Genomic DNA, 277,515 nt, shown 5'->3' with positions numbered 1-277,515 from the left:
AGTCTACATCAAGTCTACAAGGGGGACTGTTGTGGAATCATATATCTAGTATCAAATGTATACTTGCTTGTATTATATCTAACAGTTTGCTTAACAAAATGGCCCCTGAAGTAGCAGCCAGCTCCCTTAATAATCCCTTACTAATCACTTTATGATATTGAAATTGCTGACATAATGCTGACTTTTGCTAAAGTATGGAGTGATAATGTGATACGTTATCATGGGACTTAGTAATGTGACAATTAGATCATTAAATTAGCCGAGTCATAAAGTTCCTCTTTTTCTGCTATAAGAAATCATGTATCTAAATAATAAACAGGACATCATAGCATTGACTTCTCTGTGACAGTCTGTGTGTGATCTCTCTCGAGGCGTACGTATGCCAATCATTTTATACCATTCGGAGCAGTACATCAACCCTTTCCTGACTATTGGGTCAGAATCAGAACCATATCACTACATATAAGTCTATGATTGTCAATTTTAACAATTAGATCTAAAAATTAAATTAGCGTTTTACTTATTATATAATATGTGAGAGTGAATCTAGATCGCACATCCTCAATGCTATGCTTTTGATATGACAACTGTTTTTCAGCATAATAAAACATGGCTTCTCAGCACAATTTATAATAAATATAACCCTATGCTGTGCACTACTTATATTGGTCATGAACTTTAGATTTCTCTCATTTATATTGATTTCCTGTAGAAAGATATTTAAGTTGTCCTCTGTGTTTTGCCAAATGAAAATATTGTCGTTATAGCCACGGCAGAGTACCAGACTTTCCCTCAGTCTAGCTTTCACAACATCCTCCTCCCACTGCGCCATAAAAATGTCGTCATAGCTGGGGCAAATCTGGGGCAAATCTGGTACCCATTGTTGTTCCTGTTTCTTAAACATTACATTTGGATTTGTATATAAAATAATTATGGGTAAGTATGTATTTAACCCCTTATAATACAAATCCAATTTATTCTTTCTGTAATTGGTAATTCATTTCTAGTTGTTTTCTGAGAGCTTCTATTCCCTGATATGTTCTATAATACTGTAGTATATAGGGAATTGACATCTATTGTGCCAAGTATCCAATGATCCTGAAATTCTAATTTCTCTAATGTTGATACAATATCAGTTGTATCTTTTATGTATGATGGTGTTTGACCACAGGCTGTAGTATTTTATCTATATATTGTGATAAATTAGACACAAAACCGATAATAGGTACCAGGAAGACCTATTATCTCTGGTATCGGTTCTGTGTCTTCTAATTTATCTTTTAATTTATTTCTTTATTATTGATTTGTTTATTAGTTCTATGTATATATTGTAATAAATGGTTTATATACAACTACCTTTAAGATGATTCCTTGCAACATCAGATAGTTGAGTGCCCTCCAAAAACTCATTTTCCATGCGCCTCACCAACGGCACTAATCAGGAGGGTTACCCCGCCTCCCAGGGACAGGAAACAACGTGGAGAACAAACCTTAAAAAGCCTCTTCCCATGTTCCTTCTCCAGTTGTTTCCTGTCCCTCTGGGATGAAGTGGAGAACGGAGCAGGGTTTCTCTCCTGCTCTATACCAAGATCGCGCAGCCTAGTACCTTTTTTTTCTTTTTTCCCTGGCCGGGTGTCGGGAGGGTTGCAGCAGGATGTCGGATCAAGGGGCAAGAGAGAGGGCCTTCCGACATCTAGGTATAAGCCCTGCGGTTCGCAGGCAACCCCGGGCGACGCGGTTTCCATTTGCAGGCCGCGTAGGAGGATGCCGGTAGCGCGAGAACTTGCGGGCCGAAGTCTCAAGAGATCCGATCACATGGGTGCACGCGTGCAGTGTCGGTGTGCGTGCGGTACCACGTGACCAAGAAGTAAAACTCAATTGCCGGCTAGGGACAGAGAATGGCGTTTGTCACAGCGTACAGTTCCAGGAGAGACCAGCATGTCTCTGCCTACTGAACTGCCCTCAGACCCTCCGAAGGCCCTGAGCCCGGTAAGCCTCCTCCTAACAGGAGTATTTTTTATTGGCATCTCTCTGCTCACTGGGGGCCCTGTCCTGGGTAAAGGTTCCTTTTACTAGAAAATGTTCCTTTATGAATTCTTCCTAAATGAATTTTTTCTTTTAATTCTTAGGGAAAGCCCAAGGTCGGGGAATCCTCTATTAAAAAGAAGTGTGCCATCTGCAGAAAATGGCTAGCCGGCCACTCCAAAAAGACACTCTGCCAAAAATTGTGCAGATAAAGTAATGGCGGAGGAAACACAGTCTCTAGTGGACAGTCTAAAATCCATCATTAAAGAGGAAATTAGGAATTCAGAATCTTAGAGAGGGCTCACCCGCTGCTCCAGAATGGTATGGGTGCACCTGCAGGAGGATTCACCCAATCCTCTAAAGTAATTTAAAAAAGCAGGTAACAATAGTAGGGCACACCAGACACTTGATGCCACACGGAGGGTTAATTTGCACGTTATTTATTAGATATAGTACATATGATAATTAAAACATATAATGATTAAGACACATTAGAATACAAAAAACCTAAAAAATTAAAAATTAAAACATATAATGTCCTTAAATATATCCAATGATGAATAAATGAAACGTTGTAACAGGGAAGTCTTTCTTGAGAGTTTTTTGTAAACTCACTTTTTAAGACCGGAATCAGTCAGGTCGGATCGTTAAGAGGATAATTCCTCGAGTGGTAATAGCGGTACCGCTGACTTTTTCACTAGCTTTTTTACTGCCTGTTTGCAAGATGGCCCGAAATGGTGTACTCACTGTTTCAGTTGGTATCAGGCTTCTTTTACCTCACTCGTGGCGTCCCACGTGCAGTGAAGATAATATAGGCAGTGGTAGATGCGGTTTAGCTTGTTGCGGTAGATGTTAAAGTATTTTCGGGATCCTCGGTGGTCAGATGTCAACTGCGCTGTTTTTGAGATGCGCTGTTTGTGAGATGGTCTGGTCACTCTAATCTTCGGTGCAGTAACCATCCAGATTTGCAGAGTTACACCAGATTACCAATCTCGACAGCAAATATCCAGCTTTCCTGAGTGTCAACATAAAAGAACACCGATCCCATTCTTCAAGCGCTTTTTATCCTCGAGTGCCGTATTTGTTTCTCATGGGATTATGTTACCATACGCGTTTCAGAGCTTATTCCAGCTCCTTCTTCAGTGGTTGAGTTTCCCATGGGAATGAACTATCTTTATATACCTGAACAGGTGTGGTTTAGAAACAATTGATTACGGCTGTGTGTCGGAAGTGACGTGTACTCCTTGTCAACCTTCATAATGATTCAATCTGTTTTTTGTTCGTGTTAAAAACATTTATTTATCTGGTTAAAATTAAATTAAATATATGTAGCTTCATATGTTAACCTTACATGAATAGTAAAACTGGAACTTTAGTTACAAATATGTCGGAAATATAGATCGTAACTGTGTTTAATTATATCTCTGAGTGTCTCCTTATTAACTGTTTCAGGGTTATATGTTAGTTGAACGCTCAGAACTAGGATCATATATATACGGTTCTGTTCTCTATATTTTCACTATTATTTCTCTGCCTCTTTTGATATAAACAAATGACAGAGGCTGAGAATACATATAATGATGTGATATTCTTGACATATTATATAAACAGACGTTTTCATTCTAAAATATTTCTCTGTCTATATCGTTACTGACTTCGATATTTATACATTAATTCCATGTTGATCGTGCAAATATAGAATATTTGTAAAAATATAAGTATAAAAAATATATATACATAAATCGGCTATTACGAACAGTCATATATAAAATTCATCATATAGCAGTAAGACGATAAAATTTCTCCATATGGTAATTAAAAATATTAAAAATGAAATAAATGAAGTTTCTCCATATAATAGTGATAATAAAGATTTCTCCATATAGCAATGAAATTCGGAATGGAGTGAGACACATAATTAATAAGCACTGGCACTTTATAAATAAAGACAAAATAATAGGACACTTGATTCCGCCATTTCCACAAATTTCCTTCACCAAAGCACCAAATTTAGCGTTAATGGTAGCACCTACTATTCCGAAAAATAATAAGAATAAAATAGACACATCCATACAAAAATGGACAAACACTACTGTTTTTTTTCGGTGCGGCAAATGTATGGGCTGCAAACATACCACATTTCCGAAAAAAAACCCTTAAAGTAAAATCCACAACCAACACCTTTGAACACACAATCAAAGATTTCCTCACATGTAACTCTAATAGTGTTACCTACATTATACAATGTCCCTGTAAAAAACAGTATGTGGGCAGGACTAAAAGACAACTTAAAGTCCGGATAGCTGAACATATTTCAAATATAAAGAAAGGCTACGAGAAACATACTCTGTCAAACCACTTTAAAGTCACACATAATCAAAATCCGAAGGGACTTACCTTTTCCGCCCTCGAAAAAGTGGAAACTGATTGGAGGGGTGGTAACCATATTAAGAAAATGTCAAGGATTGAGTCAAGATATATATTTGACCTCAATACCTTGTTACCGGCAGGTTTAAATGCAGAGATAGAAATTTATGGGTTTTTGTGATCTCTGGTGTGGGGAGGCTTCTCACCGGGGAGGACTCGTGGTTGTCCGGGTCCTCCTCTGGTGGGAGGTCTCCCCTCCCCATTCTCATCTGTGTCCCTATCACTCCATTCTGAATTTCATTGCTATATGGAGAAATCTTTATTATCACTATTATATGGAGAAACTTCATTTATTTCATTTTTAATATTTTTTATTACCATATGGAGAAATTTTATCGTCTTACTGCTATATGATGAATTTTATATATGACTGTTCGTAATAGCCGATTTATGTATATATATTTTTTATACTTATATTTTTACAAATATTCTATATTTGCACGATCAACATGGAATTAATGTATAAATATCGAAGTCAGTAACGATATAGACAGAGAAATATTTTAGAATGAAAACGTCTGTTTATATAATAATATGTCAAGAATATCACATCATTATATGTATTCTCAGCCTCTGTCATTTGTTTATATCAATAGAGGCAGAGAAATAATAGTGAAAATATAGAGAACAGAACCGTATATATATGATCCTAGTTCTGAGCGTTCAACTAACATATAACCCTGAAACAGTTAATAAGGAGACACAAGAGATATAATTAAACACAGTTACGATCTATATTTCCGACATATTTGTAACTAAAGTTCCAGTTTTACTATTCATGTAAGGTTAACATATGAAGCTACATATATTTAATTTAATTTTAACCAGATAAATAAATGTTTTTAACACGAACAAAAAACAGATTGAATCATTATGAAGGTTGACAAGGAGTACACGTCACTTCCGACACACAGCCGTAATCAATTGTTTCTAAACCACACCTGTTCAGGTATATAAAGATAGTTCATTCCCATGGGAAACTCAACCACTGAAGAAGGAGCTGGAATAAGCTCTGAAACGCGTATGGTAACATAATCCCATGAGAAACAAATACAGCACTCGAGGATAAAAAGCGCTTGAAGAATGGGATCGGTGTTCTTTTATGTTGACACTCAGGAAAGCTGGATATTTGCTGTCGAGATTGGTAATCTGGTGTAACTCTGCAAATCTGGATTGTTACTGCACCGAAGATTAGAGTGACCAGACCATCTCACAAACAGCACATCTCAAAAACAGCGCAGTTGACATCTGACCACGAGGATCCCGAAAATACTTTAACATCTACCGCAACAAGCTAAACCGCATCTACCACTGCCTATATTATCTTCACTGCACGTGGGACGCCACGAGTGAGGTAAAGAAGCCTGATACCAACTGAAACAGTGAGTACACCATTTCGGGCCATCTTGCAAACAGGCAGTAAAAAAGCTAGTGAAAAAGTCAGCGGTACCGCTATTACCACTCGAGGAATTATCCTCTTAACGATCCGACCTGACTGATTCCGGTCATAAAAAGTGAGTTTACAAAAAACTCTCAAGAAAGACTATTCCTTGTTACAACTGTTTCATTTATTCATCATTGGATATATTTAAGGACATTATATGTTTTAATTTTTAATTTTTTAAGTTTTTTAGGTTTTTTGTATTCTAATGTGTCTTAATCATTATATGTTTTAATTATCATATGTACTATATCTAATAAATAACGTGCAAATTAACCCTCCGTGTGGCATCAAGTGTCTGGTGTGCCCTACTATTGTTACCTGCTTTTTTAAAGAGGAAATTATCTCAGCCATTGAGACCAGGATAGCCTCCCTCCCACAGGCTCCCTTTACCTCAAAGTCCATTCCAGAGACTCCTCTAGAATCTGAATTTAATTTGGATGAAGACGAAGTATCCTCAGATTCAGATTCGAATTCATCTGATGATAATTCTGGGAGGCCCCTATGATCAGTTGAAGATACTGACTCATTACTAATAACTATTAGAGCGGCCATAAATGTTGAGCAAACTAAAGAGCCTTAATCTATCCAAGATCACATGTTTAGGCGACTGGCAGACAAAGAGACGTGTTTTTCCTGTACACGGAAATATTAAGAAATTAATTGCTAATGAACCGTAAGACCCGGAGACAAGATCGGGAGTCTCCAGGGTTTTCAAACTCGGCCCACTGGGATAAAACCCCATGGGTCGATGCCCCAGTCGCCAGGATTTAAAAAAAGTCCTTACTTTGAGGATGTGGGACTATTAATCTGTGTATTATTACTTATACATAACGACATTGTTTTGTTGCACTTCTGGCATTGTGGTCATGTGATGTCTCATGTGATCGCAGATGCACAAATGTACAGGTTCAGCCTCCATAATCTTTTTTCGTTTTATGGGACTTCTACTACGCCCCCACTGGCTATAATTTTTTCAGCATCTGTCCACTGTATACCCTTTGGTACCGAGGTCTCACGTGACCAGTATGCATCACTAAGTGACACGTGTGGCCTGTGTTATACTCTCCCGCGAGATCTCGGGCATCCATGCGGTTTGGCGGTTTGGCGAGAGAGACTTACGCGCGCCATGTTTTGACGTGCACAAGATCATTTTCTTTCTAATGAGACTTTTCAGGCAACTCAATTAAAGGTGGTCTCCATTTGAGTTCCGGTAACTACAGGTGTACATTATCATTAGTATTTTATGTGGGTATATACCTGTATATGTGACCAATTCACCCTCTAACCAATCTCAGACGAAACTGACCAAAACGAATGGTCAAAATAAAAGCTCTGTTTTTTCTTTTCAATTTATGTTCTTCTGACGGATCAGAGGAATGGAAAGCTAAAACAGTGATGTGAGCGTACCCTTGATTAACAAAAAGGGAATGTACCCCTTACCCTCCCAAGTAAAAACAGTTACACAGATTACAATATCAGATTGCATTTATTTCTGTTTTTACATTCGAAAGTCACATGTATCAAATTCCAACTTTTACAGGCAGCCAGGCACATAACGGAATGCAAAAATCAAACAAAACAAGGAAAGTTATTTTGTAATTATAAGCTTTATTTTTATAAAGGAATTTTAAAAGGCAGAAATGTGGAACACAAGCAGAAGGTCTTAAAGGGTTTCTACCACCACATTTTGACCTAATTAGCTGTCAGACACTAGCGATCTGCTAGTGTCTGCTGTACCTAACCATGCTATTGTAATCCCTTTCTCTGCAGCGGTTACCCTAAAAACGTGCTATGGGGGCGTCTTTTCAGCACCTAGAGGCTTCGTCTACTCACCATGTCTGCCGCCCAGCTCGTCCCTCCAGCCTGCCCATCTCTAGATTGACAGCCTCCATCGTGGCCGAATTCTCACGCCTGCGCCGTGTGCGTCTGTATTCTGCGCAGGCGCAGTGACTGTTGGACCGCTCACTGCGTCGGCATCTCCACTGCGCCAATGGCGTCAGAGTGCTCCCAGGAACAGACGACGCCCGGGCCTCAAGCAGTGGAGATGAGCAGGAGCAGTGGAGATACGCAGGCGCAGTGAGCGGTCTGACAGTCACTGCACCTGCGCTGAATACAGATGCACACGGCGCAGGCACGAGGTTGTCAATCTAGAGATGGGCGGGCTGGAGGGACGAGCTGAGCGGCAGACATGGTGAGTAGACGGAGCCTCTAGGTGCTGAAAAGACGCCCCCATAGCACCTAGAGGCTCATTTGCATAGCAATAAAAGTTCGTTTTTAGGGTAACCGCTGCAGAGAAAGGGATTACAATAGCATGGTTAGGTACAGCAGACACTAGCAGATCGCTAGTGTCTGACAGCTAATTAGGTCAAAATGTGGTGGTAGAAACCCTTTAAGATTAAGCTAGTCAAAGCACACAGACAGGTGCGTTCTGGAAACTGGTAATGCCATCAAAAATGCTTGTATATGTTTGCATCATTTAGCAATAGTTTGGGGGGCTTTTTTAAGGGAGTAGGAAGTAGAATATAATTTAATACACAATGTAAAAAATGTATCCCCTCCAATATTCGAGAATAAACCACTGGTGGCTCAACCATAAATCCACAGTACATGGTTTCGGTTGTGCCTTATTACAAGGACTATGGGGCCCATCCCTTCAACCGCACCAATCCCCAGTATTAGTCATATACATATATTTTTTTTAATTACCTACATATAAAAACAATTCCGCAGGGGTGGTAGGGGTCGGGCAGGTGCACCAGGTCGGAGTCTAAGTTGGAAGTTGGAGAAGGTGCGTGCGATTACATCAAAGGACGCACCAGAGTTGGTTGAGTGGCTCACTGATCCTTCCGCTTCTGCACCCTCCTCATCCTCTGTATCAGCACCCTCCTCACTCTCTGCTGTGTGCACCCCCAAGGACACCACCACTATAGCCCCTCCACTCAAGTCAGAGGAATTATTTTCCAGTCAATTTCCAGACCTTACCGATGCGCAGCCATTCTTGGCATCGGATGAGGAAGAGGAGGTAGCAACGGCCGCCACCCAGCCGTCTGACAATACCCAGAGCAGCCCAAGGAGGGTGGTCCCCGTTGTTGCTGCCTACTCAGAGATCTCTAATGTCAGTGTTGGTGAAGGTGACGTTGACGTGTCGATGGACGTCTTGTGGGTGCCCACAAAAGAGGAAGAGGTGGGAGAGACAGAGCAGCAGATAGGGAGGAGAAGCAGGCACAACTCGCAGTGCAGAGAAGGCAAAAAGCAGACTGCAAATGTATCTGGAGCGAGCCATCCACCGTGCACGGTCACATCTTGCGCTTCCAGGATGCTGGCACATGGCTTCACAGTGTGGGCTTTTTTTTAACGTGTCAGCTGCTGATAATAGTGTTGCCACCTGCAGCCTGTGCTGTCAACACATAAGTCGCAGTAAGCCCATTACTCACCTATGGACGACCGCCTTAAGAAGGCACCTGGCCTCCCATCATGAGCCCAGTGGGAGCAACACCGTCACAACCCACAAAGCCACACTCCTGGCGCTCCATGTCCTGCGTCTTCTCCTTGTCCTCTCTTCTCCCATTTGTCCTCCACTCCACCTTCCACCGTGTAGTCGTCGCATTCATCTGGCAGAAGGCAGGCTTCCATGGCCCAAATGTTCGAGCTTAAAAAAAATTATGACGCCGGATAATCCTCTTGCCTAACGGTTGACCTCTGTCTTGTTGGAACTGCTAGCCCGCCAACTACTGCCATATAAATTGGTGGTCTCTGAGGCCTTTAGAAAATTTGTGGCCATTGGCACACCGCAATGGAAAGTCCCCGGAAGGAAATATTTCTCCCAGAAGGACATCCCTGAACTATATGGCCATGTTCAGCAGCAAGTTAATTGTCACGGTAGGTAAGCTAAGAGAAGGAAACAGGAACATGGCAAAGCAAACAAAACAACTAACTAGGCCCCAAAAGCTAGGGAACAAAGGGGTCACCTAGCAATCCCTAAAACACTATCCCTAAGCTGCCCTAATTACCTAAAGAATAACACCTGGTAGGAGGTTGGATTCTGCTCAAACCCACAACAAAACAAACTCAGATCGAGTCGCGTGTAGCAATTCTGACAGATCTCCTCAGAGCACCCACAGGGCAGGGCGTGATGGTACCCCCCCCCCCCCCTCTACTGGTGACCTCCAGACACCCAGGACCAACTTTATCCGGGTGTGCCCTGTGAAAGGCCTTCACAAGGCGGCTAGCATTAACATCTGTAGCCGGAACCCACATTCTTTCCTCTGGACCGTATCCCCTCCAATGCACCAGGTACTGAAGAGAACCCCGAAGAACACGTGAGTTGAGAATTCTAGAGATCTGAAACTCCAGATTACCATCAACCAAAACCGGAGGAGGAGGCAAAAGAGATGGTTCCGCAGGTTCCACATATTTCTTCAACAAGGACCTGTGAAACACATTATGGATCTTCCAGACCTGTGAAAGTTCCAGACTGAAACGCCACCGGATTGACAATGGCCGAGATTTTGTAAGGGCCAATAAATCTTGGACCCAATTTCCAAGAGGGTACCTTTAGCATAATTTTCTTAGTGGACAACCACACCAAATCACCCACACACAGGTCCGGACCAGTCATACGTCTCTTGTCAGCCATCCGTTTATATCTTTCACCAGTTTTTTTCAAATTAACTTGAATCTTCCGCCAGATAGATGACAAAGAGGAAGAGAATCTCTCCTCTTCCGGTATCCCAGAACATTCGGTCCCAGAAAAAGTACCAAACTGAGGGTGAAAACCATATGTGCCCAAAAATGGTGACTTATCAGTTGACTCCTGCCTACGATTATTCAAGGCAAACTCATCCTGATTCTCAGCGAAAAAAACTCCTCAAATGGGTCTCCAGGTTTTGGTTCGTGCGCTCAGTTTGACCATTCGACTGAGGATGAAAAGCCGAAGAGAAAGACCACTGAATACCAAGACGAGAACAAAACGCGCTCCAAAACCTGGAAACAAATTGCGTTCTCCTATCAGACTCCACATCAGAGGGAATGCCATGTAATTTCACAATGTTATCAATACAAACCTGAGCGAGAGTTTTCGCATTGGGCAAACCTGATAATGGTACTTACTGAAGCGGTCCACTACCACCAAAATCACAGTTTTTCCAGAGGAACTTGGCAAATCAGTAATGAAGTCCATGGACAAATGCATCCAAGGACGAGATGGGATGGACAAAGGAAGAAGAGATCCTGATGGCTGATTGTGAGCCACCTTTGCGCGTGCACAGGTCTCGCAAGCTGCTACATAACCCTCAACACTTTTATGCAACCCTGGCCACGAGAATCTCCGGGAAATAAGATCTACAGTGGATCTACTTCCAGGATGTCCCGCAAGGACAGTATCATGATGTTCCTTGAACACCTTGTATCGCAGTTCAGAAGGAACAAACAACTTGCCTGGAGGACATGAATCAGGTGCCTCCTCTTGAGCCCCCAACACTTCCGTCTCCAGCTCGGGGTAAAGAGCGGAAACCACCAACCCATCAGCCAAAATCGGAGCGGGATCCTCCGAATCCCCCATCCCCCCAGGAAAGCTAAGTGACAACGTATCCGCTTTGACGTTTTTAATCCCAGGGCGATAGGTGACCACAAAATTTAACCTGGTAAAAAACAAGGACCATCTAGCCTGCCTAGGATTCAAACTCTTTGCAGATTACAGGTAAGCAAGATTCTTATGGTCAGTAAATACCGTAATCTGACTGGCAGCTCCGTCTAGCCAATGACGCCACTCTTCGAAGGCCAATTTGATGGCCAACAACTTTCTATTCCCAACATCATAATTTATTTTGGCGGCTGAGAGTTTCTTGGAGGAAAAAAGCACACGGGCACCATTTGCTAGGAGAGGGACCCTGCAACAAAACTGCTCAGACTCCCACTTCTGACGCGTCGACCTCCACAATGAAGGGTTGAGACACATCAGGTTGCATCAGAATCGGAGCAGAAGCAAAACATTTCTTAATAGCAGAAAAGGCCTGTAATGCCTCATCCGACCAGACAGAGAAGTCAGCGCCTTTCCTAGTCATAGCTGTCAAAGGTTTGACAATGGTGGAATAATTCAGGATTAATTTTCTGTAGTAATTAGTAAATCCTTAAAACCGCATCAGAGATTTCTGATTCTCCAGCCAGTCCCATTCTAGTACCGCACGGACCTTTTCGGGATCCATATGAAAACAGTAGGCAGAAAGCAAGTTCCTGAAAAACGGCAGCTCCTGAACAGCAAACACACATTTTTCCAACTTGGCATACAATTTATTCTCCCTAAGGTTCGATAACACTTGTCTCAAATGATCCTGATGAGTCTTCATATCGGGTGAGTAAATTAGTATGTCATCAAGGTAAATAACAACGAACCTCCCCACCAAATGATGAAAAATGTCATTGATAAAGCGCTGAAAGACTGCTGGAGCATTAGTTAAACCAAAGGGCATGACTAGGTTCTCGAAGTGACCCTCTGGGGTATTGAAGGCAGTTTTCTATTCATCTCCTTCACTGATTCTGATCAGATTATAAGCGCCTCTTAAATCCAACTTACAAAACACCTTGGCACCGACAATCTGATCAAATAGATCCGGAATCAAGGGAAGTGGATAAGGATCACGGACAGTAATGATATTCAGTTCCCAGGAAATCTAGGCATGGTCTAAGGGATCCGTCCTTTTTTCTTTACGAAAAAGAAGCCAGCAGCCATAGGAGACTTAGATGATCGAATATGTCCCTTTGCCAAACTCTTGGCAATATACTCACGCATAGCTACTCTTTCGGGTTGAGAAAGATTATATAACCGAGATTTTTGCAATTTTGCTCCAGGGATAAGATTGACCGGACAATCATACTCTCGGTGAGGGGGCAACTCCTGAGCTCCACCCTTCGAGAATTTGTATGAAAAATCGGAAAGAAACTGAGGCAACACCTTAGTGGACACCCCCAAAATAGAGGCACTAAGACAGTTGTTCATACAAAATTCACTCCAATTACTGATTTGTCTTGTTTGCCAGTCAATGGTAGGGTTATGTTTTATCAACCATGGTGAACCCAGAACAATCAAAGTGGGCAAACTTTTCATAACAAAATAAATGAACTCAACATGAGAATCACCCACCCTCAAATGAATATCCTGGACAATATGAGTTAGACATCTTTGCGAGAGGGGGCTGGAATCTATAGCAAACACTGGTATCTCTTTGCTTAATGCGCTAGTTTTAAAACCATGACTCTGAAGAAATTGAAACTCAATAAGATTAACCCCTGTGCCACTGTCAACAAATACAGGCAGGCAGGAGGAATCTGGTGCTGCAGGTAGGATACGAATATGCCTGCTCTGACTCCCCATCCACACTACCAAGAGTAAGGGAGTTTTTTTTTTCCTTTGAAGGAATCCCCTATTTGTTTTTCATTACCACTTCGAGGTTTAATAAAAGGGCACACATTGTGCACACAACGAAATGACCTTCTTTACCACAGAAATAACACGGTCTATTCAGCTTCCTAAAATTCCTACTACCAGAGCAAGAAGTAACCTGACCCAATTGCATAGTCTCTTCTCCAGTCCCTGATTAAAGTGTCATAGTACCCCGAGGGACAGGAGGGACTGATTCCCCACCAGACAGCACCCCCTGCCCGAAGGGAACCTTGCACCCTCTCCCTAAGACGTCTATCAATCCGTACGGCCAAAGACATGGCCGCCTCCAAAGAATCAGGATTTTCATTAAATGCAAGGGCATCTTTTAATCTCTCAGATAGCCCCTTACAAAACTGACTACCAGAGTGCAGGATCATTCCACTCAGAGTCAGTCGCCCATCTTCTAAATTCAGCACAATTCAACTCTGCAGAACGTTTCCCCTGGCACAATAAATAGCCTCACCAATTACCTTAAGAATAACACATGGGAGGAGGTGGGATTCTGATTAAACCCACAACAAAACAAACTTTCAGATCGAGTCACGTGCAGCAATTCTGACAGATCTCCTCAGAACACCGACAGGGCAGGGCATGACATTAATATATCTGTGGCACACAGTGTCGGTGCCAAGATACATCTGACCACAGACACGTGGTCTAGCAAACACGGGCAGGGAAGGTACATAACTTTTACTGCCCACTGGGTAAACCTTCTGACGGCCGTCAAGCATGTAACTCATGGCACCAGTGTGGATTTGGTGTTACCGCCACGGATTGCATGCAGGCCTGCCTTTTCTTCTCCTCCTCCTACTCCTCCCTTCGTCTCCTCGGCTGACTCCTTCCTTTTCCACTGCTTCCGCCTCTTCCACTGCACCCCCAAGCTCCCCAGAACCTATTAAACGTGCCAGGTGAGCCATTGCCAAGGTGTGATGGGGCTGTTGTGCCTGGAAACTAAGAGCCACACCAGTACTGCACTCCTTTCAGCGCTGCGGTCACAGGCCGATCAGTGGCTAACCCAGCTCAACTTGACAGTTGGTAAAGTCATGTGAGACAACGGTGCCAATCTGCTAAGTACGCTGAAACAGGCCAAAATGACACGCGTGCTGTGCATGGCACATGTTCTGAACTTAGTCGTGCAACGATTCGTTGCCAAATACCCCGGGGTCCAGGACGTCTTGCGGCAGGCCAGGAAAATCTCTGCCCATTTTAGAAGATCTTACACGGCCATGGATCGCCTTGCTGACGTTCAGCAACGACACCACTTGCCCGTCAGACGTCTGATTTGTGACTTCCCGATGTACTGGAACTAAACCTTGTATATACTTGATAGACTTCTCAAGCAGAAACATGCCGTTAATGACTACCTGTACGATCTCTGCCGCAGGACAGGTTCTGGGGAGCTTGTTTTTTTTACCACGCGCCAGTGGCTGCTCATGAGCGACACATGGAGACTTCTGCTGCCATTTGATGAGATCGCCAAACTGGTCATTCGCAGCCAGGGCACCATCAGTGACATCGTACCTTCTGCCTTCTTCCTGGAGCGTGCATTCCCCTCTGTCATTGATCAAGCCGTCGAGGAGCAGGAAGATGAGGAAGTCGCAATGCTGAATGAATTCCCAGGGGGGGGCTACTCCATCTGAGACAAGTCAGCAGGAGTCTGAAGAGGAGTCAAAGGAGGATGGTGGCTGGGGAGAGGAGGAGGATGAGGAGCAAGAAGAGCAGGCTTTAAACTTTTCTGGGATCCCACCACCACTTCCAATTTAGTGCAAATGGGGGACTTCATACTCCAGTGTTTGAAGAGGGACCCCCGTATAAAAAGCATAAAGGGCAAGGACCAGTACTGGGTGGCAACGTACTTAGACACCCGGTACAAACACAAAATGGCTGACATGTTACCAGCATCACAGAGGGCTGTCAGAATGCAGCATTTCCATGCCTTGCTGCGAGAGATGCTGCATTCTGCTGTTGCAGGCGCTGGCAGAGGAATTTCCACCCACAGAGAAACAGTTGCGAGTACCAATCCTACAGTGCATGCAATAAGAGGGCGGTTTGAAGATGTGTTGGTCACTTCGGATATGAGATCATTCTTGCAGCCAACCCATTGACAGCCACCCCCCAGATCCAGCCTCAGGGAATGCCAAGACCAACAGGTGTCCGACTACATCGGGTTAACGGCCGATGTGGATGCTCTGAGAAGCGAGGAACCCCTTGACTACTGGGTGTGCAGACTTGACCTGTGGCCAGAGCTGGCACAATTTGCCATGTAACTCTTGGCTTGCCCCTCGTCGAGTGTCCTGTCCGAAAGGACTTTCAACGCAGCAGGGGGGGGATCGTGACGATAAGCGCACTAGTGATGGACGAACATCGGCGATCAAATGTTTGCGAACCGCAAGTTCGCGGTGTGCCCAATTCACTTTAATGGCAGGCGAACCTGAAAAACCTACAGCTCATATTTGCAGCCACCAAATACTTAGTAGAAGTGTACAAATAGTACCACAACATGGACAGTGACATACTAGAGGGGGATCAATGACAAAAATTACAACAAAAAATATGCATCTCAATCAGGGGACATTTTCATGGGTCTTAAAGGGAAATTCTCTGAAATGTGCCCTGTTGGAGCCTAGAAAAATGTTATTTTAAGTCACAGGAGTACGGGCCTTAAAAATTAGAGATTCACCTGACATAAAAGAAATTCTGATTATTTGGCTCGAGGTAAATTATGTGGTCAATGGATAAAAATTTTACTGTAAGCCACTGGACTACAGGCCCCAAACATTAGGCATTCCCCGGACAGAAAAGATCAAGTGATTATGGGGCCGGAGGTATATTACACGGTCAATGAATATCAATTTTACTGCAGGCCAGTACAAATACAGGTCAAATTCATATGTTTAAAAGAACTAAAAATATAAAATTGATTTAAAAACATGGCTAACAAAATCCCCCCCCTCTTCAAAAAAACCCTAATGATAATAGTTGAAATTCGATAACACGTGGTCGTCACTGGTGTTGAATTCCTCCGAGGCTGCAACAATTATTCATTTAGAGTACATAAAAGAACAAGTATGTATGTGGCTGGAGGTAGATAACACGGTCATTGGATATCCTTTTTACAGCAGGCCAGTGTACTACAGGTCCCAGAAATTATGCATTCAGCGTACATAAAAGAAATTATTTGTTTCAATAGCGTTTGTCACTCTGTGTAGCTGAGGTAACGCAGCTAAACCGCAAACAAATGCTGCACTACCCAAATGCACTATATAGAAAGCAGTGGCAACTCTAGGATCAATATATAGGGGGGGGGGGGCACAGAAGATACAGTCAAAAATGGGGGGGCACTAATAATTTTCACCAGCTAATCATACTACTGAAAAATACTAAATAAGTATATATAAATTAAGATAACAAAATACGAGAGTATTGCGGTATGCAGAGAGAGCTTTTTTTATTGTAATAAACCAAAAACTTAAAAGACAAGCTTTCAAGAGTTTACTTTATTCCTCAGTAGGCTTGAGTATTCAGAAACAATCTATTCCTAAGAGTGGATTCACATTTGCATTATGCCATTTTGTTTCAAACAGAATATAACGGAATGGCCAGATGGAATGCAAAACGGAAGCCTTTAAGAGGCATTTCTTTTTGCTCTGTCCTAATAGAAGTCTATGAGAAAGCCTAATGGATCCGTCTGGGTGCCGTTATGCAAGACGGAAAACAAAGTCCTGTCGACAGGACTTTGTTTTCTGTCTTGTTGCATAACAGGAACCAGGTGGATCTTTTTTGATTCCCACCCACATTGGGTGAAATATAACTGAGGAGGGCTATCAGATATTATAAAGGGGTAATATAGCTTACATTATCCCTGTATTACGTCCCTGATAGGATAGAACTCCTCAGTTATGTTACCGCTGTATAATGCACCCTGATACCCCTTAGTTATATTATATAACTAAGGGATATCAGGGTACATTACACAGGGCTAATATAACTGAGGGGTATCAGGGTACATTATAAAAGGGTATTGGTAATAAAACTGAGGAGGGCTATCATGGGACATTATACAGGGGTAATGTAAGCTATATTACCACCGTATATGATAGCCTCCTGAGTTATATTACCCATGTATAATAATGTACCCTGTTACCCCTTAGTTATATGACCCCGCCGAGATCATATAACTAAGGGGTTTCCGGGTACAACATAATTATACAAGGGTAATATAACTCAGGAGGCCTATCAGGCATTTTATGGTGGAACGGTGGTAATATAAATGTTATATTACCCCCTGTATAATGTACCCCGACACCCCTTGGTTATATTACCCCCTGTATAATGTACCCTGATTACCCTCAGATATATAACTGAGGGGTATCAGTCAGGGGACATTATGGGTAATATTATAACTAAGGGGTATCATCAGGGTACATTATACAAGGGTACAGTGCTATTAGGGGGAGTGGGGACATTATACAGGGGTCCTTAGTTATATTACCCCAGTATATTGTACCATGATACCCTAAGTTATAGGGCTAACCGTATCAGGGACAGGTTGAGGAGGGAGGGCTCAGGGCAGGCCATAAGTCGAGGTAGTGGGGGTAAGGGTACATACTTTTTTTAAAAAACTTTATTTTTATTCTTACTTTTTCTTTTCTATAGGGCCAGGCAGAGTTGAGAGGTTGCAATGCCACAGCAGCCACAGTCGAGTCCACTCCTGTCTCCAGTCTCCAGTCCTGCTGTCCTCCTCCTCCCCCTGACAGTCCAAGCTGGGGCTAGGCCGTCTAGCAATAGACAGTGGGGCCGGGCACCTGTAGAAGACAGCCAGGTGAGGTCAGGGCCAGGCTGAGGGCCAGAGGCTCAGACAGCCGCTGGCTCAAGTCACAACAGTCTAAGAAGAAGTCACTAACTAGTAGTAGCACTGCACTAGCTAGCCTAGCAGAGGTCCAGACCGTCCAGGAGCAGAGAGAACATTGAAGGCAGGCAGGCACTCAGTTAGAACTTTAGTTTATGATCTGATCTATCACTCACTACTGACTACTCACACACTAGTGGTTGGTCGATATAAGGTTTGATAGTTCTCCAATTGGATTGCGTGGGTGTTAGGAGATGGTTCCCAAACCAGATACATGCAATTTAGAAAGACTCCTGTACTCCACTTGAGTTTCAGTATAAAGCTTTTTATTTTGTGCGGTTCCAGTCAAAGAACGTTTTCGGCTGAATAGCCTTCTTCAGTACAACCGGATTGTGGCCGCATATAGTGCAAAGCTGAATAGAGGATGGGGTTCCCTCAGTGGGTGGCAGGATGCTGCTTTTCACATGGGCTCTATGTCCCTGTTTGGCATGCGGTCCGGGAGGCTGAGGCCTGTATGCCGGATTGCCATGTCATACCAAACAGGGACATAGAGCCCACATGAAAAGCAGCATCCTGCCACCCACTGAGGAAACCCCATCCTCTATTCAGCTTTGCACTATATGCGGCCACAATCCGGTTTTACTGAAGAAGGCTATTCAGCCGAAAACGTTCTTTGACTGGAACTGCACAAAATAAAAAGCTTTATACTGAAACTCAAGTGGAGTACAGGAGCCTTTCTAAATTACACTAGTGCAGTGATGGCGAACCTATGGCACGGGTGCCAGAGGCGGCACTCAGAGCCCTCTCTGTGGGCACCTGCGCCCTGGAAAAGTCTATGGCGTACCAATATGCTTTAGACTTTTCCTGCCATTCATCAGCACAGGACGCACTATGAACGGCACAGGCAGTGCACTGAATGTAGGCTATTAAGCTATTATAGCTAAATGATAAAGTACATGAAAGATATACTATATTGTATTCAAGTTAAATTGCCATGTTGGCACGTTGCGATAAATAAGTGGGTATTTGGTTGGAGTTTGGGCACTCGGTCTCTAAAAGGTTCACCATCACTGCACTAGTGGTTGGTGGCACTTGACCTGACTTGGCAGGCGCGAGCGCAGCAGTTTGCAAGTCTGTTAGCGCGGGCGGGAACCGGGAAGGCACTCAGCAGCGCAGCTTTACTTGTTGACGACCGTGACGTCAACTCGTCTCTGCGGCTGCCACACTCAGCTAGCCTGCGCCCGCCCTGCACGCTCTGCCTCCGAGTCCGCTGGGTCCGAACGCTGCCCCCCTTTGACTCGAGTAGATGACTGTCTGTGTATGTATCTGTGGTGGTGTGTGACTGTGTACACTTTAACAGTTAACTTTGATCACTGACACTGAGGTCAGTAGTGCCGGCGCAGCAGCAGCCGCACTGCAGCGAACGATTATTACTATTAGAGTTAGCGATTCAGCAGGGGGGGCACCCAGGGGGGCAAGGAATAACCTGGGGAGGGCAATTGCCCCCCCCCTTGCCCCCCTGTAGCGACGCCACTGATAGAAAGTATATTATTGGTATATAACACCCCTGCCTCAATCACTTTTTTTGGGGGGGGGGGGGGCAACTGGTATATCACACCAGTAGAAATTATTTGTTCCAATAGCGTTTGGCACTCTGTGTAGCTGCAGTATCGCAGAAGAACTGCACACAACTGCTGCACAATACAAATGCACTATAATATACTTTCTATGTTGGAAAGTATATTATAAGTATATTACACCCCTCAGTAAGTCACACCTATCGATAGCACAACTATACCAGTCATTAAAAGGACTTTTGTGGCCCTATTAGCTAGCGTTAGGTGTCCCTAACAGTCTGCCCCTGCTCCACACAGCAACCTCGCCCTACACTGGCAAAAGACTGAATGTAAAATGGTCGGCCAGATCAGGTTTATTTATAAGGTAGGGGGTATGTCCATGTGCTGAAACGTCTAAATTGGCTGTCCTGTATCACCTGATGGATGTATCATGGGTCAAAGTTCTTCACAATGTAAAAGAATATTGCGCCGGCCGACATCGGCATATGTTCGCCCGTTCAGCGAACCACGAACAAGCAAAGTTTGCCGCGAACCGCAAGGCCATCTCTATACCTCACATTTCTAAAAACGAATGAAGCATGGATCTCGGAGGAATTCAACACCTGTGACAACCACGTTTAATTGAATTTTCTCATGACAGCCCACAAATATCTGCCACCACCCACAACAAATAGTCTCTGTCTTAGGTAAATACAGTTGCATAAAAGGCCTTTTCTGTCCGGGAATGCCTAATGTTTGGGACCTCGGAGGAATTCAACACCTGTGACGACCACGTGTTATCGAATTTCATTTATTATCATTTGGGGGGTTTTCAACAGGGAGGATTTCGTTAGCCATGTTTTTAATCCAATTTTATATTTTTTGTTCTTTTAAACATATGTATTTGACCTGTATTTGTACTGGCCTGTAGTAAAATTGATATCCATTGACCGTGTAATATACATCCGGCCACATAATCACTTGATCTTTTATGTACGGTGAATGCATAATTTTTGGGGCCTGTAATCTAACTGGCCAACAGTAAAATTGTTATACGGTCACCGCCTAATGTACCTCCAGCCACATTATCAATTGTTATTTTCTGTACGGTGAATGAATAATTTTTGGGGCCTGTAGTCCACTGGCCTGCATTAAAATTGATATCCAATGACCGTTTAATATACCTCCAGCAACAACATATTACTTGTTCTTTTCTGTCCGGTAAATGCCTAATGTTTGGGGTCTGTACTCAAGTGGGCTACATTAAAATTTTTATCCATTGACCGCATAATGTATCTCAAGCCACATAATCACAATTTCTTTAATGTCAGGTGAATACTAAATTTTTAAGGGCCGCATTCCCGTGGACGAAAATAAAATTTTCTAGGCTTTGCAGGGCGCATTTCTGAGAATTTCCCTTTAAGACGCATAAAAATAGCTCCCGATTAAAATACATATTTTTTGGGGGAATTTTTGCCATTGATCCCCCTCTGGTATGTCACTTTCCATGTTGTGGGACGATTTGTGCACTTCTTGTAAGTATTTGCTGGCTGCAAATATTACCTGAAGTTTTTAAGGTTCACCAGCCATTAAAGTAAATGGGGCCCACCGCAAACTTGCGGTTTGCGAACATTTGATTGCGTTCACGAATCATCCCAGCCGATGTTCGTCCATCACTATTCAAGATAACCAAAGGCATATATTCTGTTGGCCATTTTTCTTCCATCTTCAGGCTTGAAGGGCTCCTGCAGAACAAAAAATACAAATCAATGAATTTATTCTGGTGTGTGTATAATTTACATGTCGTAGTAAGGAAGAAGGTGCCATCATTGATGGTTGGTACGTGTCACCGAGGTTCCTGGCCTCGGTGAGGTAAGAGACGTTTTTTTCCTGAAGTGTCATTATTGCCTCTTTACTGCGTCCGCTAACCTGTCTACCAGAGCAAAACCCCACATTTGGTATTGAATGTTGGCAAACTGAGTGAGGCTGGCTTGCAGGCTGAAACGTTTTTTTTTTTTTTTCCTGGGCACGGGTGTATGTCCTATATCAAGCCAGCAAGGTTAGGACCCGTGTACCATGACAAAATGGAGGCGGTCGTGAAAGCCCTCATGGAGGCTAACTTGCAGCAGCGGGAGGCTAACAAGCAGCAGCAGGAAACCAACCAGCTGCTATTACAGCATGTGATGGCATTACAAGCGGCAGGAGCGTCCCAGAACTTCCACAATGCCCAGAAAACTGTCGGTGCGGCGATCCCTAAGATGACCCCCTCGGATGACGTTAAGACCTATCTGGCAGTATTCTAAAAGGTGGCTGTGAGGGAGAAGTTACCCTGAAATCAATGGGCGGAGGTCGTCGCTTCGTTCCTGGTGTCTGGAGCTCAGCAGGTGTTTTTTGACCTACCAGATGATCAAGCAGCACACTTCCAGACTGTAAAAGGTGAGATTCTGGTAAGACTGGGGGTGAATGTATTGGTCCGGGCCCAGCAGGTGCATCAGTGGGAATTTAACCCCACCAGACTGCAGTATTATGATCTGCTACACCAGTTGCAAAAATGGCTGCAGCCTGACGTACTGAGTCCCACTGCTATGTTGGACAGTCTGTTGGCGAATATTTTCTGGAAGGCTTTGCCGTACCCTCTCCAGCACTGGATCGGCCAGGTGTTTCCTGGTAATGCCCTAGAGATGGTCGACCTGGTGGAGCTCTATGAGGCCATCAGAAATCTACAGGGGGGTTCTTTTGGGAGGGGGCCAGTTAAACCCCGGAAATCTCCACCCTCGACCAGGTGGCTAGTGCCAGCAAAACCCGCTCTGGATATAATCCCTACAGACCCAGCTCCAATGGTCTATTGGCAGTTCCAAGAGCCTGGTCACATAAGGGCTGACTGTCCCCGTTGGGGGGAACCCATGGACACTAACTTTGGCTACCGCCCCTCAATGTATGCCAGGAGGCTATGTGCCACCGGCACCCCCGAGACAATAGACTATAGTCACCTGTGCCAGGTACAAGTGGGAGATACCTTGGCGGTGGCACTGCCTGGTGTCCCTGGTAAGAGCTGCCCTGGTGCAGCCCGCCGAATATACTGGCCGGAAAGTCGGCGTTGTGTGCATCCATGGAGACTAAAGGACTATCCCACCGCCCTGTTGACTCTATCCACAGTGGCCAGCAGGTGGACTCATGAGGTGGCTGTCACCACAAAGTTACATTATGAACTAATAATTGGGAGAGACTTCCCCGGTTTCCCGTTATTGTGACCTGAGGCGAGAGTCACCAATACCCATGAGACAGGGGTAACCCTAGCAGAGTGACCTGGCTCAGGGGGGAGACCAGAACCCTGGGAACCTGAGACCGAATGGCCAGCAGTAGGGGTGACCGCCACTTTGGTGTTAGAAGAGGAGACAACCCCGCTAAGTGTGATGGTGGGAGACGTGGAGGACTTGCTGCTGGGTCCGAAGTTGGCAGACTTTAACGTCTCTGGAGATAATTTTGGTACAGCACAGCACCAGGACCAGACTATCTCGAGCCTGGGAAAATGTGGTGGTAGTTGAGGGTGAGCCACAAAAACCGGGGGCCGAGTCTATGTTCTCCCATTTTGTGGTTCAACAGGAGATGCTGTACCGGGTAAATAAACTAAGTGGTGAGCATATTGAACAGTTGGTGGTGCCCAAGACGTATCGCAAGCTCGTGTTGGAATTAGTCCACCAACATGTTCTTGGGGGACACCTGGGCCAGCAGAAAACGCAGGACCGGATTCTACAGCAGTGTGTTCAGGGAATTGAAGAGTATTGCAAGTCCTGCCCAACCTGCCAGATAACCAGTCCTCAGCCACATTTCCATAGTCTCCTGGTCCCTATCCCGATTATTGAGGTTCCATTGGAGCCGATCGCTATGTATCTCATAGGCCCAGTACCAAAATCCGCTAGAGGGCATCAACACATCCTGGTAGTCCTGGACTATGCCACTCAGTACCCGGAGGCGGTGCCGCTGCAACATACCTCCACCAAACTCGTAGCCAAAGAGTTAGTGGAGATGGTTTCCCGAGTGGGCCTACCTAAAGAAATCCTGACCGACCAGGGGACCCCTTTTATGTCAAACAGTTGTGGACGTCCATCTATCACCCGCAAACGGACGGCTTGGTAGAAAGATTTAATTAAACCTTGAGAAACATGTTAAAGCGGGTGGTGTCTAAAGACGAAAGGGATTGGGATCTGCTACTGCCCTATCTCATATTCGCAGTGTGAGAACTGCTGTATGGCCGACATCCGCATGTTTTTTTGGACATAGCCAAAGAGGCCTGGGAACAACAACCCACACTGCATAAAAGTGTGGTTGAGTATGTCACTCGGATGCAAGAGCAGATGGAGACAGTGTTGCCGCCGGTTAAGGAACATATGGAGGCAGCCCAGAGTAGGGTCTATAATCGCCAGGCTCGGGTTCAGAATTTTAACCTAGGAGATTGGGTTTTGGTTCTTGTGCCAATGGTGGACAGCAAGTTCCTGACAAGGTGACAGGGTCCGTACGAAGTACTCGAAAAAGTTGGGGCGGTAATCTACAGGGTTCACCAGCCGGAGCAGGTGTGCCATGTAAACTTACTAAAACCGTGGAAAGATAGGGAGACCAGTACGGACAACAGTCCCTGGCCGAGTTTTCTGCGGGTAGAATTTCCAGTCCCACAGTCTGATGCAAGGGAAGCGGTTGCCACAGTAAAGATTGCTGACATCCTTTCCTCTAAAGAGACTCAGGAGGCCAAGGAGTTCGTCAGCAGAAACACGGATGTGTTTTCGGACCCCCCTGGATGCACTTCTATCATCCGACATGACATTGTCACTGAGCCTCAGGCCAGAATCCGGTTGAAACCATACCGGGTACCTGAGTTGCGGTGACAAGCCATCTCAGCAGAAGTGCAGCTGATGTTACAGCTGGGTATCATCGAGGAGTCAAAAAGTGAATGGGTCAGTCTGATAGTCTTAATACCCAAGCCCGACAGTACGTTGCAATTCTGTTACAACTTCCGCAAAATTAATGAGGTTTCCAAGTTTGACGCATATCCCATTCCCCCGAGTGGATGAGCTTATTGAGAAGTTAGGCCAAGCCCGGTATTTTTCTGTGTTGGACCTCACCAAAGCTTACTGGCAGGTACCCTTGAGGGGAGGCTGCCAAGGAAAAAACTGCTTTCATCACACCAGAGGGGCTGTATCAGTAGAAGGTATTACCCTTTGGTCTACATGGCACTCCCGCCACGTTTTAATAGCTATTGAACATTGTACTCTATCCACATTGTCGGTACGCTTTGGCGTATCTGGATGATATAGTTATCCACAGTACCGACTAGGAAAGTCACCTACCTAAAGTACAGGCTGTAGTGGACTCTCTTAGGGAGGCTGGCTTAACCGCTAACCCAAAAAAGTGCACAATAGGGTTAGAAGAGACCAAATACCTAGAGTATGTAATTGGGCACGGAGTTATCAAACCTCAGGTGAACAAAATTGAGGCAATTTAAAAATTGGCCCGAACCTGTCACTACTCGGCAAGTAAAGTCGTTCCTGGGAATGGTGGGATACTATATGAGGTTTGTCCCACACTTTGCCACAATGGCCGCACCATTGACAGGCCTTTTGACTGGATACAAGTCAGTGACTGTCCACTGGAATGAGCAGGCGGAAAAGGCTTTCTCCGCTTTGAAGTCGACCCTGTGTGGGTCCCCAGTTTTGGTCATGCCCGACTTCAAAAGGGAGTTTAGAGTACAGACCGATGCCTCCGAGGTGGGTCTCACCCGTTGTCTTCCTCAGCCGGAAGCTTACCCCAGACAAGACCAGGTATAGTATATTATTATTTGTTGGGGAGAAAGTTTCTTCTGGTGACCGACCACGCCCCTCTCAAATGGATGAGCCAGGCCAAGGACAGAAATGCCCGGGTCACCCGTGGTTTCTGTCTTTGCAAAATGTCAAGTTTTCGGTGAAACACAGGGCAGGCCGGTTACTAGGAAACGTGGATGCCCTGTCCCGGGTACACTGCTTAATGTGTGTCCACCCCCTCAGGGTTGAACAAAGGGGAGGAGGTATGTAGCAAGGAACAAGGGCCCATCATTGATGGTTGGTACGTGTCACCGAGGTTCCTGGCCTCGGTGAGGTAAGAGACGCTTTTTTCCTGAATTGTCATTATTGCTTTGCAGTCTGACACTTCAGCTGTTTAGTATGGCTGTAAAGCCGATCCGGGACGGCTCTTACTGGGAGTAGCCAAAGTGCTGGGTGGATAGCTACTCCCCACGTTCCAGGCTGGGTCTTGGGAGCCTTATAAAAAGCAGTCAGCTTTATCAGGTGGGGTGGATTATCCGCTATCTGACAGAAAAGCTGTTAAGTACTCTGTGCTGAGGACTGCAACAGGCATGCAGGCCGCTTGGAAGCCTGCCAGTAAACTTGTCTGTGGCTGACCATATAGCCGGGTGTGAACTGACACCTAGAATTCCAGGTGACCATTGCTATGTTTTGCTGTGTGTGAAAAAGCATCAAGACTATGTTTTTGCTGAGTGTGAATAAAACACTGAAGTTGGTTTCCAACGTGGTTCCTTGCCTCTATACTGCGTCTGCTAACCTGTCTACCAGAGCAAAACCCCACAATGTACACAGACACACCCTTATCATTGATGATAACAAGCACTTGCACATCTACATTTATCTTCTACAGTGCCAATGAAGCATTCCAACTACAGTATGGACACTATGTATTGACAGGGCACACTGTTGACGGCTCACATGCAGAAAAAAAACAAAAATAGCAAAGATATTAAAATAAAATGAAGCAGTTATTTCAGCGGCCCATACATCTATGGGATTGTAAAGTTCAAGACAAGCGTTTGTAATGAATAGCCTCAAGCAGACACAAACATTTTCCAGAATGCTCTCTTAAGGTAAAGAGCCAATGAACACTTCCAGTCAAACAGGGAGGAATGTCCACTGTGAGGAAAGGTGCGGCTTACACCAAACTGGTTGCAACAAGAATTAGTCAAGGAGGCAGTAGAAGCAGAGTCAGTTTTTTTCTGCTGTGCCACAAAGGCAGCATTGCCCTTTTGTCTACAGAAATGCTTATCTGGATTGGCCCTAGGACGCACTACGGAGACAGGTTGCAGAGTACCCCCAAGTAAGGGTTCACTTCAATAGCCTACCCACCACAGCAGACTAATGCTTGCGCTTGACCGTAAACCGTAATCAGACCACACCTTACCTGCCTACCTGGTGGGAAAAATTGGGCCCAATTACCTATGCTAATCTTCCCTACAGCCTGGTGCTCCCATGCAGGTATGGGCTTCTACATGCGTGATCTTCAAACATGCTGCCTGGGCTATATCTTCCTGATGCTATACACAAAGATAACAGATCTTGCATCATTGCCCCCTTGGCCGAATCTTATATACAAACACAGTGAAAGCACAAATCTGCACAGCAAAATGTAAATGTACAGCAGCCACAATAACCACTACCATGATGTCTACAACTACAGGGAACGAGACTCCACAATCACCTTATAGGCTAAACATTGATTTGAACGGCCTAGTGTGCATGTGTTTTCAATGGGGAGACAAATAGGCCACTATCATATTTCTTTGGCAGTGGCTTATCTCCTGTGGATCCAAAGGATCACGCATGTTGATATCTAACACACAGAATGCTTCTCTCCCTTTTCCCCAACATTTGCTGAAAGTATAGTATAGAAACAAGTATAGAAATAACCTTATTACCAAGAAGAGGACTGTATGACTACCCACACCCATGAACCCTGGTACATCTATTAGTGGGCCTTGCAGTGTAGGCTGGAGGACTACAAGTGGTCAATATATACCACAGAAGCAGACCATGTGGTCCTTGGTGAGATATCTCCCAGTCCTGGATGATCCTATGCCGTTTGCTACAGTATGGATGGAACTTCACCAGTTCCCACTTTAGTAGCTAACAAGAAGGTGCTTAACTGGTGCCAATCTTGAGTGGCAAAACCCAGAATTATAATGAAGCCCCCAATCTTACGTATGTCATTGCCACTGGCACTCCTAATCTCAGAGGGGAATGATGCTCCCCAAAGAGAGCAGGTCTTACCAACAATAGATCTCCAGTAACAGGACAACTTTACAAGCATAGAAAACAATCTACAGAACAGTCTCATACACTCTGGGGGTTAAAACTGGTCATCAAAAGATGCTCAGAAGATGTTGAAGTTGGAAAACAAAAGAGTGAGTGAAGTAACCTTCATGGAAACCAAACACTTACTTGTCAGACAACATTCACAACAGTCTGTATTCGAAGAATAGAAACCATGCTAGCCAAACCGGTCACAAAAATGCAGTCTGATCTGTAAGCAGCATGTTACACAGAATAGATTGACATAGTTTTATGGGAAAGATTCAGTAAAACTTCTCATTTATTAATTTTACAAAATCTATCCTTTCTGAGATTTGGGAGTCCAGTTGGTGGTACTATTCAGTGATGTACAGCCTTCTTTATAAGGGCTCATGCACACAACCGTATGCCGTCCAGACCCGTATTGTGGCCCACAAACAGAGTGCCTGCAAAATACGAGCCCCGGCTGTTCTACCACCACATCACGGATGCGGACCCATTCACTTGAATGGGTCTGCAATCCAGAAGGTCGGTGTGGAACGGAGGCAAGGAACCCCACGGAAGCATCACGGAGTGCTTCCGCTGGTTTTCTGACAGTGCAGACTGTCGTATGTGTATCGCGGACCCCATTCAAATGAATGGGTCCACGATCCACATGCGGCGGCCCCACGCTCGGTGCCTGTGTATTGTGGACCGCAATTTGCTTGAGCCCTAATAGTGTGCATACAGAAATTGCTGTAAATCACTGAGCAAGGCTGTGAACGTGACTACTAAGGAACTTAAAGACAAGTTAGGCTGGGTTCACACGGGTGTTGCGGGAAAAGGTGAGGGTGCGTTGCGGGAACATGCGCGATTTTTCCCTGCGAGTGCAAAGTGTTTTAATGCGTTTTGCGCGCGCGTGAGAAAAATCAGCATGTTTGCTACCCAGACCCGAACCCGGACTTCTTGCTTGCGGATGCTTGCGATTTTGATGCAGCCTCATTCACTTCTATGGGGCCTGCGTTGCGTGAAAAACGCGCAATAAAGAGCATGCTGAGAGTGATGCGTGAAAATCACCGCTCATGTACATAGCCCGATATAAAATGAATGGGTCCGGAATCAGTGCGGATGCAATGCGTTCACCTCACGCATTGCACCCTCGCGGAAAACTCGCCTGTGTGAAAGGGGCCTTATACTGAATCATTCCTTTAAAAAAAAGAAGCTAGGAATCCACCTGTTCAGCTCCTTCTGCTCTATAACACGCAGACTGTTTCGGGTCCTACCTCCTTACATTCTGACAACCATAATTATTTTTCTTACATTTACTTTGCTTTTTGTGGGTTCAGTTGTAGTTTTCATTGGCATCATTTTGGGATTTATACTAATCAGCTTCATTTACTGAAAAAACATTCAGCGAAAATGGTGGGGAAATCTGATGTATTCAGTGAATGTAAAGCCCTGACATAGGCACCATACACCATCATCTATAAGAACTCCATGCCAAATGCAGTATACGATTTAGGCAGTGGTAAACTACAAGAAATCCCAGCAGATTATATTTTTGAGCACTGTATTAGAGGTTTCTCTGATGTCCTATGTTGGCAACATAGTGGGGCTGTGACCACAAAATTATGGCCTGAATTTATCTGCAATGATCAGCACTTCTGGTGGACACAGGACATCCATACTTATTAGCTCTCTACGGGTATGGTTATAATTTCTAAGATCTTTTTTGTTGCCAACTAGAATGATGGGAACATTAGGGCAGAAATGCTTCACTTCAGGAGTCCACTTCTCTGGAATATTCTCTGTATGCATAAGATGAATTGAAAATGTATTTTTAGAAGCCGTTTTTACAAACATGATGCCGAGCTATACATACGTAGACATGACAATAAGCTCCAGCCTCCAGAAAATAAGCTGGTCAAAGAAGACGTACACTTGAGTGATCTCTATTTCCTGTCTACATAAAGGTGCTGTTATTGCAAGGCCTTTACAGATACTATAAAACTGTCCATAGAAATTACCTGTAGACCTTCTTGTCATCAGACCTGTATGAGCCAGAGGGTGTGTCTGTAGCAACTAGATGTGTCCATATATGACACAGATGGCCCAATGATTTCCACATTTGTTCATGAGACTTATGACTGGAGATGAGCGCTTCCACAATGGAAGCGCTCATCTCCAGGTGACACGTGTCCAGCCTATAGTTAGTTGCGGGCCAGTGCCCCTAAGGACTCTATGGAAGCGCCGGCCCTGCTTACTAGAGCGGTGGCGCAGCATGGGGGGCGCCACCGGTCACTTAACTAACTTTTTTTTTTTTTTTTTAAACCACACGGTTCCGACGCCCCCTGCTAAATTGCGCCCTAGGCGGCTGCCTAGGTCGCCTTACAGCTGGTGCCGGCCCTGGGCATAGATGTGCTATTGATAGGTGTGATACACAGAGGGGTGCAATATACTTATAGTATACTTTTATAATGAGTCAAAAACACATAGATCTATATAGTGATCACCTGGAAGTCAGGGGGGTAGGGGCTTACTAGGGCCATTTTTATATAGGGTAAGGTTCCGAACGGGGTTGCTCTTATCGGGGGGGGGGGGGGGGTCTGTGGTTAGGGGGCCAGAATAGCACCCCCCTGTAGGGCAATATCAGGGACAGTTCTTTGCCCAGCCTGTCCTTCAATAGCACATCATGGAATCATGGATGTGCACTGGAACCCCGCGGATTGTGGTAGGACATATGGTTTCTGATTTTGGTGCCGCCGAGCACCTGATTTAGTGCCGCCGAGCACTTGTTATTGCTACCACATCTATGCTTTTTGCTTATCTTTAATAATTAAATTTATTTTCATTTTGAGGGATATATTTTCCATTCACCCGTCCGCAAAATGGGTCCGCATCCGTTTCGCAATTTTGCGGAACGGGTACAGACCCATTAAATTTCAATGGGGCAGGAATGTGCTGTCCGCATCCTCATTTGCGGATCCGCACTTCCGCATCCGTGCTTCCGTTTCTGCAAAAAAATAGAACATGACCTATTCTTGTCCGCAATTGCAGACAAGATTAGGCATTTTCTATTATAGTGCCGGCAATGTGCGGTCTGCAAATTGCGGAATGCACATGGTCGATGTCCGTGTTTTGCCGATCTGCAAAACACGGACGTGTGAGTGGACCATCATAGTAACATTATTAAAGGTTACGTTTAATCTTTATGTATGTTCTAATGGATTGCCTTCCTTGTACAATGTTATAATATACTTTCTATGTTAGAAAGTATATTATAGTGCATTTGTATTGTGTGCGGTTCTGCTGCGATACTGCAGGTATATAGCGGGACAAGTTTTATTGGAACAAATAATTTCTACTAGTGTGATATACCAGTTGCCCCCCCAAAAAACTGATTGAAGTGGGGTGTTATATACCAATATATTAATACAATCGAATAATACATCTGGTATGTCACTGTCCATGTTGTGGGACTATTTGTGCACTTCTAGTAATTATTTCATGCTTGCAAATATGAGCTGAAGGTTTTTCAGGTTAGCCTGTCATTAAAATTAATGGGACCCGCCGCGAACTTGCGGTTCGCTAACATTTGATCGCGTTCGCGAACCGTCCCGGCACATGTTCGTCCATCACTAGTGGTGGCTTTATCCTTCCCAGAAGAAAAAGATTAGGCATTGAAATTAAACTTTCCCAACCATGTTGCACGAGAGTCCTATATACATTAGTCAGCTAAGTCTACCGAAATAGACAAATAATAATATTTATATAGCGCCACCATATTCTGCAGGCTTTGGGCCAGACCTAAGGGCGTTATCCTGGGGTCCCCTGGACTTAATCATTAACCCCTCTACAGGGATCGGACCTTCACTGCAGGGGAGCCACCAGGCCCCTTCCTCTTGGAATAGTCCTGGTGTATTTGGTGGCTGACCCATAGGGGTCAGATACACTGGTGCGAAGCACTGAGGGATCAGTCGACACTCGTGATCAGGAAACAGGCAGCAGTCAGGGCAAGCAGAATTCACTAGGGGATAACTAACTGATCAGTGGGGGTCCCTGTCCTAATGATTCGGCAGATCAAGCATGCTCACTGCTGCTCCATTCACTCCGTTTTCGTTTCGCTTTTCACTTTATTATTTTTCCATTCACATAGCCGTATGAGGGCTTGTTTTTTGTGGGACCAGTTGTACTTTCTAATAGCATAATTTAATACTGCATATGAACTAGTTTTATGGGGATTTTTTTATGGCGTTCCCTGTGCAGTAAAACTGACTGGTTACCTTCATTCTCCAAATCAGTACGATTACAATGATACAATAATATTTTTGTAGTTATGTGTATGGAGCTATGTAAGGGTTAATTTTTTGTGGGGTGATCTGTACTTTTCAGTGATACCATTTTAAAATTTTGAGTTTTGATCACTTTTTATAAAAAAAATTTGGGGAGGTGAAGTGACAACAAAATGGCGAATTGTCCATTTAGAATTGTTTCCATTGCACCATTATCCATATGTGGTAAATATGTGGTAATAGTGGCGATGCCTATGATGTTTTTTTTTTTTATTGTTGATTTTGGGCTTGACTTGAACTTTTATATATTTTATTTTTTTCAGAAATCACCATTCACTGTATTTCATTACAGTAAATGTGCCACTGTAATATTAGCCTACCTGAGGCTCTGTGCCATCACAGGCATATTACAGCTTCCACAACGTAAACCAGGGAACAATTATGGTCTTTACCACTCAGATGCGTGGTCATATTTGACTACAACATCTGAGGGGTTAAATGTCTGCGATCGGTCTTATGGCTGATTGCAGGCATTTGATCAGGGCGCGCTGTGAACGGCACAGGCAGCGCAGCGATCCCCTGCAGCAGGGGAAGCTGGACGGAGGAGGGGCTGGCATCCGGGGGTGACTGAGGCAAGGAGTGACGGACGTGCTGCGTAAGGACAAAGAGAAGCATGGCGGCAGAGGAGCTGAAGCCTACAGCCCAGACATCAAGATGGACCTGCAGAAGAAGGTGACAGTGCAGGGTATAAGCTATCGATGTGTGTAATGTATGTAGTGCAGTGTGTGATCATCACATACTGCTCTACATACATTGCACACATGTATACATCACACACTGCACTACATACATCACACACATGTATACATCACATGCTGCGCCATATACAGCACACGCATGAATGTGGCGCAGTGTGTGATGTATGTGGCGCAGTGTGTAGTGAATACAGGCTGGCTATTATAGCCAAGTGGTAAAGTACAGGAAATATTGGCCATATTGGACTAGACTTTATCACTTGGGTATATTTGCCTGATGTTAGACCAGTAACGGTCCCCCTGCATACCCACGTCTTAGGCCCCGTTCACACCAGTGCTATTTATTTCTGTTGTTTGCTCATCTAATGGAGCAGAACAATGAAAATAACGGATGTGGATTTTTGTCATACGTTCAACACACAACAGACTCCATACTGTGGCATTCAGCACCATGGAGATCCTGCAAAGTCCAACAATAAAACATGTAGGCCAACACAATGGAATTCTATGGTGACAGATGCCACAGTATGGCATCTGGTATACGTTTTTTGTGTGTACACTAAATGTATGGCATAAACGTGATGTGAACCCAGCCTAGGTGACAGGGAAGAAGCTGAACAGACTCTGCCGACTATGATGGAGACTCAGGTTTCCGTTCGGGATCTCTCTTTTTACCAGACAAAAAAGTCCTGCATAGAAGGCTTTTTTTGTCTGGCCTTTTTGACAGAATCTGCTCCAAACGCAGATGTGAGCAAGTATAGGCCTATATATCATGTATCTGAATTACTGCAAATTTCGTACTCCTCCTCGGGTAAGAAATATTCCTCAAAAATGGTCAGAGGAGTATTTTTAGTCTTCTGGAAAAAATTTTGTGCGGCCTCTGCTACCTGGTAAGGTTGATCATGCTGAATAAAACAATACCTTTCTTTTATCTTCATGTTCAATTGCTACCAAGATATTTGCGGTTTTATGTATATGCAAATTAGTAAGTTTGAGCACAAAGGAGCTGACCTGAGCCCTTGGAGCACTGATTTGGCAATGCCCCTGTGCTCTGCTTGACAGGGCTAGATCTTTCATCTTGCCCTGTATTATCGCGTCTGTGCCGTCAGCTCAGTGTCTTGACAATTCTGAAGTGGATCTGATGCTGCTTCCCGGGCTCATCTGATCCACTGTGCAAAGCCAATTCAGCACTTATGCAATGGATTTGATGAGCTCATTAAGCAGCATCAGATCTACTTCACAAGCTCCAAGTCACTGAGCTAACTTGCTGCAGGCATGAGAATACAGAGCTTGATGAGAGGTCTAGCCCTGTCAATGAAGGGGAAGGTGGGCATGTGCTCCAAGGGCTCCAGCCAGCCTCTTGGTGCTCATACTTGCTGATTTTCATTTAATTAAAAACTTAGATAACTCGAGAAGTGATTGAACATACAGAAAAAATAAAAAGGTATCGTTTTAATCAGCATGGGGTTGTCTCACTTCAGCAAATGGCATTTATTATGTAGAGAAAGTTAATACAAGCCACTTCCTAATTTATTGTTATAATCCATATTGTCTCCTTTGCTGGCTAGACTTATTTTTCCATCACATTATACACTAATTGTTTCCATGGTTACGACCACCCTTAAATCCAGAATTGGTGGCCGTGCTTGCACACTGTAGGAAAAAGTGTCAGCCTATATTTGTTCCTATGGTACTAACCACCAGAGGAGGCCAGTACCTTTTTTCTATAGTGTGCAAGCACGGCCAACGATGCTGGATTGCAGGGTAGTCGTAACCATGGAAACAAGCAGTGTATAATGCGATAGAAAAAATGAGTCTAGCCACCAAAGGAAGCAATATGGACAATCACAAGACATTAGTAAGTGCCTTGTATTAACGTTCTCTACATGATAAATGCCACTTTCTGAAGTAAGACAACCTCTTGAAGTGACTACACCATCACTTTGTTACATACAGTATGTCTACCATTCATTGCCCGGACTCTGCCTGGATCTACTTTATACACATGAATAAAATATTGGATGAAAATTCAGAATCATTTTGTGTGCCGTGGAATTTTGCCTAGGAGTCACTTGTAAGTGAGTCATGACACATGATAAGTTTCACTTTCATTTCTTGAGATCTTCGCTCTCTCCCTGCCACACCTCCTTTGTGTATATATAAATATCTTTTTCAGTGATACCTGACCTACCACCAAAGGATACTTGTCACTTATACTTCATACAATCTTAACTCACAGGAGAACATGGCTCCTAGAATGAGAGAACTGATAGAAGCTGGAGAGAAATTTCTACAACATCTAAATGACACAGGCAGAATGAATGTCACCAGTAAAGAAGAACTGAGAAGTATCTATGGTGAATTCAAAATACAGTAAGAACTTTTCTTATTACTGTAGCAATATGTGATGTGCTGTGTGTGGAAGAATCAGAAAGAACCAACTTACAGAATATTATTATTAATTATTATTACTATTCTCATGTCGGTCAATTATTGAAAGTAACAAGTTAATTGATTGACAAGTTCAAATCAGGTGCCCAACCAGTACACATACAAATATCTCCCTATAATTTTTTTATTGTTAACTTTTAACTCGATGCCGCAATCGTGTATGAACGTGGCATATGAGGGGTACAATGACGGGGGCGGCGCTATCGCAGCTCCCTGTCATTGCACCTGCTACTTACAAAAAATTGCGCTTCGTGATGAAGTAATTCGTCACAAAGGATATATTTTTGTGTAATTCGGAGAATCAACCAAATCGAACTTTTAAGAAATTTGCTCATCTCTACCTATATTTTATTTTAGTCTCCCTTAAGTTGATACATTTTTCAGAGACTATCTAGTAATCTAGAATAATTAATAGTCCCACTTTTTTAAGATTCTTGCCAGATTAAAGGAATTTTACTGACCCCTCCTCTGGGTTTGTCAGGCTTCCATTATGCAGTGTCTGCCATTTTGATCTGATCTGGTATTTGCCACTGACATTTTCGTTTGTTATAGAATTATTTTTTTGCGCTATGTCAAACATGCAAAACACTATGTCTTTTCTTTAAAAATAAAAATAAAAAAAAGGGTTTTCGGGAGAGAACAAGAAAAGCCACAGCTAGATGTTTCATGTTGGAAATCATAAAACACCCTACAAGCACTGTTTGTTTGTTTTTTGTAGTGGCGTTTTAAGACTTTTAGACGTTTTTTAGACGTTTTTTGCTCTCTTGCTTTTTTTAAATTGCAGCATGACCTGAGTGTGGGTCTTTTTTTTTAGATTTTTCCCACAGGCTTCTCTGCAGCCTGACAAAAGCGCTGTGTGACTAGAACATGTCAACCCAACAATGCTTGTAAAAACATGAATTTCGTGGTTTTTTTAAAGCAAAAAAAAAAGGCAAGAAAAAGCCACCTATCAGTAATATTGCAGTACCATGTTTAAATGTAATCCGTCACATGAGCAGGGACCTATTATTCTATTTTATGCTTACTATTAGTATTATATTTAAGTTTGCAATACTCTTGGTGGCTATTTACTGACAACGTACTAAAGATTAAAAATCAGGAGTGGCTCATAGGAGATAATATAAAGGACGGACTTCTCCTTTTCATAATCCTCTCCTGGTTGTGGCTTCCAAGACTGCATAAGAAAACCTATACATGTGGTTGTATACCCAACCTGAAGAACAGGTTCTCACAGGTCATTTATTCCAAGGGAGTGACTATTAATATTGCCTATACATTTTTGACAATTATAGCGTGTTACACTGCAGGTCATCTGACCTGCAAAAAATGCGGATTGGATGCGGACAGAAACCAAGGTCGTGCGCATGAGCCCTTATTGTGAGCCAAAACCATAGTGAGGCCTACTCAGAGATAAGCTACTGTATTATGGAAAGACTTGTGCCCGTTCTGTGTTTTTGACCCGCACCTGGTTTTGGTTCACAGTAAGGGCCAATGCACATAAACGTATTTTCTTTCTGCGTCCGTTCCGTTTTTTGCAGACTGTATGCAGAACCATGGGTCTGCAAAAAAAACCAGAAGTTTCTCCGTGTGCATTCTGTTTCCGTATGTCCATTCCGCAAAGGAATAGAACATGTCCTATTATTGTCTGCATTACGGACAAGGATAGGACTGTTCTATTAGGGGCCAGCTGTTCTGTTCCGCTAAATACGGAATGCACACGGACATCATCCGTATTTTTTGCTGACCACAAAATACATACGGTAATGTGCATGAGCCCTAACTTTTGAAAATAACTGACCAAATAACCGAAGTGCGAACATGGCCGATGCACGTTTAGCATCTCCATCTGAGATCCATTATTTTAGACAGATCAAAATACAATTTTTTTTCCCCTCTAAAATAATGAATCTCAGAAAGAAATGACTAAGGCTTCATTCACATCCATTGTGTGCCGAATCCGTCCTTTTTGTTCTCCTGTTCCTATAACGGAGCAGGGGAACTGAAAGGCTGAACAATGATGTGAACGAAGCCTAAAACAAAAATGTGCATAACTGAGCATAACAGATGCTTAAAATACAGGACCCATTTTTTTGTTGTTTTCTGTTCTTCTGACCGATCAGAAGAACGGGAAACGAAACAGTGATGTAAATCCAGCCTAATGCAAACACTTGCCCGCCCACGGTGCATGAAAAACATATTGGGCCAGATTTATCATGAGGCCTAGTTCACACTTCAGTGTTTGGTCAGTGATTTCCATCAGTGATTTGTGAGTCAAAACCAGGTGCAACTCTAAACACAGAACAGGGCAGATCTTTCCCTTCTACCTCATGTCTGTGGAGGCTCCACTTCTTGTGGACATGCGACTTTTTCATAAAAACGTGCGACTTTTTCGTAAAGCTGCTTACTGATGGATAAACTGCTACCGTCAAACTACATTTATTACAGTCTTAAAGGGCCGCTCATAAATCTGACTTGGCTAAAACTGACTTTAGCCATATGTGAAAGTGGAGTGAGCTGTCAGAGTCGTGATAAATCTGGCCCATTGTATTGAAGCTTTTGGAATGACTTAATTGGATGGAAGATCACATTCCGTCAGCTGCCAGACCTAACACCAAATACCCTTACAGGGGGTTCAGACCTGAGCGTTCTGAAACGAGCGCTCTGTATGCGCGATTGTACGGGCGTTTACAATCGCGCATACAGAGACAGGCGTGCACACATTGTCGCGCGTTCCTGAATATCTATGTGCGGGAACGCGCGACAAACGCCCCCAAAAAAGCTCAAGAACTTGTTTGAGCGTCGGGCGTTTTACAGCGCGATCGTACGCGCTGTAAAACGCCCAGATGAGAACCATTCCTATAGGGAATCATTGGTTTCTCCTTGTTGACCCTCAGGTCTGAACTTAGGGTCACTCCCAATTAACACTCTGACACAAACTTCTTGGTATAAATGGCCGTAGCAGCCCGTTTATTAAACAACAAATTCTTCATCAACTTTTCTTTTAACGATCATAATAATGAACACATAAACACATAAATAAATGCAATAACTTCCAACACATTGCGAAAGGATCCTAGAAGGCAACCCAAGCAAGCTGCATTCTTCACTCCCATCTCCACTTGACACTCCACCTTACCCTTGGCCGCAGTCACCGACCCAAAGGTACCAAATCCTTCAAAATAATATCTCCATCCACCCCTCTGGGCATTTTAGCCCTAACAGGAGTCCCAGCCATCAGCTTAACGAATCTGATGAGATGCACGCTCCAACGTGTCATGCACCTCTTAAACATTGTATTGCCTTCCAGGACCCTCCATTAACCTGCCCCCTAAACCAACCCTCACTTCCACTGAAACAAATTAATAACCAAACCATGGGCGGGAGGGTGGGTAACTCACCGAATATCCCTGGACACTGCTGCAGATCCCACCCCCACCTTGGGTTATAAACAGCCCACAAATTATAACCCCCGCCCCACTTTCTTAACCCTGTATACACTTATCCTGAAAACACACTTAACCCTTTTCTGCCTACATACTTTCCCCTAAGTCGAGTTACACTACGCTACTGTCTGCGCCTCGCTCCGTTGCTCAAATTTTTCAGCCATTTTGACAGCTCCTTCTCTATATAGGAAAAAAATGCTGAAAAAAAGTACTTCAAATAGTTGTTTAGAAAAAAAATGCTGTGTAAAAACTACATGTGGCATGGAAAAAAACGCAGGCTGTTTGTATCGCATTTTTTAGTGAGCAAAAAATAGACCAACAGACCAAGTTTGTGTGTAAGAAGGGTCCCTGCACACGTGCAGAAAAACCACAGCGTAATGCCTCATGCACATGACCGTTGTGTGTTTTGCGGTCCGCAAATTGTGGATCTGCAAAACATGGATGGCGACCGTGTGTGTTCCGCAATTTGCGGAACGGCACGGACAGCAATTGATATAACTGCCTATTCTTGTCTGCAAAATGGACAAGAATAGGACAAGTTATTTTTTTTTGCGGACCACAGAACGGAGCAACGGATGCGACAGTACACGGAGTGCTGTTCGCATCTTTTGCAACCCCATTGAAGTGAATGGGTCCGCATCCAAGCCGCAAAAACTGCGGCTCGGATGCGGACCAAAACAACGGTCGTGTGCATGAGGCCTAAGGACGTGTTCACATGACTGTGACTGCTGTCTATGCTGTTGACTGCCACCGTGGATCTGCAAACCACGGTTGTGTGCACCCTGCATAACGGTGAAGACCTATTGACTTGGATATGCGATCCGCAAGATGTGGCCAATCTTTAGCGATGCAGAGGCACGGACCTGGAAGCGTGATCCTGAATCCGTGTAGGAGATATCACAAAACATGTGCACTTTGCGTTTTCATTCTGTGCAGAAAACCGCCGTGCGAATTTTGAAATCCGCAGCATGTCAGTTCTATGTGGTTCTTTTGTGCGAATTTCACCCTTTTCAAGGCAAAACCGCATCAAATCTGCACCTAAAACCACAAGTAACACTTTTATGATGCGGATTTGGTGCAGAAACACACAGATATCCACACAGAAATTTGCATGAAATTTCTGCAAAATAGCCCACACCTGTATGCAGGTAGCCAAAGGCCAACTGCCAAGTTGCGGAATATGCATTATTTTTTTTGCATGGATTCCAGTGTGGAAAAACACAGCGTAGTTCACTTTGCGTATTGTTTTTGTGCAGAAATTGACCTGCAGTGCGGATTTCCAAATCCGCAACATGTCAATTATGTTTGCGATTTCACACTTTTCCAACTAAGGACTCATGCACATGACAGTACGTATTTTGTGGTCCGAAAAAAACTGATCCGCAAAAAATACAGATGACGTCCGTGTGCGTTCTGTATTTTGCAGAATGGAACAGGTGGCCTCTATTAGAACAGTCCTATCCTTGTAATGCGGACAATAATAGGAAACGGAATGCATATAGAGTAACTTCATTTTTTTTTGCGGACCCATTGAAATTAATAGTTTCGCATACGGTCCACAAAAAATAACAGAACAGACACAGAAATAGAAAATACATTTGTGTGCATGAGCTCTAAGGGTGGCAAAACTGCTTCTAGTCCGCACTAAAATCTACAATTAGAAATTGTGGATTTTGGTGTGGATATGTTGCAGAAACGCACAGAAATCCACACAGAAATTGCGGATCTTATGTGTGATCACCTGCATCATGTGCAGGCAGCCTTAGGCCAGTGACGTACATACATTTGTGTTGTGCATTTATTTTGGCCAAAAAACACCCCTAGAACCGCCTAATTTGTGCTGTATTTTTGTAGCATTTTTTTATGTGTTATTGCCCATGTAGTGAGTTTCAGCACCTGGCATTTTTTTTCATGGCATTGGTTTTTTGCATGCCTTGCATTTATTTTTTTAGGTGAAAGTATGTACCTCTTTGTAATAGCACTTTATCTGTAGAAAAATATGAGGAAAATGCATTGTTACAAAAAAATGCCACGCAAAATGCTATTAAGGAACGCAACACACACTGGTACTTTTTTTTTTTAAACAGGTGTAGGAAGGAACAAGGGGTCGTCATTGATGGTAGGTACGTGTCACCAAGGTTTCTGGCCTCAGTGAGGTAAGAGCCGGTTTATCTCAGTGTCAGTTTGCAGATTGCAGTCAGACACTTCAGCTGTTTTAGTATTGGCTGCAAAGCTAACCCGGGACGGCTCTTATTGGGAGTAGTCAAAGTGATGGGTGGGTGCCTTCTCCCCACGTTCCAGGCTGGGTCTTGGTTTGGGATATAAAACACAGGCAGCACTGTCAGGTGGTGTGGATAACTCCTCTCTGACAGTGGAGCGCTGCCAGTCTCTGTGTTGGCGCCTGGGAGTTTGGGCTGGGATTAAGGCCTGCTACCGTGTTTGCGTGAAAGCACGTGGAATCTGCTTTATACAAGGACTTCTGCATTACTGGCTGGTGTGAACGAACAACAGAATCATGCTGACTTTTTTCTGGAAACTGATTTGTTTTTTGCCACTTACTGTGTGAATAAACACTGAATTGTTTAAGTTAAAGACTTTGTTATTGCCTCTATACTGCGTCTGCTAACCTGCCTACCAGAGCGAATCCCCACAATTGGTGGCTTGGAGCGTGCACACGCAGTTAGGCTGGCCTGAAGGCCGAAAAGTTTTTGTTTTTCCGGGCATGGGTGTATGTCTTATATTATGACACCAAGGTTACGACCTGTGTCTCCTGACAAAATGGAGGCGGTCATGAAAGCCCTCGTGGAGGCTAACTTGCAGCAGCAGGAGGCTAACAAGCAGCAGCAGGAATGTCGAGACCTATCTGCCGGTATTTGAAAAGGTGGCCATGAGGGAGAAGTTACCCCGAGACCAATGGGCTGAGGTCGTCACTCCGTTCCTGGCGTCTGGACCCCAGCAGGTGTTATTTGACCTACCAGATGATCAAACGACCGACTACCCGACCGTAAAAGGCAAGATTCTTGCAAGACTGGGGGTGAATGTATTGGTCCGGGTCCAACGGGTGCGTCAGTGGGAATTTAACCCGGCTGAACACGCCAGATCGCAGTATTATGAAAATGGCTGCAGCCTGATGTACTGAGTACCACTGCTATGCTGGACGGTCTGTTAGCGGATGTGTTCTGGAGGGCATTGTTGTACCCTCTCCAGCACTGGATCGGCCAGGCGTCTCCTGGTAATGCCCTAGAGATGGTCGACCGCTATGAGGCCACCAGAAATCTACAGGGGGGACGGGGGCAGTTAAACCCCGGAAGTCTCCACCCTTGACCAATATAAAATTGTCTGGACGGCACTCCTCTATTACTTGTTCCGGTGCTCAGCGGTAATTGTAATAACTATATAATATGAATAACCACGGCATTCGTGTTTCTATTAAATTAGTGATGTTTCTTTATCATCCATCCAGGAAGTTAATAAATAAATACTGACCAACGTTTCGGTCTCATCACAAGACCTTGTTCACGGCTTGAGGCAGAAATAGGAAATATGGTATATATAAGCACAAATATAAATTTGTGGTCGGGGCCACCAGGTACGTACCTGACCCTAACCTAGGGAACCTAACCCTAAGCGGTCAGAGTTGTGCCGCAACCGCGTCGTGGAGGGACGCCTGAAAGAGGGCATCCCCTTTGAGAGTAACAGAAAAAGGGGGTCGGGTGGGAGGGAGAACTTCGTACGTCGTACACATGTGGGAGGGTGCTGACGGCTGATATAGGCGGCCAAGCCCCTCCCACAAACACAGGCCAATGAATCGGCCTTACACTTGTGGTCGGGGCCACCAGGTACGTACCTGACCCTAACCTAGGGAACCTAACCCTAAGCGGTCAGAGTTGTGCCGCAACCGCGTCGTGGAGGGACGCCTGAAAGAGGGCAAGAGACATACTGATAGGCAAAGTATTTTATTGTGGCGAAATTACAAAGCCAGGCTCTGAAACGCTGTTGACATTTCGGTATCGGGGTGAGGTATGTATCGGGTGAAACATGCCGAGTGCCAACGCCCTAACTTCTGAATTACGTGTGCAGGTACCTGATTCTTGGAGGCTGCGGATGCAGCGCCTATGCGGAATGAATGTCCCGAGATAGCGGAGGGGTCACCACCCAGGCTGGCCACCAGTGATCTGACATGGGACACGAACTGATGGGTGGTGAGTGGAACCACCCCGAAGGGTAACAGTGGGCTGTTAGGGCCAGACCCCGACAAGGCGGACCGTAGCTGACGGAGCACCGTGACGGGGCACCACTGGTGTGAAGTGGAATAGAAGGACACCGGGACCGGGGGGCCCACCTGGGAGGTCTTGGACGTCCTGAGCAGTAACGTGAACCCCTCGGAGTTCTGGACCAGCTGGCTGACCGTGAGGAACTTACTGTTGCCGGAAGAGCAGGTGAACTCTCCGGGCCTCAGAAAGCCGTAGAAGGCTAAATAGATGGCAGATTTGAGTACCAAGCTGGGCAAAACCCCGAACGGATTACTGTCCAGGATGTCGGATAGATTGCGGAAGAGGGGCCCGGTGACCCCTTGCCTGCTGCCTCGGCCTTGAGGCCCGCATTTGCTTAAGCCCTTGAGTGCTGCCTTAACAGCCTGCATGGCGAAAAGTGATGGTTGATCGGGATGACTGACGGAGAAAAAATGTTGTACTCCCGCTAGGTATGACCTGACTGTACTGTGAGAGAGCTTGTGCACTGAGTGGCAGTAGCCAATAAACGCCAGGATGTAATCTGGAAAACTGGATTCCCCCTGAGGATGCTCCCCTTGGAACCTGCAGAACATCTTCCACCCGGTGTGATATGCTCGGGTCGTGTTGGGCGAGAGAGAATCGCGAATCAGAGCATGGGCCGTCTCAAGGTGGTCGGCTATGTTAACATTAAGGACTCGTGAGGAGGAGCGGTGGCGCCTGTCGCATCTGCCTCTGGCATGATCTGAAAGAAACGGTAAAAGTTAGCCCTGGATAAGGCGTCGGCAGCCAGGTTTTGCTCACCTGGTACATGTGCGCTATGGACGTGGAAATGGTGGTATAGGGACAGCTGAACTAACCGCCTAAGGAAACCCATGACGTGGCTTGACTTTGACGATCCACTATTTAGGATGTCTACGACGGCTGCGTTATCCGACACGAACAGGACGGACTGGTTCGCCCAGAGACTGCCCCATATGTGAGCAGCTACCACGATGGGGTACAGCTCAAACAGTGCCGAGGAGTGGAGGAACCCTGGGATTAGTACCGCCTCAGCCGGCCATCTGTCTGCAACCCAGTGCGTGCCAAAAACAGCGGCAAACCCTGTGCCGGCGGCCGCGTCCGAGAAAACTAAGGGGGACTGGCACGACAGCTTGGGGACGAATAGGGACACCCCGTTCCACTGGTCCAGGAAATGATCCCACATACGGAGATCCGCTAAGGCCTGGCTGTCCAGACGCACTGGGCTGTCCTGTTCTGGGGCGGTGCTAAGGAGCGCCAGCAGGCGGGATACAAACGTTCTGCCTTGCGGAATGATGCGCATGGCAAAATTCAGCATACCCAGTAGCGACTGAAGGTCAGTCTTAGTGACCACCGACGTGGCTGAAAACCTGTGAATCACTTCTCGGACTCTCGTTAGCTTGTCCGAGGGTAACCTGGCTAACATGCGTTGGGAGTCCAACTCGATGCCCAAAAAAGTGATCACGGTGGACGGGCCCTCTACTTTTTTGGAAGAAACAGGTACCCCCAACTGGGAAAAACACCTCAGTAGCTTCCCCAGCCCCAGAGGAGCAGCCCCTGGGCCCTCAATCAATAGGAAGTCGTCCAGATAATGGATGACGAACTCACAGCGCACCTTGTGTACCAGAACCCAGTGGAGGGCTTGGGCCAGCTGATCGAAGAGCCAGGGGCTGCTCTTGGAACCAAAGGTGAGTTTCGTGGCAAAGTAATACAGGCCTCGCCACCTGATACCGTGCCATTGCCAGAGTGCTGGCATAATGGGGAGCAGTTTGAAAGCGTCCGATATATCTGCTTTGGACAATGCGGACCCGGGACCTGTCTGCATGATGATGGCGATGGCTTGGTCTATGGAAGCATACCTCATGCCCACTTCTTCTGAAGGAATGAGGGAATTGAGACTGGGAACCTGTGAACCATGTGGGGCAGACAAGTCAATGATGAGTCTCTCCTTCTTACTGAACTTGCCTGTGACGACTCCTACGGGACTGACTCTCCACCGTTGAAATGGGGGTGCTTCAAAAGGACCGATTAAGAACCCTTTAGCTAACTCGGCTTCTATGAGTGTGTCTACTTAGCCAGGATTCCTTTCGGCTGACTGAAGGTTCCCGCACTCATGCGTGACCTCGGGGGTCGTGATTAACCCTGTGTGGAACCCTTCATGGAACCCTGACACCAGGAACTGCACGAATCCTGGGTTGTGATGACCTTGCAACATTGCTTGTAGACGATTAGTATCGACCACGCTCATATAATTTTTCACCGACTTTAATGAACAAGCTACTCGGGGGTGAGCCCTGAAGCAGTTGGTACAGATATGCAACAAGCGGCACTGGCCGAAATTACAAGACGCGTAATTAAAATTGTTGCATATCTGTGCCCTACCTAACTGGACAATGGGTCGTCCTAGTTTGTCTACTGAATTGGGGGGCCTGAAGATGTCGAGTGGTCCTGCTGAAGAGCTGGAGGGGTATGACGTCGTGGCGGCTGCCGACTTATGGCACCACTCTACTGAGTGGAAGATAGATTGACAAGCCGAACAGGAGGGAGCCTTCAGGCCTGCAAAGTGTCTGCAGAACAACTCAGTGTCCAGGACGGACCAGTCTGTGACATGTTGAAACTGGGACAGGGCTGCGGCCGCTTTGGCTGAGAATGAACAGTGGTAATCGTAGAACGCATTACCACCATACCTATGTCCCAACTCAGTGACCCTAAAGAGGTATAGGTCTAGCTCCTCCCTCCTGTCCGGCCTGGCAGTACAGATGACGTCCCTGAAAAGGCTGAAAGCCATGACGAACTCTGGAATGTTCAGTTTGCGATTGAGCCGGTGGTCGCGGCTTCTCAGCACCACCGAGACTTCCCCGCAGGCTATGACCTTGTTGTCGGAAAGGTCCCTGGAGGCTATCAGTAGCGAAGCGAGGTTGATGTCCCTACCCTCAAGGATGTCCTTCCTGATGTTGATGGGGACAAAGTGAGACGGAGCCACGTTGGGGACTGGCTGGGCAGTGCGGATGTCTACTGCCGCCGAGGTGGAGGCGACCGGAGGCTCGGGTGAAGAAACTGACACTGCCGAGTTGTGAGCCTCGACTGACTCGAGTCTAGCCTGTATGGACGTGACGGCCGAAGTCAAGTTGTTCAGCATGAGGTGTAATTGGGCCAGCGATGTCTGTATCGTGGCTGCGGGGGGATCACCGCCGCTGGGCACCAGGGAATCTTTCCATAACCGGTATAGCTCTGCTTTCCTAGCTGACGCCGGGAAAGGAACACCCCGTCTCGTCAGCTCCGCCATCAGCTTGGGGATAGTCCAAGCACGGAGGGATAACGTGCTGCCCCCTTCGGACGTCCCTGCAGCATTCTCATCCACTGATGCTTCCATGATATCAGATGCGTGCGACATCACAGCTGTGGAGAAAATAATGCAAGGTGACCGGCTACCCTGGGCGACCACCAAGTGCGTGAGGCTGTTTGACAACGTGGTAGAAAAAGGTGCACTGTCCCTGTGAAGCACGCACCCTAACCCCTGACGGCCGTGGAAGAGTGGCCAGGAACCGCCACCTGAAGGTACATGCCAGGACCTGACTTTACTTACCAACTGAGGAACACTGTTCTGAACCCCACGGATGTTTTTAAATGGAAAAGGAAACCTGGACGTAAAAGAGTGCATGAGACCTTTCCCTTGCTAGTGATCAATGCCTCCCGTCCACTGACGTGAGCCCCCGCTACCTTGTTCGTGAGAACTCGGTGAATCCTAGACTGGCTTCTCTTGTGTGTATGTTTGAGAAAAATATAAAAATTTTCTCCTTGCTCTGACCTGGGAAACAAGCAGCACAGAAAACAAATCAATACGTGGGGTACAAACTGACGGAGCGCGAGCTGTGGGCAGTGGATTTGAACAACGGATGGGGATGGCGTTGATTGAGTTTTTTTTTTTTTTTTTTTCTCTGGCCCCCCCCCGACTCTGTCTGTCGTATGTGGTGGACCCCTACCTACCTAAGCAGCACGGCGGCCCGTGCCAGACTTTAAGTGTGTGTGTGTGGCGCTGGCCATTGCATCCCCCACCATGTTCCACTGTACCGCGTGGGGAGCGCGGAGCTCCCTGACACAGAGGACCAAGCGGGGGGATACTTGTGAGCAACAGCTCGCGCCTCACCCTACACTATTTTTTTTTTTTTTTTTTTTTTTCGCCACGTGGAGAGTGACGCGTGTCCCTGGCAGGGTGCGCAGTGCAGGGGCGCCCTCCGTTCGAGGGCTGACCCGTCCGCCGGCTGGGCACACCTGCCACGTGGGGAGCTGCGCCGCCCTCAGGCCTGGATCGGCGCAGGGAGGACCCCCAGTGGTGAGGGCCTACCCCTGCCGATAATGAAAATGCCGCGTGGGGGGCCTCGCCGGTCCCTGGCGGAGCGCCCAGTGCGAGGGTGCCCTCCTGCCATCTGTGGGCCGACCCTCCGCCGGCTGAGCGCGCCCGCCGCGTGGGGAACCGGCTTAGCCCCCTGGCATAACTGGAACAGGGGGGGGGGGGGTTCTGGACATGGCGCCGCCTTCCCCCCTGTTCTCCTGAACATCGAGCCACGTGGGAGGCCCACCGCTCCCTGGTGGATTGCCCAGTGCGGTGGTGCCCCCCTGAGTCCGGAGGGCCGACCCACCGTCGGCTGGGCAAATCCACCGCGTGGGGACACGGTGGTGCCCCCTGGCTTAGACAGAGGCTGGGGGGGGGGGGGTGGCAGGGGCGCTACCCCTCAACTGGGGGGCGGGCCCCGCCGCTGGATGCCACGCCCACACCACGTGGGGGAGCGGGGCAGCGCCGGCGACATGGAGCGTGAGCCGCGCCTGTGAAGGTGAGCAGAAGCGGCGGAGGAGGGAGGCGCGGTCTGCCGCTGTGCTCCACCACCTCCATGACACGAGCGGGAGTGGGGACACGAGCGGGAGCGGGACGGGGGGCGAAGTGTTCCGGAGCGCGGGACCCGCTTACCAACCGGGCCGCCCGCACAACCGGACGTCCGCTTACCTGGCCTGTACGGCAGGACTGACAGGTACAACGCACGCTCCGGGATCCTGAACTTCGTACGTCGTATACATGTGGGAGGGTGCTGACGGCTGATATAGGCGGCCAAGCCCCTCCCACAAACACAGGCCAATGAATCGGCCTTACACATATAGACAAACGAAATTCCTGGATATTAGAAGTATATATCAAAGTGCATAAAGTCAAACAAAAATAAGTATAGTGTACAAAACATAGAAAATCATATGCGGAGCAGAGCTGTTGAGTCTCAAGGAGATTATTGGTCAGTATTTATGGCAAAAGTCATACATCTAGACGAGGTAGCAATATAACACAGGTTGCAGTATAACACAAGTGTCTGGAGATTCCTTATTGCTACATATAGTCAAACCTGTTGGATATAGGAAATGTAATTACGTCTCTGGTTTGGTAAATAGTAGTCCTAATTGCAGTAGATATTTATATGTGTGTGTGTGTGTATATATATATATATATATATATTCACATTCCATATGAAAAGGATATCCACAATACAATGATAAAAGGTTCTGTTGGCATAAGGGCATATATTCTATGCAGTACCCCAGAAAAAATCGAGACAAACATAAGGGAGAAATACATCAAGGGGAGGTCCATGTAAGGCATACCTTAGTATTTGGAACATCTTGTACGGAGTGTGTGACGTCATAGCGCATGTGCGGACATTCGGAAAAAGCAACTAAGGGCACTGGCAGCAAGCGCTATACTGAAATAAATGGTAGCAAATGACGATTCCACAAGATAGTAGTATAAAGGGCTCTGGTAGGACATGGATCACTATATCCAGATAAGGTATAATCGGCAGTATGGCACTATAACAGATAATATGGCACTATAACAGATATGGGGGCATGGTTAGGTGACTATATATATATATATATATATATATATACACACAGGACTAATTATCATATATATATAGGATAACATAAGATCAAACTATACTATATAAAGTCACGTACTACCTGTCGTTTTTGGACTTTAGGAGTAATTTTGTCTGTGGGGAGTGAAGGGGAGAAAGGAGATATTAATAATAGTGAATACAACATGATATAATTAATACAAGACGTGATTTTGGCATACGGCAAATATACAATCTATCTTAAGTCAACAATAGTCAAGGTAGTATGCTAATGACCTATATATAGCAAAGTGAGGTATAAAAAGTATAGTCTATATGATTTTATAGACACCATTTTTTATAAACCGTATTTTATGAAATGCAAACAACAAAATCCCTATTCATCCCATATGGTGACAAAGTATTTAATTCAAAAATCCAAAAGGATTCACGTTGTTTTAAAGGTGCAATCCGGTTACAGGGGCGGATTAAGTGCATGAAAGGCCCGGGGCTGTCTACCCAACTTGCCCCCCCCCCCCCCCCTCCATTTAAGTTTAGTTTTTTTTTTTGGTATGAAGAGGCTGCGGTGCTTCATGGGCGCCACGGTCTCTTCTTAGGCCATATGACATCTTCAGACAAAAAAATAATACCCCAAATTGGGTCCTAAACTGAAAAATGTGGTCGTCAAATTTAAAATACATATAATTGTAATAAAAAAGACATGGAGGAGAATACAGCACAACATACCTGTTACATCCAGTGACATCTCCTGTCATGTAGACCTTCTCTTTCCTCTTCTCCTCCATTTGACCCAGACCACCATGGCAAATTATTTTAGCCGCATCTCGTCTCTACAGTTTGTAACACAGACACGTTAGATTTCTAAATTTTTCTATCAACCTCCTCATCCTGGTGTCCCCACAGTGTCATCCTGCCACCCCCAATACTGTGCCCGTTGTGCTCCCCAATGCCCCAGGAACTATACTGCTGAAAAAATAGTGACCCTGATAGATATAATTGGGGTAATTTATCAAACTGGTGTAAAGTAGAACTGGATTTCCAAAAGAGCTGTCAAATATGAAAGGTGGAATCTGATTGGCTGCTATGGGCAACTAACTCAGTTCTGCATTACACCAGTTTGATAAATTACCCCCAGTAATAATAATTCCCTATATTGTGCTCCAGGTAATAATCCCTGTATAGTGTCCCCAGAAATAATAGAATTGCCCCTACAGTGCCTCCCCAATAGCAACACCCCCATATAGTAATTTACACCACACTGCCCCCACATAGTAATCCCCCCATAGTAATTTGCCCCCACACAGTAATTTCCCCCAAACTGCCCCCATATAGTAGTTTGCCCCCACACAGTAATTTGCCCCACACTTCCCCCACATAGTAATTTCCACCACACTGCCCCCACATAGTAATTTGCCCCCACACTGTTCCCACACAATAGTTTTCCCCACACTGCCCCCACATAGCAATTTTCCCACATAGCAATTACCCCACAGTGTCCCCACACAGCAATTACCCCACACTGTCCCCACACAGCAATTACCCCACACTGTCCCCACATAGCAATTACCCCACACTGTCCCCACATGGCAATTTTCCCCACACTGCCCCCACACAATAGTTTCCCCCCACATAGTAATTTGTCCCCACACTGCCCCATCTAGTAATTTGTCCCCACATAGCAATTTCCCCACACTGCCCCCACAAAGCAATTTGCCCCCACACTGCCCCATCTAGTAATTTGCCCCCACATCGTAGTCCCTCTCATAATAATTTGCCCCCACACTGCCCCATCTAGTAATTTGTCCCCACATAGTATTCCCTCTCATAATAATTTGCCCCCACACTATAGTTTTCCCCACACTGCCCCCACATAGTAATATGCCCCCACATAGTAATTTGCCCCCACATAGCAATTACCCCACACTATCCCCACATAGCAATTACCCCACACTGTCCCCACATAGCAATTACCCCACACTGTCCCCACATAGAAATTACCCCACACTGCCCCCACATAGAAATTACCCCACACTGTCCCCACATAGCAATTACCCCACACTGTCCCCACATAGAAATTACCCCACACTGCCCCCACATAGAAATTACCCCACACTGCCCCCACACAATAGTTTCCCCCACATAGTAATTTGCCCCCACACTGCCCCATCTAGTAATTTGTCCCCACATAGCAATTTCCCCAATCTGCCCCCACATAGCAATTACCCCACACTGCCCCCACATAGCAATTACCCCACACTGTCCCCACATAGAAATTACCCCACACTGTCCCCACATAGAAATTACCCCACACTGCCCCCACACAATAGTTTCACCCACATAGTAATTTGCCCCCACACTGCCCCATATAGTAATTTGTCCCCCACATAGCAATTTCCCCACACTGTCCCCACATAGAAATTACCCCTACACAATAGTTTCCCCCACACTGCCCCATATAGAAATTTGCCGCCACATAGTAGTCCCTCCCATAATAATTTGCCCCCACAGAGCAATTTCCCCCCACTCTGCCCCATCTAGTAATTTGCCCCCACATAGTAGTCCCTCTCATAATAATTTGCCCCACATAGTAATTTGCCCCCACATAGTATTCCCTCTCATAATAATTTGGCCCCATACAGCCCCCACATTCCCCCCCATGTAATCGATTTATCTTCCCTAATATGTCCTCCTGTGTGTCCCCACCCCCCCAAGTAGGCACATGAAATAAAAAAAATGAACAAAAAATGAAAAGATAAATACTCACCTATGTCCAGGGCCAGGCGCTTCCTCGCAGAGGAAGGCGGGATGAGTCAGGCGCGTCACAGCGCTGCGTCCCGGCACAGGCGCGCGATGACATCATCACGCACGCCTGCGCCGGGATTTCACTACCGCATAGGCCTCAGGCCTACAAGGCCTGAAGCCTATGGCGGTGATCGGCGACGGGACACGGAGCTATGCGCTCCCGTGCCCCGCCGCAGTATGTGGGCGTTCGGGTTAGCGTTGGGCCCCCCAGCGGTGCTGGGCCCGGGGCTGCCGACCTGAACGTCCCTATTGTAATCCGCCACTGTCCGGTTACCTCCTCTTCTTGCCATCGGCACGTGTTCCAAAACTTGAAATTGAAGTTGATTGATTTGATGCTTTGCGGAAATAAAATGATGTGGAATGGGAAGTTCAGTTTTTTTGGCAGCGAATGTCAGACTTATGCTTCGAGATACAGTCTCGAACGTTCTGAATAGTCTCACACACATACTGTAGGCTAATCCGCACGGGCATTTCATCAAATAGACCACATAAGAAGAATTGCATGTGTAAAGGTCTCTAGAGTGGTACACTTTGCCTGAATGTGGATGTATGATTCTATTACCTTTGATCACATTAGTGCATTGGGCACAATGAAGGCACGGATACCTGCCTTTTTTTGGGGCGCTAGAGTAGTTTGTCTAAGTCTAGGTTTAAGTGGACCTATATCAGCGCACACTAATTTGTGTTTCAAATTGGCCGGTCTCTTGTAGCACATGCGGACAGGGTGTTGGAATTCAGTAATGGTTGGATAGGATTGTTGAAGAATGGGCCAATGTTTTTTAACTATAGATTAAATTTTAGGCGCAAAGGGATGATAGGTAATTACCAAGGGAACATGTTGGAATTATCAAACCTCAGGTAAACAAAATTGAGGCAAGTACAGTCGTTCCTTGGAATGGTGGGATACTATATGAGATATGTCCCCCACTTTGCTACAATGGCCACACCATTGACAGGCCTTTTGAAGGGACACAAGTCAGTGATAGTCCACTGGAATGAGCAGAAGGAAAAAGCTTTCCCCGCTTTCAAGTCGGCCGGGGAGGAGAATCCCGTTGTCTTCCTCAGCCGGAAGCTTATCCCAGCCGAGACCAGGTATAGTATAGTGGAGAGAGAGTGCCTGGCTATCAAGTGGGCATTAGAGTCTCTCTGCTATTATTTGTTAGGGAGAAAGTTTAGTCTGGCGACCGACCACTTCCCTCTCAAGTGGATGAACCAGGCCAAGGACAGAAATGCTCGGGTCACCCGATGGTTTCGGTCTTTGCAAAGTTTTAAGTTTTCGGTGGAACACAGGGCAGGCCGGTTACTAGGAAACGCAGATGCCCTGTCCCGAGTACACTGTTTAATGGGTGTCCACCCCCTCAGGGTTGAACTAAGGGGGGGAGATATGTAGGAAGGAACAAGGGGTCGTCATTGATGGTCGGTACGTGTCGCCGAGGTTCCTGGCCTCAGTGAGGTAAGAGCCGTTTTTTTCCAACGTGTCAGTTTGCAGATTGCAGTCTGACACCTCAGCTGTTTTAGTATTAGCTTCAAAGCTAACCCGGGACGGCTCTTATTGGGATTAGTCAAAGTGATGGGTGGCTGGCTACTCCCCAAATTCCAGGCCGGGTCTTGGTTTGGGATATAAAACACAGGCAGCACTGTCAGGTGGTGTGGATGACTCCTCTCTGACAGTGGAGCGCTGCCAGTCTCTGTGTTCGGGCCTGGGAGTTTGGGCTGGGATTAAGTCCTGTGTTTGTGTGAAAGCACATGGAATCAGCTTTATACAAGGACTTCTGCATTATAGCCTGGTGTGAACAAACAGAATCATGGTGACAGTTTTTTCTGGAAACAGATTTTTTTTTTGTCACTTACTTAGGCCTCATGCACACTACCGTTGTTGTGGTCCGCATCCGAGCCGCATTTTTTGCGGCTCGGGTGCGGACCCATTTACTTCAATGGGGCCGCAAAAGATGCGGACAGCACTCCGTGTGCTGTCCGCATCCTTTGCTCCGTTCCGTGGCCCTGCAAAAAATATAGCATGTCCAATTCTTGTCCGTTTTGCGGGCAAGAATAGGCATTTATACAATGGGCCGCAAAAAACTGAACGGTCATGTGCATGAGGCCTTAATGTGTGAATAAACAGTGAACTGTTTAAGTTAAAGACTTTGTTATTGCCTCTATAATGCGTCCGCCAACCTGCCTACCAGAGCGAATCCCCATACAGGACATAAAAAAAAAATTATGTTTTTGGAACAAAAACAGTAGGCAATGATGGAAAAAAACGCCAGACGAAGTGCATGCTGCTATTTAAAAAAAAAAAAAAAAAGCTATGGTACCTAGACACACACAAGAGTGGAAAAGAATCAACTACACAAAAATGCCAGTTTTTCCTGCTTTTAATATTTCCCATAAATCTTTTAATATTTCCAAAAATCCCTCCCCTCTCTCACTTGGACGATGGTTTTATCCCCATGTGATGATCACACCTGGTCTTACCTCAGACCTGGCGATTGTGGGGAAAGCCTTGAAAATCCTGACATACATCTCATTTCATAGCTATGAGGCCTGTCACTGCTTCACATATCATCCCCCTCTGTTCAAACCCGTGGGGGTGAACACTTGCACCAAACCAGGATGCTTGCGCGAAGGCATCCACATTAGCCACCGCTTTTTCTTTGTTATGCCATATCCAGGCCAGCAGAGCCTGGTTTACCTCCACAATCAGTTTCCCAATGGGAATTGGTTGCAACACATTCTCAAACTCGCTACGTGCAGCCACCAATGACTCCCGATCCTTCCCCTACTCAATCCGTATCACGTCATGAACCCACCCAGGTTCTCTTTTATCAGCACTGCCAATGAGCTCATCCCCCATATAAGACTGTGGAACCTACTTATCCACACCTGGTACGTGTGGTACATCTTCTAACACTGCCACAGTTTCCTGTACCTTTAACCCAGTAGGTTCCCAGAGTTGTGCACTCAACGTTTAGCATCATTTCTACATCCCATACATTTCTACCAACAGGGGGAGCTTCTTCTCCGATCACAGCCTGTAAAGGAAAGGGGTTGTCATTATCATAGTCATATATTTCACATAGATCCACATCATCATTATGCCTCTTAATTAACTCGACACGTTCATCTTGCACCTTATCTGCACCACTGTTTTCAATGGTCGTCTCACCCAAACCATTGTTGTCAATGTGCATTTCCCTCACACCATCATTTAAAAGGACAGGTTCTGCAGGAGTTTCATCACTTTCTGCAGAAGTGTCTCCATTTCCCCACAACTCCCAGAACAAGGGGAAATCACACAGCCTCCTGAGCGCTTTCGCCACACCAAGTTCATAAGTTCCAATTCCCACTGGAGTCTCAGACTCAATGAGAGCCACAGGGTAGTCCTTGCTATCCCCATGAATGTCCCACACATTTATCCTTTTGTTCACCACATAGTCCCCAGCTACCAAGCTGGCATCTGGCTTCCCTGAAGACCTTTCCTTGGGATCTCCAGCTGCAGAACATAAAATACTTTCTCTGCTTCACAACTGCTGGACAGCTGCATGCTGTCGCGGTTGGTGGCAACCGCATCACGGCCCCTCGACACATCCTATCTAGGACTCTGTACACACTGGCCGTAAACACTTGAACTCTTGAGAGCCGCACCGCTCTCCATCTCACTCTCTTCCCCTTGGTTGCCCTTAGCCACAGCACACATCACTTTTTCACTCTCTTTGAGATCTCCAGATCCATCCTTGACCCCTTGTACTTTTACAAAGTGTCCACACAACATTGAAGGCTCTCTTCTCAAGGCCAACTGCCCTTGCGCTTTTATAGCCTCCAGCTTTGCCTTAAATCGCATCACTTCACTTTGGATGGAACCGATCATTGCGGCGCTTTTTTCTAGCTGCTTTAACCACCACACCAGCCTGGCATATTCCTCGCCGAGACCCATGGCAACAGGCTTTTTAGAAACCAGTCCATCTTTAATCAGAGGCCACCACCTCCAGGTGTCTCATTCTGTAGAGACAATCTCCGCATTCGCATTTCTTTTCCACTTGATGGGCTCCACCCAGCTGCAGCAACTTCCACATAGGATTTTTGAGTGACCAAAAAAATAAAACATTTTCTCCGCTGGTTAGTCTCTCTCACTGGGCTTCTGGCCCTTTAACTCCACACAGCAGCATTTAGCAGCACCTGCTCTTTCTGCCTTGTCGTTGTCCTTGGCAATACTTTGCCTTTTCCACTTTGTTGCCTCTAGCATGAACTCTCCACCAATCGTAAGTGATCGCGCTCTCTCTCAGGGGGTCGTCATCACAAATTTCCTCTCAGACAACAGATTCCATGTCCAAACATTGCTTTTATTTGGCACTCTTCACATCATATATCTGAGTTTTGACATCACTCGGCACTTTGTGTTACATCAACACAACACAATAACCAATCTTACCTCAGACCTGGTGTTTGTGGGAAAAGCCCTGAAAATCCTGACACATCTCCTCTCATAGCTATGAGGCCTGTCGCTGCCTTACACTATTTAAACTGTATTTGCATAGTAAAGTTGCTGTTTATTTTTCTGTATTAGGTTATTTGCACATATGCGACAAAGGTTTAGTGTGCTTTCACACAAGTTTTTACACTTTTACATTTTAGTGCAAAAATGTGCAGCAAAAATTGCAGGTGACCAGAATGAAAATCCTCTTGGTTTTATTGCAGTCAGTAGCAGCAGGGGACCTGAGGAGAAAACAAACGTGGTTTATTACCGCTTCTGCCATCTCCTCAGATAGGTGCATAAGTACACTGAATAAAGGACCCAGAGATCACATGATTTCTGGGTGTCTCTGCAGAACGGAGCGGCAGGCTCTTTGCAGAGCCTGATCAACTCTGCTCTTTACAAAGGACCCACAGGAGGCTGGCTGGCTGTAAGGCCGAGTTCACACGAACGTGTGTGACCCGTGCCCGTGATGCGGCCCGCTATTTGCGTGCTGCAATGCATGATCACCGGCCGTAGGTCAGCCGCATCGGATCGCGGACCCATTCACTTGAATAATATCGCTATCATAACTACTGCTCTGCACGCAGCCAAATCGACACAGTGAGGCGTGGAGCCGGACAATGCGGTACAGTATGTGCCAGTAATTCCTATAGCATCAAGCAGGAGAGCGGCAGAAGTTCCTGTGGTGTCACCGTGCAGCCTTAGGCCTCTTTCACACGAGCGGGTCCGGATAAGGTCTGGATGCGATGCGGCAAACCCGCGCGAGTAGGTACCCAATTGCAGTCAGTTTTGACTACGGTTGCTTTCCGTTGTTCAGTTTTTATCGCGCGGGTGCAAGATGCTATCCTATCAATATGGGCCAACATTTCTAAAGAATGCTATCAGCACCTTGTTAAATCAATGCCACGTAGAATTAAGGCAATTCTGAAGGCAAAAGGGGGTCCAACGACGTATTAGTATGTTGTTCCTAATAATTCTTTAGGTGAGTGTATATATATAGGAAAAGGCAGCACTCCAAAAAAATAAAATTGAAAAAACTATTTTTTCACCTCAGTGGCAATAGCGATGTTTCGGCTCTGCACTAGAGCCTTTCTCAAGCAAAAACCTTTTGCTTGAGAAAGGCTCTAGTGCAGAGCTGAAACGTCGGCATTGCCACTGAGGTGAATAAAGATATATATTTTTTTTGGGGAGTGCTGCCTTTTCCTATTTATTATTGTGGGATTGGCTTTTCCCAGCGGGCCGTGCACCCACATTTGGTTTTCGGCTGTGCTGCCTTTTTTTCAAATATATATATATATATATTCACACTTGCGTTGTCCGGATCCGGCGTGTACTCCACTTGCCGGAGGTACACGCCGGATCCGGAAAAACGCAAGTGTACGGAAAGCATTTGAAGACGGATCCGTCTTCAAAATGCTTTCAGTGTTACTATGGCAGCCAGGACGCTATTAAAGTCCTGGTTGCCATAGTAGGAGCGGGGAGCGGGGGAGTGGCATACTTACAGTCCGTGCGGCTCCCGGGGCGCTCCAGAGTGATGTCAGAGCGCCCCAGGCGCATGGATGACGTGTACATGCGATCACGTCATCCATGCGCCTGGGGCGCCCTGACGTCACTCTGGAGCGCCCTGGGAGCCGCACGGACGGTAAGTATACTGCTCCCCCGCTCCCCACTACACTTTACCATGGCTGCCAGGACTTTAGCGTCCCGGCAGCCATGGTAACCATTGAGAAAAAGCTAAACGTCGTATCCGGCAATGCGCCGAAACAACGTTTAGCTTAAGGCCGGATCCGGATCAATGCCTTTCAATGGGCATTAATTCCGGATCCGGCCTTGCGGCAAGTGTTCAGGATTTTTGGCCGGAACGGAAGACATCCTGATGCATCCTGAACGTATTTCTCTCAATTCAGAATGCATGGGGATAATCCTGATCAGGATTCTTCCGGCATAGAGCCCCGACGACGGAACTCTATGCCGGATCCGGACAACGCAAGTGTGAAAGGGGCCTTAGGCTGCATGGTGACACCACAGGAACTTCTGCTGCTCTACCACTGTCACAACCAGACAGCTGAGAAGCTCTGACAGAGGCCTTTCAGAACCTCCTCCTTGAGTTCTCTTTGTTGTGCTGTTCAGTTCCTCATCTCGTTAGCCTCTCTCAGCTCTCATGGAGTTGGACTGATTGCATCCCTTTAAATTCCGCCCCATAATGCATTACTGGGCGGCTTATACTTCTTCCTGGAGTGTGTGTGCATGCTGATCTTGTTTTCCAGTCTGCTACAAAGTTAAGTGCTGAACATTTATCTGTTATTTTCTGTTTGCTGGATCCCAGGTGACCCTGACTCCCTCCGTGTCTGGTGTAGGGAGCCGGTGGTCGTGTCCCCTCACTATTGTAGGGTGTTCAGGGGTTATATAGTCGAGGTACGTGGATATGCAACCTTCCACCTTTCGGATCTTTGCATAGGCTGAGCAGCCAGGGAAAGTCTCAGGTCTTGTGCAGGGGTCTCCCTTTTGGTTCCTTAGCTTTGGATCCACTCAGTCATATATGCATGTTGCTTTGTCTTGTTTCCTGTACACCGTCCGTGACATTATAAGCCGCCAAAACCGTCTCAAGCATGGATCCGGTTTCACTTTTGGCTGAACGCCTTCAGGGTCTTTCATTGGAGGTAGCTGATCTCCGTAAGACTTTTTCTCAGCTTCAAGTGACCGGTTCAGCTTGCGTTCAGTTTGTTCTGAGCCTAAGATCTCGCTCCCGGATACGTTCTCCGGGGGTAGTGAGAATTTTGTGCGTTTTAGAGAGGCTTGCAAACTCCATTTTCGCCTTCTTCCCCATTCCTCTGGTGATGAGGAACGGAGGGTGGGGATCATTATATCGCTGCTCAGGGGTAACGCTCAGTCCTGGGCCTTTTCGCTGCCGGAGGGGGCACGGCCTCTCCGTTCAGTGGATGAATTCTTTTAGCCCTGGGTCAGATATATGATGATCCGGATCGTATTGCTCTGGCTGAGTCTAGACTACGTCTATTATGCCAGGGTAAACAATCCGCAGAAATATACTGCTCAGAATTTCGGAGATGGGCAGTTGATACTGGTTGGAATGATGCTGCACTCCGAAGTCAATTTTGCCATGGTCTTTCAGAGGGATTGAAAGATGCATTTGCCTTTCATGAGAGGCCTATTTCTTTGGACTCTGCTATGTCTCAGGCCGTTCGTATTGACAGGCGTCTTAGAGAGAGAGGAGAGATGTCCCCTTCCTGTCACACTCAGTCCCAGGACAGTGCAGCGGTCCCATTCTGTGCGCAGGGGTCTCAGTCGCTGTCAGCCCCTTCTGAGCAGGAGCCCATGCAGCTGGGGTTGATTGCTTCTGACAATAGAAGATTCAGCTCGCATGGGAGGGTTTGTTTTTGTTGTGGAGGCATAAATCATTTGGCAAATATTTGTCCCTCTAGGAGATTCAGGCAGTTTTCTGGGAGTAATAAAGAAACAAACAGGAAAAAATCTTTTAAAAATGTTCCGTCTGTTACTATTGGCAGGGTTGAGGCGGAAATTGAAGGTTTTCAGTTTGCTTGTAGTTCCCGTTTTGTCCTGCCGGCTAGGGTGGCGCTAGAGAGCAAGAACATTTTTTGTGAGATTTTTGTGGATAGTGGAGCAGCGGTCAATCTCATTGATAAACAATTTGCGATAACTCATGGTTTCCAGGTGCGCACTTTGGGAAAGGATATTCCTGCTTTCGCTATTGATTCCGCTCCACTTTCTCAGAAATCATTAAAGGGCATAGTTCACAATATCCATTTAATTGTGAGTGATGCTCATGTTGAGGATGTGTCATGTTTCGTCCTTAGCGGTTTGCCTACTCCATTAGTGTTGGGGCTACCCTGGCTCACTAAACATAACCCCACCATTGATTGGCAAGCGAGGCAAATAAATGGTTGGAGTGACTTTTGCAGAGAGAATTGCCTCACGACATCTGTTTCTGAGGTTGCTACTAAGACTGTACCATCTTTTCTCTCAGAATTTTCAGATGTCTTCTCTGAGAGTGGAGTTCAGGATTTGCCCCCGCACAGGGAGTACGATTGCCCTATTAATCTCATCCCAGGCGCCAAACTGCCTAAATCTCGTTTATACAATCTTTCCCAACCTGAGAGGATCGCTATGCGTGCTTATATCTCTGAGAGTCTGAGAAAAGGACACATACGACCCTCGAAGTCACCTGTTGCCGCTGGTTTTTTCTTTGTTAAGAAAAAAGATGGTTCTTTAAGACCTTGTCTGGATTTCAGGGAGCTGAACAGTATCACTATTCGTGACCCTTATCCGCTTCCTCTGATCCCGGACCTGTTTAACCAGGTTGTTGGGGCTAAAGTCTTTTCCAAATTAGATCTAAGAGGGGCATACAACCTGGTCAGGGTCAGAGAAGGAGACGAATGGAAGACGGCCTTCAATACCCCTGAGGGCCATTTCGAGAATTTGGTTATGCCTTTTGGTTTGATGAATGCCCCAGCCGTTTTTCAGCATTTCGTGAACAGCATTTTTTATCATTTGATGGGAAAATTTGTATTAGTGTATTTGGATGACATTTTGATTTTTTCTCCTGATTTCAAAACTCATAAGGAACATTTACGTCAAGTCTTGCTCATCCTGCGGGAGAATAAATTATATGCGAAACTGGAAAAATGTGTGTTTGCGGTTCCAGAAATTCAATTTCTGGGGTTCCTTCTCTCCGCTTCTGGTTTTCGCATGGACCCCGAGAAGGTCCGCGCTGTGCTTGAGTGGGAGCTTTCTGAGAATCAGAAGGCGCTGATGCGGTTTTTGGGCTTTGCCAATTATTACAGGAAGTTTATTTTGAATTATTCCTCTATTGTTAAACCACTCACTGATATGACCAGAAAGGGGGTCGATTTTTCTTCTTGGTCAGTAGAGGCGCGTAAGGCTTTTTCTAATATCAAGGAGAGTTTTGCTTCCGCTCCCATCTTGGTGCAACCTGATATTTCTTTACCCTTCATAGCTGAGGTTGATGCTTCTGAGGTGGGTGTGGGGGCGGTCTTGTCTCAGGGTTCCTCTCCTGCCAAATGGCGACCGTGTGCCTTTTTCTCGAAAAAACTCTCCTCCGCAGGGAGAAATTACGATGTGGGAGATAGGGAATTGTTTGCCATCAAGTTGGCTTTTGAGGAATGGCGCCATTGGCTAGAGGGAGCCAGACACCCTATTACCGTATTTACTGACCATAAAAATCTGGCCTACTTGGAGTCAGCCAAGCGTCTGAACCCGAGACAGGCCAGATGGTCTTTGTTCTTTTCTAGGTTTAATTTTGTGGTCACGTTCCGCCCTGGGGTTAAGAATGTGAAGGCAGATGCCCTGTCACGTTGTTTTCCGGGAGGCGGGAATTTTGAAGACCCGGGTCACATTTTGGCTGAAGGTCTGGTGGTCTCTGCTCTCTTTTCTGAATTGGAGGCAGAGGTGCAGGCAGCCCAGTCAGAGGCTCCCGATCTTTGTCCTCCTGGGAGGTTGTTTGTGCCTCTCGCTTTAAGCCACAAGATTTTTAAGGAACACCACGATACGGTCCTTGCTGGGCACCCGGGGGCAAGAGCCACACTGGATCTCATCGCTCGGAGATTCTGGTGGCCTGCGCTTCGTAAGTCGGTTGAGGGTTTTGTGGCAGCCTGCGAGACTTGCGCTCGTGTCAAAGTCCCTCATTCACGGCCATCAGGTCCTCTCCTTCCCTTACCCATTCCTTCCCGTCCTTGAACTTTATAACGGACCTGCCTCGTTCCTCGGGGAAGACTGTGATTCTGGTGGTGGTGGACCATTTTAGCAAAATGGTGCATTTCATCCCTTTTCCTGGTTTGCCCAATGCTAAGACGCTGGCGCAGGCATTTATTGATCACATTGTCAAATTGCTCGGTATTCCTTCAGACATAGTCTCTGATAGGGGCACACAGTTTGTTTCCAGATTCTGGAAGGCTTTCTGTTCTCGCTTGGGGGTTCGGTTGTCATTCTCTTCTGCTTTCCACCCGCAGTCGAATGGCCAGACAGAGCGCGTCAATCAGAATCTGGAGACATATCTGCGCTGTTTTGTGGCGGAGAATCAAGAGGATTGGTGCTCTTTTTTGTCCCTTGCTGAGTTTGCTTTAAATAACCGTCGTCAGGAGTCCTCTGATAAGTCACCATTTTTTGGTGCATATAGGTTTCATCCGCAGTTTGAGACTTTCTCGGGAGAGGGGTCTTCTGGTTTACCTGATGAGGACAGATTCTCCTCGTCTTTGTCATCTATTGTCTGTCTGCAAAGTACATCACCTTTCTGAACTATTCCGATTTTAACAATGCTTCAGAAGGGTTGAGAGAGAGAAAGAATTTTCTCTAAGAGAAGGATGCCTTAGCACAAGGCAAAACTCTGCATCGCACACTTGCAGGAGGTGGGATCTCATCGATCAACTTCAACCAAATATACGCTTTCATCTTCCAAAACCTCTCGTTCCAGAAGGTCGGCGTTATATGGCAAGCTTATAGAGATCTGGGCAGAAGCAGAGGAAGCTAGTGTAAGAACTTTCTTTGCTAAGAAGGAGGCTGAGATCTCAAAGAAGAGAGCAGAAATGGAGGCCGAGATTGCTAAGAAGGGGGTAGAGATGGCAAAGAAGAAAGCAGAAATGGAGCAGATGGAGGCAGAAGCTCAACTAAAAGTTCTCCAAACTGAAAGGGAAGAAGCAACTACCTTGGCTAAATTGAAGGTCCTCGAGCAAGCATTAGGCCAAGGACAAGGTAGCAACCTAGACTGTCTTTATCCCAGGAGAAGTGGAAGACCCAGCCAACCGCACTGATATGTGTTAAGGCAATCATCGCCTGCTCCTCCTGCTAAATTGCATATACCAATGCCACTTCTAAATCACCAACTGCGTAAACCCACAGAGCACCAGATGTCGTCTTCCACCAATAACAAGGTAATTTCTTGGGTCAAGCCAGCTGATCCTCCAGAGACTAAACCCCAGCTTACTCTTTATGCCACATCATTCTGTCCTGATCAATCTAAGCCTTATGTGCCAGAGCCCCTACATGCCCTAGAGACACCACAATGCAATCCAGCAACAAGGAATAGGAGATCAGACTTGTCGGACTATGTCAGATGCATAATGCGCAGGGAGCTGATTAACATTAGCCTCTCAAAGTATGATGACCATGCTAAAAACTACAGAGCCTGGAAATCGACCTTTAAAGCAGTAATCGGAAAACTTAACCTCACTACCGAGGAAGAACTTGACTTGCTTGTCAACTGGTAAGGCCCAGAATCCTCTCAACGTGTAAAGACATTAAGAGCAGTTCATACAGGCCACTCAAAGGAAGGTCTCGCTGCAACATGGGAGAGACTTAAACAGACCTATGGCAGTTCTGAAGCTATAGAAAGCGCCTTATTCAAGAGACTTCAAGCCTCCCCCCCAAAAAACTGGCAAGGACACTCCATGATCTGAGCGACCTACTAAAGGAATTAGAATTGGCTAAAATGGACCCACATCTGCCAAGACTGAGTTACCTTGATACTGCCCATGGTGTCAATACAATTATGTTGAAACTACCAGATATAAAAGAGAACACAATGTGTCTTTTCCCTCTTTCTCTTATTTTTCCAGATTCTTCAGTGACCAAGCTGGGAATAAGAATGATCCCAGCTTTGACTTCACTCTTCCTGCTTCATCCTCATGCTCATGGTATGACAACACAACAAGTAAAAGTAGAGCCTTAAGGGGAACAGTATCCGTTAGTAAGACAAACGTCCCACTTATAACAACATCCACTACTAGAAAGGACACCCCCGTCCTTAAAGAAAGGGACCCTAATCGCATGTGCCCTATCCACAAAGGACCTCATCCTTTAAAAGAATGTCGTGGGCTCAGGGCAAAGACTTTGCAAGACTGCAGAGAGACACTCAAAGAGCTTGGAGTGTGTTACAAGTGTTGTGCTTCGTCAAGTCATATGGCAAAAGAACTATAAAGCTATCATCAGGTGTGCAGAATGCAACTGTGACAAGCATGTTACAGCAATGCATCCTACTTTGCCTCCAGACAATGCACTGCTTCAAGCCGCAACCAACCCCGTTGCACTTCATGGCGAGGAGCCACTGGCTCAAGAGCTAGCTACAATGGTCTCCTCCTCCTGTATGGAAATATGTGGCAAGGAGACTGGTTCCAAGTGCTGTGCAAAAGTGTGTTTGGTCAATGTCTACACAGAACGGCAATCTGAAAAGGCCACCAGAATGTACGCCATTATCGATGAACAAAGCAATAGGTCTCTGGCGAAACCTAAATTCTTTGAGATCTTTGGCATAATGGGAGAAGCAACACCATACACCCTAAACACTTGTTCTGGTCGTGTAGAGACTTTTGGCAGAAGAGCCACTGGATACCTTATCTCCTCCATTAAAGGGAATGTTCATATACCCATGCCAACGTTAATTGAATGCGACCAGATACCTGATGGTTCAGGCAGGATCAGAGGACGAGAGATCCCTTAGGGCTTCCTCTTCAATTCTGACGGGTCGTCATAAAAATCCCATTGACGCCAGAAGCATGGTGGGAGGCAGACTAAAGAGTTTTCAGGGGGCCTGGATAGATATAAATGCCTGCCTTTGGGTGTTAGATGTAATGAGGTCCGGCTACAGAATAGAGGTTGAATCTTCCCCCAGTAAGATTCATGGATAATAAACGTCTTCTGCATGGGAAGAGAGGCACTTAACCCCTTAAGGACACAGGGCGTACAGGTACGCCCTTGTGCCCTGGTACTTAAGGACACAAGGCGTACATGTACGCCCTGTGCATTTTCAATCACCGCCGCGCGGCCGGCGGCGATCGGAACCCCGTGCCTGCTCAAATCATTGAGCAGGCACTTGGGGCAAATGCGTCGGGGGGTCCGGTGACCCCCCCATGTATGCGATCGCAGAAAACTGCAGGTCAATTCAGACCTGCGGTTTTCTGCGTTTCCGGGTTATTCGGGTCTCTGAAGACCCGATAACCCGGAACAGGATGGTGATGGTGGTGTGATTTCACTCCACCAATCACCATCCAGCGATCCTGAGTGGTGATGGTGACATCACCACTCAGGATCGCTTTCTGATTGGTCTGTGGGCGGTCCGGTGGCAGATTCAAAAGAGGCAGGCGCCCCTCTCCTCCTCCTTTTGTGTTCCGGAGCCGGAGGAGAGAGGAGCTGCCTGCACGTGTCTGCTGCCACCGCTGCACCGCTGCCTGCACCCGATCTGTGCCCCCCAGGACCCGATCTGTGCCCCCAGCACCCCATCAGGTACATAGGGACAGCTAGGGAAAGTTTGGTTTAGGCAGGGAAAAAAAAGGGAAAGGTAGTTTTTTTGAACTTTTATTGCATCACCCCAGTTAGGGTGTCTGGGGTCCACAGCACAGCTGTGTGACCCTAGACCCCCCAGGGGTGCTGCCACTTGCCCCCCCCCCCCCACCTTTTTTGGGGTGCTTTTTTTTTTTTTTTTTTTGCGTACGCTGACTGTGGCCGGCACTTAGCGTCCGGCCACTGTTAGCGCATCGCACACCCCACCGCTGATCAACTTCGGACGGTTGATCAGCAGTTTTGAATTTTTTTTCCCCACATTTTTTGCCCTTTTTTTAGTTAGTTTATTTATTTTTTCTGTTAGTTTTAGGGTGAGTTCGTGAACACCCGTGCCCCCTCACACACGCACACCAAATAAAGAGTTACACACACGCACATATACACGCAGACACACACTCCCCTATGGCCCGCTGGACGTTCTCGGCCGAGGAGGCATACGCCCAGCTTGCCTCCGAGTCCGAGAGTCCCAGTGAGGATGAGGATGACCCCACATTCCTGTTGTCATCCGCATCCTCCTCATCATCTAGCGATGATGATGAGCCCCCAAGGCGGCGGAGACGCCGCCAGGCGGAGCAAGGGGACCGCCATGTTAGGGACCCTGTGGCCCACACTAGTACGAGCAGCTCTGGAGCTCGTACTGGTTTCCCGGCCCACCAGTTAAATCCACCGGAGCACCCTGCCGGTGAACTTGTCTGGTGTAGCCCAGAGCGATACGAGCCCGTGATTCCTGATTTCGTAGGCCAATCAGGAATCCAGATTTCCACAGTGGGCTACACTGAATATGACTTTTTTTGTCATTTTTTCAGTGACCCACTGGTAAATCTGATGGTGGAGCAGACGAATCTGTACGCCCAACAGTTCGTCGCTCAACACCCGGGCTCCTTTTTGGCCAGGCCCGGTGGCTGGACGCCGGTCAGTGCAGCCGAAATGAGGACATTTTGGGGCCTCGTGCTGCATATGGGCCTGGTCAAGAAACCCAGTGCCAGGCTGTACTGGAGTGGGGACGTCCTATATCAGACCCCACTTTACAGTACGGTTATGACACGCTCCCGGTTTGAGGCCATCCGGAAATGTCTGCATTATTCCGATAATGCAGCATGTCCACCCCGAGGTGATCCTGCCCATGACCGTCTGTATAAGATACGGCCGGTCATCGATCACTTTGGGGCCAAATTCATGGAGGCCTATGTACCTGGAAGGGAGGTCGTGGTTGATGAGTCTCTCATTGCGTTCAAGGGGAGACTCATTTTCCGCCAGTATGTGCCTTCCAAGCGGGCGAGGTATGGCGTGAAGCTATACAAAATTTGTGAGAGTACCTCAGGGTACACTTACAAATTTCGTGTATACGAGGGGCGAGATTCCCGGATTCAACCCCCAGAATGTCCCCCCACTCTGGGTGTTACCGGGAAACTTGTGTGGGACCTTATGCACCCACTGCTGGATAAGGGTTACCACTTGTACGTGGATAACTTTTATACCAGTATCCCCTTGTTCCAGTCCCTTGCCGCCAGATCCACGTCCGCTTGTGGGACCGTGCGGAAAAATCAACGCGGCCTCCCTGCCCACCCCCTCCAGGTACCTATCCCCAGGGGTGAGACCCGTGCCCTTACCACTGGAAACCTGTTGCTGGTCAGGTATAAGGACAAGAGGGATGTCCTTATGCTGTCCACAATTCATGGTAACGGCATCACCCCTGTCCCTGTGCGAGGTACCGCGGCAACGGTCCTCAAGCCCGATTGTATCGTCGCCTACAATCGGTATATGGGAGGAGTTGATCTCTCGGATCAAGTCCTCAAGCCATATAACGCCATGCGCAAAACCCGGGCATGGTACAAAAAAGTTGCGGTCTACTTGGTACAGGTTGCCATGTACAACTCTTTTGTACTATCCCGAAGCGCTGGCAGCACAGGGACATTCCTCCAGTTCTATGAGGCAGTCCTCAAGGCCCTGATCTTTTCGGACCGGGAAAGAGCAGGCCGGAGTACCTCGGGAACTGTAGGCGCCCGGATCGTCCCTGGCCAACACTTTCCAGGTGTGGTCCCCCATACTGGAAAGAAGGGACGAACCCAAAAAAAGTGCAGAGTGTGTCGCAGGAGGAGGATACGGAAGAACACGACTACTCAGTGCGACACATGCCCCGATCATCCGGGCCTCTGCATTGACGGTTGCTTCAGGGAGTATCACACTTCCATGGAGTACTAAATTTATATCCCAATTTAGCACTGACATCGGATAAAAAAAAAAAATGGTTCTCAGACTTGAGACACCCAAAAAAACTAAAATAATTTATTAAAAGTAGACATAGGTATTGCCGCGTCGGTAATAATCTCCTCTATAAAAATGCCCCATGACCTAACCCCCCAGATTAACACGGTCCAGAAAAAAAAAAAAAAAGTGCAAAAAAAGTTTTTTTTTGTCACCTTACATAATAAAAAGTTTAATAGCAAGCGATCAAAAAGTCATATAGCCCCCAAATTAGTGCCAATAAAACCGTCATCTCATCCCGCAAAAAATGAGCCCCCACATAAGATAATCAGATTTAAAAAAAAAAGAAAATGACTCTTAGACTTTAGAGATACAAAAATATTTTTAGGGTATCAAAAAGGATAATATAGTCTAAAACCTAAATAATTGTAAAAAAAAGTTGACTTATTAGGTATCGCCGCGTCCGTAAGAATCTCCTCTATAAAAATACCCCATGAACCAACCCCCCAGATTAACACAGTAAAAAAAAAAAAAAAAAAAGTGCAAAAAAATATTTTTTTTGTCACCTTACATAACAAAAAGTTTAATAGCAAGCGATCAAAAAGTCATATAGCCCCCAAAATAGTGCCAATAAAACCGTCCGCTCATCCCGCAAAAAATGAGCCCCCACATAAGATAATTGGCTAAAAGAAAATAAAAAAATGACACTTAGACTTTAGAGATACCCAAAAAAAAATGTTGTATCAAAAAAGATAATATAGTCAAAAACCTAAATAATTGTAAAAAAAAAGTAGACTTATTAGATATTGCGTCCGTAAGAATCTCCTCTATAACAATATCCCATGACCTAACTACCCAGATTAACACGGTTAAAAAAAAAAAAAAAAAAAACTGGGCCAAAACCGCTATTTTTGGCACTTTTCCATTTCAGTCCGTTTTTTCCGGTAACAAAACAAGGGTTAACAACCAAACAAAAGTTAAAATTTATTACCCTGATACTGCAGTTTACAGAAACGCCACATTTGTGGTCGTAAACTGCTGTATCCGTAAAAGGGAGGCCGCAAAAGGAAAGGACCGACATGGTTTCTGGAAGGCCGATTTTGATGGCCTTTTTTATTGACACCATATCCCTTTTGAAGCCCCCCTGATGCCCCCCTAGAGTAAAAACTCCCTAAAATTGACCCCATCTAAGAAACTACACCCCTCAAGGTATTCAAAACTGATTATACAAACTTTATTAACCCTTTAGGTGTTCCTCAACAGTTAATGGCAAATGGAGATGAAATATCAGAATTTCAATTTTTGGTAACCTTGCCTCACAAAAATGTAATATAGACCAACCAAAAATTATATTTACCCTAAAAATACTCCCCCAAAAAATGCCACCTTATCCCGTAGTTTCCAAAATGGGGTCACTTTTAGGGAGTTTCGACTCCAGGGGTGCATCAGGGGGGTTGAAACAGGACACGGTGTAAATAAACCGGTCCATAAAAATCAGCCCTCCAAAAACCAAATGGCGCACCTTTCAATCTACGCCCCGCTGTGTGGCCGTACAGTAGTGTACGGCCACATATTGGGTGTTTCTGTAAACGGCAGAGTCAGGGTAATAAAGATACAGTCTTGTTTGGCTGTTAACCCTTGCTTTGTTAGTAGAAAACATGGGTTAAAATGGAAAATAAGGCAAAAAAATGAAATTTTCCAATTTCATCCCCATTTGCCAATAACTCTTGTGCAACACCTAAAGGGTTAACGACGTATGTAAAATCAGTTTTGAATACCTTGAGGGGTGTAGTTTCTTAGATGGGGTCACTTTTAGGGAGTTTCGACTCCAGGGGTGCATCAGGGGGGTTGAAACAGGACACGGTGTAAATAAACCGGTCCATAAAAATCAGCCCTCCAAAAACCAAACGGCGCACCTTTCACTCTATGCCCCGCTGTGTGGCCGTACAGTAGTGTACGGCCACATATTGGGTGTTTCTGTAAACGGCAGAGTCAGGGTAATAAAGATACAGTCTTGTTTGGCTGTTAACCCTTGCTTTGTTAGTGGAAAACATGGGTTAAAATGGAAAATAAGGCAAAAAAATTAAATTTTCAAATTTCATCCCCATTTGCCAATAACTCTTGTGCAACACCTAAAGGGTTAACGACATATGTAAAACCAGTTTTGAATACCTTGAGGGGTGTAGTTTCTTAGATGGGGTCACTTTTAGGGAGTTTCTACTCCAGGGGTGCATCAGGGGGCTTCAAATGGGACATGGTGTAAATAAACCAGTCCATAAAAATCAGCCCTCCAAAAACCATACGGCGCACCTTTCACTCTACGCCCCGCTGTGTGGCCGTACAGTAGTTTGCGGCCACATATTGGGTGTTTCTGTAAACGCAGAGTCAGGGCAATAAAGATACAGTCTTGTTTGGCTGTTAACCCTTGATTTGTTAGTGGAAAACATGGGTTAAAATGGAAAATAAGGCAAAAAAAGAAATTTTCTAATTTCATCCCCATTTGCCAATAACTCTTGTGCAACACCTAAAGGGTTAACGACATATGTAAAATCAGTTTTGAATACCTTGAGGGGTGTAGTTTCTTAGATGGGGTCACTTTTAGGGAGTTTCTACTCCAGGGGTGCATCAGGGGGCTTCAAATGGGACATGGTGTAAATAAACCAGTCCATAAAAATCAGCCCTCCAAAAACCATACGGCGCACCTTTCACTCTACGCCCCGCTGTGTGGCCGTACAGTAGTTTGCGGCCACATATTGGGTGTTTCTGTAAACGGCAGAGTCAGGGCAATAAAGATACAGTCTTGTTTGGCTGTTAACCCTTGATTTGTTAGTGGAAAACATGGGTTAAAATGGAAAATAAGGCAAAAAAGAAATTTTCTAATTTCATCCCCATTTGCCAATAACTCTTGTGCAACACCTAAAGGGTTAACGACATATGTAAAATCAGTTTTGAATACCTTGAGGGGTGTAGTTTCTTAGATGGGGTCACTTTTAGGGAGTTTCTACTCCAGGGGTGCATCAGGGGGCTTCAAATGGGACATGGTGTAAATAAACCAGTCCATAAAAATCAACCTTCCAAAAAGTAAATGAAATATTAGACAGAAAAATGAAATTCTCTAATTTCATCCCCATTTGCCAATAACTCTTGTGCAACACCTAAAGGGTTAACAACATATGTAAAATCACTTTTGAATACCTTGAGGGGTGTAGTTTCTTAGATGGGGTCATTTTTGGGTGGTTTCTATTATGTAAGCCTCGCAAATCGACTTCAGACCTAAAATGGTCCCTAAAAATTTAGTTTTTGTAAATTTCAGAAAAATTTCAAGATTTGCTCCTAAACTTCTAAGCCTTATAACATCCCCAAAAAATTAAATATCATTCCCAAAATAATTCACACATGAAGTAGACATATGGGGAATGTAAAGTCATCACAATTTTTGGGGGTACTACTATGTATTACAGAAGTAGAGAAACTGAAACTTTGAAATTTGCTAATTTTTCAAAATTTTTGTTAAATTAGGTATTTTTTGGTGCAAAAAAAAATATATTTTTGACTTAATTTTACTAGTGTCATGAAGTACAATATGTGACGAAAAAACAATGTCAGAACGGCCTGGATAAGTCAAAGCGTTTTAAAGTTATAAGCACTTAAAGTGACACTGGTCAGATTTGCAAAAAATGGCCTGGTCCTAAGGTGTAAAAAGGCTGTGTCCTTAAGGGGTTAAACGGGTTGTCTCACTTCGGTAAGTGGCATTTATCACAAAGAGAAAATTAATACAAGGCATTTACTAATTTATTGTTATTATCCACATTGCTTCCTTTGCTGGCTGGATTCATTTTCTCATCACATTATACACTGGTCTTTTCCATGGTTACAGACCACCCTGCAACCCATCAGTGGTGGTGGTGCTTGTATTAGATATCAATTTTACTGCAGGCCAGTACAAATGATGTCAAATACATATGTTTAAAAGAACAAAAAATATAAAATTGGATTAAAAATATGGAAAAAATCTCCCCGCTTGAAAAAAACCCAAATGATAATAGTTGAAATTCGATAACATGTGGTCGTCACAGGTGTTGAATTTCTTCGAAGTCCCAAACATTAGGCATTCACCGGACAGAAAAGGCCTTTTATGCCGCTGTATTTACCTAAGACAGGGACCATTATTTGTTCTGGGTGGTGGCGGATATTTGTGGGCTGTCATAAGGAAATTCAATAAAATGTGGTCGTAACAGGTGTTGAATTCCTCCGAGATCCATGCCTCATTAATTTTTAGAAATGTGAGGTAGTCCACACTGTCATGAGCTAGGCGAGTGCGCTTATTGGTCACGATCCCTCCCTGCTGCCCTGTACGTCCTTTCGGACAGGACAATTGATGAGGGGCAAGACAAGAGTTCCATGGCAGATTGTGCCAGGTCAGGCCACAGGTCAAGCGTGCACACCCAGTAGTCCAGGGGTTCCTCGCTTCACAGAGCGTCCACGTCGGCTATTAACCAGATGTAGTCGGACACCTGTCGGTCTAGGCGTTCCCCGAGGCTGGATTGGGAGGGTGGCTGTCGATGGGTTGGCTGCAAGAATGATCTCATATCCGAAGTGATCTTTAAACTGCCCTCTTCTTGCATGCGCTGTTGGATTGGTAGTCGCAACTGTTTCTCTGTGGATGGAAATTCCTCTGCCAGCGCCCGCAACATCAGAATGCAGCATCTCTCGCAACAAGGCCTGGAATTGCTGCATTCTGACAGCCCTCTATGATGCTGGTAACGTGTTCGCCATTTTGTGTTTGTACCGGGGCTCTAAGTACTGTAGGAAGGCGCAAGGGTCTGTCATTGACGGAAGGTATGTGTCACAGAGGTTCCTGGCCTCAGTGAGGTAAGAGCCGGTAGTTTCAAGTGTCAGCGGAAGCTAGTGCTGATTGACTGTTTGCTGTTTAGCATGGCTGCAAAGCCGATCCGAGGCGGCTCTTACTGGGAGTACCCAAATTGCTGGGTGGGTGGCTCCTCCCCACGCTCCAGGCCGGGTCTTGGTTTGGGATATAAAAGAACAGGTAGTACTGTCAGGTGGTGTGGATTATCCTCCATCTGACAGGGAAGCTGTGGAGTCTCTGTGTTTTGAGATCTAAGGATGTGTGCCGTGCTAATGATCATTTCTGGGAAGCAAGCCTATAAAGCCTGTTGTGGACTGCTTCTGACACAACCGCTGACAAGGTGAATGTTTTTTGTTCTGTGACTTGCCATGGTGTGAATGAACACCAAGACGGTGAACTGTCACTTTGTTTATGAGTGAATAAACACTGAATTGTTGAAGTTAAAGACTTTGTTTTTGCCTCTGTACTGTGTCCGCTAATCTGCCTACCAGAGCGAATCCCCACAGTACGTTGCCACCCAGTACTGGTCCTTGCCCTTTATGCTTTTTATACGGGGGTCCCTCTTCAACCACTGGAGCATGAAGGCCCCCATTTACACTAAATTGGAAGCGGTGGAGCGGCCTGGCTCCTGCTCATCGCCCAGGAGAATGTCATCATCGGTCTCCTCCCCCCATCCACGGACAACACCAGGGATCCCAGAAAAGTTTAAAGCCTGCTCTTCTTTCTCCTCCTCCTCCTCCCCCCAGCCACCATCCTCCTCTGACTCCTCTTCAGACTTCTGCTGACTTGTGTCAGATGGAGTAGCCCCCCCTGGGAATTCATTCACCATTGCGACTTCCTCATCTTCCTGCTCCTGCTCCTCGACGGCCTGATCAATGACACGATGCAATGCATGCTCCAGAAAGAAGGCATAAGGTACGATGTCACTGATGGCGCCCTGGCTGCGACTGACCAGTTTGGTGATCTCATCAAATGGCCGCAAATGTCTGCATGCGTTGCAGAGCCATGAGCGGCCACGGGCGCGGTGAAAAAAAAAACAAGCTCCCCAGAACCTGTCCTGCTGCAGAGTTCGTACCATTAGTCGTTAACAGCACGTTTCTGCTGGAGAAGCCTATCAAGCATATACAAGGTGGAGTTCCAGCGCGTCGGGCAGTCACTAATCAGACGTGTAGTGTCCCACTAGGTAGGGGTGGGCACTACACAAGTGTCAATTGGGTCACGTGTTACTCCTGCTCACAAGGGACAGTGATATTATATTTAACTATGCATTTAATGTGTTTTTCTATGTGCTATTACATGTGTTGTTTTCCCCTGTTATATGCTCAACAGGCCTATTGGGGTGTAGTTAGACATCCTAGACACTAGTGGGAGATAGGGAGCCCCTAGTATAAATGTCCAGGCCCAGACAGGGAGGGGTTAGGTCATAGTCAGGAGTCTGTGGAGACATAAGTGTGAAGGCACCAGCCAGAGATAGGCTGAGGGCCTCCTCCTGACATGCAGCTGGATAGTCCAGGCTTCTAGTTGCCCCAGGAGGCTAGTGAAGGAGTACACCCTACCTAGAGACCAGTAATCCAACAAGCAGAGAAGAATTAACCCCAGTAGTAGGAATGAACCTCCTGGGAGAAACCTGCAGCTTCCCTCACATCAGGAACAGTACAGCCAGCTCAGATAAGTAAGCTGATGGGCGGAGGTACCATAAGATAAAAGCAAGGGTCAATACGGGAGTAAGATTTATTACCAAGGATTAAAGCCAGCATTTAGGCATCCGGGCCTTGGGATCCAGCCAGCTAGAATAGCTGAGGGGATAGTGCAGCATAGTTCTGCGAAGCATTAACTGTTTACCCTCCAAGTATCTTGCAAGATTTATACCTGCCATATTATGAAGTAAACCTGCTTGTGGAATATTGTTACAAGGGACTGCATCATCACTATCTACTGTATTTACAAAGTTGGATTGTTTTCCAAGTAAAGCAACATTTGGTTTACCATACCATCTGTGTACTCCATTACTACTATAAGGGTCCATTCACACGTCCGTTGTTTGTTTCCTGATCTGTTCCGTTTTTTGCTGAACAGATCTGGACCAGATCTGGACCCATTTATTTTCAATGGGTCCTGAAAAAAAATCTGACATTGTGCTGTCCGTTTTTTTTCAGGACCCATTGAAAATGAATGGGTCCAGATCTGGTCCAGATCTGTTCAGCAAAAAACGGAACAGATCTGGAAACAAACAACGGACGTGTGAATGGACCCTAAGGGTACTTTCACATTTGTGTTTTTCTTTTCCGGCATAGAGTTCCGTCACAGGGGCTCTATACCGGAAAAGAACTGATCAGGCATATCCCCATGCATTCTGAATGGAGAGTAATCCGTTCAGTTTGCATCAGGATGTCTTCAGTTCAGTCGTTTTGACTGATCAGGCAAAAGAGAAAACCGCAGCATGCTATGGTTTTATCTCCAGCGAAAAAAACGGAAGACTTGCCTGAACGCCGGATCCGGCATTTTTTCCCATAGGGATGTATTAGTGCCGGATCCGGCGTTCAGAATACCGGAATGCCGGATTTGTCGTTCCGTTATGCGCATGCGCAGACTGAAAAAAAGGTGAAAAAAAATCAATGCCGGATCCGTTTTGCCGGATGACACCGGAACGACGGATCCGGCATGCCAATGCATTTTTTCGACTGATCAGGCATTTTTAAGACTCTCTTTAAGGATCTCTCTGCCGCAAGTGTGAAAGCAGCCTAAGTCGGTGTGCCATCGTTACAGGCACTGGCGTCACGATCCTTAAAGGGACCTTGCCTCAGGCACTCAAAATACCTGCAACATCCAGGGCACCTCATCCACCATCAGGTCTGGTCCCTACATCTAGAGTGTGCCCCAGAGGAACTTGTGTCTACCTCTCCTTCACTGCCGCATGCCTGCCCCAGGCTCCAAAAAGTGAGTAACCCTCGATTGCCTATAACCGTGACTTCACTATCGCAATACCCTGCAGGTCTGGCGTGCTGCAGATGTCTGACGGGCAAGTGGTGTCGCCGCTGAACTTCAGCAAGGCGAGCCATGGCCGTGTAAGATCTTCTAAAATGGGCAGAGATTTTCCTGGCCTGCCGCAAGACGTCCTGGACCCCGGGGTATTTGGCAAGGAATCGCTGCACGACTAAGTTCAGAACGTGTGCTATGCACCGCACGTGTGTCATTTTGCCCTGTCATTGGCACCATTGTCGCACACCACTTTACCAACTGTCTAATTGAGCGGGGTTAGGCACTGATCGGCCTGTGACCGCAGAGCTGAAAGCAGTGCACATGACCGGTGTGGCTCTTGGCTTCCAGGCACAGCATAGTAATGTCTCACCTGGCAAGTGGAATACGTTCTGGGGAGCTGAGGGGAAGGGGGGGTGCAGCAGAAGAGGTGGTAGCAGTGGAAAAGGAGGAGTCAGCCAAAGAGGAGACAGAAGATGGAGTAGGAGAAGGAGAAGAGGCATGCCTGCATGCAATCCGTGGCAGTAACACCAGATCCACACGGGTGCCATGTGCTACATGCTTGACGGCCTTCAGAAGGTTCACCCAGTGGGCAGTAAAAGTTATGTACCTCCCCTGCCCGTATTTGCTAGACCACGTGTCTGTGGTTAGATGTATCTTGGCACCAACACTGTGTGCCAGAGATACATTCACTTGCCGCTGAATGTGGCCATATAGCTCTGGGATGCCGTCCTGGGAGAAATATTTCCTTCCGGGGACCTTCCATTGCGGTGTGCCAATGGCCACAAATTTTCTAAAGGCCTCCACTAATTTGTATGGCATTAGTTGGCGGGCTAGCAGTTCCGACCAGCCAGCGGTCAGCCGTTGGGCAAGAGGATTATCCGGTGTCATCATTGTTTTACGCGCGAACATTTGGCCCACGGAAGCCTACCTTCTGCCAGATGAACGTGACAATGGCACGGTGGAAGGTGGAGTGGAGGAAAAATGGGAGGAGAGAGGAGAAGAGGCAGGACTGTCACCACCAGACATCTGAGAAGCTCTGACAGATGCCTTTCAGAACCTCCTTGAGCTTCCTTTGTTTTGGTTTTCAGTTCCTCATCTCGTTAGCCTCTCTCAGCTGTCATGTAGTTGGACTGATTGCATCCCTTTAAATTCCTCCCCATAATGCATTAGTGTGCGGTTTATACAACTTCCTGGAGTGTGTGTGCATGCTGATCCTATTTCCCAGTCTTCTACAAGTTAAGTGTACATTAATTTGTGATTTTCTGTTTGCTGGATCCCAGGTGACCCTGACTCCCTCCGTGTCTAATGCAGGGAGCCGGTGGTCGTGTCCCCTCACTATTATAGGGTGTTCAGGTGTTATACAGTCGAGGTACGAGGATATGCGATCATCCACCATTGGGATGTTCGCATAGGCTGAGCAGTCAGGGAGAGTGCCAGGTCTTATGCAGGGGTCTCCCTTTTTGTTCCTTAGTTTTGGATCCAGTGAGTCATATGTTCATTTTGTATTGTCTTGTTTCCTGTACACCTTCCGTGACAAAGACATGGAGCACCAGGAGTGTGGCTTTGTGGGTTCTGACAGCATTGCTTCCACTGGACTCGTGATGGGAGGCTAGGTGCCTTCTTAAGGCGGTCATCCCTAGGTGAGTGTTGGGCTTACCGCGACTTATCCGTTGACAGCGCAGGCTGCAGATGGCAACACTATTATCAGCAGCTGACAAGTTAACAAAAGCCCACACTGCAGAGCCATGTGCCGGTGTCCTGGGAGCGCAAGATGTGACCGTGTATGATGGATGGCTCGCTCTAGAAATATTTCCATATATTGCCTCCTGTGCACTGTGAGTTCTGCCTGCTTCTCCTCCTTCTCCTCCCTATCTGCTGCTCCGTCTCTTCCTCTGAACTCCCCTCCTCTTCCTCTCTTGTGGGGACCCACGTGACGTCCAACGACACGTCATCATCGTCACCTTCACCACCACTGACATTAGAGATCTTGGAGTAGGCGGCAACAACGGGGACCACCCTCCTTGGGCTGATCTGGGTACTGTCGTCAGACCGCTGGGTGGCGGCCTTTGCTGCCTCCTCTTCCTCATCCGATGCTAAGAATGGCTGGGCATCGGTAAGGTCTGGGAATTGATGGGAAAATTATTCTTCTGACTCGAGTGGAGGGTGGTGTCTTTGGGGGTGCACACAGCAGACATTAAGGAGGGTGCAGAAACAGAGGATGAGGAGGGTGCAGAAGTGGAAGGCTGAGTGAGCCACTCAACCAACTCTGGTGCGTCCTTTGACGTACTTGCACGCACCTTCTCCAACTTCCCACTTAGGCTCCGGCCTGGTGCACCTTCCCGACCCCTACCACCTCTGCAGAATGGCCTGCCTCTTCCTCTGTCTGTTATTTTCAAAATGACCCTGTGACAAAATCCCTATAGAAGAGCAGTATTTGTGGAAGCAGATATATAGAACCCCTTAATCAGATTTTTTCGGGGGCAACTGGTATATCACACCAGTTGCAAATAGTTGTTCCAATGTCGTTTGTCCCTCTGTATAGTTACGGTATCTTAGCAGAACCACACACAAATGCTGCACAAAACAAATGCACTATATAGAAAATATATTCTAGGTATATCACACCCCTGCCTCAATCCAATTTTTTTGGGGGGCAACTGGTATATCACACCAGTTGCAATTAGTTGTTCCAATGTCGTTTGTCCCTCTGTATAGCTACGGTATCTCAGCAGAACCGCACACAAATGTTGCACAATACAAATGCACTATATAGAAATTATATTCTAGGTATATCGCACCCCTGCCTCAATCAGTTTTTTGGGGGGACAACTGGTATATCACACCAGTTCCATTTACTTGTTCCAATGTCGTTTGTGCCTCTGTATAGCTACGGTATCTCAGCAGAACCGCACACAAATGCTGCACAATACAAATGCACTATATAGAATTTATATTCTAGGTATATCGCACCCGTGTCACCGCCGGCCCTGGGAGAGATCTTAAGTTCAGATAGATGGAAGACAGATCTATCTGACAGATCTCTCTTGTTTTCATTGTTACTGACAGGTTTCCACCCCTTCGCAGATGCTGCTCATTATCAGTCAGGTTGCTCTTTATATGTTCTGCCTCTCACTTGTTTCCCTGCGGCTGATAGTTCTTCTGTGGAGTGCTCTGCTTGCATGGTGGTTCTCCTGTTCCAGTTGCTTCTCAAGCTAAGTCCTTTTCCCTTTTCTTCGTGTGTCTGACTAGGCCTCAGGGAGACACTAGCTCCTTCAGTTTGGAAGGAACCGGTTGCCACTTTCCCTGTTCCCAAAGCTGAGGGTTTAGTGTAATGTTTCAGCAGTCTCAGGTTCCTGTGCATGTGCATTTCTACCTTTGAGATTTGCACATGTTGTTAGCAGCTTAGGGAGAGAATCACTGATTGCTAGGAGGTGACCTGTTTGTTCCCTAAGTTTGGGGCCTAGTCTGTTGTTGTTTTGTTGTGGTTCCCTTTGGTTGTCTTTCCTTCCCCGTACTACCAGTGACACCCTGCCTCAATCAGTTTTTTAGGGGGGCAACTGGGATATCACACCAGTTGCATTTATTTGTTCCAATGTCGTTTGTCCATCTGTATAGCTATGGTATCTCAGCAGAACAGCCCACAAATGCTGCACAATACAAATGCACTATATAGAAATTATATTATAGGTATATTACACCCCTGCCTCAATCAGATTTTTTTTGGGGGCAACAGGTATATTACACCAGTTGCATTTAGTGGTTCCAATGGCGTTTGTCCCTCTGTATAGCTGTGGTATCTCAGCAGAACCGCACACAAATGCTGCACAATACAAATTTAATATATAGAAATTATATTCTAGGTATGTCGTACCCCTGCCTTAATCAGTTATTTTGGGGGGCAATTAGTATATCACACCAGTTTCAATTAGTTATTCCAATGTCATTTTTCCCTCTGTATAGCTATATTATCTCAGCAGAACTGCACTCAAATGCTGCACAATACAAATGCACTATATAGAAATTATATTCTAGGTATATCACACCCCTGCCTCAATCAGATTTTTTGTGGGGCAACTGGTATATCACACCAGTTGCGATTAGTTGTTCCAATGTCGTTTGTCCCTCTATATAGCTACGGTATCTCAGCAGAACTTCACACAAATGCTGCACTATACAGAAATTATATTATAGGTATATCACACCCCTTCCTCAGATTTTTTTTTAGGGGGCAACTTGTATATCACACCAGTTGCAGTTAGTTGTTCCAATGTCATTTGTCCCTCTGTATAGCTACAGTATCTCAGCAGAACCGCACAGAAATGCTGCACAATACAAATGCACTATATAGAAATTATATTATAGGTATATCACACTCCTGCCTCAATCATATCTTTTTTGGGGCAACTGGTATATCACACCAGTTGCAATTAGTTGCTCTAATGGCGTTTGTCCCCCTGTATAGCTGCGGTATCTCAGCAGAACCGCACACAAATGCTGCACAATACAAATGCAATATATGAAAAGTACATTATAGGTATATCACACCCCTGCCTCAATCAGATTTTTGGGGGGGCAACTGGTATATCACACCAGTTCCAATTAATTGTTCCAATGACGTTTGTCCCTCTATATAGCAAGGTTCGATAAGGGACATTAGGTTGGCAGAGGTTTCCTTAGTTAAGAAATATATTAAAGGGGCAGACAGGATCCGTCCTGGCCACTTTGTCAGGGTGCCCCCATGGGATTTAAATTTAGTTATTTGTGTTCTTGCCAGGGAAAATGTTGAACTTTTGGAAGATATTTCCTTAAGGTTACTAAAGACAGCCTTTTTGGTGACTATTTTCACAGTAAGAAGAATTGGGGAAATACAGGCTCTTTCTTGTAGACCTCCTTATTTGACAGTCCTAGATGATAGGATTATTTTGAAATATTCTCCATCCTTCCTTCCAAATGTTTTTTATTCAAAGTTCCATTGTCAGCAGGAGATAGTACTACCTTCCTTCTGTCCCTCGCCATCTTCAGAACAGGAACAGAGATTTCATTATCGGGACGTGAGAAGATGTCTACTTGCCTACCTGGAAGCTGCTAAGAGCATAAGATCAGATAATCTCTTAGTGCAGTTTCAGGGGAAGAACAAAGGACTGGCAGCTTCTAAGGCTTCCATAACCCGCTGGAATCATTTGACTATCTTGCGCTGTTATAAGGAAAAACAGATCTCCCCTACCATAGGACTCAAAGCACACTCAACTAGAACTGTTTCAATATCTTGGGCTGAGAGAAGAGCGTCTTCTGTAAACCAGATCTACAGGGCCGCTACATGGTCATATGTATTTCTTTAAACATTATAAGGCTCCATTCACACGTCAGTATTTTTACCTTTCCAGATAAATGTTCCCTTTTTTTGCAGATCTGTTTTTCAGTACAACCTTCCTTTTTTTTTACTAAAGTGCTTCTGAATCCGTTCCGTGTTTCCGTTATTCCGTTTTATTTTTCCATCCATTTTCCTGTCAACGGATCCGCAAAATTGGATGACATTCGGATGGTTTTGTGCATGTCATCCGCATTTCTGCGGATCCATTGACTTGAATGGACAACGGACCCGAAAAACGGACAGAAAGTAGGACAAGCTAAAAATTTGTTTAGGATCAGCGTACTCGAAAATAGGAAAACGGAACGGATTCCGTGATTCGGAAGGCACTATGATTGGTGTCCGCATTTTTGCAGAGGCAATTGAAATTAATGGATCCGAAAAAACAGAGTGTTATAACGGACGTGTGAATGGACCCTAAATGAGATGTTTTGACAAATCTGAATTTAGCATGTGGACGAAAGGTCATTTTGGCTATAGTCCCTCCTTAGGAAGATTTTCAGAGAATGAAAAGCTATCAGTGCCGTTGGGACGGCGTTAGGGAAAGATGATTATTACTAAATTGAATTTCCCATAGCCTCGACAACGGCACTGGGGTTTTTCCCTCCCTCTTTTTTGTTAAATTTTGACTGAATTAAGTAATTGTTTCTTTTGTCTTTGCTGTTTATATCATATTCTAAATATCTTGTTGAGGCATTTCGGTCTTCTCTGTTATTAACTGGAGCAGGTTGGAGGAGGTATCTTTTTATTTGGGGCTCCTTATTGTTTCCTGTCCTCGGGAGGCAGGATAATCCTCCTATCAGTGCCGTTAGGGCTACAGGAAATCCAATTACCGGTAAGTAATTATCATCTTTTTTGACAGCTAAGTTGCAGTCTCATTTAAGATTTCTTATGGCTGCTACCATATTCAGACTCTGTGGTCCAGCAGAACAAAATTTCACTGTGCAAATGACAGTTTGGTTCAGTAGGAGGAGAGGGATTGTGTGTTACCTCCAAAGTAGACGGTGGTTATAGATTTCTTCTTTTTTGTTTTTTGTCACTGTATAAAGGTAAGCCAGTGTATACCACTCTGAAACTGTTGGCTGAATGGTGGGCCTGTGACTACATTAAGTGTGAGTCCCAGAAACTGTCTCGGCGCACAGACCAAACCTTTCCTGCACTTATTTCTTTAGCAAACTACGGGTCCACAATATGCTGTTTGTGCACCGCAATCCGGATGCGGACCCATTCACTTGAATGGGTTCGCAATCTGGAAGGTTTACTGCGGAACAGAGGGTTTTCTGTTTGTGCCTCTGTACTAGGGCTGGGCGATATGGCCTAAAATGTATATCACAATATAATTATACAAATTACAAAACTTTGCAAGAAATTTTCATGATGTGTATTGTGTAGCAGATATTTTTCCAAAGAATGTAAAGATGAAGTGAACACAAACTTGTTTAAAATAAAGTGCTAAATGTAAAAAAAATAAACATAGCTTTTTTTTCCTGCTGTCCTGATTACTTATTTATATTGCACAAAAATAAAGCTGCACATATTTGAACTAAAAAACCTTCAAGTTCAACAGCGAACCTGTCATCAACTTTTTGCTGCCCATACTAATGGCAGAATAAAGTAGAAACAGGTGAGTTGATTTCATCGGTCTGTCGTTTTAAAGTTAAAAGTAAGTGTTTTCTGAGAACCAACATCACAATCATTGCAGACTGAGACGAGTCATAGTTATTGTCACGGTGGGGAAACCCCCACAGAACACCGATGGGAAGCGGGAATAAAGACTAAGCCTGGACACTGGGGTATGGGAGCTGGTCACCTCCTAGAACCACCCTAATCCTAGCCATGACTCCTAACCATATGAGTGGACCTAGATGGTAGGACGGCTCATACACCGGAACCTTGGACCCTGAGTCGCCCTAATGATCCCTGGAAATAATGTCAGGAACTAGAGACAACCTGTTCCTCCAAGATACGGATGAACAGGAGTCTCCCTCAGACCTAGAAACATGGAGAAATAACAGTGAGCAACAAACTAGAATCCATGCATATGTACCATGTATCCATGTAAAAAATTGCAAATTTCCAAGTTTCAATTTCTCTACTTCTATAATACATAGTAATACCTCCAAAAATAGTTATTACTATACATTCCCCATATGTCTACTTCATGTTTGGATCATTTTGGGAATGATATTTTATTTTTTTCGGGATGTTACAAGGCTTAGAAGTTTAGAAGCAAATCTTGAAATTTTTCAGAAATTTTCAAAAACCAAATTTTTAGGGACCAGTTCAGGTCTGAAGTCACTTTGCGAGGCTTACATAATAGAAACCACCCAAAAATGACCCCATTCTATAAACTACACCCCTCAAGGTATTCAAAACTGATTTTACAAACTTCGTTAACCCTTTAGTTGTTCCACAAGAATTAATAGAAAATAGAGATACAATTTCAAAATTTCCGTTTTTTAGCATATTTTCCATTTTAATAATTTTTTTTCCAGTTACAAAGCAAGGGTTAACAGCCAAACAAAACTCAATATTTATGGCCCTGATTCTGTAGTTTCCAGAAACACCCCATATGTGGTCGTAAACTGCTGTACGGGCACACGGCAGGGCGCAGAAAGAAAGGAACGCCATATGGTTTTTGGAAGGCAGATTTAGCTGGACTGTTTTTTTTGACACCATGTCCCATTTGAAGCTCCCCTGATGCAACCCTAGAGTAGAAACTCCAAAAAAGTGACCCCATTTTAGAAACTATGGGATAGGGTGGCAGTATTGTTGGTACTAGTTTAGGGTACATATGATTTTTGGTTGCTCTATATTACACGTTTTGTGAGGCAAGGTAACAAGAAATGGCTGTTTTGGCACCGTTTTTATTTTTTGTTATTTACAACATTCATCTGACAGGTTAGATCACGTGATATTTTTATAGACCAGGTTGTCACGGATGTGGCGATACCTAATATGTATACTTTTTTTATTTATGCAAGTTTTACACAATGATTTCTTTTTTGAAACCAAAAAAATCATGTTTTAGTGTTTGCATAGTCTGAGAGCCATAATTTTTTCAGTTTTTGGGCGATTACCTTGGGTAGGGTATGATTTTTGCGGGATGAGATGACAGTTTTTTTGGCACTATTTTGGGGTGCGTGTGACTTTGTGATCGCTTGCTATTACACTTTTTGTGATGTAAGGTGACAAAAAATTGTTTATTTAGCACAGTTTTTATTTTACATTTTTTACGGTGTTCATCTGAGGGGTTAGGTCATGTGATATTTTTATATAGAGAGGACGCGGCGATATCTAATATGTATACTTTTTTATGTAAGTTTTACACACTAATATTTTTGAAACAAAAAAAATCATGTTTTAGTGTCTCCATATTCTGAGAGCCATAGTTTTTTCACTTTCTGGGCGATTATCTTGGGTAGGATCTCATTTTTTGCGGGATGAGATGACAGTTTGGCACTATTTTGGGGTGCATATGACTTTTTGATCGCTCGCTATTACACTTTACTCTGATGTAAGGTAAAAAACTGGTTTATTTAGCACAGTTTTAATTTTTTATTTTTTTACGGTGTTCATCTGAGCGGTTAGGTCATGGGATATTTTTATATAGCCGGTCAATACGGAAGCGGCGATACCTAATATGTATTTTTATTTATGTAAGTTTTACACAATAACAGCTTTTTTAAAACAAAAAAATGATGTTTTAGTGTCTCCATATTCTGAGCCATAGTTTTTTTTATTTTGTGTGCGATTGTCTGAGGTAGGGGCTCATTTTTTGCAGATTGTTACTATTTTGGTGGGCAAACGCCTTTTTGATCGCTTGCTGTTGTACTTTTTGTGATGTAAGGTGACAAAAAATTGTTTATTTAGCACAGTTTTTATTTTTATATTTTTTACGGTGTTCATCTGAGGGGTTAGGTCATGTGATATGTTTATAGAGCCGGTTGATACGGACGCGGCGATACATAATATGTCTTTTTTTTCCCCCCTATTTTTTACCAATTTTTTTTTAACTTTATTGGGGGAAAATGACGTTTTTGTTTATTTTTACTTGAAACTTTAAATTTTTTTGGGTGGGAAACTTTTTTTAACTTTATTTTTTGTCTCACTTTGGGACTTCAACTTTTGGGGGTCTAATCCCTTTTACAATGCATTCCAATACTTCTGTATTGGAATGCATTGGCTGTATGAGTAATACAGTGTGTATTACTCATACAGCTTTAGGCCTGTGAGATCCAGGGGGCTGGATCTCACAGGCTCGCCACCGGAAGGCATCGCGCTGCCTTCCATGCCATCGGGTCCACCCTACAGCCGCATGGGGACCCGATGGCACCGCCGATCGCCGCCCACCGGATAAGGTAAAACTGCAAACCGCAGGTCTAAATTGACCTGCGGTTTGCGGCGATCGCCAATGCGGCGTTGTGACAGGATGCCCTCTGAATGATTTCAGCGGACATCCTGTTCCGATTAACCTCAGCCGCGCAGCAATGTAATTTTAAACTTAGGACGTACTGGTACGCCTAAGTCCTTAAGGGGTTAAAAAGCTGCCCAGACTTTGTTGACTCCTCTTGGTTTCTCTCTGGGCTTCTCCAGCAGCTCCTCTGCATGTGTGTGATGGTGGTGACTCTGTGGCAGACACAGCTTGCATCTCTAGCAGTGCCTGAATTTCTGCTGCTGCTTTTGTCAAGATGAGCTCTCTTTGGTCAGCAGCTATATATTTTTATATATATATATATATATATATATATATATGATCTGAAGCGTGGGTAGACAAAGGAGGCCATATCCAGGAGGTCATCAGTTGCAGGGTCTGAGTACTTCTCATTTAAATACTTGAGGATGGCTCTCTTCGTGTCCTTCGTCAGGTCTGTATCAATGTCATCATCAGCTAGAGGAAGAACTGTGTTGTTTAGAAGGTGGAGCACAGGTTGGACATACGACACACTCACATACTCTTCTCTAGACAGTGCATCTATGAACTCCAACAGCGGACTGAGGGTCTTGTTCATAAATTCTAACACATCAATGTCCTGCCAAGTTGGTACCAGGTGCCTGGTTTTTCTGTCTGCTTTCAGGACCTGTGATATGGCCTTCTCTTGTTCAAGCACCCGCTGAATCATCTGTTGTCGAGACCCCAATCTTGTTGGTGTTTCAGTGATGAGGCGGTGAGGAGGCAGGTTTATCTCAGCTGGGCATTAGCCATTTCTCTTTTCCTTTTCCAAGTGTAAGAAAAGGCACTCACTATTTTCTTGCATTTGCCAATTGCATGTTTAACACGGGCGTCTTTCACACTTCTCTCTAAGGACAAAATTGGAAGATATTATTTGTAGTGTCCCACTAGGTAGGGGTGGGCACTACACAAGGGTCAATTGGTGTGCGCGTTACTCCTACTCACAAGGAACAGAAATGTTATATTTAATTGTGCATTTAATGTATGTTCTAATGTGTTTTTATATGCAATGTTCCCCTGTATGATGCAATAGCAGGCCTAGTTGGGTGTAGTTAGACATCCCAGACACTAGAGGGAGATAGGGAGCCCCTAGTATAAATGTCCAGGCCTAGACAGGGAGAGTGTGTGCAGAGTCAGGAGTCTGAGAAGACAGAGGTTAGAAAGCCTTCTCCTGACATGCAGCTTGATAGCCCTGGCTGCTAGCCATGACCAGGAGGCTAGTGAGGAGATCTAGCCTGCCTGAAGCCAAGAGAGCCTTAGTTAGCTCTGAAGACACCCCAGTAGCAGGACAGAACCTCCTGGGAGAAACCCACAGTCATCCATCAGACAAGTAAGGAAATCCCAGGGAAAGATAAGTAACCCTGATAGGCAGATGCAGTAGAAAGTAAAGCAAGGATTTAATTAATACCAGAGGAAGAGATATTTACCAAGGATTTAAGCCACCCTTTAGGCATTCGGGCCTTGGGATAGAAAGCCAGACAGGAGTTCTAGAAAGGAACAGTGTACGCTATTTCTGAGGAAAGGTACAACCTGATTCTGAGTGCATTGTGGATTTACCCTCTGAGTATCTTGCATAATTAATACCTGCCATTTTGTGGAGTAAGCCTACTTGTGAAGCTGTGATTCTAAGAGACTGTGTTACCATCTGATGTACAAAGTTGGACTGTTTAGTAAAGCAACGTTTGGTTCATTATACTACCTGTGTACCTCACTTATTCCAACTATCAACCGGTGTGCCACCGTCAAAGGCACTGGCGTCACGAATCCAAAAGGGACCTTGCCCCAGGCACTCAAAATACCCGTAACATCCAGGGCACCTCATCCACCATCAGGCCTGGTCCCTACATACAGAGTGTGCCCCAGAGGAACCGTGTCTACCTCTCCTTCACTGCCACATGCCTGCCCAGGGTTCTCCAATACAGTGAGCAACCCTCGATTGCCCATAACCGTGACCTCACCTCGCTATACCCTGCAGGTCTGGCATGTTGCATATTTAGCACAGTCAACCCCTGCATAATGTTGAACTAGTCTAGGACTAAAAGAAATGTTTACCGAGGTGGAGCCTGTGGCGGAAGTCTTGTCCAGCCATTCATTTTTACTGCTTTCACTATATTTGCGCCATTGTCGGTGGTTATGCAGACTTGTAACTCTTCTTTAAGTCCGCATGACTCCAACGCTTCCTTTAATCCCTGAGATAGCAGTTCACCCATATGATCCTCGGGGAAATAAGCTGTCTGTAGGCATCTCCTGCACAACTTCCACTCTTCATTGATGAAGTGGACTGTGAGACTAATGTAAAGCTCCATTGTGCTACTCGACCACAAGTCCATAGAAGTTGCATAGTGTTTTATGTTTTCACTTGCTCGCATACTTTGTCATACAGTTTGGGCATTTCAGTTTGGCTAAAGTGTTTGCGGCTAGGTACCTCGTAACGTGGATCGAGTGTCTTAATCATGTTCTGAAAGCCGCTTTTCTCCACTGTAAGTAATGGCACCATGTCCTTACACAGGTACAGGGTAATGGCATTTATAATATCAATCCACTGCCGATTCTTTTTGTCATACGGGAGTGCCTTTTGAAAATGCTTTTAAAATATCAGTGTGCTGGTGTGTAGGGGCAGGGCCACCTTTTTTCTTTCCACTTGACTGACTGGGCGTTTGTAGAGGGCGCAGTTTTTGGCTATCTTCGTATTCCAAAACGTGCTTTGTTTTGAGGTGATAAAACAAATTAGTTGTATTCCCTGTCTTCGCTAATATTCTCGCCCGGCATAGTTTGCAGAATATATTTTTCTGCTCAACATCCGACTCCTTAAACCCAAACCAGGTCCATATGACCAACGTCGCACCGGTCTTCTTTACGAGCACCTCTTCCTCCTCCCCACGTGTAAGCTCCATGCTTTCGAGTCGACCAAAACAGGCACAACGGATGACATCTAGAGCTGCAGGAAACGATTATTTTAGCAATCACGTACTCTAATAAGAAAAACCTTCTTAAACTAACGTATTGCTAATTGCTTTATAATTTATTTATTTATTATTTCTTACAGACTGTGGTATAGCTAATTATCAGCCCCATGCCATTGGTATCATTATCCATGTCCCCAGCCAGCGCCATCGGCCCCCTGCCATTTCCATTTGCCATCATCCATGTCCCCAAGCCAGCGCCATCAGCCCAATGCCATTGCCATCATCATCCACGTCCCCCAGCTAGTGCCATCAGCCCCATGCCATTGCCATCATCATCCATGTTCCCCAGCCAGTGCCATCAGCCCCATGCCATTGCTATTTGCAATCATCCATGTCCCCCAGCCAGCGCCATCAGCCCCATGCCAAAGTCATCCTCCAACCCAACTGCCACCCCCCCCTACCCCCTAGGTAGATACGGGCCCCTGCTTATATACCTACCTTTTCTGCAGGATATGCGGCTGGCTGATGGAGTCCGCAGGAGACGAACCATGTCTTCTTCCCAGCATGCACTGGAAGGGACCTGATGTCACACACAGTGTCAGCCAACGCGCTAAAAATGTTAAAACGAAAGGCCCTGGCCGTGTCCCCCATCCAGCGCCATCAGCCTCATACCATTGCCATCATCTATGCCCCCCAGCCAGCGCCATCAGCCCCATGCCATTGCCATCATCATCCATGTCCTCAGCCTGTGCCATCAGTTCCATGTCATTGCCATCATCATTCATGTCCCCCAGCCAGCACCATCAGCCCCATACCATTGCCATTTACCATCATCCATGTCCCCCCCCCAGCCAGCGCCATCAGCCCCATGCCATTGCCATTTGCCATCATCCATGTCTCCCAGCCAGTGCCATCAGCCCCATGCCATTTGCCATCATCCATGTCCCCCGGCCAGCGCCATCAGCCCCATGCCATCATCATCCATGTCCCTCAGCCAGCGTCATCATCCCCATGCCATTGCCATTTACCATCATCCATGTCCCTCAGCCAGCGTCATCATCCCCATGCCATTGCCATTTACCATCATCCATGTCCCCCCCAGCCAGCGCCATCAGTCCCATGCCATTGCTATTTGCCATTATCCATGTCCCCCAGCCAGCACCATCAGCCCCATGCCATTGCCATCATCATCCATGTTCCCCAGCCAGTCCCATCAGCCCCATGCTATTGCCATCATCATCCATGTTCCCCAGCCAGTGCCATCAGCCCCATGCCATTACTATTTGCAATCATCCATGTCCCCCAGCCAGCACCATCAGCCCATTATGCCATAGTCCTCCTCCAACCCAACTGCCAACCCCCCTACACCCCGGGTAGATACGGGCCCCTGCTAATATACTTACCTTTCCTGCAGGATACGCGGCTGGCTGATGGAGTCCGCAGGAGACGAACCATTTCTTCTTCCCAGCATGCACTGGGAGGGACCTGATGTCACACACAGCGTCAGCCAGCACGCTAACAATGTGTGCACGAAAGGCCCTGGCCAGTGCAGTGCGGTGCCGAGTTGGGAGGCCACAAGCAGGGAGTGAGAAGCTTCTTCAATTCACTACCGCTTTGTGGTCATCTATCACGATATGGCGATATAGACAAAATCTAGATCGTTGCGCAAATTTATATTGTTTATATTGTATATTGTTTATATCACACCACTCCTACTCTGCACCACAAAAAAATTAGTGCATGCACTACTTTTTTTCATTGTAGACCGTTGTATGAATCCTACGTCCGCAGTGAATAGCTCCTGTGTCTGCATAAGACAACCCTACGGTCGGTGCCCATGCATTGCGGACAGCAATTTGCAGTCCGCAGCACGGGTTCGGCCAGCACCCGTTCGTATGCATGAGCCCTTAAACTGACAATTGTAAAAAAAAAATTCTTAAAATCTTTTCTTTCTTTAATTCAGTTGATAAATGGCAAATATAAGTGATAGGTTTTGTGACTAATAATATATATAGTATTTAATTACATATCTTTGTATTTTATTTTTAGACATGGCCCTCTACCAAATTTTTCATCTGTTATCTATGGCCTTAAAGAGACAGGAAAAGCTTTTGTAAGACGAAACTCTATTCATCTGAGAAAGGTATGTTTTGTTCCAGCAGATGCATTCTATCTTGGTCTCTGTTCACACATAAAGTCTATATTGCCATTTTGCCATGTACTGAAGCCAAATTGCCACCATTTTTGAACAATTGTGGCAAACACAGCAATTTAACTGTAAAGATAGAACATGGCCTCAATTTTTTTTTCTATAGTTATTCTATTTCTACAGTGTAATGTATTATAGAACTGTACACACTGTCCGATGAGCAGTCCTTTTACACTTCAAGGCTGGTTTCGCATATCTGAAAAATGGCACGTTTTCTGTGGCAGTTTTCATGGTGATATTACTTTTAATTCTATATTGAAATATAAAACAGCACATGCAATGCATTTTGATTAGTGGTGTTTTGTTTTTTGTTGCAGATGTGTTTTTTTTGTTGCAGTCTCATTTTAGATTCCTTATGGCTGCTGCAATATTCAGACTGCGGTTAGTGATGAGCGGGAGGTGCCATATTCGATTTCGCAATATTTCGCGAATATTCGAATGAATATTCGTGTTATATTCGTCGAAATCGAATATTCGTAATTATTCCAATTATCGCGAATAATATACGAATATATATTTTCGCGTATTGCGATTATTTATCTTGATAGTATAAGGCAACGTTCCTATGCTAATTGACAATGGCTAGGCTAATATGTGTATTTTACGAAATTTCGTGATTTGCTCTAACTTCGTCTCTTAGAATATTACGAATATTCTAAAAGACGAAGTTAGAGCAATATTACGAAATTTCGTAAAATACACATATAGATTGTAATTTAGCTAATATAGTGCTATAATCCCTTTTTTTTCCTCTATTTTTTTTTTGCCTCTTCTGAACTTAAGTTTTGTAAAATATGTACACTATTAAAAAATATTACTATAGCAGTATATTAGCTTAAATACAATCTATGTGTATTTTACGAAATTTCGTAATATTGCTCTAACTTCGTCTTTTAGAATATTCGTAATATTCTAAAAGACGAAGTTAGAGCAATATTAAGAACATTTGCAAAAGCCGAAATTGCGATGCGAGTAATATAATACGAAATAATCGCATGAAGATTTCAACTTAGCACAGCTATATTCCATATTAGGCTAGAATATGGAATATAGCAGTGCTAAGTTGAAATCTTCATGCGATTATTTCGTATTATATTACTCGCATCGCAATTTTGGCTTTTGCAAATGTTCTTAATATTGCTCTAATTTCGTCTTTTAGAATATTACGAATATTCTAAAAGACGAAGTTAGAGCAATATTACGAAATTTCTAAAAGACGAAGTTAGAGCAATATTACGAAATTTCGTAAAATACACATAGATTGTATTTAAGCTAATATACTGCTATAGTAATTTTTTTAATAGTGTACATATTTTACAAAACTTAAGTTCAGAAGAGGCAAAAAAAATTAGAGGAAAAAAAAGGGATTATAGCACTATATTAGCTAAATTACAATCTATATGTGTATTTTACGAAATTTCGTAATATTGGTCTAACTTCTTCTTTTAGAATATTCGTAATATTGCTCTATTAGGCTAGAATATGGAATATAGCAGTGCTAAATTGAAATCTTCATGCGATTATTTCGTGTTATATTACTCGCATCGCAATTTCGACTATTGCGAAATTTCGTAAAATACACATATAGATTAGATTGTAATTTAGCTAATATGGAATATAGCAGTAAGTTGAAAACGCCACTGACTGGAGCAGCCAGGAAGCCAGGAATCCAAAGGACAGGTAAGAACAACTTTAGAGAAGTGGGAAAGAAAAAAATATAATAATAAAAAAAAAAAAAAGAATATTCGAATTTGCGAATATATAGAATGATATTCTAAATATTTGCGAAATCTCGAAATTGCGATATTCGAGAAAAAAATTCGCAATTCGAATATTCGCGCTCAACACTAACTGCGGTCCAGCAGAACTGAATTTCACTGTGCAACCGACAGTTTGGTTCAGTAGGGGGAGCGGGATTGTATGTTACCTCCAAAGTAGACTGTGGTTATTGATTTCCTCTTTTGTTTTTTGTCACTGTATAAGGCCTCATGCACACGACCGTTCCGTTTTTTGTGGTCCGCAAAAAATGGAAGCCGCCCATGTGCCTTCCACAATTAGCGGAACGGAACGGGCGGCCCCTTGTAGAAATGCCTATTCTTGTCCGCCAAACGGACAAGAATAGGACATGCTAATTTTTTTTTACGGGGCCACGGAACGGTGCAATGGATGCGGACAGCACACGGAGTGCTGTCCGCATCTTTTGCGGACCCATTGTAGTGAATGGGTCCACACCTAAGCCTCAAAAACTGCGGCTCGGATGCGGACCCGAAAAACGGTTGTGTGCATGAGGCCTAAAGGTAAGCCAGTGTATTCCAATCTGACACTGTCGGCTGAATGGGAGGCTTGTGAGTCCCAAGAACTGTCTCAGCGCACAGACCAAACATTTCCTGCACTTATTTCTTGCCTTCTGCCCTACACTGTTCATTGTTTGTGAATTGACTGATCAAGTTTGTACATAGCCCATTGTAGTCTTTGGGGGGTGGAGTACAAGCTGTTGAGGCAGCAGAGAAGGGACATATGGCTGCAGTGATTTATCTCACCCCAGAGCTGGTTTATCAGGTGAAAAATTCCCATGCGCTCAATGTTGCAGCCACATCGAGTCTCTGTGCCCCCTGTAAGTAAGACTTCCATGAATGGATTTGATCTGTCAGATCAGAGGCAGTGATCAGGGCAGGGGTAGGAAATTTACTATGGAATTGTGAAACAAAAAAAGATAACCCCTTTAATGTAGCAACCTAATCAAAGCCATCTGAATTGGGCCTAATTAGCATTTCCACTGTACAACTCACCAGTCAAACCCTATGTAAAGTGTACAAATAATAATAAACCTGAACCACACTCTCATCTAGCCATATAAGGGCTTATTTTTGAGGGACATGCTGTAAATTTTAATGGCACTTTAGCTTGCATTGGAAAACATAAAAAAAAAATCTGTGGGCTGAAGTTGGAAAAAGGAAATGCAATTCTGCCTTTTTTATTTGAGGTTTTATTTTTAATGGTTCAGACATTTTGGACACGGCAATACAAATTATGTTTGTGTATTACTTATTTATTATTATTATTTTTTTATTTTTTTATGTAGAATTGGAAAGGTAACTTGAATTTTTAATATTCGAATAAGTTTTTTTAAACTCCATTTTTTTTCTGTAATTTTTTTTGGGCCCCGTAGGAACATGCAACCCTCTGTTTACTCACAAGACAGCAAGCTGTAATAGCAACTGATTGAAGCACCACAATTTTACTCCAAAAGCTCTCTCCCTCTAACTGTACAAATGTTATCCTTGCTATTGATTGTGGCATCTGAGTGGTTAAATGACCGGAATTGGAGACCTCTCCAATCCTAATCATTGTGGCCAGGTGTAATTCATATTAGATTACACAGTCGTCACCTGCTGTATATGAAGCGGGCATTACTTGTGAGCCTGCTCCACATATTTACAGCAGAAACAATATTTACGGCATGGTGCACATAAAGGTTAAATGCAACTTTCGGTTCATTACACCTTTTTCTATAAACCTAATTTGTATATATAAAGTGTGTGATATTATTTCCTCATTACATTTTTGCTATTTCCACTTCGGTTAATACATACCGTAGAAGTAGTCAGGAATCAGTTTGTAATATATATATATATATATATATAAAAAAATAAAAAAATAAAAATACAGGCGGCACCACCCTTAGTATGTGGGTGCAAAATCCAAGGACGGCAGCAGGTGCTTACCCCACGTTTGTAGATACAAAAAATTGGACTGCACTTCCAGCAATTCGTGAAGAAAATCTGAGTTTATTCACCCATCTTTTTGCCACAAGATGGGTGAATAAACTCAGATTTTCTTCACGAATTGCTGGAAGTGCAGTCCAATTTTTTGTATCTATATATATATATATATATATATATATATATATATTATTTTTTTTCTATCTTTAGGCCTCATGCACACGGCCGTGTGCTGTCCGCATCCGTTGCTCCGTTCTGTGGCCTCGCAAAAAAAATATAACCTGTCCTATTCTTGTCCATTTTGCGGACAAGAATAGGCAGTTATATCAATGGCTGTCCGTGCCGTCCCGCAATTTGCGAAACGCACACAGACTCTATCAGTGTTCTGCGGATCCGCAATTTGCGGACCGCAAAACACACAAAGGTCGTGTGCATGTAGCCTAAGGCCCCCTGCACACGAACGTGTGCACCCCGTGGTCGTGCTGCGGTCTGTGGAGCATCCACAGCGGATCGCGGACCCATTCACTTGAATGGGTCGGCGATCTGGCCGTTCCGCAAAAAGATAGGACATGTTCTATCTTTTTGTGGAACGGAAGTACGGGACAAAACCCCACGGAAGCACTCCGTAGTGCTTCCGTAGGGTTCCGTTCTGTGCTTCCGTTCCGCACCATTCCGCATCTCCGGATTTGCGGACCCATTCAAGTAAATGCGGAATGCCCACGGAACGGCACCCGTGTATTGCGGATCCGCAAATACGGCAACGGGGTGCATACGTTTGTGTGCAGGGGGCCTTAGTCTGAGTGTACTGCTATGATGCTATGAATTGGGCAGTGGGTCTGTGTGGCAGACTTTTACTTTAATACCTATCCAACTAATGATGGTTATTATGTTTTATGGAAACTATTTGGACTATTATTAAGCTATAGGCACATTCACTGCAGTTGATTGTGAGAGATTCAGTAACCAAACTGCTTAAAGAGAACTACTTGCATTCTCCATGTAATAACAATTCAGGAGCATCGATTCCTATGACATTGCTGTGCCATTCCTTTATTATTTCTAGTAGATGTTTATGAATGAATTGCCAGCAGTCCGCAATCAAGGTCCTCCTAGGCATTACCCGTTTGGGGAGGCATTCTAAATAATGGTGAGCTGCTCACTACTACTTTATATGGACAGACTAACACACAGTGCTTATCCAGAGCTCCCAGTACGAAGAGCCAAGATTTAATATAAACCAGTGGTAAATAAAGTAAAATATTATTATTATAACATATACAAATAAAATATGGTACCTTACACCTCCTATATCAACATAGATAACGATATATCATCATAAAATACAATGATCGTATCAAAGAATATAGTACAGATTCGATGCATTGTGCTGCTTGACCTATCACATGACTTGATTGTCATGATAAACTTAGTGTCAATGACAAATATTTGGACAGTTCATAAATTGCAGGCTGTGAATTGTGTAGTAGCAGAATACAGTTGTAGGTGTACGGTATATAGATACGTCTTGCTGCAAATATGAGCACTGACTGTGTGAGTCTGCAGCATCTAGTGATGCATGCTGCACCTGTGCCATCATACGCGGAGGTAAGGGAAAACTGCTGCTTGTACGCCTGCCCAGGCTCTTATATATTCACAACTGGTCCAACTCCATCTCTCCTTGAGCTTGGCAGTGCCTCGGCTTTACCACTTGCTGGGTTCAGTGGTGCCACGATATAGCTGACATCTGCTGGATACAATAGATGCGTTGGTGCGCCTGGTGAGAATGCCTTGCATCTGTATGACAGCACAATAAACTCTTAGTACCTTGGCTTTACTGCTTGCTGGGTGCAGTAGTGCTACAATATAGCTGACAACTGCAGGATATGTAGGAAAACCGAGGGCTGGGCTCACAGGTACAGAGGGTGCCACACAGACAACAGTCCTTTCCCAGCAGTTGAGTTTACTGAACAATGTAGAGAACAAGAAGCTGAGAATATATAAAACAGATTGGAACACAGAGAATAAACCAACAGTAAATGTAACACGGTCTGTCTCACAATAAACCAGTAAATGTGATGTTTTCCCCAAAGTCCATTAAGCAGCCTAGCTGCACTTGTATGTTCCTGGACGAGTTCCTCATTAGGGTGCACCCTAAGTGTTGCGCAATACTATATGTAATCCACAGGGAAATTACGTCTGTCTCTTGTAACTTTAATCCTTACTCCAGCTCACAGCATATACCACCCTATGAGCAGCCAGTGAGATAGGAAGGTGTCAGCGTATGAGTCCCTTAGGGCTATGCATTAGCTTGCAGCCCGTACACCGCAATGTAACTGTACTCGGAGCATTATTGTATGTCAAAATGTAACTTCAACAGTGTGGTGCAATGTGACACGGCAAAGCCGCACTTACAGTTCCTTCATCAGGTTCTTGGTGCTTTTTCTTAATTCCTGGTCCACTCCAGAACTGGATCCTACAGAAACGACACTCCTGGGGTCATCGCTGCAAACCTCCCCTTCGAGCTGTCGCCAGTCTCCCCCTTGAGCCAGTCCATGCCCTTCCAGATTCAGCAGAGATCTCCTGGTCTCCAGCACCCAGCACAGCCTCTGTCTGCTTACTTCCTGCTTCCCCAGGAACCTCCTCCCCTCTGCACAGGGAGAGTATGATGCAATAAGCCATTTGCTACGTGCAGTGTCAAACCTGCATATTCAGTTTGCTATCACACTTGTAAGGGCCCAAAACAGCCCAAACATTAGCTATTTACCAACTTTGCTAAATAAATAGGTTATTAGTATTCCTCTGATAGGCAGCTCCAATGTAGACTTTTATTATCTTATCCTTTTCTGCCATCTACTGATCTTCCTATATATCCAAAAAATAAATAAGGGGGTGATTCACTAACCAGAAAGAAATACACCTATATTAGGCATACTTCTAGCGCACATTGCAGCACAAAGGTAGGAAGCTAGGAAGCTGTCTTACATTTATAATTGGCGATGGATCCGCCAAAGTTATGTAGAGGTGGGTGCCTCTACATCACTCCGGGGGATCCATTGCCAGCTATAGGGCATATTGAAACCGGTGTTTAAATTGCTGGTCTTAATAAATGACCCCCCCTTCCCCCATAAGTCTCTAGTTAAAGTGGTGAAGTGAAAATAAAAATACAATTATTATTCAGGCTAGCTGAGTTTTGGGGTACCTGACCCCTCCTCTGTAGTATAGAATTGTTATTACATGGGGAATACAAGTAGCTACCAGAACACTTGCCAGGAGAGGTGACAAGGTTCAAAGTTGAGATTACACCGTAAACACATCTTGGTAGTCATATTATTCAGTAACCAGTTTTTATTTAGGTTGTAAGGAGAAGATCAAGATTGGCTGATCAGTATATAGCTATTCAACATCGACAAGACCAGGTACCATTACCCACTCAGCCTGGTCAGGATGGGAACAACTATACAAGAAAAGAAGCACAAAGAATAATTCAGTGGATGAAGGAGAACCGGTACTTACTACACCATCTATACATTCTCTTTGATTGCTAATATAAACTTTTCCAGAGTGTCTGATTTCCTTATTTTCAGGCAGGAGTTCATCCAAAGCAAGAATGGAATTGTAATTAAGTCAGGCTATGATCTCACAGATGGTCGGATAAGATTTCCCCTGCAAGTCAATGAACCTAAGACTGTGACTGTTTCTATTGACAATACATCTGATGAAGCCGTGACATTTGTCCAGTACAAACTTCTGCGTAAGATGCGGGTGTTTTCACTTCAAGATGAACAACAGATATCTGCTGTCAATACTAAAATTTTGAATCCAGGTAAAGCAAAGTTCTATAGCAAAATACACCTAAATATTAAATAATGCAAGCAGAATTTTTCCCCACCAAAATAACTGGCCCTTAAAAATCTGAATTTTCCTGTAATGCAGTGGCACACACAAAAGCCTATGGGCACATACTGTACAACAGTATGGCTCACATTTTTGCGTTATTTTTTTTTCTTGGAAAAAATTCTTCTGTAATACAGGCCCCATATGTGAGCAAAAAACTGTGGGCATTTGGGGAGCACATTGAGTAAGACCTGCGTTTTAGGCACTGGTCTTAATAAGCTTCTGCGCTGGCAGTGGGTCCACCGAAGTTATGTAGAGGCGCCAGCCATGGGCGGACTGGAAACTTAAAGAGGCCCTCGAAAAAATACTAAAAGTGGCTCTGTTTTGTAGTTGGGTCCAAATTGATGGCACATTATACCACCCCGGCAGAGCCAAATACCACAATCCATCACAAAATACTGCTGGCAGCACAAAAAACATCCCTGAAAATGTCCACTGGCAAATTTCCCTTCAAGGTTTATGGCCAATCCAACCCTGGCGCCAGCTCTTCGGTATATCCACTGCCGATTCTAAATGTAAGACTGCTTCCTTGCTGTCTTTTATATTTAAACCAAGCGTACAAAATGATGAATGAGACAGCCCGTCCCCACCCACACCACTCCCCCTTTTCTAAGAGCTGACGTGAGTGGGGAAGTCGCGGATTCTGCCGCAACTTGGCGTGCAACAGAATTTGAGCCAGATACACACCACAAAAGTGGCATATGTCTGTTCGTAAACTACCCCCTTGGTTTTTACTGGTAAAATATGTTGAACACCTGCAAAATGATGCACACAACCAAAAACATGTGCTGCTAAACCACACACGTTTGTGGAAAAACTGCATGATATTGTAGTTTTCTTTTCCTAGGAAGGGGCACAACAGCCATAATTTGTTTTTTTAAAGGGGTTGACCACTTTCTGGCTACTTTTGATCAATGTGTTTGTAAGATAACTATATGACGCTTACTACTATAGCCTTTGTTGATATTCTGCATCATTTTCTGTATTTCATAAGGTATGTCCCCTTGTTTGGCAAGTCTTTTGTTCTTTTGATGTTTGAAAATTTAAATACCGGATCCGTTATTCCGTCTGAAACCGGATGATAACAGATGAGGTCCTGTCTGTGGCAGGCGCCGCACTATGAAGTGCCTTTTGCGCTGTTGCATTAGAAGAATTTTGATATCTCTGACTTTTTAGTCTAACCAGACTGTCTATTACTCTGTAATTCCTCTAGTGCTGTTCTATGGAAACAGAAGGTTTAGGGTCCATTCACACGTCCACAATTTCATTCCGCATTTTGCAGAACGGAATTGCGGACCCATTCACTTCTATGGGGCAGCACGATGATATCTCTGTGCTGCCCGGATGTGCTGCCCGCACTTCCGGGACCGCAATTCCATTCCTGAAAAAAATAGAACATGTCCTATTCTTGTCTGCGAAGGTTCTCATTTATCCAGGTCATGGTATATCTGTAAAGAATAAATCAAGGCAACTGGACTTACTGTAGATTTCTTGAAAGCGTTTCCCTCTTTCTTCCAATGAGCTTTCTCAATTCTGAGTGACTGTGCAAGAATTCTCTGGGAATAAATATGTAACTGAATCAACATCTGGTAATTATACCCAGCATGGGGTCAGAAGTCATTATACCCAGCATGGGGTCAAAGCTGTTGATTCCATTATCCTAGTTGGAGTCAGTAGGTGATCATATCCTCCCAGAAAAAGGTGTCAAGACAGCATTGTATGTGGCAGACATATGGAGGAAGTAGAAAGGAAAGCCCTGACCACTTTCATGGGAATTACACTGAGTCATTGGTTCAGATATGTGGATGACACTTGGGTTAAAATTCATAAACAAGAGTTACAGGCTTTCACCGACCACATCAACTCAGTGGATCATAACATCACTTTCACGCGGGAAGATATGCAGAACAACAAACTAGCGTTTCTGGACTGTCTTATAACAGTGGAAGAGGGAAGGAACCTGGAAATAGAGGTCTATCGAAAACCAACACACACAGACCAGTACCTGCTATTTGATTCCCACCATCCGCTAGACCACAAACTCTGAGTCATCCAAACTCTACACCACCGGGCAGAGAAAATCCCCACCAGCACAGAGGTCAAGGCGAAGGAATTCAAACACCTCAGAGGGGCACTTAAAACTTGTGGGTATCCAAATTGGGCCTTTGTCAAAACAGAAGGAAGGAAAAGAAAGAGCACCAAGACTAATAGTGAGGGCGAGAAGCATGACAGACACAAGAATATGGTTATCCCATATGTAGCTGGGGTGTCTGAGAAACTCAAAAGGATTTTTAATAAACATCACATCCCTGTCTGCTTTAAACCCAGCAACACACTGAGGCAATAACTGGTTCACCCAAAAGACCCAACGCCTAAACACAAGATGGACAACATTGTGTACGCAGTCCAGTGCAATGAGGAATGCTCAGAACTGTATATCGGCAAAACAAAACAACAACCACATCAGCGTATGGCTCAGCATAGAAGAGTCAAAACCTCTGGTCAAGATTCAGCCGTGTACTTACATCTAAAAGAAACAGGTCACACCTTTGAAGACAGTCAAGTACGTGTTTTGGATAAGGAGACCGACTGGTACAAACGAGGTGTGAAGGAGGCCATCTACATAAAAAAGGAGAAGCCAAGCTTGAATAGAGGCAGGGGAGTTAGACATCTATTGTCTGCCACATACAATGCTGTCTTGACACCTTTTTTCTGGGAGGTCATTATCACCTACTGACTCAAATTAGGATAATGGAATCAACACCTTTGACCCAATGCTGGGTATAATGACCTCTGACCCCATGCTGGGTATAATTACCAGATGTTGATTCAGTTACATATTTATTACCAGAGAATTCTTGTACAGCCACTCCGAACTGAGAAAGCTTGTTGGAAGAACGAGTGAAACATTTTCAAGAAATCTACAGTAAGTCCAGTGGCCTTGATTTATTCTTTACAGATATGTCCTATTCTTGTCCTATTCTATTAGTGCCGTTCCGCACATTGCCGCTGTCCGTGTTTTGTGGATCCGCAAAACACACACGGATGTGTGAATGGACCCTTAAAGAGCACACCAAATGCTTGAAATAACTTCTTTATTAACTTTTCTTCATGTATAACACTTCCGCCTCCGCAGCAGATAGTCCATGTACAAAACACGTGTTGAATAAAGTATCACAAAATGGCGGTATGCATAAGATGGTGGTTCAACTGTTCAATCTTGTCATTCAACATAAAATGGTGGATATATTTCTCTCTTCAGTATCTGTACTCTCACTTTAAGTTATTTAAGCACTTTATGATCTCTCTGAGAGGTATATCTGAGGTTAACCAATAGTTCTACTTGCTCAACTTGGTTTGCAGTTTGCTCTATACAATTGCTTATGATCTGGTATGAGCAGTTCGCAGTTTGTATGCAATTTGTATGGTGGAACTGTAAGTAAACATACATATAACTAGTTCAGTATACAGTTCTAATCACTACATTAACAATAGGAACATTATATAACTGTTCTAAATACCTATTTTGGCCTCTTGCTTCCATAAAACACAGCTCTTAGTAGAGTGAATGACTGTTCAGCTCCTCTCCTCTGGTGTCTAATGATTCTAGCAGGGGAATTTCCCACACAGGGAGTGTAAGATTGGCTGTGATTGGCCAATACTCCTGCTCAGTGTGAGGCTGTCACTCCCTGGCCTGTGAGTGATCTGAGAAGATCTCTCAGACTTGCTACACGTGAATCTATCTGACAGATTGCTTTGTTGTGGCTTTGGGAAGGATCCCCCCCTCACAGGTTCTGCTCATTAGTTAGTGATGCTATTTATACCTGCCTCTCACTATAGCCCTTACGGTTTATATTTTCTCCTGGAGTTCTCTGCTGGTGTTTTGTGGATCTCCTGCTCCCAGTTTGTCTTCAGTTAAGTCCTCCTTCCTTCCCTTTTGTTGTTTGTACTGGCTAGGCCTTAGGTAGACACGGTTTCCTTCATCCTGTGCAAGGAACCGGTTGTCTTTTCGCCTGCTCCCTAGCTGAGGGTTTGTATCAGTGGCAGCAGGGCTTAGGTTCGAGTGCATGAACACTTCTGCCATCGAGATTTGTTCATGTTGGTAGCAGTCAGGGAAAGGCTCAGGGATTGTCAGGAGTTGACCCTTCCCTGTTCCCTACCTGTGGGGCCTAGCCTGTTTTGTGTAATTTTGTGGTGTTTGGTTTGCTTCAGTTCCCTCAACCTTCCGTGACAGAGGCTGGCTGTGATTGGTCTTACCTCCTGCTCAGTAAAAACAGTTTAACTCCATGTTTTCTGTTGTGTCTGTTGTGTCATTGAGCTTACCTTACATTCATATACTGTAATGAATCTTAAAGGCATATTATCTTTTCTGCTTCTGTGAACACAATATATAACTGTTATATGACATCCAAAACATGAAGTCACAGTAAATAACTCTGCTTTTGTCTTTAACATATAAACATAGGAACTGTATTAAGGTTTTTTGGCAGGTCTAGCTGTACAAACATATACGCTATATTAGCAACCTAGGACAGGTCTTATCTGGCCAGCTACACTCCAACCAAAATTACCTATAATTCTATGTTCTTATTGGTAGGACTTAAACATGAATTTGAGGAATTTTCCATCAGGTTCTCAACTCTCAAGTGTCTTTTATCACTCTCAAGTTTTGAAAGTCTCTTTTTTAACTCTCCCACCTTGGCCTCAAATTTTCAGGTATGGGCTCGTCCGATACTAACTTCTTTCTGCATAATTCTTGTAGTATTTCTCTTGCTCTGAGGATTACTGGGGCCAAGAATCCCAATGGATCATATATAGAAGCCACTGCGGAAAGAACACATCTAGTACACGGTACATCTAGTTGCAACTTTCTCTTCAATAGATACTTCAAAGAAGAACTTGTCATTCTCTACATTCCATCCCAATCCAAGTACGTTCTGAACTGAGAGATTATCATAATTAAGATCTACATTCTTCATTGTTTATGCATGTTCAGAGTCACTGATGGATTCCAGTACCTCTCTGCTGTTTGAGATGAATTTATGAAGGCACAGGCTTCTTCTTGCACATAAATCTTGGCTTTCTTTCACTAGTTTTATTGCAGATTCTGTAGAGTCTAGACTTATGAGACCATCATCTACATAAAAGTTTTTCTTCAGAAAATGTGCTGCTGATGGGCAATCCTTTATTATTCTAATTGGCCAGGTACTTCATACCATAATTGGCGCAACCTGGAGATGATGCTGCTCCAAACAAGTGTACTTTCATTTTGTATTCTGCTGGCTCTGAATCTGTATCTCCGTCCTCCCACCATAGAAACCTCAGGAAGTCTCTATCTTCATTCTTCACATGAAACTGGTGGACCATCTTTTCAACGTCACACATGACTTCTATGGGATACTTTCTGAATCTACAGAGTACTCCAGGCAGAGTTTTTGTAAGATCTGGTCCTTTCAGTAGATGATCGTTCAATGCAACACCATCATACTTTGCTGAGCAATCAAATACTACTCTAATCTTATCTGTTTTTATTGAGTGGTAAACACCTTGATGCGGGATGTACCACACTTCTCCTTCTTTAGGCTGGTTATTAAGTATCTCTGCATGTCCTTCTTCGAGGATGTCTTCCATGAATTTCAAATAATCATTCTTGAGTTTGGGATCTTTTCCCATCCTTTTCTTCAAACATTTAAATCTTGCTAGGGCAAGGGTAAGAGTAGTTCAAGATGACCTTGTTGATTCTGCATAATACTTTCTTCTAGAGTGTGTACGAACTTTATATCTTCTTGGGATACACTCTTTTTTTAGAGCTTATGTCTGCAAAGTCAGATTCAAGGATCTTGATTACTTTTGCTGGACTTACAGTTGGTAACTCTTTGACAGATATTCAGTGACACAAACCTGTCACCTGTCTTGAGTTTGCGATCTGCTGTTTTCCTCCAACAACACCCCATCCTAGATCAGTTTGAACAGCGTAGGGTTCACCCTTTCCTCCTGTGATTACCTTTTGTGGTACCAAGGCTTCAAAGCAATCATAGCCTATCAACAGTCCAACACCAAACTCATTTAGCGGGGATATTTCATGAGATATGACAGATAGGTGCTCCCATTTATTGGCTGTTTCACAGGTAGGTATGCGATCTCGATCTAGAGGTACATCGTCTTTTGTATAAGCTGGAGGTAGATCTAATGTGAAGTTTGAATGAAGTCCTCTAACTCTCAGTCCTTTGATCCTTTGACTGTTCACTAATGTGTCTCTCCCCATCATTGTGGTGAGTTTGAGCTTCACTGGTTCTGTAGCCACTTGTAATGTCACTCTGGGCATCCAGTTGCGCATAGGTGTATACTTTCTTGTTCCTCCTTTTAGGATTTGAAATGCACACTAGTACAACCATTGATGTGCCATTGCTTTCTGCTTCCCTCACTCTGCAAAAGAATACCGATACTTTATTTTCTTCCTCAGTATCTTTAGGTATCCAGGATTTATCTTTCTTTGGACGTTCTTCATGTAGTAGTGTAGGATGGTGTCCTTTGCAAACGCTGCATGTGGCCTTTTTATTACACTCACACACTTAGTAACATGGCCTTTTCTTAGGCATCCAAAACACAGTTGGTTCTCAAGTACAAACCTTTTCTTTTCATCTGGGGACTTCTCCTGCAATTGTTGGCACTTGTGTATGAAGTGGTTCTCTCCACAGAACATTTATTTGAAGGTAGTCTGAATATTTGTCGGTTCTGTCTCTCTACTGATCCTAGTAGTGACTTTGAACTTGCTCTCATAGGTTTAGACCTTTAGCTGCGCTATCGCTTCGCCCTCTGAGGGTAATAGTTCCACTGTGGCAGGCGCAGCACTATGAAGTGACTTTTGCGCTGTGGCATTAGAAGAATTTTGATATCTCTAACTTTTTAGTCTAACCAGACTGTCTATTAGGGTCCATTCACACGTCCGTTTTTGTATTCCGCATCCGTTCCGATAAAAAACGGAACGTTATTCGGATCCATTCATTTCAATGGATTCCGCAAATATTCGGACTGCACACATGGTGCTCTCCGATTCCGTGATTCCGTTCCGTTCCGTGGGTTCTGTTTATTCGGATCCAGGAAAAAAATATACCCTGTCCTACTATTTGTCCGATTTTGCGTTCCGTCATGCCATTCTAGTCAATGGATCCGTCAAAAATGCGGAAGACATGCTAAAAGCATCCTCATGTCATCCAGATTTTCGGATCCGGAAAAAACAGGAACGTTTATCTGGAAAGGAAAAATACTGACGTGTGAATGGACCCTTGCTCTCTAATTCCTCTAGTGCTGTTCTATGGAAACAGTAGGTTTAAAGAGCACACCAAATGCTTGAAATAACTTCTTTAGTAACTTCAACTTTTCTTTATATATAACACTGCTGTGTAAGATTGGCTGTGATTAGCCGAGACTCCTGCTCAGTGTGAGGCTGGATGTGATTGGTCTTACCTCCTGCTCAGTAAAAACAGTTTAACTCTATGCTTTCTGTTGTGTCTGCTGTGTCATTGAGCTTACCTTACATTCATATAATGAATCTTAAAGGCATATTATCTTTTCTGCTTCTGTGAACACAATATATAACTGTTACATGACATTCAAAACATGAAGTCACAGTATATAACTGCTTTTGTCTTTAACATATAAACATAGGAACTGTATTAAGGTTATTGGCAGGTCTAGCTGTATAAATATATAAGCTATATTAGCAACCTAGGACAGGTCTTAGCTGGCCAGCTACACTGTCCATAAAATGGCTGCTGATGGAGGGTCTTGTGACCAGATAAATCGCTCAGTCTCCTCCATTCAAGTACACTACACCTGCGCTGTTGGGAGTTTAGTGCAGACGCAATGTTAGAATGGAGGCCGCTGAGTGATTCGAGAGGAGAGACCAGCTTATGGACAGGGCCTTTATGCGAACAGCTCAGAAGATTTGCCCAAGGTAAGTGTCATATAGTAAGTGCCATATGGTCATCATACGGTGGTCAACGGTAGCCAGAAAGTTGCCAACCCCCTAAAAACTACAGGTTTCACCTTTTTTAAGAGCATTGATTTTTTTTAACTGTATGTTCTTGGTCTTTCCTTCAACCTAGGAGATGTATATGATGTTTCTGTGACGGCTGAAACGGCTTATTACGGCTATTTCCCTGTAACTATTGTATTTCAATTCACAAGAGGAAATGTGGAGTTCATGGAGAAATTTCTTATTGGGAGGTTCATCTCTGCAGTTTCTAACAGTAGATTAGCTGATGACCTGGCACCAACTTCCAGATACACCCCCTATCAAAGGAATCTTACAAGGACCTTGGAAAGAATTGAGGATGATGGAATCCAACCTGACAGGTCTGATTCAGTTCCTTCCATAATAAATGCAAACTAATATTTACTTGGAGTATCTAGATTGTAATTTACTAGGGTTAATTTTTAATGACTTGAAATGTATAATGCTGCATATATTTGGGAGCAAGTAAGGGTGATTGAATGGTAACTTTGTACAAGGGCGAGAGGTATCAATGAGGCAGCAAGCTGAGCGCTAGCTGTAGGACACTAGAGTGAGACTGGGACAGCACTGATCACCTTGCCTTCTGATGAATGCACAGGAATCCAGTGAGACCTCTCAGTTTTTTTGTTTGGGAGCGTTCACATCACCATATAGCTTCTAGTTCTTCTGATCCATCAGAAGAACAGAAAAAAAATTAATAAAAAAATAACAGATCCTATATATGGAGCATTAGTTAGGGTACTTTCACACTACCGTTTTTGGATTCCGGCAGGCAGTTCCGTTGCCGGAAATGCCTGCCGGACCCGTCAAACCGCATGCAAACGGATAGTTTTCTTCTCCCTGGATCCGTTAGTCCTTTGCTGGAAATGCCTGACGGATCCGGCAAACCATATGTAATTGGAAATCTATTTTTCCGGCTCCGTAATCCACCTTAAATACGGCACTGATCCTGTTGTCCTCCCAATTAGGCTCAATTGCCTCACATATTTCGTGCCAGAGGAGCCAGGTTGCTTTGTGATCTGCGTGGCGGTGGTCGGTGTGGTCCCACAACGGTGGATGCTCCTCCACCATCTGGATGAGCAGGTCATTGTTGATAAAAAAAAAACTGCCAACGTCCTCCTCATCCATTCTGCTGGAGACTTGGGAACCCTTAAAAACTAAAAATAAACATAATGTTTGAAACTTTTTACATTTCAAAGACTTTGATTGAAAATACTAACACAACCCCGACTGGCGCGTGCTCCCCGACTTCCTCTGACAGAGGCTCGACTACCTCTCTGAGAGGCAACGGGAGGAGATGGCTGTAAAAAAATATATATATATATATTATAATTTAAGAACATACATGTATTTTTGAGGGGGAAAAAATGATGACTGAGAAAAAGTAAAATAAATAATTAGAATAATGACACAATATTACAGTTGGGAATAATATCCAATTTGACATACCTTATCATGTTGGCGATGTTGTTGAGGAGGAGAGATCCTGGCCTCACTTAAGGAAGATATGCCTATAAAAAAAGAAAAAAAATATATTTGAACTTTACACAAGACAACAGACCCATGTAAATATTACTTACTTTCCATTTTTGATAAAAAAAATGAAGGCGGGCGGGCTGTCTTCCAGGCCGGAGGGCTGTCTGCCAGGCAGGTGGGCAGGCGGGTGAGCTGGCGTTCTGTCTGCCAGGCATTTTTTTTCAAAAAAAATAATAAAAGGGGTGGTAGCCATATTCTTCTACGTATGACTACTACTCCTGGCATCCCCTATGTACTTATACTACCTGCAGTCCCTATGTACTTTTGCATAGGGACTGCAGGTAGTATAAGTAAATAGGCAATGCTAGTAGAAGTAGTAGTATCTAGGACTATTACTCCTAGCATCCACTATGTACTTATACTACCTGCAGTCCCTATGCAAAAGTACATAGGAACTGCAGTTAGTATAAGTACATAGTGGATGCTAGTAGTAGTAGTCCTAGGTACTACTACTCCTAGCATCACCTATGTACTTATAACATACAGCTCCTATGTATAAGTACATAGGAGCTGCTTATATTTAGTTTTTCTATTGCACAGCAAAAAAAAAAAAAACGTTATACTCACCTTCAATGGCATGCTGCTGACTCGCTCGCAGGCTGGAGCAAAGAAGCAAACAGGAAGCTGCGCAAACCAGCTCCTCCTATATCCAGGCGCAGACTGGAATGCCGGATCCGTCAATGCGGCAATTTCCGAAACACTTGGTACCGGATCCAGCATTAATATATTTCAATGGAAAATAATACCAGATCCGGCATTCCGGCAAGTGTTCTGAAATTCTGGCTGGAGAAAAAAACTGCAGCATGCTGCAGTATTTTCTTTGGCCAAATACTGTAAAGGGACAGAACGGAAGACATCCTGATGCATCCTGAATGGATTGCTTTCCATTAAGAATGAATTAGGACAAATTGATGCGTTTTTTTTCTGGTAGTGAGCTCTTATGACGGAACTCAATACCGGAAAACTTTAACGCTAGTTAAAGTACCCTTATGCTCTCAGGTAGCATCAGTTTGCACTTAAAATAACTGATCCATCTTTTTTGAGCATCAGTTACTTTTGACAGGAGAAAAAGTCCTGCCTGCAAACTGATCATAACTGATGCTGAAAGTTCAGGATCCATTTTCCGCCCATCAGAACAGAGCCCCACTCCTTTCTCTCCACCTTCTAGCCTTCTGTTACCTTCTAGGGCAGTGTCTTCATCCACTGAACTTCACATCTGCCAGAAGAATATGCAGTTTAGTGGAAGAAGCCGCTGCCCAAGGGTCACAGCCGGTGCACGTATAAAGGTGGTGTTTGGTGTGAGATTTGCAGAGGCATGATGACGTCACTGAGACTAGGAGGTGGAGAGAAGAGGAGGATCAGGGCTCCGTTCTGATGGGTGCGGCTGAGCTTCGGTAGGGATAACTACGGCTCCTTGGGCTCTTTTAACCGTATTAGCATAATTATAAAATCCTGTTTTTCAGGGGCAAAATAGGAGTGATCAGGACATAAAGGTATATTTTAAAATGGGAATAGTAGAGCTGCAATGCCATGCAAATGGTTAAAAACTGCCCAGGGTGGTGACAGAGCTCCTTTTAATTGGTACAGGTATAACTGCGGCCCCCTATAGAGGTGGAGTGGCAGGTCATGCATGTGCCATGCATTTATTCTGTATGGGACAACCTGAGATAGTAGAGCACATTGCAGAGCCGTAACTTTTAGTAACCAGAATAAACCTTTAATGCTTGCTGCATGAGGCGCTGGATGCATTCTTGTTGGTGTGAATTCTGTGCATGTGGTTTATCAGTTATTAATGTACTGTTATGTTCTCTGGGTTAATCTAATAATAGTTGTGGGCCTCATGAACATGACTGAATGTATTTTGCGGTCCTTAAACCACGGATCCACAAAATACGAATACCGCCCATGTGCATCCCACAATTTTTGCGGGCCCTATTGTCAAATGTCAAAATGCCTATTTTTGTCTGCAAAATGGACATGATTAAATTATTCGGTAATTCCCTGGGTGCTCTTTCTCTAATACCTCACCTTTTCTTCTCCATGTCCCCACCTGCCCAAATAATAAAACACTGAAAACAGAGTCGGATTGAATCGGCCACAGCAGCCGTTTTATTAACACGTAAAAACATATCATAAATAACAATAAGTTAACCCATACAAGGGAGGTCCTAGAAGTTTATTATTAGCCCACAAACAACATGGCATTTCCATCTTGCCTCCAGCTGTAGAACACCAGCTTGTAGACACCAACTGATGGACGCCTCATTGAACCAACCAAGTGCCCAAACATGAGAGTCCAGCCCCACTATTGAGGCCCTCCCATTCTCAAGAACTAACCCATACCACCAGCTTTAAGGACCTCCCACCGCCAACAACGCGCAACTTGAGACCCTCAATCTTGCGCTTTCCTTCACAAACCTAAAGCCCTCTCGATCCCCCTTGAAGTCCCAGAGACCACAAGTCGATTCCCACCGCATTAAGGTGAACCTCGTCTGACCTCCAAAATTCACCCACCCCAACTCTAATTCAAAATGCCTGACAGCCACTGCCCCATTCCTGGCCACAAACTTGCCTATTGCCCTGTTCACCTTAATGCGAGCCTTATTAATACGTTCCACTGAACACGCCTCCCGCCATGTTCGACGAAGTATAATGTCAGACCACACTGTAATCATGGCTGAAACAACGACCATAACCTCAAAAGGTCAAATTTTATATCCCTAATCAACTCCCTAACCGGCTTAATCAATAAATAATTTTCCCCTACATACAGAACTAAAATGTCAGGGGACCTATCCAGATGTGCAAAAATGTGTACCTCTTTCAAAACACCCCCCCACAACATACCTCGAGACCCAAGCCACCGCACAACCGTGACGTCCCTCTCAAATCTCAGTTGATGCCCATCCCGAAATGCATCTATTTAATTGCGCTAGTGAGCAACCCTCTTCTTTAACATGCCTCTCATCTACCCGCACCCCCATTATCTCATACCACTGTTCCCAAATACTCCAGGCTTTATTATATGCTGAACAATTAAAGTAGGTGACCTTATTAATACTTAACTCTTACTAATATTTAAATTAAAATAGACTCTAAATATACACAATCACATATAAAAAGTGGCGCACAAAAAGTGCGTAATTTCCAGTGCACAAAAAAAGCTAAGGGAGCCGTCTTACCAGATTGGCATCCTGAAATGTAATATATATTTTAGATAATAAGGACAGCCAACTAGGGTGCATTTGGGGTCCTGGGGATCCTCTAACTGGGTATTTTCCCCTACAAAGTCGTATTATACCTATATTAAGGACCTAGTGCTCAGGGATCAGTATCACTCACCCTCACAAGGGCGACTCCTCTGAGCCACACTCCCTTCCAGTCTAGGTGTCCCTGTCTGTCCCTATGCAGCATTGACTGCCCAGCTTTGTCAGGAAGAGCAACAGGGAGACCCTATTATTCATCAAACAAGACGTCCCAATGCGTTTCATTGGTTAGTAGGCCAAATCATCAGGAGACTCATAATACTATAACCCAAGTATTGGTTACCGACTTAGGTCTGATGGGTGAAGGCAGGGGTTCGGCATTGGCCATGCGCGATACATCCTTCTACCTCCATCCGCAAATTCATGTGCTGGTAAACATGTGGCAGCGTTTGGCATCCTGCTTGTAGCAACTGCGCTTTAGAAGCCGCCCTATGTTGCTTTTTGAACCAAGCGTGGGCGGCCTGAGAATCCGCCCCTTGGGACACATGATCTGTCACATGATCCATCATGTAATCGGAACAAGTGACGTCTCTAGCAAACACCTCTGAGTGACCGCTACTACATTGGGATTTGCGCGTATTGTCAAACTATGTAAATGGGGCACGGGAACCAATGAAATTGGACAGAAGCGTGTAGGGCTACTCAACTACACCCCCGTAATGGTGCAACCAAACAAAGTTCAGGATTGATGCCATCATTGACCAATGCCCCTTTTGGAAATGACAAATGGTAAATCAGCCAAAACATGTTCGGCTCTTTCTTGGGCACTACCCCCAATGGTGAAACCCTTAAATTAACTAACAGTGGTTCTGCAAACGGACCATCCATTCTACTCAACAGAACCTGCTTCTCCAATTTCTCAGACACCACTTCTGGATGCTCTAAAGCTGAACACAAATTCCGGCATACTAAAACCCGAAGTAAAACCCTTTTTTAATAGCTCAGCTGCTTCTCGATTAGGGTATCTGTTTAGATACTGCACTATCCTTTCCACCCGCACTGGAGTCAATCCCTTTTGCAGCGGCATCCGACCCTTTTTGCCTATTGCCTTTGAAGCATCCATTGGCATTTTGCGCCGAGCTTGCAGCTTTCTTCATTAAAAAGGAAGCACAACCTCTTGGCGGACGCTGCTTAGAGACTAGCCTGACCGGACCCCCCTAAATCCCCCCGAAAGGACTGCCCCTGCCTCTCCGGTGCAGTCACTCTTAACCATAAACCGATATCTATATGGTCCAACCGTATATTAAGGCGAACCATGTTCCTCTGCCTCAGTTGCTCATCATAAGAGAGCCAACCTAGACCCCCGTAAACCCTGTAGGCCTCCCCGATCGCATCTAAGTAGCAGGAAAGGGCCGAACAACACTCAGGTGTCTTTCACCAATAACACTCGCTAAAATGGCGAATGCCTATAACCTATTTGAAAAAGTGCACTAGATCAATCTATACCAGCGCCTTTCCTCCTCATCCTTTTTTTCCCTCATCCATCTTTTACCTGTCTAAATTAAATCTCTCTAGTGGGAGTAATGAAAATATATCAACATACTCCCCAATCCATATGCGCTCCCCTATACGTCCTGCTTCAAATGTGCCCCTAAAGGGCCTTCAAAGCATACATACACTTCCCCTTTAGCCACATTGTCAACCCTAGGCCTGTCCTCTTCTGCCCCGGCCTGAGTCTGTACTGAAACTGATCCAGCCCGAGATGGCAAACCCCCGACTGGCCCACTCATTCCAGCACCTACCCCCCAAGCAGGTAATGGCGATAAACCCACCCACCTATCAAGGCTACTTAACATCTGCCCCAGACACCCCCCGGGCTGCTAACTAGTGAATGAAGGTATCTCCACATCATCTCACCTGGATGCCAGGGCACTGTGAACCCCTGTCACAGATGTAGTTGGGGAGAACACCAAAAGACAACAAGAAGGAAGAGGAAAGACACTAGGCCTCACCACTAGGGAATGAAAAGGTCACATGATCCACACTTGATCAGGAGGTATGGACATACAAACAACACACAGACAAAGTGAAACCAAAAGAGGCTGTCAGATCACTAATGTGCAGTCAGTCTTTCAGACCTTCTAACACCTGTCACAGGTGTGACAGTACCCCCCCTTCTACGATTTTCAAAGCCTGAGGAAGTTCAAGACGGAAGGCTACAGGGTTAACAATGGCAGTGATCTTATATGGACCAATAAATCTTGAGCCCAACTTCCAAGAAGGTACCTTAAGTTTAATGTTTCTTGTAGACAACCACACAGAATCACCCACTCTCAGGTCCGGACCACTCATACGTCTCCTGTCAGCCACACACTTATACCTGTTGCCCATCTTTTTAAGTTTTTTTTTTTTTATTTTCCACCAAATAGAAGACAAAGAAGAGGAAAATCGTTTGTCCTCAGGAATGCTGGAATTTTGAGCACCAGAAAATGTACCAAACTGTGGATAGAACCCATATGCCCCCAAAACAGCGACTTATCAGTTGATTCCTGTCTAAGGTTATTTATAGCAAACTCCGCTAACGACAAAAATGAAGACCACTCTTCCTGATTCTCTGAAACAAAACTGAAAGTAAGTCTCCAGATTCTGCGCTCCGTCTGTCCGTTCGACTGAGGATGAAAAGCCAAAGAGAAGGACAATTCTACACCCAGACGAGTATAGAACACTTTTCAAAATCTGGAAACAAACTGAGTCCCTTTATCGGACATCACATCAGAGGGAATGCCATGTAGTTTCACAATGTTGTCGACAAACACCTGTGCAAGAGTTTTAGCATTGGGTAGACTAGGTAATGCAATATAGTGTGCCATTTTACTAAAACGATCGACAACCACCAGAATCACATTTTTCCCCGAAGAAATCGGTAAATCTGTGATGAAATCCATGGACAAATGGGTCCAAGGTCTGGACGGGATGGGCAATGGAAGCAGAGATCCGGAAGGCCGAGTATGTGTCATCTTACCACAGGCTGACACATAGTCCTCAACACACTTACGCAACCCCGGCCAACAGAATCTGCGAGAGATGAGATCGACAGTCTATCTGCTCCCAGGGTGCCCAGTAAGCACCATACAGTGATGTTCCTCGAGCATCTTGTGACATAATTTCCCCGGAGGACAAAAGTCCGGAGCATCCTCCTGTGCCTCCAACACCTTGGCCCCGGATAATGTCACGGATGTAGTAGGGCAAAACACCAAAAGACAACAAGAAGGAAGACGAAAGACACTAGGCCTCACCGCTAGGGAAGGAAAAGGGTCACCACGTATAAAACCCTGCTCCTGGCCCTAACTCCTATGCGTATGGGCACCTCTTGATGGTAGAGATGCCCATACAAACCTGGAAAACCCTGGTAACCCTCGGATGCCCTAACAGTAATGACAGGGCAGAGACAACCCGTTCCTTTCCTGGTGAAGGAACCAGCATCTTGCTGAGGCCTAGTAAACAACCCAGGAAGGGAGGGGGAATACAAAACACAACAAGCGGAACACTTAACTTCTGAGGATGATGGAGGAACAGGACTTCAACAAGAACCACACTGCAGCTCTTCCAAAACTAAATGAAGCTATCCAGAGCAAGGAGTGATTGGTAAAGTCAGACTAAATAGGGAGAGGTAAAGGTCACATGATCCACACCTGAACAGGAGGTGTGGACATACCAAAGTGAAACCAAAAGAGGCTGATCACTCATGTGCAGTCAGTCTTTCAGACCTTCTAACACCTGTCACAGGTGTGACAACCCTGCAGCCGATGGTCCTGGCTCCTAAAATCCGTCCCGTCCAGGTGTGTCTTCACTTCTTCCCGCTAATGACCCTCCTCTGAACGACTGCACCCCAGCTTCCTCCATACTGGGTGCGCTCTGTGACAACCCCCAGCCATCTTCTTCATTCAGGTGTGCAGGGCCAACTCCTTGTCTTCTGTCACTGCTATGAGGCCTGTGCACACTGCTGGCCCCATTATGCATAGCCTCAGTCCTCATATTGCCACTTCCTTTCCCATGCCGAACGGTCCTCCCCAGAGGGGGGAGAGCCTGCAGTTCCCGCTCCTGCTCCCACACTGCATTCTGGTGAAGACAGGGGGCTGACACCCCGACCTGCTCTGGGTTCCGCTGCACAGTGAGGTTCGTCCCACGCCAGTAGGACGAGGAAATTAGCTGCCCGCCATTCCCCCTTTTGTGGAGGGTCCCTGGAGGGGCTCTCGATCCGGCATCGAACCCTGGTGGACTCACTTGGACTAAGGCATGCCGGTGGACGTACCTGCCATGGCCGTCTCGAACTTGGCTGTGGGCCTGCCGTATCCGCCGCCTCCCCCTGCATAAGACTTTCCATCTGCTCCCTCAGCCAGGTGGTGTCACGGACGGTGTACAGGAAACAAGACAAAGCAACATGCATATATGACTCACTGGATCCAAAGCTAAGGAACCAAGGGGAGACCCCTGCACAAGACCTAGCACTTTCCCTGGCTGCTCAGCCTATGCAAAGATCCCAGGGGTGGATGGTTGCATAGCCACGTACCTCGACTATATAACCCCTGAACACCCTACAATAGTGAGGGGACACGACCACCGGCTCCCTACACCAGACACGAAGGGAGTCAGGGTCACCTGGGATCCAGCAAACAGAAAATAACAGATAAATGTACAGCACTTAACTTTGTAGCAGACAGGAAAACAGGATGAGCATGCACACACACTCCAGGAAGAAGTATAAGCCGCCCAGTAATGCATTATGGGGCGGAATTTAAAGGGATGCAATTAGTCCAACTACATGACAGCTGAGAGAGGCTAACGAGATGAGTAACTGAATACCACAACAAAGAGAACTCAAGGAGGAGGTTCTGAAAGGCTTCTGTCAGAGCTTCTCAGCTGTCTGGTTGTGACAGGTGGGTCCACAAGTCTTCACTGCCGCCCGCAACCTCCTAATCAACTCCTCCACTGACTTCTTCAGGTAAGCCTCTGCCTGTTAGCTTGGTTTAAAAAGCACAAAATGGCACCCGGACCTCAAACTGCCCCCCATATAAAATCCTAACCCCTCTCCTATCAACACACCCCTCTTACCAGATATCATTAACCCCTGATTCCCCGTCCCCTCGCACCAAAATTAATTATGCTGGCCACCCCCTAGGCTAAAGCTACAGTACAGCCTTACTTGATTAAATTATTGGTTCATTCCTCGAGTCGCCTTGCTCTCACACCTCCCCTTTTCTCCCCCATGTCTCCACCTGCCCAAATAATAAAACACAGAAACCAGAGTCGGATTGAATCGGCCACAGCACCATTTAATTAACACATAAATACATATCATAAATAGCAATAAGTTAACCCACACGAGGGAGGTCCTAGAAGCCCCAAAGTTTATTATTAACCCACAAACAACATGGCAAATCCACCTTGCCCTCCCATATAAAGGCCTAACCCCTCCCCTATCGACACACCCCTCTTACCAGATATCATTAACCCCTGATTCCCCGTCCCCTCGTACCAAAATTAATAATGCTGGCTTCCACCTAGGCTAAAGCCCCAGTATGGCCTTACTAGAATGGGGTATGTTTTTATTTCTTTGCAGAACGGACATGTGGACAACACACGGTCTGCTGCCTGCAGCCCCATTGAAATTAATAGGTCCTTATCAAATCCACAAAAACACTGATGACGGAATTGCACAGAAAAAACAAAACAGTTGTGTGCGTGAGGCCTTAATTTTGAGCTTCTGAACCTTGCTGTCTTGCTATACATGCAGGCATAACTAATGGGGATACATTATACATTTATTCTTTCAGGTCTGTAGCCTATTCCTTAGAAAAGGAGATTCCACTTGGTAATTTTCCTGTACCTTCATACCTGAGAGATGATATAAGAAATGGACTGTTCTCCAGCAGATCTACATGGTATGCATCAAACGATAAGTAAAGTATATGTAACGCCCCAGAGGTGCATTACTATCTTTGCACCTTGCTACTCTCTAATGGGCTAGTGTCATGTCATCTATATATTTATTTCCAGGTCCTGTACACTGTGCGTTCATAATTTTCTTATGCAACTGTTATGTTCATGCAACGTGCCTGGTTCACCAACAGGTGGCAGCATAAATGGCAGAGCTGTAGTTACATAGAATGGAACTTTCATTCCATTCTAACCCCCCTCTGTGGTGTGGTGTGCGTGTTCCACTTGTTGCAGGGAGGGTGGAGTACTAGTTAGGAGTTAGCGGAGAGTACCCCGTGCTAGGGGAAGGCAGTAGGAGCATGTCCCTGTTGGACGAGCCCTGTCCAGGCCAGCTGGAGTATCTTCAGCTCAGCTAGACGTAGAGGCAGAGGCTTGGAGTCTCTGCAACCAGGAGTAAAGTGTTCCTTGGACAAAGCTAGAGACAGACCAGATTACAAAGTGAAGTACAGCCTAAGGAAGAAGCTGAGTTCTATAGCCAGCCTGTTAGCACAGCAGAGCCAGAGAACAGCAGAAGTAGCAGAGAGGAGTTTGCTTGCCACTGTTAATGCCAAAGCCTGCTGGGAACCAAAATAAAGCCTGTAAGCTGTTGGAGAAACGTTTATTCAAGTAAAGTTGTGTTCAACTTCATCACAAGGTCTGGACTCAAGTTATTTCTTCAGCCCCTACTACGACTACCCCTTTTGTCTGCTTTCGGAGGGCAACGCCTGGGGTCCAGCATATCCAGGTAGGAGCACCGTAACACATGCACAAAACATAAAGTGACATTATAGGCTACCCTACACCACTCTGGCATTCCTACACCTGGGTACCACCGTCTACTACATCACTAAAAGGGGCTCTGTGGCCTTGTTGCTTCATTGCAACTGGCGTCACAAAAAACATGTACCTTAAGGGACCCCAAGTAGTGCGCCCGACGACTTTATATAATCCAGATGTTTGCAACATCTGTAATGTTAATCTATGGGGTCGTGATGCAATGCATCTGTAGCAAATAATCCAACTATGTTGTGCAGCTTTGCCCTCATAGACCAGTACGACTACTAATACTGTGTACTGCTGCGACTTGCCTGCAACTTTATTTTCAAGTGGCTTTTTTTCAGTGAAATCATAGCTCTAAAATAGTCATGCAACAGCAAATTAGAGAACTTGTCTAGGGATTTTTTTTCTACAATTAATACCTTCATCTGTAGTCTGCCTGCAGATGCCACTGTGCTTGTTATTTTTTTCTTTTTTTTTTTTTCTTAATATGTTATTGAGTAGCAAAGGTACCAGGAAGAGGAGAACACCTCAGCTCTTCTCAGTGAGCCTATTCTTCCTCCTGTCTGTGACACTGTCTAATCACTGCACAGCCAAGGAGAAGACAAGCTGTTCTCGCAAGATTTGGTAAATCTCACAATGTAATCTCAATGTAAGTGAACATAGTACTCGCTAATCTTGTGGGAGCAGCTAGTCTTCTCCTTGGCTGTGAAGTGGTCTGCAGTGATTGGACAGCATCACAGACAAGGAGAAGAGGACGCCCAATGAGGAGAGCTGAGGTCTCCTCCTCCTGGTACCTTTTACTAGTCATTGCATATTAGATGCCAGAGCAGAGGGCATAGCAGTACAACGGAGGGGCCAAACAGAAAAAAAAAAAGCTCAATCGTATCTGCAGATCCATATGGGGGCGGGGCGGGGGGATTGCACTGACATTTCAACATGGCCAATCCTGAGGAGAACAGACCCTTGTATTCTTTCTTCAGCAGTTGCTTCATTTTGCGTTTAGGAGGAAAATGAACACTATAATAATCACTGTTAAACTGTAATAAAAATGTATTATTTCAGGAACTTGCTGATCTCAACCCTAGAGTTTAGCAACTATCCCGATAAATTTCACTTGCTGCTACACCTAGAAGAGATACAAATGGAGATTGACATCCGGAAATACGACAAAGAACGACAGACAATGGAAAGAGACAGAAATCTCCTAATTCTTGATGTAAGTGAGCTTCCGCTGATTTATTTAATTTCATAATAGCTGTGAGGTCAGTACGCTCTAATGAACCAACCTTGAGAGGGCCTCTCAACACATTCTCACCTATGATCTAAGCATCCAGGAGGATTCGGGTTCTCTAAGGGTATGTTCACACAGTGGATTTAGGTTCCAATTCCATTGCCAACTGTGTGGTGTCTACCTCCCATTGTTCACAATGAAACGCCAGGCTGCCAGTCACATGGCCAATGGCTTAAAGCTGCAACTGTACTAAGAAAGGACATGTCTTGGTGCGGTGTCAAGATGGCCGCTGCTGGAAGCCACAGCAGTTTACCACTGCACAAGCCGTGGTGGATTTTGCTGCTAATTATCCAGCGTATTTTGCAAAGGCAAAATCTGGTGTTTGAATATACCCTAAACAATGCTGTTACCTATTTTCATTTTAGAAGTTGCTCTGGAGGGGAGAACTAAGCCCTGACACATTCCTGCTGCCGCTGCACATTAGTCTACAAGGAGTTCCAGTCCATAAGGGCCTGTCGCCATTCCTGAAATGTCTGTTTTACAAAATTATTATATTCCACAGGAATTGATAATTCTGGAGCACTTTGTCTTAGAATTCCTTTATAGTGCCGTTCATCTATTATTCCTATTAGAAGTTTATTAGTAAATTGCCAACTGGGTGTTACCAGTGGGGAGTGGCCTTGCACAGCCTGGCACTATCTAGTCAGGGCTGTCCATGTCACACTGGGCAGGGACACAGCTTGTGGTAGCACCCAGTTGTACGTTTATTCATAAACATCTAGTAGGGATAATAGAGGAATGGCATAGCGTTATATGGAAAGATACTCCAGAGTTGTTGTTATATGGGGAATGCAGGTAGTTACTAAACCAGACATGTCAGGAGAGGTGACAGGTCCTCTGTCCAGGATTATAAAAAAAAAATTATTCCCCCTGCCCAGCAGTACCTGTGACATGATGAATATTTACCTGATCCATGGATCTTGGACTGTCTTCATTGTACTCTGGTCCCTACCTGTCAACTTCGTCAGGGACGTGCACAGCTGCAGCCAATCACTGACCCAGAAGTGACGTGCTGTTTGGGGGGACCTTACCACTGACACCACTCATTGGCTGCAGCAGTGCACGTGACTCCATCCATAGAGTAGACAGCCTGGGAGCAATGGAGGTGGAACAGAGTGGTGGGGAGCAGGTAAGTACAGATCTGTTCACAGGTACTGTAGGTTGGGAGGCAGGTGGTTGTTTAAAAAAAAAAATCCTGGACAACCCCTTTAACCACCTAACTGTTTTGCCCGGGGCCAACTCAGGCATTGGGAAAAGTACTTAACTTAGCTGGGCTCGGGCAGAAAGTGGAGGGGGGAGGGCTGTTTTAGATGCTGCTATCTCCTGAATAGTAGCAACTAGTCTTGTTTGAAAGCTGACATTCCAGGCTTTCTTTGAAGACCAAAATGACAGCTAAAGTCCAAGCAACAGAGGATAAATCACTGTTAGAAATTGAGTCAGGAATAATCGCAGGAAAAAAACTACTTTCACTTTCAGCAGTATTAACGACATTCCAGTTTCTATGACTGATATCTTCCCCTGTACTGAACAGATTTCTGTCATTCTGGTATTGTCTGAAGGCTTGAAATATTTCAAACAATACAAGGCCCATATCTCTAGCTGGTACCAACCCAGAGATATGAGAAGATAAAACAGGGATCCCCCTCCCCTTCAGTCTGGAGGAGAATGAGAGAGCAGCTACAGAGCTGCCGGCTGCAGGGGGAGAAATGTGACATTATCATCATTGTAGTGACCCAGATAATAAAATCATGTTATTTTTACCACACAATAAACGCTTTTAAATAAACATTTAGACAAAACTGCTAGAACACAAAGGGGTTAAAATGAATTATGTTACTAAGCGGTTAAAAATGCTATAGTTTCCCCTGAGTTGTGCACCAATAAGATTTACTGCAGACACACAATAAAAATCTTTACAGTTTAAGAGGTTAAGATTAATGTTGATTGAGCATGCCTGGCCGAACACTAGTTCGGCTCGAGCATCTCGATGCTCGGCACATGGCGGTACTTGGCCGAGTACTGCATGTGCTCAAGCGCAATGCTCGAGTCTCCTCCCCGCACGTTTGTTGGCTGCTAAGCAGCCAATAAATGTGCAGGGAGGTACTGGCATGCACTGTAATGCCGTAGACATGTTGGCTACTGGCATTACAGTGATTGGCTGGCCGGAATGCTATAAAGCACCTGATGACACGTGTTCGGCTCAGTCTTAGTCAGGGAGAGCTGAGAATAGGAAGAAAGACAGTGTAGGGAGTGTTATTGAAAGATTTTTATTACAAAAACTTTTCAGAGACCCAAAAGTCCTTTTAGGGACTATGGTGTGTGACAGCAGCAATATATATTTTTAGAGCATCCTGCGCTAAATAGCGTCTAATAGGCCTCTGCAGACAGTTAAATTATCCGCGCCACATCTCCTGTGTAAAGTGTGCCCATCCCTAAAATATCAGTGTCATCCAGTGTACTCTTTCCGTAAACTGTGTCCGCTGCGGACAGTTAAATTATCCGTGCCACATCTCCTGTGTAAAGTGTGCGCATCCCAAAAATATCTGTGACATCCATTGTACTTTTTCAATAGACGGTGTCCGCTGCGGACAGTGAGATTAGCTGCACCACATCTCCAATGTAAAGTGTGCGCATCCAAAAAATATCTGTGACATCCAGTGTACTTTTTCAATAGATGGTGTCCGCTGCAGATAGTGACATTACCAGTGCCACATCTCTAGTGTAACGTGAGCTCCTAAAATTATTATCTGTGACATACAGTGTAATTTTTACATAGACGCTTTGGATAGTGACATTACTGGTGGTACCTCTTCCCTGTATAACGTTTCCTCATCCCAAATACCTGTGACATTCCCTGTAATATTTTATTAGCCGCTGGTGACAGCATTGACATTATCTGTGGGATATCTCTTGTGTGACGTTTCCACATCCCAAATAACTTTTTACATTTTTTTGCGTATACACGTCCAAATCCTACGCTACTGTACGTGTGACATACTTTCAAGCATATATCACATTTAAAATAAAGAAGGCGAGCAGTAAGGGATGGGGAAGTGGCCATGATGCTGATTCTGCACGCAGAGGCCGTGGCCCTGGGCACGTTAAATCTGTGCCTGCTGCCAGAGCACAAGAAAAAGAGTCATCCACGATACCTAGCTTCAAGTTCCAGTTTGCAGGGCTGCGCAAGACACCACTTTTGAAGTCAGACCAGTGTGACCAGGTGGTCGGTTGGATTGCAGCAGATAATGCTTCCAATCGGTTAAGCACCACCCTGTCTTCCACCAAGTCCAGTCTTGATACTCCTTCCTCCCACCATGGAGAGTCTGGCCAAACAAGAGATTCCACACTCGGATATTCCGAGGACCTCTTTTCCTCACCAGTCCTTGATTTGGCACTCTCGCCAAGCACGTTTGAAGAGGGACAGATCTTGTGCCTTGATTCCCAAAACTCTTGAGCATCCACAGTCACAAGAAGATGATGGGGGGAATGGCAATTACTGTTTAATAAGGTGGATGATGATGAGACACAGTTGTGAAAAACTCAACAGCAATTACTGTCTCAAGAGGTTGACGAAGAGGATGAGACACAGTTGTCAATCACTGAGGTTGTGGTTATGTCAACAAGTCAGGAGGATGAGTAGAGTGAGGAAGGGGAAGAGGAGGTGGTGGACGATGAAGTCGCTGACCCAATCTGGGAAGGTAGAAAGCCGAGCGAGGACAGCAGCACAGAGGGGGAGGGATCTGCAGCACCAAAACAGGCTGGAAGAGGCAGTGAGGTGGGAGAAGGCGGGCCACACCAAACAGGCCCGAAACTGTTACACAGAGCACCTCCTTGCGGAAATCTTCCCTGCCAAGGGATAGGTGTTCCGCAGTATGGTGCTTTTTTGAGGAAAGTGTGGACAGAGGCCCCAACAATTAGGCATTAGAGACGTTGCGAACATAAAATTTTCCCTTCGCGAACGCGAATTTCTGCAAATGTTCGCAAACGGGCGAACCGCCATAGACTTCAATAGGCAGGCGAATTTTAAAACCCACAGGGACTCTTTCTAGCCACAGTATGATGGAAAAGTTGTTTCAAGGGGACTAACACCTGGACTGTGGCATGCCGGAGGGGGATCCATGGCAAAACTCCCATGGAAAATTACATAGTTGACGCAGAGTTGGATTTTAATCCATAAAGGGCATAAATCACCTAACAATCCGAATTTTTTTTGAACAACGTGGTTTAAAACATCCAGTGTGTGTATACGATCAGGTATGATGTTGTATCTATCAGGTAGTGTAAGGGTTACGCCCGCTTCACAGACATTGACAGACCAAACTCCCCTTTTAATGCACCGCAAACCACCGCAAACAGTCCATTTGCCCAACCGCAAACTTCCCATTTGCACAAGGTTGGATACCAAGCTAGCCATGTCCCGTTGATGTCATTGAAGGTTTCTTCCTCCACCCAGCCACGTACAACACCAAGGGTCCCGGAAAGGTGAATTGAATTGATTTTTCGAATGGGGAGATGGTTAAAAAAACACTGGCTCCCTCCCCATTGTTTGAAACCACGCCATGGTCACTGCGTCTGCGCCGTGCAATTTACTGTCACACCCGATATGAGTGGTATTTTCTGTAGTTCTATTCTCATCAGTTTAATCCCTGTTACATCCCATATCAGGGATTGCCTTTTGTGAAAAAAAAATTTGGCCGGGTACCTTCGACTGCCTTCACAGTGACAGACCAAACTCTGATTTTTGATGAATTGATTTTAGGAACCGGGAGATGGAAAAAGCAGCTTGGTCGGTCCTCTTACTCCCAAGTTGGGGCACTGTGCGTGCACGGAGCAATGTGCTGTGACACCCTATATGAGTGGTGTCTTAACTAGTCCTATTCCTATCAGTTTAATCCCTGTTACGTCCCCTATCCGGGGACGTGTGTCGAATTGATTAATCATTGTCGAATAAATGACATCCTGAAATAATTTTGTTCTGAGCTCCGTACTTGCTTTGTATTGGAATTGATGGGGATTTTTTAAATTGTCTGCATTATTTCTAATAAACTATTAAGAGACTTTATTATGTATAATATTATGTATTTATAAAAAAAAAAGAAAAAAGAAAAATAATTATCCAGCTGATCGCTTTTAGTCTGATCATAATGAAGGAGGTAATCATAGAGGTGATCATAGAGGTGATGATCGCTTCATTGTGATACGCAAGCCCTTCACCACAACAAGGTACCGATCACGAAGGGGAATTGACACATGTATGTGCCTTTTTTTTGTTTTGTTTTTGCAGCCACAATGCAGCACTAGAGGCCAGAAAAATTAGGCATGTACACATGCCTGAAAAACTAGGTAATGTTGCAGCCGCTGCTGTAGCAGCGGCCGGAAAAATTGATGTTTTCCAGGCAGAAAGGTGGCTAAAACATTGCGGCTTGAACCCTAGTTGGTGGCGGAAAATTCACGAAAGTCATCCGGTATGCAGACATTAAATACAGCAGCGTGGGGACCATTTTGAGGCCAAGGCATGTCATCAGGCCTTTTGTTAGTCAAACGTATCCCCCACTGTCAGTCCCTTCGGGATCCATGCCTCATTCATCTTAATGAAGGTGAGGTAATCAACACTTTTTGGACCGAGGCAACTTCTTTTGTCAGTGACAATGCCTCCTGCTGCACTGAAGGTCCTTTCTGACAGGACACTTGAAGCGGGGCAGGCCAGAAGTTCTATCGCAAACTGGGATAGTTCAGGCCACAGGTCAAGCCTGCACACCCAGTAGTCAAGGGGTTCATCGCTCCTCAGAGTGTGGATATCTGCAGTTAAGGCGAGGTAGTCTGCTACCTGTCGGTCGAGTCGTTCTCTAAGGCTGGATCCCGAAGGGCTGTGGCGATGTGTAGGACTGAAAAAGCTCTGCATGTCCTCCATCAACAACACATCTGTAAAGCGTCCTGTCCTTGCCGCCGTGGTCGTGGTAGGAGGAGGATTACTTTTACCTCTTCCCCTGTTAGATTCACATTGTGCTGTGACATCCCCCTTATAAGCTGTGTAAAGCATATTTTTTTGTTTGGTTTTGAACTGCTGCATCCTTTCTGACTTTCGATAATTTGGTAACATTTCAGGCACTTTCTGCTTATACCGGGAGTCTAGTAGCGTGGCCACCCAGTACAGGTCGTTCTCCTTCATCCTTTTTATACGAGGGTCCCTCAACAGACATGACAGCATGAAAGACCCCATTTGCACAAGGTTGGATGCCGAGCTACTCATTTCCCATTCCTCGTCCTCACTGATGTCATTGACGGTCTGTTCTTCCCCCCAGCCACGTACAACACCACGGGTCCCAGATAGGTGACAACAACGAGCACCCTGGGATGCCTGCTGTGGTTGGTCTTCCTCCTCTTCAAAGCCACATTCCTCCTCTGACTCCTCTTCCTCATACTCCTCTTCCAGCGTTGCCGCAGGTCCGGCAAGCGATGATGACAAGGCTGTTTCTGATGGTGATGGTGACCACAACTCTTCCTCTTCACGCTCATCTGCAGCCTGATCCAGCACTCTTCGTAGGGCACGCTCCAGGAAGAAAACAAATGGGATGAGGTCGCTGATGGTGCCTTCGGTGCGACTGACTAGGTTTGTCACCTCCTCAAAAGGACGCATGAGCCTACAGGCATTGCGCATGAGCGTCCAGTAACGTGGCAAAAAAATTCCCAGCTCCGCAGAGGCTGTCCTAGCACCCCGGTCATACAAAAACACGTTGACGGCTTTTTCTTGTTGGAGCAGGCGGTCGAACATTAGGAGTGTTGAATTCCGACGTGTCGGGCTGTCGCAAATCAAGCACCTCACTGGCATGTTGTTTCAGCGCTGAATGTCTGAAAAGTGCGCCATGGCCGTGTAGGAACGCCTGAAATGGCCACACACCTTCCTGGCCTGCTTGAGGACGTCCTGTAAGCCTGGGTACTTAGACACAAAGCGTTGTACGATGAGATTCAACACATGTGCCATGCACGGCACATGTGACAACTTGCCCAAATTCAATGCCGCCAACAAATTGCTTCCATTGTCACACACCACTTTGCCGATCTCCAGTTGGTGCGGGGTCAGCCACTGATCCACCTGTGCGTTCAGGGCGGACAGGAGTGCTGGTCCGGTGTGGCTCTCTGCTTTCAGGCAAGTCAACCCCAAGACAGCGTGACACTGTCGTATCCGGGATGTGGAATAGCCCCTGGGGAGCTGGGGGGATTCAGTTGATGTGCAGCCAGACGCCGCAGCAGAAGAGGACTCAGCCGAGGAGGTTATGGAAGAGGATGGAGTAGGAGGAGTAGAGGAGGTGGCAGTAGGCCTGCCTGCAAGTCGTGGCGGTGTCACCAACTCCGCTGCAGAGCCACGCATTCCATGCTTGGCAGCCGTCAGCAGGTTGACCCAATGCGCAGTGTAGGTGATATACCTGCCCTGACCGTGCTTTGCAGACCAGGTATCAGTGGTCAGATGGACCCTTGCCCCAACACTGTATGCCAGAGATGCCATGACTTCCTTTTCAATCACTGAGTAGAGGTTTGGGATTGCCTTTTTGAAAAAAAATTCGTCCGGGTACCTTCCACTGTGGTGTCCCAATAGCGACACATTTTTTGAAGGCCTCAGACTCCACCAGCTGGTATGGTAAAAGCTGGCGGGCTAAGAGTTCCGTCAAGCCAGCTGTCAGACGCCGGGCAAGGAGGTGACTCTGTGACATTGGCTTCTTACGCTCAAACATTTCCTTTACAGACACCTGACTAGTGGGCAGATGAGATGGAACTGCTGAAGGTGAGAGGCGAGTGGCGGGTGGTTGAGAGGGGGCAAGGAGGACAGCAGTGGTTGACTTGGTGAAGATGCTGGACCAGGAGGAGGATGGTGGCTTTGAGCTTGTGTGCTGCTTCTACTCGTCATCATGTGTTGATCCCATAGGCGTTTGTGATGTGCGATCATGTGCCTTCGCAAAGCAGATTGTACCTAGGTGGGTGTTGGATTTCCCACGACTCTGTTTCTTTTGGCACAGGTTGCAAATGGCATCGCTGTTGTCAGAGGCAGACACACAAAAAAAATGCCACACTGCTGAGCTTTGCAATGACGGCATTCTGGTGGTGGCAACAGCATGCGTTGATTGGCGTGCTGTCTGGCTGACCCCGGGTGCCGATACATGCTGTCTGACTGTGCCACTAGCTCCTTTCGACGACCTCCCCCTGCTTCCAACTCAACTCCTCCTTCTCTCTGTCTCCCCTTCTGAACTTTCCCCCTCTTCTTCTTCTCTTCGAGCAGGCACCCACGTGGCATCCACGGCCACATCGTCATCATCAACCACTTCACTTGTATCTGACACCTGAGCAAAGGAAGCAGCAGCGGGTACAACATCATCATCATCATCATCATCACACTGTACGTCCATGTGTGTAATGCTGCCTGACTGAGAGATATCCCTGTTATCTACATCCTCTGGCAATAATGGTTGCGCATCACTAATTTCATCCAACGGATGTGTAAATAACTCCTCTGAGGGATCAAGTGAAGCGGCTGTGGGGGTAGTGGTGGTGGTGGCGGCGGGCGGGAGAGTGGTAACTTGAGAGCAGGTGATCAAAGCTGAGCTGTAGGAGGATGGTGCGTCAAGGTTCTTAGCGGAAGCTGTTAAAGATTGGGTGTCCTGTGTAAGCCAGTCAACTATTTTCTCCGAATTTTTGGGGTTCAGGGTACGTGGCCTCTGACTACTGGGCATTATTCCAGGGCCAGTGGAAATCACAGCACCACGACCACGACAGCCCCTTCGGGGTGGCCTGCCTCTGCCTGTCATTTTTTTTTTAGATAAGTGGTACTATGCGTGCAAGGTACTTTTCCACCCTATATAAGTGGTGGGCTGTGGGCACAGTACAGTCTGTGTGGGCCTGACACACACGGGCTTGCAACTGTAATTATATCACAGAAAAATGTTAAATATTTTTTTTTTTTATCTGCAAGGTATTTGAGTGAATGACACCCTGTAAAGGTATGAATGGAGGCCTAGCCAGTGGCCACAGTACAGTCTGTGTGGGCCTGACACACACAGGCTGGCAAATGTGATTATATCACAGAAAAATATTAAATATCATTTTTTTTTTATCTGCAAGGTATTTTCTGTCACACCCTGTATGAATGGTGTGCACGTGCTGTCTGTGACTGAGCCTGCAGCCTCTCACACACGGGCAGCCAGGCAACTGCAACATATATATATAAAATAAAAAAAAGCACACTGATGTACCAGCCCTGAAAAGGGCTTTTTGGGGTGCTGTCAGGACGCTGTCCTTATAGCGATGAGTCTGTGGACACAGAACAATGCCCTAGCTAACGCTTTCCCTATTGAATCAGCAGCAGCAGCACTGTTTCTCTTCTCACTGAGAATGCAGCTTCCGAATGAATCTAAAATGGATGCTGTCCAGGAGGTGGGAGGGTCTGCTGCTGATTGGCTGGAATGTGCCTGCTGACTGTGAGGTACAGGGTCAAAGTTTACTCAATGATGTATAGGGGCGGACTGAACATCGCATATGTTCGCCCGCTGCGGCGAACGCGAACAAGCTATGTTTGCCGGCGAATAGTACGGGCCATTATGTGGCTGGAGGTATATTAGACGGTCAATGGATATCAATTTAACTAAAGGCCAGTGGACTACAGGCCCCAAAAATTATTCATTCACCAAACATAAAACATCAAGTGATTATGTGGTTCGAGGTATATTAAACGGTCATTGGATATCAATTTTACTGCAGGCCAGTACAAATACATGTCAAATACATATGTTTAAAAGAACTAAAAGTATAAAATTGGATTAAAAACATGGCTAACAAAATCCCCCCTCTTGAAAAATACTCAAATGATAATAGTTGAAATTCAAAAACACGTGGTCGTCACAGGTGTTGAATTCCTTGGAGGTCCCAAACATTAGGCATTCACCGGACAGAAAAGGACTTTTATGCTGCTGTATTTATATAAGACAGGAACCATTATTTGTTCTGGGTGGCGGGAATGTGTGGGCTGGCATGAGGAAATTCAATTAAACGTGGTCGTCACAGGTGTTGAATTAACCGCTTTAAGTCCTCCCATAGGATATAAACGTCCTATGGGTGGACCTCTATTTCTGAAAGCACGTTTTAAAACGTCCTTTCAGAAATAGCAGCTGCTGATCGGGTTGTCCGCTGTCAGTGACAGCAGGGCAACCCAGAGATAAGGCAGGGACAGTTCCCAGGTGTCCCTGCCTTCCGGATCGCTGCAGACACAGCGCTCACAGAGCGCTGTGTCTGCAGAGCAGGAAGCGCTATGCGCTTCCTGTTCCGGCCCGGCGGTCATGTGACCGCCGGGACCGGAGCGTGCAGGAGCTGTGTGAGGTCTTACAGAGACCTCGATCAGCCCTGCTTCTGAGGCTGTACAGCGCAGAATCACGCTGTACAGCCTCTCTGGGGGGTGCATTTCTTCTGTAACTGGGGCTACTATGTCAGCCCCAGTTACAGGAGAAATCAACAGTGAAAAAAAAAAGAAAAAGTGAAGCAAATGTCCCCCAGAGGTCTTGTATGACCTTATGGGGGACGAAAAGTGTAAAATGAAATAAAAAAAAATAAAGGGTTGAAAAAAAAAAAAAAAAAAAGTTTCACATGTAAAAAAAAAAGGTCCCCAAGTAAGGAATAATAAAAAAAAAAAAAAAAAAAAAATAGAAAAAATAAAATAAAATTGACATATTTGGTATTGCCACATCCGTAAAAAACAGCTCTATAAAAATATCACATGAGCTAACCCCTCGGGTGAACACTGTAAAAAAAAAACTGTCAAAACAAGCAATTTTTGTCACCTTGCATCACAAAAGGTGCAACACCAAGTGATCAAAAATGCGTATGTCCCACAAAATGGTACCAATAAAACCGTCACCTCATCCCGCAAAAAATGAGCCCCTACATAAGAAAATCTCTCAAAAAATAAAAAAACTATAGCTCTTATAACATGGAGACACTAAAACATCATTTTTTGGTTTCAAAAATGCTATTATTGTGTTAAAGTGAAACAAATAAAAAAAATATACATATTAGGTATTGCCGCGTCCGTAAAAACCAGCTCTATAAAAATATCACATGAGCTAACCCCTCAGATGAACACCGTAAAAAAAAAAAAAAAAAAAACTGTGTCAAAACAAGCAATTTTTGTCACCTTGCATCACAAAAGGTGCAACACCAAGTGATCAAAAACGTGTATGTCCCACAAAATGGTACCAATAAAACAGTCACCTCATCCCGCAAAAAATGAGCCCCTACATAAGAAAATCTCTCAAAAAATAAAAAAACTATAGCTATCAGAACATGGACACATTAAAACATAATTTTTTTGTTTCAAAAATGCTATTATTGTGTAAAACTTTAATAAATAAGAAAGTATACATATTAGGTATCGCCACGTCCGTAACAATCTGCTCTATAGAAATGTCACTTGACTGAACCCCTCAGGGGAACGCTGTAAAAAATAAATAAATAGAAACTGTGCTAAAACAACCAATTTTTTGGTCACCTTGCCCCATAAAGTGTTATAATGAATGATCAAAAAATCATATGTACCCAAAAATAGTACTAATAAAACTGGCACCTTATCCCCTAATTTCCAAAATAGGGTCACTTCTTGGGAGTTTCTACTGTAAGGGTGCATCAGGGGGCTTCAAATGGGACATGGCATCTAAAAACCATGTGGCGTTCCTTTTCTTCTGCGCCCTGCCGTGTGCCCATACAGCAGTTTATGACCACATGTGGGGTGTTTCTGTAAACCGCAGAATCTGGGTAATAAATATTGAGTTTTCTTTGGCTGTTAACCATCGATGTGTTAAAGAAAAAATTGGATTAAAATGGAAAATCTGCCCAAAAAGTGAAATTTAAAAATTTGATCTCCATTTTCCTTTAATTCTTGTGGAACGCATAAAGGGTTAACAAAGTTTGTAAAATCAGTTTTGAGTAACTTGAGGGGTGTAGTTTCTACAATGGGGTCATTTATGGGGGTATCCACTATGTAGGCCCCACAAAGTGACTTCAGACCTGAACTGGTCCTTATAAAGTGGGTTTTGGCAATTTTCTTAAAAATTTGAAGAATTTCTTCTAAACTTCTAAGCCTTCTAACGTCCTAAAAAAATAAAATGACATTTCCAAAATGATGCCAACATAAAGTAGACATATGGGGAATGTTAAATAATAAATATTTTATGAGGTATCACTTTCTGTTTTAACCCCTTAAGGACCGGGCTCATTTTCACCTTAAGGACCGGGCCATTTTTTGCAAATCTGACCAGTGTCACTTTAAGTGCTCATAACTTTCAAACGCTTTGACTTACCCAGGCCGTTCTGAGATTGTTTTTTCGTCACATATTGTACTTCATGACACTGCTAAAATTGGGTCAAAAAAGTTATTTTTTTTGCATAAAAAAATACATTTTTTACCAAAAATTTTGAAAAATTAGCAAATTTCAAAGTTTCAGTTTCTCTACTTCTGTAATACATAGTAATACCCCCAAAAATTGTGATGACTTTACATTCCCCATATGTCTACTTCATGTTTGTAGCATTTTGGGAATGATATTTTATTTTTTGGGGATGTTACAAGGCTTAGAAGTTTAGAAGCAAATTTTGAAATTTTTGAGAAATCTTCAAAATCCCACTTTTTATGGACCAGTTCAGGTTTGAAGTCATATTGTGAGGCTTAGATAATAGAAACCTCCCAAAAATGACCCCATTCTAGAAACTACACCCCTCAAGGTATTCAAAACTGTTTTTTCAAACTTTATTAACCCTTTAGGTGTTCCACAAGAGTTAATGGCAGATGGAGAAACAATTTTGAAATTTCTATTTTTTGGAAAATTTTCCAATATAATAAATTTTTTCCAGGAGTAAAATAAGGGTTAACTGCCAAACAACACTCAAAATGGGTTGCCCTGATTCTGTAGTTTGCAAAAACACCCCATATGTGGTCGTAAACTACTGTTTGGCCGAACGGTAGCACATAGAAGGAGGGGAACACCATATGGGTTTTGGAAGGCAGATTTTGCAGGACTGGTTTTGTTTATACCATGTCCCATTTGAAGCCCCCTGTTGCACCCCTAGAATAGAAATTTCAAAAAAGTGACTCCATCTAAGAAAGTACACCCCTCAAGGTATTCAAAACTGGGTTTACAAACTTTGTTAACCCTTTAGGTGTTCCACAAGAGTTAATGGCAGATGGAGAAACAATTATGAAATTTCAATTTTTTGGAAAATTTTCCAATATAATCAATTTTTTCTAGGAGTAAAACAAGGGTTAACTGCCAAACAACACTCAAAATGGGTTGCCCTGATTCTGTAGTTTGCAAAAACACCCCATATGTGGTCGTAAACTACTGTTTGGCCGAACGGTAGCACATAGAAGGAGGGGAACACCATATGGGTTTTGGAAGGCAGATTTTGCAGGACTGGTTTTGTTTATACCATGTCCCATTTGAAGCCCCCTGTTGCACCCCTAGAATAGAAATTTCAAAAAAGTGACTCCATCTAAGAAAGTACACCCCTCAAGGTATTCAAAACTGGGTTTACAAACTTTGTTAACCCTTTAGGTGTTCCACAAGAGTTAATGGCAGATGGAGAAACAATTATGAAATTTCAATTTTTTGGAAAATTTTCCAATATAATCAATTTTTTCTAGGAGTAAAACAAGGGTTAACTGCCAAACAACACTCAAAATGGGTTGCCCTGATTCTGTAGTTTGCAAAAACACCCCATATGTGGTCGTAAACTACTGTTTGGCCGAACGGTAGCACATAGAAGGAGGGGAACACCATATGGGTTTTGGAAGGCAGATTTTGCAGGACTGGTTTTGTTTATACCATGTCCCATTTGAAGCCCCCTGTTGCACCCCTAGAATAGAAATTTCAAAAAAGTGACTCCATCTAAGAAAGTACACCCCTCAAGGTATTCAAAACTGGGTTTACAAACTTTGTTAACCCTTTAGGTGTTCCACAAGAGTTAATGGCAGATGGAGAAACAATTATGAAATTTCAATTTTTTGGAAAATTTTCCAATATAATCAATTTTTTCTAGGAGTAAAACAAGGGTTAACTGCCAAACAACACTCAAAATGGGTTGCCCTGATTCTGTAGTTTGCAAAAACACCCCATATGTGGTCGTAAACTACTGTTTGGCCGAACGGTAGCACATAGAAGGAGGGGAACACCATATGGGTTTTGGAAGGCAGATTTTGCAGGACTGGTTTTGTTTATACCATGTCCCATTTGAAGCCCCCTGTTGCACCCCTAGAATAGAAATTTCAAAAAAGTGACTCCATCTAAGAAAGTACACCCCTCAAGGTATTCAAAACTGGGTTTACAAACTTTGTTAACCCTTTAGGTGTTCCACAAGAGTTAATGGCAGATGGAGAAACAATTATGAAATTTCAATTTTTTGGAAAATTTTCCAATATAATCAATTTTTTCTAGGAGTAAAACAAGGGTTAACTGCCAAACAACACTCAAAATGGGTTGCCCTGATTCTGTAGTTTGCAGAAACACCCCATATGTGGTGGTAAACTACTATTTGGCTAAACGGCAGGACATAGAAGAAGGGGAACGCCATATGGTTTTTGGAAGGCAGATTTTGCTGGACTGGTTTATTTACACCATGTACCCTTTCAAGCCCCCTGATGCACCCCTAGAGTAGAAACTCCATAAAAGTGACCCCATCTAGGAAACTACGGGATAAGGTGGTTGTTGTTTTGGGACTATTTTTGGGGTAAATTTGATATTTGGTTGCTCTATATTACTCTTTTTTGAGGCAATGTAACAAAAAAATTAAAATCTAAAATTGTTTCTACATTCGCTATTTAGTTTTGTGGAACACCTAAAGGGTTAACATAGTTTGTAAAGTAACTTTTGAATACCTTGAGGGGTGTAGTTTCTTAGATGGGGTCACTTTTTTGGAGTTTCTAGTCTGGGCTACATCAGGGGGGGCTTCTAATGGGACATGGTGTCAAAAAAAAACTGTCCATCAAAATCTGCCTTCCAGAAACCGTATGGCGTTCCCTTCGTTCTATGCCCTGCCGTGCGGCTATATAGCCATTTACGACCACATATGGGGTGTTTCTGCAAACGACAGAATCGGGGCTTTATTACCGGCAAAATGGATTTAAATTGAAATTTTGCCCAAAAATAGGTGTTTTGGCACCGTTTTTATTTTATATTTTTAACACCGTTCATCCGAGGCGTTTGGTCAAAAGTTATTTTTATAGCGACGACTTTTACGCACGCGACGATGCCCAATATGTATGGCTCTCAGACTTTGGAGACACTAAGCATGCATCCTAAAACTGCGGCCCTCCAGATGTTGTAAAACTACAATTCCCACCATGCCCTGCTGATGGCTGTAGGTTGTCTGGGCATGCTGGGAGTTATAGTTTTACAACATCTGGAGGGCCGCAGTTTGAGGATGCCTGCACTAAAACTAATATTTTTGGGGGAAAGAAAAATAGTTTTCGTGTCTCCAAAGTCTGAGAGCCATAGTGTTTTATGTTCTCTAGTGAACTGTTGGGGATTATAAAAATTTAGTACTCCATGGAAGTGTGATACTCCCTGAAGCAATCGATAACGCAGAGGCCCGGATGATCGGGGCACGTGTCGCACTGAGTGGTGGTGTCCTTCCGTATCCCCCTCCTGCGACACACTCTGCACTTTTTTTGGGTTCGTCCCTTCTTTCCAGTATGGGGGACCACACCTGGAAAGTGTTGGCCAGGGACGATCCGGGCGCCTCCAGTTCCCGAGGTACTCCGGCCTGCTCTTTCCCGGTCCGAAAAGATCAGGTCCTTGAGGACTGCCTCATAGAATTGGAGGAATGTCCCTGTGCTGCCAGCGCTTCGGGATAGTACAAAAGAGTTGTACATGGCAACCTGCACCAAGTAGACCGCAACTTTTTTGTACCATGCCCGGGTTTTGCGCATGGCGTTATATGGCGTGAGGACTTGATCCGAGAGATCAACTCCTCCCATATACCGATTGTAGTCGACGATACAATCGGGCTTGAGGACCGTTGCCGCGGTACCTCGCACAGGGACTGGGGTGGTGCCGTTACCGTGGATTGTGGACAGCATAAGGACATCCCTCTTGTCCTTATACCTGACCAGCAACAGGTTTCCACTGGTAAGTGCACGGGTCTCACCCCTGGGGATAGGTACCTGGAGGGGGTAGGCAGGGAGGCCGCGCTGATTTTTCCGCACGGTCCCACAAGCGAACGTAGATCTGGCGGCAAGGGACCTGAACAAGGGAATGCTGGTATAAAAGTTATCCACGTACAAGTGGTAACCATTATCCAGCAGTGGGTACATAAGGTCCCACACGAGTTTCCCGCTAACACCCAGAGTGGGGGGACATTCTGGGGGTTGAATACGGGAATCTCGCCCCTCGTACACACGAAATTTGTAAGTGTACCCTGAGGTACTCTCACAAATTTTGTATAGCTTCACGCCATACCTCGCTCGCTTTGTGGGAATATATTGGCGGAAACTGAGTCTCCCCTTGAACGCAATGAGCGACTCATCAACCGCGACCTCCCTTCCAGGTACGTAGGCCTGCTGAAATGTGGCCCCAAAGTGATCGATGACAGGCCGTATCTTATACAGCCGGTCATAGGCAGGATCACCTCGGGGTGGACATGCTGTATAATTACGCCACCGATCGCAGTCTTTTTCTGGTTCATCGGGTCACCGGACACCCGAATGGACCGGAAACGCAGAAAACCGCAGGTCTGAATTGACCTGCGGTTTTCTGCGATCGCCGATACGGGGGGGTCAAATGACCCCCCCCTGCGTTGTTACGGGATGCCGGCTGAATGATTTCAGCCGAAATCCCGTTCCGATTAACCCCCGCGGCGCCGGAATGCCGATTTTAAGTCAGGACGTACCGGTACGCCCTTGGTCCTTAAGGACTCGGGAAATAGGGCGTACCGGTACGCCCTGTGTCCTTAAGGGGTTAAAAGCAGAGAAATTGAAATTTAGAAAATTGCGAATTTTACAAATTTTTGGGTAAATTTGGGATGTTTTCATAAATAAAGGTGAAATATGTTGACTCAAATTTATGACTATCATGAAGTACAATGTGTCACGAGAAAACAATCTCTGAATGACTTGGATAAATAAAGGCGTTCCAAAGTTATTACCACATGAAGTGAGATATGTCAGTTTTGCAAAATTAGGCCTGGTCAGGAAGGGGGCAAATGGCCCAGATGGAAAGTGGTTAATCCGAGATCCATGCCTCATTAATTTTTTGAAATGTGAGATAGTCCACACTGTCGGGAGCTAGGCGAGTGCGCTTATTGGTCATGATCTCCCCTACTGCGCTGAACGTCCTTTCAGACAGGACACTCGATGAGGGGTAAGCTAAGAGTTCCATGGCAAATTGTGCCAGCTCTGGCCACAGGTCAAGCCTGCACACCCAGTAGTCAAGGGGTTCCTCGCTTCTCAGAGCGTCCACATCGGCTGTTAACCTGATGTAGTCGGACAGCTATCGTTCTAGGCGCTCCCTGAGGATGGATCCGGAGGGCGGCTGTCGATGGGTTGGCTGCAAGAATGATCTCATATCCGAAGTGACCAACACATCTTCAACCCTCTTTTTGCATGCGCTGTAAGATTGGTACTCGCAACTGTTTCTCTGTGGGTGGAAATTCCTCTGCCAGCTCCCGCAACAGCAGAATGCAGCATCTCTTGCAGCAAGGCCTGGAAATGCTGCATTCTGACAGCCCTCTGAGATGCTAGTAACATGTCCACCATTTTGTGTTTGTACCAGGGGTCTAAGTATGTTGCCACCCAGTACTGGTCCTTGCCCTTTATGCTTTTTATACGGGGGTCCCTCTTCAAACACAGGAGCATTAAAAGCCCCCATTTGCACTAAATTGGAAGTGGTGAAGCGGCCTGGCTCCTGCTTGTTGCCCAGGAGAATGTCGTCCTTGGTCTCTTCCCCCCATCTACGGACAACACCAGGGATCCCAGAAAAGTTTAAAGCCTGTTCTTCTTGCTCCTCCTTCCCCCCAGGCACCATCCTCCTCTAACTCCTCTTCAGACTCCTGCTGATTTGTCTCAGATGGAGTAGCCCCCCTGGGAATTAATTTAGCATTGCGACTTCCTCATCTTCCTGCTCCTGCTCCTCAGCGGCTTGATCAATGACACGATGCAATGCACGCTCAGAAAGAAGGCGTAAGGTACAATGTCCCTGATGGCGCCCTGGCTGCGACTGACCAGTTTGGTGATCTCATCAAATGGCCGCAGAAGTCTGCATGTGTTGCGCATGAGCAGCCACTGGTGCGGTGAATAAAACTAAGCTCCTCAGAACGTGTCCTGCCGCAGACTTCGTACAGGTAGTTGTTAACGGCACGTTTCTGCTGGAACAGCCTATCAAGCATATACAAGGTTGAGTTCCAGCACGTCGGGCAGTCACAAATCACACATCTGATGGGTAAGTAGTGTCGCCGCTGAACGTCAGCAAGGCGAGCCAGAGATTTTCCTGGCCTGCCCCAAGATGTCCTGGACCCCGGGGTATTTGGCAACGATTCGCTGCACGAATCGGGACGTGTGCCATGCACGGCACGTGTGTCATTTTGCCCTCTTTCATTGTGCTCAGCAGATTGGCACTGTTGTCGCACACCACTTTACCTACTGTCAAATTGAGCAGGGTTAGCCACTGATCGGCCTGTGACTGCAGAGCTGAAAAAAGTGCAGGTGTGGCTCTTGGCTTCCAGGCACAACAGCCGCAGCACAGCATGGCAACGTCTCACCTGGCACATGGAATAGGTTCTGGGGAGCTGGGGGGGTGCAGCGGCAGAGGAAAAGATGGAGGATGAAGTAGGAGGAGGAGAAGAAGAGGCAGGCCTGCATGCAATCTGTGGTGGTAACAAATCCACACGGGTGCCACAGGTTGCATGCTTGACAGCCTTAAGAAGGTTCAGCCAATGGGCAGTAAAAGTTATGTACCTTCTCTACCCCTGTTTGCTTGACCATGTGTCTGTGGTCAGATGCATCTTGGCACTGACACTGTGTGCCAAAGATACATTCACTTGCTGCTAAACATGGCCATATAGCTCTGGGATGCCCTTCTGGCAGAAATATATCCTTCCTGTGACCTTCCATTGCGGTGTGCCAATGGCCACAAATTTTCTAAAGGCCTGCGAGTCCACCAGTTTATGTGGCAGTAGTTGGCGGGCTAGCAGTTCCGATAAGCCGGAGGTTAGCCATTGGGCAAGAGGGTTATCCGGCGTCATCAACTTTTTACATTCGAACATTTGGGCCACTGAAGCCTGCCTTTTGCCAGATGAACGCGACGACGGCACGGTGGAAGGCAGAGTGGAGGACAAATGGAAGGAGAAGAGGCAGGACGTAGAGCGCCTGGAGTGTGGCTTTGTGGGTTCTGATGGTGTTTGTCCCACTGGGCTCGGTGATGGGAGGCCAGGTGCCTTCTTAAGGTGGTCGTCCCTAGGTGAGTGTTGGGCTTACAGCGACTTATGCGTTGACAGCACAGGCTGCAGATGGCAACACTATTGTCAGCAGCTGACACGTAAAGAAAGCCCACACTGCGGAGCCATGTGCCGACGTCCTGTGAGTGCCAGTTGTGACCGTGCATGGTGGATGGCTCGCTCCAGATACATTTGCAGTCTGCTTTTTGTCTTCTGTGCACTGAAAGTTCTGCCTGCTTCTCCTTCTCCTCCCTATCTGCTGCTCCGTCTCTCCCTCTGAACTCCCCTCCTCTTCCTCTCTTGTGGGCACCCACATGACGTCCATCGACACGTCATCATCGTCACCTTCACCACCACTTACATTAGAGATCTCGGAGTAGGCACAGCAACAGCGTGGACCACCTCCTTGGGCTGATCTAGGTACTGTTGTCAGACCGCTGGGTGGCGGCCCTTGCTACCTCCTCTTTCTGATCCGATGCCAAGAATGGCTGCGCATCGGTAAGGTCTGGGAATGAATGGGAAAATAATTCTTCTGACTTGAGTGGAGGGGCTATAGTGGTGGTGGTGTCTTTGGGGGGGCACACAGCAGAGAATGAGGAGGGTGCTGATACAGAGGATGAGGAGGGTGCAGAAGCAGAAGGCTAAGTGAGCCACTCAACCAACTCTGGTGTGTCCTTTGACGTAATCGCATGCACCTTCTCCAACTTCCCACTTAGATGCACCTGCCCGACCCCTACCACCCCTGCAGAATTGCCTGCCTCTTCCTCTGCCTGTCATTTTTAAAATGACCCTGTGACAAAGTCCCTATAGAAGAGCAGTATTTGTGGAAGCAGGTATATAGAACACCTTAATGATTATTTGCTGGAAGCAGGTATATCAAACCCCTTAATCACTTTTTTGGGGGGGCAACTGGTATATCACACCAGTTGCAATTAGTTGTTCCAATAGCGTTTGTCCCTCTGTATAGCTGCGATATCGCAGCAGAACCGCACACAACTGATGCACAATACAAATGCACTATATAGAAAGTATTTTATAGGTATATCACACCCCTGTCTCAATCAGTCTTTTGGGGGGGGCAACTGGTATATCACATCAGTTGCATTTAGTTGTTCCAATAGCGTTTGTCCCTCTGTATAGCTGCAGTATCGCAGCAGAACCGCACACAACTGCTGCACAATACAAATGCACTATAATATACATTCTATGTTAGAAAGTATATTATAAGTATATCACACTCCTCAGTATGTATCACCTATCGATAGCACACCTATACCAGTACTTGAATGTAAAATGGCAGCCAGATCAGGTTTATGTAGAGGGTAGGGGGGAGTGTCCATGTGCTAAAACGTCTCAATTGGCTGTCCTGTCCCACCTGATGGATGTGTCATGGGTCAAAGTTCTGCACAATAAAAAAAAAAATGGTGCTGGCGGACATCTCCATCTGTCGACCTGTTCGGGGAACCGCGAACGAGCAAAGTTTGCCGTGAATCGACCGCCGGGCGAACCGCAAGGCCATCTCTACACACCACTCCCTCCTCTTCCTCTATGTTACGTGCTGGCCAATCCCCTGTCAAAGGTGCAGGCCTGGATGTCTCCCGCCCTGCACTTGGACCTTTGCAAGCACCATCAGCAACCACATCCACTTCCGTGTCCCAGCAAAGCGTCCAAATGTCTTTACCCCAGGCTTTTGAACCCAAGCGCAAATACCCAGCCACCCACCCACAGCCAATAGCACTAAATGCGCAGCTTTTCTAATTACTGGCACTGGAAATGTTGCCATTTAGGCTTGTGGACACTGAGGCCTTCCGCAGCCTAATGTCGGCGGCCATCCCACGTTACTCAGTCCCCAGCCGCCACTATTTTTTAAGGTGTGCCTGCCTTACACCAACATGTGTCACGTAACATCACACGTGCCCTGACCAACGCAGTTACTGGGAAGGTTCACTTAACCACGGACACATGGACATTGGCAAGTGCATTCGGACAGGGACGCTACAATTCCCTGACGGCACACTGGGTGAATGTTGTGTAGGCCAGGAGCGAGTTGTACCCTTGGATGGCACAGGTGCTACCAACTCCAAGTATTGCGGGCCCTACGTCGATCAGGGTTTCCGCCAGCTACCTGCGTTAGTGGCTCCATCCCCCACTTCTCCTCCTCCACTTCCACCTCCAAATTATCCGCATGCAGCACCAGTCAGCCATCAGTCGGTAGTTGGATGTAGTGTAGCACTGCAGTGAGGAAGCGTCAACAGGCCGTGCTGAAGCTGATATGCTTAGGTGACAAACAGCACACCGCCGCAGAGCTGTGGCAAGGGATAAGAGACCAGACTGAGCTGTGACTCTCGCCACTCAACCTACAACCAGGCATGGTTGTGTCTGATAATGGCCGTAACTTGCTGGCGGCTTTGGAGCTCGGCAAGCTCACACACATCCCATGCCTAGCCCACGTCTTCAACTTAGTGGTTCAGCGGTTTCTCAAAACCTATCCCAATTTGCCTGAGCTACTGGTGAAGGTGCGCCGCGAGTGTGCACATTTCCGCAAGTCATCGACAGCTTCAGCCCATGTGTCAACGCTGCAGCAGCGCTTGAAATTGCCAGCTCATCGGCTGTTGTGCGACGTAAGCACATGCTGGAACTTGACGTTCCACATGTTGGCCAAGCTATGTGAGCAGCAGAGGGCAGTAGTGGAATACCAGCTGCAACATGGTCGTCGCCTTTCCAGTCAGCTTCCGCTTTTCACAACCGAGGAGTGGGCATGGATGTCTGACCTCTGTGAGGTTTTAAGAAACTTTGAGGAATCAACACAGATGGTGAGCGGCGATAACGCTATTATCAGTGCAACCATGCCACTTCTGTGTCTACTCAAACGCTCGCTGCTCACAATTAAGGACAACGCTTTGCGTGTGAAAGAGGTGGAAATGGGGGAAGACATTACACAGGCTGATAGCCAGACCACTCTCAGTTTGTCTTCTCAGTGCGAATTGGACGAATAAGAGGAGGAGGAGCAGGAGACGGTTGCCTCCGCTACAGAGGGTAATACCCTTGGAATTTTAATTCCATCTGTTCTTCGTGGGTGGGCAGAAGAGGAGGATGAGGAGATTGAGAGTGATCCTCCTGATGATGACAGCGAAATCTTGGCTGTTTGTACTCTGGCACACATGGCTGACTTTATGTTAGGATGCCTTTCCCGCGACCCGTGCGTTATACGCATTTTAGACAACACAGATTACTGGTTGTTAACCCTTCTCGATCCCCGCTACAAAGAGAACATCTCATCTCTCATTCCTCTGGTGGAGAGGACAAGCAAAATGGTGCAATACCAGAAGGTTCTTGTTGAAAAATTGCTCCAAAAATTTCCATCTGACAACGCTTGCGGCAGAGCGGCAGAGTCCGTAGTTCCTTGGCCAACCGAGGAGGGGAGACAAAGGGAACACACAGCAGGGCAACACTCTTCAAAGCCTGGGACAGTTTCATGACACCCCACCAGCACCCTCACCATGATGCGCGGCCTAGTGTCACTAGGAGGGAAACATTTTGGAAGATGGTGAAGGAGAACATAGCAGACCATGTCAGCGTCCTCAGTGCCTTACAACTACTGGGTGTCCAAGCTGGACACGTGGAACGAACTGGCGCCTTGGAAGTGCTGGCCTGCCCTGCTGCCAGCGTTTTGTCTCAGCAGGTATTTAGTGCTGCTGGTGGCATTATAACAGATAAGCGTATCTGCCTGGTAACTGAAAATGATGACAGGTTGACTCTTGCCCCTGACTTCTCGGCTCCACCAGAGGAAAGCGGTTGAACATAAAGGCTCTTTAAATGTGTTGTTTAGAATGTACTGAATACATTGTATTCCCATGCACCACATCCAACACAAAAAAGGGTATATGGTTGAATCTTCCTTTTCTCTTCCTCCTCCTCCTCTTCCATCATATCAACATGCTTATTCGTCGCATTTAATGCCCTTGCATACATGCCCTCGCATCTAATGTTTTACAGGGTCAACTCACCGGCTGTTTTTTTTTTCCACTGCTAAATACAAAATCAAAAATCATGTCAACTCACCTGCAGGCCCTCACCTACAATCTTTTGAGGGTCAGCTCACCAACAGGCCCCCAACTACAATCTTTTAGAGGGTCAGCTCACCTGCAGGCCCTCACCTAATTATACCTAATAGGTAATTTGCGCGCATGCTGCCTTGCTTGGATGTGGTAGCTGTAGCCGTTTCTCAGGCTCCCTCCCCGGAATCAAACCCTGATTCCCTATTACCCGTGATCACTATGGTAGGCGCAGAAAATAACATCGAAAGTTCATAGGGAAGACATCCAAATGGATCGTCACCATCACAGGGACGTGCGATCGGCCCCAGGTTATCTAGAGTCACCAAAGCGGCAGCAGGCCCTTGCCCATAATGTTTTAGATGGTCAGATCAGCAGGCCCATGCTCCAAATGTTTTTGAGGGTCACCAGCAGGCCATCAATCATAGTTTTTGAAAGCTGTGTATGATGCCCTCCTTTATGTGTAACAAAGTGTGTATTGGAATGCCTCTTCCTTGTAATTTTTGGCAGCACTTACACTTTATATAGAAGTAAATATACAGGAATTTTTCCTCTTAAATCGATTTTATCGTTGGTTTTGTGCGTATTATTGTCAGTCTGTAAAAGTGGTGTACTACACGGACAAGATCGTTCCCAGCAGCGACCTGGGAGTTCAAGATGCATTCCGACATCCTCCCCATGCTGTTCCCGAACTATTTCGGTGGTGTTTCCATCAATTTCTGACCTTTTCCTATGAACCAGGCTCCCTCCCCTCTTCAGAGCAGGGGGTGCCTGGTTTAATGCTCGGGTTCTTCCATTGACTCCACTTATACTCGGGTGCTCTGTAGAGCACCCGCGCATCCCGATGTGTTCGGCCAGAGCACCCGAGCACTTTGGTGCTCGATCAACACTAGTTAAGATAATTTTACATTCTATATCTACTAAAGAATGAAGATATCTACTAAAGACTGATGACATTTGCCTTTGATTGTACTCTACCTCGAAGTCATTTAGATGTAGCGACCACCAGGACAATGCCTGGAAATTCTCTTATAGGTGGTACCTCACCCCACACAGACTATCCAAAATATATTCCAATCATCACCCCCGTGCGGATTGTGCTGAATTTCATGATGATGGGTTAGCTTTTACTTGCTTCTCTAGGTTTACTTTTACTTTAAACATACAACACATCTGATGTTTAGTCGATTTAACAGCTCTCACTATTTTAAACCTTATTCAGAAAGGTGCAATGTGGCCATATTTAAATGTCCGTACTATGTATGGCCTCAATTCCCAGCCTGGCCGTGGATTTAATTGCCTAAACTTCCAACATCCTATATAGCTGTGGTGCTGGAGTCCTCTCCTGCATAACGTAAATGGTACGGATCCGTTATGCAGGCCACAGACTGCATAACTAAATGCCTCTAAAGGCATTCTTTTATGCATTTAGTCATGGAATTGAGTTATGGTCCGTGGTAACAGAATCCATAATGCAATTCACTAAATACCACAAAACGAACCGCAAACAAAATTCAAAATATAAAATTCGCTCATCTCTAATAATATGGACACTAATGTACACACTTCAGCTATCTGAATGAGGCTTTATATACTGTATATATTTTTTTCATTATTGCCATAGGTGCCGGGGGTAGCTGAAAACCGCCCTTCAGTATTAAAGGGAGATCACCTTTTTGTCACTCTGTCAAATGAACCTGAATCCCCATCTAAAGTCAGCTACAAGGGTTATGTGCATGGTGTCGAGCTGGAGAGAGTCAAACTTGGATTTTCTCAAAAGTAAGTGTTCAGATGTTATATGAAGGCAACACAGACCACTTCTTTTTTATGGGGAAATTGTATGGAAGGCCTTCACTGGGACAGAAGCAATACCTTTTCTAAAGAGAACCAGAATTTAACCTTTTATACTGGCCTAGTAAAAGTCTGTGTAGCACCGCTTTAAACATGCATATGTGGATGCAGATAAGATTGGGTTATTGTCAAGATACAATTCGTGCAACCGGTGAAGTTACATCCTCATTTAATGTTATGATTGATGCATAGCTCCTATGATAAGAAATAATAAATCAGTTATGGTATGTGTTTATTGGTTCTTCTTATAGGATATTTTTGGTAAAGGGCATCTGTCAGCAGATTTGTACCTATGAAACTGGCTGACTGTTGCATATGAGTTGGCAGCTGAAGGCATCTGTGTTGGTCCTATGTTCATATATGCCCACATTGCTGAGAAAAATGAAGTTTTAATATATGCAAATGAGCTTCTAGGAGCAACATGGGCATTGCCATTACACCTAGAGAACTTTGACAGGGCCAGGCAGTGAAAACGTTATCGCACCTGGACCTGTCAAAGTGAAGAGGGCGTGGTAGTTGCAAAGAGCAGAGCCTCTAGGTGTAAAGGCCATGCCTCATTGCTCCTACAGGCTCATTTGCATATATTAAAACATCATTTTTCACAGCAGACCAGGCACATGGGACCAACACAGATGCCACCAAGCACCAGTGGTGGAATAGTCATAGATCCTACAGGGAAATTTCCTGGTGGGGCGATGCCCTCCTAACGGCCACCGGTCTGGTACATATCAATCTGGTACTTATGCGCCTGCCTGACAGAAGAAATTTCCCTCCTGCATTTAGCTGTATTGCTGTCCATACCCCCAACTGGTTACCACCCCTCTGTACCCTTACTGCAGACTGCTAGCAATTAATTTGTAACTTCTAGTAGAAATAATAAAGGCATGGCACAACATAAAGCCATAAGAATAGATGTCCCTGAATTGTTATTACATAGGGAATGCATGAAGCTATTAAACAGGCATGTCAGGCGTGGTGAAAGGTCCTTTTCAAAGTGTAACTGTCATATATTTGTATTTGCTAGTTTATTAGAGATAGGCATGTATACCTGAGTTAGTGTGTCATTGACTACCAAAACATCTGTAATTGCCTTATAATAACAGCTTTCATTAATGCCCCCTGTCCCTTTCCACCAGTCCCTTAAAAGACCGTTGCTAGGGCTTGTCTGTCTTCACTTTAGTGTAAACAGAAGACAGAGGGGCGGTCCTCCACACTGCATGCCTGCTTCAGAGTGTGGAGGCGTGTCTCTCAGTAATCCAATCTGATTGGCTGGCAGGAAGCTGCAGGCTAAAGTAAGTGTGTATGGGAAGTTGGAGAAGGCAGTTTTGGCCTCTGGCAGAGGAGCCATCTTGAAAAGATCATCATATTGTAGGATTCAAAACAGCCGTAAGTAGATAAAGCTCAAGGAAAACAGTGGTATGTGAAGAAACTATAGATTGCTTTATGCATAAGGCTGCAGCAGCAGTAACATATGCTAAAAAAACATGTAACAGGTCAGCCAGTTTCTTAGGTACAAATCTGCCCTTTAAAGACTAGAAACCATTCAGTGTAGCAAATATGTAACGATATGGGACATCTGGATGAGGTGGACACTTATCCGTTGTCAAATATGTTATATGCCATACGAAATATCTTTGGCTCTATTAAACAAAGTGTCAGCAGTTCTGACTATGCAAAACGGCTGGCAGCAGTAGGTAGAGGCTGGTGAGAGCAGGACAAACATATTTTTGTGGCGCTTTTATCATTGGTAGTAGTGACTGATCTTTTATACTGCTAAGGTTTTCCTTTTGTAAGTACATTGGAGGCAGATTCACTAAAGTCGTCTTTGCTTTCTGCATTGAGCTGCTTGACAGCCTCCTCTCTGACAGCTGTAGCAGCCAGATAAATTAAGAATTCCGAAGCTGCCGGCAGAAGGACTCTAGTCTGTAGATTGTGTAAGAAAAATCAAGACAACACTTCTTGCGTCTGTAGTAGCTAACTGGGAAACCACTACAGCTGTCATTCAGAGGGGAGGAGCTAGAGCACTTCAGTGAAGCTCCGCCTCCTGTGAACTTGCAGGAGCAGAACCAGGCAAATCTAAACATCCTATTCACTCTAACCCTGTTAAAAGTTCTGCATAAGGTATATTTTTTCCTGCTCTCAATGACCCTTACATTCTTCTGCAAGGTCAAAACTGACTGACTCCCTTTAAACCCTAGAGTCCCAGCAACTTCCGTGTATGGTGGAAGGAGGGATTTAAATATGGCGCCCTTATACGAGCACAGCGGGCACCATAGCCACCAGATCTCTGCTGTTTCAAACAGCAGAAGCTTGGTCTAATGTCTGCAATCGACATAGTTGCTGGTTTCAGACATTTAAAAAGGTTTTCCATGATTTTAATACTGATGATCTGTCCTCTGGATAGGTCATCAGTATCTGATCGGTGGTGGTCCTACATCCGGGATCCCCGCCAAGGCAGCGGTGCTCGCAATAGCGTTGCAGTCTTCTCTGTTTTTCCTAGGCCAGTGACCACACATTCATCAGTCACATGGCCTAGACCCAGCTCAGCCCCATAGAAGTGAATGGGGCTGAGTGCTATACAATGTACGGCACTGTGCTTGGTAAGCACGGAGAAGGCAGCGGCGCTCACAGAAGCGCCGGTACCTTCTCAAACAGCTTATCGGGAAGGGTCCCGCTTGTCAGACCCCCCCCCCCCCCCACCAGTCAGGTACTTATGACCTATCCAGAGGAAAACCCCTTTAACCCTTTAGATGCTGTGGTCAAATGTGACCGCAGCATCTAAATGGTGAAAACCTTAAAGGTCTGCGCTTCTGAGCCAGGATTGGCTCTTCTATGTGGCAATCAGGGAATCGTTTCTTCACTCTTATGCAGAAAACCAGGCTTACAATGTAGTGCTATTGACCTACAATGTAAGCTAAAAGATCTCATATTCTAGCATCCTAGAAGAGCAAAAAAAACCCCCACAATTTACATAAACATCATAGACATTACAAAATGCCTATAAAGTGTCTTGGAGTCAGATAGGTCATCAGTATGAGAAAAGCAATAAACCCATGTAGATTACTCATTTATGGAATATTACTAATGAGTCTGTATATATGTATATATTATATCATTTTTTTTCCAGTCTTTTGCAGAAATTTATTTCAGGAATGCTGTTTGATGTCACATTTACTTTTAACCGCATGCCGCTGAAGGTTCAACATCGGGCAGTTGACTTGGCCAAAAAGAGAAACCTGCAAGAATATCTGTTCCCAACTGGAGCACGCCAGCAATGTATTGTGAATACAGACAACCTGAGGTAATCCTTGTCTGCATTTCTTGGCTCGGTTTAGATGTTGGTTTTCCCATCAGAACAACCTATATTCTATTAAAGTGGTTCTGTCACTTCAGCAAATAACATTTATTATGTAGACATAGTTAATACAAGGCTCTTACTAATGTATTGTTATCATGCATATTGCCTCCTTCACTGGCTGGATTCATTTTTCCGTCACAGTAAACGCCTCTCATTACCATGGTTACTGTCATGCTGCAATCCATCAGCATGGCTGTGCTTGCACACTATAGAAAAAACCCAGAGAGGCCGGCATTTGTTTTCTACAGTGTGCAAGCACTACCACTGCAACATGCCGGGGCTCCCTATGGAGAATGCGCGCGTGAGCGTACTAGTGATAAAGTGCCGAGGATAGTAGTACTCACAGTTTAGTTGTCCCTTGGGGCCAGCAGTGCAGTGGATGGGAAAACAGCACGAAATCCTCCGGGGCACTCTCTGTTGCAGGGAACATCATCCAGATGTTAGTTGAGGTGCTCTTGATGGTAATTGGTGTAAGGTGCTTTTGCGGCTGGGCCCCTGATTCGTGACGTCAGCACCATTATACTATACTCAGACAAATGGCCCTTTTGTCTTTAACTATGGTGGGTAGCTTGTAGCTTTGAATCTCTCCACAATGCAAAGGAGTCTGGAGTCTAATAAATGATAGTTACCTTACTTTGTCAATATCCTCATTCCCTCTCTGGGTTGCCTGGAGATACTGGAATTTTTTTTCCCTTTTATGGGCTGGTGCATGGAACTAACTATGGAGTTTTTATATCTCTGCAAAATGGCTGCTGAGTTTCAGCTTGTCCTCAGACATCACCAAACACTGACCTTCTTCTTCCTGCACTTTGCTGTGAGAGTGTAGGACGGAGTTAACCCTGGGAGGCTTGTTAGAACCTCCCCCTCCCTATGCAACTTTATGAGAACACATTTACAAGTACAGTTTACATGAAACACAATCACAACATTAAGCAGTGTGTTTCTGGACACTGCACCACCACTGATGGATTGCAGGGTGGTCATAACCATGGAAATAAACAGTGTATAATGTGATGGAAAAGTTAATCTAGCCAGCAAAGGAAGCGATATGGACAATAATAATACATTAGTAAGTGCCTTGTATTAACTTTCTCTACATGATAAATCCCACTGGATGAAGTGACAAAACCCATTTAAGTCTTATAGAGGTCATTGCGGGGGAATGGGGGCGGGGGCAGCTCATCATTGGTCCTAAGTGGAAAGCTGCTAGCAAGCAGCTCTCCCAGTATACTGGACTAGGGAAGTCCATTAATTGCTCTATATATGTACTGTGCTGGTGCGATAAAGAAATGCATGACGTTGGGCACACTGAGTGACAGTGGTAGGCACTTGGCACATATTACACTTATTGTGTACACAGAAAAATGTCACATGTTGAGGTGCCTGTATAACATGCCATCATTCTGTTGATGTAAGCTTTACTTATCCTTTACTAGACTGTATGACCAAAATCTTGAGAATAACCAAGAACAGTACATGGCAGTAAAGCAGATTGTGAGTGGATTCTCCAGACCAGCTCCCTATCTCATATTTGGTCCACCAGGCACTGGAAAAACTGTAACTTTGGTGGAGGCCATCAAACAGGTAAGAGGGCTTTTAGAGCATTTTGTTTCTAACTGCACATTACAGCTCGGCATGAGGAGTGATCGTCTAGAGTTTGGAGAGAAGACGAGGCTGGCTGGCAGTCTGAACGTCCAAAGCTCTATTTTTTTATTATCTAAATGATTTTCTGTAACAGGCAGGACCAGTTAAACATTATATTACTTGTTGCAGGCGTGCAAATTGCTAAAATTATTTGGTGTCCGTAAAACAGATTGTTTAGGATTGCACTATGAAGAATCAGTGGGCAAATGGCTTGTGGAAGCCTGCCACTGATCACATTTCCACAAACTGTGTGAAAACCTCTTCCTTCCTGTGCACAGTAATACCAAAATTACTATACAAAAATATTACTTTTGCACAATCAATAGACTTAAAGGCTCTATACACCTCTTGAGAGCATTTTTTTGAAATTATTGAATTGTACTAAAAAAATCATTTTTTCAATTGGACTTTATTAAAAATATGGAAACCATTTTGTGTACAGAGCTGAGATGCTCTAGTAGTAGCAGCCTGTGGATTTTCTGTCTTTTCTGTCATTTGAAAAAGTGATGAAAAATGGTGGCTCACCCTGTCAGTAACTATGGAGTGGGTGCTGCAAAGCCCTGTTTGACTCACCCGGTCAAAAAGTAGTAGTGAAATATAATATAAGTTAAGGCTGAGCACTCATCATCTGTAGGACAATATAGCAGAACAAACACCTGTGTGATTCAAATACCTAAGTAATTTATTGTTAAAAAATATACAGTTGCAAGAAAAAGTATGTAAACCCTTTGGAATGATATGGATTTCTGCACAAATTGGTCCTAAAATGTGATCTGATCTTCATCTAAGTCACAACAATAGACAATCACAGTCTGTTTAAACTAATAACACACAAAGAATTAAATGTTACCATGTTTTTATTGAACACACCATGTAAACATTCACAGTGCAGGTGGAAAAAGTATGTGAACCCTTGGATTTAATAACTGGTTGAACCTCCTTTGGCAGCAATAACTTCAACCAAACATTTCCTGTAGTTGCAGATCAGATGTGCACAACGTTCAGGAGTAATTCTTGACCATTCCTCTTTACAGAACTGTTTCAGTTCAGCAATATTCTTGGGATGTCTGGTGTGAATCGCTTTCTTGAGGTCATGCAACAGCATCTCAATCAGGTTGCGGTCAGGTCAGGTCTCTGACTGGGACACTCCAACATTCGTATTTTCTTCTGTTGTTGCCATTCTGTTGTTGATTTACTTCTATGCTTTGGGTCGCTGTCCTGTTGCAACACCCATCTTCTGTTGAGCTTCAGCTGGTGGACAGATGGCCTTAAGTTCTCCTGCAAAATGTCTTGATAAACTTGAGAATTCACTTTTCCTTCGATGATAGCAAAGCAGCCCCAAACCATGATGCCCCTACCACCATACTTCACAGTTGGGATGAGGTTTTGATGTTGGTGTGCTGTGCCTCTTTTTCTCCACACATAGTGTTGTGCGTTTCTTCCAAACAACTCAACTTTGGTTTCATCTGTCCACAGAATATTTTGCCAGTACTGCTGTGGAACATCCATATGCTCTTGTGCAAACTGTAAATGTGCAGCAATGGTTTTTTTGGACAGCAGTGGCTTCCTCTGTGGTATCCTCCCATGAAATCCATTTTTGTTTAGTGTTTTACATATCGTAGATTCGCTAACAGGGATGTTAGCATATGCCAGAGACTTTTGTAAGTCTTTAGCTGACACTCTAGGATTCTTCTTCACCTCATTAAACAGTCTGCGCTGTGTTCTTGCAGTCATCTTTACAGGACGGCCACTCCTAGGGAGAGTAGCAGCAGTGCTGAACTTTCTCCATTTATAGACAATTTGTCTTACCGTGGACTGGTGAACAGCAAGGCTTTTGGAGATACTTTTATAACCCTTTCCAGCTTTACACAAGTCAACAATTCTTAATTGTAGGTCTTTTGTGTGCGGCATCATTCACATCAGGCAATGCTTATTCTAAAAAGCAAACCCAGAACTGGTGTGTGTTTTTTATACGGCAGCTGTAACCAACACCTCCAATCTCACCTCTTTGATTGGACTCCAGTTGGCTGACAACTCACTCCAATTAGCTCTTGGAGATGTCATTAGTCTAGGGTTTCACATACTTTTTCCACCTGCACTGTGAATGTTTACATGGTGTGTTTAATAAAAATATGGTAACATTTAATTCTTTGTGTGTTATTAGCTCAAGCAGACTGTGATTGGCTATTGTTGTGACTTAGATAAATATCAGATCACATTTTATGACCAATTTGTGCATAAATCCATATCATTCCAAAGGGTTTACATACTTTTTTCTGCAACTGTGTATAGACATAGATGATATATAAGACCAATAGAATAAAAAATGAATGTTCATGAATAGCGATGCTGAGTAAAATTACATGTACCAACAACGAGCTAAATAAAGTGCGATTGTGCTGAATCACTGGCTCAATTTATAGAGCAATAGTATAGTGTCCAATGTTGGTTGTCAGATCCTAGGACATAGAGGCTGGATTATTTCTACAATAGTGGCTAATGAATGTCACATAGCAATCACTGTTGTATCTTCTCCAATATATATTGTATCAAGGAATAGGTGTGAATAATGCTGACCGTAATATTATAGTTGCACTCAACTATGTACTATGACTGTACTATGATTATGGACGCATTAAAAAGATATCTTCCAGCAATTATCTGTATAGTAGAAACTCACCTAACTAGGGAAACCTTGTCCCGCCTGACAACGGGATGGCAGTCCCAATCGTATCATTCTACCTTTAGTGGCTCTTCCAGGGGTATTTCGGTTCTTATTCATAACTCCAAAGATTTCACCCTTATAAAATCTCATATAGATGCCCAGGGCAGATTTATTTTCTTGCATGGCAAGCTTAATGGTGATAGTTATATCCTAGCCTTTTTCTATATACCTCCGCCATTTTCAATGTACCCACTGCTTCAGTTAATGCTCTTTTCTGAAAAGAGACCAGAATGCCGCTTAATCCTGATAGGGGATTTTAATGCGGTCATTGATCCTAATAAAGACAGATTTTCACTTGATGTGGAAAAGGGGAGGTATCCTTGTAACTCCCCGCTGCCTCAATTCTGCTCTGAGGTGGGAGTGGTGGATATATGGGAACATCTTGGTGGAGGAAAGAGAGTATACTCCTGTGTCAGTAGGGGGGGCAGAGCAATGTCTAGGATCGATCTAGCATTTACTAATGAGAGCAATCTGAGTAATATCTGCAAGATGCGATACGGAGTAAGAACAGTTTCGGACCATTCACCCCTACTGGTTGAGGTTCGCAGCGGGAAGAATAAGGATACTAGGGGGCTAGGATTTAAGCTAAATCCATATTGGCTCACTATTCTGGACAATCTGCAGACGATTAAACTACTGATATCCTCTTTTTGGGAGGTTAACCTTCCCTCTGCTAATATCAACATAGCATGGGATGCCTTGAAAGCATATTTAAGGGGGGTCTTTATAAGTGAGATTGCCGCAGTAAAGAGAACATTTAGAAAGAAAGAGGAGGAACTGGGTAAGATCGCTGCACTCACAGCTGAGCGATACGCTAGCCATCCCGCTGAGCATAATAGGCAAGAGATGCAGAAGGCTAGTTGCTCCTTGGAGAAATATGTAACAGAGAAAGCAAATCATAGGGTATTCTTCAAGGGGCTCAATTATTTCATCGAGTCTGGACGTCCGGGCAAGCTTCTAGCTAGAATAATTTCGCAACAAGATAAGAAAAAACAATCTATCATCTCAATTCGTAATGTAGAGGGCGAAACTATAACAGATCCAGAGGGAATTGGGAATATTTTTCTACAATATTTTGCTCAGATATATAGATCTTCCCCTGGACTGTCGTCTGAACTGGTGATGCGGTTCCTCGAGAAAATTCCACTTTCTACGTTAAATGAAACTCAAAAAGAATATCTGGAGGAGGAGCTCTCTCTTGCTGAGTTGCAGGAGGCCCTTGGGTCCGTCTCGGGGAACTCATCGCCAGGAACAGACGGCCTTCCATATGAGGTCTATCGCAAGCATAGTGAGGTGATCCTCCCCCAGCTGCTGGAGGTTTTCTCCCAAGCAGCACAGGGAGGGAGATTACCACACTCTATGATGGAGGCCCTTATTGTTCTAATTCTAAAAAAGGATAAAGATCCGGCCGAATTGAGCTCCTATAGACCAATCTCCCTGTTAAATACAGACGCTAAGTTACTATCAAAAGTCCTTGCTAGGAGGCTCTCGCGCGTTATCCCTACGATTATTCATCCGGATCAAAACGGCTTTATGCCAAACAGGGGCACCCATCACAATTTGCATAGGCTATTTATGAATATTCAATCCCTGGGGCGCGGCGCCCGCTCCATCCTGTCGTTGGATGCTACTAAAGCCTTCGACAGGGTGGAGTGGATTTTTCTTTGGGAGGTAATGAAAAAAATGGGCTTTGGCCCAAAATTTATGGCAATGGTCCGGCTACTCTATAACTCCCCAGTCGCCAGGATTAGGATCAATGATTTGATGACAGAGAGCTTTATTCTGGGAAGAGGCACCCGCCAAGGCTGTCCCCTTTCTCCCCTTTTATTTAATATTTATATCGAACCCTTAGCGGCCATGATACGACATGATCCGGAGGTGGCCGGTTTTGGCATAATGGGGAAGCATGACCGTGACATTCTGGTTTTTATTCATCAAACAAATACCACCCTCCCTCGCATAATGGATCTGGTCGGTCACTTTTCCGACATATCCGGACTTGAGATCAATTGGGAGAAGACAGTACTTCTCCCGATAGACGAGCTGCGAGGCGAATTAAATAATCAGATAACGATCTCTGATTCAATAAAGTACCTGGGGATAATAATTTCCGCCAAACCTCAGGAATATCTACAGCTTAACCTGTTCCCCTTGCTGATGAAGTTTAGAGCAAAAATTAAGATATGGCAGAAAATTCTGCAAGCAAGAGGGGATAGAATTTCATTAATAAAAATGGTAGTGCTGCCCCAGGTTCTTTATGTCCTGCGCAACTCGCCTATATGGATTACAGACAAGCATTTCAGATTGATAGAGCGGATGCTTAATGACTTACTATGGGGGAGGAAGCGTGTAAGACTGAAGGCACTTTATTTTTCCATGCCCTATAGGTGGGGAGGTCTTAATCTCCCATATTTTAGGGGTTATTTTGTTGCCTCCCAACTCTGCCTTTTTAGTGACTGGGAAAATAGTCCTTTCTGCAGTAAAGTGGTGAAGGAGGCAGGTTTTTCTGATTTCTTCACTGTACTGGAATCCAATTACCTATTAAATATACTGAGCGGGTACACACTTTTCTGCAGAATGGCTATAAAGACCTGGTCGGTTATAAGGGCTTGGTGCGCAGTTAAGGCATCGCTTATCTGCACCCCATTATGGCACAATCCGAAACTTCTTAATCTAAACGACTTAAGTTGCAGTCAGTACTGGAGGACTAAAAATGTGCAGTACTTACATCAAGTAGTCAGCGGTGGACAAATTCTGCCCCTTATGGAACTAAGGGCAAAATTAGGTGAGGTGGCCTGGTTCGCATATTTTCAATTGAGGTCAGCACTCTTTAGCACTTTGAACAGTCACCTTTTTATTATAGACACTCCTTTATTTTTACAGGATTTAATTTGTAAGAAAACTGCCACGAGAATTAAACTATCTTACTGTTATAGACACTTAATGGATAATTTTTTTCGGGATGTTCTTTCTCCAGGACAGAGAGCCTGGTCTTCTCTTCTTTCAGAGGAGGGTCCCCCAAACTGGGAGAATATAGGGGAAAGCTTAAAATTGGTTTCACACAATTCTAATCACATTGTTGTTCAATTTAATATTCTGCACAAAATTTATGCGACACCTATATGGCTATACAGAAGAGGACTCCGGACCTCCTCTGACTGCCCCCACTGCGGCGATCCCTGGGCAGATCATCTACATCTGTTCTGGGACTGCCCAATGGTGAGGAGGTACTGGAGCCTGGTCCAAAAAAATCTGACGCGTAAACTTAAAATTGTTGTTCCTCTGTCTCCTAGGATATGGGTCCTGGGAGATTTATCTGAGGTCAATCATCAACCCATAAAAAGTCACTTGTTGATCAACGTGATGTTCTTGGCGAGGCTTCTGATTTCTAGATCCTGGTTTTGCTCTTCTGCCCCAGATTGTAAGAACTGGCTGGGTTTGGTGGAGAAAGTGAAAAGCTATGAGAGGATCCTGTACAAACAAAGAGGATCCTACTCAAAGTGGAATAGTCTATGGAAAGATTAGGACACGGCTAATTAATTAGGATCCCCTTCTTTTTTTTTCATTTTTTTTTCCTGCAGGGTGGGGGGGGAGGGGGGTGGCGGGTTGGTGGGAAGAGATGGGGAAAATGCTATCTGTCCGGCTTTTCAGCATTTATTCCATAGATGTAGAATGTGAAGGTTCAAATGTCGACACTATTATGTATATTCGTATGAAATTATTGTTAACCACGTTCACAGATTAGAATTGGCGGACTTATGGATTTTATAATGTTAATTATGTAATATGTATTTAAGTTTTTGTATCACAATAAATAAAATGTAATAAAAAAAAAAAAAAACTATGTACTATGACACCAGCGTATAATAGAAAAAGTTATATGCTGTGTCGACCTGCGCTTACAGTGGCATCCCACGTGGCTGCAGTATCTAGACCAGCAATATCTTACTGTGAGTAGTCAGCTGGAGCTGCTGGAACAGGTGGTCGCTTGACTGGGTGGACTTTAATTTCGTTATCCCGCTTTCACTTTGTAAAAAGTCACCGACCAATGATCAATGATCGGAGTCAGATCGCAGCATTCCTTGTTTGTTGGATGGGAGGTAAGGCTTGTCTTTATTATATTTGACCTTGCATGCAAATATATCTAAAGATGAGGACGATGCAGGGGTATACGTCCATCAGGTGATGTGCGGGTCTCCTATTAACCATACGCATTTCGGGGTCTATACCTGGCCCCTTCCTCAGTGGCTAGCTGTCATTTGGCTATCTGATGGGCTCCTTATCTCTGCTCTCTGGCATTACACTGAGTCACATAATCAGTAAGATAAGAACTGAGCTATACTAAGTGTTTATTACCTCTCAGTAGTTTAGAGATACATTTTATTAGATGACCAGCACAAAGTGAAAATTAAAGTACCAGTCACACAGTTAGAAAAACAGTTAACCCTTTGTGACAGAAAGGTTCAATATTTTTAATAAAGGCCAATTGAAAATATTATTTTACCCAAAAATTAGTCAAATGCAATCATAAACAAAATTTACCTTCGAAGGTGTACATTGCATTAAAAGTGTTTTTGTATTTACAAATTCTGACCGCCATTTTTTTTTTTTTTTTTTTTCTGTTGGCTATGCTATGTGAGGGCTTGTTTGGTGTAGTCTTCATAAAATTTTGGGGAGTATGAAATTTTTGATGACTTTGGAGCTTAAATTAACAAAGTCAGGATTTTTCTGTTGACTGTGCAGTATAAATGATAATATCACATTATGATATGATGGGTTTTATTTGGCAGTTCTGTATGATTACAGTGATACTCAACATATATGGGCAGTGCCTTTTCATGGGGTGCCCTCACTTTTTCACATGACTATATATTATTACAGTTTTTTTTTTTTTCTGGGGGTGGGGCTGAGGCCAGATTCACACATCATTGTGCCGGCTGTAAAATAGATCCATATTACTCCATGACCTACACTCACACCATGATGGGAATCTGTGATGCTGATAGTTTGGCTCAGTTATACTTGTAGTTTGGCCATGACGCATTTGAGTACTACAGATATATTGTACTGTAGTACATTGTTTAACTCCTGTCCTTAGGGCATATTTTTTCCTGTTGACCTATTTAATCATGTTATTCTCTATACACATGTATTGTGCTATTTGAGTACCTTTTTTACTGCAACTTTGTCAATCACTTATGTCTTTTTTTGTTTAATATTTTGTCCTACATGTTTATTTTTTTTCTAGTTTTTTTTATATATGGATTGTATTTTTTACACTTGATTTTCCACATTTCTTAAAGTTTTGAAACTCTTTATTAAATTTCCAGCAGTACTGTGTATAACACAATTATATCTACTTTATTTTAATTAACTATTTATATGCTTGGTTTGTTTTGAGCACTACCTTTCTCTAATTGAAACAGCAATCCTAGTCTACTGAAAAATTCTGTGGCTGAGTTATAACATTATATGTCTGTTACTCAAGATTGGGATTAGACCCTGTAATTTTTTTAGTACAGCCTGTTAAACTTTGTGATACGTTTGTAGAAGGCCCTTTCCTGTTCCAACATAACTGTGTGCCTGTGCACAAAGAAAGATCCATGAAGACCTGGTTTGATGAATTTGCACCAACCCCACCTAACTAATTTGTGATGAAATGGAATGCCTATTGGGAGGCCATACCTTCTAATCCTCACAAATGCAATAATTTAAAGACACCATCCAAGATCTCATGTAAAACATTCCAAAATATTAGAGGCCTTTATAGTCACAAAAGGGGGACAAATCTTAAGTACAATAGGTTGATATAGGTGTGATGGTCAGCTGACAAATGTAACAGAATTTTTTGTTACCTTTACCTTATAATATCCCACTTTACAGGTACTAAAGAATATCCCTGAGTGTCGTGTCCTAGCATGTGCGCCATCGAACAGCGCGTCAGATCTGATCTGTGAGCGCTTGATGAAACACATAGATAAGAAAGATATTTACAGGATGATGGCCAGCAGCAGAGATTTCCGTTTTGTTCCAGAAATGATCAAGGTATGTTTCATATATTTTGAATGAAGTGTCTCTGATAAAATATATTGGAGTCTAGGTCTGGAGTTTGATGCTAATGCAGTAGTTGTCCATTGGTTGTAGTTGGGTTTATGCTTTATTTTCAAAAGGGCATCTGAGAAATTAGAAGTAAAATCCGATTGATTGTGCTCTGTATCCCCAAAAGTGTGATTATAATTTCATTACTTTCTGTATTTAGAGAAGCAGAAAATGTATTCCCCTTGACATCTATACAAAGCCAAATTGCCTCTTGGATTAGTGGTCTTTATTAAAAGTCAAATTTTTCTGTAGCACAAAAAAATGACATGATGTAGCATGGCACTGTTTAAACATATTTCCTTAGGGCATTCTGGTACTCTGTTCGGGCAGAGCAGAAGAATCCTGAAACTGCAGTATCCGGTGTAGCCAGAAAACACCGGGGCCCACTGGATCCTTATTCTATATAATAGAATCTGTCTATTTTTTTTCCAGCAAAAGTGACTGCTTTCCTCTGAAAACGAAATGCTGCATGCATGGCAATTCCAGTATTGTCCTCCTCTGCCAGAACAGAGTACTGGAATTCCCTAACGCAGATGTGAACATGGCCTTATGATATTGTTTTGAGTGCTATGATCTTTATGCAAGAGCGTTCTGGCGGTCTTCATCCTCGCGCACATTTGGGTCGTGGTGACACGTTGCAGTAGTCCCACACAATAATTGCACAGCAGAATCACATGCATTTTCCTCGTTTTGACTTTTTGAATGCCACCATTGCCACTTTTCCGAAAAGGGGGCTTGTTGAGTCATAGGTTTGGGGCCAGCATTTCTTAAACAAATGAAGACAGACATCTACTGCAGCTCCACCACCTCCTACACGCAGAAGATTAAATCTCCCCCATTGTGTAATAACCACATCACAAAACCTTGACAATGTGCGGTAAAACGTATACTGTTCTGCTGTAGAGTAATTGTCTGCATGACACATTGCCACAAGTTGTGAACCCAGCATCTTTAGAATCCTATGAACCCGTTCTGTAACTCTGTATGCCTAACACAGGTGTACCCAAAGGATTTTTAACCTAGCCTTTTCTCATGTAGCATGCTCGGGCACATGCTTAGACTTGTAAATACAGCATAACATTGTTTCTTATCCTGTATATGATTTACTACACACAGATTTTCTCTTGTTGCATCCATAGCCCTGTTGTAACTGGAATGATACAACCCAGGAATATGAATATCCTTGCAAAAGTAAGCTTATGGAATACAAGGTTATCATCACAACTCTTATTACAGCCGGAAGGTAAGGGATGCATTAAAACACAATTCCTCTACTGATATTTCACAATTTTCCCTAGCACCTCCACAACGGCACTCTCAAGAGGGTGTCCCTGCCTCCACAGGACAGGAAACAACATAGAAGCTCCAGTTTAATGGGCCCCCTCACTTTACCTGCTTCAGGTCTTGTTTCCTGGCCTCGAGATCCTATAGAAGCCGCTCCTGCTGGGGTCAGGAGTTCCGTTTTCAAGTTTGCAGGGCCTGTTTGTTTTCTGCACCATTGGGAGGGCCAGTGCAGAGGACGTGAGCTTGGGAGGTCTTTGGCCTCTGCTCTGCTTCCTTCGGCGTAAGTCCTTCAGTGAAGGCAGCCCCGGGAACCTGCTCCCCAGCCTCAATATACGGCGAGGAGCGAGGGATCATGCGCATGCGCAGTACAGGCCGGGATTCTCTGGGCCGAGAATTCCATTGCCAGGCCTCTGTTCATCACTTACACCAGTACATGACGTCAGAGGCCTGGCGGATATGAACGGGGGAGTGTCGGGAAGCATGGAGCACAGCAGTTCGGCGTCTCCTGTGCAGAGACACGTGCATAATGTTGGATTCCTTTGACATGCCCCGCAAGCCTGTAGATCCTACTGCTGCCCAGAGCCCGGTAAGCCTCCTTCTAAACTTGTGCCTGCAGCTATTACCTCTTCCTATTTGGGGGGGAGGGAGGCACAGCTTTATTTGCTTATTTCATAGAAAAGGTTTTTTTCCCCCACTGGTGTTTGGTGCTGGACCTTTATTACCTCATTACTATTTTAAAGCCCTGATTACTATTATTGCATTATAGGGCAGAGAGGCCAGCACCATAAAATCCTCTGGCGGAGAATAAGGGCGAAAAAAATGTGCCATTTGTAAGAAAACACTGACGTCAGAAACTAAAAAGGTGCTTTGTCCCAGATGTACGGATAAAGTACAGAGGAATCCCCTTCCTTGCTAGAGTCTATTAAAAATCTAATTAAGGATGAAGTAAAAGTGGTAATAGATTCAAGGTTACAGCCGTCCTCTCCCCAACCATCAACCTCACATAAATCGCAGGTGGTGGATTTTCTGGGAGAACCAGACTCTGATGTTGGTGAAATATTTTCAAATGCAAACTCTGAATCCTCACAAGACGGTTCGGGGAAACCTTTGTGTCTTCCAGAGGATACGGAAAAATTATTAAAGACCATAAGAGCCACTATGAAGATTGAGGACGTAAAAGAGTCTCAATCCATTCAAGACCAAATGTTTCAGGGATTGGGGGAAAGAAAGAGTTTTTCCCATCCATAATAATATCAAAATGCTAATAGCTAAAGAATGGAAAGATCCTGAAAAGCGAAATACGATTCCAAATGCCTTCAAAAGGAAATATCCTTTTGCAGAATCAGATTCCTGAACTATTATGATAAAAATCAGGGCACCTTTACCAAAGCATTGTGCATGAACAGGCTATTAGGATGCCTATAGTATTGAGAGGTATATAAATAAACAATACTCACACGGCCAGCATCCGAAAAAAAGGACCTGTAAGTAATGATGGTTAGCTAGAAAGTCTGACCCATCAGATGTGCCTCAATTCACATTTATGAAACACTACCACTGCGGCCGCTCACAGTTGTACAGCCTGCAGTCCATGCTGGTATGTGAACGAGGCCACGCTACATCAGGGGCTGCGTTGGACCTGGTGGTACTAAGTATCATGTACCCATCCAGTACACACACCACTCATTAGTATTCAAACTGCTTACACTAACTAATCTCATACGTGTTTCTGCACGGGCAGAACAATGCCCCACGTGTCATCAGGAGCAAGAACCTTACAGAGCAGTATTGATAGAAATAGCGGTCCACCATTGATATCGTGTGGACTGTATGTGCCCGGCACTAGGATGGCCGTACGTGTCCACTCCAAACGCGGGTCTAAATACAGGAAGCCTCACCCCCATGGGAGTACGCCTCCGGCTGCTCCGAGAGTCAGGTGTATGGGCATGTCAGCTGACTCCGCCCCCTGATATCGCTAGGACGGGATACTGGCGCTGAAATCGCTGCAGGTAACGGGGAATACTTATTTGGCAACATATGTAAAAACTCCAGTGTATATACAAAAGCTCAACATGAATACTGTGCTACTTGCACTTCCAGATCATTATCTGTCTGGCTAGCCCAATTAGAGGAACACTTGGTGGCGGGTACCCCCAGAGAGGAAACCCTAGCCTCTACACCCATTCTGAAGCAGGCCTCAAATTTTTTGTCTGACGCCTCTGTGGATCTAGTAAAAGTCTCTGCCAGATTCTTGGCCCTCTGTAATGCCACCCGTAGAGCAATATGGCTTAGGTCATGGTCTGGAGATGCTAGCTCTAGAAGTCGCTTATGCTTAATACTGTGTGAGGGAGACAAGTTGTTCAGTCCAGTATTTGATGATATTCTGGACAAGGCATCAGACAAGAAAATAGGCTTTCCTTCAGACTCAACATTTTATCAGCAAAGTCATTCCTTTTGAAACCAAAGAAGAACCAGGCCAGACCAGAGGGAAAAAAGAGGGTTCGGGGAGATGGCAGCCCTCTAGTGGAAAAGGGAGAGGTTTTCTGTTCACTCCAGAAAGTTCCACTAACCCCTTACAATAACGCTAGATCTCAGGTAGGAGGCAGATTAAAAATGTTCACCTCACTTCTCCTTAGGTGATGATTACTATAAGCGAAGCTTACAAACTGGAATTCACTGCTCCTCCTTCAGATCACTACACAGACAACAAGCCTTTACTGAAAAGAGAAAAACAGTTGGTTCTAGAATCAGAAATAAATTTTCTTCTGCAAAAGTGAGTCATAATCCCTGTTCCAGAAGATCAGGCAGGAACAGGATTTTATTCACCCATCTTTTGGGCATCTTGAATATGCCATACCTGGATGATTTTTATTTTTGTGGCACCCCCGTCCCTACAAGATCTAAAGGTTAATCTGCAAATTGTACAAAAAAATCTATTGGAATTAGGCTGATTAATAAACAGAGAAAAATCTGACCTAAATCCCAGCCGGGGAAAAAAAAAATTCTGGGAGTCCTGCTCGACTCCCACAATCTTATGTCCTTTCTTTCTCAAAAAAACCTGACTTTCCTCTCTCAAAGAGTCTCGCTGTTTTGCGAATCCAGGATAATATCCATCAGGAACATCATGACCCTGTTAGGCCATCTAACTTCCTCCATTCCAGCAGTCAGGTGGGCTCAACACCACACAAGAACGCTACAGGCTTTTCTTCTAAAAGCCTGGGATGGAAATCAAAACACTTTAGACAAAAAAGTAAGAAAGGAAGATCAGAAGAAATCTTCAGAGAGGAGTGTTTTGACGACATACAAATCAAGTCGTTATTACCACTGATGCCAGCAGTCTGGGGTGGGGGGGCCACACCAAAGATCAAGTGGTGCAAAGAATCTGGAATCAAAAGATGGCAGCAGCATCCTTCAACTTAAAAGAATTTATGGCAGTTTTACTTCTTTCTCCGCAGTAGGCCATAACATCCTAGCACGTAAAAATTCTGTCCGACAACTCCACCACCATGGCCTATCTAAATCAGCAAGGAGGAACAAAGAGCAAAGAGCGCTGTGGGAACTTTCAGTAAAAATCTTTTTCTGGGCAGAAAGAAACTTGGCTTCGTTAACTGCTGTTCATCTGAAAGGCAGAGAAAACATAGTAGCAGACTTCCTCAGCAGAGAAAGTATGAGAGAAGGAGAATGGTCACTAGATCCCAACATGTTCATAGAAATATCAGAAAAATGGGTACCCCAATAGTAGACCTTTTTGCAGACCGAAAGAACAGACAAGTAGAAAGGTTCTGTTCCCTCTCCATTTGGGATCAAACTCTGATAATAAACGCTCTATCTTCCCCATGGCCAGGGGGTCTACTTTAGACTTTTTCACCCTTCAGTTTAATTCCAAGGGTACTGATGAAGGCAATAGAGGAAAAAGCACAATTGATACTGATTGCACCCTTCTGGTGTCACGGTCCCTCCTGTCAGAGAGTTGAGAAGATCGGATAGACTTGCTGCATGTGAGGCTATCTGACAGGTCTCTTTGTTTTCCTCTATGTATGTTGTTTGGCAGGAGCTCACCTCTCCTCAGGTGCCACTTGTTATCAGTGATGAGGCTCTATTTAGATCTGCCTCACACTGCTGACCATGCGGTTGAAAGTTTCTGCTTGGAGTTGCTAGTGCTGGTTTGTCTTGGATCTCCTGCTTCTCCATACATCTCTAAGCTAAGTACTTGTTGCCTTTGCTGTTTCTTATTATCTGGTGTGTGTTGTTTCTAGGCCTCAGGGAGATGCAGGTGCCTTCATTCTGGAAAGAACCAGCTGTCTCATCCCTTTCTACCTATCCTAGGGCTCATCAGTTTTAGCAGGGCTTTAGGTATCCGGTGTATGAGTATTTCCACCATCAGGATCTGCTCATACTGGCAGGAGTTAGGGAAAGGCCTATGGATTACTAGGAGGTCACCATCCCTCTTCCTTAGCTTTTGAGGCCTAGATTGTTGTCTATTCGTTGTGGTGTGTATTTGTTGTTTTCCCTTACCCTTAACCTGTGACATCTGGCCGAAAAGATCCTGGTTTCCTCTCCTATTCGATCTCATATCAGGGGAGTTCTGGCCTCTCCCCTCGTATCCAGGTCTACTGCATCAGGGCCCAGTGTCCCATCCAAGCGTATCCCCATTACATCTAACAGCTTGAAGACTGAGCAGGTTATGTTAGAACAGAAGGGTCTGTCTGAGCCAGTGATTAAATTTATTTTTTATTGAGTAAAGACACTACTTCCAAAATCTATTTAGGAACTTGGAAAGCCTTCTTAAAATTTGAAGGGGATAGATAGTATCACAGCCTGGATCCTGATATACCCCTTATTAGATTTTCTCCAGTCAGGTCTTGATAAGGGTCTCAGACTAAGCACCCTCAAGGTTCAAGTATCGGCATTAAGTAACTTCCTGGAAATAAAGTTTGCAGACCTTCCCCTGATAAAACGGTTACTAAAAGGCGCGGCAAGACGGTTTCCGTTTTTTCATTCTACCATCCCTCCTTGGGATTTAAACCTTGTGCTTGAAGTTCTAATGAATGTACCCTTTGAACCTTTACAGGACATTCCTCTGAAACTTTTAATTTACAAAACCACCTTTTTATTGGCAGTCGCATCAGCTAGAAGGGTGGGGGAGATCCAGATCTTGTAGATCTCCTTACGGTCATCCAAAACTGTGAGGTATCATTCTTAGACATACCCCTATGTTTCTGCCTAAAGTCATATCCAGGTTTTATCGCCAGCAGGAGGTATCCTTAATATCTTTTTGCCTGAATCCATCTTCAGAAACAGATTTAAAAAATAGCATAGCATAGTATACTAACTTACCTGGAAGTCTCTAAAAAATTCAGGAACTCAGATCGTCTTCTTCTTTAATATCAAGGCTTGGAATTCCTCCATGGTGTTATTTAGGGATGCTGTGAGATATTCCAGGGATCTAAAGTCACGAACCCTAGCCAGCAGCATGGACTTAGTAGGAAGGCTAGTCTGCCTCCAGGATTTAACTTTCCCACTTTCTAATGGTGAGATGACTTGGCTTATGTCCCAGTCCACACAGTAAAACTGAAAAATCAGCTCCAGTAAACTGGTATCAGCCTAGTGTTATTGCTTACATTTTTATGTTGGCCTTTCTCATTGTATGGTATTAACCTCCAGTTCTGTAGCAACCCGTGGGGGTTAAATACAGCCCTGTATGCCATGTAGCTGTTGTTAGGTCACAGAGGGGCAATGTGAGCACAGAGCCTGATTTGGGGATGTTTGTGCCACGCTCTGGGTTGTGTATGCCTCAGAAGCAGTGATATCCTCTGTGAAATATTTACTTAGAGTAAAAAAATGTGTGTGGAGGAGGACGGTCAAGGTGATATGGCAATAGTTCTAAATGAGTGCAGTTAGCTTGGAAAAAGTAATTTGCGAACAGATTGCAGCTGAGTAAGGCCATTTTGAAAAGACGGCTCCAAGGTCTATGAGCAGGACTTTTTCATATTGCTAGTCTCTTGTGGTGCTACTGCATCGAGGCCTAATGCAGATGGGCGTGATATAGAAACCCTCCTGAAGTGGAGACCCACCCGAAGTCTGTGGCACTGAATTGCTGTCACATGTTGGAGCTGAAACTAGGCATCCAGGATGATGCTGAGACTGAGGTGTGATTTGTACCTCTTTATAGAACTGCTATTTTGCTGCCTTCTGAGTAACTAAAACAAAGCCATACACAAACTGAACTGTCTGTGACTGCTTCCTGTGGCTTTTCCTTACATATCCCCCAGAACGGAGGAACTTTGTGATCTGTCCATTGTCAAGAAATCCTTTGTACAGGTAGTTTTCCAGTGGAGAACCCCTTCAATGACAGTTTGCATCTCATTATATAACCATCTTGTATTTTCTAGGCTTGTTTCTGCGCAGTTCCCAGATGGCCATTTTACCCATGTGTTTATTGATGAATCTGGACATGCAGTAGAGCCTGAGTGTGTAACAGCTATAGCAGGTATTAATTCTCTAACTGGTTAACTCTTTCTAATCCGTAAGTGAACCTGTTTTCAAGGGGGTGAGCTATAAGTGTCTGTTATCAATCCCCTTACAAACAATATAAAGTTTTGCACTGTTTATTACTGTATTGGATCCTGCGCTACACTAGATGGCAGTAATACAGTGCATTGAATGCATGTTTGCAATGTTAATTCCTGTCACCAGATGTCCCTGTCGGCACCACAGGCTAGGAAAAAAGGCTCCAAGGAGAAAATTAGTCAGTGTAGCTGAGACCACATGGTGTGCCTGGGAAGTCTGTGTATCTCAGATCAGACTAGGGCTCAGGAATCTGGCTTCATCTATAAAGTCAGAGAAAATTAGTCAGTGTGGCTGAGACCACATGGTGTGCCTGGGAAGTCTGTGTAGCTCAGATCATACTGTAAGGCCTCATGCACACAAATGTATTTTGTTTCTGTGTCCATTCCGTTTTTTTTTTTTTGGCGGATAGGATGGAGACCTATTAATTTTAATGGGTCCGCAAAAAATGCGGACAGCACACCGCATTTCCTATTATTGTCCGTTTTGTGGACAAGGATAGGCATTGTTACAATAGTTCCGCAAAAAAAACGGATGCCATACGGACGTCATCCGTTTTATTGTTGCGGATCTGCAATTTGTGGACCGCAAAACACATACGGTCGTGTGCATGTAGCCTAAGGGTCCATTCACATGTCCATAGGTGTTTTGCGGATCCGCAAAACACGGACACAGGCAATGTGCGTTCCGCATTTTGCGGACCGCACATTGCCGGAACTCTTATAGAAAATGCCTTTTCTTGTCCGTAATTGCGGACAAGAATAGGACATGTTCTATTTTTTTTGCGGAACGGTAGTGCCGATCCAGAAGTGCGGATGCAGACAGCACATTCCAGCCCCATTGAAAATGAATGGGTCCGCACCTGTTCCGAAAAATTGCAGAACGGATGCGGACCCATTTTGCGGACGTGTGAATGGACCCTAAGGCTCAGGAATCTGGCTTCAGCTATAAAGTCAGAGCTGGAAGAGTGTGTTTTGAGACCTCCTGTGAGATTAGGCAGAGGTCTGGGTCTTGTCAGCCCCCAAGGAGCATGCGGAGGAGCCGTTTAAAAGAGAGAGGCCAGGATTGACTGCTGCCTGAGGAGGAGTGGAGTCCCTCCGGCTGCTGATGGCGACTCTAATGGATAGACGAGTCCTGAGAGAGCTCTGAGATGTCACTTGGTGATAAGAGAGCCACAGTGGCTGGTGAGTCTTAGTAACGGCTCCCTTGAAACAGTTCCCTATCAAGTTATTTGTGTCCTGTTTATCTAAGGTGGTACTCTTAAAGATGCATCATCCCATATAGTGACTGCATATATGGCTACGGTGTATGAATTCTGTTATGTGCCACAGTAGTGATGAGCGGCATAGGCAATATTTGTTTTTGTAATATTTCGTGAATTTTTCGCATAATTTCAATAAATTCTAGAATTCGTGATCTCCAGTCATTATTTTCGAGATTGCGCAAATCGGCACTAATGATGCGCATATTTTTTGCTCAATACATGTAACAATAACATTTTATCAGGTCTGAGTATATATTACTGATTGGCGCACTCAGTATTGTTGTGACATCACAGCACTATGTCTGTAGCATGCATTTATGGACAGCAGAAAAACAGTAATTCCTATAACACTACCTAACACCCTGCACTGGAACCTATCAGCTATACTTTATCACTATCTAACCTACACTGACTATCTCCCACTAACTATCTGTAATATATATAAATATATATATATACACACAGTGGCTATAAAAAGTCTACACACCCCTGTTAAAATGTCAGGTTTCTGTGATGTAAAAAAATAAGACAAAGATAAATAATTTAAAAACTTTTCTCACCTTTAATGTGACCTATAAACTGTACTCAATTGAAAAACAAACTGAAATCTTTTAGGTGGAGGGAAGAAAACAAACAAAAAAAAAATTATGTGGTTGCATACAGTAGGTGTGCACGCCTCTTATAACTGGGGATGTAGCTGTGTTCAGAATTAGGCAATCACATTCAAAATCATGTTAAATAGGAGTCAGCATACACCTGCCATCATTTAAAGTGCCTCTGATTAATCCTAAATAAAGTTCAGCTGCTCTAGTTGGTCTTTCCTGAAATTTTCTTAGTCGCATCCCACAGCAAAAGCCATGGTCCACAGAGAGCTTCCAAAGCATCAGAGGGATCTCATTGTTAAAAGGTATCAGTCAGGAGAAGGGTACAAAAGAATTTCCAAGGCATTAGATATACCATGGAACACAGTGAAAACAGTCATCATCAAGTGAAGAAAATATGTCACAACAGTGACATTACCAAGAACTGGACGTCCCTCCAAAATTGATGAAAAGACGAGAAGAAAACTGGTCTGGGAGGCTACCAAGAGGCCTACAGCGACATTAAAGGAACTGCGGGAATATCTGGCAAGTACTGGCTATGTGGTACATGTGACAACAATCTCCCATATTCTTCATATGTCTGGGCTACGGGGTAGAGTGGCAAGACGAAAGCCTTTTCTTACGAAGAAAAACATCCAAGCCAAGCTACATTTTGCAAAAACACATCTGAAGTCTCCCAAAAGCATGTGGGAAAAGGTGTTATGGTCTGATGAAACCAAGGTTGAACTTTTTGGCCATAATTCCAAAAGATATGTTTGGCGCAAAAACTACACTGCACGTCACCAAAAGAACACCATACCTACAGTGAAGCATGGTTGTGGCAGCATCATGCTTTGGGGCTGTTTTTCTTCAGCTGGAACTGGGGCCTTAGTTAAGCTAGAGGGAATTATGAACAGTTCCAAATACCAGTCAATATTGGCACCAAACCTTCAGGCTTCTGCTAGGAAGTTGAACATGAAGAGGAACTTTATCGTTCAGCATGACAACGACCCAAAGCATACATCCAAATCAACAAAGGAATGGCTTCACCAGAAGATTAAAGTTTTGGAATGGCCCAACCAGAGCCCAGACCGGAATCCAATTGAAAATCTGTGGGGTGATCTGAAGAGGGCTGTGCACAGGAGATGCCCTCACAATCTGACAGATTTGGAGTGTTTTTGCAAAGAAGAGTGGGCAAGTGTTGCCAAGTCAAAATGTGCCATGCTGATAGACTCATACCCAAAAAGAATGAGTGCTGTAATAAAATACAAAGGTGCTTAAACAAAGTATTAGTTTAAGGGTGTGCACACTTATGCAACCATATTATTATTATTTTTTATTTTTTTTTCCCTCCACCTAAAAGATTTCAGTTTGTTTTTGAATTTAGTGGTCCAGTTTATAGGTCACATTAAAGGTGGAAAAAGTTCTGAAATTATTTATCTTTGTCTCATTTTTTTACATCACAGAAACCTGATATTTTAACAGGGGTTTGTAGACTTTTTATATTCACTGTATATATAAACTAAATATCTAATGTAATTGGATAAGGAATAGGATCCGTATGAAAGCACAGAGCACAGCAGAAAATGGCTGCCGGGGAGTTTCCTATATAATAAGTGGTAGGAAACTTTCCTATTGGTTGCTAGGGATGTTGCTAAACTCTGACAAAGATATTGCAGCCTTCTCATTGGCCCACAAGCAAGAAGGGAGGTTAGAAAAATCTAAAATATTAGCAATTACGAATATATAGCACTATATTCTACATCTTCGCAAATTCTCGAAGTGAAAATATTTGCGATAAAAATTAATGATTAGAATATTCGCGATCAACACTATGCTACAGTGAACAACCAACATTGAAATCAACATTGTCATTGTTTAGATGCCTAGGAACTAACTGGAATAATAAACTGTTAGTGTTTTTATAGCCAAATAATTTCTAAATACATTTTTTTACTCCAAAATTTTTCAATTTCAGGTATTCTGGATGTGACAAAAGGAGGGCAGTTGGTTCTGGCTGGTGATCCACAGCAGCTAGGCCCAGTGTTAAGGGCTCCATTTGCCATTGAGCACGGATTAAGTGAGTGATTCAGATTGTTATTAGAAATTGCTCATGGACAACATTGTACAACGTTTGCTGTGCAGAGTCCTGGTGAGGGTTTATGTCTGTAGTGTTAGGGTTTTAAACCTTTTTTTTTTTTTATGCAGGTCTTTCATTGCTGGAAAGACTAATGACTCAAAATCCACTGTATGAAAAATCCAACGGAGCTTACAATCCTCAATTTGTCACCAAGTTACTGCTGAATTACAGGTCTGTAGCATGTTTTTTAGTTTAGCAAGAGTTTATTTTTTTTCTTGATGCCTGTCTTTCCTTACCCTTTGAGTGACTGTAACTAATTTCTATGTGTTTACGACTGTCTTCCTTTTAATGAGATATACAATTTTAATTAGGTCCCATCCTGACATTCTCTCTGTTCCAAATGAACTTTTTTATGATAATGAGCTCCAAGCCAAGGCTGATGAAATGGTCACACGTGTATACTGCAACTGGGAGAAGCTTCCAAAGAAGGTGAACTTTTTTCCCTTTATCAGGAGTCTTACAAGACACGACATGGAATCCAAAAAGTAGATGAGAAATTAGAAGACACTTCTAAATAATTTAGTTAAAGCTATTTTTTTGTATATTAAAAAATTCCTCCAAAGAATTTATCAAACTTCCTAAATATCTGCCATATCACAAGGCATCTCCAGAGCTTCTGTGAGGTGCAGCATCCCCACAACTGCCACTTAATTGTTGAGACAGCCATATTTAATGTTTAATGCTGTGGTCTGAAGACCATATCAATGGAAATAAGAAGTTTCTTCATTTAGGGGAACAAGAAGATAAGTTGTTGTAATATCAGACCTTTCTAATTGTTTTCTTTGCAGAACTTTCCACTCATATTCCATCATGTGCTCGGGAAAGATGAACGAGAAGGGAACAGCCCATCCTTCTTCAATGTACATGAGATAGAGGTTCTGGTGTCTTATCTCCGTGACTTGCTGGAGACACAAGGAAAGAAAGGCATAGCCAAAATTTCTCCCAAAGAAATTGGCATAATTGCTCCTTATAGAAAGCAGGTACAATTTACATGAGCTTTTTAAACTATGAATGTACTGCAGTGCTTCAAAGTTTGTGAGTCCTTTAAAATTTTCTTTATTTTTACAAAAAAACAATTGTGCAAGTACTCCAACTTAGGCCCGATGTGCTTCCCGGATACGGAAATGCGGACCCGCACTTCCGGGTCGGCAATTCCGTTCCCCCAAAAAATAGAACATGTCCTATTCTTGTCCGCAATTGCGGACAAGAATAGGCATATTCTATTAGTGCCGGCAATGTGCGGTCCACAAAATGCGGAACACACATTGCCGTTTCCGTGTTTTGCAGATCCGTGGAAGAAACACGTTACAGACGTGTGAATGGACCCTAAAAAAGATGAGAAACGCTTGTAGTTTTCATCATAGGTATACTTCAACTATGAGAGACATAATGAGAAAAAGAAATCCAGAAAATCACATTGTCTGATTTTTAAAGAATGTATTTGCAAATTATGGTGGAAAATAACTATTTGGTCAATAACAAAAGTTCATCTCAATACTTTGTTAAATACCCTTTGTTGGCAATGACAGAGGTCAAACGTTACACACTTGCTGGTATTTTGGCCCATTCCTCCATGCAGATATCCTCTACAGCAGTGATGTTTTGGGGCTGTCGCTGTCGCTCCAAAGGTTTTCTATGGGGTTGAGATCTGGAGACTGGCTAGGCCACTCCAGGACCTTGAAATGCTTCTTACAAAGCCACTCCTTCGTTGCCCGGGCGGTGTGTTTGGGATCATTGTCCTGCTGAAAGACCCAGCCACGTTTCATCTTCAATACCCTTGCTGATGGAAGGAGGTTTTCACTCAAACTCTCACGATACATGGCCCCATTCATTCTTTCCTTTACACGGATCAGTCATTCTGGTCCCTTCGCAGAAAAACAGCCCCAAATCATGATGTTTCCACTGCCATGCTTCACAGAAGGTATGGTGTTCTTTGGATGCAACTCAGCATTCTTTCTCCTCCACGACGAGTTGAGTTTTTACCAAAAAGTTCTACTTTGGTTTCATCTGACCATATGACATTCTCCCAATCCTCTTCTGGATCATCCAAATGCTCTCTAGCAAACTTTAGACGGGCCCGGACATGTACTGGCTTAAGCAGGGGGACACTGGCACTGCAGGATTTGAGTCCCTGGCTGCGTAGTGTGTTACTGATGGTAGCCTTTGTTACTTTGGTCCCAGCTCTCTGCAGGTCATTCACTAGGTCCCCCTGTGTGGTTCTGGGAATTTTTCTCACCTTTCTTGTGATAATTTTGACCCCACAGGGTGAGATCGTGGCGTGGAGCCCCAGATTGAGGGATATTATCAGTGGTCTTGTATGTCTTCCATTTTCTAATAATTGCTCCCACAGTTGATTTCACCAAGCTGCTTGCCTATTGCAAATTCAGTCTTCCCAGCCTGATGCCGGTCTACAATTTTGTTTCTGGTGTCCTTCGACAGCTCTTTGGTCTTTGCCATAGTGGAGTTTGGAGTGTGACTGTTTAAGGTTGTGGACAGGTGTCTTTTATACTGATAACAAGTTCAAACAGGTGCCATTAATACAGGTAATGAGTGGAGGACAGAGGAGCCTCTTAAAGAAGAAGTTACAGGTCTGTGAGAGCCAGAGATCTTGCTTGTTTGTAGGTGACCAAATACTTATTCTACCGAGGAATTTACCAATTAATTCATTAGAAATCCTACAATGTGATTTCCTGTATTCTTTCCCCCCATTCTGTCTGTCATAGTTGAGGTATACCTATGATGAAAATTATAGGCCTCTCTCATCTTATTAAGTGGGAGAACTTGCACGATTGGTGGCTGTATATACAGTACAGACCAAAAGTTTAGACACACCTTCTCATTCAAAGAGTTTTCTTTATTTTCATGACTATGAAAATTGCAGATTCACACTGAAGGCATCAAAACTATGAATTACTTTAAGAAATGAAGGTCAGTAAGTCCGAAAAATTGGGAAAACTTTGAAAGTATCCCCAAGTGCAGTCACAAAAGCCATCAAGCGCTACAAAGAAACTGGCTCACATGCGGACCGCCCCAGGAAAGGAAGACCAAGAGTCACCTATGCATCCGAGTCACCAGCCTCAGAAATCGCAGGTTAACAGCAGCTCAGATTAGAGACCAGGTCAATGCCACACAGAGTTCTAGCAGCAGACACATCTCTAGAACAACTGCTAAGAGGAGACTGTGTGAATCAGGCCTTCATGGTAGAATATCTGCTAGGAAACCACTGCTAAGGACAGGCAACAAGCAGAAGAGACTTGTTTGGGCTAAAGAATACAAGGAATGGACATTAGACCAGTGGAAATCTGTGCTTTGGTCTGATGAGTCCAAATTTGAGATCTTTGGTTCCAACCACCGTGTCTTTGTGCGACGCAGAAAAGGTGAACGGATGGACTCTACATGCCTGGTTCCCACTGTGAAGCATGGAGGAGGAGGTGTGATGGTGTGGGGGTGCTTTGTTGGTGACACTGTTGGGGATTTATTCAAAATTGAAGGCATACTGAACCAGCATGGCTACCACAGCATCTTGCAGCGGCATGCTATTCCATCCGGTTTGCGTTTAGTTGGACCATCATTTATTTTTCAACAGGACAATGACCCCAAACACACCTCCAGGCTGTGTAAGGGCTATTTGACCATGAAGGAGAGTGATGGGGTGCTGCGCCAGATGACCTGGCCTCCACAGTCACCGGACTTGAACCCAATCGAGATGGTTTGGGGTGAGCTGGACCGCAGAGTGAAGGCAAAAGGGCCAACAAGTGCTATGCATCTCTGGGAACTCCTTCAAGACTGTTGGAAGACCGTTTCAGGTGACTACCTCTTGAAGCTCATCAAGAGAATGCCAAGAGTGTGCAAAGCAGTAATCAAAGCAAAAGGTGGCTACTTTGAAGAACCTAGAATATGACATATTTTCAGTTGTTTCACACTTTTTTGTTATGTCTATAATTCCACATGTGTTAATTCATAGTTTTGATACCTTCAGTGTGAATCTACAATTTTCATAGTCATGAAAATAAAGAAAACTCTTTGAATGAGAAGGTGTGTCCAAACTTTTGGTCTGTACTGTATATTTATATATAAAACAAAAAAATAAAAAAAATAAAACAGCAGCACTAGTCCAATAGACCACGAGTGCAAAATCCTCAAAACCGCAGGCTCAGCAGTCAATACAAGACTATATGTATCCAAAAATTAGGCGGCACTCCAAAATACAGTGAAGATAATGGACCCTTTATTGACCCCTCTGCAACGTTTCAACCGCTGAATGCAGTCTTTATCAAGGATGATAAATTGATAAAGACTGCATTGAGCGGTTGAAACGTTGTAGAGGGGTCAATAAAGGGTCCACTATCTTCACCCAATTTTGGAGTGCTGCCTCGTTTTGGATATATATATATATATACAGTGGCGGAAATAATTATTTGACCCCTCACTGATTTTGTAAGTTTGTCCAATGACAAAAAAATGAAAAGTCTCAGAACAGTATCATTTCAATGGTAGGTTTATTGTAACAGTGGCAGATAGCACATCAAAAGGAAAATCGAAAAAATAACTTTAAATAAAAGATAGCAACTGATTTGCATTTCATTGAGTGAAATAAGTATTTGAACCCCTACCAACCATTAAGAGTTCTGGCTCCCACAGAGTGGTTAGACACTTCTACTCAATTAGTCACCCTCATTAAGGACACCTGTCTTAACTAGTCACCTGTATAAAAGACACCTGTCCACAGAATCAATCAATCAAGCAGACTCCAAACTCTCCAACATGGGAAAGACCAAAGAGCTGTCCAAGGATGTCAGAGACAAAATTGTAGACCTGCACAAGGCTGGAATGGGCTACAAAACCATTAGCAAGAAGCTGGGAGAGAAGGTGACAACTGTTGGTGCGATTGTTCGAAAATGGAAGGAGCACAAAATGACCATCAATCGACCTCGCTCTGGGGCTCCACGCAAGATCTCACCTCGTGGGGTGTCAATGGTTCTGAGAAAGGTGAAAAAGCATCCTAGAACTACACGGGAGGAGTTAGTTAATGACCTCAAATTAGCAGGGACCACAGTCACCAAGAAAACCATTGGAAACACATTACACCGCAATGGATTAAAATCCTGCAGGGCTCGCAAGGTCCCCCTGCTCAGGAAGGCACATGTGCAGGCCCGTCTGAAGTTTGCCAATGAACACCTGAATGATTCAGAGAGTGACTGGGAGAAGGTGCTGTGGTCTGATGAGACCAAAATAGAGCTCTTTGGCATTAACTCAACTCGCTGTGTTTGGAGGAAGAAAAATGCTGCCTATGACCCCCAAAACACCGTCCCCACCGTCAAGCATGGGGGTGGAAACATTTTGCTTTGGGGGTGTTTTTCTGCTAAGGGCACAGGACAACTTATTCGCATAAACGGGAAAATGGACGGAGCCATGTATCGTGAAATCCTGAGCGACAACCTCCTTCCCTCTGCCAGGAAACTGAAAATGGGTTGTGGATGGGTGTTCCAGCACGACAATGACCCAAAACATACAGCAAAGGCAACAAAGGAGTGGCTCAAGAAGAAGCACATTAAGGTCATGGAGTGGCCTAGTCAGTCTCCGGACCTTAATCCAATCGAAAACCTATGGAGGGAGCTCAAGCTCAGAGTTGCACAGAGACAGCCTCGAAACCTTAGGGATTTAGAGATGATCTGCAAAGAGGAGTGGACCAACATTCCTCCTAAAATGTGCGCAAACTTGGTCATCAATTACAAGAAACGTTTGACCTCTGTGCTTGCAAACAAGGGTTTTTCCACCAAGTATTAAGTCTTTTTTTGTTAGAGGGTTCAAATACTTATTTCACTCAATGAAATGCAAATCAGTTGCTATCTTTTATTTAAAGTTATTTTTTCGATTTTCCTTTTGATGTGCTATCTGCCACTGTTACAATAAACCTACCATTGAAATGATACTGTTCTGAGACTTTTCATTTCTTTGTCATTGGACAAACTTACAAAATCAGTGAGGGGTCAAATAATTATTTCCTCCACTGTATACACAATGACGAGCGCATATACTGTAAAAAAAAAAAAAAAAACAATTTTGTGGTAATACTGTACCATTGCCAGAAAAAAAATGACTAGTTATCAAAGGTGCAGTGTCGTTCAAAGTGATATAACAAAGGTATGCTAAGAATTATGTGATGTGATCTTTCAGGTGGAAAAAATTCGGAAAGCCATTGATAAAGAATTCAGAGCTGTAACTAACATTAAAGATCTTAAGGTAAGGTTTTGTGCACATAGCCTGATTTCTTTAATTGCCATATCATTATTTATTTCATATTAAATTTGGAAACTGTGTGATCCTAACTGACAGTCACACGTCTCTGAGATCTGTCAGGCGCTGAAGATAGCATGGCTATATTCTTGCTGTCAAAAACTTGACCGAAGCACTTGAATTGTGAACAGAGCTTTAAATGGTCAATAACTTTTCAATGAACTTTGTAAGTAAGTCAGTAGTAGTACAGATAAGTATAAGAAACCTTGTAATATATCCACTTTCTCTACTTAACAGCCCCCCCCCCCCCAAAAAAAAAAACTTTTCTAACAAAACATACTGTTAGTTACATGCTCCCTATAGAAGGCTATGGAAGGGGAGGAGGAGTGAGCGAATAATTAATCTCTTTCAAGCTGGAGAATGTTGGTGTATTTGATAAAGGAGCATTTTGTTTCTGATAAGATATATTACAAAGTTTCTTATATTTACCTGAATTGAAAAGTAAGAGACCATATTAAAAATATGCTAGTATTGAAGATAGATGTTAAATTGTTGCCATATCCAGCAAATTCTGTTTTTGGATCTGCAGGTAAATATGTAATGTGTATGCTGATTAAAAGGAATCCATACCACATAACAAAGCTGTCACTGGCACCCCGCACAGACTTTCTCCAGGCAGATGACCTGTAACTGGAGGTTTATCCTATAAATAAATTCAGTATTGGTCGAGATATCTGAGAGTGCCCAGTTCCTTCTGTTCACAATCTGAACTTTGTTCAAACTCTCTTATGAACTACAAGATCATTTTAATTTCTTAAAAGGGGTATTCCAGTAATAGCAATGTATCTCCTATTCACTAGATAGGGAATAATTCATTTTTCTGTGAGGTTTTAACTGTTGGTACTGCTACCAATCATGGGAATAGGAAACCCTCAACTGAATGGAACAGCATTTCCAACATATTGTCATGGAACCATGAACCAGACGTACAACAAGTGATGAGTGGAAATAAGAAGGCTTTATTGAAAATAAAGCTGTAAGGCAAAAGTCCAAACGGATGGCTAAACCGAAGCAGGGTCTTGCGAAACCAGAGATCAGGAACCAGAAGGGTAGTCAGATGAAGCCAGGATCAGGAATCAGCAGGGTAGTCAGACGAAGCCAGGATCAGGAACCAGAAGCAGCAGCAGTCTTAGAAGCATGTGAGCACAGGAGGACCAAGCAAGGAACTGAAGCCACAGACCTCCTATATATATGAGCTAGGCATCCAGCTCCTCCCAGTGGGAAGGAGGAGCCGCAGGGTGGGAGGCTACAAGAAACCCAGAAACCAAGATGGCCGCCAGCACATGTCAAACGAAGGAGAACAGCAAGGAGGTAAGACCATGACAGTACCTCCCCCTCAAGGGCCCCTCCTCCGCGGAGTAAGGAACGGTTTCTGAGGGAAGCGTGCGTGGAAGGCTCGGAGCAAGGCAGGAGCATGGACATCTGCGGAGGGAACCCAGGAACACTCCTCTGGACCATAACCACGCCAATGGACCAAAAACTGCACCCGGCCGCGGACCAGGCGTGAGTCCAGGATATTGCTCACCTCATACTCCTCACGATTGCCCACTTGGACCGGACGAGGCCGAGGAATCGAGGAAGTGAAACGATTACACACCAGTGGCTTCAACAGGGAGACATGAAACACGTTGGAGGTCCGCATGCCAGGAGAAAGCGCAAGGGCACAGGCTACCGGGTTTACCCTGCGAAGCACTCGGAAGGGACCAACAAAGCGAGGCGCCAGCTTGGGAGTGGGCACTCGAAGGTTGAGGTTGCGGGTGGACAACCATACGCGGTCTCCGACCTGGTAGTAAGGAGCGGGCGCTCGTCTGCGATCAGCCTGGAGTCTCTGGCGCTGCGCAGAGACCTCAAGGGACCTCTGGATCTGTACCCAAGAAGCACGTAGGACGGAAAGGTGATCCTCCACAGCCGGAATATCCTGGGGAGAGAATACCTCCGGTAACACGGCAGGTTGGAACCCATAATTGGCCATGAAGGGAGACGTCCCAGAGGAAGAGTTCACCGCCGTGTTCCTGGCAAACTCAGCCCAAGGCAGGAGGTCAACCCAATTGTCTTGGTGATCGGAGACATAGCAACGAAGGAATTGCTCCAAGGCCTGATTGGATCGTTCTGCGGCCCCATTGGACTGAGGGTGGTAGGCCGAGGAGAAAGAGAGATGAATCCCCAACTGGGAGCAAAAGGCACGCCAGAACCTGGACACAAACTGACTCCCCCGATCCGACACAATCTCCTTGGGCAAACCGTGCAACCGGAAGACCTCCCTGGCAAAAATCGAGGCCAACTCTTGTGCAGAGGGTAACTTCTTGAGAGGAACACAGTGGCACATTTTGGAAAACCGATCCACTATCATGAGAATGACCGTATGGCCTCGAGATGCAGGGAGGTCCACAATGAAATCCATCCCCAGGTGTGACCATGGACGCTCCCCGGTGGCTATGGGTTGCAAAAGGCCCAACGGAAGGTGCCGAGGGGACTTACTCTGGGCACAAACGGAGCATGCCGCTACATATGCGGCGATGTCGGAACGTAGAGAAGGCCACCAGAACAGACGTGAAACAGCCCAGGACAGCTGATTCTTTCCAGGATGCCCCGCGGCCTTGGAGTTATGGTAGGTTCGCAACAACCGAGTGCGCAACTCCTCAGGCACAAAACACCTGCCGTTGGGTCTCCCAGAGGGAGCACCAGATTGAGCCGCCAAAATCTGCTCACCCAGGGGAGAGGTCAGGCTGGTGCGAATGGCGGCCAGGATCTGATTCGGAGGTATGACCGAAGTCGGAATCGACTCCTCCCCGGACAGCTCGGAGTACTGCCGTGATAAGGCATCCGCTCTGATGTTCTTGGAACCGGGTAGGTAGGAGACCACGTAATTAAAACGTGACAAGAACAGAGCCCATCTGGCCTGACGTGGTGTCAATCTCTTGGCCTCAGAGAGGTAGGTCAGATTCTTGTGGTCCGTCAGGATGAGAACCGGAACCACCGAGCCCTCGAGCAAGTGCCTCCATTCTTTAAGGGCCTGCACGATGGCCAATAACTCCCTGTCACCAATCTGATAGTTGCACTCCGCGGAAGACAGTTTCCGGGAGTAAAACCCACAAGGAAGCAGAGGACCCTCCGGTGTTCTACGCTGAGACAGGAGGGCGCCTACTCCCGTCTCAGACGCGTCCACCTCGAAGGACAAACGGCAACCCAGGGTTGGGATGCGACAGAATCGGAGCCGACACAAAGGCAGACTTTAGAGCCTCAAAAGCTCGGATGGCCTCGGGCGGCCAGACCTGGGGATTACTGCCCTTCCTGGTCAGATCCGTGAGAGGCTTGGCTAGCATGGAAAAGTCCCTGATGAACTTCCGATAATAATTGGCGAAGCCCAAAAAGCGCTGCAGGGCACGAAGACCACTGGGCTGGGGCCACTGTAAGACAGCCGAAACCTTCTCAGGATCCATGGAGAACCCCTCAGCGGAAATGATGTAACCTAAGAAGGTTACCTGGGATCGGTGAAATTCGCATTTCTCAAGCTTACCGAACAGCTTGTTCTCTCGTAACCGTTGCAACACTCGTCTGACATCCAGAATGTGGGCCTCCATGGATTCAGAATATACCAAGATGTCATCCAAATAGACCACCACACACTGCTGCAACAGGTCACGGAAAACATCGTTGATGAATTCCTGGAAGACTGCGGGCGCATTGCACAACCCAAAGGGCATAACCAAGGATTCATAATGACCGGTCCTGGTGTTAAACGCGGTCTTCCACTCATCGCCCGCCTTGATCCTTACCAGGTTATATGCCGCCCTCAGGTCGAGTTTGGTAAAGACCGTGGCCCCTTTGAGGCGATCGAACAGCTCGGAAATCAAGGGTATCGGGTAAGCGTTCTTGATCGTGATGCGATTGAGACCCCTGTAATCGATGCAAGGCCTCAATTCACCGCCCTTCTTTTTCACAAAGAAAAATCCAGCCCCTGCCGGGGACGAGGATTTGCGAATGTGTCCGCGTGAAAGCGCCTCCCTCACGTACTCCTCCATGGCCTCATTCTCCGCTACCGACAGTGGATAGACTTTGCCACGAGGAGGAACGGCACCAGATTGTAACTCTATGGCACAATCGTATGGGCGGTGCGGAGGTAGGCAACCGCACGCACCTTATCGAATACATCCCGGTACTCCTCGTATTCAGGAGGCAACAGAGAGTCCGAGGAAGTACTCAGCAACTTGACAGGCCCATGGATGCAACTAGCCCCACACTGCGGTGACCACGAGAGGATCTCGGCCGATTTCCAATCGAAAGTCGGATTATGCTTCTGGAGCCAGGGGTACCCCAAGACCACCGAGTAGTGTGGAGACGAAATAATCTGGAGACAGACCGACTCTCTGTGAATGGCACCAATGGCCATCCCCACTGGAAGGGTCTCATGAGTCACGTGTGGCGGCAGAAGGGGTCTGCCGTCTATCGCCTCAAGAGCCAGTGGGGAACCTCGAGGCTGCAGAGGAATGGAATTGGCGGCAGCGAACACACTATCAATGAACAAACCACCAGCACCAGAGTCCACCAACGCCTGGGTCGTCACCGAGCCCCCGACCCAGGAGAGGACAACAGTAATCAGTGGTTTGTCAACACGGGAAACCGGGGACGAGGAGACTCCACCCAAGATCTGCCCCCGACAGGATCTCAGGTGCGAGCGTTTCCCGGACGGTTCGGGCATACCAACCGAAAATGCCCACCGTACCACAGTACATGCATCGGCCCTCGCGTCTCCGGAGTACCCTCTCCCCCTCGGACAGGCGAGCAAACCCCAGCTGCATGGGTTCACCCCCAGACAAGTCATCCCCAGGAGGCGTGGGAGGAGAGGGAGGCACGGGTAGGACAGCAAACGTAGGCGCCAATCTGTTAGAAGGCCTCCGCAGGCTCTCCTTAAAGGAAGGTCTCTCCCTGAGTCTGGTGTCAATCAAAATCAGGAAAGAAATAAGAGACTCGAGCTCCACTGGTAGGTCTTTAGCTGCAACCTCATCCTTCAAGGCATCCGAGAGACCATGAGAGAAAGCAGCGACCAGAGCCTCATTATTCCAGCCCACCTCTGCTGCCAGGGTACGAAACTCAATGGCGTATTCAGCTACGGATCGTGAACCCTGTCTGATGGACATAAGGAGCTTCGCAGCAGAGGCAGCACGAGCCGGCACATCGAATACCTTCCGAAGAGAAGCAACAAAACCGGAAAACTCGGCAACCACCGGATTGTTGTTCTCCCATAAAGGGCTGGCCCAGGCCAAGGCCTTGTCCGAGAGCAGCGAGATCAAGAAGCCCACCTTTGATCTCTCAGTAGGAAAGGCATGTGGCAGCAACTCGAAGTAAATGCCCACCTGGTTAAGGAAACCTCGGCACTGAGTTGGCTCTCCCCCAAAGCGCTGTGGAAGGGGGGCAGAACCGGTCATACCCCGAAACACCGCAGGCGCAGCAACAGGTGTCGGGGTAGACTCTGGCGCAACAACCGGAGCGGCAGTAGGAGCGGGCCCAGGAGCGACAACCGACCCATCGGCAACGGAAGCTAAATGAGCCGTGCGTTCAAGCAGGGTTTGCAACGCCACAGCGAACCGACCCAACAGGTGATCCTGCTGATCAAGTCTGGCAACCAGCGTAGGTAGCGAGGATGGCCCTGTACCGTCAGAATTCATGGCTTGGTCCTAATGTCATGGAACCATGAACCAGACGTACAACAAGTGATGAGTGGAAATAAGAAGGCTTTATTGAAAATAAAGCTGTAAGGCAAAAGTCCAAACGGATGGCTAAACCGAAGCAGGGTCTTGCGAAACCAGAGATCAGGAACCAGAAGGGTAGTCAGATGAAGCCAGGATCAGGAATCAGCAGGGTAGTCAGACGAAGCCAGGATCAGGAACCAGAAGCAGCAGCAGTCTTAGAAGCATGTGAGCACAGGAGGACCAAGCAAGGAACTGAAGCCACAGACCTCCTATATATATGAGCTAGGCATCCAGCTCCTCCCAGTGGGAAGGAGGAGCCGCAGGGTGGGAGGCTACAAGAAACCCAGAAACCAAGATGGCCGCCAGCACATGTCAAACGAAGGAGAACAGCAAGGAGGTAAGACCATGACACATATAAGCTGCTGCTCCATTTACTTTCTATGGGACTCCCAGATATAGCTGAGCACTTGCAGTTCTATGGTCCCTCATTCTCGTGACCAGTGGGGTTTCAGCAGTTATCCCCATCTACTGGAGGTGGATAATTTGCTAATACTGGTATAAACCTTTAGGCTAGGGCTACACGACAACATGTGTCGCGCGACACATAGGGCAAAACTACACTGCAACATGTGTCGCATGACAATTTTTATAATGATAGTCTATAGTGTCGCACTGCGACATGCCCCGACTGCGACACGACAGTAGCAAAAAATCCATCCAAGATGGATTTTTCTGCGACTGTCGCGTCGCAGCAACAGCGTGCCGCAGTGCGACACCATAGACTATCATTATAAAAATTGGCGTGCGACACATGTTGCAGTGTAGTTTTGCCCTATGTGTCGCGCGACACATGTTGTCGTGTAGCCCTAGCCTAAAGGTTTATACCAGTAATAGCAAATTATCCACCTCCAGTAGATGGGGATAACTGCTGAGAACCCACTGGTCACGAGAATGAGGGACCATAGAACTGCAAGTGCTCAGCTATATCTGGAAGTCCCATAGAAATTAAATGGAGCAGCAGTTTATATGCTGGAAATGCTGTTCCATTTAGTTGAGGGTTTCCTATTCCCATGATTGGTAGCAGTACAAACAGTTAAACCCTCACAGAAAAAGGAATTATTCCCTATCCAGTGAATAGGAGATACATTGCTATTACTGGAATACCCCTTTTAAGAAATTAAAATGATCTTGTAGTTCATAAGAGAGTTTGAACAAAGTTCAGATTGTGAACAGAAGGAACTGGGCACTCTCAGATATCTCGACCAATACTGAATTTATTTATACGATAAACCTAGTACTACCCAATTGAGGGGTAGACCAAAAACAATAAATTAGCGGCTAAAACATAAAAATCGAGGACATCTACAATAGAATAAAATAGAATCGATAATAAAATCGATAAAAAAAAATCGCTGAATACAAAACAAAGTAGCTAGACGCTCATCAAGATCGAAGACATCTACAAAAGAATAAAATAACACAATAAAATTGATGATGGAGTAATCACTGAATACAAAACCAAGTGCAAATACTAATGTCTCTGACTTGAACAATAGTAGAACAGCATACACATGTAGCAGTAATCAATAGTGTGCAATAAAAGATCTCGAGATCCTAAGGATCGATGCTTATTCTAATATAGGTATGAGTTTGATGGTAAATGTCTTAATCCAATAAGAATCGATGTTTGATCGAATAAGGTTGGTTAATAAGAACTCTATCACATAGGAAAACTTTTGTTTTGCTCTTCCCAACAAGCAGTACTAGCGGCGTCCCGCTATGTTGAAGTCTCAGCGGCGTCCCGCTGAAATAATTCACTGTGTGTTCCCAGCACACATAAGCCGGCATAAAAGATCGAACGATCTTACCATTCGATGGAGCAAGTGCCCAAATATTACTCTGGATTTTGGTTTTTGAGTATAGTCGACCGTAGTCTTACAAACTTCTTCCGTCTAAACTCCCACGCCGGCGACTTGTTTGCACGTGGATCTCGATAATTGTACACGGTCTCTAGTTCAGCAAGATTTCAGCCACCTAACTCGCGGCAGACGGTATTAAATTGGCACTTTCATATAAGTTTTCTTCATCACACTTTGCAAGTGGTCCTTTGGGGGATTAAAACCAGACACGTTTCGTGGTATTGAATAACCCCTTCCTCAGTGGTTGCAAGTCCCCCCAGAATGCCCCTCTTTTATAGGGGTTGTGATGTCATACAAAGTCTGGTCTGGAGCTTTTTGTTGTCAGAAATAGATAGTAGTTTTAGTATCGATTGTAAACTCGAATATGGTAAATACTGCTATATGTGAATAATAACTTAGACATTAGTATACAAATATGAATACATATAACCATCTAATTGATCTTCACCATAGAATAAAGAAATATAGAAGAAATAATAAAACCAGTCAAAAAATGGCAAAGCAATATTGTAGCACAAAATCCCAACATACAGTTACACAACCTTGTTCTTCCAATTGGTATAAAAAACGCATCGGGTCCCATGCGGTACCGGTGCGGTATTGTTGCGATTTTGTGTATAAATTGCTAAATAGATCGATCTCAAAAATCCTTCTTCCAAATAGGGGTATATTATAGCATTAAATATACAGTGGGATGCAAAAGTTTGGACAACCATGTTAATCGTCATGATTTTCCTGTATAAATCGTTGGTTGTTACGATAAAAAAATGTCAGTTAAATATATCATATAGGAGACACACGCAGTGATATTTGACAAGTGAAATGAAGTTTATTGGATTTACAGAAAGTGTGCTATAATTGTTTAAACAAAATTAGGCAGTGCAAATTTGGGCACTGTTGTCATTTTATTGATTCCAAAACCTTTAGAACTAATTATTGGAACTCAAATTGGCTTGGTAAGCTTAGTGACCCCTGACCCACATATACATCGGTGAATCCAATTATGAGAAAGAGTATTTAAGGGAGTAAACTGTAAGTTTCCCTCCTCTTTTAATTTTCTCTGAAGAGTAGCAACATGGGGGTCTCAAAACAACTCTCAAATGACCTGAAGACAAAGATTGTTCACCATCATGGTTTAGGAGAAGGATACAGAAAGCTGTCTCAGAGATTTCAGCTGTCTGTTTCCACAGTTAGGAACATATTGAGGAAATGGAAGATCACAGGCTCAGTTCAAGTTAAGGCTCGAAGTGGCAGACCAAGATAAATCTCGGATAGACAGAAGCAACGAATGGTGAGAACAGTCAGAGTCACCCACAGACCAGCACCAAAGACCTACAACATCATCTTGCTGCAGATGGAGTTACTGTGCATCGTTCAACCATTCGGCGCACTTTACACAAGGAGATGCTGTATGCGAGAGTGATGCAGAGGAAGCCTTTTCTCCGCCCACAGCACAAAAAGTGGCACTTGAGGTGGGCTAAAGCACATTTGGACAAGCCAGATCCTTTTGGAATAAGGTGCTGTGGACTGATGAAACTAAAATTGAGTTAGGCCTCTTTCACACTTGGGTTGTCCGGATCCGGCGTGTACTCCACTTGCCGGAATTACACGCCGGATCCGGAAAAACGCAAGTGAACTGAAAGCATTTGAAGACGGATCCGTCTTCAAAATGCATTCAGTGTTACTATGGCAGCCAGGATGCTATTAAAGTCCTGGTTGCCATAGTAGTAGTGGGGAGCGGGGAGCAGTATACTTACCGTCCATGCGGCTCCCGGGGTGCTCCAGAATGACGTCAGAGCGCCCCATGCGCATGGATGACGTGCCATGCGATCACATGATCCATGCGCTTGGGGCGCCCTGACGTCACTCTGGAGCGCCCCGGGATCTGCACGGACGGTAAGTATACTGCTCCCCCGCTCCCGACTACACTTTACCATGGCTGCCAGGACTTTAGCGTCCCGGCAGCCATGGTAACCATTCAGAAAAAGCTAAACGTCGGATCCGGCAATGCGCCGAAACGACGTTTAGCTTAAGGCCGGATCAATGCCTTTCAATGGGCATTAATTCCGGATCCGGCCTTGCAGCAAGTCTTCAGGATTTTTGGCCGGAGCAAAAAGCGTAGCATGCTGCGGTATTTTCTCCGGCCAAAAAACGTTCCGGTCCGGAACTGAAGACATCCTGATGCATCCTAAACGGATTTCTCTCCATTCACAATGCATTAGGATAAAACTGATCAGGATTCTTCTGGCATAGAGCCCCGACGACGGAACTCTATGCCGGAAGAAAAGAACGCAGGTGTGAAAGAGCCCTTATTTGGCCATAAGAAGGGGCGTTATGCATGGAGGAAAAAGAACACAGCATTCAAAGAAAAACACCTGCTACCTACAGTAAAATATGGTGGTGGTTCCATCATGCTGTGGGGCTGTGTGGCCAGTGCAGGGACTAGGAATCTTGTCAAAGTTGAGGGACGCATGGATTCCACTCAGTATCAGCAGATTCTGGAGACCAATGTCCAGGAATCAGTGACAAAGCTGAAGCTGCGCAGGGGCTGGATCTTTCAACAAGACAACGACCCTAAACACTGCTCAAAATCCACTAAGGCATTTATGCAGAGGAACAAGTACAACATTCTGCAATGGCCATCTCAGTCCCCAGACCTAAATATAATTGAAAATCTGTGGTGTGACTTAAAGAGAGCTGTCCATGCTCGGAAGCCATCAAACCTGAATGAACTAAAGATGATTTGTAAAGAGGAATGGTCCAAAATACCTTCAACCAGAATCCAGACTCTCATTGGAACCTACAAGAAGCGTTTAGAGGCTGCAAAAGGAGGATCTACTAAATATTGATTTCATTTCTTTTTTGTGGTGCCCAAATTTATGCACCTGCCTAATTTTGTTTAAACAATTATAGCACACTTTCTGTAAATCCAATAAACTTCACTTCACTAATCAAATATCAATGTGTGTGTCTCCTGTATAATATATTTAACTGCCATTTTTTATCGTAACAATCAATGATTTATACAGGAAAACCATGACAATTAACAAGGTTCCCCAAACTTTCGCATCCCACTGTATTATATATGCCAAAACTGAACGTAAGTCTTGCAACCACTGAGGAAGGAGTTATTCAGTATCTCGAAACGCGTCTGGTTTTAATCCCCCAAAGGACCACTTGCTAAGTGTGATGAAGAAAACTTATACGAAAGTGCCCATTTAATACCGTCTGCCGCGAGTTAGGTGGCTGAAATCTTGCTGAACTAGAGACCGTGTACAATTATCGAGGTCCACGTGCAGACAAGTCGCCGGCGTGGGAGTTTAGACGGAAGAAGTTTGTAAGACTATGGTCGACTATACTCAAAAACTGTCACCACCAGATCTTTGAGAAGTTCTGATAGACGTTCTTCAGTACCTCCTGCATGATCTTCTTTTGTTTTACTTTCGTTCTGACATCTCTCCTCCCTCTCCCAGCTGTCATCTATTAGCAGTGATTGCCTCCCTATATATCTCCTCCCCATACTGCCTCACCTTGCGGTTTATATTACATCCTGGATTGTGTTCTCTGCTAGAACTTACTAAAGCTGGGTTTTCTGTATTTGTTGTTTTCCTGTTGGATTGGTTCTAGGTGACCCTGACTCCCTCCGTATTAAGTGCAGGGAGCTGGTGGTCGTGTCCCCTCACTATTATAGGGTTTGCAGGTGTCATTCAGTCTAGGTATGTGGACATGCAACCTTCTATCACTGAGATCTTTGCATGGGCAGAGTAGACAGGGAGAGCTTCAAGGCTTTAATAAGGGTCACCCTTTTGTTCCTTAGTTTTGGATCAAGCCAGTCGGATCCTTATTTATAACTTCTTGTTTTCTGTTACACCATCCGTGACAAAAACCAACGTCCAGAGCAATACTTGGGCACTTGCTCCATCAAATGGTAAGATCGTTCGATCTTTTATGCCGGCTTATGTGTGCTGGGAACACACAGTGAATTATTTCAGCGGGACGCCGCTGAGACTTCAACATAGCGGGACGCCGCTAGTACTGCTTGTTGGGGAAGAGCAAAACAAAAGTTTTCCTATGTGATTGAGTTCTTATTAACCAACCTTATTCGATCAAACATCGATTCTTATTGGATTAAGACATTTACCATCAAACTCATACCTATATTCGAATAAGCATCGATCCTTAGGATCTCAAGATCTTTCATTGCACACTATTGATTGCTGCTACATGTGTATGCTTTTCTACTATTGTTCAAGTCAGAGACATTAGTATTTGCACTTGGTTTTGTATTCAGCGATTATTCCATCATCGTTTTTTATTGTGTTATTTTATTCTTTTGTAGATGTCTTCGATCTTGATGAGCGTCTAGCTACTTTGTTTTGTATTCAGCGATTTTTTTTATCGATTTTATTATCGATTCTATTTTATTCTATTGTAGATGTCCTCGATTTTTATGTTCTAGCCGATAATTTATTGTTTTTGGTCTACTCCTCAATTGGGTAGTACTAGGTTTATTGTATTGAGATATCTGAGAGTTCCCAGTTCCTTCTGTTCTCATTGCTACTTAATTGAGTAGATAGGGTAAACCTACTCTACTAAGAGCACCTCATATGATCTCTGGTTCCTCCTGTGCGCCACATCATTTATATTTTCTATTCTAAAGTTCAGATTGTTCTGTATTCAGGGGTAGATTATGGTGGGTACCATGGGTCCTGGGCTGTATGGGAGGTGTGAGCCACCCTTCAGCCCAGTACACCCACCAAACACAATGCGCCCAACACACATTTACATGAGATAACAGACATGGATCTGAGTACAGATAATGTAGTACATGTTGCCTGCAAGCCCACTGGGTAAGATCATCAGGAGGATGTTCTGTGCAGTGCTCTCAAATCTGGCACCAGCTTTCATAGCTCAACACAGAACATGCAGGACCTCATGAGGACAGGGATGTTATGAGCATGGCTTGTGACTGTTCAGCGTTGCAAACTTTCATGGGGCCCACTGGAGCACTGGGCCCTGGGCAGTCGCCCAGATTGCCCTCACTATAACCTGCACCTGTCCATATTACTGGTCTTCTAGCAGCTTTAGATTTTTATTATCTCATTTTGTTTATAACCATATTCAAAAGGTAGTACATTTCTTTGTGCATTGAGCGTGTTATAGTTTAGTATGACAGATGTTGAATCACTTTATCAGATTGGATCTGTGGAAGAGTTCCAGGGTCAGGAACGGAGAGTGATCCTTATATCTACAGTGCGGAGTTCTATGGATTATGTCAAACTTGACGAAGACTTCAGTCTTGGATTTTTAAAAAACCCTAAGGCAAGTAGGAAGAAGTTTGGCTCAACAATATGTGCTGTTCCCATTAATGACTTGCTAGTTAGAGCTGTAAATTTGTGTACTTGCGGTACTCCAGGGGTGTTGCTAGGGTCTGATGACATCAGGGGCACGAGCCCACGTGAAGCCACGCCCTCATCGCCACCGGGTGGGCTTTACAGTAGTTATTAACCCCTTTCAGAAGTCCCCCCTTCAATGAATGGGGGACTGCTGAATGGGGTTAATAACTACAGTGAAGGGCCTAGCCATCTGGGCAACCCACAGATCATCCTAACCTATGGTCATCCTAATTTAAATTAGGCAAACCCCTTAAGTATAAACTAATCACAGAAGTTGGAACCCATCAACCCCACTTGTACTTGTTCCGCTACTTGCAGGCTGCGTGGGCATGAGTTCAGAACTTCAGTCACTTCGGTCCGCAATTCTGTTCTGCGGAGTGTGACCCCGCGAGACCTCCTGCGGCGGGTCTCGCGGGATCACGCGCCGCAGAACAAAATTGCGGACCAAAGTGACTGAAGTTCTGAACTCATGCCCACGCAGCCTGCAAGTAGCGGAACAAGTACAAGGGGGGTTGGAGGATGATCTGTGGGATTGCCCAGGATGACACATACCGTATTTAGCATCTTATGCTATATGTGTCATCGACAGATCTACCCCATGACAGTGTCATCCACAGATCCCCCTCCATATAACAGTGTCATCCACAGATCCTTCTCCCCATAACAGTGCCATCCACAGATCCCCCTCCCCGCCGCTCACAGGGGTATACATTTATAAACTGTAATCCGTATCCTGCAGTAACTTTAACTTTAAATCAGCGCTCATCTCTTTACTACCTTACACTCGGCTCCAGACAGCAACAGGCGGTGCGGGCGGCAGCGCTCACTCACTGACTTCACGTGCCTGTGCCGCCTAGTGGGAAAAACAGGCGCGTGATGTCAGTGAGTGAGCGTCGCCCTCACTGCCTGTTACCGGAGATGAGTGTAAGATAGTAAAGAGATGAGCGCTGATTTAAAGTTACTGCAGGATACGGATTACAGTTTATAAATGTTTACTCCTGTGAGTGGCGGGGCCGGTGTAGAGTAGCACAGGAGAGTAAGAGCGGAGAGTGCTGTGACTTCTATTGCGGCCAGAGCGACGCCCCCACGGCCCTGCATTTGGGGCACTGGACAAAACATCCGGGGCTCCAGCCCCAATCGTTTTGACCTAACGACGCCCCTGGGGTACTCATGAACATACTCCTCATCCCAACTCTCGCTACCTTTTAGATTGACATTTCTGGATCTTAACAGTATTGACAGTAGTTCTATTTCATTTGTTTTTCACATGCACCACTGGTCACTAACTTTCATTAACTTTCATCATCCAGTTGGTCAAGCTTATGGAACTGATGCAATGGTTCCACAACACATCTCAATTTTAATACTGAGTTTTTCATTAAAGTGATTTTAAAAGTGATGGAAAATTAAAGAGTATGTACACCTTTTGGGTTTTTTATAATTATTATTGCTTTGTACTCATTTTCAGCAAAAAAAAAATAATATTTTTAAATTGGTCTTTATTAAAAACTAGCCGGATAACCTGGCTTTGCATGGGTATATTTCGACTATTTCATTTAATGTTTGTGTGTGACGTTAAAAGATATCGACAGTATCAACTATAACAGTGACATCTACAGTACCCCACCCCCTTAACAGTGACCTCCACAGCCCCCCACCCCTTAACACTGCCCCCCCCCCCCACAGTGCCGCATCTTCTTTAAGATGGGACCTCCACAGCAGCCGACCCCCTTAACTTTGACCTTCACAGCAGCCTGCCCCTTTAACAGTGAGTTCCACAGCACCCCACCACCTTGACAGTGACCTCCACAGGGGCCCGCCCCCTTAACAGTGACCTCTACAGCACTCACCATTTAACACTGACCATAGGTTACAGTCCCCTTAACTGTGACCTCCACTATTCCTGGCTCCCTTAACCCCTTAGGGGCCGGGCTCATTTTCACCTTAAGGACCAGGCCATTCTTTGCAAATCTGACCAGTGTCACTTTATGTGCGAATAACTTTAAAATTCTTTGACCTATCCAGGCCATTCTGAGATTGTTTTTTCGTCACATATTGTACTTCATGACACTGGTAAAATGGAGTCAAAAATCATTTTTATTTATAAAAAAAATACAAAATTTGCCACAAATTTGTAATAATTAGCAAATTTCCAAGTTTCAATTTCTCTACTTCTATAATACATAGTTATACCTACAAAAGTAGTTATTACTTTACATTCCCGAATCCCCATATGTCTACTTCATGTTTGGATAATTTTGGGAATGACATTAAATTTTTTGGGGATGTTACAAGGCTTAGAAGTTTAGAAGCAAAATACATTTTCATAAACCCACTTTTCAAGGACCAGTTCAGGTCTGAAGTCACTTTGTGAAGCTTACATAATAGAAACCACCCAAAAATGACCCCATTCTAGAAACTACACCCCTCGAGGTATTCAAAACTGATTTAACAAATGTTGTTAACCCTTTAGGTGTTCCACAAGAATTAATGGAAAATAGAGATACAATTTCAAAATTTCACTTTTTTGGCAGATTTTCCATTTTAATAATTTTTTTCCAGTTACAAAGCAATGGTTAACAGTCAAACAAAACTCAATATTTATGGATCTGATTCTGTAGTTTACATAAACACCCCATATGTGGTCGTAAACCGCTGTACGGGCACACGGAAGGGCGCAGAAGGAAAGGAATGCAATACGGTTTTTGGAAGGCAGATTTTGCTGGACTGGTTTTTTGACACCATGTCCCATTTAAAGCCCCCCTGATGCATCCCTAGAGTAAAAACTCCAAAAAAGTGACCCCATTTTAGAAACTATGGGATAGGGTGGCAGTTTTGTTGGTACTATTTTAGGGTACATATGATTTTTGCTTGCTCTATATTACACTTTTTGTGAGGCAAGGTAACAAGAAATGGCTGTTTTGGCACCGTTTTTATTTTTTGTTATTTACAATATTCATCTGACAGGTTAGATCATGTGGTATTTTTATCACGGACGCGGCGATACCTAATATGTATACTTTTTTTATTTATGTAAGTTTTACACAATGAATCATTTTTTAAACAAAAAAATCATGTTTTAGTGTTTCCATAATCTGAGAGCCATAGTTTTTTCAGTTTTTGGGCGATTATCTTGGGTAGGGTATGATTTTTGCGGGATGAGATGACGGTTTGATTGACACTATTTTGGGATGCATGTGATTTTTTTGATCGCTTGCCATTATACTTTTTGTGATGTAAGGTGACAAGAAATGGCCTTTTTTAAACCGTTTAAATTTTTTTAATGGTATTCACCTGAGGGGTTAGGTCATGTGATATTTTTATAGAGCAGGTTATTACAGACGTGACAATACCTAATATGTATACTTTTTTTTATTTATGTAAGTTTTACACAATAATATCATTTTTGAAAAGAAAACGTTTTAGTGTCTCCATATTCTGAGAGCCATAGTTTTTTCAGTTTTTGGGCGATTATCTTAGGTAGGGTCTAATTATTTGCGGCATGAGATGATGGTTTGATTGGCAATATTTTAGGGTGCATATGCATTTTTGATCGCTTGCTATTACACTTTTTGTGATGTAAGGTGACAAAAAATGGTTTATTTAGCACAGTTTTTATTTTTAATTTTTTACGGTGTTCATCTGAGGGGTTACGTAATGTGATACTTTTATAGAGCCGGTCGATACGGACGCATCGATACCTAATATGTATTCTTTTTTTAATGCAAGTTTTACACAATAACAGCTTTTTTTAAACAAAAATTGATGTTTTAGTGTCTCCATATTCTGAGCCATTATTATTATTTTTTTGGGCGATTATCTCAGGTATGGGCTCATTATTTGCAGGATGAGGTGACGGTTAGCTTGGTACTTGTTTGGTGGGCATACGCCTCTTTGATTGCTTGCTGTTGTACTTTTTGTGATGTAAGGTGACAAAAAAATTGTTTATTTAGCACAGTTTTTATTTTTTATTTTTTGCGGTGTTCATCTGAGGGGTTAGGTCATGTGATACAGACGTGGCGATACCTAAATATGTCAACCTAATATTTTGGGAAAATGAAGTTTTTGTTTATTTTTACTTGAAACGTTTAATTTTTTGGGGGAAAAACTTTATTTTTGCAACTTTTTTTCATTTTATTTTTTTGTCCTACTTTGGGACTTCAACTTTTGGGGGTCTTATCCTTTACAATGCATTCCAATACTTTTGTATTAGAATGCATTGGCTGTATGAGTAATACAGTGTGTATTACTCAAACAGCTTCCGGCCTGTTAGATCCAGGGGGCTGCCTTCCATGCCATCGGGGTCCCCCCTACAGCCCCACGGGGACCCGATGGCACCTGTGCCCACCGCCGCTGCACCATAAAAAGCCGCAAACCGCAGGTCTAAATTGACCTGCGGTTTGCGGCGATCACCGACATGGGCGGGTCACGGGACCCCCCGCGCATTTAGCCGTTGGGCGGCGGTGATCGGAAATGAACATGACGTACCGGTACGTCATGTGTCCTTAAGTACCGGGACAACATGCCGTACCGGTACGTCATGTGTCCCAAACAGGTTAAGAGACCTCCACAGCAACTGCCCCTTTAACAGTGACTGCCATATAACCCCGCTTCCTTAACAGTGACCTCACTGTACCCCGCTGCCCCTTTAATAGTGGCCTCCACAGTCCCCTCCTCCCTTAATAGTGACCTCCACAGTGCCTGCTCTTTAATATTTACCTCCACAGCGGCCGCCTCTTTATTAGTGACCTCCACAGAGCTCCGTTCCTTTAAAATGTGACCTCCACAACACCCCGACCCTTAACACTGACCTCCATAGTGGACCATCCCCTTAACAGTGACCTCCACAGCATCCCGCCCGCTTAAGGGACCTCCACAATGTCCCATCCCTTTTATTAATGACCTCCTCAGTACCATGTCTCCTTAACATTGATTTCCATCAGACCCTGTCCCCTTAACAGTGGCCTCTACAACAATATGCCCCTTAACACTGACCTCCATAGCGGACCATCCCGTTAATTGTGACCCTCACTGCAGCCTGCCCCTAGGGTGGCCAGAGGTCCGGTTTTAGGCCAGACAGTCCAGCTTTCAGACTCCCTGTCCTCCGTCCGGCAAAGGGCCTGGACGTACACAAGGATGTCCTTTTGAACAGCTCACTCTCAGACAGCAGCACTGTGCTGTCTGAGCATGAGCTGCAAGGAGAAAGTCACCCTCCCACCCCTGAAGCTGACAAAAGTTGATTTTGCCTTCATTTTTTTCACTTGCTATTGAAATAAAGCCATGGCCTAATAGCACTTAGTACCTTATTTCTAGATGTGCCTTTGTTCAAACAATAGATGTTTTCTATCTTCTGAAAATTCTGTTTATTTGGTATGCAAATGAGCCAGTAAGGTGCCCAGAGGGGCGTCACTCTTGCAAGAAGGAGCCCAGGCACTCCTCCTGCTAGTGCCCAAATCCGCCCTCATGCTGGGAGCAGGGAAAAGTGGGCAAAGTTATGGTTTGAATGTGATGTAGGAGGGGTGGTTGGACACATTGTGGCAGGAGGCGTGCCTGGGCTCCTTCCTGCAAGAATTATGGCCCTCTGGGCACCTTACTGGCTCATTTGCATACCAAATAGACTAGATTTTCAGAGGATTAAAAAACATCTATTGCTGGAACAAAGGCACATCTGGAAATAAGGTACCAAGTGCTATTAGGCCATGGCTTTACTTCAATAGCGATTATCCTGGTGACAGATTTCCAAAAAACTACAGAAGTGAAGAAAAATGGCTGGGTTGTTATGGAAACCTGGTGTAAAACTGTGCGTATGTGGACACTAAGGGCCTGCGAGCTTCTATTGGCTGATAAGGGTTATGTGACCAGGCTTCTATTGGATAATGCATTTTTTTGGGAATATCTCAGGAACTAGAGAGCTGAGACCCGATCTAAAACCTTCCCGGTCACCTGATGTACCTGTGTGCCAAATTTCGTGATTGTAAATGCGACGGTGCAAATTACTTTAGCCGACATCCATATGCACTCAGCTTTATATAATTAATAAATATTTATCATATTTAAATATTTAATAAATATATATATATATATATATATATAAATATATATAAATCCAGGAAATCCACGGCACTTCCTTCAGTAAAAAAGTATTTATTCACCAGAGATACAACGTTTCGGTGCGCACACTGGAACCTTTTTCAAGCAGTGATGTGAAAGGGGTGTGCACATAACATATTTATAGCGTGTTTCATATCAATCAATCAGTAACATAATTACGTGCAATAAATAACATAATTCCATCAAAATACATGTCATAATTCAAAAATGCATGATTAAAAAGCCAGTACAATTCATAATACACATATAAGTGACTTGGATCTGTATATCCAAAAGCCTGTGTTGGTTAAAGTGACCGTGAATCATATTTCATATAATTCCAACATTAATTCCAACAATCCAACAATCAGGTGATGTGCATGATTAACTTGATTAAAAACAATAACTGAGCGTTCGTGACCTGATTGGGATCCAAGCGGCACACGAGGGTCTGGCGTGGTGCAAGCACAACTGCGCCTGCGCGGCTTCTCCTAGTAATGGCAATCTTCCCGGAACCTGTGAGTCAGCTGATCGGAAGTTAGGAAGCCAGGTGATCGGGATCTCAAAGTCACGTGAGGCATATTGGTACACGTTGCTACGCCAACCATCACATGACCAAGGTCCTGCATTCTAGCGATCAAAAATTATCTATCTGGCTGTTTCCCTCTGGTAGTTACGTTCTTCCCAAAGTGTAAACGTCACCTGGGGTTTCCGGATCATAGAGACACCATCTCTTTTGGAATTATCATTATTAAACAGGTATTAGGTGCACATATAGTTGCACTACCTATGGGGTCATTAACATCTGTAAAGATTTCTCAATCCCATCAGCAGTATCCGAGGGCAGCAAAGGCGACACTGCACTTGTCCCCAAATGCAGCGTCTAGCCCTGCTCACCCCTCCCCAATACAGTAGAATAAGAGTATCTAGGCAGGGACATACCACCACATCCAGCAAGTCAGGCTACATAAATGCTAGGTGGTCCCATCACACACTATCATCATGGGTCCCATAATATGGGGCTCTAGCATCTCTCATTCACATCCCCTTTGTAAATCTAATGATTATGGTGCGCGTCCATGAAGACCCATGATGATAGTGTGTGATGGGACCACCTAGCATTTATGTAGCCTGACTTGCTGGATGTGGTGGTATGTCCCTGCCTAGATACTCTTATTCTACTGTATTGGGGGAGGGGTGAGCAGGACTAGACGCTGCATTTGGGGACAAGTGCAGTGTCGCCTTTGCTGCCCTCGGATACTGCTGATGGGATTGAGAAATCTTTACAGATGTTGATGACCCCGTAGGTAGTGGAACTATATCTGCACCTTATACAGTCCTGATCAAAAGTTTAAGACCACTTGAAAAATGGCAAAAAAATCATATTTAGCATGGCTGGATCTTAACAAGGTTCCAAGTAGAGCTTCAACATGCAACAAGAAGAAATGGGAGTGAGACAAAACATTTTTTGAGCATTCAATTAATTGAAAATAACGATTAAACTTAAACAGCCTTTTTATCAGCTGATCAAAAGTTTAGGACCACACGCTTTTAAAAGGCCAAATCTGTGCAAAGATGTGGATTTATTGTCATTTTCTGTCAGGTAGTCACACGTTGTGATGGCAAAGGCCAAAAACTCTTCCTTTTTTAACGCGGTCGGGTTGTTGAACTGCATAAGCAGGGTCTCTCACAGCGCGCCATTGCTGCTGAGGTGGGACGCAGTAAGACTTTTTTAAGTGTAATTTCTTAAATGATCCTGAGGGTTATGGAACAAAAAAGTCAAGTGGAAGACCCAAAAAAATGTAATCAGCACTGAGCCGGAGGATCCAATTGGCTGTCTGTCAAGACACTGGACGATCCTCGACCCAAATTAAGGCCCTTACTGGTTCTGACTGCAGCCCCATAACCAGCAGACGGCATCTGAGACTGAAGGGCTTCAAAAACAAAAAACGTCTTCAAAGACCTCGTCTCCTTGAATGCCACAAAACTGCTCGTTTGGACTTTGCAAGAGAGCACCAAACATGGGACATTCAAAGGTGGAAGAAAGTTTTATTCTCTGATGAGAAAAATTTAACCCTGATGGTCCTGATGGTTTCCAACGTTACTGGCATGACAAGCAGATCCCATCTGAGATGTTTTCTACGTGCCACAATGGAGGGGGCACCATAATGGTCTGGGGTGCTTTTTCCTTCAGTGGAACAATGGAGCTTCAGGAAGTGCAGGGGCGTCAAACGGCCACTGGCTATGTCCAGATGTTGCAGAGAGCATTTCTCATGACTGAGGGCCCTCGTCTGTGTGGTAACAACTGGGTTTTTCAACAGGACAACATTACAGTACACAATGCCCGCAGTACAAGGGACTTCTTCCAGTAGAATAACATCACTCTTTTGGCCCATACTGTATGTTCCACTGATCTAAATCCAATTGAGAACCTTTGGGGATGGATGGCAAGGGAAGTTTACAAAAATGGACAACAGTTCCAGACAGTAGATGGACTTCGTGCGGCCGTCTTCACCACTTGGAGAAATGTTCCCACTCACCTCATGGAAACGCTTTCACCAAGCATGCCGAAACAAATTTTGGAAGTGATAAACAATAACGGCAGAGCTACTCATTACTGAGTTCATGTTTGGAAGTTGGATTTCTGTTTTGGGGGGGTTTAGTTTTTTCTTTGGAGGTGTGGTCTTAAACTTTTGATCAGCTGAAAAACAGCCTGTTTCAGTTTATTCGTTGTTTTCATTTAATTGAATGCTCCAAAAATGTTTTGTCTCACTTCCATTTCTTCTTGTTGCATGTTGAAGCTCTACTTGGAACCTTGTTAAGATCCAGCCATGCTAAATATGATTTTTGTGCCGTTTTTCAAGTGGTCTTAAACTTTTGATCAGGACTGTACCTGTTTAATAATGATAATTCCAAAAGAGATGGTGTCTCTATGATCCGGAACCCCAGGTGACGTTTACACTTTGGGAAGAACGTAACTACCAGAGGGAAACAGCCAGATAGATAATTTTTGATCTCTAGAATGCAGGACCTTGGTCATGTGATGGTTGGCGTAGCAACGTGTACCAATATGCCTCACGTGACATTGAGATCCCGATCACCTAACTTCCGATCAGCTGACTCACAGGTTCCGAAAGATTGCCGTTACTAGGAGAAGCCGCGCAGGCGCAGTTGTGCTTGCACCACGCCAGACCCTTGTGTGCCGCTTGGATCCTGATCAGGTCACGAACGCTCAGTTATTGTTTTTAATCCAGTTAATCATGCACTGATTGTTGGATTGTTGGAATTAATGTTGGAATTATATGAAATATGATTCACGGTCACTTTAACCAACACAGGCTTTTGGATATACAGATCCAAGTCACTTATATGTGTTGTGACGGTATGCGAGGCGAGGTGATGGATGATAGGTATGTTTCACCTCGCATGCGCTCTGTTGTCAGGGACTGAACCGGAATCCGACCCAGGTTTTTCCAGCCTCGGTGGCAGGCTTGGTTCCGGTCCAGAGATTGTGGTCCACTGGAGTTCACCTCCAGGTGGACTTTAAATAAACAGGAAGAGAGCACAACAGGTCTCTCATGTGCTGAGTCTCAGGACCGTAACCTGTGTTGCTTAAGACAGAGCTATGTTTGGATGCAAAAAAAAAAACGTTTGCTTTACCATTTGTGTTACGGATGTCGGGGAGCAGCCCCGCACCGTATAGTCAGGACACGACTGTATAGCTTAGCGCCGCACGGCAAGGATGTACTTTTTGTTTTGTTTGTTTTCTGCTGTACAAATCTTTTTGGCTAAATAAACCTGGCAACCAGCCAGATTTCAACGAAGCTGCCTGCATACGGACTGTCTGTTCCAGAAAAAGGTGATCCCCACTAGCTAATCGCCCACAGTGTTTTATGAATTGTACTGGCTTTTTAATCATGTATTTTTGAATTATGACATGTATTTTGATGGAATTATGTTATTTATTGCACGTAATTATGTTACTGATTGATTGATATGAAACACGCTATAAATATGTTATGTGCACACCCCTTTCACATCACTGCTTGAAAAAGGTTCCAGTGTGCGCACGGAAACGTTGTATCTCTGGTGAATAAATACTTTTTTACTGAAGGAAGTGCCGTGGATTTCCTGGATTTATATAGTTTTTTTGAAGCCTGGATTGCTTCATCAGCCGCGGGCACCGTCCACCAAAGAACAGTGTTGTGCCGTTCACAGTTGCTGAACATTTACTATATATATATATATATATATATATATATATATAATAAATAATAAAAAAATAAAATATATATACAGTATATATATATATATATATACTGTATTTTTTTTCTTTATAAGACGCACTTTTTCCCCCCAAAAGTGAGGGGGAAATGTCTGTGTGTCTTATAAAACGAATACTAGTGAGCGCTTTCATTATGGAAGTGCTCACTAGTATGTATTAGGACGTAGTGCGCGAACTATGACATGACAGTGCAGCGCAGGCCTGGAAGATGGGAGCGCGACAGCTGAAGTGGAGCCGCGGTGCAGACCAGGGAGGGTAAGTATTACCTGCACTTGCAGCACTTCGCTCCCCGCTCTGATTGGCTATTCTGAGGTCTGAGGGTACTGATGGGCTGATCTGAGGTCTGGGGGTACTGATGGGCTAAACTGAGGTCTGGGGGTACTGATGGGCTAATCTGAGGTCTGGGGGTACTGATGGGCTAATCTGGGGTCTGATGGGCTAATCTGAGGTCTGATGGGCTAATTTGAGGCATGATGGGGGTCTGATGGGCTAATCTAAAACCTGGTGCGCTCTGATGGACTAATCTGAGGACTGATGGGGGTCTGATGGGCTAATTTGAAGTCTGATAAGGGTCTGATGGGCTAATCTGAAGTCTGATAAGGGTCTGATGGGCAAATATGAGATCTGATAGGGCTCTGAGTAGGCTAATATGAGGTCTGATGGGAAAAAAAAATATTATTTTCCTACTCTAAAATCTGGGGTGCGTCTTATAAAGCGAAAAAAAAAAAAATATATATATATATATCCAGTATATATAAGAGAAAAACCACCAGCAGCACCATCCAAGAAAAAAAGAGGGAAAAGGGTGCAGAGCCCAAGTATGGCAATAGGTGCTTACCCACTTATGTAGGACAAAAAATTGGACTGCACTTCGGTAGACTTTCCAAAAAGTCAATGAACATTGACTTTTTGGAAAGTCTACCAGAGTGCAGTCTAATTTTTTGTCATATATATATATAATACAATATACATTATTTTTCTGTACAGAGCTGACATGCTCTAGAAGCACCCTTCGCATTTTCTGTCTTTCCATCAGACAGGAGCAGACGGACTCCTTATCTCTGCTCTCTGACATTATAAACACTAATTATAGCTCAGTGCTTATCTTGCTGCTAAGAATGTGACTTAAATTGTTAAGAGTGTTTATGACCTCTCACTTTGTGCTGGTCATCTAATAAACCTGATCTCTAAACTACTGAAAGTACGAGTCACACAGTTAGAAAAACAGTTAACCCGATGTGACAGAACAGAACAATATTTTTAATTAAGGCCAATTGAAATTATTTTTTTGCCAAAAATGAGTAACATGCAATCATTTAAAAAAAATTGCCTCTGAAGGTGTACATAGCCTTTAATGCTGCTCTGTAGAAATGAAATGCCAAGGTCTCTGTACCACTTGATAAGTGGTGCCCATGCATCCAAAGCTAACACTGTTAGCCAGTATGTTTTTGTCAATGTCAATTTTAGGGTAGAGTCGTATTAGTTTTCGAGACAAATACAGTCAGTTTGATTTGCTGACGAAGTAAAGCTGTAGAAATACCAAATTATGGATGTTCATCTGTGGAAATCCACAGATGACATTATATCTACTCAGTTGTCTGTACATGTAAAGGAATTGAGTCCTGTGAATGGTGGGCAAATACCTCTTGCATATTTTTGAAAAATTCTCACTGTATATTTATTCCAGAGGCCACCTTGATATCTGAAAACCTACAACAATGTACATATTGACATTTCATTATGTATAATCTGTAGTATTTCACATACAGTAGTTGCCGCAATTGATATACCGTACATAGTTTTAGAACAGTGTTAATTTAATTCCTTGTAAATTTCTGTGTTTATCAAAAATATTTTAACACTTTATGAACTTTACTTCTGTAATGTGACCTCTCCATCACGTCTTCTAACCATAACTGTTCTTTTGGGCTGTTTAGAGGTTTAATGTCTCCATTACAAGGGCTAAAGCTCTCTTAATCATGATTGGCAATTCCATCATCCTACGAAAAGATCCAAATTGGTCTCGGTAAGTAACAGACAATGATGCTTGTATCCAAGTGCCATAGTCAGTTTTATTAATTATGTCCTTGTTTAGAATAAAATAATTTAAATAAAGTGACTTGTTCTAGGCTGTAATAACTGTACACTATGGTTAAAACTGCTTAGCAATATAGTTGATACTTGTGATGCCCAACTGGCAGGCCCCAAGGAAAGGCAAATTTACAGTAAATGACGCAGCTGCCTTTCCCAGGGAAATTATCAGGCATGAGTGCCCAACTGTACAGGACAAAAGAGATACACTATGTTTTCTTAGGGCACCCTGATGTTTCTTCTCTCCAAAACTTTTGTTTATATCTCTATATGTCTATGTATGTTACTTTATGTGGTAATAACTTTGGAAGGCTTTTACTTATCCAAGCCATTCTGAGATTATTTTCTCCTGACACATTGTACTTCATGACAGTGGTAAATGTTAGTCAATATATTTCCCTCTTTATTTATAAAATCGAAAATTTACCCAAAAAAATTGAAAAATTAGCAATTTTCTAAATTTCAATTTCTCTGCTTTCAAAACAGAAAGTGATACCTCATAAAATATTTATTACTTAACATTCCCCATATGTATAATTTATGTTGGCATCATTTTGGAAATGTCAATTTATTTTTTTAGGACGTTAGAAGGCTTAGAATTTTAGAAGCAATTCTTAACATTTTTTAGAAAATTTCCAAAACCCACTTTTTAAGGACCAGTTCAGGTCTGAAGTAAAGTTGTGGGGCTTACATTGTGGAAACCCCCCATAAATGACCCCGTTATAGAAACTACACCCCTCAAGTTACTCAAAATTGATTTTTACAAACTTTGTTAACCCTTTTGGTGTTCCACAAGAATTAAAGGAAAATGGAGATGACATTTCTAAATTTCTTTTTTGGCAGATTTTCCATTTTAATCAATTTTTTTCTTTAACACATTGAGGGTTAACAGCCAAACAAAACTAAATATTTATTACCCTGATTCTGCGGTTTACAGAAACACCCCATATGTGGTCGTAAACTTATGTAAGGGCACATGGCAGGGCGCAGAAGAAAAGGAACGTTTTATTGGTACTATTTGGGGTATATATGATTTTTAATTGCTCTATATTACGTTTTTGTGAGGCAATGTAACCCAAAAATTGCTGTTTTGGCATAGTTTTTTTTACAGCACTTATCTGACAGGGTAGATCATATGCTATTTTTATAGATCAAGTTGTAACGGACGCAATGATATCAAATATGTCTACTTTCTTTGTTTTTTTCAGTTTTACATAATAAAGCATTTTTGAAAAATAAATTATGTTTTTGTGTCTCTATTTTCTGAAATCCATATATTTTTTTTTTATGCTGATCGTCTTGTGCAGGGGCTCGTTTTTTGCAGGAAGAGTTGACGTTGTTATTGGTACCATTTTTGGGTACATATGATTTTTTGATCATTCATTATTACACTTTATGGGGCAAGGTAACCAAAAAATTGGTTGTTTTGGCACAGTTTTTATTTATTTTCACAGCGTTTATCTGGTCATGTGACATTTTTAGAGAGCAGATCATTACGGACGTGGCGAATCTGGCAATACCTAATATGTATACTTTTTCTTATTTTATTTAAGTTTTACACAATACTAGCATTTTTGAAACAAAAAAAATTATGTTTTAGTGTCTCCATTGTCTGAGAGTCATATTAATATTATTTTTTGACCGATTGTCTTAAGTAGGGTCTCATTTTTTGCGGGATGATGTTACTGTTTGATTGGTACTATTTTGGGGGGCATACACCTTTTTGATTGCTTGGTGTTGCAATTTTTGTGATGTAAGGTGACAAAAAATGGCTTTTTTTGGCACAGTTTTTATTTAATTTTTTTACGGTGTTCATCTGAGGAGTTAGCTCATGTGATATTTTTTTATAGAGCTGGTTGTTACAGACGCGGTGATACCTAATATGTATACTTTTCTTTATTTATTTCACTTTAACACAATAATAGCATTTTTTAAATAAAAAAATATTATGTTTTAATGTTCTCCATGTTCTGAGAGCTATAGTTTATTTTTTGAGCGATTTTCTTATGTAGGGGCTCATTTTTTGCAGGATGAGGTGATGGTTTTATTGGCACCATTTTGTGGGAAATGCGCATTTTTGATCACTTGGAGTTGCACTTTTTGTAAGGTGACAAAAATGGCATTTTTTGACAGTTTTTTTTATGGTGTTTATCGGATGAAGTGGATCATGTGATATATTTATACAGCCGAGTCATTACGGACTCGGCAATACCAAATATGTCTATTTTTGCTTTATTTTTCTATTTTTAAACAGATTAAATTACTTAATTGGGGAATTTTTTTTACATGTGAAACTTTTTTTTTTAACATTTTATTTTTTTATTTATTTTTTATTTTACACTTTGCGTCCCCCATATGGTCATACAAGACCTCTGTGGGACATTTAACTTCCCTTTTTTTTTTTCATCATTGATTTCTCCTGTAACTGGGGCTGACATAGTAGCCCCAGTTACAGGGAAAATACACCCCCCAGAGAGGCTGTACAGCAGAATACTCAGAATACTGCGCTGTACAGCCTCAGTGCAGAGCTGATCGAGGTCTGTGGAAGACAGCTCCTGCACAGCCCCAGAGGTCACATGACCGCCGGGACAGGAAGCGCATAGCGCATACAGCGATCTAAAAGGCAGGGACACCGAGGAACGGTCCCTGCCTTCTCTCTAGGTTTCCCTGTTGTCACTGACAGCAGGCCCCCCGCTCGGCAGCTGCACGATTAGGCTAGGTCTACACGACGACATTTGTTGCGCGACAAAAAGTCGCGCGACAGATAGGGCGCAACAGTTGTCGCGCGACATTTTGTTGCACCAATGTCGCGCGACAATTTTTATAATGGCAGTCTATGGTGTCGCACTGCAACATGCGACATGTTGCGACTGCGACGCGACAGTCGCAGAAAAATCCATCTTGAATGGATTTTCTGCGACTGTCGCGTCGCAGTCGCAGCATGTCGCATGTTGCAGTGCGACACCATAGACTGCCATTATAAAAATTGTCGCGCGACATTGGTGCAACAAAATGTCGCGCGACAACTGTCGTCGTGTAGACCTAGCCTTAGCGTGCAGCTGCCATCTCTGAATGGACGTTCCAGAACGTCCATTCAGAGATAAACATCCACCCATAGGACGTTTATATCCTATGGGCGGATGTGAAGTGGTTAAAGGGAACCTATCGCATTGAAAATGGTCCATTTTATAGGTAAAGATTCAGTATAATTTGTATGTATTTCATTCATTTATATTCCTTCATTTTCTGAGCTTTGAAATCAAGGAGGTGATCCGATCAGTGGTTGACAGTGATCTGTTTCCACAGTCAGAGGGAAGGCAGTCAATCACTGATAGGACCACCTCCTAGACTTCAAAGCCCAAGAATGAGCAGGAATGTAAGGGAATTAAATAAAAGTTATACTGAGTCTTTACCTGCTCGGCTCCTCCTGCTCTTTGACATGGCAACTACAAATTATACTGCATATTCATAGTGACGGATACCATTTAAGGCCCCCCCATACACATTTAACTGTTGTTGGTTGAACCAGCAGATGTCAGGGGAGAGAAGAATTGAATTTCAACACCCGATCCTGTTGTTGAGATAAGCCGCCACTACCACAGGTGTTGGCAGCTGCGATCTTGTCTCTCTCTATTGCCAAACCAAGCATGTATGTGTTTTAGGGGTGGGCAACCTGCGGCACTCCAGCTGTTCTGAAACTACAACTCCCAGCCTACATACTTGCTCTGCTCTTCTCAGAACTCTCATAAAAAATAAATGGAACATGCTGGGAATTGTAGTTTCGCAGCAGCTGGAGTGCTGCAGGTTGCCCATCCCTGGGTATGGGGTAGTAGGGAGAGATACTTTTCAGCCAAACTAGCATTTGTTCAACAGCTATTGAAGGTGTATGGGCACCTTCTGACAAACTGTTACGTGACAAAGCCACAGAAAATGCACAGGACCAATTAATAAACAGTATAAATATATGTTAAAAAAGACCTATAAATGAGACTTTAATTAGACAGATGCGGTGGTATCAAGGCATTAACTAAACAGCAAATACAGAACATCCCCCAGAGGAAGCTTGGGCAGCGAAACGTGTGTTAGGGTACATCGTTCTGTTTCTGCATATTATTATTCATTCAGCATATTTGTTTTCCCTATTTAGCCCGTTATTGATTTTATTTTTCCCTGTCTAGCGATGATTGATTGCCATGTGATAGGTACTAAAGGAGCTATTTAGGTGCATTTCTATTTGCTGTTTACTTTAGAATTGCTAGGTACCAGCACATCTGTGTAAAGTCCCATTTATAGATCTTTTTTAAAATGTTTGTATGGATGTAATTAATAATGTAGCAATTTTACTGTTTATTCATTGGTACTGTACATTTTTGTGGGTTTGTGGTGTATAAACGCAGCACAGGGAATTGTTTGTGTTATAGGTAGAAATGCGATTTCCTGGATTGGACACTTCTCCTGTGACTGATTATATAGTTTTGTGGGTAAATATTCAGTAAAGCTTATGATTTATACACTTAAATCTCTTCCCTTTCTGATTTCATTGTACACAGGGGAGGTGTTATCAGTGATTGGTCGTATCCCCTGTGTAAGGGTGTATACAGAGATAGCTGTCAGTCACTGATAGCACCTCCCCTGTGTACAATGAAGTCAGAAAGAGAAGAGAGATACATGTATAGATTACACATTTTACTGAAAACTGTATATCAATCTGCTTCGCCCCTCCTGCTCTAGAACATGCTGCCTGTAGATTGCACTGCATTTGTGGTGACAGGTCCCCTGTAAATCATTATGAGTAGAGAATTAAAAAATTGCTTGGCAGATCCAATAAACCCCCTTTGGGATGTGTTGGAGCAGGAAATTCACAGTTGTGATTTTTGTCAGTGTGAATCAAAGTCTCCTTGAATGTGATGCGTCCGGGCTGTTCTGAGGACAAAAGTGGCCCTGCCCAGGACTAGAATGCTGTCCTTAATAAAGAGGTCATTGTGTTGACTGGAAAATGTTTGTTTGAACCTTACAAGTGCCTTTTGGAAAAAAAAAAGAACAATGTTTAACGATACTGATATTAAATGGGTTGTCTTATTTAATATTACTTACCCCCTATCCACAGTATAGGAGACAAGTGTCTGATCTGGAGACCACATTTCTCTATTTAAATAGAGCGACTTGCACACTGTCACTCCATTCAGCTCCGTGGGGCTGATGGATATGTCCGAGCACTTGTACTTGGCGATCTACAGCAGTCCCCTAGAATTTAATGGGCGTGTCTGCTGCTCCATTCAAATGGGGGAACATAGGCTGCTATTCTCGTGATCTCCTTGATCCCACCCATCAGACGTGTAGTTGTCGATTAAATTGTAATTGTACCACCCTTTTAAGACTGAACCCTATTTTATGAATTTATTATACTTTTATCTGTCATTAGATTTTTGAAGTTTTGCTGTGATAAAGGTGGTCATCGTGGCTTCCAAGCTGATGACCTTGAAGATCTGGATGACACAGAACTTGCAGACCTTTTTGGAAACATGAATGTTAATGAACCACAACCTAGTAAGTAAAGATTCCCAATCGTTAATTTCCTTTTCCTGAATCCCTCCAGAATACTGTATGCTTCGACTGTAAGGATTTCCCTATGGAAACTAATGTGGATTTTTTTTTTTAAGAATCTGCAGTAGAAATTATAGATTGACACTAGTATTTCTGCTGGGATGGGCCAGCAGATCCCCATGGATCAGGACTAGCCCCATAGTTATTCAGTGTGGAATCCAGTGCAGTTAATGATAGATATCCCCATTCTCTTGCACTGGATGCAGAATGTCAGCAGATTTGATGAGTATTTTAGAACTCACAACTAAACACTCTTCAAAAGCTGATCATGTCAGCACACACTAAGAGCGAATTCACCCACGGTTGATTTGTTGCAGGAAGTGCTACAACTACCCCATTCATCTGCAGCAAATACAGGATTTCAGTCTGGTGCAGTGGGAATGTTGTATGCTTCCAGATTACAGCTGAATGTGATATTCTGCTTAAGCATTTTGAACTACATGTTCACAGTTGAAGGCTACATGCACACGACCCTATGTGTTTTGCGGTCCGCAAATTCCGTATGCCAGCTCTTTTTTTTTTTTTGTGTGTATCCATTGTAGCAATGCCTAAAACAGACAAGAATAGGACATGAATTTTTTTTTAAGGGGCTACGGAACGGACATACGGTTGCGGATAGCACACGGTGTGCTGTTTGCATTTTTGCGGACCCATTGACATTCTATCTTCAAAAAGAACGGACACGGAAACAAAATACATTCGTGTGCATGAGGCCTATTTCAGATTAATCCATTCATGTGTATAAATATAAAAATAGTTCTCCGTTACGTTGCCTGTTTGTAGTGCTGCAGGTCTCAAGGTGAAGTGGGTACGTTTCACACCACAAGTCAGCAAATCAAAATAGAAAGACCGCGCTGCTCAGAATATCCAGAAGGCATCCAAATTATAATGGAGTCAATCACAGCGTTCAAATCTAGAGGAACATTGAAACGACCAGCAGAGATCTCTTTCGCCTCCAATTCGATCCTTCTATAGAAACCAAAGGTTGATCAAATAGTAAAGAATCACCAACAAAAGTAAAATTTATAATTTATTATACTCACAGAAGTAACAAGGTAATGGTCCATTCACACATCCGCAAGTGTTTTGCAGTCCGCAAATTGCGGATCCGCAAAACACTGACACCGGCCATGTGCGTTCGCATTTTGCGGACCGCACATGGCCGGGACTTTAATAGAAATGCCTTTTCTTGTCCATGTCTGCGGACAAGAATAGGACATGTTCTATTTTTTGCGGAAATTTTTTGTGCAAATACGTAACGGAAGTGCGGAAACACTAGTACCCGGTTATTGGTCCGATAGAACCACTTGATTTAAAGAATGAATGAGAGAAGATCTGGCTGTGATTGGCTAATTTTAATCACGGGGTCAGGAGACTTTTATGAATGAAAGAGGAGTGCACTTCCTTATTAGCTAAACCCAACCATGCGATCGGGAAAGTTATGTCAAATAGTCATTAGTAAGTGATTTGGTGGGCGAAACGAAGAATGGAATAGTAATAATAAGGGCAGATTGTTTTAAGAGATAAGTGGAAGAAACACATTGGTTTTAAAGTGAACTAATTATTTTAGTGTTTTATTTGGGGATAGGAATGATTTTATGTTGTTTCTGGCCTAATGCAATTGGGAGGAGTTTTTGCCACCCTAGATCTGTATAAATTAGACGCCCAGATGAGGGTGGAGTATGCGCCCTTGATGAAGCAAAAGAAAAACCTAGGTCAGGCAAAGACACAAGGGCTGATGCAACTTTATAATATGCCTATTACCTTGTTACTTCTGTGAGTATAATACATTTTTTATTTTACTTTTGTTGGTGGTTCTTCACCTTTGGTTCCTACAGAAGGATCGAATTGGAAGCGAAAGATCTCTGCTGGTCGTTTCAATGTTTCAATATATTGTTTGCATCTATTGTGTTAGTGCGTTATTTTCTGTGACTTTTCTTTAATACTTTGGGTTAACAGTAACATTACATTTTACAACTTGTGAGATCAGCTTTAATAATCTTCAGCCTGTTATTGGCCACTGTCAGGACTGCGACCAACTACTATATCTGTATTATTTCTATTATTTCATAGGTGAACCGAGTGGCGAGAGCGTAGTACAGCAGCAGGGAGAGCCAGCATGGAGACATGAACATTAACTTATCCTTGCTGATGATGACACTCATAGGAGATCTGCACACAGTCCTATTTTTGCTTTCGGACTGAAGCCTGCTATAGTTTTTATATATAGCCCAAGCAGTCTTTTTTATTTTTTTTGACAATTTTTTTTATGACTGCATTAAATTATATGTGATTTTTCCAAGTAAAATGTCCTCTTGATAAGTTGATGAAAATGTTATTTGTCGTTCCAAGAACAGGTATAATTCTTATAGCAAGATCAACCAGATTTCTCAGACTCCAAAGCTGGATAGTTTATGGCTTATAGAAGCCTATTTGTCTGTAGGTTTGCTGTTTCTTATTGTAGGAAGCCGGATGAACCTATGTGGCCTAACTGGTGGTCACCAAACTTTCCATGAATACATTTGACATATACATAAATAGTGCATCTGCAGCGTTATTCATGTTTGTAAAAATACCAAACTTTATTAAAGTCAATGGGGTCTGTCATAATTCACCAGAATCCATTTGAAAATAGTTTTTTTGTATAACATGTCTTAAAGGGATAGACTCTGGTATTACACCTGATCCCTATTCAAGTGCAATACTAAACAAAGCCAATGGACCAAGTGTGGTCCTACTTCTGAAAGCCGACCTTTTTTTTTTATAATCCAGATAAACTCCATTAACAGAACCATATGACATACTTTTCACCAGTAGTAATACTTTCATTTAGTAAAAAAAAACAAAAAAAAAATGTTATTTGGCTACTCAGTCAAGTAGCCGCAGCAGCCCATTGTTGGTGTCCCTATTAGCTAGCTGTTAGGGACACCAAACGCTAGCTAAAAGGGCCACAAAAGTCCTTTTAAGGCCTGGTATAGGTGTGCTATATTTTAGTGCATTTTAGCTCATATTTTAGCTCATTGTTGGTGTCCCTATTAGCTAGCTGCTAGGGACACCAAACACTAGCTAATAGGGCCACAAAAGTCCTTTTAAGGCCCGGTATAGGTGTTTTATCGATAGGTGTGATACACTGAGGGGTGTGATAGACTTATAATATACTTTCTAACATAGAAAGTATATTTAGTGCATTTAGTGCATAATAGCAGCCCAACTAACAAGCTTTCTATAGACTTGCGGTAACACGCCTATATATCAAACTTCAGAGAATTGGCAATTTTAACCCAACTTGATACAAATTTTACTTAATATTTATTGTATTGATCACCAGAGTGAAAACCAATCTTGATTGATTGTAATTGTCTTATCTTTATCCTTTGGCCAACACAAACCCTGCCCTGTTCCACTGCCTGTGATGGTGCACTGGGAGAGTCTACACTATATCACTACATTAGAATGGTTAATCTCGAGCACACCGGGGTTTTTGCACCAGTGGCGTGCCCAGGGGGTGGGGGAGGGGGTGGTGGCGGTCCGCCCCGGGTGCCGGCTATCACGGGGGTGCCAGCAGGCCCAGAAGCAATGAGCGCTTCCATCAATACAGATGAATTGCTGACGCGCTGACACCCACATACTGTGGCAGGGCAGGGAGCGGAGCGCATAGTTCCCTGCCCCGCCTCCGATCACCGTCATAGGCTTGCAGGACTAGTAGGCCTGAAGCCTATGCGGTAGTGAAATCCTGGCGCAGGCGCGCGTGATAACGTCATCGCGCTCGCCTGTGCCGGTACTCAGCAGCACAGTGCCGGGACTTTGCGAGCAAGCGCAGGTAAGTATTTAGCTTTTAGGCTTTTTTTTGTTTTGTTTTTTTCTTTTATGTGCCAACTTTGGGGGACATGAGGGGGGTGCACACAGGAGGATGAGGGGGGGGGATATGATGGGATACTGGGGATACTGTGTGGGTGCAAATTATTATGGAAGGGATTACTATGTGGGGGGAAAATTACTATATGGGCAATGTGGGGGACACTACAGTGTGGGGGACAGTACTGTGTGGGGGGCAGTGTAGGGGACACTACTGTGGGGGCGGTCTAACAGAGAAGAGGAAAGACAAGGTCTACATGACAGGAGATGTCCCTGGATGTAAGAGGTATGTGGTCAAGTATTGGGGGCGGGGGTGGGGGGGTTCACACCCTGGGCACGCCACTGATTTGCACTTAACTTGGTGAATACATTTGTGAATTGTTATAGAAGAACCAAAACTGTAAATCACCGAATTTTATATATTGGATTCAGAAAGTGGAATGTCTTAGATGATGCTTTATTTATTTTTTTCCTTCACAATTTTATTTAAACACTATCTATCTTTCATCTCCAATTTAAATGATGGCCTTATGGCGATCCTGGTAGGATTTTATTTCCACTACTTTCTCCAGTTTTACAACTTTTCTTATTCCATTAGTTGCACATATATAGAAGCGTCACTGACAATGAACTGACAATTAATCAGATTGGTGGAAGGGGGAGGGGACAAGGGGCCTGGATCTTGATATACATGCTGTATTTTGGAACTGAGAATATTCACGTTGTCTTAGTTAGTTTTATAGATAGTAGATATTTTTATATTTGGATTTCTTGATTTCTATGGCATGTTTTGTACTAATAAAAGTATAAAGTGAATTATGACTTTTATTAAGTATTTTGCCCAAAATGGGTGTTTTTTGAATAACAGAATATGACAGCAGTATATAATGCTTGAATTTCACACTAACAGATGCAGCAAGGGCTGTAAAATTGAGTTTTACACCCAAAAAGGGTGTTTTTTAAAATCCTGAAAATTATAGCTGTATTTCTAGCTTAAATTGCACACTGACTAATGCGGCAGTGGCCCCAGATGGAGCGGCATCTTGTCAGTCTCCCTATGTTGCCAAAAATATCCCTAAGGGTGAGTTTATCCGCATCAGATGCAACTCAGGATGCAACATGCCGCATGGAGATGCAATCTGCTGCCTTCCGCCTCTCCATGAGACAATACTCCCAGCATAGTTTAGCATGCGCCCAGAAGGAAGCCCTTTCCAGACCCAGACAATCATTATTATTTACCCATCACAAGCGCACACGTCGCTCTGAGAACTCAGATCAGTCACGGCATTCCCGCCTGCCTGTTTTTGTCACTACTTATAGTGTACAATACTCGCAGATCTGTAATATAGTAAGAAAACACTTACCTGTACTTTTAACAGATGACCAATGGCGCAGTGTCTTGAAGGGAGGCTTCTAATGCTCAGCCCGTAGAGCACCCACACGGGGCAACAGACTCTGCTTTTTCTTTGTATTCTGAGGGGACACAAGCTTCTCCGGTGTGGTTGCGGTTTCTCGGAAGCTACAAATGTGGGCATAAAATCTGTACGTGTTGCTCTTATATGCGACCTGGCAAGGAAGTTTTTTCCTATGCCATGAATCAAAGTTTTTCCATCAAACAATACATCAACTGTAACACCACTCATGTGGTCTATTGTATTTCATGCACTCTCTGTTCCCTCCAGTATATTGGTTGCATCACCAATGGCCTTAAGGTTAGACTGTGCAGGCACATCTCTGACATTCCTCATTCACATGCCAGGAATGTGTCTGCAGTTAGCCTGCATTTTTCAGTGGTGCATGGTGGCAACAGGGTTTAATAGTGCAAAGCCTGGAAAGGGTTACTCCACCATCTAGGGGTGGTAATGACAAGAAGAAGCTTTTGAATCGTGAGTCCTTTTGGATCTTTAAAATGGGGTCCACTACACCAAGTGGACTCAATCGGAAACATGACCTGATATTACATTATTGAATTTTTGATCCATGACTTGTGTGTGTTCTTTTGTTTTAACCGCCTCCAGACCGCCTAACGCAGGATTGCGTTCCGGAGGCGGTCGATTCATTGTTCCTTTACGCTCCGGTGCGTCATCTCACGAGACGCGAGATTTCCTGTGAACGCGCACGCACAGGAGCGCGCGTTCACAGGAACCGGAGGTAAACGAGCTGATCTACAGCCTGCCAGCGGCGATCATTCGCTGGCAGGCTGTAGATTAGATTTTTTTGTTAACAGCGTCTAATATACCTGCTAGCTTGTCCTCTGGTGGTCCCTTTTGCTTGGATAGACCACCAGAGGACACAGGCATCTTTGTAAAATAGCACCAAACACCACTACACTACCCCCCTGTCACGTATTAACCCCATTTATTAACCCCTGATCACCCCATATTAGACTCCCTGATCACCGCCCCGTCATTGATCACCCCCCTGTAAGGCTCCATTCAGACGTCCGTATGTGTTTTGCGGATCCGCGGATCCCCAAAACACATACGGACGTCTGAATGGAGCCTTACAGGGGGGTGATCAATGACAGGGGGGTGATCACCCCATATAGACTCCCTGATCACCCCCCTGTCATTGATCACCCCCCTGTAAGGCTCCATTCAGATGTCCGTGAGTGTTTTGCAGATCCGATCCGTGGATCCGCAAAACACATACGGACGTCTGAATGGAGCCTTACAGGGGGGGGTGATCACCCCATATAGACTCCCAGATCACCCCCCTGTCATTGATCACCCCGGGTACTGAAATGGCCAGTCTGCAGTCCAGATCTTTCACCTATAGAGAACATTTGACGCATCATAAAGAGGAAGGTGCAACAAAGAAGGCTCAAGACGATTGAACAGTTAGAGGCCTGTATTAGACAAGAATGGGAGAGCATTCCTATTTCTAAACTTGAGAAACTGGTCTCCTCGGTCCCCAGATGTCTGTTAAGTATTGTAAGAATAAGGGGAGATGCCACACAGTGGTGAAAATGGCCTTGTTCCAACTTTTTGGGGATTTGTTGACACCATGAAATTCTGATTCAACATATTTTTCCCTTAAAATGGTACATTTTCTCAGTTTAAACTTTTGTTCCGTGATTTATGTTCTCTTCTGAATAAAATATTAGAAGTTGACACATCACATCATTGCATTCAGATTTTATTCACGATTTGTATAGTGTCCCAACTTTTTTGGAATCCGGTTTGTATTAAAAAAAAAGGGAAAAGTTGACTTTTAGAGAGATATTTCTCAAACCCAGCATGGGTATATGTAAAAATACACCCCAAAACACATTGCCCTACTTATCCTGAGTACGGCGATACCACATGTGTGACACTTTTTTGCAGCCTAGGTGGGCAAAGGAGCCCAAAATCCAAAGAGTATCTTTTCGATTTCACAGGGCATTTTTGTATGCATTTGGATTCCAGACTTCTTCTCACGCTGTAGGTCCCCTAAAATGCCAGGGTAGTATAAATACCCCACAAGTGACCCCATTTTGGAAAGAAGAAGTCGCTTGCTCCTGGTTCCGGGGCAAGGAAGAAATATCTTTACCTGGCGTACTGTGGGCGGAGACTCCCCGGGCTATCAGGAAGGGAGTCTTGTTACAGGCTGCAGGCGGCGCAGGCGCGATGTGTCACGTGACTGTGTGTGCATCATGATGTCAGCGTCACACCAATGCTGGTGTAAAAAAAGCCGGGAACGCCGTTTTCTGCGGTCTCTCAATTGCTCCTATGATGTCGGCTTCTATGGTTCTAAGAGCTGCCCGCAAGCCTATGAATTCTGCCTCAGTCGCCCTCAGCCCGGTTAGCCTCCTCTCCAAAATGTCGGTGTATTACATTGGTGGGGTTGTGGTTCCCTTCATTCACCCTAGGTGCTTGGTGCTGGTAGGAATTTTTTGTATGGACTTGGATCCTAATAAAATTCATAAATTTGATTACTTGTAGGGTGGAGAAACCTCCACCGCCAAGGCACCTGGTGCTGATTCGGGCCACAAGAAATGCGTGATTTGCTTAAAATCCTTTTGCTCTAAGGCCAAGCCCTATGCCCTATGTGTACAGAGAAGATTGTGTCCGAAGAGTCTCCCTCTCTTTTGGACTCCATCCGGAGCATTATTAAGGAAGAAGTCAATGCAGCAGTGGAGTCCAGGCTACCACTTCATCCCCACAGGCCTCTACATCCCATAGCTCTCAGTTATAGAGGCTGGATTTAGATGAGGGGGAGAATGCCTCTAGTGACGACTCCGACTCCTCAGAAGATTGGTCAGGCAGACCGTTATTTCTTCTGGAAGACACCCAGGGTCTCTTAAAAACTATAAGAGCCACCATGAACCTGGAAGATACCAAAGAGAGTGCATCCATTCATGACAAGATGTTCCAGGGTCTGGGGGAAAGAAATTATAAATTACTCTTACCAGTGATTTTCCAATAGCCTCCACAACGGCACTCCAGGAGGATGAAGTCTCCGCCTTCCAGGACTGGAAACAACGAAGAAGCACACGTTTAAAAGGCCCCCTCCCCTTACCTGCTTCAGTTAATGAGATAGGACTCATTTAGAAATGCAAGAACTGTATTGAAATCTTTAACAGTACAACAACATAATACATCCCAAAATAAATATATTAACATGGGTAGTGAAATCCAGTGCCGTTGTGGAGGCTATTGGAAAACCCAATTACCGGTAGGAGTAATTTATTATTTTCCCCGACTCCTCCACAATGGCACTCCAAGAGGATTTACAGAGAAACAAAAATTATTAGGGCGGGACTACTGCAGACAATATTTTTCTGCCATATGATAAATCATGATTTAGAAGTACATCCAACTTATAATGTTTAAAAAAGGTATTTGGATTTGCCCATGTAGCTGCTCTACATATCTGCTCTACCGAAGCAAAGGCCTTTTCAGCCCATGAGGTTGAGACTGCTCTGGTAGAATGCGGGTTGAATGCGGGTTGAGACTGCTCTGGTAGGTTCTTTTGATGATAACACAACTCGATCATGTTTCTTATCCATCCGGCGATGGTACTTTTTCTTGTTGCTGATCCTTTGTGTTGACCCTGATATTGCAGAAGGAGATGATAAGAGTTCCTGAATTCTTTGGATACCTCCAGGTTAGTCAGTAGGCATCTTCTGACGTCCAAATCTGGTATTTTCTCTCCCGATCGTATGATGGATTTTCGCAAAAAGATGGGAGAGAGACTTCCTGCTGACGATGGAATCTAGAGGCAACCTTGGGAAGAAACACAAGCATATGTTTAAGAATAATGCTATCCTCTAACACCGTGAGGTTAGGTGCCCTACAGGAGAAGGCTTGAATTTCTCCTACCCTTCTGGCTGACGTTACTGCTAGTGGTTCTTTCTGTAGCCGTGGTTTTAAGAGTTAACTGCTTGAGAAAGATTTCATCTATCGGTTCAAAGGGTGTGTCCATTAAGACCTCCAACACTAGGTTTATGTCCCATGGTGGAACAATGGAGTGTACAAACGGACATCGTCTGGATGCGCCTTTTATAAACCGCTTAATTAACTGCAAGTCTGCCAGTCTTACCTCTAAGAAGCTACTCAATGCCGCGACTTGCACTTTCAGGGTACTTGTTTTGAGCCCTTTATCAAGGCCTGCTTGTAGGAAGTCCAATATGAGCAGAATATTGGGATTTGGCAACTGTCTCAACAAAGGCTTTCCATGTTCTAGTATAGATTTTGGAGGTTGATTCCTTTTTACTGAATAAAAGTGTGGAGATTACCAGGTTGTTAGGTGCAATCTTGCCACATCTGGATGGAACACCGGACCCTTTCGTAGAAGTCCTGGATACATTGGGAGAGACCAGAATTGTCCCGCTTCCAGATTGAATAGGAGCGGAAACCAAGACCTCTTTGGCCAGAAAGGCGTGATTAGTATAATCTGTGCCTTTTCCTCCATTGCTTTTGTCAATACTCTCGGAATTAGATTGTAAGGGGGAAAAGCATAAAGGAGATCTTTTGGCCATGGGCTTGATAAGACATCCACCATTAACGGCTGGTCCTGGCTGGAGAGGGAACCGAATAGCTCGAGCCGCTTGTTTTTTCGACTTGTGAAAAGGTCCACCTTCTGAATTCCCCACTTCTTTGCTATTTGTCTGAACATATCGGGGTCTAGCGACCACTCTCCTGCCTTAAAGTCCCTTCTGCTGAGATAGTCTGCTACTATGTTCTCTTTGCCTTTTAAATGGACGGCTACTAACGATGTTACATTTTTCTCCGCCCAACGGAAAATTCTTCCTGCCAGATCCTGTAGTCTTTTGCTTTTTGTCCCTCCTTACCGGTTTATTTAGGCCACTGTGGTCGCATGGTCGGATAGAATCTTTATATGATGGGACTTTATCGATGGATACAGAGACAGAAGTACCCTAAACACCGCCTCTGATGGTCGCCCAAAAACTCCTTTTTGAAGATTTTTTCTTATGTTCCACCAGAAGAGGGATAATTTAACTTTTAACGGAATTCTTACTCTTCTGTCTAAAGAGTCCTGATTCCCGTCCCAGGATTCTAAGAGGAACTTCTGTAGGATCCTCGTGTGGTGTTGGGCCCATCTGACCTCAGGAATTGTGTAAGTTAGATGACCCAGTAGTGCCATGACGTCCCTGATTGACACTCTTCTGGATTCGCTGAATAGTGAGATCCTTTGACCCAGGACAATCTGTTTCTCTTGAGGGAGAAAAGACATGAGTTTGTTGAAATCTAGAAGGATTCCTAAAATTTCTTCCTTTGGCTGGGAACTAGATCTGATTTCTGAATATTCATCAACCATCCCAGCTCCACTAATTCCTCCTGGATGATCTTTAGATGTATCCGAAGATCCTGAAGGGATGGGGCCGATATCAAAAGATCATCCAAATATGGTATAATTACTATTCCTTGGAGATGAAAGAACCCGGTTACTTCGGCCATGATCTTTGAAAATATTCTTGGGGTAGCGCCTGGAACTGGAAGTGACATCTGTGACTTTTTAGAGATATCGCGATTCGGAGAAACTTTTGGTATCCTCTGTGAATAGGCACATATTAGTATGCATCTGAAAGATCCATAGTCACCATGTAACAGTCACGAGACAGGAGGTTTACTGTGGATCTGATAGTTTCCACCTTGAACTTTTTGTAGCTCATATATCTGTTTAGTCTCTTCATATTGATAATTAATCTGAAGGTCCTGTTTGGTTTCTTGATTAGGAATATGGGTGAATAAAACCCCTTTCCTTCCTGACCTATAGGAACTGGGGTTATGACTTGTTTTTCTAAAAGGGATAGAATCTCTGATTCTAAGGCTTGCTGTTTTTCTACTTGTCTTAATGGTCTGTTGAAGGTAAAGTAGTCTGGAAGAGGTGTGTTGAACTCGAGCTTGTACCCCATGCTTATTGTATCTTTTACCCATGTCGAGGCTGAAAGTTCTTCCCAGACCCAGGTTTCAGGCAAAAATTGTTTTCCTCGGATCATTGGGTAGGCTTTGTAGAGGATTCAGGGTTGAATAAGAACCCTCTCCCTCTTCCCCTGTAGGGTTGCCATCTTCCAGAGCTCTCTTTTCTCTTTTGCTCTGGCCTAGCCTTTCTTTGACCTCGAAAGGAACGACGCTGTTGGTAGAATCTGGAATCAGAAGTAAAGCCTTTCTTGCTATCTGATGCTTTGTCCAATATATCTTTAAGGACCGAACCAAACAGTTTATCCCCCTCACATGGAATGGAGCATAGATGACTCTTTGAAGTGGCGTTGTCACGCCCATGTTCATGGTCGTGACTCCTTGGGAGCCGCATGCAGTTGCCCGTGGTCTGGGTATTGTGTCAACCACAGCTGGGGGCACTTAGTTGTTTGCCTCAAGTGCGGTTGCCGCGGACAACAGGTATGCGTGCGGTTGCCTTTGGTTATGTGTGTGTGTTTGTATGCACTTTCTATGTCTTGTATTGCACGGGATCCAGTCTATGTGTCTGTGGCAGGTAGGTGTGGAAGTACTTTTCATCCTCCTGCCATATCCATAGGCTGTTCATGTTGCTATCCCCTTGCAGCTTGGCCACTTTAGACTCCTGTTTCTCCGTGTCCAGGAGGAACAGGTCGTCTTACCCTGCTCCTAGTAAGGGCCACCCTAAGGGCTAGTAGGGACTTGAAGGTTCCGGAGTATGAGCCCTCCCACCATCAGGGTCGGCTCATACAGTTAGGAGTCAGGGTCAGATTAGGGACGTATTAGGAGGTGACCTGCTCCCTGATTCTGTGCTCCTGGCCAAGTGGCGAATACATCTTCTGGCATCGCACGGCTGAGGGTTTTCCCTATCCTCAGCCGTGACAGGCGTCTCCAGACCATGACCTGAGCCATATAGCCTTTTGTGTGGCATTCAAGAGGGCTGAGGATCTGACTGACTTAAGTTTTACAAGGTCTGCTGAGGCATCAGAGAGAAAATTCAAAGCTTGTTTTAACATGGGGATTGAAGCTCCGCCAGGTGCTCTTCTAGTTGCATCAACCAGACATATAGAGACCTAGAGGTACATGTGGCAGTTATACTGGGTCTTAGCATGGCCATATTTGTCTCCCATGCACCCATGCACGTTTCAAAAGACCCTCACACTTTTTTTCCATGGGGTCCTTTAAAAGACCCATATCTTCAAAGGGCAAGGAAGTCTTTTTTGACATGTGGGTGACTGGGGCATCAATCTTAGGGATTATATCCCACAAGGCTAAGTCTTCATCTGCGAAGGGATATTTCAGTTTAAAGGAATTCGGAATCACATTCCGCTTCTCTGGATCTTTCCATTCCTTAGTAATTGTAAATAATGATTTTATGTTAGCATGAACGGGAGGTTCCTTAACTTCCTCAATATTCATGGTGGCTCGTGGTCTTTAATAGTCTTTCTGTATCCTCTGGGGTACAGAAGGGTCTCCCTGAGTCATCTTCAAAGGATTCTGAACCGTCATCTGATATAATCTCTCCTTCACCAGAGCCAGGTTCCTCCTGAAGATCCGACCTTTGCAATCTCTGCGAGGCAGAGGGCCGTGGAGAACTCGGTGGTAATCTTGTGTCAATTGCCATCTTAACCTCTTCCTTTATCATACTTCTTATAGAATCAAGGAAGGAAGGAAGGTGACCCTTCAGTCACTACTTTGTCCATACATCTGGGACATAACGCTTTTTTAGTCTTGGACGGAAGGGACTTCCTGCATATCACACACTTCTTCCGTCCTAGAGATATATCAGAGGCCTTTCTGGTGCTGGTTTCCCTGCCCTACAAGGTAATATAGATAGTTTAGGGCTTCTCATTGAGAATGATCACGCCGACAACCAGCACCACCCAGTGGGGAATTGCTAACACTTGTGCCCCCCACCTTCACTCTGCCATCCAAGTAACATAAACATATTTAGGAGGAGGCTTGCCGGGCTCTGGGTGGTAGGAGTATCCACAGGCTTGCGGGACATCACCGGAGCGTCCACAAGAGCCGACATGTGCAGTACGCCAGTCCTTCAGGGTCAGCGAATGTGAGGTCACAGGGGTCAGTTACCAGACCGAGGGTTGCTCTTAGTACTCACAGTTTGTTGTATACCCTGGGCAGGCGAACAGCAGTGATGAAGAGGCTGGCACGTAGATCCTCTGGGGCACTCGGTAGATATAGGGACCAGGCCGGGTGATTGGTGAGGTGCCCTGGGTGTTGTAGGTTTAGCGTGCCTGCGGCAAGATCCCATACAGTTCATGACGCCAGTGCCGGTAACGGTGGCACACCGATTGTTAGGAGGAATAATGGAGGTACACACGATTGTAGTTAACTAGAATTCCACTTTACTGAAAAGTTCAACTATGTACAAGCTTCAGACAGTTCCATATGACGGATATTGGTATCAGGCAGGCTTTACATAAATGGCAGGTAGAATCCGAGCAAGATAACTCAGAGGGAATAAAACTCACAGATCAGGCTGTACTTTCTGCAGAATCCTGTCTGGCTTTCTCCAAGGCCCGTATGCCTAATAGCTGGCTTTATCCTTGGGTAGGGAAACCTTCCGCTGGTATAAATCCTCTTGCTGTCAATAAACTTCTGCCCTTCAGCTTTCTACTTGGCTGGATAAGATTAGAACTGATCTGTACTTTGCAAAATGCAGGATAACTTCAGGAGGAAACTTCTTCTCCTAGACTAACTTCTGAGCTTCACTTGCTCAGGACTTCAGGCAGGCTAGACTGAACTACTTAGCCTCCTGGACTAGACTGCACTGACCCTTTCCTGTCTGGGCCTAACTATGTATATACTAGGGGGTTCCCTAGCTCCCTCTACAGCTTAGGAGGAGAAACTACACCCCTAGCAGGCCTGGTACACAGGAATTAACATGGAATTATGCAGTCATACAAACCGGATTCCAAAAAAGTTGGGAGACTAAACAAATTGTGAATAAAAACTGAATGCAATGATGTGGAGATGGCAAATGTCAATATTTTATTTGTAATAGAACGTAGATGACAGATCCAACGTTTAATCCAAGTAAATGTATCATTTTAAAGGAAAAATACGTTGATTACAATTTTCACGGTGTCAACAAATCCCCAAAAAGTTGGGACAAGTAGCAATAAGAGGCTGGAAAAAGTAAATTTGAGCTGGAAGACCAATTAACACTAATTAGGTCAATTGGCAACATTATTGGGTATAAAAAGAGCTTCTCAGAGTGGCAGTGTCTCTCAGAAGCCAAGATGGGTAGAGGATCACCAATTCCCACAATGTTGCGCAGAAAGATAGTGGAGCAATATCAGAAAGGTGTTACCCAGCGAAAAATTGCAAAGACTTTGCATCTATCATCATCAACTGTGCATAACATCATCCGAAGATTCAGAGAATCTGGAACAATCTCTGTGCATAAGGGTCAAGGCCGTAAAACCATACTGGATGCCCGTGATCTCCGGGCCCTTAAACGACACTGCACCACAAACAGGAATGCTACTGTAAAGGAAATCACAGAATGGGCTCAGGAATACTTCCAGAAACCATTGTCAGTGAACACAATCCACCGTGCCATCCGCTGTTGCCAGCTGAAACTGTACAGTGCAAAGAATAAGCCATTTCTAAGCAAGATCCACAAGCTCAGGCGTTTTCACTGGGCCAGAGATCATTTAAAATGGAGTGTGGCAAAATGGAAGACTGTTCTGTGGTCTGACGAGTCACGATTCAAAGTTCTTTTTGGAAATCTGGGACGCCATGTCATCCGGACCAAAGAGGACAAGGACAACCCAAGTTGTTATCAACGCTCAGTTCAGAAGCCTGCATCTCTGATGGTATGGGGTTGCATGAGTGCGTGTGGCATGGGCAGCTTGCATGTCTGGAAAGGCACCATCAATGCAGAAAAATATATTCAGGTTCTAGAACAACATATGCTCCCATCCAGACGTCATCTCTTTCAGAGAAGACCCTGCATTTTTCAACAAGATAATGCCAGACCACATTCTGCATCAATCACAACATCATGGCTGCGTAGGAGAAGGATCCGGGTACTGAAATGGCCAGTCTGCAGTCCAGATCTTTCACCTATAGAGAACATTTGGCGCATCATTAAGAGGAAGGTGCAACAAAGAAGGCCCAAGACGATTGAACAGTTAGAGGCCTGTATTAGACAAGAATGGGAGAGCATTCCTATTTCTAAACTTGAGAAACTGGTCTCCTCAGTCCCCAGACGTCTGTTGAGTGTTGTAAGAAGAAGGGGAGATGCCACACAGTGGTGAAAATGGCCTTGTCCCAACTTTTTGGGGATTTGTTGACACCATGAAATTCTGATTCAACATATTTTTCCCTTAAAATTGTACATTTTCTCAGTTTAAACTTTTGTTCCGTGATTTATGTTCTATTCTGAATAAAATATTAGAAGTTGGCACCTCCACATCATTGCATTCAGTTTTTATTCACGATTTGTATAGCGTCCCAACTTTTTTGGAATCCGGTTTGTACAATACAAAACATAATAGCAATCTCCCACAGGAGGTGGGGGACAACATGACCCAATTGACCCTTAGTAGTGCCCACCTTTACATAGTGGGACACTACACATGCTGCAACAAACACCAGTAGCGCCATGCTCCCTGCTCCCGGCATCCCTGATATACGCCAGCCCTCTGATGTCATCCGAGTGCCGGAACTGACACGGAGAGGCCTGGCCAATAGAATTCTAAGCCCTAGAGAACATTCGGCCTGTTTGCGCTCCACGCTGGAGCGCGATCCATTGTTCCCCACGATGCCAGAAGTGGGGGAACGGAAACCCGGGGCTGCCTTCATAGAAAGGCTTATGCTAAGGTACGGGCTAGAGTAAACACCTCACTGCACCCGTCCGCTGCATGGTCCTCCCAGAACGTAGTAACAGCAGTAGTAACAGGCCGTGCGATATCCAATTAACCCCTGCATGGCAGGAGCGGCTTCCATGCGATCCCGAGGACAGGAAACAACAAAAAACTGAAGCAGGTAAGGGGAGGGGGCCTTTTAAACTTGTGCTTCTACGTTGTTTCCTGTCCTGGGAGGCGGAGACTTCATCCTCCTGTAGTGCCTTTGTGGAGGAGTCGGGGAAAAGAAACGTGTTTTCCCGATTCACAATAATTTAAAATCACTTATATCTAAAGAATGGAGAGATCCTGAAAAGCGTGCTCCTATTTCAAATTCCTTTAAAAAGGAAATATCCGTTTTCAGATGCTGATACTAGCCTCTGGGATAAATCACCAAAATTGATGCACCTGTGGTGCGGATTTCAAAGTCGTCACTCCCGTTCAAGGACATGGGGTTACTACGTGATCCGATGGACAAAAAGAGTGAGAGCCTACTCAAAAGAGCTTGGGAGACGAATATGGCTATGTTTAGGCCTAGTATTTCTGCTACCTGTGCCGCCAGATCCTTGTCCGTATGCTTTTCCCAGCTAGAAGATCGTTTGGCAGCAGGTACTCCCAGAGCAGAGATCCTAGCATCTCTGCCAATGCTCAAGTCAGCTGCCTTATCTAAAGCCCCCCGCAGAGCCATATGGCTCCGGTCCTGGTCGGGGGATACAGGATCCAAAAACAGTCTTTGTTCTATCCCTTGCGAAGGCGATAGACTTTCTGGGTCAGTTTTGGACGACATATTAGAGAAGGCGTCGGACAGGAAAAAAGGATTTCCTACTGAACCCAAATATTTCCACCAAAGACGTTCCTTTCGCTCCCAAAACAAACCTAGAGTGGACCAGAAAAAAAGGAAGTTATCAGGAAGATGGAAGCCTTCAAGAGGAAAAAGCAAAGGATTCCTCTTTAAACCGGATAAGGCATCAAAGTCCACCCAATGACGTCAGAGGTCGGGTGGAAGCAAGTTTAAAAAATGTTGCTCCAAGCTGGGAAAGGATGGGAATCTTCCCTTGGATTCTTGCCACAATTCAAGAGGGGTTCAAACTGGAATTAGACTCAAATCACTTTGTCGTATACAAACCACTGGCCAAAATAAAAGAGCAACTGTCTCTGGAATCCGGGCTACCCAGCCTGATTCAGAAAGAAGTCCTGCATCCCGTTCCAAAAGACCAGCATCAGCAAGGATTCTATTCCCCAGTGTTTTTTTATTCAAAAACCAGGAGGCTGCTTCAGGCTGATCATAAACCTGAAAAGTCTAAACAAGTGCCTAACCTATAAGAAGTTCAAAATGGAAACTATCAGGTCGACTATAAACAGTTTTGTTATACGGTGACAATGGACTTACAAGATGCATACTATCATATGCCAATTAGGGTCTGAGCTGAGGTCTGATTGGGGGTCTGATCTGAGGTCTTATTAACAATGGGGGTCTTATTGGGGCTGTCAGCTGAGGTCTGATTAACATTGGTGGTCTGACCAGAACTCTGAATAAAAAAATAAAAAAATTCTTATTGTACTCCTCTAAAACCTTTTTTGGTGCGAAAAATACTGTGTATGTATGTGTGTGTGTGTATATATATATATATATATATATATATGGAGAAAATAATGGCGGCACTGGAAAAAACACAAGGAGGGTGCTAGGTCCAGGGATGTAGCAGCTTACCCTGTCAGATGAAGATGAAGAACGGACAGCACTCCAAGTAAAAGATAGTGGTGTTTATTCACCCATGTGGATGGCAACGTTTTAGCTTATACAAGAGCCTTTTTCAAGCTGTTTTAATACTGGAAAAAAGTATTCTGGCCATATTCTGACCCCCATATCTTTTTTAGATTTACATCTATGGAGCTGTTAGGGGGCTAATTTTTTTGTGGGGCAAACTGTAGTTTCTATTTATACCACTTAGATGTGTGTGACTTTTTAATCACTTTTTATTAACATTTTTGAGGTGAAGCGACAAAAATGTTCTTTTTGATTTTAATTTTTACATAAGGGACCATTTTCTATGTAGGGGAGGAAGTGGTTAAGAAGAACTGATTGCAGAGCATTGCTTGAAGATTTAGCTGCTGTTTCCCAAGAAAAAGAGACAAAAGTGAAAATTACACTGGAGAGCATTTTTTTGCATTAATATAGTTAAAATAATGGTATCTATTACTCCAGATATTTTTTTTTAGTTAAATTTAACTTTTTATGCATAGCAGTTACATAGTTTGAAAAAAGACATACATCCATCAAGTTCAACCAAGGGATATGTGGGGATGCAAATCCCACCTACTTTTCTCCACTAGAGGGCAACAAAACCCATTATTTTTCATTACTTGATTAGCGTTTATAGGGAACTTGTCATCTCCCTTACACGGTCTTCTCTAAGGCAGCATACTGTAGTGGCACGTCACTCTTGTGTTAAATATGAAGTAGCTTTACAGAATTTATGTGCACTGCGTGGCCAGCGCTGACAGAGATGAGCCCAACGATGTGCATGCTGCTGCTGTGCTCCCCAATTGACCATTTTATTTCCTATGCAGAAGAAAAAAAAACTGTCAACCAGCATCTGGAGGGGGGTGGGCGGCAGCGTGCATATTATGCATATCACTGGAGGCATCTCTTGCTAGAGTTGAGCGAACACCTGGATGTTTGGGTTCGAGAAGTTCGGCCGAACTTACCGGAAATGTTCGGGTTCAGGATCCGAACCTGACCCGAACTTCGTCCCGAACCCGAACCCCATTGAAGTCAATGGGGACCCAAACTTTTCGGCACTAAAAAGGCTGTAAAACAGCCCAGGAAAGGGCTAGAGGGCTGCAAAAGGCAGCAAAATGTAGTTAAATCCCCTGCAAAAAAATGTGGATAGGGAAATGAATTAAAATAAAAAAAATAAAAACATAATTAAACAATATCAATTGGAGAGAGGTCCCATAGCAAAGAATCAGGCTTTACGTCACCCACCACTGGAACAGGCCATTGTCAGATATTTTGGCCCTGGCACCCAGACAGAGGAGAGAGGTCCCATAGCAGAGATTCAGGCTTCATGTCAAAGCAGAGAATCAGGCTTCATGTCACCCAACACTGGAACAGGCCACTGTCAGATATCTTTAGGCCCCGGCACCCAGACAGAGGAGAGAGGTCCCATAGCAGAGATTCAGGCTTCATGTCATGGCAGAGAATCATGCTTCATGTCACCCACTACTGGAATAGGCCATTGTCAGATATTTTGGCCCAGGCACCCAGACAGAGGAGAGAGGTCCCATAGCAGAGAATCAGGCTTCATGTCATAGTAGAGAATCAGGCTTCATGTCACCCAACACTGGAACAGGCCACTGTCAGATATGTTTAGGCCCCGGCACCCAGACAGGGGAGAGAGGTCCCATAGCAGAGAATCAGGCTTCATGTCATAGCAGAGAATCAGGCTTCATGTCACCCACCACTGGAACAGGCCATTGTCAGATATGTTTAGGCCCCGGCACCCAGACAGGGGAGAGAGGTCCCATAGCAGAGAATCAGGCTTCATGTCATAGCAGAGAATCAGGCTTCATGTCACCCACCACTGGAACAGGCCATTGTCAGATATTTTGGCCCTGGCACCCAGACAGAGGAGAGAGGTCCCATAGCAGAGATTCAGGCTTCATGTCATAGCAGAGAATCAGGCTTCATGTCACCCAACACTGGAACAGGCCACTGTCAGATATTTTTAGGCCCCGGCACCCAGACACAGGAGAGAGGTCCCATAGCAGAGATTCAGGCTTCATGTCATAGCAGAGAATCATGCTTCATGTCACCCACTACTGGAACAGGCCATTGTAAGATATTTTGGCCCTGGCACCCAGACAGAGGAGAGAGGTCCCATAGCAGAGATTCAGGCTTCATGTCATAGCAGAGAATCAGGCTTCATGTCATAGCAGAGAATCAGGCTTCATGTCACCCAACACTGGAACAGGCCACTGTCAGATATTTTTAGGCCCCGGCACCCAGACACAGGAGAGAGGTCCCATAGCAGAGATTCAGGCTTCATGTCATAGCAGAGAATCATGCTTCATGTCACCCACTACTGGAACAGGCCATTGTAAGATATTTTGGCCCTGGCACCCAGACAGAGGAGAGAGGTCCCATAGCAGAGATTCAGGCTTCATGTCATAGCAGAGAATCAGGCTTCATGTCATAGCAGAGAATCAGGCTTCATGTCACCCAACACTGGAACAGGCCACTGTCAGATATGTTTAGGCCCCGGCACCCAGACAGAGGAGAGAGGTCCCATAGCAGAGAATCAGGCTTCATGTCATAGCAGAGAATCAGGCTTCATGTCACCCACCACTGGAACAGGCCATTGTCAGGTATTTTGGCCCTGGCACCCAGACAGAGGATAGAGGTCCCATAGCAGAGATTCAGGCTTCATGTCATAGCAGAGAATCAGGCTTCATGTCACCCAACACTGAAACAGGCCACTGTCAGATATTTTTAGGCCCCGGCACCCAGACAGAGGAGAGAGGTCCCATAGCAGAGATTCAGGCTTCATGTCATAGCAGAGAATCATGCTTCATGTCACCCACTACTGGAACAGGTCATTGTCAGATATTTTGGCCCTGGCACCCAGACAGAGGAGAGAGGTCCCATAGCAGAGATTCAGGCTTCATGTCATAGCAGAGAATCAGGCTTCATGTCATAGCAGAGAATCAGGCTTCATGTCACCCAACACTGGAACAGGCCACTGTCAGATATGTTGAGGCCCCGGCACCCAGACAGAGGAGAGAGGTCCCATAGCAGAGAATCAGGCTTCATGTCATAGCAGAGAATCAGGCTTCATGTCACCCACCACTGGAGCAGGCCATTGTCAGATATTTTTAGGCCCCGGCACCCAGACAGAGGAGAGAGGTCCCATAGCAGAGAATCAGGCTTCAAGTCATAGCAGAGAATCAGGCTTCATGTCATAGCAGAGAATCAGGCTTCATGTCACCCACCACTGGAACAGACCATTGTCAGATATTTTGGCCCTGGCACCCACACAGAGGAGAGAGGTCCCATAGCAGAGATTCAGGCTTCATGTCATGGCAGAGAATCAGGCTTCATGTCATAGCAGAGAATCAGGCTTCATGTCACCCAACACTGGAACAGGCCACTGTCAAATATTTTTAGGCCACGGCACCCAGACAGAGGAGAGAGGTCCCATAGCAGAGATTCAGGCTTAATGTCATAGCAGAGAATCATGCTTCATGTCACCCAACACTGGAACAGGCCACTGTCAGATATTTTTAGGCCCCGGAAAACAGACAGAGGAGAGAGGTCTCATAGCAGAGAATCGGGCTTCATGTCATAGCAGAGAATCAGGCTTCATGTCATATCAGAGAATCAGGCTTCATGTCATAGCAGAGAATCAGGCTTCATGTCATAGCAGAGAATCAGGCTTCATGTCATAGCAGAGAATCAGGCTTCATGTCATAGCAGAGAATCAGGCTTCATGTCACCCAACACTTGAACAGGCCACTGTCAGATATTTTTAGGCCCCGGCACCCAGACAGAGGAGAGAGGTCCCATAGCAGAGAATCAGGCTTCATGTCATAGCAGAGAATCAGGCTTCATGTCACCCACCACTGGAATAGGCCATTTTTAGATATTTTTAGGCCCCGGCACCCAGACAGAGAAGAGAGGTCCCATAGCAGAGAATCAGGCTTCATGTCATAGCAATGAATCAGGCTTCATGTCATAGCAGAGAATCAGGCTTCATGTCATAGCAGAGAATCAGGCTTCATGTCACCCAACACTGGAACAGGCCACTGTCATATATTTTTAGGCCCCGGCACCCAGACAGAGGAGAGAGGTCTCATAGCAGAGATTCAGGCTTCATGTCATAGCAGAGAATCATGCTTTATGTCACCCAACACTGGAACGGGCCACTGTCAGATATTTTTAGGCCCCGGCACCCAGACAGAGGAGAGAGGTCCCATAGCAGAGAATCAGGCTTCATGTCATAGCAGAGAATCAGGCTTCACGTCACCCACTACTGGAACAGGCCATTGTCAGATATTTTGGCCCTGGCACCCAGACAGAGGAGAGAGGTCCCATAGCAGAGATTCAGGCTTCATGTCATAGCAGAGAATTAGGCTTCATGTCATAGCAGAGAATCAGGCTTCATGTCACCCAACACTGGAACAGGCTACTGTCAGATATTTTTAGGCCCCGGCACCCAGACAGAGGAGAGAGGTCCCATAGCAGAGAATCAGGTTTTATTTCATAGCAGAGAATCAGGATTCATGTCACCCACCACTGGAACAGGCCATTGTCAGATATTTTCAGGCCCCGGCACCCAGACAGAGGAGAGAGGTCCCATAGCAGAGAATCAGGCTTCAAGTCATAGCAGAGAATCAGGCTTCAAGTCATAGCAGAGAATCAGGCTTCAAGTCATAGCAGAGAAGCAGGCTTCATGTCATAGCAGAGAATCAGGCTTCATGTCACCCACCACTGGAACAGGCCATTATCAGATATTTTGGCCCTGGCACCCAGACAGAGGAGAGAGGTCCCATAGCAGAGATTCAGGCTTCATGTCATAGCAGATAATCAGGCTTCATGTCATAGCAGAGAATCAGGCTTCATGTCATAGCAGAGAATCAGGCTTCATTGTCACCCAACACTGGAACAGGCCATTGTCAGATATTTTTAGGCCCTGGCACCCAGACAGAGGAGAGAGGTCCCATAGCAGAGAATCAGGCTTCATGTCATAGCAGAGAATCAGGCTTCATGTCACCCACCACTGGAACAGGCCATTGTCAGATTTTTTTAGGCCCTGGCACCCAGACAGAGGAGAGAGGTCCCATAGCAGAGAATCAGGCTTCATGTCATAGCAGGGAATCAGGCTTCATGTCATAGCAGAGAATCAGGCTTCATGTCATAGCAGAGAATCAGGCTTTATGTCACCCACCACTGGAACAGGCCATTGTCAGATATTTTTAGGCCCCGGCACCCAGACAGAGGAGAGAGGTCCCATAGCAGAGATTCAGGCTTCATGTCATAGCAGAGAATCAGGCTTCATGTCATAGCAGAGAATCAGGCTTCATGTCACCCAACACTAGAACAGGCCACTGTCAGATATTTTTAGGCCCCCGGCACCCAGACAGAGGAGAGAGGTCCCATAGCAGAGAATCAGGCTTCATGTCATAGCAGAGAATCAGGCTTCATGTCACCCACCACTGGAACAGGCCATTGTCAGATATTTTGGCCCTGGCACCCAGACAGAGGAGAGAGGTCCCATAGCAGAGATTCAGGCTTCATGTCATAGCAGAGAATCAGGCTTCATGTCATAGCAGAGAATCAGGCTTCAAGTCATAGCAGAGAATCAGGCTTCATGTCACCCACCACTGGAACAGGCTATTGTCAGATATTTAGGCCCCGGCACCCAGACAGAGGCGAGAGGTCCCATAGCAGAGAATCAGGCTTCATGTCATAGCAGAGAATCAGGCTTCATTTCATAGCAGAGAATCAGGCTTCATGTCACCCAACACTGGAACAGGCCACTGTCAGATATTTTTAGGCCCTGGCACCCAGACAGAGGAGAGAGGTCCCATAGCAGAGAATCAGGCTTCATGTCATAGCAGAGAATCAGGCTTCATGTCACCCACCACTGGAACAGGCCATTGTCAGATATTTAGGCCCTGGCACCCAGACAGAGGAGAGAGGTCCCATAGCAGAGAATCAGGCTTCATGTCTTAGCAGAGAATCAGGCTTCATGTCACCCACCACTGGAACAGGCCATTGTCGGATATTTTTAGGCCCCGGCACCCAGACAGAGAAGAGAGGTCCCATAGCAGAGAATCAGGCTTTATGTCATAACAGAGAATCAGGCTTCAAGTCATAGCAGAGAATCAGGCTTCATGTCATAGCAGAGAATCATATATAAGTTAAATCCACGGCACTCCAAAAGTTTTTTTGCAAAATAAAGTTTCACATTTTAATTTTCAGTATACAGAATATCGTTCATGTACATCCAGTGCAATTCATAGTGCAATTCATTTACATATAGTAAGTATGTGCCATATCAGATAATTCCCGAACGTTTCGGTCTGTACGACCTTCTTCAGCGGGCTCTAGAGAAATATATAACGTGCATATGATGTAATTACAGCAAATTTTGGAGTATAATAGATATTCTGTAGGATCATAGTCATTAGGGAAAAAACATTTAAAAGAGGGGATTTATATTTCGTTTGGGTCCTAAAGGGGAATATATAATGGAAAAGGGGGTGTAAGGATCACAGGAAAGGGTTAAAACACGAAAATCCTATTGCCCAGTTAATTGGCCATGAGAGATATGGTGGAATCGGTGCCATAGTTGAGAGAAGGTCAGGTCCAAAGGGGTACATATCACTAATAACGTTTCAGTCATATATAGTAAATATTCTCTAAGTCTCAATAGGTATAGGCGTACTGGCATATCTATAGGCAGGGTCAGGAGGCCGGCGCAGAGATATGGTTAAAATAGGTGTCATAGTTGAGAGAGACATATCACTAATAGCGTTTCAATCATATATGGTAAATATACTCTAAGTCTCAATAGATATTGTATCTAGGCGTACTGGCATACCTGTAGGCAGGGTCAGGAGGCTGGCGCTGGATGTCAATTGTCTCTGAGTTTGGCGCTCTATTTATGGTACCAGACGGCGCTGTAGTGTGACGTACTGGGAGGTGGATGCATGCGCCGGAGGTGAGCAGTCAGGCCGGGGCGCTCAATGATGACGTGAGCATGTCACGTGTGTATGAAGTGAGCGCTCCTAACATCACGGCCATCGCGAGGAGGTGCGTGCGTCATGACGTAGTGTGCGCGCATGCGCTCTCTGCCTGTAGTTCCGGTGAGGGCAATAATGTGGGCAAAAAGTGAATGAGGTGCCAAGGAGGAGGGAAGCGCAAACGGGGGTGGTACATATCAGAGGATGATAGTAATGTTCTGGACAGATGAGGGTGGTTATGATACTGTAGTTTTAGGACATTGCTCCGTTTGATATACACAATTCTGCGGTTGTACAATCTATTGTTACATCATACAATAATAACATCAAGGGTCAGAGTAAGAAGGCATATAAATAAATACAGAAGGAAAGATATCATAGTGAGCAATGACAGATAGCAAATCAGTTGAACTTATGATCTGGAGATAAGATTCTGGAAAATATTTTTGCTAGCATGGGATGAGATGGGATAGGGGGAGGTAAGGGTGGGGAAAGGTTAAGGGAGGGAGGATAAAGGGGGGAAGGGGAAAAAAGGGAGGTTGAGGTTTTTTTTGAATCTCACCCATGTTCGCCTAGTCCTCATTAGCGAGCCTGGAACGGAGAGACAAACAGTAAATTATAATCATGATAGTATACGAAAGTCACATTCCCTATTGAGACCTTTCGGTTCGAGTGTGTCCAGTTTATGAATCCAATAAGACTCTCTTGTTGTAGAAGTGCAATTCTGTTACCGCCGCGTCTTGGTTGGTGTACCTGTTCAATGACCTGGTACCGGAGTTGTGCGATTTGATGTTTGTATTTTTCAAAGTGTGCCGGTAGCGGTAAAAGTAATTGTTTGGTCCGTATTGTCGATTTATGTTTACAGATGCGATCACGGATGTGTTGGGTGGTTTCTCCGACGTAAGCTAAGCCGCATGGACATTTTATCATATAGACGACAAAGGATGAGTCGCATGTGAAGTAATCCTTAATGTGGAACTGTTTACCTGTTCGTGGGTGTGTGATCCGGTCGCCTTTCAAGATATTGGAGCACTGACCACAGTGCAAGCATGGGAAGGTTCCGAATTTTGGGTTCTGTAGGAAGCGTTGTTTGGGGGTCTTTTGGATCCCTCCGAAGTCCGCCCGAATGAGTTTATCTCGTATATTTGGGCTTCTTTTATAACACGTCCGTGGGGGATTTTTGAATTCTTGTACTGTTGGATACGCATTTTGTAGAATGGACCAGTTTTGGCGCACTAAACTGTGTATCTTGGGCATGAGAGGGTGGTATGTGGTGACACAGGGGATGCGAGGTGCGTCTATCTTGGGTATTCTTAGTAATGGTTTGTTTTTCTGTTTTGTTAACTCCGGTGGGTATCCCCTATTTATGAATTTTGTGCTCATTTCGGAGACTCGTAGTGAGCGTGTTGTTGAGTCTGAGACTATGCGTTCGACCCTAGTGATCTGTGATAGTGGGATTGCTTTTTTGTGGTATGGGGATGGCAGCTAGAATAGTGAAGTAGACTGTTCCTGTCGGTTGGTTTTGTATATAGATCGAATTGGAGCTGATTGTTGGTGTCTTTTTTTACTAGTGTGTCCAAAAAGCTGACTTCATTGTTGTCAATGTGTATAGTAAAACCTAATTCCGGGTAGATGTTATTGAGATGGTCGTAGAGTGTTTCTAGGTGGGTTTTGGGTCCATCCCATATAATGAAAATATCATCTATGAAGCGCAGCCATATTTTTGCATGTTGTTGGTAAAGTAAATGAGTGTATACAAATTTGTTTTCAAAATCAGTCATGTAGGTATTTGCGTAAGGCGGCGCCATATTGGCCCCCATCGCGGTACCGCGTTTCTGTACGTAGAATTGGTCGCCAAATAAGAAGTGATTCTCATTGAGGACCAATGACAAGAGTTGTATACAAAATTCCTGTTCTGATGTGGATAACTGTGAGTGGGATAATAGAAGTGATTTGGTAGCTTCGATGCCTTTTTCGTGTGAAATAGAGGTGTACAGACTATTGACATCCATGGTTGCAAGTAGTGTGTTAGATGTTACTGTAATATTCCGTAGTTTGGTGATGAAATCATTAGTGTCTAGAATGAAAGATTGTGCAGTTCTAGTGAGTGGTGTCAGTATGCGGTCTAAAAAGATGGATAATGGTGATAAAATGGAGTCAGTAGATGCTACGATCGGGCGCCCTGGGGGGTTCTGTAAGTTTTTGTGAATTTTCGGGAGTATTTAGGACCCAAACGAAATATAAATCCCCTCTTTTAAATGTTTTTTCCCTAATGACTATGATCCTACAGAATATCTATTATACTCCAAAATTTGCTGTAATTACATCATATGCACGTTATATATTTCTCTAGAGCCCGCTGAAGAAGGTCGTACAGACCGAAACGTTCGGGAATTATCTGATATGGCACATACTTACTATATGTAAATGAATTGCACTATGAATTGCACTGGATGTACATGAACGATATTCTGTATACTGAAAATTAAAATGTGAAACTTTATTTTGCAAAAAAACTTTTGGAGTGCCGTGGATTTAACTTATATTGTCTAAACCACTCTCACAGGCACCCACACTGGATCCAAGGTGTGCGGAGTACAAAATTATCTAATTAACGACTATCTGCTACTCAAGCACCCAATGTCCAATAATACCTTTTTTTACGATGAAGAAACCTCATCGAATATTATCTCACAGATACAGCTATCAAGCGATTTCCTACAGATCCCAGCACAGGAGTGGAAGACGAGGGACCTCGTTCGCGACCAACGTCGACTCACTTCACTAGAACTACATTGTAGTACCCTTACGGAATACCACAAATGTGGTCGTATCCCAAGGGGCCTACGATCACATCTCAGACCAACATTATTTAAAGAGGACAGCGATTTCTGCGACAGATTCGAACAGATCCTGAACAAATGTTCACTAGATCTAATACTTCTTACAATTGAAAAGTCACATCAAACCATCACGGAATTGACTAAACAAATCGATACAACAGAACAACAACTACAAACCACACTACCCGCAGAAGAGTGGACATGCATTAAAGACAAGACAACGAAACAGACATTGGAATTCAGAAAACGCACAGAAGAAACAAAGAGATACAAATTTATAAGAGACGCCAAGGACTACAGACTGAACAAAATTTACAAGTGGCGGGATCCCAACTTTGTCGCACCGAGAGGCTATCAACAATACTACCACTCCCAAGGAGCAAGTACATCTGGCTCAGAAAGTGACAGATCAACAAAACCATCCCGTTTTTTAGGCCGCGGACGGGGCCGATACAGACCAGGCAGAGGAAGACACGCCGAGGCGGGAGAAAGAGAAGAGGACGCACGGATACAGACACGCTCTCAGGTATAACTGATAACCTAGTGATCAATATCTCCTCCGTAACACTCTCCCCAGCACAGATAACAGTACTCCAAAAAGGCCTGTCGTTTTGCCCCTCCAGCCCACTTAATACCTTTCTCTTAGAACAAGAAATGCAGAGGTTCTACAGAACCATCAGATTAAAAGCCCACTTCTCTGAGTCTGCCAACCAGAATAAGACCAATCCCCCTTCCCAAAATCCCTTATCATTGGACACGTTGGGACTTAGGCTCAAGAGCACATACATGCCACCCAGATCATATCACCCCGCCGAGACCTATATTACATTCACACAAAAATCCATACAAGAAGTTCTCAACATGCACCAACAAGGCAAATTCCGCCACACGAACAACCTGTCCCCTGAAGAAATTATGGCAATTAACTCCCTTAAAACACACAAAGAAATTATTTACAAACCAGCGGACAAGGGCGGTGCCATTGTGGTAATGGACAAGTCCATGTACCTCAATGAGGTGATGTCACAACTCTCAGACAAACAAACATACGAACCCATACAATCCAATCCTACACTAGCGATTACACTTAAAGGGGTTGTCCGGGTTCAGAGCTGAACCCGGACATACCCTTATTTTCACCCCGGCAGCCCTCCTGAGCCTGGCATCGGAGCATCTCATGCTCCGATGCGCTCCCGTGCCCTGCGCTAGATCGCGCAGGGCACAGGCTCTTGTGTTTTCAATAACACACTACCGGGCGGTAACTTCCGCCCAGCAGTGTGTTCGGTGACGTCACCGGCTCTGAGGGGCGGGCTTTAGCTCTGCCCTAGCCGTTTTACTGGCTAGGGCAGAGCCAAATCCCGCCCATCAGTGCCGGTGACGTCACCGGGCTGCCTGTCAGCCCCATAGAGAGCCCGGTATGTCACCGGAACTCAGAAAAATGCCTTTGCCCTGCGCGATTTAGCGCAGGGCAAAGAAGAGCATCGGAGCATGAACTGCTCAGATGCTCATGTCAGGGGGGCTGCCGGGGTGAAAATGGAGGGATGTCCAGGTTCAGCTCTGAACCTGGACAACCCCTTTAAAATTCAAAAAATCCTCGACCATTACAAGTCTACCCATATCATTGATGACAATACAGCAACCTTTCTCACCAAACAACATCCCATGTTCACAAAAACTTACAGAACCCCCCAGGGCGCCCGATCGTAGCATCTACTGACTCCATTTTATCACCATTATCCATCTTTTTAGACCGCATACTGACACCACTCACTAGAACTGCACAATCTTGCATTCTAGACACTAATGATTTTATCACCAAACTACGGAATATTACAGTAACATCTAACACACTACTTGCAACCATGGATGTCAATAGTCTGTACACCTCTATTTCTGTAATGACCGGCAACACGCACAGGGAGGAAAACAGGGAAAGCCCTGCCCAAGGGAGAGGGAAAGGTGGTGACCCCTAACTCACCTTGCAGCTGGCACCTGCCTGCCCTGACGTCCCTAGACGGGTTCCTCACCCGTGCGGCGATCACGTGCCTAAACCCTGGCTTTCCCTGAAATGAGCCCTAGATAATGAACGGGCCGGTGGGATCACTAGTCCTCACCACTGCACTAAGAGGGAAACACCAGGGAGAGGACAGACAAACACAGACAAACACAAACACCCAGGTGGACGGCAACAATTGTCCACAAAGGTCCAACAGGGATCCGGAGGGTAGCGTTCTAAGGCAACACTCAGAGAACGCAGCAACACAGCTCCAGTGGGTCAGAATAGATGTCCAGGCAGGAAGCTCTATATCTGGCAACCAGAGAAGTGTGAGAGGGGAATATAAGGAGGATTGGGAGTGCTGGACAAGGAACAGCTGAGAGAAGGAGCTACGGATCCCTGAGTGAGCCAAAAGGGTTTGTAAAGCAAACCCAGAAAGCTACAATAAGGAAACTTCCCTATCTGACATAGAGCGTGCAGCCAACCGCTGCGACCTCCTGACCCCGGGTACAACGGAGTCAGGCGTGGCTCTTGACACCCTCGTGACAGTACCCCCCTCTCTACGAGGGGCCTCCGGACACTCAGGACCAGGTCTCTCAGGATGAGAGGCATGAAAAATCCGGACTAGCCTGTCGGCGTTTACCTCAGACGCAGGAACCCACATTCTTTCCTCGGGACCGTAACCTCTCCAGTGCACCAGATATTGGAGAGAGCGGCGGACCCGACGAGAATTAACAATTTTGGATATCTGAAATTCCAAACTACCATCCACGACAACAGGAGGGGGTGGCAGCGGTGACGGTTCTAGAGGTGGAACATATTTTTTGAGTAACGACTTATGAAAGACATTATGGATTTTAAATTTCTGAGGCAACTCCAGGCGAAAAGCCACGGGGTTGATGATGGCTACAATCTTGTAAGGACCAATAAACCTAGGACCCAGTTTCCAAGAGGGAACCTTCAACTTGATATTCCTAGTAGACAACCACACATAGTCATTCACTCCTAGGTCCGGACCTGGCGACCGTCTCTTATCAGCCATGCATTTGTATTTACCTCCCATATTTTTCAAGTTAGCTTGCACCTTCTGCCATACTGATGAAAGAGATGACGAAAACCGTTCCTCTTCGGGAACCCCAGAAGACCCCCCCTCTTTGAAAGTACAGAATTGGGGATGAAAACCATATGCACCAAGAAAAGGTGACTTGCCAGTGGATTCCTGACGGCGATTTTTTATGGCAAACTCAGCTAACGGTAAATATGACGACCACAACTCTTGGTTTTCAGACACAAAACATCTTAGATATGTCTCCAGGTTTTGGTTGGTACGCTCAGTCTGTCCATTCGACTGAGGATGGAAAGCTGAGGAAAAGGACAAGTGAACCCCCAAACGGGAACAAAAAGCTTTCCAAAATTTAGAAATGAACTGGGTTCCCCGATCCGAAACAACATCGGAGGGGACCCCGTGAAGCTTCACGATCTTACTGACGAATACCTGAGCAAGAGTTTTAGCATTAGGTAGTGCGGGTAACGCAATAAAGTGTGCCATTTTGCTAAACCTGTCCACTACTACCAAAATCACTGTTTTACCTGCAGACAAAGGTAAGTCAGTGATAAAATCCATAGACAGATGTGTCCATGGTCTATTGGGAATGACGAGTGGTAATAGAGACCCTGCAGGACGTGTATGTGAAACTTTTGCGCGCGCACAGGTAGAACAAGAAGACACAAAATCCAATACATCCTGACTAGAGTTGAGCGAACACCTGGATGTTCGGGTTCGAGAAGTTCGGCCGAACATCCCGGAAATGTTCGGGTTCGGGATCCGAACCCGATCCGAACTTCGTCCCGAACCCGAACCCCATTGAAGTCAATGGGGACCCGAACTTTTCGGCACTAAAACGGCTGTAAAACAGCCCAGGAAAGGGCTAGAGGGCTGCAAAAGGCAGCAACATGTAGGTAAATCCCCTGCAAACAAATGTGGATAGGGAAATTAATTAAAATAAAAATTAAATAAATAAAAATTAACCAAAATCAATTGGAGAGAGGTTCCATAGCAGAGAATCTGGCTTCCCGTCACCCACCACTGGAACAGTCCATTCTCAGATATTTAGGCCCCGGCACCCAGGCAGAGGAGAGAGGTCCCGTAACAGACAATCTGGCTTCATGTCAGCAGAGAATCAGTCTTCATGTCATAGCAGAGAATCAGGCTTCACGTCACCCACCACTGTAAGAGTCCATTTTCATAAATTTAGGCCCAGCACCCAGGCAGAGGAGAGAGGTCCCGTAACAGACAATCTGGCTTCATGTCAGCAGAGAATCAGTCTTCATATCATAGCAGAGAATCAGGCTTCACGTCACCCACCACTGTAACAGTCCATTTTCATAATTTAGGCCCAGCACCCAGGCAGAGGAGAGAGGTCCCGTAACAGACAATCTGGCTTCATGTCAGCAGAGAATCAGTCTTCATGTCATAGCAGAGAATCAGGCTTCACGTCACCCACCACTGCAACAGTCCATTTTCATAAATTTAGGCCCAGCACCCAGGCAGAGGAGAGAGGTCCCGTAACAGACAATCTGGCTTCATGTCAGCAGAGAATTAGTCTGCATGTCATAGCAGAGAATCAGGCTTCACGTCAGCCACCAATGCAACAGTCCATTGTCAGATATTTAGGCCCAGCACCCAGGCAGAGGAGAGAGGTCCCGTAACAGAGGATCTGGCTTCATGTCACCAGAGAATCAGTCTGCATGTCATAGCAGAGAATCAGGCTTCACGTCACCCACCACTGCAACAGTCCATTTTCATAAATTTAGGCCCAGCACCCAGGCAGAGGAGAGAGGTCCCGTAACAGAGGATCTGGCTTCATGTCACCAGAGAATCAGTCTGCATGTCATAGCAGAGAATCAGGCTTCACGTCAGCCACCACTGCAACAATCCATTGGCATATATTTAGGCCTAGCACACAGGCAGAGGAGAGAGGTCCCGTAACAGACAATCTGGCTTCATGTCAGCAGAGAATCAGTCTTCATATCATAGCAGAGAATCAGGCTTCACGTCAGCCACCAATGCAACAGTCCATTGTCAGATATTTAGGCCCAGCACCCAGGCAGAGGAGAGAGGTCCCGTAACAGAGGATCTGGCTTCATGTCAGCAGAGAATCAGTCTTCATGTCATAGCAGAGAATCAGGCTTCACGTCACCCACCACTGTAAGAGTCCATTTTCATAAATTTAGGCCCAGCACCCAGGCAGAGGAGAGAGGTCCCGTAACAGACAATCTGGCTTCATGTCAGCAGAGAATTAGTCTGCATGTCATAGCAGAGAATCAGGCTTCACGTCAGCCACCACTGCAACAGTCCATTGTCATAAATTCAGGCCCAGCACCCAGGCAGAGGAGAGAGGTCCCGTAACAGACAATCTGGCTTCATGTCAGCAGAGAATCAGTCTGCATGTCATAGCAGAGAATGAGGCTTCACGTCACCCACCACTGCAACAGTCCATTTTCATAAATTTAGGCCCAGCACCCAGGCAGAGGAGAGAGGTCCCGTAACAGAGGATCTGGCTTCATGTCAGCAGAGAATCAGTCTGCATGTCATAGCAGAGAATCAGGCTTCACGTCAGCCACCACTGCAACAGTCCATTGTCATAAATTTAGGCCCAGCACCCAGGCAGAGGAGAGAGGTCCCGTAACAGACAATCTGGCTTCATGTCAGCAGAGAATTAGTCTGCATGTCATAGCAGAGAATCAGGCTTCACGTCAGCCACCACTGCAACAATCCATTGGCATATATTTAGGCCTAGCACACAGGCAGAGGAGAGAGGTCCCGTAACAGACAATCTGGCTTCATGTCAGCAGAGAATCAGTCTTCATATCATAGCAGAGAATCAGGCTTCACGTCAGCCACCAATGCAACAGTCCATTGTCAGATATTTAGGCCCAGCACCCAGGCAGAGGAGAGAGGTCCCGTAACAGACAATCTGGCTTCATGTCAGCAGAGAATCAGTCTGCATGTCATAGCAGAGAATGAGGCTTCACGTCACCCACCACTGCAACAGTCCATTTTCATAAATTTAGGCCCAGCACCCAGGCAGAGGAGAGAGGTCCCGCAACAGAGGATCTGGCTTCATGTCAGCAGAGAATCAGTCTGCATGTCATAGCAGAGAATCAGGCTTCACGTCAGCCACCACTGCAACAGTCCATTGTCATAAATTCAGGCCCAGCACCCAGGCAGAGGAGAGAGGTCCCGTAACAGACAATCTGGCTTCATGTCACCAGAGAATCAGTCTGCATGTCATAGCAGAGAATGAGGCTTCACGTCAGCCACCACTGCAACAATCCATTGGCATATATTTAGGCCTAGCACACAGGCAGAGGAGAGGTTCATTCAACTTTGGGTAGCCTTGCAATATAATGGTAAAATGAAAATAAAAATAGGATTGAATGAGGAAGTGCCCTGGAGTCCAATAATATATGGTTATGGGGAGGTAGTTAATGTCTAATCTGGACAAGGGACGGACAGGTCCTGTGGGATCCATGCCTGGTTCATTTTTATGAACGTCAGCTTGTCCACATTGGCTGTAGACAGGCGGCTGCGTTTGTCTGTAATGACGCCCCCTGCCGTGCTGAATACACGTTCAGACAAAACGCTGGCTGCCGGGCAGGCCAGCACCTCCAAGGCATAAAAGGCTAGCTCTGGCCACGTGGACAATTTAGAGACCCAGAAGTTGAATGGGGCCGAACCATCAGTCAGTACGTGGAGGGGTGTGCACACGTACTGTTCCACCATGTTAGTGAAATGTTGCCTCCTGCTAACACGTTGCGTATCAGGTGGTGGTGCAGTTAGCTGTGGCGTGTTGACAAAAGTTTTCCACATCTCTGCCATGCTAACCCTGCCCTCAGAGGAGCTGGCCGTGACACAGCTGCCTTGGCGACCTCTTGCTCCTCCTCTGCCTTGGCCTTGGGCTTCCACTTGTTCCCCTGTGACATTTGGGAATGCTCTCAGTAGCGCGTCTACCAACGTGCGCTTGTACTCGCGCATCTTCCTATCACGCTCCAGTGCAGGAAGTAAGGTGGGCACATTGTCTTTGTAGCGTGGATCCAGCAGGGTGGCAACCCAGTAGTCCGCACAGGTTAAAATGTGGGCAACTCTGCTGTCGTTGCGCAGGCACTGCAGCATGTAGTCGCTCATGTGTGCCAGGCTGCCCAGGGGTAAGGACAAGCTGTCCTCTGTGGGAGGCGTATCGTCATCGTCCTGCCTTTCCCCCCAGCCACGCACCAGTGATGGACCCGAGCTGCGTTGGGTGCCACCCCGCTGTGACCATGCTTCATCCTCATCCTCCTCCACCTCCTCCTCATCCTCGTCCTCCTCGTCCTCCAGTAGTGGGCCCTGGCTGGCCACATTTGTACCTGGCCTCTGCTGTTGCCAAAAACCTCCCTCTGAGTCACTTCGAAGAGACTGGCCTGAAAGTGCTAAAAATGACCCCTCTTCCTCCTCCTCCTCCTCCTCCTCCTGGGCCACCTCCTCTTCCATCATCGCCCTAAGTGTTTTCTCAAGGAGACATAGAAGTGGTATTGTAACGCTGATAACGGTGTCATCGCCACTGGCCATGTTGGTGGAGTACTCGAAACAGCGCAACAGGGCACACAGGTCTCGCATGGAGGCCCAGTCATTGGTGGTGAAGTGGTGCTGTTCTGTAGTGCGACTGACCCGTGCGTGCTGCAGCTGAAACTCCACTATGGCCTGCTGCTGCTCGCACAGTCTGTCCAGCATGTGCAAGGTGGAGTTCCACCTGGTGGGCACGTCGCATATGAGGCGGTGAGCGGGAAGGCCGAAGTTACGCTGTAGCGCAGACAGGCGAGCAGCGGCAGGATGTGAACGCCGGAAGCGCGAACAGACGGCCCGCACTTTATGCAGCAGCTCTGACATGTCGGGGTAGTTGTGAATGAACTTCTGCACCACCAAATTCAGCACATGCGCCAAGCAAGGGATGTGCGTCAAATTGGCTAGTCCCAGAGCTGCAACGAGATTTCGCCCATTATCACACACCACCAGGCCGGGCTTGAGGCTCACCGGCAGCAACCACTCGTCGGTCTGTTGTTCAATACCCCGCCACAACTCCTGTGCGGTGTGGGGCCTGTCCCCCAAACATATGAGTTTCAGAATGGCCTGCTGACGTTTACCCCGGGCTGTGCTGAAGTTGGTGGTGAAGGTGTGTGGCTGACTGGATGAGCAGGTGGAAGAAGAGGAGGAGGAAGCCGAGAAGGAGGAGGTGGCAACAGGAGGCAAAGAATGTTGCCCTGCGATCCTTGGCGGCGGAAGGACGTGCGCCAAACAGCTCTCCGCCTGGGGCCCAGCTGCCACTACATTTACCCAGTGTGCAGTTAGGGAGATATAGCGTCCCTGGCCGTGCTTACTGGTCCACGTATCTGTGGTTAGGTGGACCTTGCTACAGATGGCGTTGCGCAGTGCACACTTGATTTTATCGGATACTTGGTTGTGCAGGGAAGGCACGGCTCTCTTGGAGAAGTAGTGCCGGCTGGGAACAACATACTGTGGGACAGCAAGCGACATGAGCTGTTTGAAGCTGTCTGTGTCCACCAGCCTAAATGACAGCATTTCATAGGCCAGTAGTTTAGAAATGCTGGCATTCAGGGCCAGGGATCGAGGGTGGCTAGGTGGGAATTTACGCTTTCTATCAAATGTTTGTGAGATGGAGAGCTGAACGCTGGCGTGTGACATGGTTGAGACGCTTGGTGACGGAGGTGGTGGTGGTGGTGTTGGTGGTACATCCCCTGTTTGCTGGGCGGCAGGTGCCAACGTTCCTCCAGAGGCGGAGGAAGAGGCCGAGGCGGCAGCAGCAGAATAGGCCGAGGCGGCAGCAGCAGAAGAGGTAGCAGGGGGAGCCTGAGTGACTTCCTTGGTTTTAAGGTGTTTACTCCACTGCAGTTCATGCTTTGCATGCAGGTGCCTGGTCATGCAGGTTGTGCTCAGGTTCAGAACGTTAATGCCTCGCTTCAGGCTCTGATGGCACAGCGTGCAAACCACTCGGGTCTTGTCGTCAGCACATTGTTTGAAGAAGTGCCATGCCAGGGAACTCCTTGAAGCTGCCTTTGGGGTGCTCGGTCCCAGATGGCGGCGGTCAGTAGCAGGCGGAGTCTCTTGGCGGCGGGTGTTCTGCTTTTGCCCACTGCTCCCTCTTTTGCTACGCTGTTGGCTCGGTCTCACCACTGCCTCTTCCTCCGAACTGTGAAAGTCAGTGGCACGACCTTCATTCCATGTGGGGTCTAGGACCTCATCGTCCCCTGCATCGTCTTCCACCCAGTCTTGATCCCTGACCTCCTGTTCAGTCTGCACACTGCAGAAAGACGCAGCAGTTGGCACCTGTGTTTCGTCATCATCAGAGACATGCTGAGGTGGTATTCCCATGTCCTCATCATCAGGAAACATAAGTGGTTGTGCGTCAGTGCATTCTATGTCTTTCACCGCTGGGGAAGGGCTAGGTGGATGCCCTTGGGAAACCCTGCCAGCGGAGTCTTCAAACAGCATAAGAGACTGCTGCATAACTTGAGGCTGAGACAGTTTCCCTGGTATGCATGGGGGTGATGTGACAGACTGATGGGGTTGGTTTTCAGGCGCCATCTGTGCGCTTTCTGCAGAAGACTGGGTGGGAGATAATGTGAACGTGCTGGATCCACTGTCGGCCACCCAATTGACTAATGCCTGTACCTGCTCAGGCCTTACCATCCTTAGAACGGCATTGGGCCCCACCATATATCGCTGTAAATTCTGGCGGCTACTGGGACCTGAGGTAGTTGGTACACTAGGACGTGTGGATGTGGCAGAACGGCCACGTCCTCTCCCAGCACCAGAGGGTCCACTAACACCACCACGACCATGTCCACGTCCGCGTCCCTTACTAGATGTTTTTCTCATTGTTATGGTTCACCACAACAACAAATATATTATTTGGCCCAATGTATTGTATTCAAATTCAGCGGGATATAAATTTGAGGCCTAGTATTTAGGCGCTGGGTGACCGGTATGGATTTAGTGACAGAATTAGACTTGGAAATGCACAGAAGCGTGTGTGTGAAGTTATTCTGAATGACCCTATGTGCACCTTGAATATTATATACCCTTTTTGGGATAGATTTCAAATAGCTCTGATATAGCAGGAACCACTAAATTATGAAATTGCTAAATTGGGAATTGTATTTCAACCCAGAACAAAAAATGTGCTTTGACGGACACTAAATATCTTGCCCAGCAACAACAGGACAGCGGTAACGAGAGATTTAGCAGGATATAAATTTGAGGCCTAGTATTTAGGCGCTGGGTGACAGGTATGGGTTTAGTGACAGAATTAGACTTGGAAATACACAGTAGCGGGTGTGTGTGAAGTTATTCTGAATGACCCAATGTGCACCTTGAATATTATATACCCTTTTAGGGATAGATTTCAAATAGCTCTGATATAGCAGAAACCACTAAATTATGAAATTGCTAAATTGGGAATTGTACTTCAACCCAGAACAAAAAATGTGCTTTGACGGACACTAAATATCTTTCCCAGCAACAACAGTACAGCGGTAACGAGAGATTTAGCAGGATATAAATTTGAGGCCTAGTATTTAGGCGCTGGGTGACAGGTATGGGTTTAGTGACAGAATTAGACTTGGAAATACACAGTAGCGGGTGTGTGTGAAGTTATTCTGAATGACCCAATGTGCACCTTGAATATTATATACCCTTTTAGGGATAGATTTCAAATAGCTCTGATATAGCAGAAACCACTAAATTATGAAATTGCTAAATTGGGAATTGTACTTCAACCCAGAACAAAAAATGTGCTTTGACGGACACTAAATAATCTTTCCCAGCAACAACAGTACAGCGGTAACGAGAGATTTAGCAGGATATAAATTTGAGGCCTAGTATTTAGGCGCTGGGTGACAGGTATGGGTTTAGTGACAGAATTAGACTTGAAATACACAGTAGCGGGTGTGTGTGAAGTTATTCTGAATGACCCAATGTGCACCTTGAATATTATATACCCTTTTAGGGATAGATTTCAAATAGCTCTGATATAGCAGAAACCACTAAATTATGAAATTGCTAAATTGGGAATTGTACTTCAACCCAGAACAAAAAATGTGCTTTGACGGACACTAAATAACTTTCCCAGCTACAACAGGACAGCGGTAACGAGAGATTTAGCAGGATATAAATTTGAGGCCTAGTATTTAGGCGCTGGGTGACAGGTATGGGTTTAGTGACAGAATTAGACTTGGAAATACACAGTAGCGGGTGTGTGTGAAGTTATTCTGAATGACCCAATGTGCACCTTGAATATTATATACCCTTTTAGGGATAGATTTCAAATAGCTCTGATATAGCAGAAACCACTAAATTATGAAATTGCTAAATTGGGAATTGTACTTCAACCCAGAACAAAAAATGTGCTTTGACGGACACTAAATAACTTTCCCAGCTACAACAGGACAGCGGTAACGAGAGATTTAGCGGGATATAAATTTGAGGCCTAGTATTTAGGCGCTGGGTGACAGGTATGGGTTTAGTGACAGAATTAGACTTGGAAATACACAGTAGCGGGTGTGTGTGAAGTTATTCTGAATGACCCTATGTGCACCTTCAATATTATATACCCTTTTAGGGATAGATTTCAAATAGCTCTGATATAGCAGAAACCACTAAATTATGAAATTGCTAAATTGGGAATTGTACTTTCAACCCAGAACAAAAAATGTGCTTTGACGGACACTAAATAACTTTCCCAGCTACAACAGGACAGCGGTAACGAGAGATTTAGCAGGATATAAATTTGAGGCCTAGTATTTAGGCGCTGGGTGACAGGTATGGGTTTAGTGACAGAATTAGACTTGGAAATACACAGTAGCGGGTGTGTGTGAAGTTATTCTGAATGACCCAATGTGCACCTTGAATATTATATACCCTTTTAGGGATAGATTTCAAATAGCTCTGATATAGCAGAAACCACTAAATTATGAAATTGCTAAATTGGGAATTGTACTTCAACCCAGAACAAAAAATGTGCTTTGACGGACACTAAATATCTTTCCCAGCAACAACAGTACAGCGGTAACGAGAGATTTAGCAGGATATAAATTTGAGGCCTAGTATTTAGGCGCTGGGTGACAGGTATGGGTTTAGTGACAGAATTAGACTTGGAAATACACAGTAGCGGGTGTGTGTGAAGTTATTCTGAATGACCCAATGTGCACCTTGAATATTATATACCCTTTTAGGGATAGATTTCAAATAGCTCTGATATAGCAGAAACCACTAAATTATGAAATTGCTAAATTGGGAATTGTACTTCAACCCAGAACAAAAAATGTGCTTTGACGGACACTAAATAACTTTCCCAGCTACAACAGGACAGCGGTAACGAGAGATTTAGCAGGATATAAATTTGAGGCCTAGTATTTAGGCGCTGGGTGACAGGTATGGGTTTAGTGACAGAATTAGACTTGGAAATACACAGTAGCGGGTGTGTGTGAAGTTATTCTGAATGACCCTATGTGCACCTTGAATATTATATACCCTTTTAGGGATAGATTTCAAATAGCTCTGATATAGCAGAAACCACTAAATTATGAAATTGCTAAATTGGGAATTGTACTTTCAACCCAGAACAAAAAATGTGCTTTGACGGACACTAAATAACTTTCCCAGCTACAACAGGACAGCGGTAACGAGAGATTTAGCAGGATATAAATTTGAGGCCTAGTATTTAGGCGCTGGGTGACAGGTATGGGTTTAGTGACAGAATTAGACTTGGAAATACACAGTAGCGGGTGTGTGTGAAGTTATTCTGAATGACCCAATGTGCACCTTGAATATTATATACCCTTTTAGGGATAGATTTCAAATAGCTCTGATATAGCAGAAACCACTAAATTATGAAATTGCTAAATTGGGAATTGTACTTCAACCCAGAACAAAAAATGTGCTTTGACGGACACTAAATAACTTTCCCAGCTACAACAGGACAGCGGTAACGAGAGATTTAGCAGGATATAAATTTGAGGCCTAGTATTTAGGCGCTGGGTGACAGGTATGGGTTTAGTGACAGAATTAGACTTGGAAATACACAGTAGCGGGTGTGTGTGAAGTTATTCTGAATGACCCAATGTGCACCTTGAATATTATATACCCTTTTAGGGATAGATTTCAAATAGCTCTGATATAGCAGAAACCACTAAATTATGAAATTGCTAAATTGGGAATTGTACTTCAACCCAGAACAAAAAATGTGCTTTGACGGACACTAAATAACTTTCCCAGCTACAACAGGACAGCGGTAACGAGAGATTTAGCAGGATATAAATTTGAGGCCTAGTATTTAGGCGCTGGGTGACAGGTATGGGTTTAGTGACAGAATTAGACTTGAAAATACACAGTAGCGGGTGTGTGTGAAGTTATTCTGAATGACCCAATGTGCACCTTGAATATTATATACCCTTTTAGGGATAGATTTCAAATAGCTCTGATATAGCAGAAACCACTAAATTATGAAATTGCTAAATTGGGAATTGTACTTCAACCCAGAACAAAAAATGTGCTTTGACGGACACTAAATAACTTTCCCAGCTACAACAGGACAGCGGTAACGAGAGATTTAGCAGGATATAAATTTGAGGCCTAGTATTTAGGCGCTGGGTGACAGGTATGGGTTTAGTGACAGAATTAGACTTGAAAATACACAGTAGCGGGTGTGTGTGAAGTTATTCTGAATGACCCAATGTGCACCTTGAATATTATATACCCTTTTAGGGATAGATTTCAAATAGCTCTGATATAGCAGAAACCACTAAATTATGAAATTGCTAAATTGGGAATTGTACTTCAACCCAGAACAAAAAATGTGCTTTGACGGACACTAAATAACTTTCCCAGCTACAACAGGACAGCGGTAACGAGAGATTTAGCGGGATATAAATTTGAGGCCTAGTATTTAGGCGCTGGGTGACCGGTATGGATTTAGTGACAGAATTAGACTGGGATATGGCCAAAAAATAACCACACTATTGCTGGTTAAATGCACTTGGTGACGGGCGCAGCTTGCCCCTGATGTAGTATATGGCCAAAAAATGAACAGACTATTGCTGGTTAAATGCACTTGGTGTCACAGCTTGACCAACCACACTACTGAGGGTTAAATGCACTTGGTGACGGGCGCAGCTTGCCCCTGATGTAGTATATGGCCAAAAAATAAACAGACTATTGCTGGTTAAATGCACTTGGTGTGACAGCTTCACCCTGATGTAGGCTTTAGCCAGAAAACAACCACACCATTGAGGGTTAAATGCACTTGGTGACAGGCGCAGCTTGCCCCTGATTTTGTATATGGCCAAAAAATGAACAGACTATTGCTGGTTAAATGCACTTGGTGTGACAGCTTCACCCTGATGTAGGCTTTAGCCAAAAAACAACCACACCATTGAGGGTTAAATGCACTTGGTGACAGGCGCAGCTTGCCCCTGATTTTGTATATGGCCAAAAAATGAACAGACTATTGCTGGTTAAATGCACTTGGTGTGACAGCTTCACCCTGATGTAGGCTTTAGCCAAAAAACAACCACACCATTGAGGGTTAAATGCACTTGGTGACAGGCGCAGCTTGCCCCTGATTTTGTATATGGCCAAAAAATGAACAGACTATTGCTGGTTAAATGCACTTGGTGTGACAGCTTCACCCTGATGTAGGCTTTAGCCAAAAAACAACCACACCATTGAGGGTTAAATGCACTTGGTGACAGGCGCAGCTTGCCCCTGATTTTGTATATGGCCAAAAAATGAACAGACTATTGCTGGTTAAATGCACTTGGTGTGACAGCTTCACCCTGATGTAGGCTTTAGCCAAAAAACAACCACACCATTGAGGGTTAAATGCACTTGGTCGCAGCTTGTGCTGGCGCACCACAAGACACAAAATGGCCGCCGATCACCCCAGAAAAATGTGACTGACAAACGGTCTGGGCAGCCTAAAAACAGTGAGCAATTGAGGATCAGCAGCTCAATGATCCACAGCTGCAGATCGATCAGTTAATCAAGTCCTTTGGAGGAGTTAATCTGCCTAATCTCGCCCTACTGTCGCAGCCGCAACCTCTCCCTACGCTAATCAGAGCAGAGTGACGGGCGGCGCTATGTGACTCCAGCTTAAATAGAGGCTGGGTCACATGGTGCTCTGGCCAATCACAGCCATGCCAATAGTAGGCATGGCTGTGATGGCCTCTTGGGGCAAGTAGTATGACGCTTGTTGATTGGCTGCTTTGCAGCCTTTCAAAAAGCGCCAAGAAAGCGTCACAAAAGCGCCAAGAAAGCGACGAACACCGAACCCGAACCCGGACTTTTACGAAAATGTCCGGGTTCGGGTCCGTGTCACGGACACCCCAAAATTCGGTACGAACCCGAACTATACAGTTCGAGTTCGCTCATCCCTAATCCTGACGCAACCTTGGCCACCAAAAACGACGAGACAATAGCTCTAAGGTTGCTTTACTACCCGGGTGCCCAGCAAGTGCCGAATTATGATGTTCCTTTAATAATTCGAGACGTAGGTTCAACGGTACAAACAATTTCTCTGAGGGGCAAGAGACCGGGGCGTCCCCCTGGGCCTCTAACACCTTCCCCTCCAAAGCAGAGTGTACCGCAGAGACAACCACTCCTCTTTGTAGAATGGGTACCGGATCACTCACATTACCCCCTCCAGGGAAACAACGAGATAGTGCATCAGCCTTGGTATTCTTTACCCCAGGACGATAGGTAATCACAAAGTTAAACCTGGTAAAAAATAGCGACCACCTAGCCTGTCTAGGGGTGAGACGCTTAGCTGATTCGAGGTACAGCAGATTTTTGTGGTCCGTAAACACAGTGACGGGGTGGACTGCCCCCTCTAAAAAGTGACGCCACTCCTCAAACGCAAGTTTTATAGCTAACAGTTCCCTATTGCCAATATCGTAGTTCTGTTCTGCTGCAGATAGTTTTTTAGAAAAGAAAGCACAAGGACGCCATTTGCCAGGAGACGGACCCTGAGACAGCACAGCCCCCACTCCCACCTCTGATGCATCGACTTCAACAATAAAAGGCTGAGAGACATCAGGTTGGACTAGTACAGGTGCTGAGGTAAACCTCTCTTTTAGAGAGGAAAAAGCAACTTTAGCGGCGTCAGACCATTTAGAAAAATCAGTCCCCTTCCTAGTCATGTCAGTAAGGGGTTTTACGATCACCGAATAATTTTTAATGAATTTCCTATAGAAATTCGCGAAGCCCAAGAACCGTTGTAATGCTTTGAGGTTCTCAGGAAGATCCCAATCCAAAATTGCCTGGACCTTCCTAGGATCCATACGGAAACCTGACGCAGATAAATAATAACCTAGGAATTGTATCTCCTGAACGGTAAAAACACATTTTTCAATTTTAGCATATAATTCATTCGTCCGTAGGACTTGTAGTACTTGTCTGACATGCTCCTCATGTGTTTTCAGATCAGACGAATAAATTAAGATATCATCTAGGTATATTACCACAAACCTGCCGATTAGATGACTAAAAATGTCATTAACGAAATGTTGAAAGACGGCAGGAGCATTGGTCAGGCCGAAAGGCATAACTAGATTTTCATAATGCCCCTCAGGGGTGTTAAAAGCTGTTTTCCACTCATCCCCCTCTTTAATACGAATCAGATTGTAGGCCCCCCTAAGATCGAGTTTGGAGAACCACCTAGCACCCGCAATCTGGTTAAACAGGTCAGGAATGAGAGGAAGAGGGTATGGGTCTCGGATGGTTATCCGATTTAATTCACGAAAATCTAGGCAAGGACGCAGGCCCCCATCTTTCTTTTTAACAAAGAAAAACCCTGCAGCCACGGGTGAAGAAGAGGGTCTGATGTGTCCCTTAGCCAAACTCTCGGAGATATAATCCTTCATGGCTTGTCTCTCTGGACCTGAAAGATTATATAACCTGGTCTTGGGTAATTTTGCGCCGGGAATAAGGTTAACCGGGCAATCATAAGGACGATGAGGTGGTAACTTCTGACAACCCTTTTCAGAAAAAACGTCCTCAAAGTCAGAAACAAATGTAGGTAGGGTAGTTATGGAGGCGACTAAGCAATTGCTATTTAAGCAATTTTCTCTGCACGGCTCACTCCACTCCAATATCTCCCTGGTCTGCCAGTCCACCACTGGATTGTGCGCTACCAACCAGGGAAGGCCCAGCACCACCGGAGTGGGAAGCCCCTCCAGAACATAACATGAGAGCATCTCGTTATGGTGGTCCCCTACCCGAAGGTGTAAATTATGAACGATGTGGGTGAGGTTTCTCTGAGACAGAGGAGCAGAATCTATAGCAAATATGGGAATAGATCTCTGTAACGTACAGAGAGACAAACCCATAGTGCGGGCAAAATGGGCATCTATCAAATTTACCCCTGCTCCACTGTCTAGAAAGAAAGAAACAGTCTCTGTCTTATCACCAAAAACAATAACCGCTGGCAACACAAATTGCGATGTACGTATGGAGGAAACGTATACCCCCCGGCTGACATCCTCCACACAGCCTGGGGTTAGTAGTTTTCCGACGTTTTTTTTGTTTCTGAGGAAAGAAGGACAGACGTTAATGAAATGACCCCTCTCCCCACAAAAAAAACAACCCCCACGCCTACGGCGAACCTCAGGAGGACGGACCTGACGAGTAGTTCCTCCTAGCTGCATAGGCTCGTCTAAGTCCGTACAGACTAACTGCTGCTTGGGAGGGGTTACCAATGGCTCCGGTTTTTTCAACCTGTCCCTAAGGCGTCTATCTATACGGATAGAAAGGGACATAACTGCATCAAGGGAAAAGGGGGTCTCATACAATGCAAGCGCATCCTTAACCCTTTCGGATAACCCAGAGCAGAACTGACTCCTGAGAGCCGGGTCGTTCCATTGGGTATCCGTAGCCCACCTACGGAAGTCAGAGCAATACTCCTCTACCGGCCGCTCTCCTTGTAGGAGTCTCCGTAATTTTGATTCAGCCAGTGCGACTCGGTCAGGGTCGTCATATATGAGACCCAAGGCCCCGAAAAACTCATCCACTGACCGAAGAGCCTGGGAATCAGTAGGTAAAGAGAACGCCCAGGACTGCGGGTCCCCCTGCAGCAGGGAAATAACAACACCCACCCGCTGTTCTTCATTACCAGAGGAGTAAGGACGCAGTTTAAAGTATAGTTTACAGGCCTCACGGAATGTCAAAAACTTGTCCCTTCCCCCAGAAAATCTGTCAGGGAGAGGGACCTTGGGTTCCGCAACAACCTGGTTACCAGTAGCAACCGCTGGGCTTGAGGTCTGTTGTAATTGCTTCTGTTGCTGGAGGACCGACGCCTTCAATCCTGCCACCTCCAAAGACAGGCCATGAAATTGTTCGGACAGAGCAGCAATTGGATCCATACTGGATTCTAAGTAGGTAAAAAAAATTTTTTTTTTTTTTTTACCTACACAAAAATAAGGGCCAGATATAATGTAATGACCGGCAACACGCACAGGGAGGAAAACAGGGAAAGCCCTGCCCAAGGGAGAGGGAAAGGTGGTGACCCCTAACTCACCTTGCAGCTGGCACCTGCCTGCCCTGACGTCCCTAGACGGGTTCCTCACCCGTGCGGCGATCACGTGCCTAAACCCTGGCTTTCCCTGAAATGAGCCCTAGATAATGAACGGGCCGGTGGGATCACTAGTCCTCACCACTGCACTAAGAGGGAAACACCAGGGAGAGGACAGACAAACACAGACAAACACAAACACCCAGGTGGACGGCAACAATTGTCCACAAAGGTCCAACAGGGATCCGGAGGGTAGCGTTCTAAGGCAACACTCAGAGAACGCAGCAACACAGCTCCAGTGGGTCAGAATAGATGTCCAGGCAGGAAGCTCTATATCTGGCAACCAGAGAAGTGTGAGAGGGGAATATAAGGAGGATTGGGAGTGCTGGACAAGGAACAGCTGAGAGAAGGAGCTACGGATCCCTGAGTGAGCCAAAAGGGTTTGTAAAGCAAACCCAGAAAGCTACAATAAGGAAACTTCCCTATCTGACATAGAGCGTGCAGCCAACCGCTGCGACCTCCTGACCCCGGGTACAACGGAGTCAGGCGTGGCTCTTGACACCCTCGTGACAATTTCACACGAAAAAGGCATCAAAGCTACCAAATCACTTCTATTATCCCACTCACAGTTATCCACATCAGAACAGGAATTTTGTATACAACTCTTGTCATTGGTCCTCAATGAGAATCACTTCTTATTTGGCGACCAATTCTACGTACAGAAACGCGGTACCGCGATGGGGGCCAATATGGCGCCGCCTTACGCAAATACCTACATGACTGATTTTGAAAACAAATTTGTATACACTCATTTACTTTACCAACAACATGCAAAAATATGGCTGCGCTTCATAGATGATATTTTCATTATATGGGATGGACCCAAAACCCACCTAGAAACACTCTACGACCATCTCAATAACATCTACCCGGAATTAGGTTTTACTATACACATTGACAACAATGAAGTCAGCTTTTTGGACACACTAGTAAAAAAAGACACCAACAATCAGCTCCAATTCGATCTATATACAAAACCAACCGACAGGAACAGTCTACTTCACTATTCTAGCTGCCATCCCCATACCACAAAAAAAGCAATCCCACTATCACAGATCACTAGGGTCGAACGCATAGTCTCAGACTCAACAACACGCTCACTACGAGTCTCCGAAATGAGCACAAAATTCATAAATAGGGGATACCCACCGGAGTTAACAAAACAGAAAAACAAACCATTACTAAGAATACCCAAGATAGACGCACCTCGCATCCCCTGTGTCACCACATACCACCCTCTCATGCCCAAGATACACAGTTTAGTGCGCCAAAACTGGTCCATTCTACAAAATGCGTATCCAACAGTACAAGAATTCAAAAATCCCCCACGGACGTGTTATAAAAGAAGCCCAAATATACGAGATAAACTCATTCGGGCGGACTTCGGAGGGATCCAAAAGACCCCCAAACAACGCTTCCTACAGAACCCAAAATTCGGAACCTTCCCATGCTTGCACTGTGGTCAGTGCTCCAATATCTTGAAAGGCGACCGGATCACACACCCACGAACAGGTAAACAGTTCCACATTAAGGATTACTTCACATGCGACTCATCCTTTGTCGTCTATATGATAAAATGTCCATGCGGCTTAGCTTACGTCGGAGAAACCACCCAACACATCCGTGATCGCATCTGTAAACATAAATCGACAATACGGACCAAACAATTACTTTTACCGCTACCGGCACACTTTGAAAAATACAAACATCAAATCGCACAACTCCGGTACCAGGTCATTGAACAGGTACACCAACCAAGACGCGGCGGTAACAGAATTGCACTTCTACAACAAAGAGAGTCTTATTGGATTCATAAACTGGACACACTCGAACCGAAAGGTCTCAATAGGGAATGTGACTTTCGTATACTATCATGATTATAATTTACTGTTTGTCTCTCCGTTCCAGGCTCGCTAATGAGGACTAGGCGAACATGGGTGAGATTCAAAAAAAACCTCAACCTCCCTTTTTTCCCCTTCCCCCCTTTATCCTCCCTCCCTTAACCTTTCCCCACCCTTACCTCCCCCTATCCCATCTCATCCCATGCTAGCAAAAATATTTTCCAGAATCTTATCTCCAGATCATAAGTTCAACTGATTTGCTATCTGTCATTGCTCACTATGATATCTTTCCTTCTGTATTTATTTATATGCCTTCTTACTCTGACCCTTGATGTTATTATTGTATGATGTAACAATAGATTGTACAACCGCAGAATTGTGTATATCAAACGGAGCAATGTCCTAAAACTACAGTATCATAACCACCCTCATCTGTCCAGAACATTACTATCATCCTCTGATATGTACCACCCCCGTTTGCGCTTCCCTCCTCCTTGGCACCTCATTCACTTTTTGCCCACATTATTGCCCTCACCGGAACTACAGGCAGAGAGCGCATGCGCGCACACTACGTCATGACGCACGCACATCCTCGCGATGGCCGTGATGTTAGGAGCGCTCACTTCATACACACGTGACATGCTCACGTCATCATTGAGCGCCCCGGCCTGACTGCTCACCTCCGGCGCATGCATCCACCTCCCAGTACGTCACACTACAGCGCCGTCTGGTACCATAAATAGAGCGCCAAACTCAGAGACAATTGACATCCAGCGCCAGCCTCCTGACCCTGCCTACAGGTATGCCAGTACGCCTAGATACAATATCTATTGAGACTTAGAGTATATTTACCATATATGATTGAAACGCTATTAGTGATATGTCTCTCTCAACTATGACACCTATTTTAACCATATCTCTGCGCCGGCCTCCTGACCCTGCCTATAGATATGCCAGTACGCCTATACCTATTGAGACTTAGAGAATATTTACTATATATGACTGAAACGTTATTAGTGATATGTACCCCTTTGGACCTGACCTTCTCTCAACTATGGCACCGATTCCACCATATCTCTCATGGCCAATTAACTGGGCAATAGGATTTTCGTTTTTTAACCCTTTCCTGTGATCCTTACACCCCCTTTTCCATTATATATTCCCCTTTAGGACCCAAACGAAATATAAATCCCCTCTTTTAAATGTTTTTTCCCTAATGACTATGATCCTACAGAATATCTATTATACTCCAAAATTTGCTGTAATTACATCATATGCACGTTATATATTTCTCTAGAGCCCGCTGAAGAAGGTCGTACAGACCGAAACGTTCGGGAATTATCTGATATGGCACATACTTACTATATGTAAATGAATTGCACTATGAATTGCACTGGATGTACATGAACGATATTCTGTATACTGAAAATTAAAATGTGAAACTTTATTTTGCAAAAAAACTTTTGGAGTGCCGTGGATTTAACTTATATTGTCTAAACCACTCTCACAGGCACCCACACTGGATCCAAGGTGTGCGGAGTACAAAATTATCTAAATAGCAGAGAATCAGGCTTCATGTCATAGCAGAGAATCAGGCTTCATGTCACTTTTCACAGGAACAGGCCATTTTCAGATATTTAGGCCCCGGCACCCAGACAGAGGAGAGAGGTCCCATAGCAGAGAATCAGGCTTCATGTCATAGCATTGAATCATGCTTCATGTCACCCACCACTGGAACAGGCTATTGTCAGATATTTTTAGGCCCCGTCACCCAGACAGAGGAGAGAGGTCCCATAGCAGAGATTCAAGCTTCATGTCATAGCTGAGAATCTTGCTTCATGTCACCCAACACTGGAACAGGCCACTGTCAGATATTTTTAGGCCCCAGCACCCAGACAGAGGAGAGGTTCATTCAACTTTGGGTTGCCCCGCAATATAATGGTAAAATTAAAATAAAAAGAGGCTTGAATGAGGAAGTGCCCTGGAATACAATAATATATGGTTAAGGAGAGGTAGTTTTAAATGTCTAATCTGCACAAGGGATGGACAGGTCCTGTGGGATCCATGCCTGGTTCATTTTTATGAATATCAGCTTGTCCACATTGGCTGTAGACAGGCGGCTGCGTTTGTCTGTAATGACGCCCTCTGCCGTGCTGAATACACGTTCAGACAAAACGCTGGCCACCGGGCAGGCCAGCACCTCCAAGGCATAAAAGGCTAGCTCTTGCCACGTGGACAATTTGGAGACCCAGAAGTTAAATGGGGCCGAACCATCAGTCAGTACATGGAGGGGTGTGCACACGTACTGTTCCACCATGTTAGTGAAATGTTGCCTCCTGCTAACACGTTCCGTATCAAGTGGTGGTGCAGTTAGCTGTGGCGTGTTGACAAAACTTTTCCACATCTCTGCCATGCTAACCCTGCCCTCAGAGGAGCTGGCCGTGACACAGCTGCGTTGTCGACCTCTTGCTCCTCCTCTGTTGTCACCACTGGCCATGTTGGTGGCGTACTCGAAACAGCGCAACAGGGCACACAGGTCTCGCATGGAGGCCCAGTCATTGGTGGTGAAGTGGTGCTGTTCCGCAGTGCGACTGACCCGTGCGTGCTGCAGCTGAAACTCCACTATGGCCTGCTGCTGCTCGCACAGTCTGTCCAGCATGTGCAAGGTGGAGTTCCACCTGGTGGGCACGTCGCATATGAGGCGGTGAGCGGGAAGGCCGAAGTTACGCTGTAGCGCAGACAGGCAAGCAGCGGCAGGATGTGAACGCCGGAAGCGCGAACAGACGGCCCGCACTTTATGCAGCAGCTCTGACATGTTGGGGTAGTTGTGAATGAACTTCTGCACCACCAAATTCAGCACATGCGCTAGGCAAGGGGTGTACGTCAAACCGGCTAGTCCCAGAGCTGCAACGTAATTTCGCCCATTATCGCACACCACCAGGCCGGGCTTGAGGCTCACCGGCAGCAACCACTCGTCGGTCTGTTGTTCTATACCCCACCACAACTCCTGTGCGGTGTGGGGCCTGTCCCCCAAACATATGAGTTTCAGAATGGCCTGCTGACGTTTACCCTGGACTGTGCTGAAGTTGGTAGTGAAGGTGTGTGGCTGACTGGATAAGCAGGTGGAAAAAGAGGAGGAGGAAGCCGAGTAGGAGGAGGAGGCAACAGGTGGCAAAGAATGTTGCCCTGCGATCCTTGGCGGCGGAAGGATGTACGCCAAACAGCTCTCCGCCTGGGGCCCAGCGCCACTACATTTACCCATTGTGCAGGGATATATAGCGTCCCTGGCCGTGCTTACTGGTCCACGTATCTGTGGTTAGGTGGACCTTGCCACAGTTGGCGTTGCGCAGTGAACACTTGATTTTATCGGATACTTGGTTGTGCAGGGAAGGCACGGCTCTCTTGGAGAAGTAGTGGCGGCTGGGAACAACATACTGTGGGACAGCAAGCGACATGAGCTGTTTGAAGCTGTCTGTGTCCACCAGCCTGAATGACAGCATTTCATAGACCAGTAGTTTAGAAATGCTGGCATTCAGGGCCAGGGATCAAGGGTGGCTAGGTGGGAATTTACGCTTTCTCTCAAATGTTTGTGATATGGAGAGCTGAACGCTGCCGTGTGACATGGTTGAGATGCTTGGTGACGGAGGTGGTGGTGTTGGTGGTACATCCCCTGTTTGCTGGGCGGCAGGTGCCAACGTTCCTCCAGAGGCTGAGGAAGAGGCCGAGGCGGCAGCAGCAGAAGAGGCCAAGGCGGCAGCAGCAGACGAGGTAGCAGGGGGAGCCTGAGTGAGTTCCTTGTTTTTAAGGTGTTTACTCCACTGCAGTTCATGCTTTGCATGCAGGTGCCCGGTCATGCAGGTTGTGCTAAGGTTCAGAACGTTAATGCCTCGCTTCAGGCTCTGATGGCAAAGCGTGCAAACCACTCGGGTCTTGTTGTCAGCACATTGTTTGAAGAAGTGCCATGCCAGGGAACTCCTTGAAGCTGCCTTTGGGGTGCTCGGTCACAGATGGCGGCGGTCAGTAGCAGGCGGAGTCTCTTGGCGGCAGGTGTTCTGCTTTTGCCCACTGCTCCCTCTTTTGCTACGCTGTTGGCTCGGTCTCACCACTGCCTCTTCCTCCGAACTGTGAAAGTCAGTGGCACGACCTTTATTCCATGTGGGGTCTAAGACCTCATCGTCCCCTGCATCGTCTTCCACCCAGTCTTCCTCCCTGATTTCCTGTTCAGTCCGCACACTGCAGAAAGACGCAGCAGTTGGCACCTGTGTTTCGTCATCATCAGAGACGTGCTGAGGTGGTATTCCCATGTCCTCATCATCAGGAAACATAAGTGGTTGTGCGTCAGTGCATTCTATGTCTTCCACCGCTGGGGAAGGGCTAGGTGGATGCCCTTGGGAAACCCTGCCAGCAGAGTCTTCAAACAGCATAAGAGACTGCTGCATAACTTGAGGCTCAGACAGTTTCCCTGATATGCATGGGGGTGATGTGACAGACTGATGGGCTTGGTTTTCAGGCGCCATCTGTGCGCTTTCTGCAGAAGACTGGGTGGGAGATAATGTGAACGTGCTGGATCCACTGTCGGCCACCCAATTGACTAATGCCTGTACCTGCTCAGGCCTTACCATCCTTAGAAAGGCATTGGGCCCCACCAAATATCGCTGTAAATTCTGGCGGCTACTGGGACCTGAGGTAGTTGGTTCACCAGCACCAGAGGGTCCACTAACACCACCACGACCATGTCCGCATCCGCGTCCCTTACTAGATGTTTTCCTCATTGTTACCGTTCACCACAATAAGTAAAAAATTATTTGGCCCAATGTATTGAATTCAAATTCAGGCCTTTTATTACAGACACCTAACACTATCTGGCTATCTATTTAGGTACCGTATTACACTAATACAGGCACAGCAGTAACAACAGATTTAGCTGAATATAAATTTTAGGCCTAGTATTTAGGCGCTGGATGACAGGTATACGTTTACGGACAGAATTAGACTTGGAAATGCACGGTAGCGTGTGAAGTTATTGAGGATGACCCTATCCGCACCTTCAATCTAATATACCCTTTTATGGATAGATTTAAAGTTGGCCTGATACAGCAGAAACCACTGATTTAGGGAATTGCTAAGTTGGGAATTGTATTTCAACCCAGAACAAAAACTGTGCTTTGGCGGACACTAAATGAATTGACCAGCCACAGCAATAAACACAGATTTAGCTGAATATAAATTTTAGGCCTAGTATTTAGGCGCTGGATGACAGGTATACGTTTACGGACAGAATTAGACTTGGAAATGCACGGTAGCGTATGAAGTTATTGTGGATGACCCTATCCGCACCTTCAATCTAATATACCCTTTTATGGATAGATTTAAAGTTGGCCTGATACAGCAGAAACCACTGATTTAGGGAATTGCTAAGTTGGGAAGTGTATTTCAACCCAGAACAAAAATATATCCTTTGCCAGACAGCAGACAGTATTACAATTGGCTAGCCGCAGCTGAAACACCAGATTTAGGGTACTGCTATTTTGGCAATTGTATTTCACCCCTTAATAGCAAGCACAGCCAAGCCCCTGATGTAGGATATATAAAAAAAAAAACACTATTGATGGTTAAATTACACAAAATGGCCGCCGATCACCCTAGAAAAAAGTGACTGAAAAACTCTCTGGGCAGCCTAAAAACAGTGAGCAATTGAATAGCAGAAGATGAATGATTCACAGCTGTAGATCGATCACTTCATTAAGTGTTTTTGCTGAGTAAATCCCTGTCTAGTGCCTAATCTCGCCCTAACAGCAGCTGCATCCTCTCCCTACACTGATCAGAGCAGAGTGACGTGCGGCGCTACGTGACTCCAGCTTAAATAGAGGCTGGGTCACATGCTGCACTGGCCAATCACAGCCATGCCAATAGTAGGCATGGCTGTGATGGCCTCTTGGGGCAAGTAGTATGACGCTTGTTGATTGGCTGCTTTGCAGCCTTTCAAAAAGTGCCAAGAAAGCACCGAACACCGAACCCGAACCCGGACTTTTACGAAAATGTTCGGGTCCGTGTCACAGACACCCCAAAATTCGGTACGAACCCGAACTATACAGTTCGGGTTCGCTCATCCCTATCTCTTGCAGGACAGAAAATCAGCATGCCTATCGCTATACTATGCTGCCTTAGTCAGTATTTGGTCAGTGGTTTACATTCATGATGGCTAGCCAAAACATGATATTAGATATAAGGGAAAGACCTGCACCTATTCTGTGTTTTTGACCTGCACCTGGTTTTGGCTCACAATCACAGCCCGAAGAGGGCACCATAAGGGGAGCTGGCATTTTCAAATCTTTTCAAATCTTTTTCTATCCCTTTCCTGATTTATAAACTTGAACAACTTTTGCTCTCAGATTCTTTGGCATCTTTCTTGATGCTTTAGGAACCAGGAAAGTCAATGCATTCATTCTAGATGAAAAGTACAAGGATTTCTCAAGAGACAAGAAACTCATTGGCCCATATTTGCTAATGGATGTGCACTAAGATGTAAACTGTACCCAAATTTGGTGCACAGTGGCAGAATTTGTCACATTTTTGCTGCAATTCGGCGCATCTAGTTTTAGATGAATTATCTGTATCTACGGTAGCTCACAAGGAGGCATGGCTTACCTGAAGAGGGGTATAGATTAGTAGGAAAGGGGCATGACCTAAGATGCATAATTTATGCTGATATTGCACTACAATTTTGGTGTAAAATTGTCACAAAGTAAGCCAACCAATAGGTGGCAAACAGTTGTACAAGAGTCTAGCTTCGCAACTTATCATCGAGCATTTGTCACTGTGCTAAATTTTGGACATGTGTAGACAGCTTATTGGTGGATTTACACAAGATTCTGCAGTCGATTGTCGGGTAGGAAGCATTTCTTCCCCACAATCGGCTGGTCGCATACTGAAAGACTGCTGCATTTACATGCAGCGACCTCCTTAATTGTATGTGGACAAGGGATCGCTATTGCAATCCCTTGTCCTCATACAGAATTATGGTTTCTGAGCAGCAGATTGCTGTTTATACCACACGATCTGCTGCCCAGAAATTATGATAGGTGGTGCAGGCACGAGCGACAGGATCACCCGATGAATGAGCGATTTGCTCATTCATCGGGTGATCGGCATCACAATTATACAGGCAGATTGTCAGGATCAATGTACACTGTCCTTTCTAGAACTCCTCAGGAATGGTCGTTCCCAATAATCTGGACGATTATTGTCTCATGTAAATGCAGCTCAAGTTTAAGCTGTCTACAGTATTAGTAAATATGCCCCACCATTTATACAATGACACTATGTACAATAAAGCAATAGCTAGGTGTATAGGCATCTCTTCACTGCTATTTCAGTTTGTCTGTGTCCACTTGACTCTCATGGCAATTAGCATCAATGAGCTGGGCCCCCATGGATCTCACAGCTACTGGCATCAACGGTCAAAGCCCACCCCTCTGGCACTCACAACAACTAGAATATCCCCATGGCTCTCACCTCAACTGGTATCAACTAAAGGGGCTGCATGACTTTCAGATACTGAAATCAATGAGCCACTGGGTCCCAGTGGCTCTCATGGCAACTGGCATCAACAGCCAAGGCCTCCATACCTCTAACAGCAACTTTCATCAATGGATGGGGCCTCCATGGCTCTCACAGCAACTAGCATCAATGGGCAAAGGTCTCATGGCAACTAGCATTAATGAACGGGTCCCCATGGCTCTCACCTCAACTGGCATCAACAAGCAAGGCCCCAGTGGTTGTCACAGCTGCTGGCATCAATTGGCTACAGCTACAATATATTATCAGCTTAAACATTCAAGCACATGTAAAGATTTGACCATAACAATATGTGTGATTTCAGGTATCATTATGATTAATGAAGTATACACACAATTCTGTTGAGATAAATGGCTTCACCTGACCAATATTTCTAAATTAAAGGGGCTTTCTTGGTTAAAGATATAGATGACCGCACTAGAGACGCATCCAAAAGGGGGGGGAGGGGAGGTTAGAGAATAGGGTTGGAAGCACAGCTTCTACTACCACTAAGTGCTATTACTAATCAGGGACATAGCAAAGGTGCCCTGGAACGTGCCCTGGGCTCAGAGGCTTGGGGGTGCACCTGGGCAGTTCAGTGATTGATATGGTGAAGCAGGGAGGCATTGTGCTGCTGGCTGTGTGGAAGTAGCAGTGGAAGCCCGGGAATCGGTCTCCTTCACAGCCAGCAGCGAAAGGTGTGTGTGACCTCGTCTGCTGCGGCTAGGAACACCGGATGTACCCAATCATCAGGAAAAAAAGGTGAGTATTCAGTGTTTTTTTTTTTTTTTTTTTATGGATGCAACACGCCAGACCTGCAGGGTATAGACGAAGTGAGGTCACGGTTATGGGCAATCGAGGGTACTCACTGTATTGGAGAACCCTGGGCAGGCGCGTGGCAGTGAAGGAGAGGTAGACACGGTTCCTCTGGGGCACACTCTGTATATAGGGACCAGGCCTGATGGTGGATGAGGTGCCCTGGATGTTACAGGTATTTTGAGTGCCTGGGGCAAGGTCCCTGTTGTATTCGTGACGCCAGTGCCTTTGGACGGTGGCACGCCGGTTGGTAGTTGGAATGATGGAGGTACACAAGTAGAATAGTGAACCAAACGTAATTTTACTGAACAATCCAACTTTGTACAGCAGGTAGTAGTACAGTCTTTCGATCACAGTTCCACAAGTAGGCTTATTCACAAAATGGCAGGCAATATTTATGCAAGATACGCAGAGGGTAAACTTCACAAGCACTCAGCAGCAGGTTGTACCTTTCCTCAGAATCAATGTACACTGTCCTTTCTAGAACTCCTGCTCTGGCTTTATCTCCCAAGGCCCGGACACCTAAAGGGTGTCTTAAATCCTTGGTTACTATCTTCCTCAGGTATTAGATTCTTGCTTTCTTTTCTATTTGCATCTGCCCATCAGGGTTACTTAGCTTACCCTGGATCGCCCTCTCTTGTAAAGTGGATGACTGTGGGTTTCTCCCAGGAGGTTGGGTCCTGCAACTGGGGTGTCTTCAGAGCTAACTAAGGCTCTCTTGTTCTCAGGCAGGCTGGAGCTTCTCACTAGCCTCCTGGACATCACTAGCAGCCAGGGCTATCCAGCTGCATGTCAGGAGCAGGCTTTTTAACCTCTGTCTTCTCAGACTCCTGACTCTGCACTAGCACTCCCTGTCTAAGCCTGGACATTTATACTAGGGGCTCCCTATCTCCCTCTAGTGTCTGGGATGTCTAACTACACCCAACTAGGCCTGCTGTTGCATCATACAGGGGTACATTGCATGTAAAAACACATTAAAACATACATTAAATGCACAATTAAACATGACATTTCTGCTCCTTGTGAGTAGGAGTAACGCGCACACCAATTGACCCTTGTGTAGTGCCCACCCCTACCTAGTGGGACACTACATACCCCCACGCTATAACGTTGCCCGTCCTCGGCGCAACATGGAGGGGCCCTGCCCAGCTGGATACTGCACCTGAAAAAGAGGAAATAATGCAAAGCAGGAAAATTCCATCTACATTTGCAAAATATACATTATATGCATATATCAGGCAGTTCTACTGGCTTAGGAGCAAGTAATGGTGAAAAGGGGCGTCGTTCTCTTCTCTCAGGATAACACAATGGGAACAGGGGCGCTGACCTGGCACAGCGTAACAATAAATACCAGGATAGTCCATAATAGAACAGTAGAAGAAATGTAAAACATTAAATAACAATTCTTGGAGGCTCAAAGCATATAAAATGAGTCCGTACCCAGGTTCTTCTTTTTTGTTCAATCCACAGCCAAGTAAGGATATCGCAGAAGCAAATAGAGAGGAAGATAGAATCACAGAGGCTCGCACGAGGTGGAGTCCATCTCTGGGCACATTTCTTTAAAATAGTAGCAAAATCTCAGAGGCTCATGTGCGTTTGAGTCTATCCCTGGGCCCAATTCTTGAAATTTAAGTTGCATAATAAAATAGCAGCACATAAAACAGTCCACATTATTTAAATGGCATATATAAAACAAGTGCTGTAATACCCGTAATCAACCTGAAAAGGGGGTGAAAGGGTTAAAGGTGCAACTTATGAAAACAGTCACAACTGGGTTTTCACTCTGAGAAAGCAGGCAGGAGGTCCTGTAAACAAGATGGCCTTGCTGCACGTGGTATTTCAGTGGCTTGCCGCCTCCACTGAACCGTGGGTAACTGGCAGCAGCAACAGAGGGCCAAAACAACGAAGGACTCCTGTCCTGAAAGGGTTAAATCTTCTTTAGGATCCCTTGGTAAAACAAATCAAACATCAAGGGCCTAGCAGGCCAATTTACAGGGGCATGTCATATCCACTTTGCATTTCAGTGGTGCTCCCTGGCTCCATTTGTATATCGGGCCTGTACTGAGGTTCAATAGACGGATGTGCCCACAACACAGTATTGGGGGGCAACTGTAGCATAAACGGACCCCTAATAGGTATAGGCTCCATAGGCCTAGGGGTGATCAAAGTCGCTGACCTCACCGGAGCAGGCATAACAATCGTGGGCTGCTGCACTGACCTGGGTACCGCTGCTGCAAGCGGTCCGGTGGGTTCTGGAACGACTGGCTCTGTGCGCCGGTGCACCGCGTATGAGGATCCCACCGCAGGTGCCGGTACTAAGGAGGGATGACTGGCAGGGACAGGTACTCTCACCTTAGACCCGGAGACGTCCGAGTCCTTACGTCCTTTTTCTTGTAGGTCAGGTGGAGTCCGGATCCTGGCGGAGGCAATCTGGCGTAGCTCCCGCAGTTTCAGCTCCAGCCGCACAATCTGGTCGTCCAGGCTTTCGGAGTCGGGATCGCTGGTCTCCCCTGTCGCCGTCGGCACTTGGAAGGTGGGTGGTTCGTCCTGCGCAGCCGCTGCAGGCTCAGGTGAGGCGTCCACTTTCCTCCCTCTGCGGATATTTTCCAGGGTAGCTCGGAATCTCTCGGCATCCTGAAGCTCACGGACAGTTTTCTCCCTGCGAGGCAACTGAGGTGAGGGCCATGGGCTAACCCTCTTCTCCACCACTGTCGGCTGCCAAAATACATTCGGGCCAATGAAGGAGCCCCTTTCTTGAAAGGCATGATGGGCCGGTTCTGGAGAGCACACGGGTTCTTGCTCGCAGCCAGGGTGGTCCTCATCAAGGTCCCAGTCCTCCGATTTCTTTTTAGGACGGGACACGGCAGTGGCGTAGGGGCCTCGCAGGCCCTCAGCAGGGGTGAATTCAACCTCCTCTCCCTCGCGGAGGTTATGTAAATGTTCTGGGAGGTAGCTCCGCTTGACGGACCTCCGATTGACATACAAGTCTCTTCCAGTCAGGTAGTCTTTTATGAAACCGAAGCCTCGGTCCTTGTCAAAGGCCACAACCAACCCCATTCTCCTTTCCAGGCGGGGTTGTGTGTCAGTGTGGCACTCGTGAACGGTCTTTGCCAGTTCTTCATAGTATATTTTGGTTTTAGTTGTCTTCTTTATTGCGGCCTCCCGAATCTCTGCCATCAACGCTGACCACTAGAACGAGGGCTGGAAGAAGTCTCTCCAAGAGCCATAGTAGGTCTCCATTTGCGTCCTCGGTGGCGGGCAGGCGGGTCTCTCCGGTCCCGGAGAGAAGGCCGGTGGAGCGTCCTCTTGCTCTACACCAGTCACATTCATGGTTAACAAATCAGGCGCGGACATCTCAGCAGAACAGTCCTCACTCCTCAACATGCTCGATCCTTCTCTGGAGAGCGACAGGGTGGCGCCAACAAGTTCAGACAGATCCTCCCATTGCACTGAGAGGCCGCCCCCCAGGTACTCCAGTATGGGGGAGGTGGAGTCCATTACAGCAGACATGCAAATGTCCAGACAGGGCGGTGGCGCCAGCATACAGCCTTCCCGCACTTTTAGCAGAAGGCGCCAATTTTTACCGCCAATTTAGGATGAAGATGACGCAGCAAACAATTTCAATCGAGCTAAGCAGCCATCTTTGAGCAAAATAGCTGTCTATTCATTGACAGCAAGCGGTGGCTTAAATAAGTAGAAAACAGTCCACACAATGCTATTTTCACACCGCAATTATTACAGTTCACTTTGGTCCAGCAATTTTCAATAAAACAATTGGGGCATGTCATTTTAAGACAATTTTCAGCACACAGTTTTTAAATCCGCTATGGCGCAGGAATATTCGTATCCTGTTCGTGACGCCAATTTATGCAACACGCCAGACCTGCAGGGTATAGATGAAGTGAGGTCACGGTTATGGGCAATCGAGGGTACTCACTGTATTGGAGAACCCTGGGCAGGCGCGTGGCAGTGAAGGAGAGGTAGACACGGTTCCTCTGGGGCACACTCTGTATATAGGGACCAGGCCTGATGGTGGATGAGGTGCCCTGGATGTTACGGGTATTTTGAGTGCCTGGGGCAAGGTCCCTGTTGTATTCGTGACGCCAGTGCCTTTGGACGGTGGCACGCCGGTTGGTAGTTGGAATGATGGAGGTACACAAGTAGAATAGTGAACCAAACGTAATATTACTGAACAATCCAACTTTGTACAGCAGGTAGTAGTACAGTCTTTCGATCACAGTTCCACAAGTAGGCTTATTCACAAAATGGCAGGCAATATTTATGCAAGATACGCAGAGGGTAAACTTCACAAGCACTCAGCAGCAGGTTGTACCTTTCCTCAGAATCAATGTACACTGTCCTTTCTAGAACTCCTGCTCTGGCTTTATCTCCCAAGGCCCGGACGCCTAAAGGGTGTCTTAAATCCTTGGTTACTATCTTCCTCAGGTATTAGATTCTTGCTTTCTTTTCTATTTGCATCTGCCCATCAGGGTTACTTAGCTTACCCTGGATCGCCCTCTCTTGTAAAGTGGATGACTGTGGGTTTCTCCCAGGAGGTTGGGTCCTGCAACTGGGGTGTCTTCAGAGCTAACTAAGGCTCTCCTGTTCTCAGGCAGGCTGGAGCTTCTCACTAGCCTCCTGGACATCACTAGCAGCCAGGGCTATCCAGCTGCATGTCAGGAGCAGGCTTTTTAACCTCTGTCTTCTCAGACTCCTGACTCTGCACTAGCACTCCTTGTCTAAGCCTGGACATTTATACTAGGGGCTCCCTATCTCCCTCTAGTGTCTGGGATGTCTAACTACACCCAACTAGGCCTGCTGTTGCATCATACAGGGGTACATTGCATGTAAAAACACATTAAAACATACATTAAATGCACAATTAAACATGACATTTCTGTTCCTTGTGAGTAGGAGTAACGCGCACACCAATTGACCCTTGTGTAGTGCCCACCCCTACCTAGTGGGACACTACATGGAGTTGGAGGGGGCACTAGGGGCCAAAGATGGGCATTCCTGCTGTGATGGTGGCACGAGGAGGACATAAATACTGTGAAGGGGCGGCAAGATGGACATAACTAAAGTGAGGGACCACAAAGAGGACAAAACTACAGTGAAGGTGCCACAAGATGGACATAACTACAGTGAAGGGGCACAAGGACAACACAACTACTGTGAGGGGGTACAAGGAGGACATAACTACAGTGATGGGCCCAATGTGGGCATAACTACTGTGAGGAAGGCACAATGTGGGCATTAGTACTGTGAAGGAGGCACAATGTGGGCATTAGTATTGTGTGGTAGCACTAAGGGGAAAACAATACCCTAGATTACCCTGTTATACATTGGGATGGCTCGGTCTTACAGGGCCAGCACAGGGTCCCCCTGCTGGGGTTTTCACCGGGGCAGTTACCATCCCTTCCTTATGTGATTATTCTTTTTGTTTTAGCACCACGGTGATCTTGTTCCAGATTCAGCGGACATTACGCAGACTGGCATGTACCCTATGACAGATTTGATCAGATAAGTGGGACTGACTGACTATAGTTATGCATTAGGCGGAGTTAGAAACATGGCTTACGTGCGCCGCTGAAGTTTTCACCCTTCATGTAAACTTGGGTGGCAAGGGGGGTGGGGGCACAATGCTAAATTCTTGCCTTGGGTGCTGGAAAGCCTAGCTACACCTCTATACTAACCACTACTTCTACTAACTACAAGCTACTACGAACTATTAACTACACATTACTGACTATAAAAAAACTACTATTACTAATTACAAACTAATACTTTTATTACATACTACTACTACTAACTAGCACTAACTTCTACTACTAATTACTACTGATATACAACCACCAACTACAAACTACTGCTACTAATTATATATTAGGACAAACTACTGTACTACCACGACTAATTATTATTTCTAATTTCTACTACTGTCTAAACACATACTACTATCTACTAAATAAATGCTAACTGCTAACTGACTGCTAAGCTACAAACTACTACTAGCTACTAACTATAAGCTACCAGCTACTTATCGCTATCTACTAATTACTATTACTACAAACTGAAAACTACTAACTACTATTAGCTAGCTACTAAATAACTACTAATGCTAGTTACTACTAACTATTATTTACTATTAACTACAAGGTACAAACTACTAATTCTATTAACTAATATCTACCACTAACGTCTACTACTTCTAACTAATCACTACTACTACTAACTAAAATCACCACTAACACCTACTAACCAGTGCTAACTACTACTGCTAACTACTATTACTAACCACTAGAGATGAGTAAATCATAAATCGATTCTAACTAATCTAATTATTTCAAAAGCAGCTTTGTGAAGCACTGAGGGGCTGGCCCCACTGCTCAAAAGACTTCTCCCACTTGATTGACAGGGCCAAACATCTTGCCCGGTCCTGTCAAATTTACACCTGTGCCATTGCTCCAAATATCAGTGTGTGACAGGGTTAAATTCAGACTTCCCAACAGCACAAAAACATAAGGCTGTCACTAGAGGGAGCTCTAACATGATTACACTGGTTGAGGAGAGTTAGGGCCTGGTGCTCATATTAAAGTTGGACATCAACTGAGCCACATGTCATGTCTCTCCTCTGTTAAAACAGACGCTGTCGGCTGCATCGTGGCACTAGTCTGCACTACCACTACAAACACGGTTAACATTTGGGGGCTCGTCCGTAATATGTAATTATCGTGCAAGACAGTCACAGAGTGAGAAGGCTGCCATTACAGTAAAGGGAGAGAGGAGGCTTCAAGCAAGCTATACAGGATCTAAGATGGTGGACGCAGCATCAGTGAAGAAGCTGCAGTGGCAGATCCAGAAGCTGCTGCACACATTGTCTGAGGATCAGTTGCACTCACTTGCTGTACAGATTCAGGGAGATGCTGGAAAAGAAGTTCCCCAAGCTACAGGTGCAAGTGAGCAGGAGATCTGTGAGTACATCCTGGGACATTTACAGGGAGAAGCGGTGTACAGCATGGAGGACAGTGGCAAGGCATATCTGCTTCAGATAAAAGAACTGGCTGAGTCCTTGCTAGGAGAAAGACACTCTGACACTCCACATGGAAGTGTGAACAGAGAGCACAGCACAACTCACACAAAGGACAGGACAGGGCAAATGGCAGAAAGTGGGTTTACATTAAAGGACTTAGCAGCTTACCTGCCAAGAAAGGAGTTTAAAATTCATGGTGGGCAAATTTCAGACTGGGACTCTGAACTGACATATAGCAGTGCCTGTAGACAGATTGATGAAGGTATACAAGAAAGATACTCAGAAATCATCAGAACTGTGCTGAAAACTGTGAAACCAGGAACTTTTAAGGAGATGCTGGTAAACAAGGAGGATCTTTCTGTAGCAGAGCTGAAAAGGTTCCTGCGCTCACATCTTCAGGACAGGAGCAGCACTGACTTGTTTCAGGAACTGATGAACGCTAAACAGCATGATAAAGAAACTCCGCAGCAGTTTGTGTATAGAATTATGGGGCTAAAACAAAAAGTCTTGTGGTCTTCCCAACAAGTTGGTGCTGCAATTACCTATGACAAGAATTTGGTACAAGGAGTGTTTCTTCACACGTTATATCAGGGGTTAAGTGAGAAATATAGTGACATTAGAAGAGAGATTAAGCTATATATTTCTGACTTATCTACAAGTGATGATGTGCTGCTAGAAATAGTTACCAAGCTAGCCAGAATAGAAGCAGAGAGGCAAGCCAGATTAAGTGGCAGATCCAGGCTGACTACTGCCAATGTCATCCAGACACAGGATGGAGGAGAATCCATACACCAGGCTGGTGACAACCAACCCTCTCTGGTAGAGCTGACAACACAAGTTGCTGCTCTCACAAAGAATGTACAATTGCTGCTACAGGCAGGGGCAATACAAAAGAATGAACATGGGCCGGTGAAGGTAGTGAATGACAGTGTTAAACCCAAGACTGTGCCTAAATGTAAGCAATGTGTGCATGAGGGGAGAGAAAAATGTTGGCATTGTTTTAAATGTGGTCAGGAAGGTCACAGTGCACGTGGCTGCATGAAACAGAAAAGGTTCTCAGGAAACGAGGAATGGTCACAGGTGAGGGACAACCAGTGATCAGTTCTCAAGACAAGTCCCAGACAGTCACAAAACTTTGTGAAATGCCCCTCCAACCAAAGAGTGGGGACAGGAGGAAAGTAGCCAGGCTGATAGGGGATAAATGCTTGCTGACTTGCAGTTTGGGAGGTGTGTCCACAAAAGCACTTGTTGACACAGGGTCCCAAATCAGTATTGTGGCTGCAAGCTGGATAAAACAATGCCAGCAGCACGCTACAGTGCAGCCTATTGGCAAATTGTTAGGAGAAAACGAATGCTTAACAATTAAAGCGGCAAATGGGTCTGTTATTCCTTATGATGGATGGGTTGAGCTTGAACTAAAAATTGAGAATAATAGAGAAAAGGTAACTATGGTTGTACCCATGTTAGTTAGCCAACATTGCCCCTTTACCCCAATTATAGGGTTTAATGCAACTGAAGAATTGATTAACCCCTTAGTGACCACCCATACGTGTTTTTACGGCGGTCACTAAGGGGCCTTGGGCTGGAGCGCCGCCTTTTTACGGTGGCACTTCAGCCCGAGTTAACGCTAAAATCAAGCGTAGTAGCTCCGTGCCCGCAGCTACCGGAGGTAGCTGAGGGCTCGGGGCAGTGATCAGAGACCGTGACAAGCGGTCTCTGATCACGTGATCGCCGTGATACACTTTATCACGGCGATCACCGAAAATGAAGCCTGAACTAAAACTTTCTCCCTCCTCTCATGTGAGAGAGGAGGGAGAAAGTCTCCGGTGCTAGGATCGGGTCCCCCAGCACTTCTATCCCTAAGCTGGGTCCCGATCCTCACCCCCCCACCCCCCTTACCCTCAAGGAAGATGGCGGCGGCGGCCGGCGCATGCGCAGACTGAAAGCCGGCCGCCGCCGCTTACTGTAAGGTCTCTCTCCTCAGGAGAGGAGAGAGAAGTTCAAGTTATGCCCCGATCGGGGCAATAGGGCCCTTAGATATATTTTAATAAAGTTATTAGGGCCCCCCCCCCCCCATCTAATAAAAAAAAAAAAAATGGCACAGACATGCGCACTGGTTACTGTGCTGAAGATCTGCCTTCAGCACAGTAACCATCAGGGACCAATAATAATGGTCCCTGATCATGTGGTCTCCATGATAAACCTATCATGGAGATCACATCCATTATATTTACAAAACATGGCCAGGACAGGGGCTGTGCTTCTCTCTCCCCTCAGCGCAGTTGTTCTGTGAGGAGAGAGAGATCAGACTTCTGTCCTGGCTCTGTGATTACATACTGTGAAAAAAAAAAAGAAAAAAAATCAAATTATAAACTGTCCGTCAGTAACTGGCGGTCAGTGGATGTCCGTGATTAGGCGTCCGTCATTAGACGTCTATTAGTTACAGTCATTTATCTTTATTAGGGACCCTGTTCGTCTGTTACTGGCGGTCAGTGGGTGTCAGTCAGTGAGTTGTTGGGTGTCACTCCGTCAGTCAGTGGGTGTCACTCCGTCAGTCGGTGGGTGTCACTCCGTCAGTCGGTGGGTGTCACTCCGTCAGTCGGTGGGTGTCAGTCATTTTTAGGGACGGTCAGTTATTTGAATTTTTCTGAGCTGTACAGAAAAAAAAAAAATGGCTCGGAGATTGTTAAGTGCGGAGCAGGCATACGAATTTCTCTGCTCTGACCACTCTGAATCTGGCACCGCTTCAGAGGCGGAAATATTTTCAGATAGCGGGGACTCTGATTCCATCCCCAGACCCCATAGCCCTATGGTGGTAGAAGTCACCACCTCCCCTCATTCTCCACCCAGCGGTCCCGTCCCTTCTGCTACGTGGGTTCCTGCCACTTCATTTTCCCCCCAAGTACCCCAATTTTTACCCACTCTCCAAATTAATGTGGATGTCGGCAATTTTACCCCTTATGATTTTTTTCATTTATTTGTAGATGATAAAGTCCTGGAGTTAATTGTGCAGCAAACTAATTTGTACGCCACACAGTTTGCTGTACAAAAGCCCACGTCTATTTATGTAAGACGGTGGACCCCCACAAGTGTCCCTGAAATAAAAAAAAATTTGGGGCTTACCCTGGACATGGGCATTGTAAAAAAAACCTCTGTCCGATCCTATTGGGCTGCCGAGTACTGTCCACTCAACCCCTGTGTTTGCAGCAGTTATGTCCCGTAACCGCTATGAAGTCATAATGCGGTTCATGCATTTTTCAGACAATTCCCAAGTCCCCCCCAGAACTGACCCAGCCTTCGACCGCCTAAATAAATTGAGACCCCTTATTTCCCTCCTTACAGATTTATTTTTGAAATTATATACCCCTGAGAAAAAATTATCAGTTGACGAGTCCCTTTTTAGTTTTAAAGGCCGCCTTTCCTTCCGTCAATATATTCCTTCCAAGCGTGCCAGATATGGGGTAAAGTTGTATAAGGTGTGCGAGAGCACAACCGGCTACACCTGTGGCCTGTCTATTTATGAGGGCAGAGACTCCCAACTTAACCCCCCAGGCTGCCCCGAAAATATTGGCACATCGGGAAAAATTGTGTGGGATTTATTGGCACCATTCCTGCACAAAGGGTACCACGTGTACACCGATAATTTTTACACTAGTATACCCCTTTATAAATCCCTCCATGCTGCAAACACAGGGGCTTGTGGGACAGTCCGCAAAAATAGAGTTGGATACCCACAACCGCTGGTCTCCAAACGTTTGGAGAAAGGAACATCCTTCGCCCTCGCAAGTGACCAGCTGCTTGCCGTGAAGTGGAAGGACAGGAAGGATGTCTACATGCTGACCACCTTGCATGCAGACACCACAGTGGCAGTTAGGGAGAGGGGGGCTACGGCGGACAAGCACAAACCGGTCTGTGTGACAGACTACAATAAATTTATGGGAGGTGTAGACCTCTCGGACCAAGCGCTTCACCCCTACCTGGTGAAGCGAAAAAACAGGGCCTGGTATAAAAAGGTAGCAATCTACCTCATCCAGATTGCTACCTATAATAGTTTTATTTTATTCAAAAAGTCCCAGGGAAACCTTAACTTCCTCGAGTACCAGGAGAAGGTGATTGAGAGTCTCCTGTTTGAGTCCCCCGCACCTAGGCAAGCCTTCGAATCGGAGGACGTTTGAAGGCTTTTAGAACGCCATTTCCCTCACCCCGTCCCTGCCACTACCAGCAAAACGTATCCACAGAAAAGATGCCGGGTGTGTAGCAAACATGGAAGGAGGAGGGACACCCGGATTTACTCCACAATGGGGGTATTTCTGAAGACAGGAGAAACAGGGTGATACATTTTGGAGTGTACATCTTCATTTTCATGTGCTCTGTAGAAAAAAATCTGTCTTTAAATTGACACTTTTGTGTAAAAAATGAAAATTACATTTTTTTCACCTTCTTAGCATTAATTTCAACAAAAAACTAGGGGGTCTAAATGCTCACTACACCCCTAGATGAATACCTTAGGGGGTCTAGTTTTCAAAATGGGGTCCATTGTGGGGGTTTTCTATTGTTTTGGCAGCTCAACGCCATTACAAGTGTGCAATGGGGCCTAAACCATTTTCAAGCAAATTTTGTGTTCTGAAAACAACTGCGTGTTCCTTTATGTTTGGGCCCTGCCGTTTGTCAAGACATAAGATTAGGGCCACAATGGGGGTATTTCTGAAGACAGGAGAAATGGGGTGATACATTTTGGAGTGTACATCTTCATTTTCATGTGCTCTGTAGAAAAAAATCTGTCTTTAAATTGACACTTTTGTGTAAAAAATGAAAATTACATTTTTTTTTCACCTTCTTAGCATTAATTTCTACAAAAAACTAGTGGGTCAAAAAACTCATTACACCCATAGATAAATACGTTAAGGGGCCTAGTTTTTAAAATGGGTTCACTTTTGGGGGGTTTCTATTATTCTGACACTTATAAACCTCTGCAAACTTGGCTTGTTTCAGGAAAAAATATGTACTTAAAAATTTTTAACATTTATGTTAAAATGTAAAGTCTCCTAAATAAAAAAAATAAAAAGTAAAAATTTTTGTGAGTGCAGCCAAAATAAAGTAAAGATGTGGAAATAAATTTCTGATAAAAAAATATTGAATAGTATTTATGTATGTATATGAAATATTGCAGTTGAAAATAGGAAAATGTGCAGTTTTTTACAAATTTTCATAAAATTTCACTTTTTTAATAAGGATACGCATATTTTATCGGTAGAATTTTACCACCTAAGTAAAGTACAATATGTGACGAGAAAACAATGTCAGAATTACTTTGATGTGCAAAACCGTTACAAAGTTATTCTAAGCTAAAATGACACATGTCAGATTTCCAAAATTTGGCTTGGTCATTAAGGCCCAAACAGGCTTGGTCACTAAGGGGTTAAAGAAAATGCTGACAGTGGTAACTCTGATCAAAGTAGTGTCACCATACTATTAAGTGAGGCATTACATGTAAGAAAATGTAAAGCAAATGCTTTGGTGAGTCTTGTATTGTCACCCATGAGTAAAGATAACGAGTTGGTACGTAGCATATATACAGGTAGTCAAAGCATTAGGGTCCTGAAAGGGAAATCATGTGAGATTCGGTGTAATGTTGGTCCCTGGCCTGGCGAGGAAACAGTGCTGTTTGAGCCACTATTGCCCAGTCAATGTCTTGAGGGTCTGGAAGCATTCCCTACACTTGTGAAGATACACAGGGGACGAACAAAACAGATAAAGATTCCCGTTCAGAACACCACTAAACATACGGTATATATTCAACCAAGGACTGTGTTAGGCATGATCTACCCAATTATGGAAGAGATCCCTGTGGATGAGATTAAACCTGCAAAACAAACGACACAAAAAAAATATAGGAATACAATATCCATGATGCAAGCAAATGCCCAAAGCTTACAAGGCGAGAAATGGAATCCGCCAGTAGATCTACAGCATCTCACTGAAGAGGAGCAGACACTTGCTAGGCAGATGTTGTGGGAGGAGGCTGAAATTTTTGCAAAAGAGGAGGAAGACATTGGGTGTATTCCTAATCTGAATCTGCAGATCAATTTAACAGACAAGATACCAGTGCAGAAGTCCTACAATTCCATACCAAAACCCTTATATCAGGAAGTAAAAGATTATATACAGAAGCTAATGAAGAGGGGGTGGATACGCAAGTCAAAATCATCTTACTCCTCACCTGTGGTATGTGTACGGAAAAAAGATGGCAGCTTGAGACTGTGCATTGACTTCAGAGAATTAAATAAGAAGACTGTACCTGATAGGCATCCCCTACCACGATCTCAAGATCTTTTAGATAATCTGAGTGGATTCTCATGGTTCTCTATTTTGGATCAGGGAAGTGCTTACCATCAAGGGTTTATCTCCAAAGAATCAAGGCACATGACAGCATTCAGTACACCATGGGGGCTACATGAATGGGTGAGGATCCCTTTTGGCTTGATGAATGCCCCAGCAGCATTCCAAAGGTGTATGGAAGAGACCCTGGAAGGTCTGAGAGATGAA

General features: G+C 44.8%; 1 protein-coding gene across 1 annotated transcript; it reads left to right on the top strand.

The window, feature by feature from the left end:
* Positions 1–35,044: 35,044 nt before the first annotated feature.
* LOC122932196 (putative helicase MOV-10) lies at positions 35,045–209,944 on the top strand. The gene is made up of 23 exons (XM_044286474.1): positions 35,045–35,243; positions 90,345–90,438; positions 97,580–97,731; positions 97,811–98,049; positions 106,229–106,478; positions 116,714–116,821; positions 117,511–117,600; positions 118,698–118,851; positions 144,064–144,218; positions 147,418–147,591; positions 149,085–149,232; positions 157,901–158,062; positions 159,256–159,359; positions 165,793–165,890; positions 169,791–169,892; positions 170,021–170,123; positions 170,264–170,381; positions 170,741–170,932; positions 176,130–176,195; positions 189,055–189,180; positions 201,567–201,655; positions 207,143–207,267; positions 209,398–209,944. Exons 1-23 carry the CDS (start codon positions 35,116–35,118, stop codon positions 209,460–209,462), a joined length of 3,042 nt encoding a protein of 1,013 aa, XP_044142409.1. The 5' UTR covers positions 35,045–35,115; the 3' UTR covers positions 209,463–209,944.
* The last annotated feature ends 67,571 nt before the right edge of the window (positions 209,945–277,515 follow it).

Source organism: Bufo gargarizans, chromosome 3 (genome assembly GCF_014858855.1).
Source record: "Bufo gargarizans isolate SCDJY-AF-19 chromosome 3, ASM1485885v1, whole genome shotgun sequence".
NCBI lineage: Eukaryota > Metazoa > Chordata > Amphibia > Anura > Bufonidae > Bufo > Bufo gargarizans.
This window is presented reverse-complemented; position numbering and strand designations above follow the sequence as displayed.

Bases quoted from the DNA above. Each gene is read 5' to 3' on its own strand.
- LOC122932196 (XM_044286474.1), top strand. From the start codon at position 35,116: ATGGCTCCTAGAATGAGAGAACTGATAGAAGCTGGAGAGAAATTTCTA. The intron at 118,852-144,063 runs GTAAGTGAGCTT...TTATTGCCATAG, and splicing joins GAAATCTCCTAATTCTTGAT to GTGCCGGGGGTAGCTGAAAA. The intron at 201,656-207,142 runs GTAAGTAACAGA...ATCTGTCATTAG, and splicing joins AAAGATCCAAATTGGTCTCG to ATTTTTGAAGTTTTGCTGTG.